Source organism: Equus caballus, chromosome 31 (assembly GCF_041296265.1).
Source record: "Equus caballus isolate H_3958 breed thoroughbred chromosome 31, TB-T2T, whole genome shotgun sequence".
Lineage (NCBI taxonomy): Eukaryota > Metazoa > Chordata > Mammalia > Perissodactyla > Equidae > Equus > Equus caballus.
Genome location: NC_091714.1, coordinates 1,111,816 through 1,400,173, shown reverse-complemented (window position 1 = coordinate 1,400,173; position 288,358 = coordinate 1,111,816). Strand labels below are relative to the sequence as shown.

Here is a 288,358-nt window from a genome sequence, read left to right as displayed (position 1 = left end):
GAGAGCTAGAATGCTTTCGTCCAAGAACAGGTTCCACCTCCACCTGACCAGCAACACCTCCTTGGGTCAATCACCTCATCATGGCCTCTTCCTCTGTAAAATGAGACAAAAAACATCAGTCCTCATGCTTCATGCACAGTTGTGAGTCGGAAATGATATAGGGACACACAGACACATGCACTTTTAAACAATATACATCTACAAATTGAGCCACATAAACCTGCAAACATGCACGCTTTCAAACGTGGATGGCACTGTGAGGGTCATTGTTTTATGACGAAGGGTATAAACACTATTCGGAATATTCTCCTCTCACTTGGGCACTGGGTACTATTTCCAGTGAGGAAAGTAGCCATTTGGTGTGATTGTAATTTATAGGAAATACTGCAATAATTTCTCCATCTAAAGCTCTTCTACGAAGACAAAATACCTTCAATGTATTCCGGATGGCAGTGAATCCCTATTTATGATCTTTTGAGGAGAACACAGTTAACTCATAATTGTGTCATCTCCTGATATTTTGAGAATGGTTCCCTGGTCATCAGATGGAAGAAATCCACAATCTTGGGATTTAAAAACATTCAAAGCATTTGTTTTTGTTTCTAATCCATTTACATACATAATACCAACCATTTGCAGCTTAATACTAATTGGCTCAACGGATCTTCCTTCTTCTTATGAGAATAGGGCCCTGGGAGACCAGGTTGGGGCAGGGAGCTCTGGAGTCCTGAGAAGATGGACCTGGGGAACAGGTGAAATGCAATATATAAGAAGATTGTTTGAAGAATAAGGCTCCAGGCACAAGGAGGACAAGGCTGAAAGGAAGGGAAAATGCTATGTCTGCCATTTTCCCCAAGAAGGTGCCGATATTTAATGCTTAACAGACACAATGGTGAGAATGAGGAAAACATGCACTGGATTGGTTGTAAAGCTTCTAGAAGACCAATGCAAACAGTAAAGCAACAAATGCAGGTCTGATGATGATGATGGTTTTAAAAACTCTCTCCACGTACACTGAAAATGTGTGAAAATGCACTCCCTCACCAACTGCTTCAGTTTAAATGAACCAGAAAGAGCTCAGAGTTGAGAGGAAAAAGGTCACTGTCAAGTTTTGGGCAAGTCCCTTCACTTCTCAGAAGCCAGAGACTTTGTTTTCTGTTAAAAGAGAAAATAACATCCCCTCACAGTGTGGTGAAGAGAACTAAATGAGACTATGTGAGTTAGCAAATATTTCTGTAGCACCTTCCTAAATGCTTTACAAACAGTAACTCATTTAAATCTCCCAACAACACAGATGGGCAGGTACTATTATCATCTTTATTTCACAGATGAAGAAATTGACAGAGGTGAACTGAGTTGCCCAAGGCCACAGAGCAAGGCTCTAGACTCTGTGCTATCAACCATCACACCATGTGTATAGAAAAAAAATATATATATATACACATATATTTATCTCCGTATAATGCTATTTTTACATGGAAAATGTATGTATGTATGTATATAAAATTCACTTTAAAATTAATTGTCCACAAACGACAACTTTTATTATAATTAATCCCAAATCTACTTGGAACAAGAGAGGGAGAATGCCAAATGTGGGTGGTCTCCTTAATTTTTGCCATTGGCAAAGACACAGACGTGCACACACACAGAGCCATATAGGCAGAAAGCTAAAATATTAACAACAGATTTGACTAGATTCTCTCATGCACATGGTTACTGTAGTCTGTTTTTCTGAATGCACATAAATACTGTATTTATTGGTGTCTGCTTAAGGCTATCCATGGATATCTCAAATTCCTATCTTTATATCTGGTTTTATTCCTATATAAATGACATATGTAGCTTTGACCATCTGGTTGGATCACAAAAATCAAGATACTTGAGGCCAAACCAAAGTATAATTTCTTTTATGAGACATATAACGTGGTGGACAGTATCTGGAGCCCATAGATCATGATTTCAAATAGAAAACATATGAATGGAGCAAGAAGAATATCTAGTAATTGCCACCTGGCCTCATAGTTCCCGTCTTCCCTTTTTTACAGCGCTGTTTGATAACAGGGCAGAGCTCTCAGGAGTGAAGTCAGGAAAGAACTCCGATGGCCACTTCCTGATGGCACCAGATAGAGCCACACCGACAGCCCATCTGGGCAGCTTTCGGAAGGTGCCTCAGTAGAACTTGCAGAAATAAGATGGTGAAAAATGAGTGAAAATAGAAGAATGAAAGGCATTTCAACTCTTTTCTAAATAATCTGAGATGGGAAAACACCATTCTGCCTTTTTCATGTGGGTAGACTAGCCCTACTTGTATCTGAGGCTCGATGGCTTTCGAGAGCACGCCACCAACAAGACGCTGGTCATGGGGCTGAATTTCTGTAGGGTGTCATGAATCTCTGTTTAGCTAGGTGAGCCTATCTCCACACTCAGCCACAAAAAACATGGACTTTTGACTCCCAAGTTCACCCTAATGGTCCCGGGAAGGATCTGGCTAGAGGAAGAAGCTTGAGAAGCATCCTGTGATGACACCAGGGAAATAACTGAGAGCCTAGATGAACTCATGATTTGTAGCACAATCTTTTAAATATAAATTTATTTTATGATATCAAAAGAATTCTAAACAAAATCATTGGCTTTCATCAAGGAATTCTAGAAATACACAATTCCTTTGAGTATAAAAAAGGGATTTTTTGCCTCACAGAAACGCATAAATTGTATGCACCCCAAATTCTTAAATGACACAACAGAATTACTCTAAATTTACTAATAAAATAGAATTCTATTGAATGTTCTCTAAATCTCCAAATATGTGTTTTTTTTAAAAAAACATGTTACATAAATCATAAGAGAAAAACTAGCATGTGCTCCCAATCTTACTTGAATATTTCTTCAATTGGAGCACATGATGTTGGTTTAGAAGATAACACATCATGTGGAACCAATCTCGTAATTTATTTGGAATCTTCTCAAAAGTGAGTTATGCCAATCATTTAATAGTTTAGTATGGAGCAATACAAGTAGAATGCTATTAAATATAAAAATATTTAATTATAAGAGGGCCGTCTAGAAATTCACTAAGGAGGAATTAGTTATTTAAGAAGAAAGGTTATTTCTAAGGTGTCCCAGGCAGCCCCTGGCCTTTTGAATCACCTCAGCTGGCCCATCTTCAGGACACCACCAGCTCATAGAGAAGACACAACCCTTTAAAGGAATCTCTGATTGCTTTTTATCACCCAAATCTCCCTCCAGTTCTCTCAATATCAGTCTCTGAACAAGTGGCTTGGGGAGAACTTTGAGCTTGCTTTTGGCCTGACGGGTTTAGTGTCCACCCATGTTTTCCTCGGTGTTGGAATCGTTTGCTAATGTGTTTTGTCCCTTTTGCTCCTAGAGTCTCTCATGACCTCCTGAAGAAGTTGATCCCTGGCCCTGTAGGAACGCTGCCCATCACTGTCCACTGGTGAGGTCCAGCCACCATGAGGGAACAGGGCAGGACTCAGATATTTGACAAGAATCCACGGTCCCAGGGGTCTTCCTTTCCCCGTCTCAGCCCCTAACCCAGGCTCCCAACTGGGAAAAGTTTCCACCAGCCCCTTTGCCTTGAACTGGGAGCATGAAGCCACAGAGGATAGCACAGAACACTTCCCCTTTTCCTGCTCATTTTTCAGAGGGGAGACTGGAATTACTTACCCTGAACTTGTTGCGGGTGATATGAGATGTATCCATCATCCCTTCTCTCCTGCATCAGTTTCCTCCCAGAAAATTCGAGTGGCAGTAAAACTTCTAGTTTCAGCACACCCTGCAAAGACTTGCAGTTCTCAGAGCTGGAAGTTTGCAGAATTTAAAGGGAAGACATCCACCCGTCAGTGAGAAGGGCAGGAATAGGTCCACCTGCTGCGTCCCCTTCAGAGAGGAATTCTGAAGGATTCCCAGCTGCTCTTGGAGCATCTTCCACAGCTCAAACCTATTTTAGACCAACGTTGTGAAAAGTGGGATCAGCATGCCAGAGGGTTTCCCAGGGGTTTAGATTAGCTTATACCTACTTCACACTGTGCCACAGTCACTTCACACGAGTGAAAGAAAGACAAATAGCCCCTAGCTGATGTTGGCCACTCCCAACAGACATCAGGAGAGCTGACATGGTGTGCGGCAGGACAGCCATCCCTCTGTCACAACAGGTCACTGTGTAGACAGAACTCAGAGCACATTAGCTCCATCACCAGGATTCATTCAAGTCTACTAGGAGTGGGAAGGACCAGGCATGTTGGACCTGGACGTTCTGCAAACTCACTCATGTGAGAAGATGTGGATCCTGCCTGCTGGCCAAACCCAAGATGGATTCAGGACCTTCAGGCAGCTTTGAGATAAGGCCCTGGTCTCTCAGACCCCTACAGACCCTTTGAGATAAGACACAAGTCCCTTTCAAGATAGATGGGCTTGTCCCTCACAACCCCTCACCCTTCTGTTCCTTCTCCTCCCTCACAAAATCTCGGGCACTCCAGGCAAGAAGCCCAGGCATAATCTGGTCATGATTTGGAACAACACATACTCTTTACTTGCAACAACAGCCACTGGAACTGTGTGGAGCCCTCATGGGCTTCTGTCTCTGAGCCCCACTAACTAAGACTACCCAAGAGAACCTACAATAATTTCTGAATTCCTCCATTCAGAAGACATGACCACACAATGACTTCAGTTCCCCTCTCCTTGCCCAAGAAGATGTCCCCATTCCTCTGGGACAACCACAGCCCATCAGTAGGCTCAGTCCTGCTTGAGGGCAACATCCTCAAGAATGTCTATGGTCATCTACCTGCCACTGTGCCATCGAGAAAAGAAAATCATATTTCTGTAGGGTGGGAGAGGCCGTCTGGGTTAGAAGGGCTTGGGCTCACTTATGTCCCTAATCTACACAATAAAAACTGGGAAACCACTTCTCTGGGACTTTTGATAGCACTAAAGCAAGAAACCAACCCCATTAAAATCTGATTCTGACATTTCTTCTCGTGCCAATACACCGTCTTTCACCATCCCTTGCTTTACTTGGTCTGATGCTCCCCTCTGCAAAGCACCCCCTCCCCAGCATGGATATTCAAGACGTGGAGGTGAAGTAGCAACAGCGGGAGTGCTAGATTCCTGCTAGCAGTGCAGCTGACTCCACGGCCTAACCGGGAAGGACCACAAGCCTGGATGTGGGAGGGCCCTCCCTCCGCCTGGGACGCCTGGAGTTCATTATGACTTTCCTCTGGACAAAATCAGGAAAGCCCAAGGAAGAGGGTATTGCATCTGTGTGTGTGTGTATGAGCGCGCATGTATGTAAAAAGGAAGATTTCCTGCTTCTGGTGTTCAAAGAAAAACCAACCATGCTTTTCATAAAATGGTTATTTATTGCTTCAAAGATCTCAGTCACGATCACTGAACCACCCAGCTGGAGCAGCCTGTCCGGAAGAGGCGAGCGTTCCCGTGATGGAGACGCAACTGAGAACCACCTAAAGAGGACCAGGGAGGGGCAGTCTTGCGTCATTTGAAAGAGAACTTTTAAAATTGTAATGTAGTTTTTGGATGGACACTTTAAAGTTTTTTAACAGTTTATACTTTGATGATAGCTTTTTAAAATCAACTTAAAAATGATTATGCTCAACCAATTAGCATGGCTTGAGGCAATGGAAGACAAGCTTTGATACTGAACATGGAGCATAGATAAGAATCGCCAGGGATTTCTTTTTCTTTATCCAAAGTGGCATGCATTTTAAAAGATGTGATGAGGGGGACTTCAAATGACTTTCAGAGGAGCCCAGACATGGCAGGTGGTACACAGTGAGACCCAGGATTGCAGGACACACAGAAATGGTGTCCCAAGCACGCTATCATGGACTCACTGGGGTGAAAGTTCTGCCTCCAGGCTGGTGGGACCTAGGGCGCTTGTTCTGAAGCTGCAGAAGCCTTTGGATTCTCCCCAATTTTTATCTTAGTGCTACGGGAGTCACAGAGAACCCAAATTACAAGGAATTCCTTCTCAGTTGGAAAGGAAATACATCGGGAATTCAAGAACAGCAGTGGCTTGGAATTGCTTAAGCCACCATGCAAAAGATTAATAAGGAAGATAATTGATTAAAGTTCACAGTGAAGAACACTTAAAATTTACCTACAATCAGTGGGAAAAACGAGGAGTTGTCTATATCCTGTTTTAAATGGCTAAAATGTAAATGGATGGTAATCCATTGGCAGTTAAAGTTAACCTTCTTCTTGGGGATTCAAGAGACCCAAGAAAGTGCCACTTTGAGCTTTCTTTTCCAAATTTAACATGTGTTTCTATTCTAGATAGTCACAAAGACGTTCCAGTGTTTTCAGAACTAGCTGCCTTATGGAAAGATGAATCCGTGCTTCACCTTGTTAGGACCTACTTGACTCACCTGGATGGGGGTCCGAGTTCTGCAGGATTCTGGACCTCAGCCGAGGAGCTCAGCGTGGAACCACAGTGAACATGAGATTCTAAAGAGCAGGGCCAGCGGTGGAGGGCACAGTCCAAGGTCCAGGGACTCTTCAAAGCCTAGCAGCTGAAAGTTGTGCAAAGAGGAATAGACTGTTTCATTTGGTGCCCAGGCAGACACTCCAACTAACAAGGCAGGAGACAGAGCTTCTAGGGTATTTTTTGAGGCTTAATGAGGCAAATGGGGGCACCAAAGCATGCGGGACCCTGGGTGAAATTGACACCCTTCCTTTAGAAATAAACATTGCATATTCTTGCCTTAATTATACATCGTAATGAAGGAAGTCTCATAAAAAATAATCTCATAGGGGCTGATTGTCCAGAAACTGTTTCTCCTTGTAAATTCCCACAGCTTCAAGCTGCATTCACAGCGCCGTACTGGGCCAGGGTCGGGAACAGGTGGATCTCCTGGCTTCTTACCAAACAAGTATGAAAAGTACTGGTTATCCAACAGAAGTCCACTCTAAACACCGTCTCTTGGGCTGATGCAACAGCAGAAGATGAATAACGTCAAACACTTATAGCAGGAAGCATGAGTAGGATCACTGCTGAGTGAGCAAGCGAAGTTTATAGCTCACGGTCTCACAAATATACAATTCTGCACCTGCACAGAGCTGAGGGAAGATCATGTTAATGTTCCTCAGTTTACGTAAGAGCAATGGAAAGACTCCGGAAGGTTCTAGTCATGAATGTGGCATCCTGAGAGTTGAATTTCAAAACTTTCCCTCCAGCTACTTTGTGCTTATTAAAATAGAATATGAAGATAACACACAGGAAGAAACAGAATACTGATAGCATTTTAATGTACTGATCTTACACTTAATTACTATTTACCATTTTCATCATTTCCTTTCCAAGAGTTTAAGAGACGACGGCAAATTCTACGTCTCTCTCACAGAGAACTTCTTCCCCACGGCCCGCTCCAGGAGGTTCAGCTCTTTTTTGGGGTGGCAACACCTCATGCTGGAGAGGAGGTGGCTGAGATGGCCCAGGCCACTTTCTTTAGTCCAAGTGGTTCTCTTCATGACACTCAGGACTAGGGAGCATCACCCATGTGGGGTTGATGGTAAACGCAATGGTCCCCTGGGCTTGTCTGAATAGGAGGAGGAGTGAGCTTCCCTCCTTCATCTCTGAAGGTATTGTCACGAAACTCTCCGGGTGTTTGTACACAGCCATAGCCAGATCTTCTTTTCCTACTTCCAGATCCCCATGCCTAATTTTAATAATTATCAGCAATTATGGCGTGTTGTGTAATTATATTTGAATTTAAATTCTTGCCAACAGGGAAAGGGACTCTGAACCTAATCCACACATAAGAGTATCAGGTGCGGTGAAGGCAGCTGGTGGGGAAGCAGCCCAGAGGCGACTCCCCCTGAGTGGAGGCTGCCCCGGTGCTGGCTCGGCCCTCGCCTGCTACTGCAAGGCCTCTAGTCTGGACAGAGCATCTCCACCACCAGTGCTTCTGGAATCCCATGGCGCTGGCCTCTTTCTCCTCCTGTGTTGCACAGCCACAGGCTTTGGGGATGAGTGGTGACTCACTTCCCCTGGCAGGCACGCCTCCCTCTGGGCACAGAGAGGGGCTGGCAGCAGCGTGCTCTGTTTCTTCCATGTGCTCATGAAGACAGAGTTCCACGCACAAGTGGAGAATTGCTCGCATAGAGTGTCCAATTGGCACTGCTGTTTGCACCTGCCCTGGCCTAGAGTTTCTCATGAACCAGCCCTTGCTCTGCTTTCTTGCAGGGTCCCCGCTGGGGTCCATGAAGAGCTGGAACGGGAGAAGCACATGCTTTCTTCCCTCAGTGGAAACTGTTGAGTGCTTAGATAAATTCTGTTGGGAAAAGTTCCTCTTCCCAGGAGGTGCCTACAATCGGCCTTTTCCAGAGTCGGCAACATCAGTTCTCCTAGGAAGATTTGGATCCCAGAAGGCAGCACAGTCTACGTGCAGGATGGAAATACCCCGTCTGCATCTGCCCCACCACAGAGGGCAGCCTCCTGAACCCAGTGAGAAGGCAGCTACCTGGTCAGACCGTGCGTGGTATGGAAAGGCCAGGCTCCCTCTCGGTACCCACTCATCTGTGAGGTTCTCAGAAGATGCGTCTCGACTAGGAGGTTCTTCCAGGTGAAAACTAGGCTCGCTTCAACCATAAGCCTTTCCAGTTAAAAGTGGACTCAGAAACTTTAAGAAAGGCATAGCACTTGGATATTTCTTTGACTTTTGAAGTTGTTAACGAAATTCTAACGTCTGGTCATCAGTAGTATCAATTTTCAGGCATGCCATCTTTTCGTCTTTAGTCCTGCAGCTTTCTAAGACAAAATGGTAAAAACCAATTTGCAAACATGGTCGTATTTACATCACTGCTTCTCACACGGAAATTCTTACTCTCCTTCATAGGATTTTCCATTTCCAGAACTGTTCCATCTGCATGATGTTTTCATGAGGTTTCAGGAAGACAAGTGCATATCATGGTCCTCTCTGTAGGGTTAAACTCTTGACCAAAAGATAACGTATGACGTAGTGTTGTTACACCACATGGCACTGACATCAGCTCCAAAACAGACAATCTGTTGATCAAATAAAAGCATGAAAAAATGTCTTCCCATTTAAAACTTCTACCCACTAACTCATCCTGCCAATTGCAAAATTACATCCACTTAGTGTCAAATCTCTTCAAGCCAGTCTGTGGAGCTGATTCATGGAGCAAGAGCAAAAGCCAGGCCACAGTCACTGGATGAAAATGTCACTGCCAGGTGCACCCCGTGTTCAAAAGCTAATGTACCCCTCATTCCTTCTGTAACAATAAATCACCCTGAACAAAGGGTAGGGTGTTATTGCTTATTTCTTTTCTACTGACTTCTTCCTCGATACATTCTGGTTTTTAAGACTTGCATCCAACAAAGTGAATACTTCCTGGATGCTTAATTTATGCCTAAGCCAGAAACCTAGGGTCATCCAACAGGTCTTGCTGACCACACCCAGGAAATCGCTACATCCTAAAGATACTGTTTTTCTAAATATCCCATTAATTTTCTCTAATCACCATTGCCTAATTCTGATCCTAAGAATATCCAACTCAGATGCAGCAGTGAATTTGCCATTAAGCTCAAGAAGGTTAAGATTTAAGACTTCTCACCTGGTGCATGTGTGTGGAGGGGGCATTTCACTTGCAAAAGTCAGATGTTTTCACAATAGTTAAGACCACTGAGTCCCCCTCCTTGGTGGTAGGTGGCATTGGAGTGACCCTGGGCATTCTTGGATGTCGGTTACAAGGGTTTGGACTAGGGAGTGTTTAGTTCTGGCTCAGTGGGTTACACTGTGTGGTCCCCAGGTCCTTCTGTGTGAGGGTGACCTGCCACTAACCACTGCAGCATGGGAACGGCATCCAGCAATATGCCTACATCCAATTGAAATTACACTTAAATAAATGCTTACTTTCATATGCGAATTCGTACTCACAATTTTAATTCTTTGTTTTACAAAGAGGGCCCTTTAAACTACACAAGTTTTAGCTTCCCCCAAACCTGGACCTGCATGACCAGGACCACTGCCGTGCCTCCTAAGTGTTCTCCCAGCCTGGCGGAGCCTCTTCCAGCCTCTGCATATCCAGGGTCATCTCCCTAAAATGAAAATCTAGTCTCACCATCTTCCACAGCCTCTCGAAATCCTGGATTTGTTCCTTGCCCAGACTCCTTCACCTGGCATACAAACTCCTTCAGGATCCTGTTGCTGCCTCGTGTCCTCTTCCTCGTCTCCACTCTCCACACAGTTCCCCCTATAGTGAACAGTCCCCAGCTCTTAACCCCAATGCTCTCATTTGGTCTTGGAAGCTAAGGAATGATGTGGTTGGGGTGGTCCTCACTGGACTGGAGGGCCCTGCGTCTACCAAGTACCTCAAGCCTCTCTAAGGATCCAGCTCACTATCCCTTTGCTGAATGAACCTTTCTGTCTGCCTCTGCATGTGCTGTCCCCGGGCACAGCCCTCCAGCCCCCTCTCTGAGAGAGCTGGGCGCGGTGCGATATGTAGGCAGAGGGACTAAATGGTAAGGGAAACTGAATAGTGTTTAAGAAAAAAAATCAAGGGGTAAATCTTGTATCTCTCTGTGGGTTTGTTCGGAGTGTGACCATCACACCTGCTTTTGTAGGGCCTGCCCCAGTTCATGCCCGGGGTGCAGTGGAATTATTCATAGCAGCCTCACTCACTCTCAGAAGAGCCCCGATCCAGATAATAAAGTGTACGGTCACCTGACTTGTGCACCACAATTAGACATACACTGCTAATTCATAATGAAAATCGAGACATCTATTATTTTATCATTATTATTATTACTGTTATTCTGAGTACAGACATTACTTAAAATAACTTAATTTTACATAAGAAATAGTTTAGTATACCACAGCAGTATAAGCATTATAAGAATGTTTAAGAAGTAAAAATGTGGTGGAATTAAGAAATGTTGTAATTTTGGTTCCCCAGGAGGAAACAATTAAGGCCCATGAGCAGAGGACAAATTTGTACCATCCCGTAAGAGACCATAATTACAATCCTTTAAGTTACAAGACAAAGAGCCAAAGCTTTAACTGTGACACAGACAAAAACTATGAGATTTTTTTCTATGTTTGCTCTTCAACTAAGGAGTAAAAACTTTCTCTGAGCTTTTAGAGAAACCAGAGACAGCCACGTACAATTCTCATCACAGAATAACTATCAGGGAATGTGGGCTGATGCATGGGAGATCTTCCTATTATTAAACATTGGTTGTTCTACTAATAGGAGCTACAGATTATGTGGCAAAATCAGTCCTTCTGTTGTTCCCTAACTCGTCATCCAGCCGACCACAGTGGACATGAGCTCACCCTGATGACAACCAGTTGTTTCTGCTCCTACCCCACAACTCTATATAACTTTCCCCATGCTAACTTCTCCAAAGATAAAAAACAAGTTACTGCCACAAAAACTGTCACATTCTTGGGGTCGGCCCTGATGCATAGCGGTTAGGGTCGTGCGTTCCACTTTGGTGGCCCAGGGTTCTCCTGTTCGGATCCTGAGCGTGGACCTACACCCCGCTTACCAAGCCATGCCGTGGCAGGTGTCCCACATATAAAATAAAGGAATATGGGTATGGATGTTAACCCACAGCTAATCTTCCTCAAAAAAGAAAATCATAGTCTTGTCAAATGTTTGAGTATCTTTACCAAAAATAAAAGTACTTTATTTCTGAAGTATTCCAATTCTGCCTTTACAGTGGATAATCTCTGAGAAAGAATAGTAAGGCTAGAGATGGTGATAGGTCTATATGCAGAGAGAAGACCCCAGAAAGAACAGGGCTCATCTTCCTACTGGGATATTATTGATACTATGAGGGCATAAGATGCTGGCAGCTTTCCTAAATGCAGAAGAGGTGATGTTTCCACTGAAGCATCTACAGTGTGTGGATTCCGACCAGGGCTGTGTTTCCTGAAACGTGTACAGAGTAACCAAGACTTATTCCTTCAAGACACGATGGAGAGCCTGTTCCAGGTGCTCTGAGGAATAGGGAATGAAAACACACAATCTCTACTCTCCAAGAGTTTCACATCTGATTGGATAAATTTAAACAAGTACAAAATTATTATAATGCAAACCACAATATAAATACCTTAAAGAAAACTGAAACAGCTTTGATAGCATTTTTAGACAAATTTATGTTCCTCAAGTTATTAGGGAAAAAAAAGTACACGGATATGGTCCTTGCTCAAAAAAAGCAGAGATGCAAAAATTCAAAAGTAAAATAACAAGGCAGGTGGCCAGCAGGACCCATGAAACGCAGACCAGAGTCACAAACATCAGGATGGACTCACGCCTGGGTTCCTCTACAGACTGATGGATGCAGAGAGATGATCAGAGATCTGTCATATCTCTGTGATTGGCATAACAGACGAGCTAGTACTCTTGGACAACTATATACACATACACCTCCTCACTCTGAAAGATGAGAGGGTCAAGAAGCAATGACATCCCAGTAGCAACAAGCACATCCAGGACCCAGATCTTGGCTTCTAAGTTCTGTTGTCCACAAACATCCAGGGCTCCTTGGAGAAACGACTGATTCTCAGACTGGCCAGGGCGGGAAATACACAGGCTGAGCCTTGAGCTCCTTGTAATGTCAGAAAGAAAGGATGAGGGCACGTCAAAGTGACACAGGCACCAACTGAAAGAGCTCCCAATAGCCAAGCCAGAACAATTTGAGGAAAAAAATAAAGTCACATTAGACTATAACCCAGAGTATAAAATAAATATCCGTGAGTCCAGACTTATGTAAACACATGATCTTGGGAGAAACTAGACAAATCTCCTGTGCTCAAGAGTTCCAAATAATTCATATAGATGCTCCACGGTCAAGGGAGATGACCACCCCACACCCCTCAGTGTGGCCACACATAATGACCCCCTTCCAAAGAGGACAGTGGAGACGCCTGACAAATCCTCTTGACCTTCTGGCGAGACACAGGGACAGAGGGCTTGCTATTTTGTTATTTACTATATAGCTTCACAAGTGGGTGCATGTTAAATGTGAGGCCTCTACCCAAACACTTTCTTCCTCTCATCACCTTCTCAGTGATTCAGTAGTGAAATAAACGGGACTCATCCTGTCTCAGGGGAAACAGGAGGCATTATTCACCAGTTCAGGAAATCACGTGGTGGACAGTAAAAGTCTTTAGATGTGTGAAGAGATGATAGAAGGTACATATAAACAGCTATGTTTTATTATTGGCTGAGGAGTTAAATTTCCTCACTATATATGAGCATTTCCTTATATCAGCTTCTGTTAAAAATCAGTTCTGGAATTGTGTTCTGACTTACATAATTTTGAGTAAAAAGTCGTGGAATGGTATTTCAGTCTGTTCCCTGTGAAAAGGAATCAGGACTGACGAGCTGGATGGTGATGGTGCGCTGAATCCTGCAGCTCATTTACCAGCCAGCTTTGTTCAGCTAACAAACAAGCCCTCCGAGGGCTGTGGAACAACTTCCATTTCTCACTCATGTGGTCGTGTGGCTGGGAGGTGGGTGCAGGTGGTGGATGAGGCCTTTGCACACCACCTGCACCCACCTCCCAGCTTTTGCACACCAGCCTTTGCACACCGGCACTGGCTGGAACCCAGCCTCGGGATGGAGCACAGAAGCAGGTCATCTGCAGGAATGACCCTGCTCTCCAGGGTCTCCCCTTGGAGCTGGCCCGCTCCCATAGACATGGTACATGAACCCCAGAAGCTCACAGGATGTCACCCAATGACGAGGACCCTAGAGGGAGGCCCCTGGAGTCACGTGGCAATGGAGAGAGACCAACAATAGATCATCTGCTACAGACTGAAAACCTAGCAAAAGTTTGGGATTTTATCCTTTACTAAACAGAAGGTTATGCAAAAATTTATAATGAGGATATGATAAAAGCAGAGATTAAAGATAATTTAATCTAGCAGTTTTTGCAAGAGAAAAGATAAAACTATGCATGGAGAAAACACCCTTATGACTTAGACATCAAAGTCAATTACAGATATTTCTCAAAACATTTTAAGAGACAGCTCTTGACTTGCTAAAATCTGAAACCTTGGACTAGTCCAAAATTTTTGAATTCACATGACTGTGTTTTCACAGAGGCTCAGCATGCCCTCAGCCAAGGGCCTGGTGAATGAGATGCAGGGCAGCTCAGTGGCCCAAGGGCTGTGGGGGGAGGCCAGAGGGGACGATGAAAATCCCCACTGACCATCCTCAGAAACGGAAGAAGCAAACCACTGTCCTGAGAAAAATTTCATCCTAATCCAAACTATGCTGTTAATAAAATGTATTTCTTTAGAACTCTGAGTCTTCTGTCATTAAAACATGAAAATTATATTTTTTAAAAAATAATTATTATTCAAGACCTCAGGGTTGCTCACAGTGCATGACTCCACAGGTCTCATTCACATTTGTTCTTGGATCAGATGGAGACTCTGTTCTAGATATCACAGTAGAAACTGTTGTCTCGGTAACAGTTTGGAAGAGCCAACACAGATTGAAAAATTTTTACATAATGAACTCAATGAATTAATTTTTTTTAAAGATTGTCACCTGAGCTAACCTCTGTTGCCAATCTTCCTTTCTTCTTCTTCTTCTTCTCCCCAAAGCCCGTCAGTACATAGTTGTATACTCTAGTTGTAGATCCTTCTGGTTCTGCTGTGTGGGACGCCACCTCAGCATGGCCTGAAGAGCGGTGCTACATCTGCGCCCAGGATCTGAACTGGCAAAACCCTGGGCCACTGGAGCAGAGCGTGCAAACTCAACCACTCGGCCACAGGGCCAGCCCCTAAAAGTTTTTGAAGTACGTTTTAAAAGTTCCTCTTGCAATCGATCCCATTATCCTCACTCTCTCTCTCTCTCTGCCTCATTAAAGGAATATATAGCACTTATTCTGCATTATTTATAAAGATAAAGTCACACCTGTGTAAGGGATCTAGGTGCCAAGTCTTCAGGCAGGAGCTGGCTCGTGTCCTGCCTGCTGGAGCCCGCGATGGAGAGCAGGAGGTGGGAGGTGTTCATGGAGAGGCTGACACAGCTTCCGCCAGAGTCCAGATGGCTGCAGAGGCCAAGTTCAACGTGAGCCTGCCAATCGTACTTCATCCAAGCCGGGTCACTTATTAAAATATTTACCTGTGGGTGAAGGCCAGTGTTGGTTCGTATTCATTTCGATTTTCTTTATTGTTATTTTTGGGGTGGAATTTCTTCTTGAGTTACCGGATGATGGCAGTTTGGGGAAATATTGGCCAAGTTGTTTGTTTTCCACTCACATTCATATTAAGAAATGTATTGGCTTTAAAGTATTAAACTTTGACTGACTTTCTTCTTTTGCTACTTTGGTCCTTGGAGACAGCAAGAGTGCAAACTGTCCTCTGGACCTTCCTTTTCTGAACTCCCTTCTTGCCTCCATTTGAGACTCACTTCGGCACACCAGTGGGAGCATGGAGCGATTGCCTCCAAGAGACAGAGCCGAGCAGGCCTCCGATGCAGCCCTGGCCCCAGACCCCGCTCCTCACCGGGACTCCCACGACCCGGGGCATCGCTGTGGCAGCAGGGCCTCACCAAGGGGAGGCTCTGCTCATTTTCCTGGTCTGGACCTCATTCTTCGCCCAGCTGGTTGTCATTAGTGCCTTTGCAGTAGCAGCAAGAGATAACCAGGGCCAAGTCTCTGAATTCTAACACAGCCTCAGCCAAAGTTTAATCTGCCACGTCCAAAAGGAGGTGAGAAGAATGGAAGGAGGAGATGTGGTTACCATGTTGCTCATGATTCCATGACTTTACATTCCCATTTTGAGATAGATTGAACTTTTAAAAACTCACACAGTAGTATGTGTTTAATTAAAGTAACGTCAGTGAATCTTAGAGGTGATGTGTGCTTTCCAGTTTATATTCATGATGCAAAAGAAATAAAAGGAAGTCGGTTCATCGTGAGTGAATGAGGAATCGCAGAAAGGAGAGCCCCGGGGTGGAATCAGCAGGACGTCTCAGGCAGCTGCATCAAAGCCCATCGTGGGTCCAGCGTAAGAGTCAAGCCTGGGTCACTTCATCTGTCAGGTTTACAATATACAAAACAATGGAAAGGAAAGGCCACAGCTTTTGCGCCCCCTGCAAGTTGGGAAGGCTGCATCACGGTTCTTCTGAGGGAACACTGTTGGCTTGTGGTCCCTGGGAACCGGGGTGACCCCTACAAATGAGGAACACTTCAAATAGTTGCTGGAAACAAACAAGGAGACACAGAGTCCCTTCTCGGAAGCTGCTGGTCCCGTCTCCACACTCGTGCGTGTCTATAAACCACATTCAATCGTACGAATGCGCCGCATTCAGTGGAACTGTTCCCCCTTGTTAGCCGTGGTCGTTACGTCCCTTTCTGTTGTTAGAAACAGCATCGTGATGACCAACAGTGTGCAGATATTCACTGACTTTACCATGTATTTCAAAAGGCAGCTTCCATTTCTGCCTTGCTGACAAATTAAGTTTCCTGAGCTGCCCTCTCGTTGAAAACAATTAAAATGCTGAATGCACGTTTTAAAATCAGCTTTGTTTAGCTGCATTGCTGGGCTGGCAAGGAAGTAAGAAGCACTCCGTGGCCAAAAAATAAAGTGCATGTGGGAATCTAGGGAAGTAAGGGAGGCTGGCCACAGCCCCGGGGCATCCGACAAGCCCTTAAGACCCTGGACATTACCTGTAGTTGCTGTGCAGGCAGGTGTCTGAGCACAGGAGACCTTGCTTGAGGAGGAAGCTGAAAGGCTACGATCGCTTCCTCTTGAGAATTAGCTTCACTCTGGAGCAGCCAAACAACTGTGGAGGAGAGGAAACTGCCTCCCACAAAGAATTTGCAACCACGAGCCAGGTCTTCACTACCGTGTGCCTACAATTAGACCACCTCGAGTCGGGAGCTGCTTGAGAGTGAGGCTGAGTTGTGGGTCATGCTTTGTCTTCACTGATTTGTTTTGTATTCTATTTTATTTTATTTTTGTCTAGTTATTCTATCAGTTGCTAAGAGAGGAGTGTTAAATTCTTACTCTGGTTATGAAAGTATTTCTATTTTTAATTTGGTCCATTTTGCTTCAAGTGTTAGAGCATCTTTCATTAGGCACATGCACCTTTGTAAATCTTTTGACTTCCTAATGAAGAGAAGAGCATGTTACCATTATGCAAACTTGCCCTTTATCTCTGGCAATACTCACTGTGTGCAAGTTTATTTTCTCCAATATTAGTACAGTTACACCAACAATTTCCTCTTGACGTTGCATGATTTTCTGTTTCATCCACTTATTTTCAATTTATTTTTGTCTCCTTGTTTAAAGTTTGCCTCTTGTAGGCAGCATATAATTTGGTCTTGCTTTTTATCCACCCTGACAATCCCTGCGCTTTATTTGGAGTGTGTAGACCATTAACATTTAATGTAATCACTCGTAAGATTTAACTCCATCTACCATTTTAATATTTGTTTCTGCTTATATCCATCTAATTTTTGTTTCTTATTTTATACACACACACACACATACGTCTTTCATAAATTTGTCTTTCATAATTCTTCTTGATCCATGGACTCCTGAGTGAGAGAGGCAAGTATTACATTTCTTACAACAACTAATGTGTTTTTGGCAATCTCTTCTCGTAACCTCTACTGTTTTTCTTCCATAGAAACTTATTCCATGTTATTTGGTGCAAGAAAATCTAGAGATGTTAAAAGTGTTCTTAATTTTTATGATTTTAATAGGCATGGGATCCCAAGTTTGTTAGGTTATATGACTTGGGGAACCTCTTTGAGAAAATCATACATGTAAGATTAGAAAAAAATGAGAATATTTACTTAAAATAACATAATAACATAAGTTAAACATTTTAAAGATGATGTTTACCCCAAGCATCACACAACTGAGAAAATATCATGTTTTTTTCCAATTATTTAACTGCACAGCACAGCTCTACCCAACTCTAACTGCATTTTTTGGCTGCACCCTGTCTTATCTTTTCTTCATAAGTCTTCTGTCATGATGCTGGGTAAATCAGCAAAGTGGGTGGTTGGAGCATTTCGCAAAGTCACCCCAGCATCAGGACACAGAAGTGACTGTGACCCCCACACACATATCCCACCAAACCTAACCAGATGCACCCCATCTCCATTTCCCCTGAGCCCAACTTGAAAGGCTGCTTCAGTCTCAGGTTCCCCCACAGTGGGAAACACAGCTGAGGGGTGCTGGGCTGGAAAGAGGCAGTAGTCTTCGCTGACTGCAGGTAGATACCTTTTGAAAATTTCACAACAACACATGATGACATGAGTGTGCTTCTGGGGACCCACCAGGTCTAAGGGGAGGGGCTTAAAGCTTCAGCACAGTCAGCTTCACAGCAAATCCACTTCTGATAACAAATGATGTGAAAACAACTAGCATTTACTAAGTGTCTGAACTCCTTCTGAAGCCCATCATCAGAATTCCTCCTTAGCGCGAGCATCTCGGAGTCTCTCCTTGGTGTTCCATTTTCCAGCAACGTCAGGCGCCAGGAAACACTAGGGCTACATTTGCAGATTTTAAAAAAAAATTTGTTAAATTAAAAAATCCTCTCTTCATTTACTCATTCATTCATGCAACAAGTATGTAATGAGCACTATTGTTTTCCAGGCCATACCCCCATTGCTAGAGATACAGTTGCGAATACAGGAGACTGAGTTCTTGCCCTGATAGAGTTGACAGTGGGGGGAGTGAGGAAGACACTGAACAAGAGATTATTATTCAAACACAATGGTCAGAGAAAGACATTCTCTAGTGTGCACCAAATTGGGATCTATTCAACCCATACAGCATTCCTGAAAACTTACTTCAAGAGATGCACAAGACAGTGAAGACACCTAAATGGGAACCACCGATAATTTGGAAGAATTATAGGAGAGTGTTAGAGAGCATGTGCTTGGGGTGAAGCCCTGGGATTTCAATCTTACTTCCTAATCTGTAAAATATGGGCATCAAAACCTCTCTTGCAGGGGCTGGCCCCATGGCCAAGTGGTTAAGTTCGAGTGTTCCACTTCCGTGGCCCAGGGTTTCACTGGTTCGGATCCTGGGCCAGGACCTAGCCCTGCTCATCAAGCCATGCTGAGGTGGCATGCCACATAGCAGAAGTGGAATTATTTACAACTAGGATACACAACTATGTGCCAAGGGGCTTTGGGGAGAAAAACAAAAGAAAAGAAAAAAAGTGAAGATTGGCAACCGATGTTATCTCAGGGACAATCTGTAAAAAAACTGCCTTGCAGGGCTGACCCAGTGGCACAGCAGTTAAGTTCGCAGTTCTGTTTTGTTGGCCCAGAGTTCGCCAGTTCGGATGCCAGGTGTGGACCTATGCACTGCTTGGCAAGCCGTGCTGTGGCAGGCGTCCCACATAGAAAGTAGAGGAAGCTGGGCACAGATGTTAGCTCAGGACCAGTGTTCCTCAGCAAAAAGAGGAGGATTAGCAGCAGATGTTAGCTCAGAGCTAATCTTCCTCAAAAAAAAAAAAAAAAAAAACAGACATCTTGCAAGGTCGCTATGAGTTTTAGAAGAGATAAGTAAACCACAATAGCTGACACAGGGGAAGCGCTGGGAGCAATTATCTTAAACAATCATTTACACAGCTTATTACATTACCAGTAACTATTTTAGGTAATGTTATTACTAAAATAAGAATCTAAAATAGGCTGAAAAGGCAACACTCAGCTAATGTTCTGTTCCCAAGAGTACACCTAAAACAAAGCAATTCCTAATGGTTAAAATTTTTAAAAAGCACCAAATCACAGGAGGAAAAAGAAAGAGGACCACCCCCATTAATACTCGATGAAATGTAATTCCAAGGAAAATAATTAAGTATACCATAGGAAATCACTTCTAACACAAATGAGATAAACTCTGGCAAACGCAAGTCTATCCCAAAAGCGGGAATGAATGCCTACTTTGTGTTCAAATCAGTACGGAAAGAATCTCCCTCTTGCATCAGCAACTGGAGAAATTGTCCAATTCTCGGAGTCCAGCAGATGTTGAGCATTTTTCTTCAGGCCTTCTGGGGCCCGTCTGTCTCCACCTCCTCCACACACACACATGCTCAGCTGTGCCTGCAAGCGCAGTGTCCTCAGCGCTGTGGTCTTCTCCTGGGTGGAAAGAGGGGGTTCCAGCTTCTGAAAAGAGCCCGGCTCGGAGAGGGCCTCCCAGGTGGGTGCAGCCGGTGGGGAGGCCCAGACCCTTCCCCCCCCTTCGTGGTGGACTGCCCTTTGTTTCAGAGGTCAAAGAGGAGGACTATAAGATTTTTAAAAACTTGAATCCAAACTCATCTGCCCCAACATTATGGCAAGTTGGTCCCAGAATCTTATAAATGTTTGATGGCTAATTTTTCTTACAATGCATTTTTGAGTTTTTGGTGTTTTCTATTTCCCTGGATGTTTTAACAGGAGTTTGGAAGAGGACCTATCAGGAAACACTAGCCAGATGTCATCTTAAACTAGAAGTGCTAATTGGTATTTTAAAAGTGCTTAAGGGTTTTACTTATTTAAAATAGTTCCATGATAAATCATTTTAGGAAGCAAATAATCAACCCTTCACGCATCAGTTCCATAAATGTTTGTTTTCACGTTTATACGAGGCACTTTGCATCTAGGATTCCTATTCAGATTTCACGTGGTTTGAAGTAATTGAGGTGTATTTTGTCAACCCACACTGCCTGTGTAAGCAACGACCTCATTTTTAATGGGCTCCATTTCAAAAACACGGGTAACACAGATGACATAGGCTGAGACACTGATCACGTCTGCTGTGCTGACGGGCAGCCTCTTCCGAGAAGGGTGAGCGAGGAAGGAAGGCTCACGCCTAGAAATCTCCTGAACAGCATATTTCACCGTTACAAACTTCCTCCAAGATAACAGCTGCCCTCGTGAACCGTCCCAGGGAGTGTAGGCGGAGCCGTGCCTTGAAGGGAACAACCTGGATCAGATAAGATGATCAAGACACAGGCCGGGCCTTACAGAGGAAGGGAGCGCGGTGGACCAGGGCAACATGAAGAGCCCTGCAGGTGTGAGGCCAAGGAGGGGAGGGCTGCGGGGAGCCCCACAAGGATGGAGATGCTGACAGAACAATGGCCAGGACAGCAGGCGCCCCTCAATCCTCTGGTCTTCCTGTCAAATATCAGAGGTCGTGGTTGAAAAGCTCCTTTCACTGGTCGATAATGGGGGCACCAGAGCTTCAGAATTACAGTAACATTCATTCCCGGAAGAAGCGGCAACAGCAAGGTGCTGAGAGGGGTCTAAGTGTTTATTACTGAGCAATCTGACCCCTGGTTACCCTCGGGGCCATGGACCCACTGTGCTTACATGACCACCAGCAATATTATTTGCATACAAGTTCTTGTGTATTCTAATCACTTCTACCATTATTATTTTTTTGGTGTGATAAACAAACCGATAAATAACACCGTTGTTCTGTGGCTCCAGGCCCTGGGTCAGCGGAGTCACCTTATAACTCATGGGGTCAGGATGGTGCCACTGCCACTGCCTGAGGCCCCAAGCTTCTGCGCAGCCTTCACATCTCGACTTGAATGTCCGCTTCCTCCAAGAGGCCTTTGCCCACCCCTAAAAGTGGGTTAGGGTCCTTCGTGTGCTTCCGTAAACTACGTGCTGGTGGTGAGCCTTTATCTGGCTGTTCAGGCCTCACCCCTTCCCCTGCCTTCTCCCTCCGGAGCCCGTGAACTCCCTGAAGGCAGGACGATCACACCCACCATCATAACCTAGAAGTTGTTCAAGACCCTGCGCGAGGTGGGTCTGCGAGCATTTGGTGGAAGAAGGAGGGAAGGAGGGAGGAACCCAACGTGTCACTCGGGAAGATGGACGGTGGAAAGATGCCGCGTCAGGTGCTCCCGAACAGGGGACCACTGCGCCAGACCGTGCAGGTGCCCTCTGGAGGGAGAATTAAGAATAAACAAGATTCGCCCAGGAAAAGGAGAGAAATGCGCCTTCCAGACAGACAGGACACGCTCTGGGCTGCAGGACATGCACTGAAGGGCAATGGAGCTTCGTGCTCGGAAAAATATTGTAAGTAGCTTGACAGGGAAAACTGCTTTGGCCATTTTTTATAGAATAACTCAACATGCTATAAAGTACAGTATTAATGATACTGTAATGTGGCCATTTCATAGCTTTTGGCAAAGGGAATGAGCGCATTCCTCTGATCTGCCTTACACTTGTTTTGGAAGGAAGCAGAGAAGGCAGCGTCCCTTGGCGCTCCTGGGACAAGCTGGGACCCCCTCAGTCACGCACTTGGAAGGTCTGGCAGAGTCTGAACTCCTGGGAAGCATAAGTTATGTTCATGGAAGAGAGGCACTGAATTTCTCAGCAGTGGAAACTCCCGGTTTTTAGTTTAATACTTAGCTGGGTCCCTCAAAAAGGTTTAGTTCAAGAAGATCTCGGGCAATTCTTTTCTTTTAAGAGGAGTTTCTGTGCGAACAGGTATCAAAGTACTCAAGATCATTGGGGGTGATTCCTGAAAGAAAAGGGGGTGAGTCCAACTGTAAGTGGAGGTAGGTTGGATGCTGGGAGGTTCAACAACGTTCTCTACATCATGTGCACACAGATCCCCTGCTCTATTCTTTTTGCTGTTTCTTTTTGTTTTTTGGTGAAGATGATTGGCCCTGAGCTAACATCTGTGCCCATTTTCCTCTATTTTGCCTGTGGGATGCCGCCACAGCATGGCATGATGAGCAGTGTGTAAGTCTGTGCCTGGGATCCGAACCCACCAACCCCGGGCCACCAAATTGGACTGCATGAACTTAACCACTATGCCACCAATCTGCCCTCCCCCCCCATTCTTGGAATGAGGTCCTTACAGCCCGAAGTAGCCACACACCACCATAGTTTTGTATGGTCCTTTTCAATCACAACAACCTGATTTGCTCAGCCTGGGCCAGGGACGCAGCCCTGAGCAAATCCACTGTGGCTGGTGGTGCAGCTGCTATAAGGAGGGACCCGGGGTCCATCCACCCCTCAAATGTTCCTGTGACCCTGGGCACTGACTTACTCTGTTTCTCTTTTAGAGGTGATATTCGTTCACTGACGCTTATTTTCCATCAAATGGATGAGATAAGTCAGGGTTCCTGAGGATATTTATTCACATGTTCATTTTATTTTCAACAATATTTATTGAACACCTAATATTTTCACACAGCGTGCCTGGTGCTGGGGTTACCCTGGTGGGTAAAAAGTGGGACTTATTCCCCCTTTCATACGTTTATATTGTGAACAAACAAGATAATGATAATATTAACTTTAAAACCACTAAAAACACAAACATTAATTAAGCACCAGCCTCCCCCAGACCAAGGGTCAGGTGGGGATGACTTCAAGCTTCAGCTCCAGGGGTGCATGTGTGATGTACATTTGGTCCAGCAGAGCATCCTAACTCCCAGATCCATTCCAGCAGGGAGACAGGACTCAAGCCAGACCCAGGATGCTCAGTCTCAGGGTTTTCTGTTAACTCATCAGAGAAGCGGAAGCCAGGGTGGCTACAACCCTGACCTGTAAGACAAAGTGCTGGCCGACAGTTTTGCCACCAATGGGAGAGAACAAGCCTGGGAATAAAAATGATGCAGACTAGATCAGAGCTGGAAGATGAGGAGACCCTGTTCCTGGGGCCAGCGTCTACACCTGGGTCCAGTCAGATCTGAGGGAACTCTGCCCTGATGCTTTGTAGGTGTGTGAACAAATTTAGTCCCAATTTTGCTTAAGACAGTTTGTGACGGGTTTCTAAAACATGTGACCAAAAAGGTACCAATTATACTAATTATTGAGTTTTTTCTTTAAATATATTGTCTCTTAAATCATGTAGAAACTAAAGAGTAAAATTACACACCATCGTTTCGATAATATCAGCTTTTTTAAATGATGTACTTGGCTTTAATGAGATCTTTATTTCTCAATACGGCTTGGAGGAGCCCTCTGGTATGGTTGCATTTCATCCAACAGAACTCCCTTGAGCATTTCTTCCAGGGCAGGTGTAGTGGCCATGAACTATAAACTGTTTCAGCTTTTGTTTAACTGGGAATGTCTTGATTTCTCCCTCACTTTTGAAGGACAGTTTTACCAGATATAGGACTCTTGGCTGACAGTTTTACTTTCACACTTTGAATCTATTGGTCCACTGTCTTCTGGCCTCCAAAGTTTCTGATGAGAAATCTGCTGACTCTGCTATTGAGCATTGCTTGTATTTGATGATTCCCTTCTCTCTTGCTGTTTTCAAGATTCACTCTTTGTATTTTGAAAGTCTGATTATAATGTGTTCAGAGTGGGTGTCTCTGAATTCACCTTGTGTGGAGTTCGTTGAGCTTCTTCAATGTTTATATTCATGTCTTTCATCAAATGTGGGAAGTTCTCAGCCATTATTTCTTCAGACATTCTCTCTGCCCATTTCTCTCTCTCCTCCCTCTGGGGCACCTACAATGTGTACATTGGTCTGCTTCATGGTGTCCCCCAGGATCCTTAGGCTCTGTTCATTTTCCTTCAATCCTTCTTCTTTCTCTTCCTCAGCCTCGATAATTTCTGTTGTCCTATCCTCGAGTTCACTGATTCTTTCTTCGGCCTGCTCAAATCTGTCGTTGAATCCCTCTAGTGAATTTTTTCACTTCAAATATCATACTTTCCAGATCCAGAATTCCTTTCTGGTTTCCTTTTAGGCCTTCTATCTCATTAGTGACATTTCCATTTTGCTCACACGTCATTCTTTTTTTATTTCTCCACATCTTCCTTTAGTTCTCTGAACATCTTTAGGACAGTTGTTTTAAAGTCTTTGCCTATTATATCTGTCATTAGGTCTTTCTCTGGCACAGATTCTGTTGAATTGTTTTTCCCTTTGAATGAGCCATACTTTTCCGTTTCTTTGTGAGCCTTGTGACTTTTTTTTTTGGACACTGGACATATGAATCTAGAAATGTGGCAACTCTGGGAATCAGATTCTCCCTCTTCTCCAGGGTTAGCTGTTTTTTGTCATTTTTTTTTTTATTGTTGTAGGCTGTCTGTGCTGTGGATCAGCCTGAGGTGTAAACTTAGGGTCTTCTCAGGTCTTTTCTAGTCTTTCCTTGGGCATGCACATCACTTTCTATTTTTCCCTGAGTATGAAGTTGGTTTTGAACTTCCTAGTCTTTAATGTCTGGCTCCCAAAGAATAGAAAGCAAAAAAATGCAGGGGAGACAATGGGAGCCAGCCCTTTAAATCCCCTGGGAGTCACTTCATCCAGAGGAGGAGGGTCTTTCAACCATGAGGGGAGATGCAAAAACAATAGCTGCCTGTGTCTCTGTGCCTCTGTGATCAGCAGCAGCAATCAGAGATCAGAGTACAGATCCCTGCTATTTGGAGAACGGGGTCCTTTCTGCCCACCCTGGCTCCTGAAAGCTGCTTGCAAACTGCTCCAGGAACACGTGCACAGCAGTCTGCCAGGGAGCTAGGGGCGGGTCTGGGGAGCTGCCACTGTGCTAGGAGCTGAAATTGACCACAATTGATGAGAATTTACTGTCCAAGCCTTTCCTGGAAGTTGCAGGCCTTCCAGAGTTCCAAAATAGTTCCTTCAGACAGATTCTACCTGGGCTGTTATCCAGGTGGGTAGACAGATTCTCACCTCACAGGCACTCCCTACCACCATCTTCCCAGAATCCTCTGCCTCAAAAAGCTACCAATGAAATAATTAAATTGAACTCTGTTGGTAGTAGACCCAGGACTCCAGCTGATCTCATGGGAAACAGGATCTCAGACTTTATTTCTACTCCTGTACCCCTGGGGCATGAATCCAATGAAGCCTTATCTGTCTCTATACTGATCAAATAATAAATAGAGAGGCATTTGGTCCCTGGGCTCATTCACCTTGAGAAAAGGTAAAGGCAGAAACTACTGAGGAATTCTGAGTTATTATGTGTCTTGACAGCATGCAAGTTCATTATAATTGACAAACAGAGCCAAGACTTAATTTTGGAGACTTATGTTGCCAGAAGCTGCAAAAGACAAAATGAAAAATAGGAAAATAATTTTAAATACAAAAGGACCAACCTCATCAATGCCTCTCCAAGCAAGAAAGCATGAACAAGATAAGATAGTTCTTTCAGGGCAGAAAGCTTAGGATCCAAGTTAGGTATGTTTCATAGACCAGGGGCCTGACATATACCATCTGTGTTTACCAATAATGCACTGAAAACAAGCATTCCATCTTGGCATATGTTGAAAATAAAGCCATGTAGGTACTGTTCCATCTTGAATTTATGACCTCGTTGTCATACATTTTCAACATCATGGCATCTTCCACTTTTCACCACCCAAGCCTCACGCTCTGGGGTGTTACAAGACCAGGGTGCTGACAATCTTGGTCAGAACAGCAGGAAGAGTTGACTCACTCTTGTTTTGGATACAAGAGCAAAGTCATTAAAAATAAATGCTAAAAGAATAAATGGAATTTGGCAGAATTAACGAAACTACACAGAACCCTCACAAAACTACAAAAGTAGCAGTTGGCAACATCATCATGCCTCCGGGAGTTAGAATGATTTGTATCTGATGAAATTTTAGCAGTAAAAGATGGCACCCTTTGCCGAATTTATTTTGCTGCAACATCAGTACCAAAGTAAGGTGTTTAACTCAGTCAAACTCATACTAGCCAGAGACAATATATTTTTGGGTTCTCTGATGAGTATCAGCTTCTTGACACTATAGCATTGTGTAAATCCACAAAATGAGCAAAAGGAAGGAATGACGCTAAGTAAAGTATAAAAATAAATAAATAAAGGATCCTGGAAATAAAATATGATAATTTAGAAGAAAAGCTGGAACCCAGACAGAGTAAAACACAAAATTGATACAAATATCATCTTTTAAAGTCAAAATTATTGTTACTAAATCATCCTTTACCTCCATTCATAGTGGAAAAATACAATGATAACAATAATGACCAGTCTTTGAGCGCTTACTGCATGTAGGGCTCTGTCTTAAGGACAGAATTAAGGAAGTTTGGGGGACAAGGATCAAAGGACAGAGTTAGTACTTGGTAAACAAAAATTTTAACAATAGCAAAGGGAATGTTCAGTCAAAAATATTAAAGCCAATATATGTATATATTTTTAAAATGGTCTTTAGTAATATAGTGGCCAATTACATTTAAAGTCAATCTGTTTAGTAAAATAAACTCTCTATCCAAAAATACTTTGGAAATTTTGCTACATGAGTTACTACACCTCTGATCTTACTGAAATAGTTTCTGTTCTTTCCTTCCATCCTCCTTGATCTCCTCTCCCACCCTCTCCCTACATAAAAATTCACCCTGGTATGCTTCCAACATATCTAGAAGAAGCATCATCCAAATTTCATCCATTCCCTTAAGGATGAACATCAGGTGACTTCCAACTCCCCTCTATCATAACCATGTTCCAGTGAGTGTCTTCGAACACATCAGTTTTAGACCTGTTCTGGGACGTGTGGTCAAGGTTATGAAGGCTGAGTCATAGAGTGGCAGCTGGTATGTTCTACGCACATTCCAGAATGGATGGCTGAACCATGGTTTCTCTCATCAGAGATGATGTAATTTACCATCACCTAATATCTTCATCAACCCTTGGAATCCATATTTCTAGTTTTTTAATTTGTAAAATAAAAAGAGTAGAAAATCTTAATGTATAATAATGTAAATTTCATCCATTCATTCAGAGAGGTCCAATGTGCGTTTGCACCAGTGGCCCAAGCAGTATATTATGCAATGCAGATTCAAAGACAGGACAGCAGGCCTTCTGCCTTCACATTCTTCATATTTGTGATATTCATTTTAACCTGCTCACTTTCACCCTTAGAAACCTCTAAATCTGTTAACTTTCCTGTATGGCCACGGGCACCATCTCAGTCCACATTACTCTCCCTTGCATGGAGTATCACAAAAATGACCAGTTAGCTTTGAAGACCATGAGTACAGAAAATGCTTCTTGCAGAGGTGTCTTGCAATGACTGGAAGTCTGGACTTTGGAATCAGATGATCTGAATTCAAATCCTGTTCACACCAAGTGATGGACATTTACTGTTTTACTCTCTAGTCTCTACCCATTCTCCTTGAGGCATCTGTACCTGAGTCAGCTTGAGCTACTTCTCTTTCAAGCTGTATTCTTTGACAAGCCTGACTCACTATCTGGTCTCAAGAGGAGACCACACCATTTGAGCCAGACCATTGTCGCCAGTTATGAACACACTATCCAGCACATCTCTCTATTTGTCAAAGAAGTAAATGAACCCTTCTCCTGTACTGGGAACTTATGACTGTGAAGTTACAGGGATTTATAAGTTATGTGGAATTAAACTTTATAAGAACAGTAATACAGAGGACAGGGAGTAAATGGAATTATACTATTCTAAGGTTCTTGCATATTACACAAAGTTTTATAATACTAACTTTAATAGACTGTGATAAATTAAAGATCCATGATAAAAATATTAAAATAATAATACAGTCAGGTAGATATAAAATCCAACAGTAGGAATCAAGTGGAATGCCTAAAATATCCAATTAAATAAAAAGAAGGTGAAAATAATTATATTTTAAAAAATAGATGGCACACGGAGAACACATATAGTATGATGGTAGATTCAAATTCAACCACATCAATAATTACATTAAATATAAATGTACTGAACATTTGAATAAAAGACAGAGATTCTCAGAGTTGGTTACAAAACAAGCCAAATAATATATATATAACAAAAGATGGATGAATTTTATATACAAAATACAAAGAGATTGCATGTGAAAGGATAGAAAAAGTTATGCCATACACATTAATATCAGACAAACAGCATGTTAACAATTCAAGACAACAAATATTACCAGAGATAAAGAGAAACATTTCAAAATGATAAAAGAATCGATTTAGCAGGGAGATATAATAATTATAAGAGTATATTTTCCTAATAAGAAAGTTTCAAAATGCATGAAGCAAAACTAACAGAATAAAGGGAGAATTATACAATTTCACAATAAAAATTTGAGATTTGACATCATTCTTATAGTAATAGATAATTAGAAAAAAATTAGTAAGAATATAGACAATTTGAACAATAGTAAAAATAAATTTGATCTCATTAACAGTATAGATGACTTCACCCATCAAACACATAATACACATTTTTTTCCAAGTACAAATGAAATATTAGCCAAGACAGTCCATTGGTTTGGCCATAAAACATGTCTTAATACATTTCATACTGCAGAGTATGATCTCTGACCATGATGGAATTTTGGGCTTGTAAATTTCACAACACATTTCTAGATAATCCATGGCTCAAATAAGTATCTTTTGAATATTTTAGTATGTTATCATACTTTGAGATTTGGCCCTTATTTTTGTTCTTTTTTTCAGTTATTAACTCATAAACTAACATTTTCATTTGTCTGTGCTTTGCCTTTGTAATTTCACTTTCTCATATTTACATTTTATTTGTTTTAGGTCAGTAAATATGACAAAAATAATGTTAAATGAGAAAGAAAATTTAAGAGAGGTCTAATTTTCTAAGTGATGATTTTATTATTGAATATTTTGAGTTATGACATCATTTACTTTATTATGAAACCTCATAACTTTGGATATTTTTATATGAACACTCAGATAAAGTCTAAAGACTAGTATGCCTGCATTAAAATTATTAGTTATGGAGATAACTAATTATATAACTTTAAGTGGAAAGGGTTAACACAAATTTGTATCTAGAGTATAGCAATTATTTAGAGGGGTGTGTATGTGTGTATACACATACATATGTTACATATATGAAAGACTTGGGTGGAATATACAAAAATGAAATAGTTGTTAGTTTAAATATATTTTTTAAAGTTGCTTTCATATCATTTCACTACTTTTACAATAAAAGGCAATGAAACAACACTAAGCATTGAGAGCAGTGGTATAGTTAACCGTGGTTGGTATGATGAACATCTATTTCTTATATATCTTAGTGCTTTAATAAAACAAAGGTTTATTTCTTCCTTGCATCAGTTGACTATGTCAAAATTGGCCAACTTTTTCCATGAGGTCATACTTTGCTGACCCTGGATTGGGTGACTGGTAGCTCCCCTGAGATTCTGCTCTAAGTGGTGACTCAAGCATTTTGGATCCTTCCATCAGATGATTCTTCCATCTCTGAATCTTTGCTTTCTGTTGGGTGTGGGGCAGAGAGAAAAAGCAGAAATATTGTGGGGGATCAGGCCTGGAATTGGCAAATATCGCTTTCACCCACACACCATTGGACAAATTTGTCTTGTAGTCCCAATTTCACTGGAAGGGACGCTGAGAAATATACCTTTCCTTGGTGCTCAAGAATTACCCAGTTTCTACCATGGTGGTTCCCCATTGTGTCAAAATGTGCTGTGCTCTCTCTTCCAGTTAGAGATGCTCACACTGTTGGAATGCAATTAATAGTCTCCTTGATTATTATTTTCTTGTTTGCACATAAATTTCCCAAGAGTCTTCCTACTGGGCTGTGTTCAATCTGATTTACCACTGTAATAATGATTTATGCTAATTTATTATGAATTCTACTAAAAGTATCAAAAGTAACAGCAGCACTACTGTGTCTCATTTTACTGTACTAAGAAAAACACACGAATATTTGTTGAGCCTTGCACAATCTCAGGAATAGGCTATCCTTACTATTATACCTATTTTCTAGATGAGGAAATTTAGGCTAGGAGTGGTCAAATGAGTTTCCAAGGCCACTCAATTGGTAACAGACAAGCTAGAGATTTAGAATTATACCCGTGGGATCCAGAGTCCAATCTCTCCATCACTGTTTCCAGACAACCTCTCCAAAAGTTGCCGTTCCTAAATTGGGCTCATACTCCGCTATAAAACCTTGTGTCTAAGGGTGACCCTGACCTTATCACCTGTGTCCAGTGCCTGGTGCGGTGCTTGGCCCGTGACAGGTGTTTGACGACTGTCTGTGATTATAATGACTGAAGCTGAGGGTGGGGCTCAGAGGAGCCCATCACAGGCCTTCATTTTGTACCGAGCTCTCTGCCATAGCTTCCATGTTCAGGAACAGACTCTTTTCTCTTCTCTCTCTAATCTTATGGGATTTTCATTTGCATAGAAAGTCCATTATGTAAATATATTGTGGGTTAGAATTTGATATCTGGATTACAGGCGTGGAGTCTGGAATATTTAATTCACAGGACAGGAAATTGCAGAAGCTTTGAGAGGCTGGAAACCTGCCTTACTTGGTCATGCTAGGCCACGTGCAAGCCCAGGAGACTGACCCGCTTTGAATCTCTTTCCATCTCTCCTCCTCTCCAGAGCCCCCCAGGGACGGGAGAGGGAGCATCCACACTAATGTTCTATGTAATGTATATATAATTTGATATGTCATTGTGAAAACAATGTCATCTTTGGGAACACCAAAGAATAGTTCACTACTGCTGAACTAGTTTTTGAGTAATTATTTATTTCATGTGGCTTAAAAATAACGTATGCCTACCCAGAGGTTGATTCTGATTAGAGATAAGGGAAGGAACAAATAAATTAGGGCCTTTCTTTGGCAAAGTACTTGCATCTCAGATAATATTTCCAACCAAATACAACCAAGCAAAACTATAGCAGAAAAAAGGAAAAAGAAAAGAAAATTGTTAGAATGATATACATAATGGTTATTGAAAAGATATTGCTCATCTGAGTCATAGCTTGAAAATGTGGAATGCCATGATTACATGACATGATGCATTGTAAAATATTAAAAGAAACCCCAAAAACTGATTATAAGGTCATAATAAGGCAAAATTCTTATTGTCATTACTGCCGTATCAAAATAATAAAGCTCAGGCAATTACATACCTGCAGTGCATTATACCCACAAGCTTCTCTCGACAGAGAGTAAAACAACTCCCCAAATCTGATACTTGAAAAGTAAACCATAGACCAGATTATTCAGTTCTCTGAGGAGGAATTTGAAGACTGAAATTATATTCCTACTAATGAAATAAAAATGACTGTTGTTGGGTGCACAAATGTTTACTCTCAAGTCATTGCGGTCTGTACAAAATACAATTTTGGACAAGTATGCAATTTTATGCACCCACTGGAAGAAAATAAAAGGGCTGATGAGGATAGAGACAGAAAAACTGAAGGCGGTTTCTCAAGAATTGGTTAGCAAAGGTCAAGTCTGATGATAGATGAGGCCAGCGATAGTGTTTCACAACCATAAACACAATCAAGGATACATTATTGGCAAATAATAAGAAACTTGACAGCACAAAGGATGGAGTCAATTAAGCCCATTGTGGAAATCTGACTGAGCATCTTATAGCCAAATCAGTCAACATTCAAAATCACATACGGAAATTTTCCTTCAGGAGGTCTTGGCCACGTGGGCACATTTCTAACTTCTTAAATAAATACCAGTGTGGCCAAACGCACCACAGCTTTCTCAGACCGTATAGAGCAAAACTTAAATCGCCAGTAAATGCTAGCTCAAGTGGAAATGAAGCCTTTTAAAATAAAAATCCTTTTGCTGTAGGAAAATTGCCTTTCCACGTTATTAAACTTTCCGTGGTGCTTGGACAAAGTTCTGACCTGAAAAATCGAACAGAGACGGAAATCCAAAATCCTACTTTGTATCTTGGGCATCTCGTCCTCTCACCTCTGGACTGATTTCTTTAGAGGTTTTTGAAAGTGCTAAGCTGGTTTTGCTATTTTTGTCTGCTAGGGAAACAAAAAAGTCAAATAATCAGCAGGAAGGGGGCCGAGGAAGAATCAGGGTAGGCTAGGGTGGGGGTATGGGCACAAGAACAGTCAGATGGATTTTCCACAGAGCAAATGTCTTTCCTGTGTGTGTGCCAAAACTTCTGTACCTAACATGTAGTTACGAAGATTCCAACGTATACTTCCAGAAACGGCTTCTGGAACCCAACATTCGATGGACAGAAATGAACATTGAATCCGTTTCTTTGAAATGGCAGGTATTATGAATGTCACGCCATGGCACACCACACCACATCACGCCATGTAATGCCACATCATGCCATGTCTCCCCGTGCCAGGCCATGTCACACCATGTCATGTCGTGTCTCACCATGCCGGGCTGTGTCACACTACGTCACATCATGTCATACCACGTACCACCATGCCCTGCTACATCTCACCGTGTCATGCCACATCACAGCATGCAGGACAATGCCATTTATCTTATTCAGGTTCTTCTATTTGCAATAGACATCGGTAGTCTGTAAGATGGAGTTTCCTCATTGAAATCATTTGTTGGTTTGCTTTGAGGAAACACACCACCAGGGGAAATCTTTTTGAAAAGGCCACATAATTGCCTAGAATCATAACATCCGTAATCCCGAGTGGAGATCCCTCTGTCACAAACACTGCATTCATCTGCTGACCCAGGCAGCAGTAGACAGACTGCCCTGCATGCTCTGGCTGCACTGAGGGCTGCTGCTCACTCACTGGTGGGGGGATGCAGAGACGGAGGCAGGCAGGCTTCCCAGGTCCAAATGCCCACCCTGCGCCCACCGGCGTGTAACCCTGGACAAGCTACAAACCCTCCCCGGGCCTCGGTTTCCTCAGGTACAGAATGGAGATGACATGGGTGGCTGGCATGGGACGCTGCGGTGACTCAGACTACCAGCGTAAGCACTCCCATGGCACCAGCTCAGAGGGGGTGTCAAGGAGGATTAGATGCTGCTTGTGTTGTCAGCATCACCCTTCTCAGTCCTCGATTTCTGAAATGTGACTGGTCCAACCCTTAGTACTTAGTATCCAGGCAGGACCACATAGAACCTGAAAATGATGTCTGTGTGTGTGGATGTGCGTGTGTGTGCATATGCAGGTGTGCGTGCATTGTGTGTGTGTGTCCGTGTGTACATATGTGTGCACATGTGTGTATATATAAGACAGAGAGAGATGAGGAAGTGGGAGGAGAGAGAGAGAGAGCGCGCGACTTCTGTCACTCTGAACATTTCTTCTTCCGGGCACCAGGGTGAAGAATATGGCCCTGTTGCTCAGTTTCCTCAGAGTCTTTAGGACAGGTAAACACTTAAGCTGAAGAACTAACCTTTGCTGATTGTTGCAGGTGTAGACGGTTTAACCTCTGCCACTCTCACATAGACTCCTCTGGGGAGGGACCTGCCGTGCGCTGTTAGGCCAGCTGCTGGCACACAGTGAGTGCTCAATAAAATCTTCCTGGAGAGCTAAGAAAGGCCTGAGGAGTGGATACACACCTGGGGGCGCCCTGGGGCAGGGAGGGGCACTGAGAAACCAGCCCACCTGGGAAGCAGGAGGCCTGTTTGCAGTTGCACTGTGTGCACCTCAAAATTCACGTGCTCAAGCCTAACCCAGCACCCATTTAGAGACAGGGCCTTTAAAGAGGAGATTAGGGTAAAAGGAGGCCTTGGGGGGCCTCTAACCCCATGACTGGTGTCCTTATAAGCAGAGGAAGTTTAGATGCACAGGCACCAGGGACGTGCACAGAGCAAAGACCATGTGAGGACACGGGGAGGAGACAGCCGTCTACACACCAGGAGAGAGGCCTCTGGAGGAGCCAGCCCTACCCACACCTGGATCCTGGATTCCAGCCTCCAGATGGTGAGAAATCCATGTCTGTTGTTTGAGCATCCCAGTCTGTGGTTGTTTGTTGTGGTGGTCCTGGCAGACACCGCAGCCCACGTTCTGCCCTCTGACTGTCCATAACTAACATGTGACCACAGACAGTGTCGCACAATTCTCCGTCCGAGTGTCCTTATCCATCGCAGGACATCCCGGCCCCCGTCTTGAATTTGAAGGTAAAATCTGACAACTATGGTAAAATATCTTGAAAAGCCAAAGGTGCTACTGAAATATAAGGAATAGCAACTAACACCATCATGGTTAGAAGAAAATCCAGTTTGATCTATGAGCCATTCTTCCTCTCCTCGACTTCTTCTTTGGGTCAATCATCCCACCATCCTGGCTTTGAGCGTGATTCAGCATCTTCTGGTTTCACTGTTTTTTGTTCTAACAGTGTCCATGGTGCCAGTTCATTTCCATTTCCTCGGGGAAATCTGACTCAGTTCCTCCTCAGGATATCATTCCAATGCCTGGTTTCTGCTTTCAAGAATCAGAAACGGGGCAGCACAGAGGCCGAGTGGTTAAGTTTGCATGCTCCACTTCAGCAGCCCAGGGGGTTACGGGTTCAGATCCTGGGCACGGACATGGCACTTCTCATCAGGCCATGCTGAGGCAGCATCCCACATGCCACAACCAGAAGGGCCTACAACTAAAATATACAACTATGTACTGGGGGGATTTGGGGAGAAGAAGAAAAAAAAAAGAAGAAAAAGATTGGCAACAGATGTTAGCTCAGGTGCCAATCTTTAAAAAAAAAAAAAAAGAATCAGAAATGTCTAATAAGAGAAGCGGGCCCCAGGGTACATAAACACCACAAAGGACAGCTAAATGAAGTCAAGAGAGGCAGAGAAGAGAGAGGCACACTCAATCGAGGCCATAAAGTCTTGAGGGAACAGGGACTTTTGAATTGAGCCTTGAAAAATGAAAAACAAATAAGGGGACATGAGAGGGAAATGAGAGGAAACGGGAGCAGAATGAGCAGGAACACGGTAAGAGGACAGTTCCGAAGGGGTCCAGAATGGAGACTATTCTGGAGTTATTTGAGCAAAGGGTCAGTGTGGGGCTGAAGTGGGGAAGGCAGGTGGAGTCAGTGGGCAGAGCCCCTCACCTCCAGGCCAGCCGTAGTGTCATGAAATGTTCACGACAGGGGACCACAGGATCAGGCCTGAATTTGGGAGGACGACCCTGATGTCCAACAATTAAGATAAAAGCTCTTTAAAATTAAGCTGATACAGTGTAAAATTTTTCAACAAGTTGATAATTTTCTGAACGTTCCTAGTGCTAGGCATTAGAGGTAACATCTTAGCATCTCTCTAAAGTGCTAAGGAATCAAACGTCTCCACTGAATATTTATAACAGGATCAACTCACTCACTTGCCTTCATCTTTGAGAAAGCCCATTGCTTTAGGAGGGTTTTACAGAGAATTTATTCTACGCACGACTGAGTAGGAAGCTAGAGGACAAACGGGAAGAAGAAGATTTGTGGGCTGAAGGTTCTCACGGTCTAACCAAGGAGGCAACACCCTCCCAGTGATCATGGAACAAACCAGCCTCAGGTGCTAAAATGGGGGTCTCGGAAGTGAGCCAGGGAAGCTGGGAGGGGGAGGGAGGGAGGGAGGGAGGGGCTCAGGCCAGGACTATGGGGAAGGGCTTCAGAGAAGACACGGGATTTGATTTGAACCTGATGGTTGAAGAGAACCCCCATCTCCATCATCTCACTGTCGCCCCGAAAGCCCAGGATGGATCTTCGTGTAGAATGTGAATCTATCTCCTGATCCTTCAGGAGCATCATCCCAGATGTTCCCATGAGCCGTTATCGCCAGAAAATACTGCCCTTCTCAGTCTCTCCCTAATGAGAAAGGACACCAAAAAATGACTCCTCGACAGAGAATGTTCCAGACTCATCCGTGTCCAGTCAACCCCTGGTGTGTAACAAGTGACGCTCAATCCAGTTTCTCATTCTCCCAAAACTCCATCTGAATTTCACCATTGCTCTTAATAACTTAGGATATCTATAGAAAAAAAACATTAGTTTGCTGTCCTGCAGAATGGTGAATGCCACAAAGGTGAACAAAATATTAAAAAGTTTTTTTTTGAGGAAGATTAGCACTGAGCTAACATCTACTGCCAATCCTCCTCTTTTTGCTGAGGAAAACTGGCCCTGAGCTAACATCCATGCCCATCTTCTTCTACTGCATATGTGGGACGCCTACCACAGCCTGGCATGCCAAGTAGTGCCATGTCCGCACACGGGATCCGAACCAGCGAACCTCGGGCTGCCTAAGTGGAATATGCAAATGTAATCACTGGGCCACCAGGCTGGCCCAAAAGTATTTTGTTTTTAATTAATGACTTTTCAGCTTCCTTAAGGGAAGTGTTCTGGCTATTGTATCTACGTAGACAAAATTTGGAACTACTGTTATCAGAAAATTAAGTTATTTAGAAAAAGATTAGGGAAGCTCAGACAGTATAAATCTGAAGGTCACAATGTGAAGGGACCATTAATACACACGGGGATGTGGATGATGGAACCGATGCCAAGGTTTACAGAGAGAGCACTGAGGGCTCAGTGGACACGGCACACGCTTCCCCCTCCAGCTTGTTGCAGTAGGACACGCAATGCTGTGACAGAAGCGTGAGTTTTCATGGCTCTTCCCATTTCATAAGGTGACCACGTATAATTGACCAGGAATTATTTTATCAGCTCCTGACTTCACTTCTCAAGTCTCCAGGTGACAATGCACATCGGGTCACTTCTTGGCAAGAAAGGGACCCACAGGGTCCTCTCAGCCCTAAACTCTCTCTGTTGGCCCCTCATACCTGAACCCTTGGGAAATCACCTCATCTGGGTGGTTCTCAGCATCAGAGGGCCCCAGAGGGCTCCTTAAACAGACAGCTAGGTCCCACGCCTCCACCTCCTGATGCAGCAGGTCTGGACCAGGGCCCGCATGGGGTCAGCATCTCTGACAAGTTCCAGGAGATGCTGAGGCCACTGGCCTAGAGATCACGCTCTGGGGACCACTGCCACCGCTCAGCAAACAAGAGAATCCGTGCCATAGCGAGGACAACAATATCTAGGCCAGGCCCTTCCAGAGCTTGTCTGTCTGCCAAGGAGCAAATCCCAGGGAAGAAGGAAGCCAGCCATGACTTCTTTTTCCACTGATTGGGACCCTGTATTTTGTTTCAGAGCAGACACAAGACAGCGATAGGCACGGGCTTCTAGAAGAACCACATTTAGAAGCTGTGGTCTTGCCATCGCAGACGGACATGTTATAGGAGGCGTTTGAAGACCATTCACTGCAAACCCAGCATGGGATCCCCCAGCCCGACCACCGGCCATCTCCTGCTCTCACCCCTTCATCTTGCCCCCACTTGGCTCTTTCTTCTTCACTCACCTTGTCTTCATGGTGACAAACCACAAAACTGAGCAGAAACTTAAGCAAACACAAAGAACAAAGAATGTTTGGAAAGCTGTGGGACAGCTCACAGAATCAAAAAACTGAAAAAGACAAATAATCAGACTCTGACGCCCTGGGGATGTCCGGGTTCCTGGGGAGCCCGCTCCCGTCACTGTCACTGTTTGCTGGCACATGTCATTCACTAAGAGCTGAAATCCTACTGCCAGCCTGTAGCAGGCACATGCCTTCACTGACACCACACTACGGGTGGAGGTGGGGCTGGGAGCTGTGGGTGGAAACAGCGCAGGCTGACTTGCCCGACCCCACGTCCTGCCCCGAGGACTCACTGTGGACCTGGGTGCCGGCTCCAGGACCCTCACCGTCAGCCTCCCCAGGATGCTGAGCCTGCTTCGCCCAGTGAAATCTTTATTTACATCCATCATAATCTGGCTCCCCAGCACCCGGTACAGCCTCACACACACTAGATGCTCAAACACCACGTCCTGAAGACAGTCAGACGGACGGAACAGAGAGACACTGAAAAGGGGCCATTATAGGCTCTGAGTGAAATGAAAGGTCTGGACAAAGTAGATTAGCTTTTGATTTTCTGTGGTTGAAGACACCTAGGAGCAGAAGGAAGGGGAAAAGGGGATTTGCCTACATTTATTCTCATCCTCTGTCTCTCTCTCTCTCTTTCTTTCTGTCTCTGTCCCTGTGTCTCTCTGTCTCTGTCTCCCTCTCACATGCCCACATGCACACATACACATGTTCACTGTGTAAAATGTCAGGCATGGCTCTCCCACCACACAAGCCACCCCCTGAGGCTGAGATCCCAACATGGCTGCCTTCATCCTGCTCTCTCTGAGCGCTGACTGTGTGCCTGTCTGTCCTGCCCCTGAGAGGGCGAGTGTCAGGTGCACCCCGGGGTGTGACTGACCAGGTCCACTGCACTCTGAGAACCAGGCCCACCAAAGCAGGCAGCCTGGCTTTGTGGAACTGTCCAAGGTCCACGGGGAGGCTTTGAGAAACCAGGATTTAGGACTTACAACCCCAAAGCTGGACGGTCCACTGCCGAATGAATTAACTGTGCTGAGGAAGCCTGACTTAACCCATCAACCACACCCCCCATACCCTAACTATACAACACCAGGGACGCTGTACTCTCGTCGCTAAGTAAAGGTCAACGCGGAAAAAAAGAGGCAAATTTAGTGAAATCACAAAACTCGCATCCTAATATTACTTTCTTGTCTCGTGTACCTGTTTGCAAAGACTTGCGATGACGTCCAGAAATGTAAAAGAATCGTGTGTTCACCATATTATCTCCAGGATGGCAGGCTCGCGGGAGCGTGATTTTCCGTATATGACACCATGGGGTGGGTGCCTGGGTTATTCTCAGGGGTTTCTGACGGCTCGCTTCTAAGCCAGCGGGTCCTTTGCAAGCTCTCCCTGCAGCCCACCACACGTCTTTTCAGGTGCACGCTCCTGGGGTCCCTCTGAGCTGCCAGCCCCGCTGGCTCCAGGCATTGGCTGCCTACACCACACTGGCGCAGAGGCCACACTCAAACCGCCAATACCAGTTGGCAGTGTGAAGCCAATACTGGTGACTTCTTTAAACTCCCACCTCCGACTTCCAAGCCCACCTCTGCCTGCTGTTGCCACCAGTTCAGATCACATCCTTGGGCTTTGGAGAGCGAAGGGTGACAGCTCTGCATCCCCAGCCCAAGCGGAAGAGCTGGATGACAGGCACCTTCCTCTCTGTGAAACGGGCTCCCTTTCTGAACCCAAGGCCTCTGCTAGACAGTGGGTGAGTCCCAGGTGCTGGCATTAGGGGAGCTGGCTCCCCACAGCCCAGCTTCCTAGGACCGGGTTCAGTCCAGGGTCAGACAATTTTAACTTGTGCTTCTCCTGATTTCAAGGAGCTGAGCTCGTGGGTGTGTGACCGAGCGTCTGTCTCAGGCCAGGTGACTTCTGAGGCGGGGGAACACCACGGAGTGAGCCAGGGCTCACCTGGGTTCAGCGCGGGCCCCCCATAATAGAAAGGAGGCCCCCACAGAGAGGGATGCGAGGACTTCCTGCTCCTCTGCGTATAGACGCCTGTTTCACTGAGGAGGGCGCACTGCTCCGAAAGGGACAGAGGCTATAAACGCTGCTGTGTGAACGCCTCTTACTCCCGGATTTCTCGTCTGTTCACCAGCACACATGGCCTCCAGCACCCACGCGGGCTGTCCCCTGGCTGGTCCTCTGAACACCGTGGGAGAGTGCATCCGGTCAGGGTACTAACGGTCCTCAATGCTCTGACCCCATGAGCTCTACGCTGACCCCAGCAGATGATGTCCTTCTCATCCTCCTGACTCCTCTCCCTACCCAAAAACACAAACCAACCAGGACAATAGAAGCTCCCCACATCCCCTCTCGGGGGAAGCTCCCCGTTCCCCATGGACCCCAGAACATTCACCCTGGGCTCTGGGGCTGGTGAGGACGGTGCCTTCAGCCTTTCTTTATTGGGACCCTCCCTCCCTGTGGGGACCCTCCCTCCCTCTGTGGGGACCCTCCCTCTCTGTGGGGACCCTCCCTCCCTGTGGGGACCCTCCCTCTCTGTGGAGACCCTCCCTCTGTGCTTCTATTCTAGGAAGTGGTTTGGGTTCAGGACTCAGGTGGGAGCTCTGTTTGCCTGGCTTTTCTCAGGGGTCTGGGAGCAAGCAGGGAGCCCTGGTGGGAACACGGGAAGGACCTGGGCTCAGCCGAGTTCGAGTCCAGCTCAGAACCCCTGCTATGTAATGGGGGAGAGAGGTCCGACACCATGGTTCATCCATTGTCTGGAGACGCACAGAAGCCTGAGCGCAGAGGGAGGCGGTGGTGGTGGTGGGAAGGTCTCGAGAGGACACTGGGTGAGTCTGGAAGGAGCATTGGCGTCAGAGAGCAGCCAGGACGTGTCAGACGCATAGGTGCAGGGCAAAGGTCCAGGGTCACACCATGGAGGTGACGGAGCACCTGGGGTCTACCTGGCCTCTCGGTCCCTAGGATCTTGGATTCTGCTGCCACTGGCACGTGGGGACCAGCCTCAATTCCACCTGACCTGGGCGAGGCTTTCTGATCCTCCTCCTCATCTCCTACCCCCCACCTGCTGATGGATCACAAGGTGAGAGAGGCCTTTCATTACCTGAAATATTGCATGTGCACCAAAAACCATTTATTTATTCACTCAGTTATTGTTTATTATCTACCATGTCTGCTGTATGTATTCATACCTTGTCAGACACGGTGCCCTATTTTTCCCTTTGCCCTTCCCAGTCTGTGCTCCCCGTGGAGATAACCACTGCTCTGATTTCTTTCATTCTGGTTCTGATCTCATGGACATGGAACCACCCTGTGAACTCCTTGGTGTCTGGCTTCTTTCACAAAATCTAATCTCTGTAGGATCCATCTGTCTTGCTGTGTAGACTAGTAGGATCATTGTCTTCTTTGCACCACAGTTTTTCACTACACGGCTATACCACAGTTTATTTATCCATTCTGCTAGTTATGGGCATTTGGGTTGTCACCATTTGAGGTCTATTATGAATAAAACTGCAAAGAATATTCTCATACCTGCTTTTTTGTGGACATGTTCCCTCATTTCTCATAGTTGAACCAAAGAGTGCAATTGTTGGATCACAGCAAAGTCATATATTGAAATGTAAATATGGTTGAAAATGTTCTCAAAATGGTTGGACCACTCGATATTCCCACGGCAGTGGGTGAGGGTTCCTACTGTCATGTCTTCATCAAAAATTGATGTTTTCAGTCTCTTTAGTCTTAGACATCCTGGAGAATCTGCACGATCGTTGTGCATTTAATTTATGTATTCTTCACAACTGACAACCTTGATCACCTCTCATAGGCTTAGTGGCTTCTGGATATCCTGTTTCGTGAAGTTCCCATGCAAGCTATTGCTCAGCCACTAAATGGGCTGATTGTCTTTTTCTGACTGATTTCTAGGGGTTCCGTATTGTGGATAAAAGCAAAAGCACCCTACCTTTTCACTTTCTTAATGCTGTCATTTGATGAAGAGAAGTTCTTAATGTTGATGAAGTCCAGTTTCACTTTTTTAAAATTATTTTTAGTGCTTCGGTGCCCTCTTCAGAAATATTGGTTTCCTGAAGATCGTGACGATATTTATGAGAAGGATTTCTAGAAGAAGCTGGTTAAATGTGACTTCACAAAGATCCGAAGAAGCAGTGGGAGACAAGTTGAGTAACCTATGTTCTTTTTATTTTATTTGTTTAGTTTCTCTTCTTCTAATTGATTTAATCACAGGGCAAAATATCGGTCTAAAAGATAACCATAAACTAGGTCAAAAACCAGAGGGTTGAAGAAGATAGAGAGCTTCACAGGGGTCGGGGGCAGAGGGCATAAAAAGAAGAACCTCTCTCACCTAAGAGAGAGAAGTGCCCTCACACATAAAAATCCCTGTGGAAAGCAGACCGTCTCCATGCCCAGGATGCCATTTTTAGAGAAATGATTTATGCAGGTCTCGTAAAAAATGTTCAGTCAAAGGACATGAGTTCAAGTGACTTCTTGAGCCTGGCATAAACAATCAGGGCTTGTGCCAGGACTGCATGACCAGGCGAGGGCTGTGACATTCCGATGGTGGCGAGTCATTGTTATCATCCCAGCTTCAGAATTTATACCAAATTTCGCCTCTGAACTTTATTTTTCTTTTCTCTCCAAAATCCCGGAGAACGCGTTCTACTGTGACTGTTTTGTTGCGAAAGGAATGATTTGGATTTCTGGGGAGGAAAATGTGAATAGAGTTAATTTTGCTAAAAAGTCTCTGCTCTGATCAGAGCCCACCCCCCAGTGCCCGTCGAGTAATGATTCCTCTTTCATGAAGTCAGAATCGAGCACCCCCAGGTGTCAGACCCTCTGCACACAGGATGTCGAGAGATAAAGGGATGAAGAGAGCTTAGGAAGTTGTAATATCAAGCTTTCGGGGAATCTTGAAGGCCCTTTAAATCAAAATTGCTTTGTGTCATACTTCTAATTTTTCACTAATAACATCAGAAAAACACTTCAGAAAAGAGAGCCCCACAATGACGTTAAAACAATAAAAACCTACACGGTCAGTTCCTCCCCACCTTCTTAAATGCCATGTAGATTATTTTTTTCATGTCATGTTAAAAGTACAACACAGTTATAATTCTAAAATGTTTTTAATCTCTCTCTTCGGTGTCATTACTTCTCACTGATGTCACCCTTCTTACTAGAATTTTCCTCTCCTTTTATTTTCCATTGAACGAACCTGGTTTTAATTCTGACAATTCTGTCGATATGGCTGGTCCTGTTTTAAAACCATTCGCTCTTGTAGCATGAATCTGAGATCCATGTGTACCACATTCCAGTCTTCTCTTCACCTCCTCAGGAGCCGTACAGGACCCCAGAGCCCCTCAGAATCCATCCACAGACACCTTGTTGTCCAGGCCTCTCTCATGTCAATCTTCCCACCTCTGCCCACATGGCCCTCTGATCACCAACCCCTTCTCTGCTTGGTTCCGGAGGCCACCTTCTCAAAAAGGTCTGTTTGCACAGTTATCAGCTCTGGGCCTCCCCCTCCTCCTCCGTCCCCACCACCCCGTGAAACACTTCTCATTAACACCAGAATGATTCCATCTGCTAAAGCCAGGAGAGGCACGTAGTTCAGTCCTCATCTCAGCTGCATTCCTCACAGTTGACGTCCCCTGGTTTTTCCAGAATTCTCCTCCCCTTGGCATTTGTGACAACACAGCATCGTGGCTTTCCTTCGACAGATCTGGTTGGGATTTTTGTTTGTTTTTTCCCCAGTTGTTTCTGAGGACTATTTTTCCTTTTTTCAAGACATTAAAGCATTTGTGTTCCTTTAAGCTCAATCACGGTCCTTCCTCCTTCGTCCTTCTAAACCCTTCCGAGGTGGCCTCGCCTGCCATTCCAACGTCACCCACATGTGGATGAGTACAAATGAGTATGCCCCAAATACTTCTTGAACATAAAAACTGACTGGATTGTCTTCTGAAATAGAAGAAAGCTTTTGTCAAAAAAAAAAAAAACTATCTTGGGGCCAGCCCGGTGGCATAGTGGTTAGGTTCACAAAGTCTACTTCAGTGGCTCGGGTTCACGGATTCAGATCCCAGGCGTGGACCTGCTTATCACTCATCAAACAATGCTGTGGGGGCATCCCACATACAAAATAGAGGAAGACTGGCACAGATATTACCTCAGGGCCAATCTTCCTCACCACACACACGAAAAAAAAACCCCACAACTATTCTGCATAGATCGGTTTCCAGACCACCACGAAAAAGAGACCTCAACATAAAACAGAAACAAAAGAGAATCTCTAGTCAAACAAAACAAGAGCTCTCAGTACGAAGGGAATAAGTGACATCAGGGGCAGTGGGGGGAACAGTCGGCTTCATGCAGAAGGGAGGACCACGGAATCCCCATGCAGGCCGTCCTGAGCATGTGATTTGATCTCCACACGATCACTTGCAAGTCCCCAGGCTGTGGTCCCTCCTCTGTGACTGCAGGACCAGAATCTCACCCGGGCGACAGGATGAAGCAACAGTCATTCAGAGGTGCCCTCTTGGGGGCAAAGTTCCAGGTCTTTCCACACTTCTTTACTATTGTTGCGATGACCAGGAAAAGCAAAATCTGTGGCCAGCAGGATGGTGCTTCCCAAGCCTCAGAGTGACAGAGTGACAGTCCTGTTCCGAGACACGAAGTTCCAGCAGGAGGAGACATCTGTGCTCGTCGGCGAATGCAGGAAGTTCACTGACGGGGCGTGAATATTCTTAAACATACAAAGTGACATTGGATTAGCACCCGACCACAAAATTAACCTTACAAAAGTATAATGTAACACAAGTATCTTACTTAATAAAATTTTACTATGCTGCAAAATTTCCCCATCATAATTTGATCCATTGGAATATTTCCTCAGCGTGTGATTTCAAAAGCTCTTAAATCAAAAATGAAGTGAATAATAGAGCAGTGATTAGGTCACTATGACAAATGGTTCATTGATCATTTATATCATCTAAGAAAACTTAATTAGCATTATTTATGAATGCGAATACACGTGGTTGGAAAGACTGGAATTTATGTAACATCATCACTGCAAAAAGCCAGAACAGGAACATTACCAGCATCAGGCGCTAAGCAAAGTGTGGCTTTCTGCACTAATTATCCTGTAATGAGCGAATCTCTTCACGGGGGAAACTCTCTCTGTGCAGAGACGGCTCTCCGACGGGAAGGGAAGAGTCTCGCTACAGTGCGCCCTGGTCTCCCACTTTCACCATCTCTGATTTTAGATGTTTTAGGGGACACACGACAAGCCCTGCCTTTTCATACCCTCTACAAAATCTGGAAAATGCCGGCGTATTGATATGCCTTCTTCACCTGGAGGAAGGGCGTCCGGTAGAAAGAGTTCGTGTGAAGTCTGCCTACGTTGCAAAAAGCAGAGATGAGCATTTTAGGAGGTCAATTTGATGAATGATAACAGTTAAAATGGGAGTTGTGTCCAGAGCAATCTCACACCATGGCTGCATCGGGAGACTGGCGTCTCCGCAGTGGCAGCACAGGGAAAGAACCCTGTGGACAAGAGGTGGGACTTCCAAGACTGCCTGGGACTGAGCCGAGGCCCAGAAGTGGGGTCACAGCAGCCATGCCCCGTGTAGGGTGCGGGCGGCCCCTCCTACCCCAGAGATCTCTGGGCAGCAGGTGACAGACACCCCAGCCCTGCCTCCCACCGTGCCGCCTGCTGCCTGAGCTTCATTTCAGTTCCAGGCCAACAGCTTCTGCAGTCAGGAGGCAAAAAATAAATGAGCTGCTGATGCGCAGTGGCTGTGCATTTCGGAGCTTGACTTTTATAAGTACACGTGTCCAGTCTTTCATGGAGCATCTGAACTGCGATAAAACTTTAAACATTATATGTGTGTTACATTACAGAATGCAAGATTATGTTACAGTTTCATACATCAGAGGAAGGAACAGCCTCTCTCCCAGGAAGACATGTCTGTTGCCCACTTTATTCCCTGCTAAGAGGACCCGATTTCCTCAGGCCTCGGCAGAGCCCCCTGACCTCAGCCCAGACCCCATCTGGATGATGAAATGTCAGGGAAGGTGATGGCTCAAGGAGAGACAAGAGGTAGTGCTGGCAGGAGGTGGCACTGGCCCCATCAAGGCCTGAAGGACGTGACGCTTTTGGGGGTGCTGCAGCCATCTCTGAGCCGGGAAAGGCCAATGACCCACAGAGAAACAAACCCGTAACCAGGGCGGCTGCGAGCAGCTAGAGCCACGCCACTCCAAACCGCTGCTGAGCACCGTTACTTGCAGCCCAAGCCTTGCTGCCACAGAGGGATGGGATGCTCTCTACCTGGCTGCGTCAGGGGAAGTAGAACCCCTAGGGAGCAGGATGGTTAATAAAGGTGAGACCAGTCCTCCTTGCCTACTCGTACATCTACTTGGGACTTCACGTCTGTGCTCATCAGAGCAGGGACATGGAGACGGGCGGCTGGAGAGCTCTCCCCTTTTAGCATGAAGAACACCCGGTGTTCATGGCCAAGACCACCAGGAGGAGCAATTGCAGGTAGCTCCCCCCAGAGGCTGACTCCAGGGACAGGGGCCTCAGCCCCAGGGCTGCAAGATGTCTGTGATGGCAAGGACTGAGAAGCCACAGCAAAGAGGGACCCCTGTGCCAGGGAGACACACAGTGGAGAGATGGGCAGGGCCCCACCGAGAGCCCCTGTGTGTGCCCAGAGGCTGGCCCTGCCACCCAGAGGACACACCCAGCCTGCCACTGCTGGCCCAAGAAGCAGGACGGTCCCAGAGTGGGTCACAGCAACACCCCGTTACCTGAAGTGACACCGCGCCCCACCCTCCTTCCTCCCAGCCCAGCCCTCTGAGCCAGGCTTCCAGAGGGAGGGGAGGCAGGTGCCTTGGAGCATCACCCCCCCACTCTCCTCAGTTCTGGCCCGACAATGGGGGCCCCTGAGCCAGGCCTGAGAAGAGAGAAAAGGGGTGGGGTTACGACCACTCTGAACCTGGACCTTCAGTCTGAACTAAGTTTTAATAAACAGATGTGACCACAAGCCATGGGACCCTCGCAGATGACCCGGGCAGGAAGGGAAGGGAGCTCCCATGGAGAGAGGGGAGGCAGCGCTGGGAACACCACAGGCGTCTTATCCTAACCCCACTGAGGGGGGACTTCCCATGAACCCAGTTACGTGGCCAATGCAGGACCACATCCACGTGGGACAAGCTGTGTAGACACATGAGGTGGAGTGGGCCAGGCTGGAAGTGGTTCTCATTGAAAGCCGCAGCCATCCCCCTCTAATGCCCACGGAAACAAGAATTGGGGGTATTCAGATTCACTTGGCAGCCGTGCAGATGGAGCAGTATGACTTCTCTTTTTAGGGAATAAAGCCTCTTACACGTTAAATAATTTTGAAAAAAGTCGTCCAAGGCTACAATTTAAGTTACACAAACATATGGATCCAATTTTCCTTAAATTATCATGCTTGAAAACTAAGCCGGAAAATGCCTGGCAACACTTCTGAAATTACTTTTCCAAATGGCGCGTGTTTAATTAGAAGCGTTAGCCGAATCCAGAGAAATCTCCGGGCCCACCCACCTCAGCGAAGGATTCATCCAAGTTAATCCTGCACAGAGCCGAGCAGCCAGTGCCTTCCAGCCCGTAATCATCAAACGCCCGTGGATTTTGAGAATTTCAGATGAGAACTTTGTCAGACTTCTGCCTTTTCTCTCACATTATATTTTTGCCATTAAATAAATCCAGAGACAGCACATGCAGTAGTCAATATGGATTTTCTCTTTCTTTCTACCTAGTGTATTACATACTTATGATCAGAAAGATAACTAAGGCTACATTCTAACTATTAAAACAATACACCGTTGATGTATAACCATAATAAAGAATTTCAACTGCAGTACAGAATATCCTGGTGAGTATTTGCCGGGACCGCATTACTGCAGGGGGCTGTTCCTTTCTGAGAGATAAATTCTTACGTTTACAACCTAAGAGGACATCTTACAACAAACAGGTCAGTGTCTTACTTCATAGTCGCATTTTATTGTTGTTCCAAAACAATAATGCCCAGGTATATATATAAATATCTCCATATTTGAAATGATCTGAAAAAACCCACACCAGATTCAGGAGGAGGAGAAGGATGTGGGGGAGGAATCTGTTATTGGAACTTATTTGTAAGGTTCTAAGTTTTGTTTTGTTTTGTTTTTCCCTAAAGATTGGCACCTGAGCTAATAATTGTTGCCAATCTTTTTTTTTTCTTTTCTGTTTTATCTCCCCAAATCCCCCCTGGTACATAGTTGTATATCTTAGTTGCAGGACCTTCTAGATGTGGCATGTGGGACGCAGCCTCAACATGGCCTGACGAGTGGTGTCATGTCCACGCCCAGGATCCAAACCAGCGAAATCCTGGGCCACCGCAGTGGAGCGCGCGAACTTAACCACTCGGCCACGGGGCCGGCCCCAGGTTCTAAGTTTTTAAGAAGGATTTTCAAGCATTATTTTGTAATTAATTATTAATTTAAACTTACCCAGGTTGCCCTTCTGCGATCAAATCTTCCATCTCATCCCCAGAGGTCGTCACTAGCTGGGCACGTGTCTTAGTCATCACTTTTCTTTATCAATTTACCACTTTTGCATATATGTATGTATGAATCTGTCTATATTAGTGTACATACATAGTGGATAGATGTATATTAGTGGATACATATATAGGATACACGTGTGTGTGTTTGCACGTCTCCTAAAATCTACATGTGTGTCTGTGTGTCTATATATCTTCAAATACACGTGCGCTTGTGTGTGTCCAGTTTAGCTGTAGGAAGACGAGCGCCAGCACATGCTGGCCATGCGCAGATGGGGATGGCACCCTCCCACCGGAAGCTGGCAGGGAGGTCAAGGGTCTCTGGGCTGTGATGGCCTCGGCTATCCTGAGATGCACAAGGGCAGCCATGAGGGCGACAGTGGGCCAGGCCTCTCGGCTTTGAGCATTTGCGAGGCTGTTTTAGGACCTGGCTCGGGATGCCCAGCAGGAAGCTGTGTCCTCTGCCTTCCTTGAGCTGTGGGTCTAAGCAGATGGCCTTTTAGGATGAGTGACTGTCCTCTGCTGATCCAGGGCACTGGCTGTGGGAGAGAGCAGGACCTCCCCAGCCCGTCAAGCAGACCAGATAAAGTTGTGGCCAGAGCTGCATCCCGAGGTGAGATGGGTGCAGCCAGGGCTACAGGGATCTGGACGGGGGTGCCCAGCTGTCATCTGGGGTCCCCCACACACCTCTCCTTTGTAATCTCACTCTCTCTCCCAAGCATCTTATTCTTTGGTTTACTCTTTCATTTCATTGGAGATCATCATCCACTCTCTTCCTGAGAAACGGTGTGTGGGCAGCAGCGTTTTTAAGACCTTGCATGTCTAAAAAGGTTTTTCTTCTATCCTGGCTCCTGATGGATAATTTCACTGGGTGGGGAATTTCCTGTTAGAAATTGATTTCCTTCAGAAGCCTGAAGGTCTTTCCCATCGTCTTCTGCCTTCTGGGTGTTTCTTTTGAGAAGTACAAAGCCTTGGCATGCACCTGTCTTTTTCTCTGAAACCTCGAGCATCTTCCTGTGGCTGCAAGCTCCGACGTTTCCCCTATGCGCCCTGCTATGGCTGCCTCCATCCACCGTGCCGGGCTCTTGGCAAGATCTCTGCATCTGGCAATGCGTGGCTCAGTGGCCTGGGAAATCTTCTTGAATTCCTTGATTGTTAATTTTTCCCTTTTCTTTATTTTCCCCTTCTATACCTGCTTTTATTTGGATGTTGAAACTTCCAGGCTGATCTCAAAATATTCTAATATTTTCTCTCCTTTGTTCCAAGTTCCTGTGATTTGTTTTTTATCTTTCAAATCTTCCAGTGAATTTTTAATTTCTGCTAGCCATCAAAAACTATGTTTTTCCTGAGTTCTTTTTTCTGACTGTTCCTTTTCTGTGGAGCCCTGCTCTTGGTTCAGGGGTACAGCAACTTCTTATCTCTCTGAAGACGTTCATGACAGAGCTCCTTTGCTCTGTCAGCCTAATTTCTGCTCCTTCCAGGTGGGGTTTTTCCACTTGTGTTTTTGGGTTTCATCTCTCATGCCCAGGGCTTCCATTACGGGTCCATTCCACCTGGTGGTCTGGTCACGTGAAGTAGGGCCAGTAAAGGCTGACGGGAAGCTCAGAGGAGATGAGCGGTCCTTGTCACCTCTGCCCATCGTTGGGGGTTACCTGGTTGAGCCAATCGTTGGGGAGCACCTGATACCTGCATCTTCACCTCTCTAGAGGCATCTTCCGCTCTCATCTGCTCCCATGAGGTCAGGGCTCGTGCCCAAAAGCAGGGGGTGGAGGATGGCACCCAGAGAGCCCTTGAATCTCCTTTCCAACAGTGCTCACCATCCTGCTTGTTTCAGCCCCACCCTTAGCCCCGATCCCAGAGCTGGCTGGGCTGCGATGTCCGGGGGTTGAGATTCTGTAGCACGACTCAGGCTGCTCCCTGCTGTCCGCTCTGCTGCCGTGCGGTTCTTTTGTATCTGCTAAATCAGGCACCACTCATCAGCCTGTCTCCACCGTCCAGAACTCTATTGCTATTTTATCCCCTCCTGTGGATTTATTTGCTTTTCTAACAAAATTCCCTTATCTTAGATTTTGGTGGAGTTTTCACAAGAGAATGAGATGTGAGATGATGTGTATTTTTGATCTACCATCTCCAATCCGTAAATTGCTGATTCAGATTTTTACACACAACTCAGCTTCTCTGGAGACCATCTTGGAGGATGGCAGAGACAATATTCTAACTGCACACAAGCAGTGTAGAATATAGAAAAATGGAAACACCATTTTTTCAGCAGTTCACTCTTTCCGACAGTAGTGCAGATGCTGCTGATATCATAAATTAAGTTCTTGGGGCTGGCTGGTGGTGTAGTGGTTAAGTTCACATGCTCAGCTTTGGTGGCCCGGGGTTCACAGGTTCAGATCCTGGGCACGGACCTAGCACCACTTGTCAAGCCACACAGTGGTGGAGTCCCACATAAAATAGAGGAAGATTGGCATGGATGTTAGCTCAGCAACGATCTTCCTCAAGCAAAAAGAGGAAGATTGGCAACAGATGTTGGCTCAGGGCCAATATTCCTCACAAATGAATTAATTAATTAAGTTCTTCAATCTGTTTAGGCCTATTTTATGATGATCTATCCCCTCTCAGTGATCTGTAAGTCAGTTCTCATACCAGCATCCCCAAAACACACACACACACACACACACGTGGTCATATACATACATGTACACACTCATGCACTCACACTCACACATGCACACAGTCACACGCATGTGCTCACAAGGCATATGCTCACACACATGCACAGACTCACACAAACACACTCTCAAACTCATACTCACAAGCACACACATACATATTTGCACACTCAAGCTTGTAGGCATGCACATGCATGTACTCACAGGCACACATGCGCATGCTCATAGGCTCTCACACACACATTTCCTGACGTGGTGTTTCCAGGAGTCTTTCGGTGAAGGAAGGAAGACCAGGGAGGGGAGAGGGAAGAGCCCTCTGGTCACCCGGGAGCTGGCACCCACCAGGTGGAAGTGATGCTGGGTCCTGACAGAAGGCAGACGTCTCCTGAGTCTGTAAGTCGCTGTGTCTGGGGAAGCACAGTACAAGTGGGCCACCAATTACTTGTTTCCGCATTAGTCTACTAATTTGGCTCAACAGTTCGTGGAAATTCCCCAGGATCCTGGATCTCAGTAGCATTTGAAACAACATGGCATTTTGGGGGAACAGCCCGAGTCCAAATGGAGTACTTTATCAAGTGTCGTAACAAGCACAAGCTTTGCCAAACCAACAAAAGACAAATACATACACAAAAAGTAAAGGTTGGGACAATTTCTTCTGATGAGACAAATCCAGGGATTCGCATTGCTAATGCGGAAATGCTTTCGCTTCCGGTCATGATTAGATGTAATATCCTCTGTTTTCCTTTAGATCAGAGAGAAGGAAAGAAAAGATAAAAGGAACAGGGAAATTTTAATTATTTACTACAGTCCAGGAGAAAGAAATTGCTTATGGCTGAGTTGGAGAGAAACTTCTGAAAACTGTGGGTTTATATCACCAGAAAGGGCTTTGATCCTAAGCTGCCCTAAAGATACACAGCAGTCCAGTGGAGCACACGGCTTCAGGGCACGATTCAGCATGAGCTGGAAAGAGGCATTCTAGCAAAGATGAAGATACACGATTAAAAAGTAATTTCAAATAGTTAAGACCAAGGAGAGTGTTTGGACTGCAAGTTGGGAAAATTGAGTTTTAGTCCCAAAATCTGCTTTTAATTAGTTCTGTAACTTAGCAAATTGACTTATCCTTTCAAAGGGTTGGCTTCTTCATCTAAAACACAGAGGCCAATGCATCTAATCCCTAAGATTTTACAGCTCTAAAGTTTCCACGCGAAAGACTTCAGCGAAGACAGTGTTTCTCGAATTGGCGATTAAAGTCAGAGGAGGTCCTTGGGTTGGAGGCTCAGCAGTAGAGAAATGCGGGACCAAGCGAGTGGGCAGCCTTCATTTCCAAAAGCTCCACGGACGTCCTTCAAACATCTAAGATCTTCTGAACTGCAAAGAGAGAAATGATCCAGTTTTATATTTTTTACTCTCCAGAGAGGGAAAGGCAGGGAGAGACAACATAAGGACCACCCCGCACCCCATCCCCAAATGGGGGATTGAGGTTGGAGCCCTCCTGATGTTGGCACACGAGGCCAGGAGACTCTCCCCCTGTGTGTCACTCGGTTCCACTTCCTCAGAAATGAAGGAGAGAAAGCTCCAGGTGCTGATAAGAGAGCTGGAGTGGGGATTCCAGGTTTTGTCAACAGTGAACCCAAACTCCAGCCCATAGGAACTTGTCTGTGAATTTCGGACATCCAATATTTACCCAAAAATGTAATAGGTGTATCAGGCAGGGCCATCTGGTCATTAGAATAGCATCCCACTTGTCCTGGGAGAAGACAAAGTTGGACCATTTGTTGTAAAGCTACAGGCGATTCGTGAGACGCAGAGGAGGGGTGCATGGGGTCTCCCTGCGATGACCACTCTGTTCTTCTCTCCACAAGCAAGCCTGGCTTTTCCTTCTTTGGTCCGTGTGGTAGATTACAGCCACACCACACCTCCCACTTCCTTACCAGCTGAGTCTCATTCCCCAATTTCCAGGACTAACGATCTGATGGGCTCACTTAGGTCAGATGCTCGTGGCTCATCCAGTTGGCTGTGGCCCAGGGGAGAGAGGCAGGCTGGGTTTCATCAGCCAGGGGACCAGTCCTGTGATTAAGACGGGAAGTTCCCAGAATTTCTTAGCCTGGGAGGATCCTCCCAGAAGGCCCCCACATACGGTGAGGGGCAGACATTAAGTTATTTTACTCTTGAGGGAAAATTTAGAGTCGCTCTTTATTAAAAGAATATTTTCCTGTTTTAAAATATGTTTCTTTCCCCCAGGAAATCAGTATGATAAGTAAGAAAAACAACTCTTCTAAAAATACTCCAGTATGTGAGTCTTTATACAAAATGTTTAAAGTAGCCACTCCAAAAATGTGTTATCTGATCATAAAATGTATTTTCCATTTTCCCTTTTGGGTCCAGCCTGCCCTGAATGGCGAGATGTCAGACCACTGCAGGAAGGATGACGCATGTGGTGATGAAGGACCTCCAGGCAGGTTGAACCCAGTTCTCCAGCTGGGTCTTAAGCCAAGTTTGCAGCACTGTGCCGTGGCAGCTCTGTCCCCCGGCAGCATGGATTTGAGAACACTCAGGTCAGATTTCACTGGGGTCAGCGATCTGGAAAGGAGCAGTAATCGAAAGAGAACAGACGTTTTCTCTCATGTGCTCCAGAGTGGCCGGCCTGAGAGTCCCAGGGCCTTTTGCAGACACTGAGATGTGCTGTTGGCCGGAGGCCTCGAGGCCAGCAGCTAGAGGCCTGAAGCTAATCATTGGCGCACCAGGGCAAGGAGATCGGAGGAATCGCCATGGAAGGTTACGGCCAAGGAGGAAGAAAAATGTCAGGACAGTGGGAAAGAGCAGCATTTGAAAACTCCTTGTGAGGCCAGAACAGAGTCTGCTCTTAAAAAGAAACAGTTCACGTCGGGGAAAAGCCCGCATCTGCAGGAGCCCCTGAGCCATAAAGTGGCTCATGAATTAGGGAGCAGGTTTCTCTCCTTTGTCATGCCCCCAGCTTAAAGGATTGACCTTTGGTCTTGGCATGTTCCAGAACACACCATCGCTTCCTCTCTCTACCTTTCCTGTCCTCTCCTCTGGGAAAGGCTCTGACACTGTCCTGGAGATCGGGCATCAGGCTGCCCAGCCGTCTGGGAGGCCTCCAGACCCTCGCCCTGTGCTGATTGACAGCACGCCTGTACCATCCTGCATCCTGGGTGCCTCGTCTCCGGATCCTCACTAACCTGTAAGCATCTCGGTGGCAGGACCTGTGTGCTTGCCTAACACGCTCATGTATTTCCTAACACGTAGTGTTGATTTCGTAAATGTCTGGATGAAAGTTTGGATAAACACATAAGATTAATGACCCGTTGTCCTCTATTCAGGGCAAAACCAGTCTTGTCTGATCAAGCACCCTGAGCCTTAGTCTCTGGACTGGTTTGTTTATTTTGTCTAACTGTTGCACGGTGTCCACCTTTCGCTGTCTTTTCTAGGTGAAAGCACCAAACTCAAGTACTCCAGGGAATAAATAATTCATTCAGCAAATATGGTGTATAAACGGTTGATTCTCCTATGTTCTCAACTCTTGTCTATGTCAGGCTGCATTTCCTACTTTATCACTTCCTTATTATTAAAGATCCAACTTTACAAGACATCAGGAGTAACGGAAAAAAGGATGTTAAGATTTCACAGGGCGATTAGGGAACAAGATATACATTGGGTACCATCTGGCAGATTCTTAATTGATTCTCAGCTCATAAATCTAGTCTTCCCCCGCGTCTGCCCTGCCCGGGCTGGTTCATCTCACTTCCTTCTTCTCCCCCACATCCCTCTGAAATTCCCCTGTCAGATGCCAGCAGTTCAGCTGTGTATACCACGCTCTGCACAACTCCGTATAAACAGACTGGCGATTCTATCTTTCTCGAGAAAACCTCCTGGGAGTCTGATGTTATCTCACTACAGATGCGAGTGGAGCCGCACAAAGAACCAGGTTCCCTTTTGTGTTGGAAAAAAGAAGTTACCATTGATTGCCATCCTCGTGGAACTCAGTCCACATAACTCTGCATCTCTACAAGACCGTCTTGCTTCTGAGGTCAGCAGTCATACCAGATCTGAACGTACAAAGTCAGTGTTCATGGGGGCAGCTGCCCTATTTTATCTGGGGAGTTACTGGGGCTCACAAACCTGCAGCAGCAAGCACTAAACCCACAGATTTTCAGAAATACAGCCACATCTCCATGATTCTACCGTCTCCTTCTGGGTTTCACCTTCTCATGTGAGATGTTCCCTGCCTCCAAAATATTTCCTAATTTCTCCTCAATCCAATAAAGTTTCAGAAAACCTGCATTCAGATAGCCATTCCGTTGCATTTTAAAACCTTTCTACCTACTACACAATTATTACAGGTGAGCTAAACAAAGTCTGGTATTTACAACCATGTCCAACTTGTGTTTTCGCCAGTCTATTTTTCTGTACCTCTTTTTTCCCTGAGATTGTAGATAACGGTGTGTCGTGGGACGAGGTGATGTCAGCGCGTTACACACTGCCTTTCCATTCTGGAAAGGAAATTCTGTTTAGATTATTACTTAGTGCTCATAATTGGCTTGAATTCATTATTCCTTCTTTGGTCATGCAAAGTGCACTATTTAATTATAAAAACTACCTTTTCTAAAAGCATACCTTCCCAAAACACTGCCACAATCTCAGAGGCCTGGATGTTTTTTCTCTTTGAGAGTGATTCTCTCAGTCACATTATCTTTTTCTGGGGAAAGGATGAGGAAAAGCCCAGTTTTTCTTTTTAGCAGGGACCCTTAATATTTAACAGAAAATAATGACTCCAGTTCAACTTTCGCCTAGTAAATAGCATCAGAGTATGTATAAAATAATGAAATACCAACATTTAAATAATGCATTTTAAGCACAAAGTAAATTTCTTCCCTTTAATGTCTTATGAACAAATAGATAAAGGAGCATCTGAATAACAATCACACAATTGCTTATTGACTGTGTGAATGAATTTTACTGCATCTTGATAGGCGGGACCCATGACAGGGTGGCGAGGAAAACCCCACAGTTTCCATGAGGCGAACAGATCCTTTTCCTCATACTAAGGGGTCGTGGCCCCGGCCTTGGCTGGGCACGCGTACTCTTTCATTAGCCTTTGAACTTGATTAAATTAGCAGCACCTCGTTTTCTTCCTGTTATATGGCAACTATGATCCCCACAAAGTTGTTAGCAGAGATCCAGCGAAATTGTATTCTAAAGCACACACGAACCTGAGCCATTGCTCCATGAGAATGAGCAGGGAGCCGGGACGTTCTGGGAGAGCACAGAGATTCTGGGGGAGGGTGGGAACCACACAGCCAGTGCAGGGCGAGCGGGAGCCCAGAACAATGATAATCAGAGAGCGTCATGTTTTATTCTACGTGTGCCGAATGCCTCGTGAATTTCTCTCCACATCACACACCACAGGACTACCAGCAGATCCCAGGTCAGCACCAGGAGAAGAAAGGGCCCTGTGCATTGAGGTCTGGGAGACACCCCTTGCTTGGGGAGTCCCGTGTGTCTTGTTTCGGTGCGTTAAACGACTGGGCTTGCACATCCTAACCCAGCACTGCAGACCAAGAGGGGCTGCAGGATCCTTGGTTCTGCGTGAAAGACAGACTACAGGCCACCAGATGGAGAGAAGGAATTGTTCTGTGGGATGGAGACGCTCAGGGACCCTGCGGGAGCAGGTGTGGGGTCACACAGGGGTCAGATGATGCATGACATCCTTCCCTGTGCAGGAACAGGTGCAAAGCCCTGCCCTGGCCAGCAGTCTAAGCAAAGTCCAAGAACACTGGTGGAGACAGATTTATCAGGGGAAGGAGGAGAAAATGACCACATGTTACGGCAAACCCAGTTGGGTGTCTGGAGAAAACATGCCAGTAAAAGCCGATATGGCTTGTTTCCCAATCCAGAGAGATCGAGAGGCTCCATGGCACGTGGTGGGACGTGCCCATCTGGCTACAGCTGACATCCAAGACGTTGACATTGCCAGGCGCTGCCGTGCTTCCAGTCATGAACTCAAAACCTCCGCTCTCTGATTATCATTGTTCTGGGCTCCCGCTCGCCCTGCACTGGCTGTGTGGTTCCCACCCTCCCCCAGAATCTCTGTGCTCTCCCAGAACGTCCCGGCTCCCTGCTCACCTCTTCTGAACCTCCCTCTCCCTAGGCCCATCTCCCTCCACAACCTCTCCCTTGGCACTTTCACTCCAGAAATAACTCAGCTCCTTGTTTGCTCTAGCAGGACATGGCCCAGACAGCTGCTACAAAGCACCCCTTTTCCGACAATGGAATGGGCCTCCCGTAAGTCAAAATGCACCCCGTTTAAACGAAGGTCCTTCATCCTCAGAGCAGAGCCTCCCCAGATGCTCGAGTTCACACGGATGCTGCTGTGTGACGTAACGTTAATTACGGCAGATTTTTCAAGGCTGTTTTGTGGGTTCTTTCTATTAATCTTACTTTGAAAAGTAAAAAATTGGCAACATATTCCATTTCCCCACCTTTTATGTTTTACTTATTCAAAAACGCACAGAAGCCTGGGATCGACTGGCCTAGACAATGTACACTTTGGTTCAACTTAACAAATATTTGAGCATCTACCGCATGCAAACCTCTGTCCTCCGTGCTGGAGCTGCCGAGACCGATAAGAAATACTTGCTGCCTCTGATGGGGTCAGTGGAATGGAGACAGGACTTGAAATGATCATCGGGGTCCCACGAGATCGGTGCCGTGACAGTGTCAGGCCTGTGACAGGTGCGCGGACCACGAAGAGGACGCGGTGAGTCCGGACGGAGGACACAGAGACAGTTTCCTGGGCAAGAGTGACCTCAACAGGACCTTCAGAAATACACACAATAAGTGAATGCATGTGAACGTGTCAAAAACAGCCCCACAAACCTCTGAGCAGTGCACATCCCGTCTGTAAAAGCAGCAGAGAGAGGATCTTCTACCCACTGAATCGGGCTAGGATAATTAACTTTAATGAAAAATTTACTTCTGCATCTCTAGCTCGCCACTTCCTACCAAAATGCAGATAAATATTAGTCTGATTAAACGCTTGTTCTGGTTCTCTATTGTTACACAACAAACTACCCCAGAGTTAAGTCGTTTGAAACAACCATTTCATTTTGATCGGGGATTTGTGGGTCAGGAATTGGAGAAGGGCTCAGATAGTGGGCTATCCTTCCCCAGGAAGCTCCAGCTGAGGAATTCCCTTTAACTGTGTCAGGGACCTGCTGGCCGAGGAAATGTACCTGTTGGCTAAACTGAACAAATATCTGAACACTTATGGGCCTTTGACCAGGCTCTGGAGATGCCAAGACAAGTGGGAAGTCAGTACTACTGCCCGTGGGGGTTCGCTCAAACGCGGTGCATGTTGGTGAGCTGGTGCTGGAACAGCCAGGGCTTCAGCCAGAGCCCCGGGTCCCTCCTGCATGGGCCTCTCCACGTGGCAGCTTGGGATTCCTCACGTCGTGGTCGTCTCCTCACACAAGAGCCAGGAAGCTGCCTGTCTGCTAAGAGCTGGGCCCGGAAGGAACTTCTGTCCTGTTCTGTGGTTTCAGAGGCCCAGTGCCCACCCAGACGTGGGGGAGGGAACACTGACCCCACCTCTGGACACCACGGGCAGCAAGGAGTCTTCACCCTTCTCCAACCTCCACAGCACCAGGACTGGACACACCCTGAGACGTAAACCCCGTGAGGCAGGTGCCCTGACTTGGTCTCTGCTGTCGCATCCACAGCCAGTACCTAGAGCTGTGCCCAGAACGGTGGGGGGGGGGGGGGGGGGGTGGCGCACAGTTGTGGTGGGTGAAATAATGGCCCAGCCAAGGGTGTCCACATCCTGACCCCTGAAACCCATGAACACGTCAGGTTACGTGGCGGAAAGGGAATTAAAGCTGCAGCTGGAATTGAGGTTGCCGATCAGCTGGCACTGTGATGGGGCGACCATCCAGGTGGAACCAAGACCATCACACGATTTCTCAGAAATGGAGCAAGAAGGGGCAGAAGAGTGAGTGAGGGAGATGCTGTGTGAGGAGGACTCAGTCCATCATGGCAGCTTCGAAGGAGTATGAAGGGGCCACAGGCCAAGGAACGCGGCAACCTCTGGAAGCTGGAATGACTCTCAGCTCACAGCCAGCAAAAATTAATAATAATAATAACCCAGTCCTACTACTGCGAAGAGCTGGATTCTGCCAGTGATCCGGATGAGAAGGAAACATCTCCCCTTGAGCCCCCGGGAGGTACGCAGCCTGCTGATGGCTTGACCTCAGTCCAGCCAGACCCACACAGCACGCCTGACCCCAGAACGGTAAGATAAGAAACAGGCGTGATGAAGCCACTGCGTGCGCGATAACTTGTCACAGCAGCAACAGCAAACTAGCACAAGACCTAACAATAGTTAAATTAATTTTTTAAAAACAACGTAAAAATTAAAAGCATAAAAGTATCAGAAAAATAGACTAACACTTTTATAAAATTTTCATGGGAAGGACTTTCAAAAGCAGCCACAGGAAAGAGAAGGCATAAGATGGCGTGCCGGGCCAGGTGGCCCTCACGGCCCTGTCCCCAGAGCGGCCTCAGTGTCAGAGTGTCTGCATCGGCGCTTACTGCACCTGCCCCCCATGGAGCGCGCCTCAGACCTTCTCCAAATTCCACAAAACCACTTGCACAGAATTTCTCGGTTGCGTGGCCGGCGACAGGGAACAGCAGAGGGGAATCTTAACAGCCGAGCCAATAGCATCCCCCGGGAGCTACTCAAGGGCATGAGACGTCGAGGGTCCGTGAGCCCTTGGTGTGGACTGTCTGTGGTGCTACGAGCAGAGACGCAGGAACAAGGCGGTGTGCTCGCCCAGGGCGTGTCCCCAGGGCCTCACGATGGGCAGTGCGGGGTCTGCCGTGGGGCAGGGCAGATATGTCAGGCTGTTCTCAGGTGAGATGTCCGCAGCGCTCTGGGGGCGAGGCCTCTTCACCTGCAAGTGGAACTGAATATACTTCATAAGGAATAAAGAGAAGTGGAACTACATATGTAAATCGTGCGTGTGTGTGTTCTAGGAAGAACTCAAGCAATGGCAGAGTGTCTGCATAATTTTAGGGGTAAGTTTTCCTTTCATTTACTCATTTTGATCATTTATGTGATCATATATGTAAAAAAACCCAAAAAACACCCAAATATGATGGAGGCATATTTGACTTAGGTATGATGGCAAATACAGCAAGTTAGGCATCCTCAGACACTCTGCTGAATTAAAAATGGAAGGCGAGTATGTTTAAAGTTGTTATTTAGCCAGAATATATCCTACAGTTGATACGAATACAATAAAATTACAATGTTATCATGGAGCAGAGAGAAACATTGTTTGAAACAGTGGTAACTGCACTGCATGAGGGCCTTTACTGTGTACATTCTCTACAGAGCCGTGAATTTTAGCAACAAGAGTAGCTGTTAGTGGGGCTGGCCTGGTGGCACAGTGGTTAAGTTCACACGTTCTGTTTCAGCAGCCCAGGGTTCACAGGTTCGGATCCTGGGCATGGACCTACATCTCACTCTTCAAGCCATGCTGTGGCTACATCCCACATACAAAATAGAGGAAGACTGGCACAGATGTTAGCTCAGGGCTAATCTTCCTCACCAAAAAAAAAAAAAGAGTAGCTATTAGTGAACAGAATCACTTATCCCTGTGTTTTCTGCCTAATAGTGCCAGGAACATGAATCCATGACACGATTACTATTAGTCTTCTTACCACATGGATGAGGAGACAGAGACTCAGAAAGGTTGAGAGACATTCCCCAGGGGCCCCAGTTGATAACTGGTGGAACTCCGATTTGAACCCAGGAAGCCTGACTCCAGAATTAGGCTCCTAATTGGCTCTGATACACTGTCTCCATCAGGAACATTCGAATAGGGATACAATCAGTGTTTGTTGACTTTGTCAACAAATTCATGAAGGTTTGAACGAACGACGGACCTAGATTTTTTTTTTTTAACAAAATCCAAACTCAGCTGTGAGGTACTATCTTTTTCTCTTCGGAAGGTTCTTATCCAAATAAATGGCGCCTACAGAGAAAACTCACATCATATTATTTTTCTTAGTCAACACAAAATCGCGTTAGTGCCATTTTAAGTGGGGAAGAAATGACAGGAAAAAGCCTAATCGCTGCTGTAAATGAGGTTTGTCCTCCCTACCCTCATCCTTCATCCAATTTGAAAACTTTGGCCTCTTGTGAAGTTGCCAGTCACCTCCTAAGACTTCTGGTGCTGGAAGCGAGGCCCCAGCTCCCGCTGAATTATGGCCTGGAAAAATCTGGTCTCCGTATGCTTTTTCCATGTGGTTAGCTGAGGCGCTTTCGGCTCCAGCATCGACAATGCCAGCACATCTCCCCTGGTGGTTTTAAAGATTTTATAAAGTGGAAAATATTTGGCTTCCTTGGACTGTCAAACTAGAGAGAGAATACGAGACGCTGCTGTGGCGTTTGGGGGCCGCGTTTATTTTTCTGCGTACGGCAATCTCTTAAACCGGTGTGAATCTGGACGGCTGAAGGCCTGCAATTTGACCACATAAAAGCAGAAATAGGTGTGCCTTTCTTCGTTAATATTTTGAGTCAAATACGGCCTCATCTTTATTACAGGAATATCTATTTCTCTGCGTTTCATTTTATCGTCTCCAAAACGTTACGTGTTTTTTAGTAGAAGTGAGAAGTAGAAAAAACAATTTAATGTTTCTTTCTGCTGAAAAACACAAGGAAGACGGAAAGCAGTGAAGGGACTGAAAGCAAGCCTGGAAATCGCCTCTCTGGGCTCTCCGACACGGCCGGGACTGGCTTCTGCACATTCCTTCACCAGCAGCAAGAAAACGAAAAACTCTTCCAGCCAAAGCGCTGTGAATATTGCTACTTTTCATTTTTATCTCAAGTAGTTCAATAACACATCTAAATGTTGTTAATAAAATGGTGGATTGGTTGACCCCGATTAATGATCTATTAAAACTCGGGGTAGAAATGCAACTTTCATCATTTTCCATTGCTTTGCAACCAAACTAAAACTTGGCAGGATTACTCAAACCATCCCTACAGTCTTTCTGCACGCTAAGTTTTACTTTGTTTAATTTACCTTTTGGCCCTTATAAGTATAGTTTCATTTTTCCAGCAGTCTCTCACGCTTCCTCAACCCATTTGACCGGACGGTTTGCAAGGATGAAACTAGAAATTAAAGACAACAAAGAGAATGGAATAGTAATTCTAGTTTGGTGAGGTTTTTATTAATTTTATTTTACTTTGTGGAGTGCACACTGTTTCAAAAGATTTGATGTGAGCAATGGTTCCTCGCAATTGCTTTGCCAGACGACAGCAAAATGAAGCAGAACCGTGATGGATCAAGGTAGGTGGGAAGGAAATTCTACTAAATACAATGTTGCAAAAGACAAGCTTCAAAACTAGAATTTATTTCCTAGGAGACTTTTGAGCAAGGTTAAACAATGAGTAGTAAGGAACTTGACGATGTATACTTCCATCCACTCAATCTTATGACATTTTGTTCAAGTAATATTTATTTTAATTTAATTAATTAATTGATTGATTGATTTTTTTATGAGGAAAAGTGGCCCTGAGCTAACATCTGTGCCAATCTTCCTCTATTTTCTATGTAGGATGCTGCCACCGCATGGCTTGATGAGCGGTGTGTAGGTCCGTACCTGAGATCCAAACCTGCAAACCCCAAAAAGTGGAGTGTGCGAACTTAACCACTACACCACCAGGCCAGCCCCAAATAGTATTTATTTTTATATCCTAAAATATTTGCTGGTAAGAGGCATTTAGGTCCAAGTGCGTGTATCCAGTGTAAGTGAACACATGAGAAATTTTCTGGGAAAATGAGCAGGCAACCCTGAAGATAACTCCCCCAAAATTAGTCTTTTGACCTGACTAACTGGGTCACATGCACTGACTAATTATTTAAGGTCCAAGTGACCCTGGCTTTTGCAACGAGCTGACATTTTGTTCAGGGACAGTGGACAAGGCTTGTCACTCCCCTAGAAGAGGAAATGGGCTTTCTTTTTCTTTTTTTTTAAGGAAGATTAGCCCTGAGCTAACATCTACTTCCAATCCTCCTCTTTTTGCTGAGGAAGACCGGCCCTGAGCTAACATCCATGCCCATCTTCCTCTACTTTATATGTGGGACGCCTGCCACGGCATGGCTTTGCCAAGCAATGCCATGTCCGCATCCGGGGTCCGAACTGGCGAACCCCGGGCCACCGAAGCAGAACATTGGCATTTAACCACTGCGCCACTGGGCTGGCCCAAGAAATAGCACTTTGTGGCCATGAAAGACAGAGGCTGAGATGACATGCTGGTCAGGTAGAGCCGGGCCCTAGGAAGACCCTCAGACTGGATTAGTGTCAGCAGCTCATTAACTAATGTCGAAGCCACTCTACTTCTGAGCTTCTTATCTTGTGAATAATAACTTTTATATTTTCTTTAAGTCATTGTCTCTATCCCAAAACATGCCTACTGATTAGGGTGAAGCAAAGATCCTATTTATTGTTGATGACCAGGAGATTGGAAAATACAGAACGTTCCTGCCCCCACAAACACGCACAAGCCAGAAACCACCCTTGAAACAATCTAACAAACATAAATCCAGGAAGAATGAATATAACAGAGCCTCGCGTAATCCCCATTCCGTCCGCCTCTATTGAATGTCATTTTGCAACTTTGCTTCGGGTTTTTATTTTTGAAAAATGAAATACTATGGATATAACTCCAGCCCCATCATTCGTCTTCCCTGGAAAGGACAATAAAAATTGTGGGCTAGCACAAATACATTATTAGACACACATGTAACTTTGATAAAAGAACCTGAAGAAGGCTACTGGAACCCCTCCAGAAGAACGTAATTCTATGTTATTCAACTAAGGCTGCAAGGAAATAAAGACAGCAGTTTAAGCGATTTTTGCATGAGAAATGGTTTATGGCCTTGTGTTTAGGAAATGATTTTCTTGTTTCCTTCGTTGCTAATTCTAATAAAATCACATTGACTTTAAGCTCTGCTTCCAAGGAGCTATACATTCTTCTGAGACCATCTGCAGAATATCTAGAATGCCTGGGGAAAATAAACATACATAAGTGGCATTTTTCTTGTTATTACACCATGGATTAATAGTATTAAAACTTGTATTGTCTTAACAAAGAACACTGTTTCAGGCCCGGGGTCCTGGCTGTTGGAAGAAAATATGGCATATTATTACACGTCAAAGCACCCATCAGTAGTTTATTAGAGGAAATAATATGTTGTCTGCTTAGAAAATACTGAATAATTTACAATTGAACAAATCAAATTGACATGGTAACATCAGATGCGTAATTTGTAGGTACTCAAAAACAGTCACTGGAAACAATTTTATGCTCAGAACGTATATATAAGAACGTGATAATAAGAAATCACAAAAGAAAACCATGGATATGTTCAACCTCCAAGTATTATGGGAATAACACCAAGAAATGTTCAACGAACTGACTTTTGGTTTCTAAATAAGTATGCAAATATTTGAATTTTAGTAGCCCTGACTATAAGTAGTTAAGAAACAAAAGTGCAAATAGATTCTGCCACTTCACGGGCATACACCTGCAATTCGCAGATCTTGGAAGTCCAAGAAACAAATCGGTTGTAGAAATATAAGACAAGCTGGGATGAAACAAAGTCATTGACCCGTGAGACTCGTTTCGTCCGGTGGAGCCTCATAATTCACACAGCTGAGGGGAATCACTTCTTGCAATATGGTTTTGCTCTAAAGATTCCAAAGAGGGATTTGAGTGTGTTCCCAAAGGCTGCAGCTTTCTAAGGCATTACTGAGCGCTACTGTCACACATGAGTCGGGGCCAGCCTTGGCTCCCGAGCGTCTGTCCCTGCGCAGGGTGGGCGGGAGGGCTGTGGGGTGGAACCAGCGAGCCAAGTTACGTGCGCTCAGGTTATGGGATTTAGAGATTGTGTGTTCGCTTTCCCAGGAAAGTAAGGGATCCATCCCAATTCTTCCATCTGTTGCAGAATTCCAACCAGTAAATATTTAATCCTCTCTAGCATTACATATGGATCACATTTTGCTTTAGTCAAAAGAGTTGCTTGCCTGGAGAATGTTTTCAGTCGGCCGTCCCACCTGCGGGACGAGAGAAGACAAGTCATAGCCCTCCTTTCATTGGCCGCTCGATTGTTCAACAGCCACTGAAGATTCAGTTTGAGACCGATGAACTGGGAAACTGGGCAAGAAAGAAGAACCGTGGAAGGAGGAAGACATTCCTATTGTTTAGCTTCTATGTGAAGAGAACGTCGGTTTTAATGCTTTATTCCGAATCTGCCACGTGTTTCTCTCAGGGAAACTGATTGTATGAACTACTCAGCAAAAGTCACCACACCCTTTTTGTTTTAACGTAGGTTGCGAAACTTTCATAGTGTTAACACATGCATATAAATGTAAATAACTATCACAATTACTGTCCTTGTTTTTTTTTTCTTCTTCTTCTCCCCAAAGCCCCCAGGACATAGTTGTACATTCTAGTTGTGGGTGCCTCTGGTTGTGCCATGTGGAACGCTGCCTCAGCGTGGCCTGATGAGCAGTGCCATGACTGCACCTGGGATCTAAGCCACCGAAACCCTGGGCCGCCAAAGCAGAGCGTGCGACTTAACCACTTGACCACGAGGCCGGCCCCTCATCACAACTTTTAAGTATGACTTTTGTTTTATCTCTCATTTCAGGTTGAGCGCAGCCAAATCTTCTTCCTCTGGACCCCACCAGGCAAGAGCCCCTTTGCACCATCTTGAAGTCCCCACTCATTGCAGACTAAGGACTCTGGCCAGTCCTGAGTCATCAGTAAGGTGCATGCTCCCCTCTTCGGTATCTGGGCCCCTCCAACGACTCTGCCTAGGACATAGGGACCCTCCCCGCCACATAATCACCTCCTGTGTTCTGTGATAGGAGACTTCTCTGTACACACTGGTCGCTCACAGCCACTTCCCAATGACAGTGAAAAGCGCTTCCTCCGGCTTTGTTTCCGGGGGTCCCCCCGGGCAGTGTGTTCCTGGACTTCAGCCACAGCCACGTTTGAAGGCCTTCTGGGGGCTTAAGTGCCCCAACAACTCCAGTAGTGTGCAAATACCTGCTATTAATAATCAAGCAACGTTTGGAAAACACACACTGAGGTGAGCGCAGAGTCGGCGCTCAGCTGTCTCACTCGCTCTGTGGTCAATCACGGGAAACAGGCTTCCCTGGGGCCAAAGAAGTGATGAGGCACCGAGAGAATTAATGGTTTTTTCCTCTAAAAAATAATACTGCCAAGGCCTGAGTTAAAACTGGTTCTTTAGCACCTACCTAAACCTTCAATGTTTTGCTTGGTGTTTCTCCAATTAGAATATACAGACAGATTATCAACTTGCAAGAATTCACTTGTCTTCAAGAGAGGTTGAAATTTTAATCACACTTTACAATCCCTGCTCTGGCTAGGAAGGTATATTTTGGTCAAAGTCAACAGCATGCCCTGAAATTTGGTGGTCACTGATAAACACGGCATCCAGATGAGCAGTAAACACTCTATGCTTATACAACTAGAAGGACCCTCAACTAAAATGTACAACTATATACTGGGGGGATTTGGGGAGAAAAAGCAGGGAGAAAAAAAAAAAGACTCTATGCTTGCCCAAAAAGAGGTCTGGCCTTGCTCCTTAGCTCCTAGGGGGTGATCTGTGCGCGTCTGGGGGCCTTGGGCTAGCCGGGGAGTAACAGTGCGATGTCGGGTGTGGGCCCTGGTCCTTCCAGAGCAGTGGACCTGTGGACAGATACGTCACGTGGACAGTCAATCGTGCCTGTGTAATGGAGCCCAGTAACAATTCTGGACACCGAGGCATGGGTAAGTTCCCCAACTGCCTGGTTGACAATACCCTACACGTGTCGTCACACCCGGATGCTGGGCGAGTGCAGACTCCCGGGAAAGGGCACTGGAAGCGCCATTCGCGGTCCTCCTCCTGGACTCTGCCCTGTTCGTGTCTTCCCGTGGCTGCTCCTAGCTGGTGTCCTTTCTCTGCAGATAACTGTTCTCAGTGAGTTCTGTGAGTCAGTCCAGGGAATTATTGAACCTGAGGGTAGTTTGTGGGCCCCTGAACTTGCAGGCGGTGTCAGAAGTGAGGGACCTGTGTGCCCTCCAGCTTCTCAGTTGTCTGAACCCTTGCATCAGGGTAAAGCTGTGGAAAACTAAGTCAAATGGAATCACTTCTCTGCTCAAAACCCTCTGAGGGTTTCCCGTGTCACCCGAAGTCCTACCGTGGCCTCATTACAAGTACGTGCCACACCCTTGCCTTCCAGGTCATCTCAGAGGGCGTCCCCTGCCTCCTCCTCCTCCTTACTCTCTGCAGCCCCCTGGGCCTTCCTGTTGTTCACTGATGGCGCTGAGCAGTCCCTGCCTCAGGACCTTTGCATCCAGCTCCTCCTCCTCATCCTGTCCCTCTGCTCTTCCCCCAGTCATCCCAACTGCCCATCCCTCATTTCCTCAGAAGCCCCCTAAACTTCCATTCTGTCTGCAAAGCCACACCTGAGAACCCTATGTAGACACCCCCACTACTCCCGACCCCTTCTCCTGTTTTGTTTTTCTCCAAACACTTCTAACTTAACATTTACTCTTTGTCTCATGCTCCACTTCCTCTAGGACATGGCTCCGTGAGTTTTGTTCACTGTTGAACACCAGCACTTAGAACAGAGCATGCAACAGGCTCTCAGGAGATACTCGTGGCACGGTCGAGGGACTGGGTGAATGGTGCCTGCCCCCACAAAGCACTGCATGCGGAGAGAAATAACACTTGAAGAAAGCTCCCTGCCTTAAATAAACCTAAAGACAAACAGGCCGAGTGCACGTGCACAACATAACTGGGAGGCATGAAGCATGTGGGACAAGAGCAACACGTACTCAAGTGCTGAGGGAGGGGAGAGCACGTGACTGGAGAGTGGACGGTCTCAGAGTTCTCAGCAAACTCAGAGGACAGACGGTCTTCTGAAACTCAGGACGGCAAGAGGTGGAGACGCGACTCGAAGACTCAATCCTGGGACTGGAAAAGGTCCTGCGGGAAATGCGATTAGGGTCAACAGGGAAGAACAGAGTGGACAGGAGGCAGGGATGGCTGGTGATGGGACCCTGGGCACCTGCTCCACGGACGGGCTTTACCCAAATTAAAGCACAAGAGCCTTTGAGCTTGGACAGGGAATAAAGCAAATACTTTGAAGAGCCGAACCCTCCATGAAAATCGGATGTGATGGATAATGGCAGACTTTTTAAAATAATAATGATGCTTTCTATAATTAGATGAAAGAAGCATTGGATTCCTGTTGAGTGGAATTTTTTTTTTAAGTCGCTAAAGTGAACCCAATGAAAGATTCTTGACTCAATTTTTACTCTCTGAAAATATGCAAATTAGCTGATTTCATCTCTAACATCGTTTTGGAAAAACTCCACTGGAGCAAGAAAGAAGAGGCTTCTCATCAGTAATCGACATTTTTCTGGCAAAATCCAAGGAGAAGATAATTTTCTTGACCTCAAAATCCATTCTATTGTGCTAAATGAGTCTGCAAGGCTCCCCTTCAGTTTTCTCAGACCCCAGAAGGTTCTCCATGCCCTTCCCACCCTGCCCTCTGCCTCGAGAGACACAGGATGCCTTTCAGTGTCTCAAAACGTCTTGAATCTGTCCCCACAGGGCAAGAATGTGCACAGCTGCAGTTAAAGGAAGGGACATGTCCTCGCAGAAAGTCAAGAAGCCTGTGATTACCATACAGCAAATTGTGAGAAATACACATTTCTGCCCATTCCCATGACCTCTTGTGACTGGCGTATGCCAAGGTCCAAGGGTCCACACTGTCCCTTTCTTTGTCAGAAGAAAAGGAGCATGTCTCTGGGTGCATGGACATTCTCTGTCAGGTAGAGGAAAGGCGACTTCCAGGCCCCCTCAGTGTTTGGCACAACGATGACCTTCTAGAATGAAAGGGGCATTGTCAATGCTGGGCAGCTGGATGAGGGGAAACCTGAAAGGGCCAATGGATGCCAACCGATGACTCAGCGGGCAAGCTCAGCAGGAAAGCCAGTGATGACGCATAAGCATTTGAGGGGTGACTCCCAGGAACGGTATGGATCTGGGTCAAAGAGGCTATGGGGTGACACCATCACCAAACGGGACCTGGGTCAGAGAATTTATCAATGTTGATTCCAGCTGAATGCCCATTATTCACAAAACATCTTCCGAGGGTCTAGACGGAGAAGAGCGATACCTAGAGAGTGTGGGGTCAATCTTTCAAGGGCATCCAGACTCGCATCAAGTGAAGACAGAGGAAAAACGAACGGGTGAGGAAAGTTTACTCTGACTTACACATGCCAGGGGTGACCTCTGTCTTGCATCTTCTTCTCGCGATAGGATTGAGGTTTCTTTGTGATGGGGGTGTTTTGTGAATATGCTGAAGACGGCTCCCTCTTCTTTCATCTTCTCTTCTAGCGTCAACAGGATCTGCCAGAAGAAGACGTTGGTACTCTGCATCTTGCTCTAGAAGCAGAGCAACAGGCCGGGTGTCTGCTTCAGCTTCGTTTCTATAGTACTCGACGCTGTCCAGTGCGTTACACTTCCATGGATCATCATGTCTTCACTAGGCCAAATACTTGCCCCCCAGGCACCTCTTGTGATGCACCCTGCCCGTCCCTCCTGCATTGAGGGTCTCCTGTGGGTCCTCCTCACCATGCCACATGCAATGCTGGGCGTGCAACGCAAAGCTCTTCTCAGTTCTCTCTGCGTGGCCTTCAGCTGCAGGATGATGACCTCACGGCCACTTCATGTGCACTGCTCCAATGGCCTGTCGCACTCATCTGCGACATAACCCAGCTCAGGAGCTGGGCCACATTCAGGTCCCTGTGCCTGGCACAATGCCCAGCACAGAGTAGGCACTCAACAAGGACTTGCCAAATAGAAAGTGAAGAGAGGCTGCATTTGTTTCTGCATTCTCTGTGCTCAGCACTGTGCTGGCAAGTCGTCAACAAACACTGTGTAGTACAATGACATCACCAGCCCTCCGAAGGGAGCACCTGGCACACATCAGCATGGGCTCCTCTGTGTGACTGGACAGAGCCCACGCTCAGTGCGTGGGAAAGAGGAGCACCTCAGGGACCCTGCTCACCAGTCCTCAGGGGGAGGACTCCGGTCATCATGCGAGGTGCTGTGAGCTGCCATCCCTGGGGCACCCACTCAGAGGGACAATAAACAGGGTACTGTCTGGACCTTCCCCAGAAGCCATCCAGCTCTAGTCTTCAAAACAGGAATTGGGTTGAGCCATTTGTCTTACCAGGTTTGCAAGAAGTTGCCTGATGCCAGAGGCTGTGGGTCCCAGAAGGCAGGGGTGCTCCCAGCTGGCTGACTGACGGCTGAGCCTCAAGTCATCAAGGACGGAGGACCACCATTTCAGGGCTGTTGAGTGAGAATCTCCCTTTGTCCTCAAGTCTGCACTGCGATAAATCTGAAAAGCGTCCAACTTTGAGTGGAAAACACTCACTTCCATGACCAGGAGAACCTCAGCTCTCTGTCCTGAAGCTGCAGGAGCGTATTGATCTGCCATCAGGCAAAGGCTGGTGCTCTTCACTGCCGTCACGTGGTGTCCACGACAGAGAGCTGGAAAGGGGTGCCCACGGAGGATGCAGGTCAGCTCTCCAGTTACGCCCGTTACGTCTGTGGGCAGCTCCAGGCAGCCGTCCCTCTCTGTCTCAACCCCACTGACCTCCTCCAGCCGGGTGGCCTTGCGGCTGAGGTGGGGCTGGGAGACAGTCTGCAATCTCGCTCTCCTTCCCCTTGCTCTCCTTCCAGGCAAACGGGCCTTTCGCTCCAGCAGACTCCACATCGTCTGACAGACGTGGGCTGACGGTGCCGAGCCAAGAGCTCGTGTCTTCACCCCGCCTGCCCGTTACAGTAGGCCCGCGGTGTGGCGAGGGCCCAGGAGTGCAGCGGGAGAGCCCGAAAACAGCAAATTAGATGTCTAATCCCCACTTCAAATCTCTGCAGTCACAAAACAGATGACTGAATCATCGCCTCGGTCAAGTCTTAGGGGAGAAATAGCGAGTCATTCAGAAAGCATAGCAACTCTTATTTTTATTTCTATTTTTTTTATACCAAGTCTTCAGCGTGGAAAGCTCTGGCCCTTCTTCCGCGTTTCTCTCCAGCGGAGAGCTGGCAGACGGGCCTGTCTCTCTTGCTCCATTTCTTATCTGCTCTGATGTCTGTTGGACTCTCCCCTCAGTGGACTCAGAGGGCATGAATCAAACGCTAACCAACCGTGAAATCCAAGTCCAGCCGTTTCCATGGGTTTCGGGAAGCATTCGGGATGCAGACCTCAGCGCAGCTCTGGATGCTTCCTGTACGCGAGCTTTTCCTGACACAGATGCATTTTCCAAAGTCCACGCCACAACTCTGCGTGAAGATATTAACAGACGCTTCAAGGAAAAGACTAAGTAGTGGCCTAAAACATTTGGGAAATGACGTGTTAAACGAAATAAAACCGCCTCCCTCGCTGTGGGACATGTGTTCCCCTGACATGTTGGCACGCATCGGGAAACCCTAAGAGAGAGAAATGGGTGGCATCACCCTAACACACACACAACCACAGGGTCTCTTTCTCCCAGAGCATCTCACAGGCCCGTTGTCCTGTGGGCCATGTGTCAGGACCTCCTCACTGAGCCGCGTGGATGAGAACCGGTCCTCCCTAGTTGACAAGTGAGCTTGTTGGCCTCAGAGGAAGCCCTCAGGGGTGAGTGGAAGTGTCCACTCACATCCCTATCTCCAAATACTCAGTACTTTAGCAAAGTGATTCATGCATCGACGCCCAGTTGTGGCATTCGGGGAGGGACACAAGACTTGGAGACACGGAGGCCTGGAAGGGTCTGATGTCTCATGCAAGAGAGAGAGAAGGAGGATGGAAAGGAGGGGAAGTTTCAAGAGACGCCTTCGCAAGCTATTTGAGTGGGAATGGAACTGGTGTGGGAAGTGAAGATGGCATGGGGCCGAGCATGAGGCATGGCTACCATCCACTGACCCAGAGAACACGAGCGATGGATTGGATCCTCGGCGAGCGGGCAAGCTGCGTTCTGAAGTTGCTGAGTTTGACATATTTTGAACTGTCAGGGGTATGGAACATCCAGGCAGGAGAGAAAATGATTTGCAGGTGAGAGCGTACTGAAAGTGGATGAACCCACAAAAGGCACAGAACCCCCAAAATGGCCCCACCTAGACAGTGGGGCCTCCTGCTGCCCCAGGACACACATTCCAAGAAGATGAGCATCAAAAGGGTGTGTGGGGGCCGGCCCGGTGGCACAGTGGTTAAGTTTGTACGTTCCACTTTGGCAGCCCCGGGTTAACCAGTTGGGATCCAGGGTGTGGACATGGCACCGCTTGGCAAGCCATGCTGTGGTAGGCGTCCCACACATAAAATAGAGGAAGATGGGCACGGATGTTAGCTCAGGGCCAGTCTTCCTCAGCAAAAAGAGGAGGATTGGCAGCAGATGTTAGCTCAGGGCTAATCTTCCTCAAAAAAAAAAACAAAAACCACGGGTGTGTGGTCATCCTTCTTTGTGGCCACATCACGTGGGCATCAGGCAGCTTTCTCAGCCCACTACCTGCTCATGCAAGTCTGGGAAATGAGGGCCAGTTACAGCCTCATTGGGCAAAAGCAGTCCAGGCTTTTGGTCTGTCTGGCAGTAGAATTCCCTTGAAAAGTGAGTGGCTTTCAATCGTTTGCTCCCAGTGATCCCAAGGGTCAGCAGCCAAAGCAGGCGGCTTCCCAGGGTCTCCTCAAGCACGAGGTTGTTCTTTGCTCTGTCGCTCCCGTGTCCTGCCGGCTCTGTGAGAGGACCTCGCTCTCCATCTCGCCTCCCCCAAGAGGCTGAGGCTTTTTCTTTTTCCACCGACAAGTCCTACTTTGTCATTCAAAGCCTTTTCGAATTTTATTTCTGATTGTTTGGATCTAGAAGCAGTGAGTTTTTCCAACATTTCAAGAGCTCACATTATTGGACTGTTTCCATTTTCTGCTATTTCTATTTGAAAATTGGCAAATTCCTTGCTGGGCTCCCCTCTCTCTCGTTATGCTTTGCTAAAGCACGAGGGAAACGCATGTACTCTGACCCTGGAACACCCCCAGAGCAGGTCTTTCTGAAGGTTACTGAGCAGCAGGACCACCTGACGGGCTCGTTGGACAAGGGCCTCTGGAACCCACCTCAGGATTTCTGACGCCGCAGGTCTGGGGCGGGGCTCCGACAATCTGCATCTCAACAAGTGAGGCTGAAGCTGCCCGTCTGGGTGCCCTCCTACCCCCACTCTTAGAGCTCTGGCTTCCCAGTAGTTTCAGAAAACAGTTCTGCCACATATTTGTCACTGTGTGACGTGGGTCAAAACTGGTTTCCAGACGGCTTTCTGCCAAGCCATGTTTCAGGGACCAGGGTCCCTCCCTTGTGTCTCATGACTACCCAACCCAACACACATGGCGCTCGAGGTCATTGGGGTCAGCTGATCCAAGCCACGGAAGGGAAGGAACGTAGAGTTGGGCACCTGGGGCTTTAGAAGTCAGCGAATGTCACTGTCGCCATGTCCGTGGCCCAGATGTGGCCGTGGGGCCACAGCTACCTGCAAAGGAGGTGCAGACTCAGAAACGAGCCTGTGCACCCAGGATGACAGGCAGGGCATGAGCATCCATCCTGTCTCTGCGGCAGGGGCAGGGGACCAGGGAGACCTTTGAGGAGGCTAACGCGATGCCCCAGAGGAGGTGGAGGCGTGGGGACAGGCTCACAGACGCAGAGTAGGAGGGCCCGGCTGGGCTCAGGACTCGCTCTCACACAACGCCGGCAGGGTCTGCTGGAGAGTCAGATGTGGGGAGTGAGAGGAAGAGGGCAGTCAGACATGAACTGACACCTGGGGACTCAGCAAGAGGAGAAACACAAGCTTAACGAGTGGCGTCCACAGCTATCTTGTTCCTTCTACCTCCATCCCCTGGTGCGCAAGCCCTGGCAGGAGCTTATTAACACCCGCTAAAAGAATGAAGGAGCGGAGGCCGGTCCACAGGAACCTGCCGTTGCCTCAAGAACAACGAGGGGGGAGAAGTGAGTTCAACAAGGCACGGGAGGAGCTTCACCACTTTCAAACCAGGCTCCAGCTCCCATCCGTCACAGAGGCATCCCTGTCTATGATAACTATTCTAAAATCACTCAAAGAAGCAGAAATGAATCTTTTCCCGGTAGAAAAGTGAGCCCCGTGATCCGTGGGACAGCATTTCCGGAGGGAAGAGGCGGCCGTCATCGCATCATCCGTGGCGCCTGAAATGCCGGTTCAAACACCAACCCGGGAGCAAACGCCCTTGCAGACGAGGAGTTGGCTGCGGACGAACCCTCAGGGAGGTCCCCTATCGTGCGAACCTCCACGCATGGCCATGATATTCAGCAAAAACAGGACAAACAATTCAGCACGTCTCATCTGACCTGGAACGGTCGTCGACGAGCAGGAGCACGGTCTCCCGGGACTCGAGACGCCAGCGGAGCTGCCCCCATGGGCGGGAACGTTCCCACAGCAGAGATGCGTCCTGAGTCCTGCTTCTCAGGGTCGGGTTTGGGTGGGAGCCTTCGCCCCCCTGGTGCCGGTGTCAGTCTCGTCTGCAGCGGGGGGTCCCCCAGGACGGCATCTTTATCCTCTCAATGGGCTCTCCTGTGGCTAATAACTGAGACCTGAGTAATTGCCAAGGTTGCTGGAAATAATCAACCACATGTGCATGTGTCGGCAAATGTTTTCTGCCTGAAAGAAGCTCACAAACACTTACCCCCAACCCCAGCCTCGGGGACCGTGGACGATGGGAAACCCTCCTGCTGGCGTTGGGTCTCCATTCCATTTTGCAGGTGAAACATTGTGTTTTTATCTCTTTATTTCCTTAAGATCTTGAACTTTTAGGAAAGTGCTTTTCATTACTTTACCCACCACAAGTTGTCACCACGTGGATCTCTCCCCACAGAGGACAGTGTGGTGGCTCTGTCCAGAGTCCCCTGTCTTTCCTGCCCTCGCCCAGGGGACACGTGGCCTGAGCTGGAGCACTGGGCTCCCTCCCCTGCGGCTTTGAGTCCAGAGTGAGATGAGAGTGGATAGGAAGCCCAGTGGGGGTGCTCTGTCAGGCCCCTGGACCCCGAGCTCCCTGCATCTGTCCCACCTGAGCCTGCTCCACATCCTGCTGGCAGTGGACCACATGCCACCACCATCCTCCCAGCACCGTGCCCTTTCCTCAAGTCCTACTCTAGGCATGTTTTCTGTGGCTTGCAGCCAAAACTCACACGCTCACAGAGCTCTGCAGATCAACCATCTCAGACAACCGAGGCAATGAGAGGAACCAAACCCCAAAGGACAGAACAAGGGCACTTAAGGAAAAAAATAAGTCACCCCCAAAGGAAGACCTCAGACGCAGCGAATGCAGGGAAAAGAGGGTCCAGGCTGGGAACAGGAGGAATCTTCCTCATGATTCCAAACGGCTCGTGTAGAGTGAAGCCGGACCTGGCCTCAACGTCCCCAGGTCGTTCCTAGTCCCAGAATCCTGTCCATCAGCCTTGGAGCGGACGTGTGGAAATGTGAGCCACCGGCTTCGAGGATCCCTCACGTCTCATGAACTGATGACTGAGCAGGAGATCGACTATCTTCTTGTTACTCACCTGGAACATAAGTTTTGGTCGCAATGGTTCACTTTGATATGAAGACCATGCTTATACCAGCTTTATCTTAAAGGGCATCTTTTCAAGTCAGGAAACACCGGTTTCCAGTAACATCCGTGGAAATGTGCATGCAGGGCACACATTCTGGTGTTGCGCTATTTTACGTTGCTACTGGACATCTGTAGGGGGCCCTAAATTCTCACAATGGAAATATTCATGTCCCTACACATAGAGACTTCTAGAAGCCTCGGGTGCTCTGGCCCTGCTGGTCAGCAGGACGTGCCGCAGAGATGCTGTTCGCAGCCATCAGAAGAGGACCACTGGAGCTACACTAACGATGCTGTGAGGACCTGGACTACCGAGGCATTCTGGGAGGGGTGAGGCAGGGAGCTCCCAGCCTCACTGGGCACCAAGGATGGGCGCTTGAAGGCCACTGCTTGCAACTTTGGGTGTCAATAGCAGGGAGAGGCTGCAGCATCCAGCAGAAGATGCCAGGACTGCTGGGAGCACAGCCTTCTCTGAGAAACAAATACAGCCCCAAAAGGACAAAGGTGGCATGGGGTGTTGAGGAAATGGCCTTGGTGTTCTGCAGACCTGGGCTTCCTTCCGGCACTGCCAGCTCCCAGCAAGTCCTTCAGGGAGTTGGGGCCTCCGTGTGGTCATTTGTGGAGAAGGAGGATGGCAGACAAGGGCAGGATGTCACTCCTGCTGCATCTCCTGTGCTCGGCTGTGCAAGGTGCAGGTGACAACAGTAGAACCCGCCCCATCTCTGAGGGCTGCAGCTGATGTGCTCTGAGCACCGGGCAACCCTCCGGGTGTGTTTAACGCACGGTGGTCATTGTCATTATATCCACCCCGCCTGCTGATTGCCTCACGCCCACATAACTGCCTAGCCGCGGACAATGGCCATTATCTCACTCCATAACTGACTTGACACGTTCATAGCCTGGGTGACGATTCTCCTGTCGACCTCCTCCCACCGCCCACCGCCTCCCTCTTCTGAGCCCAGTAATGACCGTGTTCACGCGTCATTTAAGGATGGGCTCCTCTAAAAAGGATGCTTCTGGCTCTAGATCTTGTCTCATCTTTGTCCTTCAGGAGCCTGTGTCTGCTGCCAAGGGCGTGCAAGTCACAGACCTCCCAGGCCAGATGCCTCAGTGGCGCTCAAGTGTGAAACGCGCTTCATTGCGAAATCGAAGAAGCATTTTGGAGAGTCACGGAGGTCACCCAGTGCCATTGCTGCCGCCGTGGCCTGCAGGGGCCGCACGTCTGAGGCCATTTGCACAGCTGTCCATTTTCAAGCAACATCTCGGAAGTCCCAGGTCAGAGTTGGTGCCTCATGGTAGAGGGTGACCTGTGAGCTAGTCTTCAGGAGAAGATGGGTCCTTTATTTGCAACGGTTTAGATTTTGCAGCTTTGGAGGCAACCAGATGGTGCAGCAGGTGAAATCTAGGTAAAGAGAGTGTGCACACAGCAGCAGACAGCCCTGGAGGGTGGGTGCAGTGTTTCCAAGGTGTGAGGCCAATGCTGTTCCTGTTCTTGGCTCAAGTGACACTTGATTGGCAACGGCAGATGCACCAAGCCACCTATGGCCTCCCTCCTTCCTCACTTCATCTTCTTTTCCTCTCTTCTGCAGGAGAGCTGGGTGCCTAAGGGAGCCAGAGGTAAGGTGGACAGAGGAGGCTGCTACCCTCCTCATGACGCATCCTCTGCTCCCACATTTGTGGAAAGAGGACAATGATGGCCTCACCTCTTGGTTCAGGGTGAGGATTAAGCAAGTTAATGCAGGTAAAGAGCTTAAAAGCTTAAAATGCTAGTATGTAGAAGTGGTATGTGCTTGCAATCATTGTCATCTTCGGGTGCAGACAACCCCACGCCCACCACCACAACTGGCTGGAGTTGTGATGATTAAAAACACCAAATCACATCAGAGAAGTATGATCCTATCGTAAGAGTGGCCACACGTGTAGATTGTAGCTTTGGGTTCTACTTCACAAGTTCTCTAACTTTGCTGGTAATGCACAGATCCTGAACAAATGGAAAACCTCCAATGTGACTGAGGTGAACCCGTTGGCTCCCCTCTCCTGCTGGAAAATCCCTAAGAAACACCTGTTGGAGACGTTTCTGGGGTCTCTGCTGCTGTGTAGTGACAATGGGCCTGGACCCTGGAGCCAGGCTGCCTGAGGCTCAATTCCTCATCCCCCACCAGCTGTTGGGCCCCAGGTACCCTCCTCAGCCTCAGTCTCGATGACTGTCGAGTGGATTGATAACGGGTCCCGTGTTATGGTGGTGTTGGGAGAACTGAGTGAGTTGAGGAGAAGACAGTGAAGGGTTTTGAGCAGTGCCTGTCACCCGGCAGCACCATATAAATGTTAGATGCTGTTATTACTATTACAAACGGAAATTTACAGGCAAGATTCGGCATGGCCGTGGAACTTTCCTGTCAGCCCCATCTAAAACTCCAGGGGTGAAACAGAATTGTGAAATGAGCTGAGGGCTGCTCCCAGGCCGCCCTGCTTCCAGGCCAGCGCCCCACCTGCCGCCCGCGTCCCTCCCCTCACATGGGAGGTCTGGCGGCCTTGCCTCCCTGCCTGCAGCTGGAGACGGAGCTGTGGAAGACCACAGCCCCCTGGGCCCCGTGCGATCCAGCAGGAGCAGGTGATGGCCGAACCCCTGACCTGGACTGGGCAAGTGGAAAGTTTAATTTCCATGAACTCATGAGCCCCAGAGTCCTTGCACATCGGGGCAGGTGGGAGGGGAGAGGCGGCAGTGTTGGGGCCCCCAGTCCCTCTGCAACCTGAGCTGCCCCCAGATCTGTTTTCATATATGGAGCTTCAAGATGGGATGTGGTTTGCTTAAAGAAAGGGCTCTGTCACTTAGAGCTGGCCTCTCCCGTGTGAGGTGGGGCTGCGTGGAGCACCAGGCCCTGAGGAGGGGGCTGGAGTTCTGGCCCCGTCAACTCAGCACAGAGGAACTGAACATACGCAGGACCCTGCAGGAGGCGCTGAAGATGTGAGTCGTGAGCTCCAGCCTTGATTTCAAGGAGCTCAAGAGTTGCTGGGAGGCAGGAGGGACTACCCGACATGAAGTGAGAGGAACCTGCTGGGGTCACAGGACAAGGGAGGGCGTGGGGAGCACGCACTGGGGCTGACCTTTGAAGGCGGGGGCTCTCACATGAGGAGGGGGCTACAGGCAGAGGGATGACTGTCCAGGGGAGAATGGTTGGATCCTGGCCTAAGGACCAAGTGCTGCAGGCGGGTGGGCCAGCCACAAGGTGGGTCTGGCATCTGTGATCAGCTCCAGGACGTCCCAAGTTTTCCTCCCTTTGGCACACCTAGAAACAACTGTCTGGGGCTCTGGGATAAACCAGAGGATGTGGGAGCATCTATATGGGCAAGGTGAAAGAAAACTCACTCCTTTTTCTTTATATTATGAAGCATGAAAGAAAAGGAGAACATCAAACATTAGGAGATCTTTAAATGCTGACTTTGAGCAACACTTCCAACAGAAATCTCTTCCAACTTTGAATGAAAATTTTAGGGCGTTCTCACAAATATCACTCCTCTGCATTGGGGTCCATAAATAAATTGGCTACAGGAATCTCTTGACTCAGAATTTTTCACGAATCCTTCTGATAATCACCATTGGTTGGAAAACAACCGCAGTCCTTGTTCCCAAAAGCAGACAAGTCATTGCTTCTTCCTCTAACAGACTGAAGCTCCTCTCTTGTCATTAAACAAAGCTGGAAAAATTGCCCTCATTAAAATGGACTTCAGGTGTGCGAGCAGTCTGTGAATTTAACTTTTTCTTTTCTCTCATTGACACAGGCAGTTGAAACTTTTTACGATAATGCGCGAGGATTTCTAATTCAATGGAACTTTAAAATTCGAGTAGTTCAAAACAATGAAACTTCCACAAGAACACGCAGGTGTTTCTCTTCTATTTTGTTCTCTAGGATTCAAACGATGGCGCCACCTGCACATGACTGGAAAGCCATCTTTAACGTCACTCTCCCAAAGGTGACTTTTTGCTTTTCATTTGCAAACTTTGTGACTACACGTTAAAATATCTCAATTACATGCACTTCGGTATTCAAACATGTCAGTTAAGTAAACAATTTTTGGAAGACAATACGACCCTAAACAAATGTGCAAAGTAAGAATGACTCACAAAAAAGATTTTTTTTTTCATTCTTTCTTTTTCTGAAAAACATTCAGTAAAACTTCCTTGGGCAGTGGGACATCTCATAAGGAATTTCAGAATGGTCTAGAGATTCCATTTCTTCTCTTAAAGCCAAAAATGGATGGACCAATAATGGCTTGGATTTTACTAATTCAGCTTTTCCACAACACCGGTAGTGTGGAAATTAGACCTACAGGAAGATCTTTGTGTGCATTACTTGAATGTTGGGATTTCCAGAACAAACTCTGAGGGGAAGCCTCACAGGTTCCTCTCATTGCGTCTCCGGGATGATGCAGGCGGGGTTTCCATCCACGTCGTTTGTTTCAAACCCTACTTTGAATGTTTATTCAGCTGTTTGCTTCGGTTCTGCCTTCAGGACAAATTACGTTCTTCCAAGAATTTCTCTTAGGGGATTCTAACCATTACTAATGTCTATACACAGAGTCATCCGTCTGTAACAAAAGCTTTTTGATTCAATGATCTTCTGGATCAGTATTGTCTGCACGTCATCTGATGTGCATCACTCAATAGTAATAAACAAAAAAGACACCCTTTCTATTCTCTTCGCCTCATTGGTTTCAAACACAGTAACAATTCTACAATTGTGTGAGTAGTTTGCGCTACTAAACAGATGACTTCCTTTCTAGCTTCTTAAATTCAATTTGATAATCTCGCGACTAATCCTTTTAAAATAACTTTATTTCTTATTTCAGGCTTGCAAACACCTTAAAAGTTCACTCTGTTCTGCGCACAGTAGGTGATTTATAGTAACGTGGCAAGAGTTCGCTCCTTTTCACAACTTTTTCATACAAATCAAACATTCATTCTGAGGGAGCCCCAGTCCAGAGAGAATCCTCTTTGTGTGGCCAAATATGTGACCTTAGACCCTAGCTGCAGTTTGCATTTGTTTTGTTAGCTTGATTACTTTCCTTCTTTAATCAAAAAGTTGTTCATTGGGGTGAAAAATAAATATTGATAATTATTAAACGGATTTAAATGTAAAGTATTCCAGGTTACTCTTGGACTTTTTAATATCAGGAAATTGATTTTTTTCAATAAGAAATTGAGTCATTTGCATCCTTAAGAATGGTCTAAAACAAAATGCATTAAAATTTGTAAAATTAAGCATATTGTAAACAAATTAGTAATTATGAAAATATTAACGTCCACTTAATTGATAATTAAAACCTGAAAATTCACAAAATATATATTATTTACATTCATATGTAATCAAAACATGTTGATAAATTGATTTTCTGATTGTATAAAAGCTTACTGGTACCCTGTAATAAACCAATTTAATTTTTTGTCCTCAGACATCAACACTACTTTAAAATCTCTTAATAAAACAATAATCCATTAAGAAATTCCATCAAGAATAAATAAGTGGCTAATTTTAATATCAAAAGCTAAAAGATGGAAGGTGGAAAGGAAGGTAGGAAGGAAAGAAGAACCATAAGGAAATTCTATATAAAACACCTAAGATCAGAAAGCAATACAAATAATAATAACAAATAAATGCTTTACTACTATATCATGGTAAAAATATAAAAGAAAATTAAGCCAAAGTCAGAACTAAGTATTTTATACAGGATGCACATTTAAAACCAACCTTGCTGATGGCAGAAACTTAATGACCCAAGTCATCCCTGTCAGAGACGACTCTATGGGAAGATGAAGGGCAGAAAGGGCAATGAATAATGTCTTATCACCAAATAACTGACCCCTGGACTCAAACGGGACACAGAGAGCCAGGCAGATGGGGTCAACTCTAATTTTAACAGTTGAGAATTTGGAATGGTTTTTAAAAACAAATATAAAAATTTTGACATTGTAAATATTTACCGCCATTAAAATCTCATGGCACACCTGTGGCCCATTCATGGCAGCAAAATGTGCAAGCACGGCCACCCCCCACCCCCTCCCCGCAAAGCTCTGCTCCAGGTGATGTTATCTAATTATTTTGAAGCTGGCGCACAGCAATGGGAGAGTGGTGCTTTTGAAAGACAAGTTTCTGAAGTCATCATAACAAATGGACTCAGGAGACAGACTGAAAGAGGAGCAAGGGAGCAGCCTGAGATGTTTGCACCTGCCTGTGAGAGCAGACACAGACTCCAACAGGGGCCGTAAGGCAGGAAAGTGGACGGGATGGAGGTGAGCCTTAGGACAAAGCTGCCTGGGGTGATTTTGAGTGTCTCTAGCTTGGTGAATGGATGGATGATGGGGCCACTGAGGAAGGAAACCCAAACAGAGGTTGGCTGGAGATGACAATGAGTCAGTTTACAAGGTCAGTTTGAACTGCTTATGGAGTTGACAGATGGGAATATTAGGGAAATGAAAATAAGAATTGATTTGTACATCAGCAGGACGTACTTGATCTTTGAACACATCTCTTGGATGTTGTACAGGAAAAAATTATGCACTGAACACTTGCTAAAATGGCAAGAGAGATTTTATTTGAGCTACTGCAGTAGGGAGAGAGCTTAGTATAGAACCGGGCTCAACTCCGAATACAGCAAAAACAGCTGGGGACTTACAGCTCCTGAGCAGAGCGAGGGGGTTGGCAGATGGGAAATTACCAAGAGGAGACATCAAGGGTGGGAGGTTCTTGCAGAAGTGACTCAGCAGGATTATTTTCTAAAACGGGGCTAGGCAGGCTGAAGGCTGGGCAGCAGGCTGAGGGTGAGGCCTAGTGGAGCAGGGCCTCAGAGGAGCCTCGCTAAAGTTTGGTCAAGGAGGGAGCCTTTTTCAGTGTGGTCTCCTGGGGCTCCTGAGCAAGTTCTGAGCTGAGCACGTCTCTTGACCTCATCATCCCATCTGTAAGACTGAGGAAATGCCACGTGAGAAATCACCACGTGAGGAAATGTCACATGAGGAATTGCCACGTGAGGAAATACCACATGAGGAAATGCCACATGAGGAAATGCCATGTGAGGAATCGCCACATGAGGAAATGCCACGTGAGGAAGTGCCACACGACAAAACACCACACAAGGAAATGCCACATGAGGAATCACCACGTGAGGAATCGCCATGTGAGGAAATGCCACGTGAGGAATCGCCATATGACGAAACACCACACGAGGAAACACCACATGAGGAAACACCACACGAGGAAACACCACACGAGGAAACGCCACATGAGGAATCGCCACATGAGGAAATGCCACGTGAGGAATTGCCACGTGAGGAATCGCCACATGAGGAAACACCACACGAGGAATCGCCATGTGAGGAAATGCCACGTGAGGAATCGCCATATGACGAAACACCACATGAGGAATCACCACATGAGGAAACACCACACGAGGAAACACCACACAAGGAAACGCCACATGAGGAATCGCCACATGAGGAAATGCCACATGAGGAATTGCCACGTGAGGAATCGCCATGTGAGGAATCGCCACACGAGGAAACACCACACGAGGAATCGCCATGTGAGGAAATGCCACATGAGGAATTGCCACGTGAGGAATCACCACCTACCTACTGAAGTCAAGGGCCTGGACCAGTGTCTCTTTACCTTAGAAATGCCTCCTAAGTCAGGCTTTGTAGCATATATTTTAACTTAATGACAAAAAAAGGCCATTTAATAACTTCTAAGAGGCTGTAAGATACGTGGCATGAGACACTGTGTCTGCTGAAACCTCCTGTAGGAACCGACAGGGAAACACGGATTGCCAATAGCCAAGACACGAGGCTCCCTCATACTGTCCGACTTGACCAGGACCCTCAGTGAGCACCGGATTTACTGTGGAAGATGAACAGACGTGACGTTAGCAGAGGCTACAGGTGGCTTGCAGAGTTTGCCTGACACCTTGCACTTCTGCACTTGCCACGGGAAGAGCCGATACAGGTGCCTGCTGGTCCCACCATGAGGGGACACCACCCATGAGCCAATGGTGTTGGGGTTGTTTGGTAGCATTATCTCAACAAAGTATCATGTGAGCACCATTGCCTTTCCAAAATTTCTTCTGCCTTTTCTATTTCCTTATGATTCACAACCGACAAAAAAATTATCACTAGCTTGAGATAAGAATTAAAATATGTGCCACACGTTCTACGATGAGTCAAATAATTTGCCTATGGTTTGTATCGTTTCAAAGGCTGACATGGTTTCCCTCACGTCCGGGATTCATGGCCATCTGTGCAACGGGTGTCTGGGACTGGGAACTCTGTCGTATGCAATGAAGGCCATACAATGTAGATTCAACACTCAGCTTCACGGCATTCTGCATCGATTATTACATTCTGAGACTCCTGAACTTTCCATGAAGTAAAACCCATCCATTTGTCTCCCTCCTCTATTTCCAGTCCTTGAAATAGCTGATTTCAAAGGTGTTTGTCTAAGATAAAGACAAATAGATACAAAGATCCAGTACAAATTCCAGGGAATTCCTGAGAAACCTCATAACATTTGAAACTGTTGAGGCAAAAGAAAAATATGCAGTAAGTGGTGGTTTTCTCTGAAACAGCACAGCAGACATGACATCACATGTGGGGAGAAGATTAACATTTAGGCAAGATGGACACAAAGGCCCCTCAGCCGTGCTGACGGACCGCACGCTATGATAGCGTGCCGCCTGTGGTTCTGACGCAGCCTGTGCGGGCGGCTTGCTCCTGCCATCCAAGCCCCACCATCTCCTGCCTGGATGTCATCGGTCACCCCTAAGCATCAAGGGCTGCAGATACTAGAAAGAAGGACAGGAGAGGGAGGAGGTAAGTTTTCGTACAGACAGGAGAGCAAGGCCTCAGAGAACATGTGGATGACAACGGGAGCGTTCCAACTAAGAAAGGCATTTGTGGGACAGAGGAGAAAAAGAGATGTACAAACATGTCTATCCAGAACCATTTTGTGAGCAAACCAAAAGCACAAGAAATGCAGAAAGCAGACCCCATGTGCCACCGACCACAGTGATGTCTGAGCAGGGGGAGTGAGAGTGGGGGTACCAGCACCATAATTAGGAAGCTCACAACGCCCCTATCCAGACAGGTCCCTCCCGCCATCTGATTTCTATTGTCATCGGTCTGTTTGAATTATTCTAGAACTTCATGTAATTTGGGTCACAGATTGTGGAGTCTTTTCTGCCTGGCTTCTTCCACCCAGCATAGCAGCTGGAGATCCATCCACGTTATTGGGTATATCAGAAGTCTGCGCCTCTTTATTGATGAGAGGTACCCCGCTGTGTGTGCACACCGCGGTCTGTCCGCTTTCCTGATGATGGACGTCCGGGCTAGTTCTGGCTTTTGGTGCTGTGACTGACGCCTCCGCGAACATTCTCATGCGAAGGGTTCTGTGGACGCATCTATTCTTTCTCCTACATAAACGTCTAGAAGTGGAATTTCTGGGACATGTGTTTACGTATGCTTAATGTATGTCTAACTTTTTAAGAAACTGCCAAACATATTTCCGAGCTCTACCGTTTACACTCTACCAGAGTATTTGAGAGTCATGGATGAACACCACCCCTGCCAACATGTGTACTGTCAACCTCTTACGTTGCTGATGTTGTAGTGAGGGTGCAGAAGTCTCTCATTGTGGCTTTAATGTCCATTTCCCTAATGATTAATGATATTGAGAAATTTTTCCTCTCATGTCGCCATTCACGTATCTTCTTTCATGAGGTGCCTATGCAAATATTTTGTCCATTTTTGGTTGTCTTTTTATTACAAGTTATAGTCATTCCTTACGTTATCCAGATACAAGTCTTTTGTTGATATATGTACTGTAAATACTTTCTTCTATTCTGTGGTTTATTGATTTTTCCAAGGCTGTCTTTTGAAGAGCGAAATATTTTTTTTCTTCATTCAGAGAGAAAAATGGTTAACTTATTCATGCCCCCAAAAGTTTTTAAAGTATAGTTTGCTTTAAAACAATCATAGCAAACTGCATGGATTCATTCCATATCTTTGAAAGAACAATATTATTTTACTTACTTTGCTGATAAATAGAAGTCAGTATGGCTTCACTTAGGAAAGTTTTTATTTTCCTCTTTTCTCATCCATCTGTAATGTATTTAAGTAACTCGAGGCTTATTCACTGCAGAAAGAATGTGATTGACAAGCCCGGCCGGTCTGTCACAGAATCATGTGTGTGGCTCTCCAGGTCTGAAAACAGAGTCTCAGTTCTTTTTTTTTTGAGGAGTATCAGCCCTGAGCTAACTACTGCCAATCCTCTTCTTTTTGCTGAGGAAGACTGGCCCTGAGCCAACATCTGTGCCCATCTTCCTCTACTTTATATGTGGGACACTTGCCACAGCATGGCTTGCCAAGCAGTGCCATGTCCGCACCTGGGATCCGAACCAGCGAACCCTGGGCCACCGAGAAGCGGAACGTGCAAACTTAACTGCTGCGCCACCAGGCCGGCCCAAAATCTCAGTTCTTTAGTGAAAAGTGTAGCGTTTTCTTGATGGCTGGTGAATACCCATAAATTCCAGAAGCACAGTCCTTTCTGGATAATAGCGGGTGTTAGTTGGGCGTTCTGCGAAGATGTCACATGAAGAAGAGGCTGCAGGAGGAGAAGCGCGTGACACGATGGAGGGACCCGTCATGAAGGAACCGTGCTCAGGGAGGAGCTCCACAGGGAATCAACGCTGAGGAGTTGCCTGAAGAGCGGAGCGCTACACGCGAGTCCCACGTCAGATGAGGGTGACGTTAAAACCCAAGAGAGGCCAGGGCTCAAATGTGGAAACTGTCTTCACCGGATCCTGCATTTCAGAGAAGAAGGGCAATGTGGCACGCCCCCTTGCCCTGTTAAATTCTTGTAATTTTCCTTTTCTCTCCGCCAATGGCTTGTTTTGTTCCCCAGATGGGTAACTACGATTTGATTACATGGTGATTCATCTGGGAGCCTCTGTCTACGCACAGCTGCTACTGCAATTCAAATGACAAGGGACAACGGCCATGCAGGCCCCAGGAGGCAGGGCCATGCCTTCGTGGCACAGCCCTCCCAGCGGCCGGGGTGTCTGAGCAACACCACCTTCAGGCTCCCAGACTGCATGGCCGGCCCGGTGCACGTGGACTGCACCCACATGCTGCATTCAGAAGTGGACAGGAGTAGGCGAGGTCTCTCCTCTCACCACGATATTGATCAGTTTAGCCCCAACCGTGGGGTGAGATGTCTTCCTCCAGAGCCCTGCAAAGTGGACTGATGCTGATCTGGACAGGAACGTCCTGGGGGCTGTGTTGCTGGACTCCAGGAGCAGCAGCTTCCCTGGATCCTACATACGAAGGGTTACGTTGACCCCGTTTTCTAAGACTCAGAAGGGACGAGAGTATTTGTATGAAGAATATGACTTTGTATGATGCAACTTCAGAAAACCCACATCCAAGTCATCTGTTGGAGAAAAAAATGAAGTCTGGGATTGTCTCCCCTATGACCTCCCCGAGGCATCCTTGCTCCCACGGCTTCCTGGGAGAGACAGACCACTCTGGTCTCCGTCCCAGCACCACACACCTTTGCCAGCACACACATCTCTGCCTCACTGCTTTGAGTGGCCTGCCCTAAGCCTTCGAGTAAGTGACCATCTTTTCCACACAACTTCAATTTCCTCGCCATTAACTACAAAATCTCAGACCACCACCCTTGTTCCCAGTCAAGCACATGTCATTTCACTTCAGTATCATTCACTTTATTTCCATTCAATCCATGTTCTTCTGGAATCTTTGTTCTTTTATCACGTGCCTCACATGCCAGGAAAAGATAGGCATGAAATTGCATTTTTTTTTTCGGTGAGGAAGATTGGCCTGAGCTAATATCTGTGCCAATCTTCCTCCGTTTTGTATGTGGGATGCCGCCACAGCATGGCTTGATGAGCAGTGTGTAGGTTTGCACCTGGGATCCAAAGCCACAAACCCCGGGCTGCCGAAGCGGAGAGTGCAAACTTCACCACTGTGCCATCAGGCTGACTCCAGCATCGATTTATTTTTTAATCTTCTATTAAAAACCTCAGATAAACTACTGCACATGAAACAAGCAGATTTACCAGAGTTTGGGGTCAGTAAATGTGAGATACTTTCAGAGCTTGAGTCTCGCACCCCAAGAGACTTAGAAACCAAATGGCAAAGCAGACAACGCCCTTAACTGTCAATCGCTCACCCAGAAGAATTCCAACGAAACCAGCCTTCGATCAGTTCTCTAGAACACCTGTACTTTCACGAACTGTGTTTTTTGAGTTCGCAGCTTCAGGGAGCTCAGAATACCAGGAAGCTATTAATAGCCATAAAATTAAAATTGCATTGGGAACGTACGGAAGGAACAAACTGAATAAGCCTTCTTAATTAGGGCCTGAAACAAGGCTGGCATTAAATAAATTTTTGTCCGGAAGAAGAAAGAAAGAAAAGATGAGAAAGAGGGAAGAAGGGAGGGAAGGCAGGATTAAGCATGTATTAAATCCCTCTTTTGAAAAACATGTTTGGTTGAATCATATGTAGTTGCCATTTCTGTAGGTCAGAAAACAGTTGAATATTGGTGATTTGATGTGGTTCGATCTAACAGTATCAACAGCAGGAAATCTGCTAGGTATCTGAAAAGATGTTGCTCCAAATGCTGGATTGTCTGCTCCCCACGTAAACCCCTCCTTCCAGGCTGATGGATCTGTAGGTGTTCGCAGGTCCCACAGATGTTCGATCGGCCATATTGAAAACACTAAGAACAGCACCCACCCCGTGGAAACACCCAGGCCCCTTGGTGGTCTGAGGTATGAAGTCAGTTCGGCTCAGCCAGTGGAAAGGAATGAGCTCCCACAGCCGAAAAGAATGCCTTTCAACAGAATGTCAAAGTGCACAGAAATTGTTTATTCCAGCATCTGTTTTGACCTCGCCCTCTGAGGCAGGGCCTGGGCGGACCACGGTCACATTCTTGCTTTGTTGTCCACAAAAACAGGGATGTGCCAAAAGTTGTGCAAACCCCATGACATATGCCACATGAGATGAGTCATTTTACCGTTCGAATATCAGAAAGGAATCTTAACAGCCGTCTAATTACAGAGACTCGAGCAGGCTGGACGGAGCCCTGTCTCCTTCTACTTCTCCATCGGGGCTGGGACCCCCTGAAGGAAGGCACCCCAGCCCCGGCCGACACTCTCCAGCCGGCCTCCTCCTCATCCTGCCTCCACTTGCCCATCTGCTGCAGACGGCCGACCTGAGATGGGACCATCCCAGGATGCTGCACCGAGCCTCAGTTTACCTACCTGTGACCTGGAGAATGCCTACCTTGCAACATCCTTCCAGGGATCAGGGAGATGGCCAAGTTAACCCACTTTCACAAACTATAAAGTGCTTTTGAAACCGCTGGCTGTCATCCACGTGATGTCTCCCCACGGCCAGGTCACCTCGGGCCCCACCTGGGACCCTCTGTCCATCTCTCCTGGCTGTCTCTCTGACTACATCTCCTCAGAAGCATCCCGTGGGGCCTTCCTCCTCTTGACAAGGACGCTCTCCACCACTCTGGTGTCGGCATTTGGACCAGAGTGGACGATCTTTCAGAACCTCTCCCCACATGGTCATATTTGGGCTCTTCCAGTCACCGGCTCCGCCCAGTCCCGATTCCACCTGGCAGACGCCACCGCCTGTGGCTGAGCCTGCTCACCATCTCAGCTGCCTCTTCCTGGGTAAAGTATCGTTACAAGCTGGAGCAGAAGTTTTCTTCCATATACCCTGAAAAGGTCCTGTTCCTCTTAGCCTGGTTAAGTCTATGATTTGTGTGTGTGTGTGTGTGCGTGTGTGAGGAAGATTAGCCCTGAGCTAACATCTGCCATCAATCTTCTTTTTGCTGAGGAAGATTGGCCCTGAGCTGACATTCATGCCCATCTTCCTCTACTTTATATGTCAAGCATGGTTTGATAAGCAGTGCGTAGGTCCACACCCGGGATCTGAACCAGCGAAGGCCGGGCCCTCAAAGCAGAATGTACAAACTTAACTGCTGTGCCACCAGGCCAGCCCTAAATCTATGAATTTTGTATGTGAAAAGAATGACTTTAAATGGGTTTTCCAAGATGAAATTTCATCACCACTCTCCCGGTGACATAGCTTTGGTCAAATATTTGGAAAAGGAAGATAATAATAATAATACCTATCAAACTCACAGGGTTTTATAAAAGGTGAGATAATGAAGCAGAATCAAGTTAAAAATGAAAAGCTCTGTATAAATAGGTGATTCTTATTACTGCTTTCTGATGAAGGTGGAAGACCTAATCACTTTTACATTATAGTGTACTTGCTCATTGCTTGAAAATGTGCAATTGCTCTGTAATGCAGACACTACGCATCACGCCTTCAGCAAGACAGGCGACCGCAGCACCAATGACGCCAGCGCCTCCTGCTCCTCGCCGGCCTCCGCAGAGCACCAGGGCGTCGCTGCACCTCCACACCGAGCAGGGGAGCCGCCTGAGTCCACACTGTCCCACCTTCAGCCCGAGGCAGCGGCCCTGGAGCTCTGCCATCCACACCCTCTGGCTCTCTCTCTGCTCTGGCCACTGTTCTCTCAGCTGCTCCTCCCAAGCAGAGTCTGTGCTGAGGCCAGACACAGCTCTCCTCTCAGCAGTACCTTTTCCAAATGTATTTCTTCCTACATTTTCCCTTGATAAAGCTCTCTAATTTTTTTTTTTTTTGGATTCATTAAAGTTTTTCTTTAAGATATTATTTAGCTATTATTGACATGAAATAACTTTAAATTTCTTTTTCTTCAAGTCACATTTGACATAAGTGGAATTGGGACTTACTCTGGAGAAAATTTATATAAAAATGACAGTAACATTTATTATGAAAGTCATGCACAAAAGCAGCATGTTAAAAACGAGATGCTGTGTGCTGCTGGTGGGAATGTAAGATGGTGCAGCCGCTGTGGAACACAGCATGGGGGTTCCTCAGAAAATTATAAATAAAATACCAGATTATACAGCAATAACACTTCTGGATATTTATCCAAAATAACTGAAAGCGAGGACTGAGGGAGATACCTACACATCCACATTCATAGCAGCGTTGTTTACAATAGCCAAAAGTTGACAACCACCCAAGCGCCCATAGATGGATAAATGGATAAACAAAATGTAGTGTTTCCATACAATGGAATATTATTCAGCCTTAAAAAGGAAGGGAATTCTGATGCATGCTTCAACATGGATGAACCCCGAAGACATTATGCTCCGAGAAATAAGCCAGACACAGAAGGACAAACAGTGTATGATCCACTTATATGAGATCCTGAGAGGAGCCAAATTCATAGAGACAGAAAGTAGAATGGTGGGGGCCAGGGGCTGGGGGAGGGGTGGGTTTTAGTGTTAGTGGGGACAGAGTTTCAGTTTTGAACCGGACACCTAAAAATGGTTAAGATGGTGATTTTTATGTTGTTTGTATTTTACTACAATTCAGAATAAAATTTTAAAAATGAAAAAATTTAAATAATGCAACTGAAATTAAGAATATTAAATAAGATTCTATGGTCTTGTTTGCCCTAAAACTGCTTTATTTACCTATTTTTAACCAGTTTTAAATAAATTTCATTTTAACAAAGGTAAACAAGATAACTACTATAAACGGATAAAAATTGTTTGGATAACTCTAAATGTTAGAAAAATTAAAATGAGTTGTTCTTGGGACCGGCCCCATGGCCGAGTGGTTAAAGTTCTGCGCCCTCTGCTTTGGCAGCCTGGGTTCATGGGATCAGACCCCAGGTAAGGACCTACTCCACTCATCAGCCATGCTGTAGAGGCATCCCACATACAAAATAGAGGAAGACTGTCACAGATGCTGGCTCAGACCTAATCTTCCTTAAGCCAAAAAAACAAAAAACAAAAAGAGGAAGATTGGTAATGGATGTTAGCTCAGGGCAAATCTTCCTCACCAAAAAAAAAAAAAAAGAAAGAAAAGTTATTCTAAAATTTTTCTTCTCAAAACTTTTGCAAGGGAAACCGTTTCCATTTATGGTCAATGTGTGAAAATTCCAATAAGGAGCCCAGGAATCCAGCCTCGGAGTTTGCCTAGGTGGTGGAGCAACAGCCCTCTGCATCTCTCTGGAAGACAGAGGGAAGGGAAGCAGTAGGCGCCTCAGGCAGGATGGAGCCCCCTCCCCCACCTCTGGTGTCCCGGATGGGATGGATACCACCGGATCTTACCAGGGCGTTTCCAGGCTGGCCGAGTGAGGCCCTAATGTGGGTGGCATTATGTGCTGTGTTCATTTGGAATCTGGAATTGTTCTAGAAGCATCCTGACTCTTCCAGGATCCTAGAATGACTTGGTTCTGCAACCTTTAGTGGCAGATCCATGCAGTGTCAGTTCCTGTGCAGCTGTTCCTCTTAAGGAGGCAACTGGACCCTGCCTCAGCTGTCAGTCATCAACCGTGGGAGGAAAGGCCATGAGAAGCAAACCATGAGCACAGATGGAGCCCTCGGGGCGGAGGCCAGTTGGGGCACACCAATCAGAAGGCCATGGGGCCAAGACTTCCCACAGCCGCAACTCCACCACCCCAGGTGAATTCACTCTCACGCTCTCTGCAAAGTCTAAGTCGTGAAACAAACACTAGGTTCTGTTTTATTGAAGAACATTCTGTTTCAACTTTACCAAATTCTGTGCGGGAGTACTGGATGCTACTTCCATTTTTCCCGATAACGGGGATCCCTTTTGAGGAGCAGAAATGACTACGAACGTGAGTGTGGTGTGGACGCAGCGGAGCAGCTGGAGAAAAAGGACGCCTGAATCCAGTCCTGCCCTGGCCGGGTGCTCGGTCCTCACTCTGCTGCTCCCAGTGGCCCCAGCCCAGCCCACAGGTCAGCGCTTATTCGGCCAGAAACAGCTGAAGTTTGCCGTCCAGGGTGGCTGTGGCGAGCTGTAATTGAAAATAAAATGCCATGTGGTTTCAATCACCTCTCGTGCACTGAGAAAACCACGAGAAGAGTGAGCTTATGGTGTACCTTTTCTCATTTGTAATTTTCTAGACCACAGAACAAAACGCATTGAAATAGTAAAGTCTGTATACTCACAACAGGTATGCCCTTGTACTCAATTAAGGCAAACGTTTCATTGCTATTCTAATATCTGTGAGTGCCGTGGTCAGACTCAATCTGTCTACACCACCCAGAAGAGGGTAAGGTGTCCTTTCTGCAATGTCTGCATACTCTCAAGCAGCCACGAGAGCTGAGGGACAAATCGCGTCACTTTCACTTCCTGCCGTCCTTTGTGATGGGGCCTCACATGCAGGGGACGCCCAGGACACCGTGGGCTCGTGGCCCCACTCCCCACCTGCTCCTGCCCAGGGTGGGAGGGCGGCTCGTTCAGTGGTGGTCAGGACAAAGAGCGAGGCATGCATGGGTGCTCCCCCGTTTCTTCTGATGGGGTCGGCTCGGTAGAGCTGCTGCCCGCCCACGTTAGCCCCGTGGGGCGGGGTCTGCATCGAGAGGGTGATTCAGGGGAGTGGCAGCAAGTCCTTCGGCCCGTTGTCTTACTCGGCTCCAGCTTCCATAACGAAACTCCAGACTGGGGGCTTGACAACAGAAGTCTGTTTCCTCACAGTTCTGGAGGCTGGAAGTCTGAGATCAGGGTGTCAGCACAGTTAGGTTCTGGCGAGGTCCCTCGTCCTGGGTGTGGATGGCCACCTTCTCTCTACATCCTCCTTGCGTGTTCAGAGAGGATATCTCCTCCCCTCTTAAGGCCACTAATCCTATCCTTTAGGACCCCAGCCTGTGACTCCTTTAACTTTAGTTACCTCCCAAAGGCTCTGTCTCTAAATACAGTCACACTGGGCGTCAGGGCTCCAACCTATGAATTTGAGGGGGTGGACGACCCAATGCAGTCCGCAGCACCAGAGATCAGTCATGCCTCCCCGTTTTGCTTTCTAGCAACAAAGGTGCATGTCGTCCTCCATCTGCCCGACCCCGTGTCTGACTCTGTTATCTCTGAACGCAGAGGGGAGAAAGAGTGCTATGTCCTGACCTGAAACCCCAGCAGGCGTTGACTTGGCCGAGAGCCGTGAGTGGAGCTTGGAGACCACACTGTGCAGGGCTGAGCTGCCTGAGGAACCAGCACCCTCAGGGCCACCAACACCAGCCACATGGGACGGTGGCCCCGGCCGGTCATGGGGGTTTGTGGTGCTTCACCCTTTCTTAGGTTTCGCAGCAACATCAGGATTTGGAGTTAAACAGATGAGTCCCAGGCTCACTAGAGTCCGAGTGGGGTTCTGCTATGAATTAGCAGGTCTAAGAACACAGAGCTGGGTCCATTGCTCCAAATTCCGTTCTTCATTCTGAGCCACAAGTGGCCACGTTGAGTTCTCTTGGTCCTCTGTGGTCAACAGTCACCTCCCACAAGGACTCCAGTTGGCTTTCTATGTCCTAGATACTCCAGCTCTGGACAGGCTTATTTCAGAGACCCTCAGCATCTCCTTTACCCCAAAAGAGTACTAGATTTTATTTTAAAAATACAATGGGGTAAGAGCCGTTTTCATCAGTTAGACTAAAAAACCAATCGATACAGTGATTTTCATTCTGAAGGCTAAGGAAGCAATTACAAAGTCCACGGTCTGAATCCTGTCATCAGGAACAGGTTTCCATAGCAAGGACCAGAGTGGTCTGACACTCACGCTAGCTTCTCAACTCATCAGGGTAAGTGTTGCCTTTGCCAACAATTTGACATAGAATTATTTTAACAATAGTGACCTTAGCCATGTCCATGACCTCAACTGTCAATTCTGTATGGACCAGGAATGGGTCTGCTATTTTGATTTTTTTAAGTGCCTCTCGATAACCTCTGATCTGCACTGAAATTCTATATTATACAATGTTACGCTATGTCACCACCTGGACATCACAGGGAAACTTCAGAACAAATTAACTCATACTTGTCCTACCCAAAGAAGATACTGTAACCTTCACTAGTCATATGATAGAATGTCTGGATTAATCTTTGAATCTTCTCTTCACTCAAATAATGCACTCAGTACCGACTACCTCACAACCTCGCCATCTTTCACTCTCCAATGCCTTGGTGTTGCCCTCTCCTGCTGTATTCAGGCGGCTGCCATATTAGGCTGAGCCACTGTTATCTCATGGAGGAAGCAAGGGAACTGCATCTTAGCTCTTGCTCCAGTCCCGTCCGCCCGCCTTCTAGATCGTCTTGCAAACGTCTGCCAATATATTTTCCTAAGTTGTTACCTTACTCCCTTTAGTACTGCGGCCAAGAATTTAAACAAAATCCATCAGCCACACGAAGGTCAGGTTGACTTTGATCTTGAGTGCAGTGTCCCTCCCGTCTACATCTGTGTCTCTCTGGTGTCTGCACCCCACTGTGGCGCATCTCTCCTTTGGCACCCGGGTGGCAGGCTGCTGGGCAGCTCCTGATTTCCAAAGTCTTCCACAATTGGGCCCCCCTGCCTTTCTCCTTTCACTCATTTGTACTGTTATTATGGTAAGGTAATAAAATACAGTCTGGATAGTTGAACCCATATTGTTTTGATATGTTCATCAATATTTTGGTGTATTACCTCAGGTCAAAGCCGGGGCACATTGCGTCTACCGGCTGGATAAAGAGGAGACGAGGAGCCAGTGTGTGAATTTGTGATCTTTGATGTATAAAAGCCTCTGCCTCAGAACAGGTGAAATATCTGGAATAAGATAGTCAACAGGAAAAGACTGCGCTGTTTCTGTGGCCACAGATTTAGATGTTTTTTCAGTCTCTGGCTGGGAGGAAAGGAAGGCAGGGTCCAGATTCCTTAGACCCCATGGGCCCCTGCGAAGGTCCAGAAGTCACATCTTTGCTCGCTTCCTGAGCCACTTCGGGAGAAGCGGATGACAGACACCCCCGACAGCTGTGGGATCTCAAACTGGGATTAGTGCTCCATCCTCAGTGCAGCACCTGAGAGGTAAGCAGTACTGTGTCTAGTGGGGTGGGGGCAGATGGGCCCTCAGAGGTCCCACAGTTGCATGGGGAGCGGGAGCTACCTCATGCCCTGGCCCTGGGCCCAAAGTCATTTTGGAGACAGTGACACAGCCCAGCCCCATGGCCTTTGTGGACTGGTGCCAAGAAACAGAGGGCTCTGCAGACGCGGCATGGATGGGTCACTGATGAGGGCCTGGTGCTCCTCATCTAGCTCATTGCGTGTGCTCCAGAAACCCACAAACAACCTGGGAGCCAGTCCTAGTCAGCTCCGGCTGCTATAACAAAGTACCATAGACTGAGTGGCTCATAAACAACAGACACGTATTTCTACAGTCTGAGGACTGGAAGTCCGAGATCACGGTGCCAGCGTGGCAGGTTCTGGTGAGAGCCCACTTCAGGGTTGCAGATTGCTCACCGTGTCCTCACATGGAGGAAGGAGTCAGGGAGCTCTCCGGGGTCTCTTGTTTAAGGGCACTAATCCCATTCAAGTGGGCCCCAGGCTTAGGACCTAATCACCTCCAAAAGGCCCCACCTCCTGATCCCATAACCTTGGGGTTAGGGCTTCAATGTAGGAATTTGAGGGCATGGAAATATTCCGTCTGTTGCAGAGTCCAAGTCAGGGTCTAGGGGCTGGAGTGGAGCCACAGTGACCACGGGTGCTCCTGCCCACTCAGTAAACGGGGGCATGCAGGAGAAATTAACAAGTGAAGGTTGCACATCTTACACACTTGAGTTTGTGGGTTGAGTCTGACTCTCGTCACGATACCATGTCTGTCCAGCAATCATGACGCTCTACCGCTGGCTCAGCGCTCTGCGTCACCCTCACTCTCAACAAGTGGTGGCAGCCGCCTTTGAAACATGAGGGCTCACACCGCACTGTGTGCCACCGGGCACGCCTACACATCACGCTCCCTCAAGGAAATGTATCCTCTGATCGCCTCGGCTTTTCTAAAACTACCACGTTTTGTCTCTTCTTAGATATTGCTAGGTTCAAAATGCCCCAACAACATCAGGTGATGTTTCATCAATGTATCAATAGCTTCCTGGGATGACAATCTTTTATGTTGATTGACACTGATAGATCTTTACTTTCACGAATGATTAAGTGAATCAAAGATCAGAAACAGAGAAATAATAAGTGCACTTTCTGAGTGCTTATTGCACAGGGCCATATTGATATCAACATCGATATCCTACATAAGACACTAAGATCCCTAATCTAAGAGAACTTAAAGCCATCAGACGCAGCACAGAGAACCATCGAGAACTTCTACTACTTGGTTCAAAATTGTAAACACCCTCCAGAGTTCCAGCGTGGTTATTATGAACATAGGCTGGGAGTCGAACCTTGGCTCTCCCACAAATTTGGTGTGATGTGGGGCGAGTCACTTAAATTCTCTTTACCTCAGTTTGGGGTAAATTCCTGGAGTAATAGTACTGGGTAGTGTTACCTATGTAGGATTTGTGAGGACTGGTCAGTTAATACATGCAAAGCACCTCTTGGAACCAGACACACAGAGTGTGCTCTCCAAACGTTAGAATCGTCGTAGAACTGACAGATGATAGACAGATATGGTCCAATATTACACTGGGGCAACACTGTGCTTATTCACAAGTCCCAGAATAATTTTACACCCACAGACGTGTCAAATTTATTTCAAAATTTCCCTCTAATTGGACTGTATCAGAGACAATGATGATAAACCACACACATCCAGGATAAAAAAAACGTGAGGTTTATCTGTTCTAAATAACTCAGTCTACAAAACACTGCCACAGATCTCATACTCATGACATCCTAGAACATTAACAACTCTTTCTTAGAACAGATCTTGAAACAACATAAAAATAATTCTCAGACAGCTGTGGCACTTCTATTTCCAAGCTCTTGAACCATATAGAAAAGGAGAAAGCATCAAAATCCAGTGGGTAAAGGCATTGTTCCTATTCATATGAATTTAATTTGAATTAGGCTAGGAATGTAACCTCTTCATGTCAGGTATGCATCAAGATAAATGGAATATACGCTGCACATTCCCAGGAGTCTGCATCATTTGATCCCTGAGGAGCAGGTGCTACTCTCACTCTCTCTCTCTCTCTCTCTCTCTCTCTTTCTCCAGAGAGAGAGGGAAGGGCAGCGGGGCAAACTGCCAGAGTTTCATGGAAAATGAAGCTTCAGGTAGACAGTGAATGAGTTAGCCTAAAGAGAGACTTTTCAAAAGACCTGGGATGAGCCCCCTGGAGCCAGGTGACAAAGTGCAACCCAGAATGGAGACAGGAAAATTCTCCAGATCTCTCTGCAGGGAGAATGAAGAGGTGCTGTGAGAACTCAGAGAAAGAACCAACTAAGTCTTCTGATTGTGAGGGACAAAAACCCAGCTTGAGCTAGCTTAGCAGAGAGGCATTTTATTATATGGCTCCTGGAATGTCTAAAGGAGGTAAAGAACAACAGCGGATTTTGAAAATCCACCGGCAAAGCCAAAGCCATAGATTTAAGTGTCCTAGGACTCTGTTGGCATCCTGTGTCTGCTCCTTGATATATGCTTTCCTTTTTCTTCTTTCTCTTTGGAAACCATGTGTTTCTAATTCTCTGGTCCACATGGCCAGGAAAAAAAAATAGACAAAACAAATAGCAACAGCAATCTTAGCTCACTTAAGCTACCAGGTTTCAGCCTCAGCCACTGCTTCCTCTCAGTGTCAGCTTCAAAATTCAGCCCAAGGGGGGTCAAGTGTCCTGTTACTTGATGCTCCATGATAACCTCGTGGGTGGAAGGTTCCCAGAAAAGCAGTGAGACTGAAAGACAAACTATGAGGGATAGGGATGATCCTTTTCCTAAAATAAAATTAGGATATCCCATTTGAGTGAATGTTTGGCTTCTGCTGGAGCAGGGGTATTTATTTCACCATTGCATGTTGCAAACTCTAGGGTAGTTATCATTGAAAGGACTAACAATTCTGAGGCTTTCACGGGACTTGTTAACGTGTACAGTTGAGTTGGCAAGAAAATAAAGTCAAAAATAGACTGAAAGCCAGAGTGACAAGTTTATGAGGTCACATTCTGTCTTCCCTGGGAAATCACTGGTTTTTGTTAAAAAAAAAAAAAAAAAAAACGGGGGGGCAGGGGACTGAGGCTTCAATGGCCATCTGGACACAGAAGGTGAGGACCTGGGGTCTCGTGAGGAAGGAGTCGGGACTGAGGAACCCCACAAAGCCAGAAGGCTCATATGTTTAAGGCTTGAGTGAAGCATGGACTAGAATGACCACCCAGGTTCCCAGGGAGACAATGATAGTTGAAGTAGGAAATCGTCTCCAAAATCCATAACCGCAGGGCTGCCCTTATGAGAGTTTGCAGCTTCAACTCATGCTGTGTGACACAAGGACATCCAAGTCAAGGAGCTAACATAAATTAAAAATATGGTCTTGGTTAGTAATATGCCTGGAGCACCTAGCAGAGCAAACCTAAGACCTCCCTGGACCACTGCTTCAACTGAAGCCAAGCAGGACCCTCAAGGATAAACTCTGCTCAAGTTCATCTCTGGATATTTCCCCATGATTTAGACTTAGTGGAAACAAAACACAGTCGAAACAGAATACTAAAAACTTCAGAGCATAGAGCCATCATATACAGTCTTGAAATCAATATGTCAAAAATCACTAGTAACATGATAAAAGAATAAGGTGCTAAAATCAAGAAATGGAAGATTGAAAAGGATCAAAGTGAAACTAGAAATAAGAGTAGAGTCATTGAATATAAACATTCAATTAATGAGTTAAGAGTTCATTAGAAACAGCTGAAGAGAGAATTGGTGAAGTGGAAAGCAGGTATGAAGAAATCATCCAGGATGGAGCTCATAGAGATGAAAGGATGGGAAATGTGAAAGAGAGTTTAGATGACAGACTAAGCCCAATAATTACTTAATAGGAGTCCTAGAAGGAGGGAACAGTGAGAATGGAGAAATATTTGAAGGGATAATAGAATTATCCAGAATTAGGGCAAAATCAAATTGCCATAAAGAGAGTAAAATGAGTTCTAGGAAAGAAAAAAAATAATAAATCCACACCTAATTTTATAATGAGCCTCCAGGACAGTACACATAATAAACTTCCTCAGTTGGTGAGCTTCATTCTGAACCTTTACCACACAGCAGTGGGCTCTAGGTAGATACCAGGGCCTGCCCCCTCTCATAGAGATTTGGTTTCAGTTTTGGGGTGTGGAGGCACAAGGAGTGATGCTAAAATGCAGACTCCAAGTGACTCTGAGGTGCAGTGAGAATCAAGGTCTACTTTTTAATACATTACTCATTTCTCAGTTTTAAAAATTACTATCAATTACTGACCATTAACTTTGTTGTGATGTCCCTCATTGAAAATAAAACTTTAATTTTCATGAAAATAAATTCACCAAATTTTTTGCCTCATGTTTCACACGTTTCGAGTTTTGTTTAAGACGTCTTTCCCAAGCATAGGTCACAAAGCTATTCTCCTGCAATCTATTTCACTTACTTATAATTTTACCTTTCATATTTAAATATTTAAATCACCAGATATATGCATGTTTAAATGGAAATACAGTTTTATTTTTTCTCAATATAGAGAGCCAATTTTCTTAAACATTGTACCGAATAATCCATCTTTTTCCCATTGTTTTGTGCCATATTTAATATGCATTCAGTCTGCAAATATACATGGATTTATCTCTGAATTCTCCACTATATTCCTCTGGCTTTATTTCAGTTCTTGAACCAGTACCACGTTGTCTTTATTTCCATGGTTTTCAAGTATTTCTCATCATCTACTAGGGAACATATGAAGTTGACCTAGCCTTTTATGGATCTTTTTTCTCCAATATATGTTTTTTGGAATAGGTTTATAGAGTCCTACCGGAATTCTTATTGAGATTTCAATAAATTTATAAATTAGTGAAGAATAAGCATCCTTATAACATTAAGTTGTAAGTTAAATTATGGAAGGATATGGAATGCCATTCAGACCTTCTTCTGTGCAATTTATCAGAGTTTTAAAATTTTCTCCATAGTTAATTGTTGTTCTTAGTTAAGCTCCTAGAGACTTTCAAGTGCTATTTGCTACCATAAAGAGAATCTTATTTTTATTTTAAGTTTAGTTAGTTATTATTGGTGTATTGATTATTGTAACTAGATATTACATGCAGCAACCTTGTTGAATTATATTAGGTCTAATAGCTTAATGATTCTGTTAGTTCTTCCAGTTAAATGAATCAAATCATCTGCAAATAACAAGAGTTTTGTTGCTTCTCTTCTAAGTTTTTTCACTCTCGTTCATTTTTCTTTCCTTGCTTTTTTGACCAAGATCTCCAATATCATATGACATGTAGTTGTAAGAATAGGTATCCTTGTCGTGTTCCTGATCTTAAAGAGAATGAATGTAAAATTTCAGTAAGTATAATATTTCCTGCATATTTTCTCATATAATCTTTACCAGATCAAGAATCTTCTTTCCATTCCTACATTGCTAGATTTCCTTCAAATCCTAAATAGCAATGAACTTAAGTGATTTTTCTGCATCTAGTGAGGTAATACAAAACATTTTCTCTTTATTAAAGTAGCAAATTAAGTCACTACATTTTCTGATGGTGAAGCAGTCTTGAATTTGGGGATAAATCCTACTTAATCAGTATGTATGTTTAATCACATGGTTGAATTCAGTCAGCTTGTGTTGTACTTAAGATTCACATAGGTTTGTTTATAACTGAAATGGGCCTATAATCACTTTTTGAATTATATTTAGCTGGTGTTAGAATAAGAAATACCTCACCTTCATTGTGAGACAAGTGGAATTCTCGCACATTCATTGCTAGTGGAAGGCAAAATTGCATGGCCACTTGGAAAACAGTTTAGCATTTTCTTACAAAATAAAACATACACCTAATAGATGACCCAGAAATCCCACATGTTAGTATTTATCCAAGAAAAACAAAAACATATGTTCACACAAAGAGCTGTTCACGAATGTTTCTAGTAACAGACAAAAACTGGAGACAATCAAAAAATCCACAAATTGGTGAATGCATTCACAAGGTATGATATCCACACAAGGACTAACTACTGACACATGCAACAGTGTGAAAAGGTCTCAGAAAGCACTATGCTCACGAGAGAAACCATACAGCAAACACATATTGACTTACTCAGTTTATATGGCTTCCTATAAAGACATGTAGGGACAGAAATCAAATCAGGGGTGGGAAGAGGGAGTTGACTGAAAGTTCAAGGGATCTGGACTAAAGGGGATATTCTCCATCTAGACTGTGGTGGAGGTCACATGGTTGTATACATCTGTAAACTCTCATTGAATTGTACACCACAAAGGATGAACTCTATGGTATGTAAATTATATGTCAGGAAACCTCAATTTAAAAATAATAATAAATGCTACCACATGTTGGACAAAGTGATGCAGATAATGGGAGCTGGCAGAAGATTATTCAAAATAGATCACGTCCAAAATTCTTATTGAGTGAAAAAAATAAGCCTTTGCAATCTAAGCCATGTAAAAGCTGCCAATAATGATGTTTGTGTCTCAGGTTAAATGAGATTTACTGGTACAGTAACACTTTATTTGAAGAATTAAGAGCATATGTCATAAACTAGATCTTACAAAACTCTAGGTGTTTGAATGCCCAAAGCATTAAAAAAAACAAAACGAAAAACCTGCTTTTTGATATCACACACCTTATGTGCACACAATGGGGCGATCCCCACAAATGATGATTAATAATCAGATGTGGAAAAAATTTGGTTTCCAACAGAAACTGAAGAATACAGGAAAAATCAGACAAGTATTCTAGATTATCCATCCCAGAATTTACTCATACTTCATACACAGCTACTTTTTAAATCTAGTTCTAACAACACAGGCTGCTAAATTGTTAATGTTTCTATTCATTGCTTTCACAGTAATCAGCAAAAGCAAACAGGCTCCATCTGTCCTGATTTCCTCCTTTAGGAGACAACTTTTTAAATGTTTCCTTTTCCTCAGTGTTTCTGCAGGCACTAAGATCATTCACTGAGAGCCATCTTCCAAGTTTGCAACAGGTGGGGCAGATCATAATGCTCCACCTGCAGCATGGTGTTGTCTAAACAGGTCTGAGAATAGCCACTTTTCTCTAAACGCAAGATTCTTTAGAACCTTCCTACTTTTCTTCTTCCCCATGCAAAGCTGACGTGGCCCTTCGGTAAGAGGAAGCAGCAAGCACAGCGGTTCAAGCACCTCTGGGTCAGGCTGCCTGGGTCTGAATCACAGCTCTGCCTTGTACCAGCTGCGTCTTCTTAGTGAAGTTACACAACCTCATCTGCCTCGATGTTTTCATCTATAAAGTGGGGACAAACTTACATGCCCTCTGCTGCCTCAACTTCTTTATCTATAAAATGGGGATAAAAACAGCATCCACTTCAGACGACAGATCTGAGAACTCAGCTAGTTCAGATCAATGAAGTCTTAGGACAGTACCTGGCACACAATAAATGCTATTATTTTTATGATGTAAATATCACCCTCCTCTAGGACAACTAGGAAAATGTCTCCTCTATGTTGATTAGAACATGAGAAGATACCATGAACAGCTCTGGGATCTGTATGTGAGCCTCCAGGTGCATTCTAAAGGAAGCCAGAAAGGAAGCCATCTAGAGAGGAGACGCACTAGGCAGAGCAAAGAGGGTGAAGGCACCAGCCCGGCTTGTTGGGCATCAGCACTGACCCTGCTGCTTGTCTGCCCTTTCAGGAGCTGGACCTGCCTTTCTGGCTTCAGCTGCTGTGAGGGCCTGGTCCTCCCTGGACAGCAGGCGGACTTGCTTGTGAAGGGAGTCAACCCCGTGAGGAGCTCCCAGGTGGTCAGTAGAAATAGCGAGTGGGTGGCCCAGGGTAATTAACATGAAATAACCCAAAGTGAGCCATAACTATCACTCTAACAAAATCCAAAAGTCCCAAAGTACCATTTTTCCTGCATGAAAAGGGCCCAACATATGACTTGTTTAAAAATACGGCCCCTGCAGTTATCTACAAGCCATCCTTTCACTAGATGTTTTTCGTAAATGTAAATGAATTCCCAGACTCACAGCATCCTTGCCAAAAACTAGAAAAACCATCCCTTTTAGTCTGAGTGATAAGCAGGAGTAAATATTTCAATCACAGTTAACAGTCCGGAGTCTTAAGGACAATTGATGAAAAGTGTCGTAAAAGAAATACGTTTAGTCTAACTTGCTTAAAACTCTTTGATTTGAAAATCGTCCCCACAGCTGGGCCCTTGTACTCCCAGAGACCCATTATTCTCTATTCTTCTCTGAAAACCTGTCTCCGTCTCTCCCAGCTGGAGGTAACGAGAAAATCACAGGAACACCCAGTAAGGAATCCCAGATGATGGAGAAATCCAGCTTCCATAATCCCTGTGACTTGGAGACGTCCCTGTCCATGAGAACTGCATTTCACAGCACAGGCGTGAAGGGATAAAAATCCCCAACACGTAGTTGGAATGAAGAGAGAAATTCATGTCACCAATTGTGAGGGACTTGGCTTCCCGCCTAATTAAAACACGGGCGTGTAGCTCCCAGACTCTGACACAGCCGTTGTTTATCTTTGTGCCTGACAGGCAGCCAGAATCTGCCTGTTGCAGATTTCAGGGGTAGATAAGGGGAAAGGTCTGAGATTTCTTCACAAAGAACTCACTGTTCAGCCTCATCCATCAAAAGGAGAAATTTAGAAATGAGAAGAGAAAGAGACTTTCAAATGCTCCCTAAAGCAGAATGTTAAGACGATCCTCAATGCTACCGTTCTTATCCAGTTGCTTCAAATGTGATCGTGGGCAGCCAAGGAGCAAAACAGCAATATGAGGATTGGCTGTCCAAAGCAAAGTGAAATCCCCTTCCCGTAGGTGTGAGCACAGGGCTTTCTCTACTATTAAAACCCTTGCCTGTGACACTGCTGAGTTCAGTTTGTCTGGTGGTTAACACACATCCAAGGGGAGACCTCCCCAGTGCTCTTGCCCTTTTTCAACCTTGCAAAAAGAACTTGGAGGCTGGCAGGATTTCACTGTGATTGAGGCAGAAATGGTGCAGACTTGCAGGCTAGTGGACCAGTTACTAGTTATGTAACCTCAGGGAAATTATCTGGTTTCTCTGTACCCCAGGTTCTATCACCCGTCAAATGGGAACAAGAAGTAATCATGCTTCAGAATGTGGATGATGTATCCACGTGCATGGCGCATATACTGATACAAAGTTACTTCATAGCGTGAACTAATGTATATAATGTTGACACATTATTAATGTAAAGTCACTAATTGTAGCTGTTTTTGTGTCAGCCCTTAATTTTCCTATCACCCGTCTTTTGCAGAAGCTGCTCCCTTAAAAGGATCTGGTTCTGAAGCTTAAGGGAAATCAGTGTTGGGACACTTTACGCGCCTGGATATAAGACATGTTTATGCCCACATTACTATTTGCATTCCCCTTAATCAAAGCCTTCATAAATTCCCAACATCTGCTTCTGTTGATACAGAATCGTTTAGTTGGGCCATAAGATTTCAGAGGTGAAGGTAACCTTACAGAAAAGTCTAGCTTGCTTTTTTATGTCCCAACGCTAACAGTGACACAAGGACCTCATGCTGGTTTGTGAAAAGTCGCAGAGCTGTGAGGAGCAGAGCTGGACGGTCCCTGCAGGGTAACTGCTGCGAGGCGTCACCCCTGCAACGGGAACTTTTAACAGCGTCTCACACACAGGTACTTTGCTTGGGCGGAGGCATTTAAGTGCAAAGATTTCATTTAGATTAAAAGCCTAAAACTAGTTTATATTTGAAAGTGTTAGCTTCATGGCACCATGGCAGAGAAAGCCAGAGAATGCAATACCATTTCCCCATTTCAGGCTGGATAGGCACCCGTCTTGTTTTATGGATTTCAGAAAAGAAAACCCCATGAGGTAGCCTTATATGCCTCCTCAGGATTGAATGAGCCTCTCTCAAAAGGCATTTTTAAAATCTGATCAGAACATCATGCCTCCATTTCAGCCGGCAGTCTTGATTACTCAGCCTTCATGAAGGATAGTTGGCTATTGATCAGGTCCTTCTCCTGATCAGTTAACTCAGAGTTTCCACGATGGGCCAGGGCACCATCATTTCTGAAATCTCTCCAGACAGTTCCAACACACAGCCAGGGCTGAGCTCTCCGAAGATTTAAATTCTATAATTTCATTACTCTTCAAACATCTCTAATCCAGGATAAATATTTCCACTTCATTTAAATTTGCTGAAGTCCAACATGTGGAAACGTTTTGTGGTCGTCCTCCTGGCTTCTCCCCATAAGCGGTTCCAGTAATCCGACTTCACAAACTGCATCCCAAGTTGGCATTTCTGTCCCGCGTGTGGGGGCAGCGAGGCGGGTCTGGGCTGGTCAGAGCTGGATGGGACACAGAGGTCTGCCCAGGGTAGATGCTCCCCGATGAGTCAGTGCTGGACCAGTAACCCAGGGAAGCGTTCAGTCTGGAACGGTCCGTCTGCACCATTTCCACAGTGAGCTGGAGGGCAGGGTCATGGAACACACGTCCCCATCTCAGATTCCCGGGCATATTTCCTCAGCACGAAGGCTTCCACCCAGGTATCCTGGCAAGAATGGAATTCAAGCCGTCGGGTCCTTCCCGACCTTAAGCTCCCTTGCATTGTGGTGAGAATAAGTTGAACCTATGCACTGCGAGCTCCTGCGGGAGCAGTTAAGGCCGTTACTGCAGTCGACCCAAGAACTGGCAGCATTCCCTTCATGGAGCAGACAGGCCCTGGTGAGGTTTATGTAATCAGTCAGCGTGTCTCCGAGAAGCTTGGGGATTCTACAGGATGAACTTGACCGTAACAATGCAAGAGCTCATCCAGTCATTACCGCTCAGCGTCAGAAGGTAGAGATTAGGGTGTGTGGGAAAAGGCATGCTTTTCCCCAGATGTCAGTGCACGCTTTGACTCCCCGCATGCCCACCGCAGCGCTGGATGCTGAGCATGAGTCTGCTTCTGCCTTTGAAAGGAAAGAATCCACAGACCTGCCAAAGCCCATTCACGGGGTGCGGGACACCTTGCTGGTTCTGTAACTCATCTACAGACAGACACGAGGCTTCCAGACCAGATGCTGTCTCAGAGCCTGTTCTCTCTGCACATGTGAACTGCACACGTCGCTCTCTTTAGAGATGTGGCTGGAGAACGAGACAAGCAGTGGGTTGGGGTTTTCCTTGGCATCCCCGGCCTCTGGTTCAGATATGCACGCAGTGTGCTTCAAATAATCAGAAGCGCTTGGAGCATCTCATTCTGGTCCTATACCTCCAAAGACCCCTAGAGTGTTTTCATGGCCTGGAAATTTCCAGAGATGAAGCATCGTAACTTTGAACTGTCTGAAACTTCACCTGTGTTGATGACAGGACCCAAGTTCAGCTCCTGAATTTCCAAAAGGCTGATCCACTTTATGGGCTGTTTTAAATTATCCACTGGTCATCCACTAAAAAAAAAAAAATCTAATGCTGCCTAAAAACTTGGACTGGGATAATGACCCACGTATTTTGCCAAGTAGAAAATCTGCTCACTATTGCAGGACAGAACTGCTAGATCAAATTTTTAATCTACGCTTTGAGGCATCTCCTTTATTTCAAGCGTATAGAAATTATATACGAAATAGCATAAGAGAAAAAAAATAAACAGACATAGCCAGACTCAAAAACAAGAAAAGTTCTCCAAGAACAGAAACGAAACAGAAACACAAGCTTACCCCTTGGGTCTGCTGGCTTGAGGCAGAAAGTGTGTGCTCCACAAAAAGATGGGAGCCCAAAATGGTGGGGTCTCCACTGTTCCTGAAAAGAGGCTGACATAGTACACTGGGACCTAGAATTTCAGTTTAAACTAAATACACGCCCAGGGAGACACGAGCTCATCCCGGGAGAAGATCCTGACATGAGCTGCCAAATGGCGAGACCTCTGGAACTGGGCGTCCTTCCGTCATGGAGAAGGAGATATTGCTCCAACGTCCTGAGCTGGGGTCCCATCAAATTCAAGGAGAAAGTAGGGGAGAAAGAGAAAGGGCAAAGCTGAGCACGTTTCCCAATTAAAAATTAATCTGTACATTAAAATTATAAAACACGTGTCTACGTTGAGTGCTCAGAAGACAGATAAATAACAATTGGAAGATAAATGCATTTCAGATGAATTTGACATAAAAATACAGCCCGAAAAACAGTTTAAAATAAGTGTGTTTACCGTCCCCAAAAAGACGACTGGACAGAAGCCAAATAAAAACCAAGAAGTTATTTTACAAATTGCAGTAAAATATAAGAAGGTGGAGATGTTAAAGAACATATTGGAAATAAAAAACGAATATTGAAAAACAAAGGCAGAACATCCCCTGCCTAGACAAAACACATTTGAAGTTAAGGAATCACCCAGAATTCAGCTTAGAGAGACAAACTGATTTAAAAACATGAAAGATCAGTTATGAGCCATGGCAGATACTTTGAGAGTTTCAAAAATATATCTAATAGAATCCAGAACACAATAATGAAGGCAACTTTGGAGAAAAAACATCGGAAGAGGTAAAGGACAGCAAATTCCTTAACAGCAACATTAGATAGAAGGCAATACAATCATATTTTCAAAGCATTAATAATCATAATGACATATTTTATTAGCATGTTAATAATATGCCAATCTAGACATTTATACCAAGCTAAACCATCATGTAGGTGTGAGGACAGAATGAAGACATTTTCAGCTACACAAATTAAGAGATATTGTCACTTACTTTCAGTATCTTACTGAAAAGATATTATGAAAAGATGTATTTCAGGAAGAGAAGGGAGCCTAGAAGGAAAAGATGAGACACAGAAAAACAGTGACCACAGAAATTGATCTAAATTCTGGGCAAAAATAACAAAACTCTAGACAGCAATAACCACAGTGTTCAGGGCACAATATAAAGTCTGTTAGGATCTTTTTCTTGTCCAAGAGGAAACAGATATACGGAATCACTTTATTTTTTTTTAGAGATACAGAATAACTTCAGTTTTTAAAAATAATATGAATAGCTAAGTATGTGTTATAATATTAAGGATAATAATTAAACCAAGATAGAGCTATAATCTTTAGCTTTCAACCAACACTGGGAAAAACATAAAAAATTAAATCAACCTTGCAGAGAGAGAAAAAAGAGATAAAAGAATCAAAGTAAAAGGTTGAAAAATAGCAAAATTCATTTGTCAAAATAAGTCAGAATATATCAGTGGTCCAAAAAAATTGTGAATGTGCTATTCTCCAGGTAAAAGAAACTATAAAATTGAATTAATTAATTCAGCTAGGGGGGCTGGCCAAGTGCTGTAGTGGTTAAGTGTACACACTTCGTTTAAGCAGCCCGGGTTCACAGATTCTGATCCCGGGCACAGACCTAGCACCATTCATCAAACCAGGCTGTGGCAGCATCCCACTTACAAAGTAGAGGAAAATTTCCACAGATATTAGCTCAGCAACAATCTTCCTCAAGCAAAAAGAGGACTATTGGAACAGATGTTAGCTCAGGGCCAGTCTTCCTCACAGAAAAAAAAAAAAAGAAAGAAAGAAATTCAGCTAGAAAGGTTGAAAGTAAGCAGCCGAGAAAAGATATGCCACAGAAATATGAACCAATATAAAGCTGGTTTAGCACTGTTGATGAAAACTAAAAGAAAATTAATATAAGTCCAAAAACATAAGTAGGGAAGAAGATGAATGCCAAATAATGATACAAAGGAAAATACTCAGGAGGATCAAGAATCACAAATTTTATGCAACTCAGTGTCAGGACACTTAAGGCAAAAGCCGGATGAACTATAAGGAAAAATTAACGAACGCATACACACAGTGGCAGCTTTTAATTCACCCCTATTGTAAACCTACAGATCAAAGGACAAATATAATAGTAAGGTCATAGCAGATTTGGAAAACAACATCAACACGTTTGATACAATAGATACGATATACTAGATATTAAGTAGAATCGCATAACAACAAACATACACGATATACATTTTTTTTCCAAACACACAGAAATCTTATGAAAATTAACCAAAAAGTAGGTAACTACCCAGGGACTAGGTCAACATCGTATGAATCATAATCTTTGGAAATAATTAGAAATGACATGTTTGGAAACTAAAAAAGGCATTCCTAAGTAACTCATTGGGTTAAAAGGAAACCATAACGGAAATTTTAAAACAGTTCAGTGACTTTCCTGCATCTATTGAGATGATCATGTGATTTTTATTCTTCATTTTGTTAACATGGTGCATCACGTTGACTGATTTGCAGATGTTGAAGGCTCCCTGGAACAAATCCCACTTGATCATGATGTGTGACCCTTTTAATGTACTGTTGTATTTGGTTTGCTAATATTTTGCTGAGAACTTTTGCATGTATGTTCATGAGTGATATTGGCCTGTAACTTCCTTTTTCTGTGGTGTCCTCATCTGGTTTTGGTGTCAGGGTAATGCTGGCCTTGTAAAATGAGTTTGGAAGTGTTTCCTCCTCTTCAATTTTTTGGAAGAGTTTGAGAAGGATAGGTATTAATTATTCTTTGATTGTTTGATAGAATCCACCAGTGAGCCATCTGGTCCTAAAAACTAAATGAAAACAAAAGTGCTTCATGTCAAAACTTGTGCACTGAAACTAAACTTGTACTTTGAGATTTAAAACAGAAATTTAAAAGAAAAATAGCCTGAAAATAAATAAATGAAATAGTCAACTCAATAAGCTAGAAAAGTACAAATGAAGGATACAAAAAGTAGAAGGGAAAAAAAGATGAGAGAAAAATTAATGAAGGAAAAAGTAAAGAAATTCAAGTGAAGATCAACAAGACCAAAGGCTGTTTCTTTGAAATGACTAATCGTATCCACACCCTTTCTAGTGAAGTTGGTCAAGACGAAAGAAGGAACGCAGAAGTAAACAACGCTGAAACAATAAACGGGATTTGCCAACAGTAACAAAATTTAAAGATCAGCTTCAGAAGCATATGTCCTACCGTCCCCATGACAGCCCCGTGGAATATCTCACAGAACTCTCAAAATTAATTTATTATTTTCATTCCCATCCCAAAATGGTTTGTCTCCAAATCCACTAGTGAACCTCCCACTCCCCATTTACTTAGGTCACAAACCAAGTAAATTCTTTGACTCTTATCTTTGTATTGTTGTATAAGAACAGGTAATTGAATGTAAAGACCAATATATTTAAAACATCTTAAAGATACTACACAACTAGCAATACACTAAAAACCTATATTTTTCTGCACAGAGAAGGATTTTGTAAGAGCAACATTTTTGCATATATTACGCTATTAAATCATATGCCATACGTTTAATGTAGTTTTTTAAAATAATCTATGTAATACATATGACATGCCTATGTCAATGTGTGAAATTCGCAAAGGCTCTGAGAAATGATGATCATATCTAGAAATATTGTTAAAATAGGGAAAGATAATTCAATCTTTTGCCCCATTGCTAATGAGGACACAGTTCGCCTTATGAAACAAATACACGATTCCAGCAAAATACAAGTGTGCGGTTCTCACCTCCCCTGGATCTGTTACTTTCAACTGTCAGCTACAGTTAGATACAAAATGACCTTGCTTTCTTTCTCTTGTTTATGTATTTGGGCAAATGAGCAGCCGCATGTAGCTTTCTTTTTCATTTTTAATCAGCTAATCCAAATCCAGCAATGATTTGCCAAATGTTATTATCACTGTGCATTTCTAATCTTGCTCTAAGAGGATTAGGACTAAATGAGTCTATGTAGCTGGGTGCGTAACAACCAGGGGTGGCCATATTTTTACTTGGAATTTAAAAAAGAGAAAGGAAACTGCCTTTGATCTGTGGTTCCGTGCGGTATCTCAGGGAAGATATATTACCTTGGTGAATCTCAAGTTTCCTTCATGACAAATGGTGATGATGACGCCTTTCCCATCACGTCAGCAGGGGATTAAAGGAGATAAAGTGCAAAAGTGCCGGGAAGTGTGAGGTTCCTGTTAAGTGTCGGTTGAGATAAAATGGAGAATGACAGCTTTGAGTCAGTAGAGATTAAAACTCTGTTGTGGAGAATTAGAGAAACAGATGCGCACAGGAATCATCAAAAATGTGCGTCCCTGGCTCTTTATATCTGCTGCAACACGGGAGCTGCCTTTAGTAAATGCAGAAGAAAACTCTGTCTAAAACTGGATTTAGAACGTAGTCACAGCACTTCCTCTTTGAGCAGAAAAGTTTACCCAGCAAGTGGCTCCCTGCCAGCCGGTGTGACTTGCCCCCGTGTCAAGGACCAGCGAGTCGACCCAGTACCATGTGGCAATGCTGGTGACTAGTGAGCTTCTGTGAATGTGGGACCACCCGTTGGCCAGAGACCAATTTTCCTTTTGGGTGTTTTGTCAGGCATGAATCTGAAGCCCAGGTGATCAATACCCTCGCCAAAACAAGCAGGAACGCATTTATGAGAACGCTCCAGCTATATGGCAATTTGCAGGATGTAATTTACCCTCTAGGTATTACACTGTACAACATAATGCCGAAGTGGAAATGGTACAAAAAATTGTGCTACAGGACTGACACAGCAAAGACATCATCGTGTTTCTAAGCTGAGATGGAGCTCGTGTTCACAGCTCACCCCTCCTCTTGTGCGAGATGCAACAACTCGTTTGGGATTCAGAGTCATTTAAGCTCAAATCCCCATTAATTCTCATCGCCACATGGAGAGACACAGTGACAAGATCTCCTTCAGAGAGACCTGGCTCTCCTCAGGACCCACCCCAGCGCATCCCTCTACTGTCACACCTGGAGTCAAATTTCAGCACGCACCAAGGTCAGGAGACAGAGGCTTGAGCCAGAGTGACACCGGCTTACCCATTCACATGGGCATCACGTGGGGAACAGTGTGAGGACCTCCAGGGAGGCCAGGCCAGGAAGAGAGTGGTTGTAATGGGGCAGTGTCCCAGGGCAGGCATCTGGCCGCAGAGCAGAACCTGGCCTGCCTGCTCCAGCAGCTGCACGTGGTTCTAATTGCTTTCTGAGTGGCTGACTCACACCAGTGCCCAATGGTGGCCTGTGCTGAAGCCGGTGGACGTGCCAGAAGTGTCCTGGAATATTATCCAGAGAGAGATCCAAAGACTTTGTGATACTGGAATGCAGAGTTGTTTGTAACCTAGACCACACCCAGATCGTGACCCTCCCCACCTACGACAGCCCAGAAGATCTCCCTTCACCGCAGGATTGAGAAATCCACCAGCCAGAGGAGGACATTTCTGAAGGAGCGCTACACAGGGAGCCTCCGTGGCCAGGGTGGACGCAGAAGATGCTGCCAGCCACTGGGCCGCTGGTTTCACTGGAGATGCCGGGAGCCAGGGTCACAGAGGCCAAATGGCCACCTTGAGTCTGGAGACTCAGAGGGCACGGCCTCCATCACAGACGGGTTACAACCCAGGGGTCTGACCTCAGCGAGGCAGAGGCAGCTCACTGACCACTCGGGCTCCTGTCCCAACACACTCGCTCGACCCATTCAATCCCCATGCACCTCCCCTGAGACGAGGCTGGTGAGGGGTCAGTGACAAAGGGCGTCAGCCTGCTCCGTCTCACGGGGGACCCGCTGGCGCTGAGAGCACCTGTGGTTATTTCCCCAGCTCCCAGGTGTACACTTGGAACTGCCATGCTCAGGAGCTGGCAGCTCCCCATCTGGCTCGCTGCTCTGCAGGATACAGGCTATCATCCTAGGAAAGGAAAATAGAGCTCCACTCAGTATAAAATCCTGAGCCAAAAGCAACATTGGGCTCACAGGGGACTCACAGGGATTAGTGCCACCGTCAAAGAGTTGGAGAACGGAGGGCTTTTATTTCCCATAATCCTGATGCGTCCTGCATGGAACATGGGCTTCTTGGAAAACTGGGCGCATTTTATATGCTTTGCCAAACGGTGACTAAAATGGAACCAGCTGCTCCGGATGCACTGGGTACTTGAGGGAAGGAGCCAGGGCGGCCCCCGGCCACAGGCTGTCCCCTCTCACCTTAGCATATGCTCGGTGAGAGTGTGTGAGTGCGGGTGGGTGGGTGTGTCTGAAGTCACTGGTTCTCACATGGCAGGGACAGCAGTGTACCTTCGGCGTCGTTCCTCGGGCCACACCAGCTTTCTGAGCCGGGGCCTCTCTCACTCAGCAGGAAACACAACTGTCATCTCACGCGGGTCTATGACCCTGAGGGCCTCATGCAAATGGGGTGCGGAGACAGAAGCAGGTAAACTGGGGGTAAGACATGTGTGCTAGAGGGTGGGAGAAAGCCCCCAAAAATCCAGGAGTCGCCCCCGATGTTTCTCATTGTCCCATGCTGTTAGGGAGGGCTGTCTTCTCCAAAGTAGTCTGTGTCATCTCCACAGGGAGAGTTATCCTTCCAGCATATCACACACTGAGGGACTCCCAAGTCTGGGGCCTTGCATGGAGCGAAAGGAGCCCCTCCAGCGGCTCCAGGCAGCAGTGTGAGCAGCACGGCCCCAGGCCTGTGGCGGACGGTCAGATGGCACGTGGAGATCTGCACAGAGCGGGTTGCTCACAGAGACCATGCCGCGCCTGGGCTCCCTATGTTCTGGTGACCAGAAATCTTCCCCACTGCCCCCTCTGCTCGCCTGGACCACAGAGGCTGGGTGTCTGGGGTTCTAGGTTTCCTAGAATTTCTTGCCAGCAAGGTTCCAGCCTAGAATCCATCAAGGAGAAGCACCTTGCCGGATGGGGACGGCATGGGAGGGAGAAGCCTGGTTGCTCCCACGATTTGGCAAGAAGGCGTGTGGGATTCAGCAACTGTGCATTCTCAGCACTTTGATGCCGTGGGAGCTGAAATCCTGTGGTGGTTTCCTAGGATTCCTGCATCATGTGGATCAGATCCTCCTCATCTACCTCAGATCGACACAGAGGGGCCCAACCAAACTCAGCCTGGACGAGCCGGCGTCCAGCCCACCTGCAGGTCTAGCAGGAAGGAGCGCCTGCCTGCCCTGCACGCCCCCACGCAGAACGGAGCCCCCCAAGCCAACCTGCACACTGTGGGAACAAATGGTTTTGTTTTAAGCCACTGAGTTCTGGGCTGGTGGCTTCTGCAGCTTCTTTTTTAGCAACAGCTGACTGATCCCTGCTCCCCACACATTTAACAGACAGTAATTAGGCTCCCTCCACGTGCCAGGCATTGTGCCAAGATGAACAAAGTGTTGATGCCACAAATCCAACCATCAGGCAAAATATGGGAAGAAAAAAGTTACTGCTTAATGATAGTTAACAAAAATAAATCTAACCAACGTAAGAAAATGCAGTCAACTTTTTGACAAGCAGTAGTCAAAATGCGTGAAGATGTGTAAAGAAACAGACTCTTCTCAGGAACTGCAGGACACATTTGGATGTTCTCATGAGGTGAATGTGGACCACGTAGGGTGTTAAATGACTCTTCATCTTACAGATCCTGGTCCATAAATACTGAGGATGCATGAGGACAAGATGGAAGCAGTCTTCTGAGGTCATCTGATTGGTAACCTTGGGAAGGCGAAATGCTGCCCCACCTGGCAGAAGCCGACTAGAGAATGACCACCAACAGCCGCGGCCTGTGAGCTGGCCCAGGAGGGGAGTCAAGGGCCGTGTCAATAGAGTGGTACCTTCCATGTGCTTGGGTTTGGGATCCAGTTATTCCAGATGGCTCTACGTAAACTAGGAAGCGATAAACACCTGACACTTTCCCACAGCTTAACCCAAGGACAAGACCAGCCATGCCAATGTGACGATCAGCCAACTGAACGCTCACTTGAGCCAGGAGCCCAGGCGGTGCTGCCACCACATCTCAGTATGTCTCACGGGCTGGAGCAGCAGCCGGAGGACATCTGTAATGGGATGGCTGAGAGAGTGGTCCAATTGACAGGGAGAGAGAGGGTGCTGCACACACACGCAAAAAACAGAAAGTAACATGGCTAGATCCTCCCTCACTCGGGCAGGATTCAGTCCTCTTAGGGTGACACCTGGCTGTATGAGTAGAGGAGACAGCAGGACAAGACCTTAGACTCACGTGCCATGTGGCATTTGTCCCTTGAAAGTTCCGCCCCCTAAAGTGAAGCTCAACACAATGCCTGGAATATGGCCTACCCATGTCACATACCTCCACTCGGGGTAAGTGCCCACATAGCATGCAGCTTCCTATTGCTGCCATGACAAATTACCCCAAACTCTGAGGCTCAAAACAACACCAATTTATCATCTTACGGTTCTGTGGGTCAGAGGTCCAAAATGGGTCTCTCTGCGCTAAGATCAAGGTGTCGGCAGGGCTGCATTCCCACTTGGCCCCTGGCCCCTTTCTCTAACTCCAAAGGCAGGGACACTACAGCTCTTTCTCTGACTGTTCCGCCTTCCTCTTAAGGACCCTTGTGATCACCCTGGGCCCATGCGGATAACCAGGATCACCTCTTCATTTCAAGGTCAGCTGGTTGGCAACCTTAATTCCATCTGCAGCATTAACCCCCCTTTGCCATGTAAAGTAACATATCCACAGATTCCAGGATTAGGATGTGGCTATCTTTGGGGCCATTATTCTGCCCTTTCATGGAAAGGAGCTAAGAACTGAGTAGATAGAGGAGGTTCGTTGGGTCTTGAACTATATCTTCTATAGGCCAAAAAAAGTCTTTTGGCTGGTGTCCCTGAAATACCAGTAGCTAATCCCATGAAATGTCCACCTAGTTAAAATAAAGATCAGATTATCATCGTAAATCATGAGCTTTATTAGAAGGCATGAGTCAGAAGACATCTAAAAGGTGTGTCTCTGGCTGTGTCTCAAACAAGACATGCTTTGGCCATGTCGTGAGTAGAACCACCAAAAGTGGAGGAGTTGGACTCAAAATATTGGGATGTCCATCTGGTGGAACCTCTCCAGCCTTCAGGTGAGAGCTGGAGTTCCATGAGGTGCAGGAGTGTCACAACTCCCAAGGTCAATTAATGCGATGGGGTCACCGACAGAGACACTACACACACGACAGCTACGAAGAAAACTCTGAAGGCTGTGCAGCCAGTTGCCACAATGTAACTTCATGAAAAAGTAACAAAAATTCAGATGAAGGGAATGTAACAATGGCTCCAAAGTTGAAGCCATTTGTAAATGCATTGATACTCAGTCAGTAGGATGATCCTTACCAATGTAATGACAGATGACCCAGCCCTAACCCGTACACTGTGTAAACATTTCTGGGAAGAAATATGAGGGGACGAGTTCAGGGAATAGGATTCTCTTTCTAAGCTTCCAAGAGCCGTCCCCAGACATTACAGCCTGTCATCTATTGGTTCATTACATGCTCCTTTTTTTGGATGGAAGATGAGAATTTGACTGAAAAAAAATGCAAACGTAGACATGTTAGCTTCATGTTTTGGGGCCTTTTCAGTGCATATGGGTTGCTAACATTTTTAATTCCTGCTGTAATTTCCTGGGTCTGCCTAGTATTCCCACAGCCAAGAAAAGTGGAAGAACCAATTCTCAATTAAAGTATGGTCATAAACACATCCTTTTCTCATTATTTTTAAACCTGTATCCATCCAGTTTGCCACTCATAGAAGATTTCAGCCAAAAAGCTATGAAATTAAAGGCCAAACAGTCTATTCTTAATTACGTCCCTGGGATGGAATACTGAGCTCCAATGGCAACAAAAGGAAGGTGTGTTAATAAGTGAGAGAAAATTCTGGTTTAAAATGGTAGTAATAGGTTAAAAGTATTCTAGATACTGAGGTATTGGGGGGAAGTGTACTGGTGTATAAAATTGACTTTGAAATGCATCAGAATTCAGACGGATTGATGAGTGGATAGAGGGATAGATGGACAGTTCTTTGATGAAGCAAGTGTGGTAGAACATTCATGGCAGAATCTAAATAATGGGAAATCAATTGTTTACTGCAAAACTCTTTCAACTTTGTTGTATATTAGAATATTTTCATAACAATGTTGGGAAACATCATAGACTTCTGTCTTACTGGAGGTATCTTGTTACCCCTTCTATATTTTTTCAAGGCTCTTAGGAAAATCAATTATTTTAGGCTGCAAGCTTTCTACGAAAGAAGTGAAAACTTTAGCTTCTACTTTTTCTGTAGAATTTCCCAAAGATAGATCCTTCCATGAGATTTGTCCAGAAAGACAGTATTACCCGGCTATCATTTTGCCTGTGAATTAATAAGTGGTATGTAGTATTCCGCGCCACATTGACCATAGTACAATTGAGCCAGTTTTCCTTTGTCGATAAATATCGATCATACAGAACAGTATCCACCTTAATATTGCTAGCTAAGTTTTTGCAGAGTATCCTTAAGATCCTGGTCAGCTTCAATCAGTTAAAAATCACTTGCTAGTTGTTGAGATCTAGTTCTAGTCATGGGGTTTCTTTGCAGAGAGAGAGAGAGAGGTGAGCTGGAGTTGTGAGATTTCCATGGTATGTCCATTGCCATCTAAACCCGCTGGAGCAATAAGAGTAGAAGCTCAGGTCCGTTGAGCTCTCCCCACATATGGGCGCCCCCCCTCCCCCATACCACCACAGGCAGATACAGTTGGGATCCCCTTTCTGTGCATGGGAAACAGCACTCACATCATTTGAGTAATGCATCCTAGGTTATCTAACTTCTTATCTAACAGGTTATCTAACAGAGCTGGGAATCAAACACAAGCAGACTGACAGCACTCCCACCTCAGGTACAGTCCCAGATCGGCCACAATTACGATCACTTGTGGGTTTGTTAGAAATGCAGAGTCTCTGCACTCCCTGCCCCCACAAGACCTATGGAATTATAGTCTGTGTCTTCAAATGATCCCAGGTGCTTGGGAGGCACATTGAAGCTCGAGAAGTGCTGAGGGATCCAACCCCTTAACCACCAGACCAGTGGTTCTCACACTTCCGTGTGGTCAGAATCATCTGGAAGGCTGATTAAAACATGGATTGCAGGCCCCCTCCCCAGACTTTTTTATTTTTTTTAAGATTGGCCCTGAGCTAACATCTGTTGCCAATCTTCTTTTCTTTCTTCCTTCTTCTCCCCAAAGCCCTCCATGCATAGTTGTACATATTCTAGTTGTAGGTCCTTCTAGTTCTGCTACATGGGATGCTGCCTCAACATGGCTTGATGAGTACTAGGTCCGCACCCAGGGTGAAACCCTGGGCATCTGACATGGAGCAAGAGAACCTAACCACTTGGCCACGGGGCCAGCCCCTCCCCAGACTTTGTGATTCAGTAGGATGGATGGAGGGCCTGAGAATCTGCATTCCTAACAAGTCCCCAAGGGCTGCTGATGCTGGTCCAGGGATCACAATTTGAGAAACATTCCCTTCTGCTCCACTGCCTTCCAACACCCCCTCAGGTGCCGTATTTGTCAGAATATCCATACCAGCTAAAACCTTCCAAGCTGGTAAACCGATAAACAAAGCTTCCAGAAATTAACTCTACGGCGCACATTTGCATTTTTACAACATTTTTCTGTTCTCAATAGAATTGTGATTTCTCTGCAAATGTTCAGTATTTCGTCTGAGATAAAAACTGAAATGCTGCAACTTTAGAAGCTATAGCTGGAGGACTTCCAAGCACTAATTTTTCCATGTTTTCCATTTTAATCATGTTTTCTCTTTGATGGGAGAAAATTGGCGCATGTTACACTCGTTTGAAATTTCCAGGGAGACAGCATTCAGGATACATGTAATAATTTGTATGCAATTAAAATACTCTGCCTTACATAACAAATATTGAGCAGTTGTAAATTCTAATCCATTTATGCTGACAGATCTTGGAGTAAGTGATCAAAAAAAAGACAAGGGTCCTGTTAGTGCCTATCTTAACAGAGCAAGTAACTTTCCAAATGCCTGGATTTATAACCTCTAAATCCTGCCTCCCCTAGTGATTATGTCTGGAAGTCCAAAGAAACCGGAACATTGTGCCAAATGAAGAGCAAGTCTGATTGAATAAGGCGGAGAGAAAAATAGTGATTCCAGAATTAAAGAAAGCAATAGAGAACCCTAAATTTACAGAAGCATGTTAATAGGGTAAAAATAGAGCTATTACAGGTAAAATAGGTAAAGACATAGTTATTACAGGTTAACTGTATACCTACAATCATTATCTTCAAAAAGTGTGCATCTTTCACACCAAATCTTCCAGTACTTTGTATTAACAGGTTATACTAAAATGAAGATGAATGCTGTGGACTGGGTAGGTGTCCTTTACAGCTGGGGATGCTCAAACGGGGAACCAGACAATACCACACGTGGGCCATTTATTGGACCATTTCCATATTTTTTCTTCCGTTTTGAGTAAGACTATTAATTTGGTATACTGAAAACGTGTATCTTTATTACTAAGGCATATGGACTTTCATAATATCTGAGAATGCAGCATATTAACTCTGCATGTACTTGCATCTATATAAGGATCAGACAATTCAAACAACACTGTTGACATTCTAGTGATTTAAAATAATATGTGACTGAACATCACTTTAAATCATTTAGATTTTTTAAAAGAAAATTAAAAACACTATTCTTTTCATTTCAGATTTTATTTTCTAAATTCTACTGTGGGTCTCTGACTTTTTCCCTTCACAGACTTGGTTAAGAATAAGCCAAGCACAAATGTGAACATGTGACTTCCAAAAGAAGCCTTTTTACATCCTTTTCTGGTCTTTTTTGACCTGACTCATTGAAAGGAGATGGAAGGGGAGGAAGGAAGAGACAGAGTGTCTATAAGATGTGTTTAGATTGGGGAAGGAACGCCAATGTGTCTGCAGGCTCACAGCAGTTCTGGGCACGGGAGGAGCGAGTGCTCCTCCACTGAAGTTCTCCGCACAGGCCGCCTGTGACGCCGCTCCACCCTCCCATGGCTTGTCTAGTCCTTTCACTTTTCAGTTGAGTGAAGGCCCGACATGGGATGTGTGACCAGGAGAGTGGGTGACGAGTTGAAGGTCCCAGATCCTTTACCTCAGATGGGAATTCCATCCTTCTCATCTGCTGATAGCAACCCCCACCAATGTCTCTGTGACTTTCCTCCATGAGTCAGCAGACTGTGGCTTATGAACCAGACCCGCTCACTGCCTGCTCCTCTTCTGTGTGGCCAGTGAGCTAAGAATGGCTTTTATGTTTCCAAATGATTGAAAAACAATTTTAAGGCATATTTTGTAACAGATGAAAATATCAGGAAGTTCAAATCCTGATGTTCACAAAGTTTTATTGGTGCAGTCACATCCACGTGCTGTCGTATTGCTGCCACAATGCAGAGTGGAGTGGTCGTGACAGGACTTTAGTGGCACTCTCACAGATTCACGCTTCTGCCAGTCGCACCACAGGCCACAGCGATGTAGTTATAAAGTGGCAGCGTTTCGAGGGCCCCATGCACTGCCACACCATGACATTCTATTTCCAGAGCATTCTCACCATATCAAAACAAGAAGAGAAAAGTGGACGCCATAGACCGAACTCTGGGGCATGGAGGCGTCTGGATCATTTTGTTACAGAATTGTTACAGTATCATGATTGTTATGCTGTGACACTAGAGCTGAGCTCAAAGGACACGACATCTATCCACATACTGGTCCAAACTCTCGTCATAACTCACAGACAGCAGGGTCAAAGTAAGAGAATTCAGAACAGAATATCTCAACAGAGCAGGATTTCTTCAAAAAGATGAAAATCAGCCTGCAGCTAAAATAATGTTATGAATGGCTTATTTGTTAGCCAAACAAGGAAAGCCCTTAACAAATTGTGATTTGATTAAATCATGGTTGATTGCAGCAGCCAAAGAAATGAGCTCCTGAGAAAATAAGTTTATCTAAGACTGTTATCTTTTCAGTATGAAGACACACCCAAGAGCTGAGGACATTGGTGGAAACATTGACAGTTCATCAAAAACAAGGAAAGTTATCTCAAGTACTTTTTCTTAACTCCTGATGAGTCAACAAATGTCACTGATAACATTTGCTCAAATGTTGATGTAAGACGTCAATAGTATAAAGTGACTGAGGAATTAGTTTCTACAAATAATCTGCATGGAATGACTACAGATGAGAATATTCTAAAAGAAGTTGAGAAAACATGGGTTTGGTACAACCTGAAGTGGAATCTGCTAAGACGTGTCATAAGTGGTGGTGGTAAGATATATGTGGAGGAGAACAGGGCTTAGGTATACAACTTTACAACACTTTTGAAAATGTAAAGTGCTCAGAGTTTAGGGTTATTTATTGTATTTTTATCAGTGGGTACTTTGTAGAAGATATTTTAATCTATCGTATGTTATTGAACCAGGAGTGCCAATGATGAATTTTATTCACTCCAGTGTACTTAACCCTCTTCAGTTCTGTGAAGTTTTGTCAGAAATAGAAGCTGAGTATCTCTACTTGCAACCCCATACAGCAGCCCAGTGTTGAGTTCCAGTGGAGACTGAAAGTTTTCTAAATGAGAACTGCCTTCTACCATTGTCATCAAACACTGAACGACTGCAGAATTAACTCCATACTGTGTCTGAATGAATTCAACCTAAAATTACAAGGCAAAACAATACTTATGAGCAAAGCTTATACAGCGGTAAAGTATTTTGAAGACAACTAATGTTTGAAGTACAAGTAACATCAGCAGCTTTAAACACTTCTCATGCTGTCAAAGCCAAAACAAAAGCAAGCTTTCCATTTCCAAACACATTTGAAGCAGAAATATTTCCCAAACTCAAACTACACTTCCAGTTCCAGCAGGGTTTTTCAGACTTCAATGCAAGGGCAAAAGAAATTTCCACAATTCAAAATCCATTTAGTTGCATTTTAGGAGTTTCCATCTAACCTTCAATTGAAAGCAATTAATCTGCAATGTAATGAAACCTTAAGAGACAAATATCAGGAATAAAATCTAATAGAATTCTATAAATGCTTGCCATGCAATGAATATGCCCAAACAAAATCAAATGCCTGTGGATTGATATCAGTGTTTAGCAGTACCTATCTGTGCAAAAAGACATTTTCAAAGATGACATCTGTAGAATTTCATTACAGATCAGCATTAACAGATGACCATCTACAATTAATTTTGATGACAGGGAAGGCTAACTTTGAACCCCAATTAAACCAAATTTTACCCCCCAAAAAACGTAATTTCATTTTTCTCATACCTAGATCTATATTACAAAAAACATCGCACTCAATTTTTGTTATATTTTGAAAGTTGCCAATGAAAAGATAGTAGAGATTTGTTTCCTTTCTTATTACATAAGTACATGCATAATATCCTCAATTTTTCCTCCTGGCCTACAAAGCCTAAAATATTTACTATCTAGCCCTTTACCAAAACATGTTTTCCAACCCTTGCTCTAGTTATCACCTGAGTCCCCAAATTATACTTAACATTTTAGCTAACGCCCATGTCCCTCATAATCTCACATGGTTTTAAGTTATGATTCACAGAAAAATGTGTGGATGGATGTATGACGGATGGAGGTGTATGATGGATGGATAGATGGATCCATGGCTGGATGGCTGAATGGTTGGATGATGGATGGACAGATGGATAGACAGATAACTTCCTATTTTGTAATCTTTCAACACAACAATCCATGGTCATTAGTTTCCTGCTCTCCTACAGGGAAATGTAGTCATTTTAAGACTGTATGATTGGGAAAAGCAGGATCTCAGTAAGGATGATGATCCAGACAGGCTACAACACTCATATGTTTGGAGATGACAGCTTACATAGTTGTTCTTCAAAAGATTTCGATCCAAATAATAGCAAAAACAGCTTTACCTAGCGTACACAAAATAGTACCAATTATTTCCTTCTAAACAGAAAAGAGAAGCAGCACTGACACAACATATAGTTAAAAATTGCCCTTCAAAAGGGAATAGCTTCGCCAAATTATGGTGTCTTCTTATCAAGTGTGAAAATTTTTATAACTAGTCATCTTGAAAATGTAATGAACTATTGTTAATTCACCCAAAAAAACTGAGTTTTTAAAATCTTTTCAGTAATCTGATACTTTGATTTTAGATAATGAAATGCTATTTCAACTTTATTTCTAAATGTAATTGAAGTAAGTTCCTAAATAAAATTTGTTAGAGTTTTTAAAGAGCTCTTCACCCTGGAATGTCCAGAAGCTCAGCCAGTGTGTTAGTCATCCCTAGCACATTTCAGTCTGTCAAGTGTCAGGAAATTCAACTTGTTCACTTTTCTTGAAAACTAAACTGATAACACAAAGCAAGAGTCCAATAAGTGGATACTTTGATATCAGTTTTTCAAGGTTACAATAGTAAGTTTTAAAACAACTTTAAGCAAGTCATTCCTGCTCTAATGTATTGCTGTTCAATTAACAAAGCAAGTCATTCTGCTGCTTCAGTCTTTAAAAATTACCTAACACTAAATCTTTCACTCCTGGCTGCTTCTTTTCCCTGAGGGAAGAAAAATCCCAAACAACAAGCTTTAGTCTGGAGCAGTTCACACCCAGTTTTCGACTGTGGCTTCAAAAAGCAAAACAAAACAAAAAACTAACGGAAAGCTTTCTCTGTAAACAAATTACACCACCTTCAGGAAACTAACAATTCAAATAAGTCACTACAGGAGGGTCAAGCTGATTGTGGGGTCTGAGCTGCTCTATCCTCTGGGATCTATGAAAGATTTCACCTAAGGCGTTAGCTTTGTGTTCTAGTTCAACAATTAATTGTTCAGATTATTTTAATGTAAGAAAGACAGAAAGTCGAAAAGTCAAACTCAAAACCTACTCATAATTTGATATCCTAACTGACCAAAAAATAAAGCTAAATTTTAATATCTAACAAGTCCACAAAATAGAAATATAACAACAAAAAGGAACTTCAAATTCCATTATTCCATTGAGCCACTTTATTCTAGAGGAAGCTAAATGAGTAGAGCGAGGAAAAGTTTAACAGCAGCTAGTAAGAGACCATCTCACAGCCACACTGGCCTTCCAGACAACACATAAGCCAGATTTTAATTATGTTGTTAAAGCTTGTTTAAAGACTGCAAACATGAGCATGTCAACACTGGAATGCAATAGAATGATTTGTGTATTTTGTCTTCTTTGGATATTAGAGATAATGGCTTGAATCACCTATGATTTTATATTAATAGAAGGTCATGTTCAATGTTTCAAGAAAGAACACAGAAAAATAGTGTCTGGCTGGTAGGCCTGATGTAGTCTCTTCACCTTAAAACAAAATCTATGAAGAGAAAGGAAAGAGACAATGTAAGAAACTAAGAAACTGTGATGCCAAAATCTGGATGAAATCACCACCAACTCTAAAGTAAACGGAAATACATTAAGAAAATATACCTTTATGAAATTAAAAAATACATGAAAAAATATTTTAAAAGTTCTAATTATTTACTGTGGCATTATAAGCTACCCCAAAACTTAGTGGTTCAGGGGGCTGGCCCCGTGGCCGAGTGGTTAAGTTTGCGCACTCCGCTGCAGGCAGCCCAGTGTTTCGTTAGTTCGAATCCTGGGCGCGGACATGGCACTGCTCATCAGACCACGCTGAGGCAGCGTCCCACATGCCACAACTAGAAGAACCCACAACGAAGAATACACAACTATGTACCGGCGGGCTTTGAGGAGAAAAAGGAAAAAATAAAATCTTAAAAAAAAAAAAAAAAACCTTAGTGGTTCAAAATAATAACCATTTACTTATATTTCATGGTTTTGCGGGTCAAGAACAGGGCAAACCCAGTTGGGTGACTCTTCTGCTCCATGTTGCATTGATGATAGTCACCTACTGGACTCGGCTGGGACTGCTGACGGGGGCACCCCTGTGGCCCCTCCAGCACGGTGGCCTCGGCATGACGGGCCTTCACACAGTGTGGCTCAGTATCCAAGAGGGAACATTCTAGCAAACAAAGGAGAAGCTGCACGGGCTTCTATGGTTTGGCCTTGGAAATCATATGGTATCCTTTCTGTCATACTTAATGGGTCTAAACAGTCATAAAAACACCCAGATTCAAGAGGAAGGGACACAGACACTCACCTCTTGATGAGAGAGGCATCAAAGGATTTGTAGCCATGTTTTAAAATTCTAGATTCAGAACCCCAGTGTTCATCCCATGATTCAGAAGTTACCTGCTTTGACATATTTATATAAGTCCAGAGACAACAACTTCCAGAAAACAACCAGGCCTAAGCAGAGGAGTCCAGGAATAGAAAACAACATTTTGAGCAGTACATCACTTAAGATTCTGAAGAAAGATCTCTAGCAGCAAATGCGCTAGAATTGTAGTCAGTCATTCGTTTGTGGAACTACATACTACACATCGAGTGTCTACTATTTGCCAGGTCCTGTAGCAGTTGATACAGACACAGCAATAAAGACATTGAGCATTATCTCTGTTCTCATCACTCTGAGGGTTAAAGCGCGGAGAGCACGTGCAGGAAAAAATAACCCTTTTGCAGAGCAGAGCCCCGTTAGACATTTCACTTCACAGTGGCTTCTAGCTGTTATCTTAACAGCTGCTTGACACATAATAAATGAAAAACTTAAGGTCAATTGGCAGTCCACATAGTCTGTTGACAAATTCCAGATCAAGATAAGATTTGCTTTGTTTCAGGATGAATAAAGAGTGAAAATGATAAAATCAATACTTTCGCAATAAAAATATAACAAGACTGTTATAAGAAAAAAATGTATATATAAGCCCACTCAATTGTCAAGATAAATTTTTAAAATGCAAAATAAAATATTATCAAACAAAATCTTTCAATATATTAAAAGGATAATACCTTAAGACCAAGCTGGATTTATTCTAAGAATAAAGTATGGTTTGATATTTTTAAAAGCATTATTCTAACCTTCCAAATTAACAGACAAAAGAATAGGGGATGGCCTGGTGGTGTAGTGGTTAAGTTCATGTGCTCCACTTCAGTGGCCTGGGGTTTGCAGGTTCAGATCCTGGGCACAGACCTAGCACCATTTGTCAAGCCATGCTATGATGGCATCCCACATAAAATAGAGTAAGATTGGCAAAGATGTTAGCTCAGGGCCAATCTTCCTCACCAAAAAAATTAAATAAATGTATGATCACTTCAATAGCTGCAGAAATAGCAGGTGTTAAAATTTAACATCCATTCTTAGCAGACAAGAAGTAAAAGGGAATTTCCTTATTTGACAAAGAGAAATTATAGAAAGTAATTATAATTAAAAAATCTATGCCAAACATCAAACTTGATGAGGAAGTGTTGAAAGCTTTCCCTATGAGATTGGAAACAAGATCTTACCACTTGCATTCAACATTGTACTGGAGGATTTAGCTAATGCAGTAAAAAACAATAGAAAAACAAAAAGTGACAGGGTTTTAAGAGAAGAAATAAAACTGTCATCATTTACAGATTATGTGTAAGAAGAAATAAGATTCTCATTAGTCACAGATTCTATGATTTTGTAGAATAGACTCTACTAGTATATTTTTATAATAAAAATAGTTAAGCAAGATTGCTGAATATAAAATCAATATAGTAAAACCAATTCTATTTCTATGTATGAACAAAAATTGAGAAAGTAAAAGCTTTAAAAGACACCATTTTGAAAAGCATCTGAAATATCACGTACATAAAAGAAATTTAAGAAAAGGTACATAACACCTACACAGAAAACTGTAAAACATTGAGAGAAAACCTAAATAAATAGAAAAGAATGCCAGGTTCATTGATTAGAAGAATCAATATTGTCAAGATGTCTTCCAAAACTAGTCTATTAATTCAGTTTGCTTCCAGCCAAATTCCCCACAGGTATCTCATATGGAATTTAACAATATTATTTAAAATTCATATAAAAACAAAAATGGCAAAGCATATCCAAGATAATCCTGAAGAATAGGGAGGAGTAGAGACTCAATTATTCATTTTAAAAAGAGAAGGAGAGATGGATGCTGTAGAGCAGTGAAGAGAAGATAATCTCCTCAACAAATGGTTCTTGGACAAGAAGCTATCCAAATAAAAAAAAAATTAAACTTGCTGCCTACTTTACCCCATTTATAAAATAACTTCCAAGTGGACTGAAAGTCTTAACGTGAAAGGCAAAACCATCAAGCTTCTACAGATAGCAAAGGAGACTATCTTTACGACTTTGCAAGAATGACTTTTTAAATGGAACCCAAAGACACAGACATAAAATGAATTAATAAACTGGACTATGTTTGTCTATCCACATATATATATATATATATATATATATATATATATATATATACACATACATCTTATCAATTCACACCAAAAATAAGAGTAAAAAGACAAGTCAACAATTTGGAGAAGATATTTGCAACACATATAACTAACATAATTTATAAAAAACTCTTCTTACAAATCAACAACAACAAAAAAGATAAATAGCTAAAATAAACTGGATGACACTGAATAGACACTTCATAAAAGATGATACCCTAAAAGGAATAAACATATTAAAAAGCACTCAGCCACATTGGTAACCGGGCAAATGTGAACTTAAACCACAATGCAATACCACTGCACACATGTCAGAAAGACTAAAATTAAAACACCAAGTATTGGTAAGTATATGGAGCTACTAAAACTCTCATTCACGGATGATGGATCTTTAAATTGGCACAACATTTTTCGAAAACTGGCTGTATTTACTATAACTTAAAATACACATATCCATGACCCATAAATTCCTGTCCTAGCTACATAAAGAACAGTAAAGTGTTCATATGTACACCAAAAGATACGTATGAGAATCTGCATATTAATAAGTATGAGAATAGCAATAAAGAGCTAGAACTTATAAAAAGAAACCAAATAGAAATTCTGAAGTTGAAAAGTGATTAAAATGAAAAAGCATCACTAGAGGGTCTCAGCATACTCAAGCAGGCAAAAGGAAGAATCAGTGAACTTAAGATAGGTCAACGGGGTACCCAACCCAAGGACTGGAAAGAAGAAGAATGAAGACAAAGGATCAAGACTCGGAAATCTACAGGAACCATCAATTATACCAACATATACACAATGGGAATCCCAGAAGGAGAGTAGAGAAAATGGACGAGAATGAACAGTTGAAGAAATAATGGCTGAAAACTTCCCAAATTTGATGAACATCATTTATCTACATATCCAAGAATCTCAACAAACTCCAAGTAGAATACACTCATAGATGCATACCTAGATACATCATAATGAAACTATTCAAAAAAAAAAAAAAAAAAACAAACAAAGGGACAATCTTGAAAGCAGCAAGACAAAAGCAATTCTTCGTGTTCAAGGAATCATCAATAAGATTAACATCTGATTTCTCATTGGAAACTATGGAGTCCAAAAGGCAGTGGGCTGCATATTCAAAGTGCTGAAAGAAAAGAAAAATCTTTCAACCAATCATTCTATATCCAGCAAAACAATCCTTCAAAAATGTAGGAGAGATTAAGACATGCCCAGATAAAAATTAAGAGAGTCCATTGCTAGCAGACATTCCCTAAGGGGAGCTCTTCAGGCTGAATAGAAAGACACTAGATAATAACTCGAATCCACATGAAGAAATGAAGAGCATCAGTAAGAGGAAATAAACAGGAAAATATAAAAGACAATGTAGGGGCTGGCCTGGTGGTGCAGCAGTTAAGTGTACACATTCTGCTTCGGCGGCCTGGGGTTCACCGGTTTGGATCCCAGGTGTGGACATGGCACTGCTTGGCAAGCCATGTTGTGGTAGGCATCCCACATATAAAGCAGAGGAAGATGGGCACAGATGTTAGCTCAGGGCCAGTCTTCCTCAGCAAAAAGTGGAGGATTGGCAGCAGATGTTAGTTCAGGGCTAATCTTCCTCAAAAAAAAAAAAAAAAAAAGAAAAGATAATACAAATGTATTTGTGTTTATAACTCCCTTTATTTTATAATCTGATTTAAAAGACAGGTGCATGAAGCAATAGTTATTAATAGTAACTACAAATCTATGTTGATGGGCAAGCAATGTATAAAAGAGAGAGAAGACACTAGTTACTAAAATCAGGAATGAAAGAGAAGACATTATAATTGCCCTTACAGAAATAAAAAAGACTGTAAGGAAATACCGTGAACAATTGTATGCCAATGAATCAGATAACCTAGATGAAATGCACAAATGCCTATAAATGCACAAACTATGAAAACTGACTTAAGAAGAAAGAGACCTGTAACAGTTAAGGAAATTAAGTTGATGATGATAATGATGATGTTAATGAAAACTTCCAACAAAGAAATACTCAGGACTAGATATCTTTACTGGTGAATTGTGCTAAAAATATATTTAAAAAGTTAATACCAATAATTCTCCAATTTTCCAAAGAACAGAAGAGGAGAGATCACTTCATAACTCATTCTATGAGGCCGGTATTTGCCTGACACAAAAGCCAAACAATGACAACACAAAGAAATGAAATTACAGAACAATATCCCTTATATAGATAAAAAACCCTCAACAAAATACAGGAGAACTAAATACAGCAACATATAAAAAGGGATATATACTGTGATCAAGCGGGATTTGTCCCAGGAATGCAAGGTTAGCAGAATATACAAGAAGCAATTCATGTAATACAACCTATCAATAGAATGAAGAACATGTGATCATCTCAATAGATGCAGAAAAAAAATATTTGAAAAAATGCAGCACCTTTCATGATAAAAACACTCAACAGACTAGGAAAAGAAGACTAGACTTCTTCTACCTGATAGAGGCCATTTATGAAACATCCACAGCTAACATCATACTTAATGATGTATCAAAGACTGAAAATATTCACCCAAGATCTGGAACATGATAAAGATGTTTCTGTCATCACTTCCACACAACATTGTACTGGAGGTTCCAACCAGAGCAATTAGACAGGAAAAAGAAATAAAAGCCATACAGAATGGAAAAGAAGTAAAACTGTCTCTATTTGCATGTGGCATGATCTCGTATATTGAAAGTTAAAAAAAATATTAAAAATAACAATTATAGCTAATAAACTAGTTCAGCCAGGTTACAGGATACAAGATCAATATACAAAAATTAGTTGCATTTCTATATACTAGCAGTGAACATTCTGAAATTAAATTAAGAAAACAATTACATTCACATAGCATCAAAAGTAATAAAATACTCTGGAATTAATTTAACAAAAGATGCACATGACTTTTACAATGGAAACTATGAAATGTTGTTATAAGAAATTAAATAAGATCTAAATAAAATGGGAAAGACATCCTGTATTCATGGAACAAAAGAAAAGTATTATTACAATGGCAAGACTTTTCTCCAAATTGAATTGGAGATTCAACACAATCCCTATCTAAACTCCAACTTCTTTTTTATGCACAAAAAGACAATCTGATCCTAAAACTCATATGGAAACGCAAGGGATCACAAATAGCCAAAACAATCTTGAAAAAGAACAAAGTTAGAAGACTCACACTTCCCAATTTCAACACTTACTATAAAGCTACAGTAACCAAAATAGCGCGGAAGTGGCATAAAGACACACGAATAGAACAATGAAGTAGAATTGAGAGCCAGAAATAAACCCATAATCCATGGCCAATTGATTTTTGGCAAGAGTTTCAAGACCATTCAATGGAGGAAAAGCATTATCCTTTCAACAAATGGTAAGGGATAACTGTATATCCACAATCGAAAAAATGGATTTGGACCCCTACCTCACATCATATGGAAAAATTAACTCAAAATGAATCAAAGGGATAAATGTAAGAGCTAATGCTACAAACTCTTGCAAGAAAACATATGGGTAAATCTTCATAACTTTGGCTTGGTAAATGATTCTTTGATATGACACCCAAACCACAAACACTCAAAAAAAAAAAACAGATAAATTGAACTTCATCAGAACTTAAAACTTTTTTGTGTTAAAGGATGCTATAAAGAAAATGAAAAGACAGCCTACAGAATGAGAAAAAATATTTCCCAGTTGTATATCTGATAAGGGTCTAGAACCCAGAACATATAAAGAACTATTAAAACTAAACAATAAATGTCAAATAACTCAATTTAAAAAATGGATAGAGGACTGAATAGAATTTCTCTAAAGAATTTCAACAGTATTTCTCCAAAGAAAAGGACTTCTCCAAAGAAGACATACAGATATACAAATGGCCAACAAGGATATAAAAAGATGTCAACATCATTAATCATTAGGGAAATACAAATCAAAACCATGAGATATCACTTCACGCCCATAGAATGGCTATAATAAAAAAATTAAAAATAACAAGTGTTGGCAAAGATGTGGAGAAATCGGGACCTTACACATTGCTAGTGGGAATTCAAAATAACGCAGCCACTATATAAAAGTTTGACAGTTCCTCAAACTGTTAAAAGTAGAATTACCATATGACTCAGAAATTCCACTCCTAGGTATATACCCAAGAGAATTGAAAAGATATGTTTAGACAAAAACTTGTACATGAATTTTCACAGTAGCATTATTCACTATAGCCAAAAGCGGAAGCAACCCCCAAATCCATCAACAGATGGACAGATAAACAAAATGTGGTGTATCCATATTATGGGATATTTTTCAGCCATAAAAAGGAATGAAGTACTGATACATATGGCAACATGTATGAATCTTGAAAACATTACGCCAAATGAAAGACATCAGCTACAAAAGGACACATGCTGTAAGATTCATGTTACATGCAATATTCAGAAAAGGCAAAGCCAAAGAGATACAAAGTAGATTAGTGGTTGTCAGGGGGTGAGGGGCTGCAGGAACTGGTTCGACTGCTAATAAGTATGGGGTTTCTTTCTGGGGTGACAAAAATGTTTTGGAACAGACAGTGCTGATGATTGCGCAATATACAAATATGCTCAAACCAACCGAACTGCATAGTTAGAAACGGTGAATTTTAAGGCATGGATATTATATCTCAATAATTATAAAAATACATAGTGAAATATTTACATATGAAATAGCATCTTGGATTTGCTTCAAACTGGCCTTGAGGTCAGGGGTGGGAATAATGAAGAGACCGGCTGGGTGCTGACTGTCGTTTAAGCTCGTGACGGGACACGGGGTCATCAGAACATTGCCCTCTTCATCCCCCACCCTCTGGATGCCGGGCAGCTGATGACTAAGAGCCACACTGTCTTTTCCTTTTGTTCATGTATATTTTTTATTTTCCAAAATAATATATATTGTTTTTTTTAAAAAGTGGGAAAGCATTTAGAAATAACATCATCTCTTCAGTTTAAAAAAAAAAAATTCCACCAACATATTATCTTTGTGTGTCTGCATCTTAAATTTCCCATAAGATGACAGCATATTCCACAGATTCTACTAAGAATAGAGATTTTTTTAAATCATGGTCAAACCATACTCACTAAATCAGAGCTAAGCTCCACTTTTTAATTCAACTCTAGCTTGTCCTTCAGTGAATAAATCAAGAAGTAAGCTTTGGACAGGGCTCACTGCAATGGGCCACCACTCTACAAATTCCACTGAGTTACCATACGCACAAATGCAGCAAATTCTGTGGGGCTTTAAATGTGGAAACTTTCGTTATTGTATCTTTTCCCTTGGAACTATACAGCTGTTCTCTTGAATACTACTTATCCCTGACGGCAAAAATAAAAAAATAATAGTGGCCATATTTTTGTAATTCACAAATTTCATTAGCACTGCACAAAAACTGGTAATAATAGAATTATGTGTAATAGGAATCCTATGTGTTGAGGATAACTAAAATGCTGCAACTTATTTAAAGATAAATTTTTCAAGTTGGGCTTGTAAATCATTTACAAAGAAATCGAGCAGAACTAAAATTACAGCCCAACTGTCACATTCCTCTAATGTGACCACAGTGTGCTCGGGGCTGGAGGCCACAGCCGAGTCTTTGCAGAGCCGAAAGCTTTGCCAGACCATCAGGAACAAATCGCTTCCACTCGCCAGATATTAGATCAACAACCATTAAATATAATAGGAACCATCTTCCATGGCCATGACTCAAAAGCTACAAATACAAACAGTTGCGAATATGTCCCTGGAAGTGGAGGCATCGTGTCACAGCGACGGGCCCACGTGCTGCAGGCACACCTTGGTTCTAGCTCTCGAAAGCCCTGGGGCCTCTCAAACCGGAGGACGGCAACAAGCTCTGAGGGACTGCAGCCAGAGATGGCCTTTTCTCTGCTGCCTCCTTTGTAAGTTTCTTGTTCTCTGCATCCAGATTTACAAACACTTCCATTCCCCATGAGTTACCCACATCGGCCCCTATGACTGCTCAACAACACATGTCACCATGTGAGTTTTAGGAGGGGAAGTAAACGACCCCAACTGAGCAAAAGCACAGCACAGGTTTGGGCTCTGGCTCTGATTTCATTTGCACACTGGCATTGTGTAGTTGGCTCCAGCGTGTGCACGGCTGACAACGCTTGCTGCTGGTAACTAGCCTGACAGGTGGCCAAGCTTCCCCACCCTCCCTCACTTGCAGCGCACTTGACCTCTCTATTCCATGAACTGAGTACAAATAAGACATCAGTTACCAAAGGGTTGGATTCTAAAGGTGTCCTGAGCCAGAGGTCTAAATTCTATGATTAGTGACTTACTTTTCTGAAAAGTTGCAAACTCCTCTAAAACATAACACACACACACACAACTCATTTCTGAAAAAACAGCAATGTCTTTCTGCATTTTAAAAAATGTATATGTGCTTTGATTTCACAGCCCTCTGCTCATGACAGTCCCTCCGCACCAAAGTTTACTGTTTTTTGTCAGAGCATCTAACACTGCCTATTGTTATTTTGTTTATGTTTTCACGTTTATTGCCCGTTTTCTTTAGGGGATGAAGTTCAGTGAAAACAAGGATCCCGCCAGCCTTGTTCACTACTGATTTGCACGGCACCCAGTATTTTTGGTTGAGTGAATAGATGAATGGACTACACTTTATACATAAAATTATATTCTCTTGCCTTTACTATTTTAATAAAACTGGATTGCTACTAGTTTTCTTAGGTCAGTTTTCACACTCTTGAATGCAGTTACACATTTATGTAAAAGAGTTAGGAAGCAATGATGTTTTCTGGAATTAAAATCAACACTCAACCTTCGTTCTGTTTCTCTATTGGAGTTCATCCTCGCCAACTCTCTCCTTGAACCAACAAAGAATATCACAATATTAACTCTTAGCATTGAAACCAGCACATAAGAACACTTACCTACATTCTAAAGTCTTTGATTTTACAGTAATTATCTTCAAACATTCTCTTTTCTAACACAGATATAAACAGAATAACAACTTCATACAGCTACTAAATATGAGAAGCAGGAAGTGAACTCTCCCAAGCTCTTTTTTTTTTTAAAGATTGGCACCTGCGCTAAAATCTGTGGCCAATCTTGGTTTGGTTTTTTTTTCTTCTTCTCCCCAAAGCCCCCCGGTACATAGTTGTACATTCTAGTTGTGAGTGCCTCTGGTTGTGCTATATGGGACGCCGCCTCAACATGACCTGATGAGGGGTCCCATGTCTGCACCCAGGATCTGAACTGGTGAAACCCTGGGCTGCCGCAGCATAGCGCACAAACTTAACCACTTGGCCACAGGGCTGGCCCCTCTCCCAAGCTCTTGATCCAGCATCCCCCTACCCTACCATTGTGGCATTACACTTATCATCCATCCACAGGGTAAATATTCTTGTCCATCTTCCATAATGGATATTTGTCATTTTTCTTGTTGTCGAGCACCTTTTGAAAACCTTCCACACACTTAGGAAATACCCCACTACCAGTCGTGCATCTCCAGACAGAGGCGGGGAGACTGTTGTCCCAGCGCCCTGCGTGTACTGTGTAGCTTTGACCTAGGTTCATCTATCGGATGTACACACCCACAGGAGACCTCTATCTGGAAATGAACAACGGACAGAAGCAGTGTCATACAGTCATTATCCGTTCTGTCACTGAGCCTGGCCCAGTTTCCTATTTTTATTCCTATTTTTTATTAAATGAGGATTTAACTCTATTGCCAGTCCTTTGGCAGAACACCCAAACTTGCCGAAATTTTAACTTTCGTCCTATACAACTCATAGCTTTATATGTGTTTTTCAATTTGCATGTGATAAAGAAGTATTTGTCAAGGTAGATGGATACAATGTGTTATTTTCACAGTTTCTTAACTGAAATAAGAATCTTAAGCTCTGACTTCCGAGGATGCCTCAACCTAGGCTCAAGGAGAAGCAAACTTAAGAAAAAACAGATGCTTGGGATGAAGTTACTCCTTGAAGGAGTGTTATCGCCAGAACCGTGTCACCATGAGCCCATACAACTATTGATATCAATTCAACACATACTTCTGAGCACCTTTAGTGTCTACCAAATAACATGCTAGATGCGGAGATGCAGAGTTCACAGGCTATGAAAGGGAGGGCGGAAACCAGGAAGTAGATGATCAGGTTACAAAGGAGCTCAGAGGTGAGGCACAAAACTCATTCAGGGAGGGCAGGGCCTCCCAGAGGAGAACATGCCCAGGTAAGTAGGGTTTTGAAGGACAAATCAGAATTAGCTAGGGAGATGAGTGGAGAGGATGTTTTCCAGAAAGAAGAAACAGCACGTGCAAAGGCACAGCTGAGTGAGAGAACACAGCATCTGGAAAGGGCACGAAATTTGGTGTGGTTGAGGCAAATTATTTTGGAGGAAAATAGGAAATGAGATTAGAGGAGAGAGTAAGATATGAAATTAGTCTTATATTTCATGCTCAGGAGTGACTGGGAACTACTGAAAATGTTTTTGTCTGGGAGCGAGTAACGGGGCTAAATAGGGATTCAAGGAGAATCTTTCTATCTCCTGAGAAGGATCCTAAAGAGTGATGCCTAGGAGGAATCTGAGGATCTCCTAAAGACAGCAGGCCTCTAGGAAGGTCTTGGGCACCCTGTTTTAACAGGTCATACGTTTCTTGTGTTCAAAAGATAGAAAAGTCAGAGACAAAGCGCCATCCACTGAGATTCCACATCTGGGCACCACAAACAATGGAGCCACAAAGACACAGAACAGTCTCCAAAGGAAAGGAGCTCTGTTGTCATAGAGCCACATGGGTAAAGAGACCTTAGACCCATCTACTGCAATGACTGCCGTTTGTTTTTTCCTTGAGACTCTTGAGGGAAGTGACAATCCCATAAGGAAGTGGATCATCCACTGGTAATCATCCTCAAGAGGAAAGCATGTACGTGGACATCTGTGTGCTTCTTGCCCAGTTGTCCTGACTAGAACCACCGGTACAACCACAAACAGAAGTGATAAGAGTGGACATTCTTGTCTTTTTCCTCATCTTTGGAGGAAGTAGCCAGTCTTTCAACACTAAGAATGATGTTAACTGTGGGTTTTCCATGGATGGACTTTATCAGGTTGAAGAAGTTCTTCTATAATGATCGTTTGAATCATTCATAAATGGGCATTAAATTTTGTCAAATGATTTTTCTGTTTATTGAGATGACCATATGTTCTCTTCTATTTATTGATGTGATGTATTACATTAATTTATTTTCTTTTGTTAAACAGACTTTGTATTCCTGGGGTAAATCTCACTTGGAAATGGGGTGTAATCCTTTTCATTTATTGCTGGATTGGATTTGCTAGTAATTTGTTGAGGATTTTTGCATCTATATTTATAAGAGATATTGGTCTTAGTTTTCTGTTCTTTTGAGATGTTTTAGCGGATTAATACTGACCTCATTGAATGAGCTGTGACGTGTTCCCTCTAATTTTGTGGAAGAGTTTGCCAAGAAGTCGTGTTAATTCTTCTTTACATGTTTGTTAGCAGTCCTCGGTGAAGCCATCTGGGTCTGGGATTTTCTTTGTGGGAAGTTATTATTTATTATTATTATCATTAAATCTCTTTACTTGTTAAAAATCTATTAAAATTTTCTATTTATTCTCAAGTCAATTTCAATAATTCGCATCTTCCTAGGAATTTTTCCACTTCTTCCAAGCTACCTATTAACTGTTCCACAGCAGCTCAGTAGTGAGGTCAGTAGTGATGTCCCCACCTCCATTTCTGGTCCTAGTAATCTGAGTCTCTCTCTCCCTCGGTCCGCTCTAGCTCTTACTCTTCACTTCCCTGCTTAGTAACACCATATATTCTAACATCTGGAGATACAAATTTCTCATCCAAACAAAACTTTAAATTATTTGTATTTTCTACCCATCTATGAGAACATTTTAGTGTGAAAGATTCTATGAATATCCTTTGAATTCTTCTGTGAACTATTTAAAGTGCAATTTTATAAGATGACTTATCTAGAAAATAAAATAGCTACTTATTCATTGGTAAAATTCTAAAGTGTGCTGAAAGGCCACCATGGTATCTTGCAAAAACAGCACCAATCTATGATTCTGGAGCCCTCTATAATACTTGTTCTGCTGTGACCTAGCTCTAAAATTTTCAATAAGTCACTTGTTTTCTTTAGGTTACACGTGGAGTCAGATGATTTTAAGGTCCCATCTAGTACCGATATTCGATCATTGTTTGGTATAACCCGGCCATATAGTGAGATAATACATTCACATCAGTGTTAGAGAATGGAAGGAACAGCAGATACAACTCTGTTCAGAGACAAAGAATGAATACAGGGCTCATGGCACACCAATCATAAGGTCGTGCTGCTTGGTGCATATTCCCTTTTCACAACTGTCTTTAAAACTCAGAGACTTATTATTAGATTTTCTTGAGTCTGACAACTAAAAGGAATCAGAGCCATAGAGGAGAGCACGAAGTGTTTCAGATTCTGAAATTCAGCAATAGGGGAGAAAAATAGACATCTATCAGGAATTCTCTTTTCTTTCTTTGTTTTATAATCTGACATAAATCATGGAAAGCCAAGGGCAAAATTAAAAGGCAACAGAATATTTTCCAGTAGTTCACCTTATCCTTGGAAATGAGGCTTAGCAACCATTACCCAGATGTGCTTAATATAGCTTAAAACCACTGTGCTCTGGTTTAACACGTGGTGCAGTGACTTAACTTCCTGAACCGAGACCACCCATCCTTGAGAACTTTCCACCTTTCCTGAAGTTGGTGCAGCGCAAACCTTGGTGAGTGAGGCAAAGGCACCAAGGAGGGGGAAAGGTGAAGGTTAGAGAACGGAGTTTTCTATACACATTTGTACACGTTGTTAATGATAAATAAGGGCAATAATTGTCGAGCTTTCACATCCATGTTGGAGTAGTGCTTCCAGTAGAAAATAGCAACACTAATCCAGAGTTCCAGATTTCATCTCTGTTAAACCCAGCACCTTTCCCACATACTTTCACTTAAAGGAGTTTAGGCCAATAACCACACACAAGACTGAGGGATCACTTTACAGAAGTCAATCCAGAAGTTGCCAGCATGCCTGTAAGACTTCATCTCTGGAAAATATTAAATTATCCCTCTGTGCCAATAACAAAAACAGGCTCAAAGGGAGTAAAAATGAAGAGCTGTGCTAATAGTTAAAATGGGAGTGAAACCTTCTGTGGTTCCTAAGTTGAGGACTTTTTCCTTATAAGATTCCCTTGAGGAGAGGCTGTCAGAAGCATCATCATAAGCCTTGTATCAGGACCACATCCCCCATGTGCTTTGCATGATGCCAGCACACTTGGGCCTCTCTGTCTTCCCCATTAATTCCACATGGGTCACCAGGTCTGCACGCTCACTCTAGCAGCTATCACACATGGCCATTAAATATTTGCGAGGAAGCATTTTCCAAATTATGTCAATTATTTTTAAGAACCCTGATTCTAGCTACCATCACTATAAATCTGGATATATTTATAGATATCAAAGTATCCCGTTTAAAGTATGGAACTAAGGAAACTGGCTTATTCTGACATAGATTGCTTAAAAGTGAAGAAAAATGCTACAAAAAAGATGGCTTTTTTAATTCCAGTTAGCCCTCCCCAACATGTACGAACATGGTTATTCACGAAAGAAATACTTATTGAATGCTCTTTGAGCCAAGCCATGCCATAGGCTCTGGGGATTTGTTGAGCTAACAAATTGATCAGATAGTCAAACAGGACTCACACAAAGGAGAGATCTTACCCAGGATCAAATCCTACTAACAATTTCATGGATGCAGCCACCAAGAGGCACAAGAAAAGCAGGGAGAGGTCTGAGACCCCTGCACAGCCTTCCAGGTCCTTCCTTCCCTCTCTGGCCTCTGGGTAAGGCATAGGGTTCAGTTCTCATGGTGGGGAGACTTCAGGTTATGAAACAGCTCCATTTCACACCTCAGACAGTTGTATAGCGCACATGGCATTTTCTAGGGAGCCATAACACACAGATCCATAGACCAGATTGATTTACTACACATGGTCCTAACCCACAGACATCCTGCTGAAAGCATCTCATAGATAAGAACTCTCTTCCCAGCAAGTACTGTGAGTCTGTTTACCAGAGGTTGGTTATCACCATATTAACACAGAGCAGTCCAGGTTACCTGCCTCTTTTCTTCTTCCTGCAGTGCTCCCTGGTATTCCTAGTGATTGAGAGAGAAACAGATCACAGGCCAGCTGCCTTAACACTTTCCTCCCTGGCATTAACTAAGACAGGTGTGATCCCTTTTGGAAGCATCATCATAAGCCTCTTCTCATGTAGCTTATATTCTTCTGGGAGAAGCAGCCAATAATCAAGCAGACACATAAATAGACAAGATGCTTTTAGAGAATTGTGTGCTGTGAAGAATGTAAAATAGGGGGACAGGATAGAGAGTGAGGGAGAGGATGGCTTTAACTTGGGGGGTCAGAGGAGGCCTCTCTAAAGATTTGATTTGTGAACTGAGATCTGAAAGACAAGAAGCCACTCACGAGAAAATTTCTGGAAAATCATTCTAGTTAGGAAGTAGAAAAGTCCTAAAGTGGAAAAGCTTGGTGTGAAATGAAAATAATTTAGAGACTTAAAAACGTGCCTAGATGGGTGGAACTTATTGGATGGACGGAGTCTGGGGAAGCAGGCAGGATCAGATGATACGAGATCTTAGATGCCACGGTAAGGAGCTTTGATCTTATTCTAGGTAGAGTGAAGCACTATCGGCAGGTGGTAAAGAAGAATGGCCTGATCTGATTTGTGTTTCAGAAATATCATCTGGCTGCTGTGTGGAGAACAGGCAGGAGTGGGAAAAGACAATGGTTTCAACAGAGGTTGTAGAAGAAAAACACAGCAAGGAACAGAAGGATCTGAGTTATATATTAAAACTATGGCCAAGAGCACGTAAAGCGTATCTCAGCAAAGTTGTTTCAAAACACATGGCCAAGGTCCTTATCTTGGAGGATATTATTATATACCGAAACTTCTACAGCCAAAAGTGTACCATGCCAAGGATTTTTTTCAAAATAAATAGAGTGTGTGTTGGGGAATGGGGGAGACGAGATGGACAAGACGTGAGTTGACTGCTGTTGAAGGCAGGTGTTGGGTATATGGAGATCCTTATATATTGAATATACGCTTACACCTTTCCATAATAAAACATTCGAAACTGAAAAGTGGTGGCAGGTCTCTGCTGGTCATGGGGTTGTAAAATACCGTGTGAGTGGAACCGCCAACCCCATGCTCACCCTCCAGAACATCTCCAGGGGATGCTTCCATCTCTGCCCAGAACAGGAGGAAACGTCTTTTGAACAGAATGTGCTCTTTTTAAGGCACTTTAATTGGTAGAAAGCTCTTTGTTACTTTGAGCTAAAATCAATCTTTCTGAAACTTCCAACCATGGGACCTAGTGCAGTAACTTGGAAGCCAAGGAAACAGGATCTCTGAGTTACATATTAAAACTACGGCCAGGAGCACGTAAAGCATATCTTAATAAAGTTGCTTCAAAATACATGGCCAAGGTTCCTTATCTTTTGAGGATATTATTATATACTGAAACTTTTAGAACCAAAAGTATACCACGCCAAGGATTTTTTTCAAAATAAATAGGGTGTGTTTAACACCTTTAAACAGGATAATTTTTTAAAGATTGAAGGACAACTATCCTATCTTCTACAAGCTAAAATCCTAGTCCTTTAAGTCATTCTTAAAACTGAAAGGAGATATTTCTTTAGAAATAGTTCTTGTCGTGTTCCTCCTCTTCTTTTCTCAAGTCCATGTGCTCTGAGCTTCCCTCTAGGACCTCACAATTTCAGTCAAAGTCTCTCTTTTCACTGGTTTTTTTCACATATGTCTTTAACATGGTCAAGCTTCTACATATTGAAAAATATTTATTTATCCCAATCATATTAAGTAATAGTTCTCAATCTGTTTTCTTCTTCAATACACACAGTGAGTGACTTTACTTCTCTGATACACTCTCATGAACACGATAGGTACAAAACTAATTTGTAGCTATATAATTTCCAGCATTCTAGCTATAATTTAACCCTGTTCTGTCTTAATGAAGAAAACATATCTCAGTATAAGTAAGATGTTATTTGGGAGGCAAACTGGAATCCTCCCTAGTTTATTAAAACAATTTGGTATCTTGAGTACCTTATCATTAATAAGAAACCTTAGCACATAATTCACAACTGATTGGGATACACATTATCATTTCATGGTTCAGAAAACTTATTTTTTTGTACTATCAGTATATGAAAACTTGAAATGTTTTGCATTTGTGAACGCCCTCATCCATGGCCACTTCCCATTCTCTCTGTCCAGGGCTGGTCAGAGGTATGAGGTACACCGGGCTGGGGTCCAGAGAGGCTGGCTTCCTTCCAGGTCCTGGCTTAGCCTTACTTTCACGACCCTGGGCAATCACTGAGCATCACCTACTAAACAGAGTGGTGGAGCAACAGGAACTCCTAATGTTATAATCTTGTCCTAAAACTGCATGACGGTGACAAAACCACCAATGGACAGTGTGGTCATTCCCAGCCAACAGGCAGGTGAGTGACCACCATGAGCCGGAACGCACCAGATGTGGGCTATTGTCTGCTCACCACACGGCCCAGACGGCTCTGTCCTTTTCCCCTTGGGCCGGCTTTCTCGCTCGTTTGTTCTGTTTTTCTGCCTCATTCCACATCAGCTATGTCCTCGTACTCCTGGCAGTTGCTTTGCTGGTACCAAACCCACTAACCCAAGAGTTGCCGCGGAATCACTGGTGTTAGGATAGTTGATTTGACCGCACTGTCACCTCAAGTGTGCAGAAACCCAGCTCTGTTCTTCTAACTGAATTGAGCCGAGCTCTCCAGGAACACCAGCTCTGCAGAAAGACTGCCGATCTTGCCACATCACACCCCTTAGTCACTTCCACTGTAACACTCCCTCTTCTGAACATTCAGCCAACGTCAAGATCTAGACTCGCTCTTCTCAGCTGGACCGTCCCCCTCTGGACGTTCCCTCCTCCTCCGCCCTCCCCACACTCCACGTGGCACCTGGGAGCCTGGGAGTGCTTGCAGGAGGACTACAGTGGCATGAGGGTTAGGGTGGGGATGGTGCTCAGCCAGCTGCCCTCAGCCCATCGGGTCCTGGGGGTCAGTCCCATCCCCACCATGAGTGACCCTGGTATAACGTGTCACCCTGATCTCTCGGCAGGAGCCACCCCAGGACAATTCTTCAAGCCATCTCCCCTCCACCCACACTCTTGTGAGTTGCTGAGTTCCGGCTGCCACACGTATTTACCCCCTCGGAGTGGGTGGTCCACCTGTAGCCCCTCCACCAAAAGCTCGTGCACCTAGCCAACCACCACATCAGCTACCTTCTACTTCCCTGAGTCCCTCAGAAGCTGAGGGAGATTTTGAGGGTACCAGGATGGCGCACAAGAGTACCTCAGAGTCCTACTATTTAGACTTGCCTAACTATGAATTTCATACCATTGCAGCCACCCTATTGTTGCCGCTGAGCAGGCCTGATGCCATCTCTTCCCTGGTTTCCAGGGGGGAGGTAGGGTACAGATCCTTCTGCCCTCAGATCCTCAAACCTATCACGGAAGGTTCTAAGTCTTAAGCAAAGCTGCCACAGATCCAACTGGCAGGAGCCACCACAACAGAAGAACAATTTTAGGAAAGAAAACCTTCCATGTAAAATCTCCAGCTCTCTTGCCATATGTCTAACCAAGAAGATATGAACTCCAAGCAGTGTGTACGCAAAACGCGTGAACTTTGTGGCACAGACTTCACGGTATCCACTTGGACTATTTTTATTTACTACCAAGTTCTTGGCTGTGTTCTTATGAATCAAAGTGTGTAGACAAACAAGCCTTGAATAAGTGAGTGTTATTCTACATCATTGTTTATACGCAGCTCCCAAATGGTTAGCGTTGGCACTGTCATTTACATAAAATTTCTGAAACCCTTTCTTTACCCTGAATTGCCAAGTGTACATTGTCTTTCCATCCAAAGCAGTAGGTGAAATGAAAGTGTGAAGGTAAAACAGACTGACAGATGGCAACTAGACTTTGGGTGGTGAACACGATGCAGTCTATATCTAACGGTGTATATCCAAAATTTATACAATGTTATAAACCAATGTGACCTCAATATAAAAATAAAAGAAAAAAAACGCGTGAAGTCCATGTCTTTTTTCTCCAGTGCCTTAGGCTGTTTTCAACTTTAGAAATTCTGGTGGAAGCAGCAATAATACCCTAGAGCATTAATACTTTAATTCTTTTCATCCAAAGGGGAAATACAGGTGGATATGTAGCACATGCAGCAAATAAATAAATGCAACTAGTCTCTAAGCAGTCAACTGAGAAAAATCACTATACTTTTTATAGACAATGAAGAAAATGCTTGGGGCCGGCCCCGTGGCTGAGTGGTTAAGTTCACACACTCTGCTTCAGCGGCAGAAGGTTTCCTGGTTCACAACCTGGGTACGGACCTAGCACCACTCATCAAGCCATGCTGAGGCGGTGTCCCACATAGCAGAACTAGAAGGACTTATAACTAGAATATAGAAGTATATACTGGGGGGCTTTGGGGAGAAGAAGAAAAAGAAAAAAAATAAGAGAAGATTGGCAACAGATGTTAGCCCAGGGCTGATCTTTAAAAAAAAAAAAAAGAAAGAGAGAAAGAAAATGCATAACATTTTATTTGCATTAATTACTAATTTTGGTGCTACTACCTATCAACTAGTTATTGGAATTTAAAAAAAATACAGAAGTGTAACCCTATCACAGAAGTAGCTGTTCAAAACACGCAACCATCAGGCAAAACTCAACAGTTAACATGTTGTTCAGAACGTTGAGCCTTGTGGCTCATCACTGCCTCTGCTCTGAGCTCTGGCCCACACAGCACAGTGGGGCCACATGGTGCACGCCTAACTCACAAGGACAACCTCTTGAGAGCTGTGATGCAAATAATCAATAACCAATCCATAGATAAGAAAGACAGAGTGATATCTATTGAGTCTAATGTGAGGACTAGCCTAGAAGTGCTCTCCTCTGCAGGGAAGAAGGCACACTGAGAAGCGTGGTGCACAGCATGCTTAGATACCGTTTCAGAACAAAGAACACACACCAAGTATAGCAGGAATACAACTTTTTTTTCCCCAAAGTCACAAGCAGATGTTTTGCTGCAGTTCAGCACACACACAGCAGGTCAACTTGACCTTGGTTCTCTGAGAAGAAAAGCTAATCTTCAAAGAAGTACTGGTATCAGTGTCAGAGAGAGGGAGGCGTTACATCCTTATCTTTAAAGAGTGCATTCTTTGCTTTGGGAAGACGTGTGAAGCAGATGTACAATGCATGTTCAGTGGGCTGTAAGTCAGGCTGCTCTGGGAAAAACAAGTTTTATTTACGCTGAATCAGATTTAAACCAGAATGGCTTCCCCATGTACCTCAATATGTGAAAACTTATTATTATTCTTATTATTTTCATCAGGGCATAATGAGAGCACCACTTCCAACCTAAAAAGCACTTTTGCAAACTCACCATCTCATCTCAGCAGAGACCAAAAGTTCTAGTTAGCCAACTCCAGAAGCAATTGGAAGCCTATATTTTGTTAGAAATAAACACTGTTATCATAATGATTGTTTAAAAATTTCAAGAAAGCATTTCCAACACAGAATTGTCCAAAATGGCATTCAGCACTTAAGCAGTGGCCTGATGACATCAATGCCCAACTTTAGGAAATGGTCAGCTGGGACTCTAGAGAGGCAGGTCCCAAGGGGACGTAACACCGTGACAACACTACACACGACTGAGCTGAGAGTGTGTTTCAACTTATTAGCATCTTCTTCCAGAAGTTCAGTATATTAGGGGAGTTAATTTCAGGGCAATTATCAAGAAGAAATTTAAACATAAACTAATACTTCTAGAAGAATATCTGACGACAACTATGAATTATGTTTATGACAAATTTTTTCTTCCTTCATGTAGATCCACTGGGAAGATAACATTTACATTTTTGGGAAGATAACTGGCCCCTGGTATTGCAGATCTGCACAGCTCTGGTGTTGACACAAGCTTTAGTAAAAGATCCCAACCAAAGGGCCCATCAGCAAAGGATGTGGGCAGTGGAAGACCCACAGGACACGCCACAGAAAAACCCAGAGCATAGACTGGGGTGCATGCCATGGATAACATCTCACTCTGACCCCCGCACTAGGTGTACACTTCTCCTCCTGTTTGGCTGGAATGTCATCACCTTTATTAGTGAACACAGGCTCAAATAAACATCCAAGCATCTTCAGTCCTTCAGTGATGAAGGCACACTGGCAAATCTTTATTTTACGTGTGAGTAGAGGCCAGAAGCTTCAACGGGGTTGGCGTGACATTGAAAAGCAGCGGTGTTTACTCATTTCTCCCATCATGGTTTTAGAATGAGCACTTTGAACGAAGTTGGTGTCTGAGTTCACTAAATGGATTGCGTTTGTCTTTCTTTCTTTCCTTTGGGAAGAGGGACTTTATTTTTCATTTCACGGCTCCTTTCTTCTTTAATAGTGATGCTAAGGCATTGTTGAAAGCAGCTAACTCGTTCTTTAGAATATTCTCTCACCAAATCTCACTTTCTTTCAGTCCTGCAGATGGACGAGCCTGCTTGTTTGGACAATCCTCGTAGTTCTTGCCAATAATATTGTGACCCCGCTATCAAGCGCAGAGAGAAGAGAAAGCTCGGATCATCTTGCTTGGCTTGTTCAGATGACTCTAATTCTTACGCTTTAACAAGATTGTTTTGTAATTCTACTTTAATTTTCTTCAATTTCTTCCACTATGTTTATTTCATTCTCTGAATGTAAAAATTGATTTATAAATTAAAACCCAATGGACTCTTTCGGCCTTTGCCATCTGCCCGATTGAATGGCAACAGCTGGATTTTGCCATTTCCTTTACACAGATGTACATTTGTGGGAAGACGGTGCTGAATGAATGAGTGTGAATAACGGGCCCTGAGCGAGCATGCAGCTTCAGTGTCTGACACGTTTGTCCTCCTGGAAATTTCAAGGAAATGTGCCTATGTTGTCTGAGCACTAACAGGGCACCAGTGTCTTGACACGACCTTGTGGGGTCACTGACAACAGCAGTGGGTGTGAACCCCCATGCAGGACTAATGTGGCCAACCCATATGTGCCTGGCATTTAGGTTACGTCCATCGTCTCGGTTCGCGTCTGAACACCTCAGTGTGACTGTTGGTGAGTGGGAACATGGAACTCTGAGCAGATGACTGTCCAGACGTGCCCAAGCATCACTATCTTCCCGCAGGCCTGATGAGCACCTCACCCAACCAGCTTGAATAAGCGTCAACGGTAAAGTTTCACTTGGAAACATTAAATTCCATTTAAGGATTCTTGCTTCGTCCCCCTAGTATTTCTTATGAGAGCCCCTTTCTGCTTTAGTCTGATGTTCTGTAACTTTTCTTCATTGATTGGGTCTTTTTCCCTCCAAACCTCTGTTCTTCCCTTCTCTCTCTTGTCTGGCTCCAGTTATTTCCAAGTTGTCTACACTGCTAGGATTCACTGTGTTAAAAGCGACTGGTGGGCTGGAAGCTTAAGGTGATGGACATCGTAGAGTGCCTGAAGTTTCCCCACTCCTCGTCACACTTCTAGAGTCTCTTTGGAATGAAAATGTAGAATTTTAAATTCTTTGCAATTTATTGTGTTCCCACTTAAGATGAAGAATTGTCAATATTCAATATATGAAAGTCTTTGATGACAGGCAATCAGTACCCTTTGAGCTAAACATTTTGCATGATTAAACAAAAAGTAATCAGACTCCTGGGACACGACTCCAATTGACAGCCCTTTCCCGTGCTGTGCCCTCCCCTGCCAGGGAGATGACATGAGCCTCAGCATCTGCACTGATGACAAGCTTCAACGACACCAGGACGAGACTGTGCTCTCAGGCCTTGAGAGAGAGGTTTGAATTCCAGGCTCTGCGTCCAGAGAACTTCCTGGACATACGTACCAGAGGGGACTTCACGTGCCACCTGTGGGAGGCGTCTGCTGATGAGGGGCACACAGCGCCCAGCTTCTTGTCCTGGCAGACGCAGAGCCACACGAAGGGCTTCCAGTGATTCACGGGCAGGGCAGGGATGGACTGGGTGGGTGGCAAGCTCGGGGTCTTCATTAGGGGAAGGACGACAGGAACATCATACAAGCCATGACAAACTTTAGGTCCAGGAACAAATAAACCAGCTCCATTAAAACATCAGTGGAAAAACATCCCCAGTGCTGAGTGTGGGTAAGACACATCAATCCGATTTTGTATCTTGTCTTAACACCGAGCCGTTCCCTGAGCGACAGCAGCCCTCTGCTCGCCTGCTGCTGCGCCCCTCATCTTTGCTCTCACCTCCTGCCTGTTTCCTTGAAACCACTAAAGTCATCAAAGGTAAGTTTCGGGTTAGAAAATAAAAGTTAAACTACCATAAAACTGAAAGATGAGTCTCTAAAGTTTAAAAATGCTTCTGTTCACTTCATGAGCAGATACACTGTCTACACTCTAGTTTCTGAATGTAATTCCACGTGAAGAAAGCAAGCTGACACAGAACGTCCTGCATGTGGTGTGAATCCTGGCAGTGGAACTGCCACATCAACCATATTTTGGTTTCCAGCTTATTGCCTTATTAATATTATCTTTACAGAGTCGTTTCTTGGCAGGAATCCTTTTAAACCATGTATCCATTTTGTAAGTATTAATTTAGAAAAACTAGATAATATAATCCACAAAGCCCCTTAGCAGAGACTGCACAAGAACTATATTACATGGCAATATGCTAAAAACTATCGGGCACGAGAGTGTGCTGCTCAGCTTCTGCTGTAAGACTCCTCACGTTTCCTCATGTCCTCGTGTCCTCGTCGTGTCCACCATGTCCCTCCCACTCAGGGAGGGCACTCGTGTCAATCTGTACACTAAATACTAACAATAGTTTCTTTTTCATTTAATGAATAGAAACATAAACATAAACTAAAGTTCTAATTTTGCTTCCTGAAATAATGATTGTCTTGCACACTCCGCTTGGGAGCCCATGGCATTAACTGCTTCAGGAAGTATAGATGGGGAGGAAGGTGCAGATTTGAAAAAACAAACAACTAGTTAACAGGTGGACCAGTGGAGAAGTGGGGACTCAGCGGGACAGTGCATGGGGAAGGAAGGGCTTTGGGTACCTGTCAGAGTTACACCTGTGTCTGGGTAAACCAGCTGAGTGCAAGAGCATCAAGGACGAGTGGATTTGGAGCAGAAGGTTGCTGAGCTGAAGTTGAGGGGTCAATGGACTGCCCAGTTAGAAATGTGCCCAGCAAGCTGGGGGTGTGAATCAGGTCCACAGAGGAGTGTGAAGCATGAATGAGATGTGGGAGGAGAGCCAACAAAACACGACCGTGTGGAAATCAAGAAAAGGGACTCTTTGAAGGAGGAAAAAAAGGGAGACAGTGTCCAACTCTGAGCCAAGCTCGAGTCTGATAGAGAAGGAACACGTCTCAAGGAATCAACAACTCAGAGAACATAGCTGATTTCAGCAAAATCCCTAAGCTTGTTTCCAATCATGCAATTTCTTACCCAATGCTCTATCTTTCTAGAACATCCATAATTAGCCTCATAGCCTGTATTTTATGATTTCATTTTTTCCCTCAACCTCCAGAGAACAAAGACCTTGTTTAGTTTACTAAGGAAGAAAATGAGAACTCACTAAGGACATTTCACGATGTACTTCCTCCTTTCTCGTTCAAAACACATCCTAGGAGAACACGAATCCCATCCTGGACCTGAGGGCTCTCCACCCCTCCCCTGGTCGGAGCTCGTGGCTGTGTCCCCCTCACGGAGAAGTCCCTGGATCTTCAGACGCGACTCTGAACGGGGTTGAGTGCCCTCAGCTGTGCTGAATGCTGGGAAACACGTCCAAACTTACGTTCTAACACCAACGGCTCCAACGCCCTTCTCTTTGGGTACTTCCCTGACTTTCACTAAGCCTTGAAAAGGGGACAATAGACATGTTTTCTCAAATAAGAGAATAAAAGATTTTTCCACCCTTTTAGTAACTTTCTGAAATGACTGGAAGACATATTTGTGTCACGTAAACAACTTGTGTAGGCGTTTAACTGAAATGATTGTAAGAGTGAACTTTCAGGAGAGCAGCAGGCCCCGTTAAGGGAATTCTCAGGGACTCTCTGCTTCTAAAGAACCACCTGGCATCCGTGGGAGCCTCGACCAGCGCAGACCCTGCTGTCCAGCAGCATCGCTGGCGTGGCAGCATCACGGTGCCGCCGCCCAGCCGTCAAGCGGGGGAAATGGCGGTTCAGAGCCTGTTGCCCACAGGATCCCTGAATGTTTGTGGGTTGTTTTGAGTTATTTTTATGTGGGCATAAGTTAAAACAAATAACACACATAACTTAAGATGCTTCTCAGGAAAATAAATATGTGGGGAGAGAAATATTATGAAATCCCAGAGGTGACAGGGCCAGCATGTCCCTTCATGCTGTTTTGGAAGGTGAATGAGCACCCACTTTATAAACATGAGTCATATTTCAGCTGGAATAAATGACCACAGCAAACTGATTTCCACCAACAACAGCCACTGAGTTACTGGGGTTTACAATGCTCTAATTCTCTCCCTTGTTGGTATTTTAGACACAGACCACATCCCCACCTGCACCTCCTTATCTCCTTCACCCCTTCGCTGGCCCCCCTTATCAGGTCTGAGCTTCCCCCGCTTCTCTCTGTCTCCTCATTTTCCGCAGTCCCCTTCTACTTGGTCTCCCGTGAGCACGGCCTCCCCACAGTCTTCCTCAGAACAGCAGAGTGATTCTCGAAACACGGCAGGGCACCATGTTTCTGTGATGACCCGGAAAGTAGAGACTTTCAGCTTCCGAGGCTGAGGGGCCTTTGTCAGGAGGACTCAACCCTGTTGCTGTGACTGGAAAAGCCCCCAAGTCGACAGGGAAACAGTGGCTGGCCAGTTGCCAACAAAACATGTTCACGAACAGAAGCCTCGCTGACCGACCCCTCCCCCTTCAAACCTACATCAGACTCTTCTCAGAGGGCCTCCCAGAACCCCAGTGCCTCCACCTCAGTGGAGGAGAAGCCCCACAGGCCTACAAGATCTGCCTTGCTGCTTCCCCTGCCTTCGCTCTCTCTGTCACCCGCTGGCTGTCCCCTGTGCCCTCTGACCTCCCAGGCTCTCCCCACTGGGGGTCCTGTGTCTCTCTTTGCTGCCTGGTCTGCTCTCCCCTCACGGGTGTGGTCACAGCCTCCCTCCCAGTGTCTGCCTCCTCCTTCACTTCTATCCACGGATCTCGTCACCTTTATGACTGTCATTCCCTTATCCACTCAGCTATTGTGAGTCTGCATCCCAGGCACCCACGACCTCTGCTCCCGGAGGACCGCAATGTGTGCTCCCTGCTCCCTGACACCGACAACACGCACTTCACAAATGTATGTCGGGCGGATCACACCCATATTTTTAACAGTGCTACACCTCACAACAGCTGCTGAATAAATATTCGTTGAATAAATTCACTTAATTGTATTTCACTGATGAGGAAACTGGCAACAAAAGAGGTTAACTGTCTCATTAAGGGTACACAGCTGGTGATGCTACAGGCCGCGTTCAAGCCGTCCAGCTGAACAAGGGCTGCCCTCAAACCTCACTTACCCTTGTATAATTATCCATCCCTTTCCCCCTACTAACACTGACACATCATTCATCAAATTTTTATCACCACATATGTAAAAATTATTAGACTGCATTTCTCTGCATACAGGCTGTAATTTGGGGGTTTCAACTGTTTTGAAAGACCTTTGTCTCTCCATCGAGGCTAAAATAGTCACCCTTCACTGAGGTCATCAGTCACAGAAACCTATTCAAGTGCTGGCCGGTGCCTTGTGTGTGGTGTGCGTGGAGTCTGGGTGTGCTGGTGAGCGCAGGACGGGGCAGGTGTGGGGTTCCTGTGAAAACTATCCCACAGCTGCGATCAGCGTGCCCCTGCTCTAAGTGTGCTCAAGGAACCTGCTCTAGGCGCCAGTTCTTTCCCCTTCCCACGTGACTGCTCCTGGCTCTGTCAGGCATCTCACTCGACAACCATTCTGGGTCCTCCCAGCCTTTCTGGTTCCTTCCACGATGCTGCATCCCCCCGGAGATTAAGTAAGCCTTTCTTCCCTCTCTCATAACAAAGGTCAGAAGGAAGTCCTGGCGCCATTTTTCTTTTTAGAAAGTGAGAGCAATATTAAAATATTTCCTGCCACAGTTTCATTGGATCTTTGTAACACACTTTAGAATAGAAATTAGGAAGGAATTGTAGATCTTAAATGTTCTCACCACAAAAAAGAAATGGTAAATATGCGACGTGATGGAGGCGCTAGTTAAGGCTATGATGGCAATCATTTTGCCACATATAAGTGTATCAAAGCAACATGTGGGATACCCTAAACTGACACAATGTTACAAGTCAATTACATCTCCTTAAAGCTGGGAAAAAATCATATGAGCAGCCCCACCCCATTATTGATCATATGAAGTTTGTAGTCAACAGAAAACCCTTGTTTTTTAATAAAATGCTATTATAAAAAAAATTAGAAATGAATTGTCACAAAAGGATAAATATAAAAATAAGATGGAAGGCGGCAAGGCAGGAAGCAGCAATCAGCTGCGCTACGGGTGGGAAGATTGTGGTCTTGGATGTAGGATTTCTGCTCAAAACCTCCCAATTAGTCATTGTGCGACCCTGGGTCAATCGCAGCCTCTCTGTGTCTGTTTCTTCTTCTATAGAGGAATGACAACACCTTTCTAGGACTACACTGATGGCTAAGTAAATATTTATTTTATGTGAACGTGATAACTTGCTACACAAGCAGAAGGATGGTTTTCAGGGTCTCTTCTCCCAGAACAAACTGAAAGGTATTACTATAAAGGTCGTGAAGAGCGAACCGTGGGGGTGTGACAGCTCACAGGTCAGCACCACACCATGTCCCACAGCCCTGGGACCCTCCTATGTCTTGAAGAGGCAAAATGGAGGAATGGAAAGAGCATGGATGACAGCTGCAGGCCACACACTAGACCTGTGGCCTTTTATTCATCTCTAACACCTCTAAATGGCAGGGGTTTTGATGTGTAAAATGAAGAAATCATTCTTTATAACCTGGTAAGTCGCTTTTAGCTCTAAAGTGCTGGTGTTCTAGTTCTGCTAAAATTTAACATGAAGAAACAGATTAACGAACACGTCATAATTTTCTGAACCAACGAAGTAATAACAGAGTGGAACGCTTTTTCCCAGTTAAGGCAATCAATGAAATTCAATAGCGGGCCGCGTACCTGAGGCTAGAACCATGTGGTTGGTTCGAGACAGCCCGATGCACATGTCCCTCCCCTCAAGATCTGGAAGAAGTTAGTGGGTTGGCAGGACAGAGTGGCAGATGGGCACAAATGTATACAGCCTTTAAAGGAAAACCTGAAGGGTTTGTGCAAGAAGAAGGGGGAGTACAATTAACACCAGCAATTCTCTCTGATCAAGAAAAAGCTGCAGCTTCCCGGCAGTTTGCTGGCAAATCACTGACGTGCTGTGGTGAAGGGCCCTACTTGTTGACTCGTGGATTTTCATATAAATCATTGCTGGAAAAACGCAATTTTCAATACTAAAATAGCATGGGGTATAAGCAAACAAAAATCTTGAAGCAGTGTATATCCTTAGAAAATATAAACATCTTAGGATCCAGATCTCAAACTTTTGGAGCCGCAAAATAAATGTGCATGTACAGCTCCTTTGTCATCCAGATCCTGACGTTTCAGTTCCCGTGGTGACTGCACCACCAGCCCACGTTCTGGTCAACAAATGTGATGCAGAATCACAAAATAGGATTAGCTGTACTTTCTAAGTTGGGACATTAGGAAACCCTCCTAGATTATATTACAGCCTACATTTTAAACATAAAATTCACTCCATGTTTCTAATGAGTCACCATTTTAAATGCTTCCAAAGTATTCTGACTACGGAGGTTAGTTTTCTAGAATTCTGCGTGTGGTAGATGGGCACTTCTGCTGAGTTTATGATGAGATAAATACCCTCAGATGAAAAATATTGTAATTTCTTGGCAATATCAAAATAAGTAAAGTTGTTAGAAATAATTATGCTATCATAACACATAAAAATATAGATTGATTTATCTCAGCAGCATTCATTGAGCATATGCCCTATATTGCTGATGCGTTTGACTATGGGGAATAAAAAAAAAAATGAAGATGAAAATTATCCTCCCCCGAGGAACTCAAATTCCACTGGAGCAGCTGACACATAAATTGATAATTTAAGCATGTAACATCCATGTGCTCTCTCCATTAGTATCTAAAACCTGATACTGAAACGCTGAGATCTGAAGCTGACTTTAATTCAGGGGAAATTTCACAGAAGACAGCATTGGAATGAGGCCTAAAGGGGGAGTAGGTGGCTACACCAAGAGGAACAGGAAAAACACATCCCAGCAGGGAAGAACATGGAACGGTCATGGGCAGAGCACGTCCCCAGAGGAGTGCAGCCTTCCCTGGGCTGGGCATGGCACCCTCTGGGAGGAGAAGTTTGCAGGGAGATGAGGCTGGAAAGTAGACTAGTTAAGCAAGACGAACACTGTTGACCAAGCTAAGGAGTCTGAACAAAACTTAGCGGAAGTGGGGAGGATGAAAAACAATTATCATTTATATTTTTCACTAAAAACCTAAAGGGGAAAAATAAAAATTGTAAAGCAATAGAGCAAAATTGTGACTATACTATGCATGAGGATAATTACGATATATACTGAGTAATATAATTACACTGATTATAATAAGTAATTTTCCAGTATAATATTAATGAGCCTTCAATTTTATAATGGAGTCAAAAGATCCTAAAACACTTTAGAGGTATTATTAGGAGAGACAATAATTTTCTTTATTAGACCATTATAATGACAACCATACCATTGGGAGAGTAGCCAAACTAATGAGCCTAAAATATCTTTTAAAATTATAAAAAGATTAAGCACTAAACAAGAGATTTCACTGGCAGAGTTAATTGATTTTCAACAAAGACACCAATGAAATTCAATGGAAGAAGGAAGGTATTTATAATGAGTGCTACTAGAGCAAATAGATATTCATATGGAAAAAAAATCGAATCTTGACCTTTCTCCATACCCTGAAATTAATCCACGATGGATGTCAAGGTGAGAACCATCCTCCTCATGCATGTGAGAGGGGCTGTGACTTGCTCCTGAACTCAGAATACAGCAGATCACGTGGACATGCTCCACACATGAGACTGTAGTGCCGTCTTGCTGGAGGCTCCCTCCCCTGCTGACTTTGAGGAAGCAAGGGGCCTTGTTGGGGACACTACATGACAAGGAGACACAGTGACCTCTGGCACTTCCAGCCACAAGAAGCAGAGGCCTGAAGTCCTAGGATCACAAAGATCCAAAGCCTTCCAACAACTGGAGGGAGCCTGGACGCAGATCCATCCCCGATAGAGCCTCAGATGAGAACACAGCCCTGGCCGACATCTCGGTCACAGCCTGGAGAGACCCTAGGCTGAGAAACCAGCTGAGCTGTGCCCGACTCTCAACCCACAGAAATTGTGAGATAACAACTGTGTGCTGTTTTTAGCCACTGTTACAGAGCAATAGATAGCTAATATAATCGATCATACATCTAAATGTAAATAAGAACTAAAAACTTCCCAGCAGAAAACATAAGGAATATCTCTGCAGCCTTTGGGTTGGAAAAGTTTTCTTTGATGGGCCACAGAAAGTACTAACCATAAAATAAAAATTGCATTTATAAAAATTTAAAACTTATGTTCACTAAAGGATATTATTATAACATAAATAGATAAGCCACAGATTAGGGGAAAACGTTCACAATACGTATATCTCACATATGAGAGTATCCAGAATACATTTTTTTAAAAGTGCTATAATTTGATAATAATAATAATAAAACAATTAAAAATCAGCCTATAAACAAGTGATAAAGTGTTCAATATCACTTACTATTAAAGAAATGCAAATTTAAACCACAATAAACATACCACAATAGCTCAAATTTAAAAGACCAAAAAAAACAAATGTAGCTGAGAATTGGAACCACTGGGTTCTGACGCAGTGCTGGTGGGAGTGTCAACGGTACTACCACCTTGGAAAGCTGCCAGGCAGTGACTTCACAGTGCAGCATGCACCCGCCCGTCGCCCAGCAGGTACACTCTTATATGCTCACTTGAGAGATGTGGGGACATATTTCCCCACAGACACTCGTACCAGAATTTTCAGAGCAGCTGTATTCGCAGTCACCAAAAACTAGAAACAACGAAAGCTCTCCGACTGAGGAATGGTCAAACCGTGCTACATATGGAGGAAGACTGCTCTGCCATTTACAGGAAGGCACCACCAGTACATGCAGCAACACGGATAAATTTCACAACCGATAAGCTGAGCCAGAAATTCCATTCATGTGAAGACCCAGGAAAGACAAGACCAATCTCTGTGCTGGTGTGAGAACACTCTTTTGCTGGGGTGTGGACTTGAGGATCGACCGGGAAGGGACAATCCGAAGGTCATAGGGTGAAAGGAAAGTTCTGCATCGCGCAGGCGCGTGAATCTGAACCTGAAGCTCTGGGCCTTTTCCTGTGTGGTCACCACACCCCAACACAGAGAGAAGACTCGGTCACCCTCCATGACCCAGAACACATGCTACTTTAACACCACTGTGGACACACTGCCAACACTTTGACTTCTCTTATCCTCAATTTTCCCTTTTTAATTCTTATTCAAAAAATATTTCCTTTGTTTTGATTAAAAATATTAAAGTACAGAAAAACATCTTGCTTTCCCCACCACATACATAAAAAATGGTCAGAAAGGAGGGTTAAAAGTGGAAAAGGAGACTTTGCATTGTCGGTCTCTATACTGTACCACATTTTAGACTTCAAAATATATTAACTACGGTGTAAAAATGCAGATGTCTTTTGCAGTGCTCATAGGAACTTAATATCTACAAAACCCTTTTAACTTTAATGCATGTTTATGATTCCTAAAAACTCAGAGAGTATTGGATAAATCATGTCACTATATTTCCCCCCATGATTTAAAATGTTCTGGGTTCAAACAAACAGGTGTGACCTGTGTTTCATCAGAAATTGGTCTAAATCCAATATTCCTCTTGACTTTTCCATTCCTACAAACTAGTGAGGGCTTCTGGACGTAGCATGCTTCCTCCCTGAAGTATGCTTGTGTTTAAAGTGTGTTAATGAGTGGTTTTAGTGCATATCTGAATTTAGAATTTTCTCACCGGTGTTTTAATAGCTCAGGCTAGCCTGAGATCCACCGGCCTCAGGCAGCGTGGATTTCATACAGGTCCCAGGGCTCGTGCTGTCCTCCGCCAGGCTGCAGACAGAGTCAGGGTGCACTGCTGGACCACTGACTTCAGGAAGAGGCATCTGGCTCAGATCCCACTGGAGTTCTTGCTATCAAATGATAGACATGGGTCTTCCTGGAAAAATGGGTAGAGGTCAGTGGTTGAAACCCAGAGTACGGACAGCTGGGCAGTCCATCAGGAAGAGGGCTCATGTGGCAGATGGCCAGCACTCTATCTTCTAGGTAACTTAATGTAGACTCTCTCAAAGTGTGAACTAGGACCCAACGGCAACAAAATCCTAATGTTCTTGTGAAAACTCAAATTTCCAGCCTCTTCCATGGATCTACGGAAATTAAACATCTGGGGTAGGGGCCCAAATAGCTTCATTTTTTTCAGAAACCCTCTAGTAAGTTTTCATGCAAGTACATTTTGTATACCATAGTTTTCCAATCCAAGCATTTGTTGCTCAGCCAAAATAAATCCAGCACTTGTCCAGAGTACGTGAGCCAAAAATCTATAGCAGAACAGACTTTTCATTTTGACTACTGTTGGCGAGAGGTAAGTCATTCACATTTGAATCCTGGAATAAATTCTGCTACTAATGGTTCAAGTGCAAAGTCTTTTGTTCTGCACTGTGGAACGTAATGCACTCTCCAGGTGGAAGTCATAGGCCTGGCTGACTTGGACCGTCTGCAGCACAAACAGTAACAGCCCACCAGTTTCATAGTTCAGTTTCCTACACTTTCTGCTAAAGAAATTCGGTTGGCAACCAGAAATCTTGAAGTCAATACCTTATTTAGGCTTCACATTCCCAATGTATCATTTGGACAGGTTATGCCTACATGATATTGAAAGATCAATTTGCGGTACAACTTTTTGGCTATTACAGAAAATTACTTGAGTATTAAAATAAGTAATGTGACAACAGCAGGCTTCCTAGTGCTCTCGTCTGTGTTGCATTTAAGTTTGTGGTTTGGCTGCTGACTTTGCTAGAATCTGCAGAATTTTCCAAAAGGAAGGTACTGTAGATTTCCTAGGAGAGAAATTAACTTTTGTGATGTGGACATGATGAGACAGGCAGAGAACGTCTGGGAATGATAGACTCTTCAGAACTAGAGCGTTGTACATGAAAACATATTTAAAATCACTCAAAGGTAAAAAAGAGCATTAATGCCACATTAATAAAAATAGAATACATATTGCCTCTCATAGAATAGAAACAAGAAACTTTTCTGAAATCTTGATTGAGAATTCCACTCTAGCCAATAAATCTAAGGTGGAAAACATTTTGCTAGTCCCCACGTCTCCGTAACAAGTAAGACGTGGTCTTCGCTTTCACATCGGCCTCAGGTCCTGTGCATTTCAATCCCTTTCTTCCAGCTGCCATCTGGGTCCTCACCGATGGTACTTGTGACTTCTCTCTTTTCTTCTCACACATCTCCTTGGGGTAATAGTACTGGGCTCAGTGCTCCAGAATATGGGATCTGAGATCAGCTCAACAGAATGCAAATCTTAGCTTATCCATTTAGCAACTGTATGGATTTGTTCAAGCATTTTCACTTATTCATGCCTCAATTTCTCTATCTGTAATATAAAGATAATTAAGTACCCACTTCTTAAGGAGGTCATGATTAAATAAATAAAGCACTTAGAATAGTGACTGTTACACAGTAAATACCCAATACGTACAAGTAAATGTTTAAATTGAACTCAAACTATTTTGTCTTTGGCTACAAATAAGAAATTAGGCATGGGCATGTAGCGAAGAAAAGAAACTCTCAATGACCCACTTTAGCCCAGTGTGCAGGAAGGTTGCCATGTGACTTGACAGGAAAACATACATGGCATCAGAGGCAAATCAAAACTGAGCGTTGATGCCTTATGGCTTTGAAGCCAGGCAAAGACGGGCTTGATACTGGCTCTGTCGCTTATCAGATATCAGACCTGGGTCAGTTTGCCCCTATAATCTTCAGTTACCTATCTAGCACATACAGTAATCATGAACATTGCTTCATTGTATACTGTATAATATATATATTTCATATATGTATATTTTATATAATATGAAATAAAGAATATATATATATACATATAGATACAAAAAACCCACACACACGCGTGCACACAGAGTTCCACACTCTAACAATCCCCTTAGTGGAGAAGAAAGCTATTTGAGAATCACAGAGATCACATAATTCAACAAGCTCATTTTACAGATAAGAAAACAAAGCCTCAAAAGGTTTGGAGAGAAATTACATGGCAAATACATAGGATTTTATCCTTATTATTTAAATCTCTTTAAGAGATAACTAACTGTTTAAACAAAATTAATAATAACATAATGTGGAATTTATAATATACAGAAAAGTAAAAGGCATGGCAATAATAGCATAAAGGCCTGGAGAGAAGAAACAAAAGTTTACTATTGTAAGGTCCTTACACTGTAGATAAAGTAGTGTAACATCACTTAAAGGTGGACTTTCATAAATTAAAGATGTATGCCATAAACCATAAAGCAACTTCAAACGAACAAAGCAAGCAGTTACACCTAAAAGTGATAAAATAGAAGTACCAAAAATATCCAATTGACCCAAAAGAAGGCAGGAAAAAAGGAAACAAACATCAGATTGGCAAATAGAAAACAAATCAGTAAGATGAGAGTCTTAAACATAACCATATCAATATTCACATTAAATTTAAATGGCCTAAACACACCAATTAAAAGGCAGAGATAGTCAAATTGAATAAAAGAGCAAGACAAAACTAAATATCACCTACAAGAAATGCACTTCAATTATAAAGACCCAAACAAGTTAAAAGGAAAAGAATTTTAAAAAAATACTATCCTAACACTAATCAAAAGACAGCTGAGCGCTATCCCTGATGGCCTAGTGGTTAAAGTTCAGTGCACTTGGCAACAGATGTTAGCTCAGGGAGAATCTTTCCCAGCAAAAAAAAAAGAACCTGAAAAAAAAAAAAGAAAGCTAGAGTGGCTATATTAATCTTAAAGTATACTTCACAGAAAACACATACACAAAGAACACCATTTAATAATAGTAAAGGGGTCTACTCATCAAGAGGACATAATAATCCTAAACCTAATAACGGAGCTTCAAAATACAGAAGCAAAAACTGATAGAATTATAAGGAAAAAGGGAAATCTTTGACAATTATAGTCAAAGATTTCAATACCACCCTCGATAGTTAATAGAACAAATAGACAGACAACTAACAAGGACATAGGGGATTTGAAGAACACCGTTAGCCTCCTTGACTTAATGGATATTTACAGAACACTCTATCATCCACAGCAGAATACATCCTTTCAAGTGAACACAGAACACGAAACAAAGTTCAATAAATTCAAATCATGCAAAGTATGTTTTCTGACCAAATGGAGTTAAATTAGAAATCAATAAAAGAGAGATCTCTGGGAAGTCCCCAAATATTTGGAAACAGAAAAGCACACTTTGAGATAACCCATGAACCAATGAAGAAATTGAAAGGAAAATTAGAAAGTATTTTGAACTAAAGGACCATGAAAAGATAACATATTAGAATTGGGAAGATGCTGCTAAAGCAGTACATTGAGGGGAATTCACAGCACTGAACTGTGCTGTGAATATATTAGGATACTTCAGAAAAGAAAGAAGACTGTCTCCAGGACAGTAGGTATATCCCACAACCATCCAGGGAAATAAGCAGGTCAGGTCACTCCACTTGCAACTCAGGCTATGCACAGTCTGCAGTCCATGGGGTGGATGGCGCTCACAAAGGGAAGTGCTAAGGCACCAGTGGACGTTGGGCAGATCCGTTGCAGAATGGAAGACTGGACGTGGGGAAGTTTGGAGACTAGAAACCCGTAAGGAGATGTCTATACAATCTGCTAGGAGTGAAATGAGGAGCAGAGAGAAAGGTAGAGAAGAAATGAGAAGGGATTTGGTAATTGACCGAATTATATCCGAGGGCAAGTGAACACGGTGGTGATGGAGAACAAGAACACAGCCTAACTGCCAGGTCCCAGCTTCGGCTACTGGGTGGACGGCAGTCAAATGACCAAATGAGGCAGCAGCCGGGCTACAGGCCCTGGGCATGAAATACTTTGTCTGGACTTGGAATATGGGGCCCGAAGTGCTGCAGGGCTTTCGGGTGGAAACGCCCAGCAACAAATGGAGTCTGGGTCTGGAGAAGGTAAGTTGAGGCATTTGGCAAAGGCTCGGAGACAGCAATTTGAGGTGAGGGAAACACGACAAATTCCGAGGAAGCACATAGAGTGAGAAAAGAATAAAGAACCTGTGCTCAGAGTGGAAGTGCTCACCCTGGCACCCTGGAAGCCTCGCACCCCGGGCACCCCACGCCCATGACCAGGACCGAGTTAATCTGTCTCGGGAGAGTTGGGGGCAGTGGCACTGCCTGTGATTCCGAGGTGCAGCCAAGGTGGAGAATCACGGATCCCAAGAGAGAGGAAGTGGATTCAATTTCAAAAAACAGAAACAAAGTCAAAAAAGTGATGGCTGAGCCACGTGAGAGTAGTAGGGGGTGGTCACAGGTCTGACGGGAGCACATACTTTTCATGAACAGTGATTCCGGACACTTCCGATGTTCAACTGTACCGAGTCAGACTGAACTGGCTTCTATTTCAAGAACGCGCCTCTGCCAACATCCATACATCTCTAGCTAACCAAAGGTTATTTTCCACCAAAAATGTCAATTAAAATGTAATTTTTTTTAAATGTTGTAATCGAGAGCAAAAGGAGTACGTACGGATCTATTCTTTCACAAGAGATAAAAAGACAGGAGAAGCTGCTCAAAGAGTTAGGCGTAGTAGCGAAAATCTTTTTGCCCTTCAACATAATTTTTAAGGACTGAGTTTAAACAAAATAGATTATTTTCCTATTTTAAAATTTAAAATCCAAACCATGAGGGTAAGAAAACGTATTTCCCAAGTTCATAGTTTGGCTTAACTTTATGATCTCTGGATCCACATTTGAAGGAATTTAAAGGAATTCTCCTGCCAAGTTGGGGGCTGGAGGGGGTGGACTGGAGGAAGATTTAATAGGGAGCGCATCACATTTCTGAAACACTTCAGAAGAGCCAGGCCCAGCACCAAAAACTGCACGTCCGTGACATGACTGAACCTTCTCAGCAAGAGGGCAACGTCTTATTGTAAAGGCTGTTGGGGATCTCTTGTTTTTGGCTCCCAGGGCCTATTTCTCTCCATCACTGCGCCCTGAGACTTGCGGGTGATTAGCCCTTCCCATTCTGGGAAGTATTGGTGGGCTCCACGAGCAGGGGCTGAGACACCCGGACAAGAGGCCAAACAGCAGAGAGAGGCCCCTCCGCCCAGTTCCGGCCGGGTCGCCCCAGTGCAGAGAGGCAGAGGCGTCAGACGCAGCCCAGACAGTTACACACCTGCTCTCCTGCCTGAACTGCGACACGGAGGACTCGGCTGGAACCCACTTGTCCTGGGCGAGGCCTCGACCAGATTCTTCCAGCTTCCGGAAGCTTCCCGTGGCTCCTGCCTCCCAGCCTGTGGAACACCCTGGTCTCTGCCTGTTTCCTAAGCTGCTTCTCTGGCCCTGACGCCAATCCTGTGAGCTCTTGGTATGCTTCTGGTAAGTGAATAAATCCGCCTCCTCTCACTGAGTTAGCCAGAGTCGACACCATCGCACACAGCCGAAGGTGCAGAAGCCAGGGTTCCGGCAGAAGGACAGCTTCAAGGTTGCACACATGTCCAAGTCCACCTGTGTCATATCCAGAGTCCATGCTTTCCCCTCCTATCTACCTAAACATTGTACGTTTTGAGTATTTCCAGCAAAAAAAATCACAGACATATGAATGAATGGTAGCCTGTTTCAAATCCATGTTTAAAAGAAAAGATAGAAGGAAAAGCGATTCTCTCAGATCCTGCCTTCACTAAAGCAACGATCCAGAAGATTTGCTATATTTAGAGAAAATAAAGCCAATTTTATTCAGCCCCACTGAGCTTAATATATCATCCGACATTCTAGGAGACCATAGATCTGGGAGATAGATTGTCACGGTGCTTAAACAGCACTGTATTTGTCCTGACACATTGTGCCAGTCAGCAGCCGAGAACTGGCAGAGAAACCTAAGTGCTCCCTTCCAGTGAACGAAATGCTGACACTCTCCTGTGTTCTTGCCTAGATTTAAAGCCAATTCCTAATGAAAAGTCCAATTTTTATTTTTGGTAAAATTTTATACCAAGATGAAACTTTATGCTCAATCAATCATGAGAAGGCTGAATTTTAGTATTAGGCTCGACATAATATTCAAAGTCAGAAACACTGAAGTAAATTGGTACTCTGCTCCAAATACAAATGCTGCCCACTCTGCTCTAGTATTTGTTCAATATTTCAAGGGGATTGTTAAATCTCATCTACTAAAAACACCTCTACTAGATATTAAAAGTCTATAGTGTATTATTTACTCCTTCCTTACTTTAAACAGTGGAGAAAATGTTTCCATTCACAGCACGTGTTCATTAATTGCAGGAATGCTGGAAAGTTCTGGGTACACACACAGAGAAGCCACTTTACTTCCTGTAGTTGACCGGCTCCTAAAGAGTTGAGTGTTAAGAAATGAGTTTATAGGGGCCGGACTGGTGGTATGGTGGTTGAGTTTGCACGCTCCGCTTCAGCGACCCAGGGTTCACGGGTTTGGATCCCGCGACTTCCCTGCTCTTGTCTCTCAGAAGTGATCCCGGGGATTTTCATAAATCAAAAGTAGGGCTTTATTAAGTAGCGCTATTATTTACACTACAAATTGCTTCTTTTCATTACATAATTGATGAAAGGGGTCCTTTTAATATATAATCAGTAACAGATGAACAAAACTGGGTAATTGAAGAAAAATTGATAATAAAAGCAAAAATTGAACTCATAATATTGGCTAATGAGAAAATGGTACTTGGTTTACAAACTCATTTCTTTTCTTTTTTTTTTTTTTTGGTGAGGAAGATTGTCACTCAGCAAACATCTGTGCCCATCTTCCTATATTTTGCATGTGGGATGCTGCCACAGCATGGCTTTGACGGGGATCAGGGCAGGCCATCCTGACACGCTCCACTCTAGTACATGGATTATTTCGAATCGAAGACAATAAAGGCTTAGAAGGCTCAGAATAAATGTCCTCAGGAAGGACATTTGACTGTCCCCCAAACTGCCTAAAAGAATTTAACACAGAAGGCCTGTTCCAGGAAGGTGCCAATACCATAAGGTAGCTATAGGATAATGTAAAATAGTGATAGAAAGGCACCAACAAGCCCATTTTTGGCCCAGCAAAACTTGTTTAATGAACATTTGCATTTCCATCTCCATGTGAATTGTCTTCCTCCCCTCTGAAATCCCACACCATTACCCACGACACCCTCCTTTGCCTTTAGTTGAAAGTGAATTTAAGGTGGCAGCTGGGGCCAGATGGTGGAGTTGACCAGTTTTCTTGGGTTTCTCCCATGTAGACATGTTATTAAACTTAGTTTGATTTTCTCCTGCTGACCTGCCTTTTTAATTGTTTGACCAGCCATCGGAACCTTAGGGAGAAGGAAGGGGGAATTCTCCCTCTCCCCCCACAGCTTGATGAGCGGTATGTAGAAATCCAGGAGTGAGTGGCCACAGAGTAGGGCATCCTGACAAGGTGACTGTCGGGGAGGACAGAGAATGTTTCTATTCTGGTACCACAAAGCATATAAACCAGCTTAGGAGGAACGCTTCTTGGCCGATGTAAACTTCCCAATGAGGTGAGGTGTTAATCAGGTTCTCCAGAGAAACAGAACCACTAGGATAGATATAGATATCTTCATTTTTTTTTTGAGGAAGATTGGCCCTGATCTAACATCTGTTGCCAATCTTCCTTTTTTCTTTTTCCTCCCCAAAGCCCAGCACATGGTTGTATATCCTAGTTGTAGGTCCTTCTAGTTCTTCTGCCTGGGACACCACCTCAGCATGGCTTGATGAGCGGTGTGTAGGTCTGTGCCGGGGATCTGAACCCACAAACCCCGGGCTGCCAAAGCAGCACACGAACTTAACGGCTTGGCCATGGGGCCGGCCCCAGATATAGATCTCTATAAGAGAAGCATTATAAGAATTGGCTCACGAGGTTACAGAAGCCGAGACATACCATGATCTGCTGTCTGCAAGCTGGAGACCTGGGAAAGCCAGTGACGTGATTCAGTCCACATCCAGATGCCTGGTGGGGCGGCTGGGGAGGCGGGGGGATGCTCTAAGCCCTGGTCTGAGTCTGAAAGCCTAGAATCAGGAGCTCTGGTGTCCAAGGGCAGAAGAAGATGGGCAGCCCAGCTCAGATAGAGACAGAGGGAATTCTTCTTCTTTTGCCTTGTTTTCTATTCAGGCCCCCAAGGGCCTGCGTGACACCCACTCACACTGGTGAGGGCCATCTTAATCAGTCCACTGATTCAAATGCCAACCTCTTCTGGAAACATCCTCACAGACAAAACCCACAAATAATGTTTTGGCAGCCATCTGGGCGTCCCTTAGCCCCATCAAGTCAACACACAGAATTAACCATCACAGGAGATACCCTTAAGCGCTCTCTAAGTAGTTTTATTTCTTATGGAGATTTCCAGGCTAAAATGGAACCACACCAATAGGGCGTCCCTAACACTCCCCAACCAAAAAAAAAAAAAAAAAAATGAAAATTATAACATGACAAACAAGCACCAGGCAGAGACAGTTGATTGTAAAAATCTGGAAGATATTTTTCAATAACCGCAAGACTAAGGGAGAGAGATTGAGAAACAAATTTTGGCCTACACATGTGCCACCCTCTGAAACAATGCAATTGTCCTGGGCAGGAAGGAATTTTAGGGAGCTCCTCCACCCCGAAAGCCACATGGCTGACTTGGCTTAGAAACATCACAACACTGGGGAGCAGATCCTGCTTTTTTAGGGTGTTCCAAGGACCTCCTCCCCAGTCAGCACCATTTTCTATATCAATTTTGAGGCCAGAACGCCAATAGTAAGCTGGGCAGCTTGAAAAAGAGAAGTCAAAACGGTGGACCACTCTATTCCAGGAGACGTGACCACACAAATTATGGAAGGGAGGGTCAAATAAGATCGCAGAGCACAGAGTAAAGATGGAAGCACACACCTAAAATCTACTCAAATCAGTAGAGATGTGAGGCTGTGAGAGATAAAATGCATGTCATAGGAGCGACGGTGGAAAACATTCTCATAATGCTGAAGAAGGGAAAAGAGACCTTAAAATGATCATTTTCTCCTCTCCAAGAAAATAAGATCAAGATGGGCAATGATAAAGATCCAACTTTTCAACAATGCATATTCCGGAACTGGAAATAAAAACGGAATAATGATTTTACGGTCTTTATGAATTCATGGATCCGTGCAATAATTGACAGCGGCTGAACTGATTTTTTCAATATTTATGCTTAGCTGTTTTATTTAGAGATTTCAAACCTTGTTAAAAAAGCCAAATTGAGAGACAACATCTTTTCCTTCACTTCATGTCTCACATCCATGCAAAATGCTTCACTGTGGAATGTGGCACCATAACGAGTATAAGTCACAGGATTGTGATGTGACGGGAGTTTAAAACAGAGCAATGTGCATGGGACAGCTTGGCGGGGAGGGGGCTGTTTCTTGGGGCGGCGGGGGGATTTCTTCTTAGAGCATTCCCAGGAGGAAGACCCCTTCTACGCAAAGACCTTGTGGCTCCCTCTCTCGTCAACACAGCACACAGTGAAAACAATTCCACAGAGAAACTATCAAAGGCAGAACGACCAGAGATGCAAACCCCGGGCTAAGAACCCACCGGCCGCAGAGCTGTAAGACTACAGCAATATGGGTTTTTGTTGCAAAAAAAGGTGCTTTCGTACACAGGAAAATGACTTGTGGTTTATTTTGATTTTTTTTTTAATTATCACTCAGTTTACTAGAGCTTCAAATTTTAAAACCTAGTTTCCTTAAATTTTTAATTCAACTTAATATCTTACTCATACTTAGAAATCTAGTACATTTTAACAATATCCTGCCAAGTGGCCTTTGAGTCACATGAAATCCACTCACGATGAACGGGATTAAAATCTCTGAAGCAAGGAGTTAAATTTACAACTTAATTATGTTAACATTGTCAAGATTCGTTTCAAATTGAATATATTACATTTTCTTGAATACCTTAATGACAAAAATTTAAAAAGCAAAATGTTCCCAAATTCTGAATTCTCAAAAATGAAATAAACTTATAAATATGATGAATCTCGAGTCCTCTTAAAAATCCAAATGCTGATCACAAACTTAGTAAAATTTTCTTATTTTTCTCAACTAAAAAGTCACAAGTCTAAAGTTAATTCGATTTCAAATTAGAGTGAGATATTTTAATATACCCAAACCTTTAAAACATTATAAATATCTTAAATATAATTATTCTCAGATTATTCCTAAATGCATAAAAGTCTATTAATACTGTAGTTTGATGCACCTCATCAGCTCTAGTACGTTGGGCTTACATTCCAGGGGAGCTAGAACATACCAGCCTGACCAGTAGGTGCGTCCTTTCTATAATTGCAATGACCCTTGGAGGCGGGCGTGTAACACTGACGTCCAGGCAACGCCTTTCCCTAGTTCTTCTGCCTTGTTTGCAGGCAGCTAATTTCTTCCTCCTCTTGGTGGGACTTCGCCTGTACTTAGCCCTCTGAAGGCATGTTAATGTCATCCCACGTTGCTGAGAAAACATTTGAGGTCCTTCCATCTGGTATTTCACGGTCATGTGCAATTTTTTGTGACCTCCTTCCACTTTACCACCTGACTGAATGCAGCTTCCTTCTCACCCACTCCTTTGGTCTACCGGGGTCACAGTGCACCCACAGAGATTCAGCACATCTCTCGTGGGTTTTTCTGGTTCTGCCATCAAAGTCATGGCCATGAGGAAACCATAGGTAGGGCCTCTGGTGTCCGTGGGGGGTGGGGGGAAGCCTTCCACAGAAGTCATCAGGTAAGGACCAGGTAGCTAAAAACTGAGCTTTGAACATGGACTAAAACGGAAATGAAAAGTAGAAATCTCAACACAGACGCGAGTACCCGAGATCACAGGGGGCGCCAGAAGGAGAACACAGGTCAGAAACAGCGCCTTCTCCTCACAGCTCTGGAAGCGCGCTCTGCAGCAAGGAGGTAAGACCACCCACAGGTTGAACTTGATACCTCATTGTCCAGAAATGCTTTTAGCAAATCATACTCTTCTCTTTATGACATGCAAGGGTACTCATTCTCCACTAATCCTTTCTGTTATCTTTAAAACATTAGGAATTGCGTCTCCATAAGGTAGGACACTTGGACCAGGAGCAGTGTCTACATGACAATGATGGTCAGAACAGGCCGAGCCAGCAAAGCTAGCATCTCACCAGTCACCTTCCCAGCAAAGCTCACCTCATGCCCGTTCCTTGTTGTGCCAGACCATCACGAGAGCAGCTTATCTGAATGACAGGTATTTAGAAGAAAACAGCATAATCTTACTCCTGAACTTACAAATCTAACCTGATAGAATGATCACAAATATTTATTTAATTTAAAAACCAAGAAAAATAACACTTTTTCCAGATACAGACTTAGGTTATTTTTTCTTGGCAGAGTTAAACCATAATGCTCAAAGTAATATGGCCTAATTAAAACAGATGGATTTAAATTTCATCCTCAGATGCTTTAGTAAGTAAAATTTTATTAAAAATTTGACAAAAGATAATTTGGGGGAGATTACTGGATATTTCAAAGTTCCTAGAAGGTAACAATACTATCTTTGTATTTTTATTTGTATAATGACCCCTACAGATTAATTCTAATGACCCTCCAAAAATCAAAGTTTTAAGAATTAAAGTGAATGGCAATTGGCCCAACTCTTAACTCTATTAATTCAAACCGCCCAGCAGAAAAAGAGATGCTCATCCAGGCCTACTTATGTTCTTCCTCATTCAACATTCAGCATTCTTTCAAAAATCATAACACACACCCAAAAGGGGGCAGGGAAACCAACTGTCAAGAGACAAAACAATCAACAGAGCCAGACTCAAAAAGGATTCAGATATTGGCACTGTCATCCAGGGAATCTAAAAATTACAATAATATGTTAAAGTTTCTACTGTAATTTCATCACAGAGGGAAGTCTTTGAAGAGAAAAACTTTTCTAGACCTGGAGTAATTAGCAGAAATCAAAGCTCTGTACTTGAAAGAGAAAAGAACGAAATAAAAAGCAAAACCTAATCTAAGAAAAACACTTACTATAAATACAAAGGAGAAAATGTTCATTTTAAATAAAAGCTAGAGCAATCAATAAGCAAAATATTGGGTCCAAAAGATAAAGATATGAAGGATATAAAAAAGCAATTTAAAAATGGAAAACTCAAATAGCTAACAGCCTATAAAATAATGCACAATCTCCATAGTATTCAAAAAAGACAAATTAAAACAATGAGGTACTGTTTCTTGATAATGAACTTAACAAAGATAATCCAACTGTTAATAGTCAAAGCTCGTAAGGAAACCAACCATGGGAAACACTTTGAGAATCATTTGTCTATATAAGAACCCTTTCAAAGTTTTTTGCTTTTTTACCCAGTAATGCTACTTTTAATGACCTATCTTGAGAATAAACCCAGATACAGAAAATGATGTATACTCAAAGATGTACATCAAAACATTACTTATAATAAAAAAATATCAAAAAAAAATCTAAATGTCCACTATAAAGTATCACTACCTTAATGGAAAATAAGAAGTTTTCAATTTTCCATTTCTTTCCTTTTTCCTTATCTTTCCCCAGGCCTGCGTGCTGGCCAGCCTGAGGAGCAAGAAGAGCCATCGCATTATCCTGCACGCTTTCCATATTTACTCCTGTTTTCTTCTCCTGCCAGGATACTTTGTGTTGCAGCCTAAACCACACCATAAGCCCTGGACTTGGAATGCATACGTCTGCCTTCATCTAGGTCGCATCTCTTTGCATAAACTATTCGAGATCTCCCACGTTTCTACTTTGTATTCCAGGGTAACATTACTGGCATGGTCTAAACGCAACCCAGTAAAGCTGGAAAGACCAAAGCAAAACTTTCTATAATAAATCCCACACGATACAGAAATGGAAAATGGAAAAAATAAAGCCAACACAACCACTACCAATAAGAAAGAGCTTTTATACTGTCTTATATAAATGCTCTTATTTCATTAATTATTATATCATTGACACAAGATAAAACTGATGATTGGGATATTATCATAAGATAAATTTGATAAGATAAGGTAAAGTTATATTTGTGACTCTTTGTTATACATTCCAACACATTTTATCTTCCTGTGGAGCAGCTTTCCTCCATGGTAACCGACAGTCTTCCTAAACTTTGTTCCTGAATTTCTCACATAAATAGTAGATCCCTTTCTCTAGCCCACACTTCAAACCCAGGAACGCATCGGTTTACATCACTGTCTTCCTTCCTTTTGTGCATCTCTGGGTCGAGATACCTCGAATCTCTTTTGCTACAAATAACGGTCTTGCTTGGCTACAATCTCAGCCAGGATCGCCTAACAATGAAGCTTCTTGGGTTTGCTTCCCCACCCTAAACAGTTAAACATCTAAACAGATCAATCTTATGACAGATGTACAAATGTCCTCTGCATGGCCAACAAGCCCAATTTGACAACATACCTTTGAAGCCACGCTTCACCAGCCCCATGTGGTGCACAGCTGCATTTCCTGGCAGGACGTGGAGGAGCATCGTAATCTCCCCTCAGAGTCTGAGCCATCCAGCTGAGGCTGTGCTCCCTTGTGAGCTATTAGGATTCCTTGCTCATTTTCAGAGACCTTCTCTTAGCCACATGCGTTGTTAGAATAATTTCATTAGTACAAGTACAATCTTCTTCCAAAAGACTCACAAGTCTTATTTTAACAATTGAGCAATAACAGTGATGAGAAACACTACTTTTTAAGCCATATCTATTAACTTATTCTGATGAGCTCAAAACTTTAATTTTTGAAAGGGGATATTATCCTTCTCAATTAAAACTTATTATAACAAAAAAAAACTAGTCATGTAATCTGTCTCCTGCCTTTCCAAGAGTTATGCCATGTCCCTGGAATAAAGTCAGTTATCACCTCATCTGCACCATGCCACCTACTGTGAATCAGAGCTCCTAAATTAAATCATGTAAGCTCCATGTCATCTTGCCAGCCGTGAAACAGAGAAACTAAAGCCTACTTTGCTGGATTTTCATGAAAACTGCCTTAAATGAGGTTGTAAATTTAGAGAGCATGGAAGGGCACCCAGCACTCAGTAAGTGTGCAGTACACGAGTTTGCTCTCCCCAGCACTTCCTCTCAGTCCAGCACCCACAACCAGCCATGACTCAGCACAATCAGCCATGACCCAGCACAACCAACCATGACCCAGTATAACCAACCATGACCCAGCACAACCAGCCATGACTCAGCACAACCAGCCATGACCCAGCACAAACAACCATGACCCAGTACAACCAGCCATGACTCAGCACAATCAGCCATGACCCAGCACAACCAGCCATGACCCAGCACAACCAGCCACCATGAAGCGGCTGGGGTTGACCATACAACCAGGAAATAAAGAGCTTGAAGGATAATAGCCTGTCTGAGCAAGCATGTATTCAGATCCAGAGAAGTCACCTAAAATTCATGAGATGAAGAAAAATCATAAGAAAGTAGAGAAAGGGATGGAGGAGGGAGGGCAGCCATTTCAGGAGAAGTATTAAATCTGCTAGATTCAGAGGAATAAGACTCCACGTACCTATCCCACTTATCTGTGAAGCGTAACTTTTACTCATGGTAGGATATCTATGGTATTACTTGTTTTGTCTCCTTTTGTGGAGAAAAGGGAACATTTACAAGGTGTCTCCCATAAGCCCATCACTTTGCACGTGTTTATCCTCCTGACCCTCCCAGCAGGTAAGTATCATCATCCAGAGACGCAGAAACCTAATCAATGTTGAAGTCAACAATCTGGACCTCCTCTGTTGGTACAGGAGGGACCCAAATCTGTGGGCTCTGATCGCCTGTTCTCCCTGCCTATGCAAAGCCATCCTCTATGCCAAAACATGCATTTTACATGTTAAGACGCCTGCACTGGAACTCAGAAGGGTCTTTTTCTACAAATAAAAATTTCAAATTATTGTTTTGATGTGCCGTTTAATAGATTTTTTTTTTTAAACAAAGGCTTGAGTTGGGTATTTTGTTCTATGGACACAATTTCAAGCAACATTAGCTGTAAGGTGCACTAGTGGTTTAATAAAACAGAGAAGACTCTACCTTACAAAGGAGAAATAAGGATTCCGAAGTTCACTCTGATTTCCAAAATGTTAGTGAAGGGATAACATGTATCTTCAAATCAAACAAATATTGTGCCAAAAAACAATGACTTCTGAACATATCTTGAAGATATGTTTATTGAAGAAATATTGCTATTTCACAGACTTCTTTCTGATACCCATGATCAGAAAAAATGCCTACTGTAAAACTTTTGGAACAACAAGAATTTTTGTTAGGAATTTTTATATACAAAGATAACGGCATTGGATTACTTTACCATCATTTCTAAAATTTAATAGCATTTTACAAAAATAAAGGGTGGTAGAACGTATCAATGTTTGAAAATGTTTATTCCTGTTCTAGGTGGCTTCTTGGTTTCCTGAGATGACGAACCACAATACAGACTTCTCACACTGTGTCTTCTTTAACGATCCCTCATCAAGAATCAATGTTCATGAGAAGTACTACTCGCTCCTTTTTCCTCCCTTTCTTTCTCATAAGTATATTCAGACCATATTTTCTTTTAATCATAAAAATAATCTCAATGGCAATAGACACCTACAGAACGTTTTTTAATTGAAACTTTTCAAGTATTCAAAGAAGTTCTTCAGTTCAATTTTGCTAAAAGATATTTTGATGCCAACAATGAATTTTCAATATTCCACCTCTAAATCACTACGCCCAGTGCCCTGCCACACACCTTACTGGTCCTTGACGTTGCTCTTATATTCTGACTCCCTTTCATTTGTGACCATTTGTCAGTCTCACAGAAGTGTGTTATTCAAAGGATTCAAAAAGGAATCCAATAATTTCAAAAAATACACTAAAAAGATTCAGAATAGGTAATGGTAATACATATTATTAATTAGGAAAAGCAGGTACACGACAGTATATGTCGCATCACCTTATTTTTGGGATAAGTAAAACATAATCATATGTACATCTCAATATTGTTTATAACAAGGAAGAAAATTTTAAAGCTGAATACCCATCAAGAGTAGACCAAAAAGCTAAATTAGGGTCAACTATGGAAGAGGGTGTCATGAAGACTTCAAGTGACACTGATGGAAGCTAGTCAATGACATGACAAGCTTTGCTCATTCATTTTTTCAACATTTAATACAAATGGAAAGTAAACTATGTACCAGACACCATACCATGCCCCAGATTGCAACAATCCACCGTTAGTGAAAAAGAGCAGGTCAACAAAACAGCATCCACTGAGCACACACCCACATATCAGCCTAAAACACACAATCACACAATAATGTTAGTCTCTGTATCAAAGCTTCAAACTTAAATGGAAAAAATGAAATCGATATTCCCGAATACTAAAGTTTCATTGATATTTCAGAGTTTTGACATTTTTTACAAAGCATCGCCCTCTGCATGTTAATACAAGACCACTCACTTTTCTGTATCACTGATTTGCAGCTGACGTCATTTTTTTTCATCTTTTCTCCTAATTAAGAAAGTTTCTTTAAATTTTGTGGTCCTCTTTCTCCATCCAAATTCTTTTCACGAGAATCTTCAAAATCCTTTTCTTACTCGCTCTCTCCCTTTCTTCCTTCAATCTGAACCACAGTGTCCGTATCCGTGCTACATATTCCCATCTTTGTCCGTGGGTATTTCTACATTTTTCAATATTTGAGGGAGCACAGACTTGCCTCAGCACTGAAGGACAAATACTTCCATTGTCAAAGAAAACACGCCAAATTTCTCCTTCTCCCCAATAAAGGTCTATTTCCTAAGTTCATCTCCCTACGTAGACAATGAAAACTGGTATTTAATCTTAAATATCATAAAATTCCACCAAAATAAATTCTGACAGATACAAGAACTATGATGTGAGATCTGCAGGGACCAGATGTGCTTACACAGCAAGGCCGTACCTGTGGGGCGGACGGGTTGAAGGCCACTGCCGTGACTGTGTCCGTGTGTCCTGCCAGCCTGTGAGAAAAGGTGCTGGAGCCCATTTCATACACGTACACCTGAAAGACAGAACAGCCGGGTGTCCTATGTCGAAAGAGTCAATAATCAACCATCAGTTATGCAAAGCAGAAGGATATTCGAATGGCTAATCAACCATCATGGCAGCAATGAAATAAGGGACAAAACGCCATCTGCATCACGGAAGGAAATTTATGAAATATGCATTTCTTATCTTTTATTAGAATTTTTATCATCTTAATGAATTGTTGTCACACTTTCTAGCCTATCAGAAGCCTCCACAACACCTTGTGAACAGTTTTAAATATACGCTCATTTTGATGTCTAACGTTAAGGAAGGAGTACAGATTTTGTATTCCAACCTTAACTGGAAGTCCCAAATTGAGTGAAAAAGTGATATTTTATTGTCCTTTCCCATACTCTTGAGAAAGAACAGTCTATACTTTGCTTCCTACCAATCAGCTTGGAATTTGAGGAATTCAAATATCTAGAATTTTTTCCATAGCTGTTAATAACATTAACATATATAATGTTATTTTATATAAAAGTATATATAGTTTTATAAAAAGTATATAAAAAGATATCTGTATCTATCTCTATATATTTATCTAGAGTTGCCATCAAATACTTCATTTTAGGGACAAGACCTGGAATCAGGGTACCATCCAGATGTGACATAAGAGAAGGGAGAACCATTCTAATTATTAAGTATCAAAATGTGCAAACAAGTATTTTCTGCCACTCTACTGGTAATAAAGAGAAATGCCACGTTATAGCAGGAACAAGACCTCAAAGGTGATTCTTTTTCCCACACACAAAAAATATATTTTCATGTACAAATGAGTCCTTCAAATTTACACCTTCCAAATGACTCTGTCGTTGGCTAAACGGTGGTTTTGAAATAAAGTCTACAAATAGATGTTTTACATATTTTGAAGTAAAACGGAGAAATAGAAAGTCTGCCTTTTCTTCTTCTGGCCCAAACGTGTTTATCTGAAAAGCACACATTAACTTAACTCTAAAATGTCTCATGCAGCGACTGGCACAAGGTCTGAAGACTTGAGAATGAATTTAAAAGGTTCCCAGAGGAGACTGATGCTGCTGGCCCAGGGGACCCCACTTTGAGAACCACAGGCCAGACAGCACATCGCTGTCTACACAACATTTCACAACTGTCACAGAAATCACTTACAGCAACTGGTCAAGGTATGTGCACTTGAAATTCTTAGCATACCCATATTTTTACTGAGGAAACCATGACATATAGAGAATGTTTCTAGCACAGCCATCAAGTGTCGATACTGAGACTCTCAACTGATTTTCTGACTTAAACTCTTGCTTTGTATCTTGCTGGCTGCCAAGGACAACCTTTCCTGAAGGATTCAGGACACCTTCAAAGTCCCTCTGGTCTCACAGGTGTTTTAGAACTGTCTTGGCCACATCACTATCTTCTCTTCAGGACGGACTGACTGAGTGGTGCTATAATGAATTTTGGAGGGTTTCTCAGGATTCGAGGCTCCCCTCTTGTCTGCTGTTTAGATTAAGTGGATAAGGGAAATTATTATGACCACGACTGTTTTGCATCTATTATATACAATACAGAAGTTAATAATAATAGCAAACACCTACGGGACACTAAGCTTTATATTGATTTCCTCATGTAATCCTCTCTACAGCCCTATGAAGAAGACACTAGCACTGTCCCAAATCTACAGACAAGGAAACCAGGGCGTGGGGTCAGCAGTCTTCCCAGGTCACACAGCTACGGGAGTCGGAAGCCAGGCTGGGATCCACAGCTGCCTTATGTCAGAGTCTGAATTCACCACTACACTGTGCTAGCCTTTGCCTCGATCAGCATGTTTCCCATCATTTATCAGCTCTATTTCATCATTTGTCACTTTTGTGTGCACACGTGTGTGCGCCAAACATTTGGTGCTAATTTGTTCAAATGGTCCGGCCGCTTTGGACACCTGTTCGGCAGCTTCCAGTAAAGTTAAACGCACACGCATCTTCAGGTCGGAAGGCTCCCTCCTCTGCATTGACCCGGGAGAAATGGAAACAGATGTCCACACAAAGACTCGTACAAAACTATTCGCAACAACTTTATTCAAAAAAGTTAAACATACAACTACTTTATCACCTATGTAATAATCATAATTTTTGGAGGAATATATTGCAAATTATTACACACACACACACACACACACACACCACCACCACCACATCCCTCTAGATCCCAAGCTACTGAGAGAAAGGAGAAATGGATTTCTAATCACCACTGACACCTTCACAATGCAGCTCGGAGGCACTGAAAAGTATCATTATCTACTGAAAAGTGACACCACGCTCCGAGAAGCAGATGCTATGGGGACATGACTCCGAGTTTAAGGTGACAACCAGGTCTGCAGCTGTTACGTGCTCAGGAAGCAGGAACAAGGCCAGCATCTGAGATGACTTGACATCTGTTTGACTCACGCTGTAGAAGAATAGCTCAAACTGTGAAAGCGGGTTGAATCCACCCAGAACACACGAGAGGAGGAAGAAGAGTGAGAGCAGAAGCAGACAGAGGCAGAAGGAGAACCATGGGAAGGAGAATCAGTGAGAGCAAAGGATTCCCAGAAATCAGAAACGGCCAGGGAAGAGAAGCCAGAAGCTTAGGTAATTGGGCTGACACGGCAATTTTTTAGGAAGTAGCTTCAACATAACATGTGACAGAAATCCAATTACAAGGGTAAGTTACGTGCAAGGTGAAGGCTTAAGTTAATATTTTTAGACTCCAGGGAACTTACTTATAGGCTGATGGGAAATGGATTGAGAATGAAGAAGCACCAGAGAAAGTTTTCTGATGTAACAGCATCCCGGACAAGTGAGGGAGGATGGGCTGAAGGCAAGGTGCAGAGGCAGCTGCTCCCTCCTTCCTCCCAGACAGACCAAGGGGCAAAGTGCAGACAGACAGCTGTCGAGGGTGACAGGTGGAAAGAAGGTCTGAAAATCAGAGGCAGTGTTTGAAGTTCGAGGGCTTTATTTTTTCTTTTCAAATCAACTTCTATTATATGATTATCTCTTGTTGAAAAGTCCTTCCTGAGACCCGTTATGTTTTCACCTAATTCTAAGTGGGAATTAACATTGGCTTGTATTTGCATGAAATCTCAAAACACACAAAAAGGGACACCACGATACTGTGAAAGAAGTCTAGGTAAGAATTATTTAAGACACAGGCTTTTATTTTCTATATGAAAATGGTATTAAATGAAATACATGTTTTCATGCAGAAGGTTCTTGAGTCAAATGAATCTTTATGGTCATGACAAACTTTAAACACGAAAACAGCAGTCTGCAGCCCCAAATATCAGGAATATTTTATTAGACACACATTTGTCATGAGCTGTACTTGCACCCAATGGCAATGACCAACCTGAAAGGCCATGACGTACCTCATATACTATGATGGAAAATTTGGGAATAACTTTGCAAATGGTTCAATTTCATTACAATCCGTGTGGAGAACAAAATGTCTTAATTAGAGGTTAGAACAGTTGTTTAATTCATGAAGCAAATTCTCCCCATGGAAGAGAAATAAGCTGTAGCTAAAACGTACTAAGAAACTCCAAATAAAACCTGTTTAAAGTAAATCCTACTCCAAAACTAAATTAATAAGCCTGAGAAAGGGGCAAGAAAAAAGGGAGCAATATATTTTCTGCCAAAAGATGAGGATGTGGCACAAATCACACGGGTGCTGGAATAAATAATGCTTTACTGTTCAAAAATATTTTCACAAAGATTGTAAGGGACTGAATGTACTATTGAAAAAGATAAATGTTTTGCAAACAGGCCTAGACCGGTTCATTGGGACTATTTTGTAATTCTGTTGAACTGTATCCTCAAAGATGAAGTTTCTTTCATTGTTTTGTCTCACAGAGTTCTAACACGTGTCCATCATTTCCCTGCACCCAAATTATCCCCACAGAAGAAACGGGAAAAAGAACTGCAAACAGAATTCTGTATTTCTGAAACTTCATAATAGTAGCGAAATTGTCCACGGGGGATCAACCATCATATATGGTCACTTATTTTTTAAAATATTTGCAGAAATCACATTTCTCATAACTGTGTACATTTCTTCAGATCATTGAAGCTTTAGTTCACAAAAAAATAAACTTTTCGCAAAAGACCAAAATGTTCAAGATTTAATACAGACCCTTACACCAAGAAACACCTACTTCCCATAGGAAGCAAAGACGTCCTTAGAAAGTCCCTAATTTTGCCATGCCAAGTCATTTGGCCACCACCTAATGGACAACTGGATGTTAATGGTGTTGCTCTGGGTCCCCTCAGGTTTGGAGGCAGACACACACTGTTCCTCTGGTCAACCTCCATCAAGGTCTGAGACAGGAACTCTGGCAAACTCCAGGGTACACTCTGCCCTTCTTGCTGCCACTTCCTCTCGCAAAGACAGAGCCCAGTGGATCACTGTATGGCAATGACCGCTGGGTGAACCACTAGTCTCATATACCTAGGGCAGCAGCAGCTTGAATAGCCCTGAAATAAATCCTTGTCAACTTTATTTCTAATAACAACCTGATCTTTTTCAGCTTCTTTGGACCTACAGTCCATTATATAACTAGTCATCTTGAAGTATCCACTAGTTCATTCATTCATCTTGATTTCTTTGAAAATATGGTCACACAGTACAGATCAGGGCAGAGGGATCTGGCAAGAGCAGCTTATACCAACCCATACCTTTAGCATTATCCTGATAAAGTCATTACAATGTGACAATAGCTTTCTATATAGTAAGGTTCAACCACATGTATTAAATGCAGCTACAAACATGTTATTTCATTTTACCCCTCCAGTAGACATCACAGCGCACTGGTACAGAGGAAAACACTAAAGGTCAGAGAACAGTGGTTCCCACATTCACAGAGCAGAACCAGGATGCAAACACAGCCTTTCTCTAACCTGACAATGCTCTCCGTCAGCACACAGGCACTGTCCTCCAGGAGGCCTGCAGCCAAGGGGAGGGGCTCGCGCACCGGTGAGTCAAGATCACCTGTGTCCAGTTCCGTTTCCAACATCTGTGCTCGGCTTTCCATTTTGAAAAACTCAAATATGCACAAAAGTATGGAGCCTTATAGAATGAGTCCCACAAATTCCTAACCCAAATACAACATTATCAAGATTTTGCTATACTTGCTTCAACTACCATAGCTTTTTTCTTTTCTTTTTCCTTTTAGTTTTTGTGGTGGAAGAAATGTGAAGTATTTTGAAGCAAATTGCAAAGATGATGTCCTACATATTCTGTACGTATCTCTAAAAATATGGACATTTTAAACATAACTGTACTGCCATTTTGACACCTAAGTGAAATAGAAACAATTCCTTGATATCTAATACCCAGTCATAACAATTTCCTAATGTTTTCTAATGTCTTTCTACAGTTATTTTGAGTAAATCAAGATCTATACGTTGTTGTTATATATCTTTCTCTCATTTATATTTTGGAGCAATTCTTTCTCTCCCTGCCTTTTTTTTTTCATGCCATAGACTTGAAGAAACTGGCTCTGTGTCCTAAAGAATGTTCCATATTCAGGATTTGTCTTTTTGCTTCCTTGTGATGTCTTTCCACTTATTCCATTAGCCTACATATTTGCTGTAAACCAGAGATTACCTAGAAAGACTCAATTAGGCTCAGGTTCAACATTTTTTTTACAAGAATACTTTATGGTGAATGTTAATATGCGCACTGCATGATGGCATTAGGAATGAACACCGTATCTAAACTGTGGTGCACTTACTGATGCTCACATTGGCCAGAAGGTTCAGAATGGGTCAGCATGATGATCCCTGGGAGAGTTGCCTGTCAACCTATTTTTAAACTGTAGTAAGAGCAGTTAATGTGAGATCTACTTTCTTAACAAATGTTTAAGCATATGATATAATATTGTTAACCCTACAGGCACAATGATGTACAGCAGATCTATAGACTTATTCGTCCTGCATAACAGAAGCTCTGGACCTTGTGACCAACACCTCCCATTGGCCCCTGGCCTTAGGCCGGGGCAACCACCGTTCCACTCTCTGCTTCTACGACTGTGACGATTTTAGATTCCTCATGTATGCGGAACCACATAGCATTCATCCTCCTGTGACTGACATATTTCATTTAGCATAACGTCCTCCAGGTTCATCCATGTTGTCGCAAATGGCAGGATTTCCTTCTTTTTTTAAGGCTGAACAACACCCCATTGTGTGTATAGATCTCATTTTCTGTACGTAGTCATCCATCAATAAACATTTGGGTTGTTCCCACATCTTTGCTATTGAGAATAATGCTTCAATGACATGAGAATGCAAAATATCTCTTCAAGATCCTGATTTCATTCTTTTGGATAAATACCCAAGAGTGGGATAGCTGGATCACGCGGTTGCTCTATTTTTATTTTTTGAGGAACCTCCACACTGTTTTCCATAGAGACTCCACCAGTTCACAATCCCACCAACAGTGCACAAGGGTCCATTTTCTCCACATCCTCAAGGACACATGTTGGGTTTTGTTTTTTCGTTAATAACCCTTCTAACAGGTGTGACCTGATACCGATAGTGGTTTTGATTTGCATTTCTCTGATGATTAGGGATGTTGAGCATCATGTCACGTACGTATTGGCCATCCGTATGTCTTGTTTGGAGAAATGTCTATTCCAGCTGCCTGGGAACCACTGATCTTTATCTGATAATTTCCTCTACTGATGACATTTGCTGAAATCAATTACTTCATTTGACGTTGCAAGAGGGTAATTTTCTAATTCTGTCATTCTTCCCACTTGCCTGGAATTCTTCTCCAATAAAGAACTTTTCCTCTTCATATAGGGTATTTGGTTAACTTGAAATATAGTCCAAACAGAAAAGGCCAGACAAATGCTTAGTTCTTTCCCTTTAAAAGGCATGCTTCTGAGTAAGGAGTTGGTGCCCTAGTTTCTTCCAAATAGGGACCAATGAAGTTTTGTTTTATGTTTGTTTTTGTTTTGTTTTTAGTTATCCTTTTTGGAATGTCATTTAAAAGTTATGACAATTTAGATATATAACGTTTTAAAATCAATTACAGTCATTATTCTTCTGATGCTCAACTATGCCTTCTTTGGCCAATAGCCTTTGATGTTGCCTCCTGTGGCCTTATTATATGACTCCATTACTCTTCAATTTCTTCCTTTCTCTTTGGCATAAGACCTCCCTGGCTCATTCTGCAACAGACCTGAAACCAGCTAGTCATCCAGGGAACTCTGGTTTCCATTAGTGGAAAATGGCATTTGGTGGCTACGACGAGGATACTAAGGGTGGTGGCTGGAATGTCAATGCTTCTAAACATTTTCAGTGGCTGGAGCTGGAAATATCATCTTTCTTTATATTTGTGCACCAGTTCCATGCTGTTTTAATTAGAGAGGCTTTCTAAATGTTTTAATAACTGGTAAAGCAAGTTCCCCCCAATATAAAGCTCTTTTTGACAGAGTGTCTTGACAATTGTTACTTGTTTATTCTTCCAAATAACTTTACAATAAAATTCTCTAGCTAGAGGGAAACCTAGCAGTATTTTTGTTGGGACAGTGTCAAATTTACAAATTACTTACAGGGAACTGACTTCTCTATGAGATTGAATCTTCCTATCCAAGAACAAGCTAAGACTTTGCATTTGTTCAAGTCTACATTTCTGGGGAAAAAATAAAGTTTTCTTCATATAGGTTTTGCAGAGTTCTTGTTGAATTTATGCTTGAATATTTTATCTTTTTTAATGCTCTTCTAAATGGATTCCCTTCTTCATTATATCTTCTTATAGGTTATTGTTTTTATAAAGACCATTAAATTCCATACATTAATTTAAATCCTACTGTAAATACTTTCCTGGATTATTTTATTGTTCATAATGGCCATTAATTCTCTTAGGTTTCCCAGATATACAATCTTATCATATATGAATTAAGATAGTTTTAACTGTTCCTTTTCAATTATAATGTCTCTGCTTATGTTCTCCTGCCTAATTTCATAGGTAAATGCCTCCAATACTCTCTAAAATAGTAGTGGAATTAATGGGCCTTCTTGCTTTGTTCCCAACCATAGAATGATCTAATGTTTTCTCATAAGATGCTGGCATTTGAGCTGAGATAAGCACCTTATCATTTGAAAGAAGTATTCAAAGATCCCTTCTTTACTGGGTGTTTTATCATAAATGAATGTGGAATTTTGTTGAAATGTCTATTCTGCATATATGAAGATGGTCATACAATTCCTCTTTTTATATCAGTTAGTAATATGACACATTTATCAATAGATTTCTTGATATTGAACTATCTTTGAATTCCAAGAACATTGGTTTATGATAGATTATTGTTAATGCGCTGTCAGATCCTCTTTACACCTATTTCATTTAAGATTTTGAATTTATATTCATAAGTGACATGTAGCTTTTTTCTGAAATTTTATCAAGCTTGCATATCAGTTCATATTCACTTCAAAAATAACTTGGATGCTTTCCTTATTTATCTGAAACAGTTAAGTATCATTGAGACCATCTGATCTTTAAAAGTTTGGTAAAGTCCTCTGAGAAATCATCTGGACCTAATTCTTTCTTGCAGAGAAGGTCTTGGAAAATTTTTTCTGTTCCTTCTATGAAAACTGGCCTGTTAAATTTATTTTTCTTTTTGGGAAAGTTTTGATAAATTACATTTCCTAGTAGTTATCCATTTTATATAGACTTTCTTATTTATTTGCATAAATTGTGAAAAGCAGTCTCATGATTTTCGAAAGCTCCTCTGTTCCCCATTCTTTTCTCCTTGTGATTTCTTATTAATTATACATTTAGCTTTCTCTCTTTTTCAAAAATTTGGGTTAGCCAAGGTTTATTTTTCAGTTTACGTTTTTAAAAAATAAGCATTTTCATTTATTTATTAGTTCTACTGATTTTCTTTTTTCTAACTTAGTGTCTGCTTTTATCTCTATAAATTCCTTTCTTCTAACTTATTTTGTTTTTTTTCTGACTTCATAGTTAGATATTTAATTCATTTATTTTTTCTTTTCTTTAATTTGCATAAGTATTTAATGATTTAAATTTTGCTCCAAGCAGTGCTTCATCTGCTTTCCAAGAGACACTGAAATAGCATGTGAGAAATATCATTATTTTCAAGAAATGCTACAATTTCATTTTATTTTACATTTTTAAATGTTTAATAGAATTTTTATATCTAGGTAGAAGGAATGTTTTCTTTTTTACTTCATTACCAATTTATGGTTTGATTGCATTATAGTGAAAGAATGTTCTGTTTTGTTATTTTAATTTATTGAGCTTTTCTCTGTGGACTTATATATGGTCAATGATAATAGGTTTGATGTGTATTTGAAAAGAACCTGCCTGTCTTGTTGGCATACAAATATGGCTGTGCACATCTATAAGACAGTGCATTATTGATTATGCTACATAGGTTTCCTACAACTTCATAATTTTTGTGCACTTGCTCTGTGAGCACTGAGGTGGATGTGTTAAGTCTCCATTGTTAGTGTTTGGCTATCTATTGTTTCATTTCTTGTATTTCTGCTTTAGGAAATTTGCTATTCTGTTTATTTTCCTTGATGAGTAGATATTCATCTACTGTTATATTAGATCTATAACATGTTTTATATGACTTTTAAATGACATTCCAAAAGGATAACTAAAAACAAAACAAAATATATATATATATATATCGCTCTAATATAGATCTATTAGATATGTAACATGTAGATCTATATTAGATCTATAACAATAATGTAACATTTATTGTTACATTAACATCTATGTTATATTTTCATTGTGAATTTTTGCCTTTGGCATTATAAACTGTCTTTGCCTCGTTAATTTTGGAGGGTGTTGAATCATGCTTTGTGTGATATCAAAATCCTATAATCGGCTTTATTTTTATTTTCGCTTGCCTGATGTACACTTCCCATCTCTTTTTTTATCCTTTCTGGGCCACTTTGCGTTAGAGCATCTCTTGCATCAGCATAGACTCAGATTTTTTTTTCTTACCTATAAAATCCAATCTGAGAGTCTTTTTCTTTCAAAATATGAGTTTATTCTACTTGAACTCACTGATATGATGATTATTTTGATCTCAGTTCTGTTCTATTGCTTTATTTTTAATTATATTTATAATATAAACACAGAGAGAACCTTTCACTTTATGATCTATTTTATTTCCTCTTCTTTAGATATGTCTTTTTGCACCTATGAATATATGGATTTGTTTACTTATTTTTCTCCTTCATATTCTCTTTTTCCCTTATTGTGCTATCTGTAGTATCTACTTTCTTCTGTATTTATTTAAATTTGGTCTTTACTTCAGAAAATTTTTTTCTAACGCTTTCCTTGTATCAGTTTTCATTTCACATGTCCCTGTTGTCTAGTGATTTCATTTCTGAACTCTTCCGTTCCTGCTTTAGCTCCTCTGTTAGTAAAGTTTATGTATTTTCTTAATTTCCTTCAGCTTATTTGCAAATATATTGTTAGTTTTCATCTGTCAATAAAACACATTTTTCTGGTGTGGTCTCAGTGTCTGTGAGAATGTTTTTGGTTCATCCTCACCATTTTGTATTAATAAAAAGGACTGCCATATCCAGAAGTTGTATGACACACTGGACTAGAAAATAAGACATATAGGAGAAACAGAGATGGAATTAGATAGGCAGGTTGGAGACATACTTATATGCCACACATAAGATCCTGGTCTGTATTCCACGTGATATTAGAGAACCAGCAGAATATTAAAAGCAGAAAACCATCATGATCAGCCAGAATTTGTTTTCCAGCCATTGAAAGAAGTTTGTTACAGTCTTCCATTATGATTAAAGATGTTTCTTTTTCTTCTTAGAGTTAGATTACTTTTGCTTTATATATTTTGAAACTATGTTATTGGGTGCATACTGATTTAGAATTATGACATTTTCTATATAGATTGGCATCATTATCATTATTAAATGTCCTTCATTATCTCTAGTAATGCTTTAAGCCTTAAAGTCTACTTTACATTTAAGTATTCTCACATCATCTTCATTTCCCATCTCTCTACTTTAAATGTTTCTGTGTCTTCATACTCTTAATTTCAATTATTATATTTTTCAGCTGCACTCACATATACATTGAATAAAAGAAAATGATGATCAAAAATTTCAAGAAAATTCAACGTTTATAGTTGACTTACATTTGGCTCCTAAAAGAATAGATCCATAGTTAAGTTATCTCATGAATTTCTTAGATAATATACAAGTAGTGCTTAAGCCTTTGAAGCAAATAAGGATTTGATATTCTTCCTGAAAGCCAGGAAGCTATTATATAAAATAAGATGTTCTAAATGAGAATTTAATTTGATGGATGAATGTGAATAGTTAAGAGAGTTTTGGCTACATTACCGGATACAGAGAAACAATTTAGAAAAAAAGAAACCCATTATTTGGTGTTGGTGTTGGTGTTGGCAGGGTCTTTGTTCAAAATTGCAAAACAAGTGTATCAAAAATGGTGGCATATAGTTCAGATTGTTGAGTAAATGTTACTTTAATCTTTTAAGTTGCTTTAATAAATTTGAAAATTATTTATTAGCTTCATGGTAGTCAAGTTTTAGAATACATTGTTTTCCTTGAAAAAACCTAAAGTATGCATTTCTACCCATTTTTCACATGAACAAACTACCTCATTTAGAGATGAGCTCAAGTATCTATCATAGCAGATAACAGAAACGTCATTGGAGCACCTTTAGTCAGATGCAAACTAGTAAACTTTTAGAATAACTCTTCCTGTTTAAAAATTTCATAAAATAGTTTTTCAGTATTCTTAAATTCCATTCTCACCTGTTAAAGTGAATAAGAAAAAATTTAGAAACATAAATCTGTCAGTTAAATTGCAAAGTGATTTTTTTTTCAAATAAACTTTATGATTTCCTCGAATCTTTGCACATTTCTTTAGGTCTTTTTTGTTTAGATAACCCTATCGACCAGTAGTGAGTTGGATTGTGTTCCCCAAAATGATACATCCAAGTCCTGACCCCCAGGGCCTGTGAACACAATCTCATCTGGAAGTGGGATCTCTGAGAGTCACTGCAGTTAAGGATCGTAAGATCAGTTTGCATTTAGGGTGTCCAGTGACCAGTCCTCGTAAGAGAAAGGAGAAGGGGATTTGATACCCACAGGGAAGATGGCCGTGTGAAGATGGAGGCGGAGACGGAGTGATAAGACCCAGGGCAAAGAACGCCCAGGACTGATGGCCGCCCCACCGTGGGAGAGGCCCGGAGCAGACGCTCCCACAGAGCCTCCAGGAGGAACCAACTCTGCCCACATCTTGAGGTTAGACTTCTGGCCTCCACAACTGTGAGGAAACAGATTTCTGTTGCTTTAAGCTTCTAAGTTTGTGGTAATTTGTTACAGCGGCCCTAGAAAACTAACAGAAGACCTTTTTAAATATGTTAAAGACCGGTCGATATATTAGTATCCGTTCCAAATCAACCGCAAGATAGTGTGAGTGACGTGTAACATGTGTGGGCAGAGGGGGAGGAGGGGGAGGCGACGTCATTAAAACAAGCACGTTGTTCCCTAAGAGAGCTAAGAGGGACACTGCAGTTAGGCAGCTGCAGTCTGGGATCTTATATATTAATGTTATTATCTTGTAATTCGAAGGAAATGCAGCATGGAACGCAGCGTCTTTCACAGGGTAGGCCATTTGTGCAATGACAAATAAATGAATAAAGAAATGAATGAATGAGTGATTGATGTTTAAAGCATCATGCTTCACTAAAAAGCCCAGGAGGGCCTTTCATACCTTGCACATTATCGTTATTGAAATAGTGTGACTGTGTGAGAGTCTCACACACTGGCCAGTGGTCAAGCCTACAACAGATTTTTATCCCAACATGCAACCATATTAGCAGTGTCCAGAGGACTGAGCCCAGGATCCCTACAGCCAAAGACCAACCAGCACGCCACGGCTGCACATACGTGTCTGTCCTCAGCACCACAGGCCACGTATCGTCCACAGGGGCTAAAAGCAATCCGGCATGGATAGCCGCGGCTCGGATGACCTTCAAAACGGCGCTCACACCTGCGAGGAGAAAAAACAGCAGCAGGAAAAACATTTTTTAATTTTTAACACGTATTAGGAGAAAGATACTGATTTGTTGCTTTCCCTCACAAAAATGAGCAATCTAACAGTGAAGGGACAGTTTTATACCTGGGGATTATTACATGGTAAGCAGGTTATTCTGGAGATCTTTAAAAGTAATTAAAACTCTTTTCAAAATCATAAATTCACAAAGATGACCAAACTAACATTAAATGAAATTTTTATATATGAAGAATATTAAATGATTAACATATTTAAAATATAAAAGATCTTTAAGAATATGAAAACAAACCTTCCAAAATCATAAATTATTTGGATCAATGATTCAAAGACTTGTGGGAGGTGCTACCTTCCGTCAAGGCTGGTTAAGTTTCACAAACGACTATTTATAAAGTGCTATATAATATTTGTTTATTGTAAAAAATGACAGGGAATCGATGCTAGTTCTACTGAGAAAATCTTCAACACCTTTCAGGATACCCAGAGGCTTCCTAAGAAAGCCTTTGCAAGCATCTGTCAGTGCTGGGCTGGGCTCCACGGGGCACGATGACACCAACAGCGCCCACGCCCAAGATGCCCATGGGTGGGTGACAGCTCCTCCTCTGGTCACACAGGTTGACTATGGGGGCCTTTATACTTGTTCAGTGATTAAGGAGGAGAGCAAAGACAGTCCACTAATTTTGCCCTTGTGAATACATATACATGCATACACACACATACGTATCTATAAATATTTATTATATTTTGCTATATATGTTATATATTGAGTGATTATTTGCCATAATATAATTATCAGAATAGATATATACACATATATACATATATGCGTGTGTGTGTGCACGTGCATGCATCGCTCTAGTTTAAGAATGTCCAGTTCCCTCCCTGTGTGTCTCTGACACTCAGGGTCCACATGTCACACATGGAGCAGAGGAAAGGGCGGCACCTATCATTTTACCATTCCACATTTATGTGACCTTTTTTGTATATAAATCAGACTTTTCTTAGATTGGTCCGTGTGAATAGATTCACCACAACCTTGTCATATGTGGAAGAAAAGAGATCAAACTGAGTTTATCGATAAAGCTAAGTGCTTCGGGAGTTTTCATAAAAACACGTTTTACACGGCTCCTCTAACCCCCCAGCTGCAGGCTGTGAACAGGATGGCCCTACCTCAGGGTCCGCAAGTCCCACAGTCTCATCCCATCACCAACGGCGGTAGTTGCAAAAAGATTATAGACCTGAGACTGCTGGCTCATAAATGACGATCCCTATAATTGTAAGGGGGAAAATCAGGATGTACTTTTTAAATGCTGAATAAACATCACATGAATGATATCTAACAACACTGAATCCAAAGTAAGAAATCAACACAAACTTTTTCTCTTCTTTACAATAATTTCAGAATTGGACTCCAAAAACATCCATATGAGTAACCACTAACAGTACAGTTTGACCCTAACAATTATTGATATATGTATTCTCTATGTGTAAAATGCCACTGAAAGTTACAGAACTACAAATGGTAAAAGATTAAAAGACTAGGATATTAATATACCAAAATTTATTTTTATAGATCATAATCTATATTAAATGAATTACCTGAAAGATGCCCTTCATAAGGCATTTGAAGTTTGAGGCCAGTTATTGATCTGACGATTATCAAACTAAGACACTCTGAGCAGCCTCCTGTGCGACGACTCAGGTGAAACCCAGGTGTGTCACCTCGGACGCTGACCCTTGGAGGGTCTGTCTCTGATCCGAGCACCGAGGCACTCTGGCGTGCTTACCTCCCCACACCGCTGTAGTGATTTAAAATGTCTCACAGGTTGGAACTGAACTGCACTCCACTCACAGAACCATTTGGCCCCAAACGTTACCTAAATATATTGTGGTTCATAATGATTTCCATCTTCCTTCCACGTCAAGAATATTCAACAAATTAAGACAAATGTAATGAACAATATCTATATCCATAAGCATTTATGCTTAAAGTGTACACATACCTGGAAGTGGTTCTTCATTTACAAACAGGAAATAAAGCTCCACATAAATTCAATAACAGCAGTAACAAACTAATATATACATGAGTTTTCACTCTGTGTCAGACAGCATTCTAAACACCTTACCTTTCATCCCCTCAACAAACCTATGAAGTATAAACTATTTTATACTCATTTTCAGGTGAGAAACAAGACACACAGAGGGGTCCACTCACTGCCACACAGCTATTAAGGTCGACACAGTTTAGTGTGCCACAAACTGGGGCTAGGTTAGGATACTTGATGACTCATAATATGGCATACAAATGATTCAACAAACATTCAGAGATCATCTACGAAATGTTGGGCCCTTTGCAAGGCACTGAGTATAAAAAGAAGAAAACAGAGATCTAGTTAAACGGAAAGACAGAGAGATGATTGCACAGCTGCAATACCTTACAACATTGCTAGTTTCTTGAAGCTGAACAGTAAAAAACTGAATAGAACAGAAACAAAATACAATGGTCAAAACATTCAAGGGAAAAAAAAGAGAATTAAAAAACATTTTGATCAGTGCAATAGAGGCTAAGGAAGAAGAAATGAAGAAGGAAAGAAAATTCATGAGAAATAGAAGGTGCAGAAGTTTTTATAAAAGGCGGAAGAGAAAGCACACAATAAGATCAAATGTATGAGTGATCATAATAATTGCAAACACACTAAACTCAGCAAGTAAAAGAGAGAAGAGAGTCTTAGGTTAGAATTCAAGAAAAACACTTAAAACATCTTATTTTTAAAGGTTGAATGTGAAGGGTGTGAAGCATATCTGAAGGAAAAAGAGTAAGGTTGATGAAGTACTAGAAAAAATAGATATAAAGGAAAGAACACCTAACTAGAAATAGTTTCTAAAAATGATAAAAGGAACAACCGAACTTGAAAATACAAGTCTGAGCTTAAATATACCTAACAATATGGCCTGAAGACACATAAAGCAGAAATTAACAGAATTATAAGAAGAAATTGACAAGATTACAATCATAGAGGGAGATGATAATACATTTACTAATTTAAAAAAGTCAGGCATATAAAAAATTAGAAAAACTTGAATAATTTGAATACAGTTAATAAGGTTGGGCCAAACAACATCTATGTAGACATGGACTCAATCGTTAGCAAGAACACGTTCTTTTCATGCACACATGTAATATCTATAAAAATGAACCAGAGGGGCCGGCCCGGCGGCACAGTGCTTAAGTTCATGCGCTCCACTTTGGTGGCCTGGAGTTCGCAGTTTTGAATCCCAGGCACAGACCAAGGCACTGCTCATCAAGCCATGCTGTGGCAGGCATCCCACATATAAAGCAGAGGGAGATGGGCACAGATGTTAGCTCAGCGACAATCTTCCTCCGCAAAAAGAGGAGGATTGGCGACAGATGTTATCTCAGGGCCGATCTTCTTCACAAAAAAACAAACAAAAATGAACCAGAGAGCCAAGTTTCTCAATGAATACAAAAAAATCTCAACAGATACCAAGAAAATCAGTGTTATAGAGAAAATGTGCTCTGAACACAATGCCATAAAATTAGAAATCAGTAACAAAAAAGGTTACCAAAAATGAGCTCATACATGTGGAAATCTAAAAGCACACATCTAAATAAAGCCTAGGTTAAAAAATTAATAATGAAAATTAGAAAATATTTAGTGCTAAATAATAAAAATACCACATGCTAAAACTGGCAGGGTACAACTAAAGTAGTATTCAGAGGGAAATTTATAGGCTTAAATACACATATTAGAAATGTATAAAAATGGAATAATTTATACATATAATGTAGAGCAAAAAGTGGGTCGCAAGGAGATAGGTACAATTTGGTGCCATTATGTAAAAGATGCAACACATTAAACAATGCCGTATATATTTCTGAATGAATACTAAGGAAAGAGTCACCTCAAATTCAATAGTCATTATCAAGGAAGAATGAGAGAGGGGGATAGAGGGTAGAGTTTTATCCTCATCAACAATAATTTTATTAAAAAAAACACAGCAAGATCTAAAGGTAATGAAGTAATACATTTTAAAGAGTTCATATCAATTTAAGTGACTATTATTTCTGAAAGTCTAAAGTTCTGTGTGATAAAAGAGTTTCAGGGGGCTGGCCCGGTGGTGCAGTCGTTAAGTGCGCACATTCCACTTCCCAGCCGCCCAGGGTTCACCGGTTCGGATCCCGGGAGCAGACGTGGCACCGCTCATCAAGCCATGCTGTGGCAGGCGTCCCACATATAAAGTAGAGGAATATGGGCACGGATGTTAGCTCAGGGCCAGCCTTCCTCAGCAAAAGGAGGATTGGCAGCAGATGTTAGCTCAGGGCTAATCTTCCTCAAAAAAACAAACAGTTTCATTAAAAAACTGGGTAAACCCTTACATACTTTTCAGTTTTTCAATTCATATTAGCTGTCTAGTGTTCAAAATGTGCATCACAAAAAAATGCAAATATCTTATTTTGACACAGAAAAATGAATAATAGCTAGTCAAGTTTTAAAAATACATAAAGAAAAAACACCTGCTATGATTTTCAGAGATACCAAGAAATCATAAAAGGTTTAGGTATTTTCATTCTGAAAATAAGCCAATTGATGATATAAAACATGGTTTAAAACTAGGATAGTACGGCCCTCACTTTTTGATGTGTACAGTCCTCTCGTTAACGTGATGATTAAATGAGTTAAATTCTGATGTCCAACATTTAAAGACAATGATGGGGTGATTCTCAGAAGAGATCATTTTAATGACTGTGCACCAAGATGCCAGCCAAACAGCATTACTGATGCATGACGAATGTGGCTACACTTGCTACCAAGCTTTAAAAAGAATCAGAAATGACCTATTTTATATTTTACTGGAAACACAGCTTTTGGGCCAATTATGATATGTGCTTCTCCTGAATCTGGACTCACAGGACGACAGCTCATGAGCAGCGGCCCCCATATGGCTGTGGTTAGTTGGAGCACTTCAATGTATGTGTGTAACTGGACAAGAATTTAAGAGAAGTCTGAAAAAACAAGCTATTAAAACATAGCGTGAACCCTTGTAACCCAACACTCCTTCCCTCTCATTCCATCGCATACATTCAGATGTTCATTTTCAGGAAGTAAGACCAGTTATTTTCCCATTGAAAACCTCAGGACTATTTTTCCTAATATAACACCTCTCATCCAAAAGCACACCACAACGATTCCCAAAATATCACAATCATCACTCAAAGACCACATCGATTTGAGGTAGACGCGGCTTCTGTTCAGTCACTGCATAAGCTGCTATGTGATGGAGAAAAAATTTTAAGCAGTTTCCTAAAGCAAATGCATTAAAACTCTTAACAAAAAGACATGAGGTTTTAAGAGAGGAATTCTCCCTGAATTGGCATCCTAGATAGTCTCTCTGTCACCCATATCTACACAACAGCAGCTCATCACAGGCCTGCCTTGTAGCAACAGTCTTCACAGAAGCATCTAGAAGGAAATTTCCCAGGCCTTCTTTCAGGCACACCCCGAATGTAGGACGCTGTCTCCGAGAGCCAGTTCCGACTGCCCAGGTGTCCATCAGGATGGAGACACCTCCTCCCACCTCACACCGCTGTCTGAAAACAGGTTACGTGACAAGCCACGGCCCAGCCCTCCCGCCTGGACTGTGGCAGTGGCCCCTGACTTGCCCCTGTGCCCTGCCCCCTTGAGTCCATTGTCGAGACATCGGCCACAGAGCCAGGCAGGAGCCGAAGCCACAGCACATATCTGAGGAGAGTGAGTTCAGTCTAAAGAACCGTCCTGTGACGCTCTTCCCTCCTGAAAGAGTGAGGACATGCAAGACGGCAGGTGCAGGATGCACCAGCACTGTGGGGCCGGGGACATGTGGAACAGAAGCTGGTACTGGGGTCTCTGAGCTTGGAGGAGGAGCCCCCGAGACCCCTGAGGGGAGGCCCTGCCTGGCTGTTGCTGCTGCTCAGGGTGGGGGTGCAGAGCCCCTGATTCTGCAAGATCGAAAATCTGAACATTGGATTTAGCCACTGCTTCTGGGAAGCAGGTGAAGCAGCACCGTATGTCAGGAGCAGGAGGAGAATCGGAAGCAGCAAGTCCCTTCTTCCTTCTCGAGCCGGGCCCCTTATATCCTATGCAATTAGGGCGAACAGCTAGCAAAGGAGAAACAGCGTTGCAGAGCCCCAGTGTACCCTCGCAGAGCAGGGCATGGAGCATGGGCGCAAGTCCTGCACAGCTGGGCGCAAACCTCCCCAGCTGGGTGCAAACCTTCACAGCGAGAGTGCAAACTCTCACAGCTAGAGTGCAAACTCTCACAGCTGGGATGCAAACCTTCACAGCTAGGGTGCAAACTTTCACAGCTAGAGTGCAAACTCTCACAGCTGGGGGGCAAACCTTCACAGCTAGAGTGCAAACTCTCACAGCTGGGGTGCCAACCTTCACCTCTGGTGTGCAATCCTTCACAGCTGAGGTGCCAGCCCTTCGCAGCTGGGATACAAGCCCTTCATGGCTGGGGCACTCACCGTCAGAGTTGGGACCCCAGGGGGCACAATTTTCCGGTTCCCAATGTCTGCCTGTGCACATCTGCACGTCACTCACACACACTCGCTTGAAGCCTTGTGAGGTCACTGACTCTCCTGCTGCACCTTCACGACAGCAGCCCCTGCACCCAGAATAAAACAAAACATCTGGCCAAGGCCTACAAGCCCAAAGGGCCGTCCCCTGTCCCCAGTCAGGGCTCCTGAGGTCCAACTCTGCCTCCCTCAACTTTGCCACATGGGTCCCAAGCATGATGACCTACTTCCTGAACGCCGACCCCCAACGCACAGCTGGCTCCCTTCCCTACTTCACATACCTGCGCCCACATCCCCTCATCAGAGACGGTTCCCCAGAGGAGCCCACACACAGGGCATCTGACACTGTATGAACCCACCTGATTCTTTCTTTTCAGAGTACAAATTCCTCAAGGGTAAGTACTTGCTCTCTTGTTCTGTCACATATCCCAGTACCTGGAACAGTGGCAGGTGCAGAGTGGCCGCTAATAGACATGCTTAAATGAATTCGTTAATAGATAAGTTAGTACACACATACACATGTACACACATGCATGCACACATATGCAGGCATATACATACACACCCCAGCTGTGAAGAGCGTGCACCTCATGGTGCACACGTACAATATATGTACACACACGTGGATAAACATGCATGCTCACAAACACACATGTATATGTGCATATGCACATGCATACGCGTGCATGTACATACATATACTCGTACATATGCCTATGTGCCTGCATATGTACACATATATATAGATACACATACATGGATACACATACGTGTGTGTGCATATGTACACACACACACCAGCTTTAAGGTAGGAGAAGCTGAAATGAGCACTGACAAATTTAGTTATGTTGTTAAATTAGGAGCAGATATTGAATTAATGGCTCAGCCCCAGGGTGGTCTGCAACCACCTTACCACCTGGGGTTATTTTAATTGAATTCTTATAAAGATAAAAGAGAAGAACTTAGAAAACCGAATCTTGGAAAAACTTAATATCCTCAAAGTTTCAGGCAAAATCTGCTATTACTTATTTTTTTATCAGTGCTATAAAAACAGGAAGTGTTTAAAGGAAATAACTCTTTTTTATGGTGCGTTTTCTCAAAGGATCGCTGTGCGTTGTTCACGTCACGTAAGAAAGCGTGAGTCCAGTTAAACACAGACTTCGCTAATCTTCACAGGACAGAATAAAGGTTTCCATCCTCATTGCTCTCGTGGACTCTTTCATATCATTTCATGGTGCTTATAATAGCCAGCTTTGAATAAAAGCCATCCACGTCCACATCTATAACCTTCTATGTTGCGATTTCTTTGAAAGTAGAAGTCATATCTAATTCATCTGATTTTCCACTGCAGGTAGCAAATTCCTGTACATTTATCCTTAACACTCATGGCTACAAAGGAATTGTGTGAAATTAGGTGCATTTGAATGGTAAGAGTTTTCTAAGGAGTGCCCATTTAGCCTTTATAAATTTATATTTAAAAAATAAGAATAATAGTTTGCATTTAATGAACTTAGCATGTGCTAAGACAGTTATGTACATTATTGTATTTATTCCTTATAACAGAGAAAAGTATTGAGTGCAAAAGGTTAAAAAATCTTCTATTATGAAATGGGAACAGAGAGGAAGGGAAACAAGATCTTTTCAAGATAGCAGACAAAATGGCATCACGTTATTTTTCAAAATAAAATAGCTTCTCTTGAAAACAGGAGAAAAACTGATAAGTTTAAAAGAATTGTCTTTACCACTATTTTGAAGCTAGGGCTTTGTTTCCTATATTATAAGTAAAAAAGCATTTAAAACTCCAAAGTTATATTTTGCATTTGAAACTTAAACAGCTGAAATAATTTAAAACAAGTTTTGGGACCAAATTGCAAAAAAGATCTCAGAATGAGCTCAAAGATGCTAATTTTCATTCTAGACCAAGTTTTTATGACTCTGTGATAAACCCTCAAAAAATAAAGGATAGAACAACTAACAGAAAAAGAAAATAGGGATTTATAATGGAGATGCTTCCAGAGAATTTTCTACACTCAAAAAACGGTGATGAGGGGCTGGCCCCTTGGCCGAGTGGTTAAGTTCACGCACTCCGCTGCATGCGGCCCAGTGTTTCATTGGTTCGAATCCTGGGCGTGGACATGGCACTGCTCATCAGGCCACGCTGAGGCAGCGTCCCACATGCCACAACTAGAAGGACCCACAACGAAGAATATACAACTATGTACTGGGGGGCTTCGGGGAGAAAAAGGAAAAAAATAAAATCTTAAAAAAAAAAAAAAAAAAAACGGTGATGAGGGGGCCAATGCGGTGGCATAGAAGGTAAGTTCGCATGTTCCGCTTCAGAGGCCCGGGGTTCACCCATTTGGATCCCGGGCACAGACCTACACACCACCTATCAAGCCATGCTGTGGCAGCATCCCACATATAAAGCAGAGGAAGATGGGCACAGATGTTAGCTCAGGGCTTATCTTCCTCCAGCAAAAAATAAAATTTTTACATCAATAAAAGTGAAATTTAAAAAAAAAATGATGATCATGATGATGATAATCAGCTTTGAAATGATTGCCTTTAGTAAAAGTCATGTACAATAAATTCAAAAATTAAATGAACAAAGAACTCTTTTTCTAATAATTCATAAAACTTTAGAGGTAAGAACTAGCATGTGTCAGAAAGCCTGGTAATAAATATGTTTCAAATGTAACATTTACGACATTAAAGGAACATCACACGAGAGATTTATATTTATCTTCATGACAAACATTTTAACTCAAGAACGGCAACATTTGGTAAGTTAAGTCAATTCTCACTGAATTTATTAACTAAAGACTCAGAAATTCTAGGAAAACTCACCAAACATACAACTTCATCACACGTCAAGAGACACTTGAATGTTAGAAATCTTTATCTTCAGATGAATTTTACATATTGCATTTTGAGGATAATACATTAAACATTTTTTTATTAAGTGCATTAAACATTTTTAAATGCTATTCATCAAAATTTCATCCCTAAAATCTATATGCTGACAAGTCTTTTCAAGAAACCCACTGTGCTTGCGTTTGCATCTCATCTGCTGCATAAAGCATTGTATTCTTTTCTTCTGTGGGTGAGTTAGCTGTGATCCCATCAGCAAATACTGAGAGAGCAGATTCTAGGTATAGACGATCGATCGATTGTTCCAGGTGCCACAAAGGCCACTGAAACACCAGCCTGCACTGAAGTGTCTGAAGTCGAACACCTTCACCTCAAAGCTTCACTAAACAAATTTAGCAATTCAGATGGATCCTTTCAGATTCTACGTCAAAATATTGCCTAGTAACTCATTGAGTTGCACTTGAATTTAAAAGAAATCATAATACCTAAAAAACAGGATGGGTACTAGGGTAATAATCATTTTAAATATATGACTCAATTATCAAACTCACTTAAAAACCCAGAAATACATAAAGTCTAATAATCAATCTTAAACCCAATCTTGACAGATCGTACTGTGAAATTAGCCGCATAAGATCACGGCTCTCGAATACAGAACAGCCGGCCTATTCCTGCTTCCAACTACCAAGCCGGCGCCATCTCGTCACAGTCCCCAGAAGACGTGACATGGAAGCACGGGGTCTGCCCACACACACACACAACTTGTGCAACGAGCACGCTCGCCATCTCGAAGCTTGCTGTTTTAGCGGCTTCCTCACAAAGAAGTTACAAAATCCTTCTAAGAGATCCCTTCATTTATCTGGGGGACCTACTTACTGCATGGTGTTTAAAATATTTTTGTTCTGTTTTTATGCACTAATATTCTGTACAAATAAAAGAAAATGCAGAAAAATAATCTTTTCTTCAACAACTCTCTCCAAGCTGATATTTTCCATAGCGTTATAAAAACCAGAAAATTCTTCCCCTATCATAATTTGAAGTGTCCTAATTAACGAACCTCGGAGGGTGTAATGTTGGACAAAAGGTCCAGATGAGATGCCTGTCTGAGCCTTGGAAGGCCTCCCATCCAAGACGAAGGATGAGCCGCAAAGAGATGAGTGCATGACCCTGCGCACTGCAGGCCTGCTCCTCAGCCCCAGGCAGCCCTCCCGGGTTTTCCCGGCCCTCCATCCCAAACCTCTGCCCCTGACTGGGCTGACTGCCCCCACCCCACGGCCACACAAGCCCGACAGCTCCCAGGCTCCTGGACACCCAGCCTCAGGCCTGCTCTGGCTCAGAACCCAGGGGCCTCCCCGACTGAACCCCTGAAAAGGTCTTGCTGTGGCTCCAGCATTTCCAGTTCCCCCTTGTCCAGAAGGACCCTGGAACAACACCTGCCTCAACAGAATTCAACCGCTGGTCCAGAATTTGTGCTCTTTTCCATTCAAACTGGTTACAGAACTTCACAGATTACCAGACCAGAGCTGCCCTATTAAACAGAAATTTAAAGTAAGCCTGAAATAATGTATCAAAACTGTAGATAAGAGAGTCTTTTTAACCAATACAATAAACTCCATTTTAAAAATATGATACCCCTGAATCATAATGCAGATTTCAGACGGCATTGCAAAATAAACCCTGAATTTGGAAAGCCATCCCGAATATATCAAAAATAAAAACTGCAGTTGTAGTCCTGAAAACAAAAGTTTTGTTCACAAATCTCGTAGATGCTCTTTTGGGTGACAAAGTGTCTTTTGAACTAAACTGTGAAACAATGAATTCATCAAAATGGCTACCTCCTCTAGTCCCAAATCTTTAACCCTCAGCTGTGGGTATTTTTAAACTATTTCTCTGTCAAAATGGACTAGCAGAAAAGAGAAGGTATTGACCTGCAAAGGCTGCTTCTTGTTCCTGCAGAACCTACATGACTGTCATTCCATCCAATTACTGTTTGAAACACCCAAACCCTCTGTCAAGGTTCAAGTGAGAAGATATTATTAGTAAAGTCAAAAATGGGCCATAAAACAACCAAAGACAAAAGTACAAAAATTAACATTCGACACGGTATTAAAATATCTTCTAAGGTCAAACATCAAGACTTAGAATAATTTAATGATCAATAAACACTGACATTGAAGTCGGCAGCAAACTGTTATAAAATTGCACCAGACACTTGTATCTGATACCTGTACGTAAACACTTTCAACACAACATTTTACAGCAATGTGCCCTGTCAAAGCCTCACTCACTTTATTTTGACAGATCTGGTGGACAGGCCGCGAATGGGCTCCTGCTATCAGGGCGGCACTGCGGCCCACGTTGAGGTCGAAAACTTCCAACGTCCTGTTCCGGCCAGCGGTCAGCACGATGTCTGAGGGTTCAGTTAGGGAACTCCCCTCAACGGTCCACCCATGGGCATGAGCAGTCCCACTTATGCTATTAATAAATCTTGGAACACTGGAGGACACACAAATGGATGATTAGTTACGACTTTCTGAAGCCCCTCTGGAGAAGCCCCAATCATGGTCCCCGCCCCCATCTGGTCCCGGGCAGCTGGCAGGAGCTGGTGGGCAGTGGAGGGGCTGGTGAGGATGATGGGGAGACCCTGGGTGGTGAGATTTTGAGGGGAGACCAAGAGTCCTACTTGTAGATACATGAGCTTTGAGACGTCCAGGAAATACCCAAACCAAGAGGTGGAATAGCAGCCAAATATGCAGGTGTCGGGCTCAGAAGACAGGTCTGAGCTGAAGAGTAGACAATAAACCCTAAAAGTAGATGGTCTCCCCTGAACAGGCTGCCTGAGTGAGAGGACAAGACTCACAGTGAGGTGTATTATTAGGTAGCGGTGACAAACTTTATAAATTTGACACACGGGGGACAATTGATGAATGTAGGGGTCCTGTGACCACCAGAACCACCTCACCTTCCATGTTTAGCCCAGAACAGAGTCACAAAAAGCCGACATGGTAGGAAGAGGACTAGATCCAACAGTAAACCCAGTGCTGACGGCAACATAGGAGAGACCATCACATACGGCTGCAGTCATCAGAACCACATGCTTCTGCCAGGAGGTGTTTTGGGTTTGTTTTTTTTTTTCAGCAAAATATTCTAGCATAAACATATCACCCTTCCAACTAAAATACACTATATCAGTCCTTCCGAAACTTCAACTATAAAACTCTTCAGAAGAATTCGACTTAGACCTTTGGATAAATTAAAATTTTAGAAAATGAATTCCCGAGGATCAGAGCTTTGCTTCTAAATAAATTAAAATCAATGCTTTTTAATCAAAAGGGATCGCATAAGCCATAAACTCAAAAATTCAAGTTTGGGGCTCCATTTCATATTCGACAGCAACTGCTAGGATGCCTGTCGTTATGTGCAGCAGTTTATTTTAAAATGTACTAAGTTACAATCTATTATTCGATAAGCGACAGACCAGATGCCTCAGCGCAATCAGATGAACTCACTACATGCTGCATTACTTAACCAGGAAGACAGTGAGCTCTCTCAGTGCCTGGGGCTCAGACGCTCACGGTCGCTTTGCTGGAAGGACGACGCTCAGGACGAGGGGACACGGGAGGACGCAGAGAAAGGATACAGGAGTAGAAGTCATTTACTGCCGAGAAGCTGGTCATCTCCACGGCATCCGTCATGCGGAGGCTGAACACGGCTTTGCACCTGCTCTTCTGTTTATATCTGGAGGAAAAACAAAGATGATCCATCTTTTTGTCTCCTTTCCACCATAACTAAGCATTCTACCTTTAAAAAAATAGAAGATGAAAAAAACGTTTTCCTATCACCCAATGATCATATTTTATAACACTCACTGAGGGAGGGAGGGAGGGGGTCGGTTACCTTAACTGTCCTTTGGAAAACCTCATGAAAAAGTACCATTATACATAGCCAGAAATAACTCACTCTGTCTATGGGAAGGTGGGTTTTTCTCCTAATTCTAAAATAATTATGTATACTTAAGGAGAAACCCAACTGGTTATAAATGATCTGTATTTCCACTTAAACATAAGTTCTTTATTTTCTAAAGGATAATATATGCAGTTAGTATTCATTTAATAAATGTGTGATCTTAACAACCTCTAACAATAATTTCATAAAGGAAAGGAATCTGCTAGCAATTCCAGGACATGATCTTGACCCAGGGAGATGCCCGGGGCTGGTCCAGGACGTCTAGGACTGGGGCACATGCAGGTACAGCTGGTGATGGCGCAAAGGCGTCGGGGGCTCAGTGTTGAACCTCTGGGAAGGTCGAGGGTGAGGATGCAGCAGACCATCAGTCCAAACCTTGCACAGGTAGGTGAAGGCTGGGCACGGGACTGGGGCCATGAGAGGCAGAGTCCTGCAGAGAGGTGATCTCCTGGAGGGTGACGGCAAGTGTAGGACAGGCCTGAGGGCCAGAGAAGCCCCAGGAAGGGCGACTCCAAGAGCCAGTCCTGGGAGAAACAGGAACTGGGGGTCGGCCACACACAGACTCAAGTGACAAAGGGGCTGAACCACAGGGGAGGTTTGGGAATGAAGCCCACTGGTAGCATGAAGATTCATAAATTCTGTGCATTTGAGCAGGAAAACTGCTCAGAATCCTACAGCAGGGTGGCTGATGAAGCCGGAAGCACAACCATAATCTGGAGCCTTGATGGTTTGACGAAGTTAATCACCACCTCCAGCTGAGGGCGGGAGAAGGGGGCCAGGTCAGCTGCCGCCCCAGCAGGAAACAAGCCTGAAGGTGGGCCCTTCTCAAGCATTTCCACGGGGAGCTGCCCAGGTGGGGATGGAGGAAAGGCTGCAGGCCATGCATGACCACCCTCCGTTCACCAAGTAAGCGGTGCAAGGCCAGGGTGGAAGGAGCCGGACGTGAAGGACTCCCGAGACCCAGCTTTGGCAGCAGCTACCCAAACACACCTTGACTAAAAGCAAATAGTCCAGAAGCACAGTAAGCTTTTTCCAGGGACTTGTATCATCAAAAAAGTGACATTGTAAACGCCTGGCCAGCAACAAGCGGTCGCAATTCAGTTCCTAAAACAACAGCTCACCCCGAACTCAGGCCAGTGGAAAGCAGGCCAGTGAGATGGGGCAGGAACATGATGCGGCATCTCAGCCCTGTGAACAGACTACGAGAGCCCACACAGACCCTAGGGTCAGGAGAAGGATGGATACAGACAAGGGACACCATCCCAGGGAGTAAGTCCAGGGAGGGGGCGGGAGTTCTGGTTAGTCCTAACCAGCTTGATCTGATAAGTGCTATGCATCAGTGACTCCTATTTCCCATTCTTCTACCCCTAAATGACACTGTACAAGGGGCAGATAGTTGAGGAAGGGGCCCATAGCAGGTCATTTAGTCAATCCATTGCCATCATCTCATGAGGGCAGGCCCCAGAGCCACGGGGCTGAGCATCTTCCTGGGCAGGGGCGGGTGCATTCTAGGCGAGTGCATGCAGGAAGAAGGCTGCGGGTGCACCACGGGAAGGCTTGCACCCTGCTGTTCACCCGCCATGGCACCAGGTTCTGCTCTGGACGGGCAGTGACCTCACGGATCAATCACGTCAGATCCAAATGGATCCTGGGGCCTCAGAACCTGGTCTTCCTGGCCACGCAGCTGACCCAAAGATGAGCCAGCTCCCTGGCCTAGACCTAGGGACAGCTGCGATGTGGGTTCCCACCTTCACGATGGAAATGCATAAAGTGACCCGAAAAGGTTACTAAAGTGACAACCTACCCATGGTCCCGAGACAGGGACAGGCGACTGGGATCCCACAACAGACCCTGAGCTCAGACTCCTGGAACATAAGCTCGTTCAAACCCATGTTCTCCAAAATAAGAGCAGAAACTGACATACAGGTTACTCCCCACAGTCTGACATCTAAAGACAAGACTTGCAGTGATTTGCCCAGTTTATAAACTCTGACAGTTCTGCCCAGACACTCCTCAGACCAGTCCCAACCCCAAAGGCCAGGTATGCTCTTGGGGGATGTGGCCTGCAGGTTTTAAGAAGATCTCCCCCTTCCACTTGATGTGAGAAATATGGTCATGATGCCTGGAGCTACAGCAGCCACTTTGAAATCATAAAGTGAAAAACAGCAGGATAGAATCATGGGCACTGAGGGTAAAGGGCAGTTCCCAGTGGAATCATTAAGCCTCTGAACCTCCTCCCCTCAGACGGCTCATGGGTGGGGGGAAATCCCACTGGTGTGAACCACTGTTAGTGGGGGTTCAGTTACAGAAGGGAAGACGGCCAGCGGAACCCGATCCTGTGGGAAGTAGGGCAGCAGGGACCTGGGCACAGCCTTCCAGCAAAGGACGAACCTTCACTCTCATCAGTGTGCACTGAACACTCCTGGCTGCCGGGACGACCAGAGAAGGTGAGTCTGAAAACTCCCCACCACTTCCCTTTCCAGATGTGCACCGGGAAATCCAGCAGCACTGCCGGAACAAGGAGCAGTCGGGAACAACCCAGGTGTCCATCCACGAGGGATGGGCCAAGAGGCTGTGGCGAGTTCTACCATACAAATCTCATAACGGTTACAATGAACAAACTGAGGTCACTTTCATGAGCATGGGTAACCTCAGAAACATAACTCTGATGATTAAGAAGGGAGTGTTACATTTAAACACTCAACAAAAATTACATGACACCTGGAGATACAGCAAATATAAAACCGAGGACAGGAAGCTAACACGCCAATCTCAAGGAGAGGACCGGGGGACAGGACGGGGTGGGGGGGTCACTAATTCTCTCTGTGATGATTATTTCTTTAAAATGATTTAGAAACAAAGAAAGCAAAATGTTATTATTTTCCAAAGCTCGGTGTAGCTAAGTAGGCATTTAGTATTACATATATTTGAAACGTTTCATAATCTTAACTCTACTGTAGCACTAATTGTCCCACATAACATGAGCTAAATGTGCTACAGCACTGAGGCCGGGGGCCAGTCTCCGGAGCCCCCGAGTTCTCTCCTGACACTACTGGCACCTCAGGGAGGGTGGCAGCTCAGGGCGGCCCTGAGTGAGGAGAAGCCGAGCCTTCGGCTCCCACCAGAACCTCGGGAGCACATGGTTCTGATGACGTGTGGACGACGTTTGTAAACGCAAACCCTTTCCTTACATACAACTCACTATGGAGAACGCAGCCTCCTCCGAGTGAAGACAGAAGGGACCCGGGAGGGAGGCCGCCCACCTTCTCAGGTCGTCGTTGCAGGTGTCCACGTGGTACTTGAGCAGCTGGAATTCAGGGCCGGACGACGACAATATGAAGGCGTCTATGTAGTAAAACTGTGCGGATTGTACGGGCCTAGGAAACATGCCTTCACCCTGTAACACAGATTGGTAATTATTACCAACAGAATCAACGTTAATAAAAAACACTTTTGCTCTGAATATGAAGTTCCTTCATCTTAACACCAAACATCTACTCATTCCAAATGTATAGACACACTTTGTCAGAACCAATTTACCACTTTCGTTTCTTCTTCCTAGTCTTAGGAGATGCTATATCATTAAAATTTTACCGTGATGAGTGTTTTAAATTCTGACCATTGAAAAACTTAAAAAAAAAAAGAAAGAAAATTGAAACTTGGCAGTCAACATGTTAAGTAGCAAAGATTTTCTTAAAGCCAAGATCCTAAACACGTTTCAAAATGCAGTTCTGAGGTGTCTGCTCTCACGTGACGCTTCACAACCCCCAACACTGTGGTGCAGGAAGAGTCACTGCATTAACAAGCCCAGAACACATTTCTCCTCCTCAACTGCGGCCACCAAATGCCTCCCCCCGCGCAGGCCGAGGTCTGACCACCTTCCCTCCCTGGTCAGCGTTCCTAGGACTCCATCTCCTTTTTACGGCAAGACTCAGAAAATAAAAGCTAACACCGTCTTTGAGAATCCACAATCCGCCAGCTCACAATCTGATTAATCGATTAATCGAGGCCGATTGCTGTTCTCACCTCTTCTCCCGCCTCAGCTGTAAGACGGCTGTCACCTTCCCATCTCTCCTTTCTCATCCTGTCTCCAAATGACCAACTCTACGTCCACCAGAACAAGTCGTTTTTCTCCCCAAAAGGTACTTCCTCCCGTAATATCCCCTTGGCCGTTATTATTACCTCTGCTATAAAATCACATTGAATTCATATTTTAAATTATTCCAGTACTTTAGTTTTAGTCCTTCTGTCATTTTTTGGCCACACAAATGGAGGAGATATTTAACATACATACGTGTCTGTGTGCTACACACGTGTGCACATTATGGATGTGCGTACACACACATACTCACATTTTAGACAATATCTCGCCGATCATTGTTCGTGCATTGAAGCAAACTCCTGTTTACCCCATTCCCTTGCCTCCCAGCAGGGTAAGAGACGGGACCCTGGAGGAAGTTCTGTTTGGGCAGCTGTGACTGTCCGACATCTCTAGGTCACAGGGCTGGTCATTTTGAGATCCCCGCCCGTGACCGACAGGAATCCCCCATTACCAGACACAAGGCGAGTTCCGTCCTGCGAGCCGACCACACCCTCAGCGTCCCGTCCTGGGACGTGGACAGCAGCCACCTGCCGTCGTGGCTCCAGCACACGGTGCTCACTGCCCCGTCATGACCTGCGGGAGACAGAAGCAGGCAGGAAGGGGCCAGCACTGCACCCAGCACCAGAACTGCAATTCTCCCAGGAATAAACTGCCCAGCCGGAGGCCTGTCCGAGGTACAGCGACGCCGGCGGCAGCAAAGCCCGAGGGTGGGAACGGTGCTTCATTTAAAGGCTTCATGTGGTCTCTGAAGGAGGTGTTTCAAAAATTCACATCTTTTAAAATATGAAGTTCATGACAAAAGTATGTTTTAAAAGAAGGAACTTATAAAATGTAGAAACATAAAATGTATAGAAATCTGTGGGCTTCACGAGATTGCATTTTAAAGAACTGTTATTCTGTTAACATTGAAGGAAAAAGTCAGGAGGGCTTACTGAACACAGTCACATGTAATCTGATTACTTGTTGTGACAGATTTGAAAGCCTTTTTCTACCATGAAAGCGGCCGTGTGGACGGTGACTTCTGAGGGTGCAACAGTGCGGCTCTGCAGGCGTCCGAATGTGTCGCGGAGCCCGGCCCTCCAACGTTAAACTACAGATCGGCTGTCACATGGACAGCCAGAGTCTATTTAATGTGCCCCATGAAAGCTTCTGAAACATAATCAGTCAAGAGAGGAAGAAAAGGAGGGTCATCCTGAATCCCGGGGTCAAGGAGATCATCACTCGCTTCTCGCTTCTTATCCAAATGCCGGGAAAGAGGGTCTCAGCTGACAACCACAGTCTGTTCTCTGGGCCACTATGACCCTCTCAACGTCTTCTGTCACCGCCACCCTCGGCCCTGATTCAGCAGACACCCTAAACACGTCTTAGGACGCGGCCCCATCTTCATGTTAGGCGATTAGAACGTCAGATTAACTTTACAGATAACGGACCTGGGTACCAGTGGCTGCACCCCCTCCTTCTGGAGAAGGATGAATCGATGCTCAGGACGGGAAGGAAAGATAATTCACAGCAACACTGGTGTTTGCTGGGAGCTGGGCTGAATCACCCCAAACACACATCTGGTCAACACTCTCGCACACCCATGCCAGGGGCTCCCTGTCCCTCATCTGCCTCAGCTCTGAGCCATCCAGATGGTCAGCTGGGTCCTGAGGAAGTGGCAGGAGCACTGTGACCGGGGCCTGGGAGCGCTCTGCCGCCCTCCTCACTCCCACACCTGCCCTGACCCGCCCGGCTCTGCTCTTTCTGGTTGGGTATCTGCATCTCTCTGGCTCCTCAGCCTGCACACACTTATTTCTGAACCTTCCTTGCCCTGGTAACCACCTGACCGGCCATCACTCCAGGGGAGGCCGTCCTAACGTCATTCCCTAACAACACCATGGCCCGCTGCTCTGAGAAGTGGACGAGCCGGAGGAGACACAGGGCAAGCCAGCCACAGATGCCTTCTCCGAGTTTGGGAAATGAAAGCCGTAGGCCTCTGGAGGTGGTAAGAGATGGCGAGAGGGTGGGGTTGGGTGCTGGTGTGACGGGGCCCCCGGCAGAGTGAGCTGGGCTGTCAGGGGACACACGTGAAGAGAAACCTCTGGGCTGTGACAAAGCAGCATTTCCCCGAGGTCCCCGAGATGTGCTGGGAAGGGCGGAGGGAACTCGGTCTGCAGCTCCACGCACCAGGTCCTGGACCGCAGTGCCCGGCAGCTCAAGGATGACCACACTCTACCTCCCGGGCCCAGGCGGTTTGTGGCTGAAATCGTAGAGGGTGAGTAACCACAACGAGGAGCACGTTCTCGCCACGGCGAGATCTCATCGCCCCAAGATTGTCCTCCACGCTGGCCTCAGCATGTGAGTCACACACAGCAATTTAAAGATTAGACCAGAAACGGCAATATCACCCTATCATACTTGTCAGAAAACTAACAAGGAAAAAGTGGACAAACCAGGAAAGATTTGTAAAGATTTATAAATAGTATATATCGCAGTTCTGTAACGTGACCCGAGGAAACTTAAAGCTCAAATTTCCTGAGCAGAAAGACATCTGACATGGCTTTGCTGCCCTCTGGTGTGAATTTCTGGGAGTTTTACCAAAAGCACCAGGACCGGTCAAGTCGGGCTGCAAACACCATCACAGCTACTCCACCAACAGACGTGGCTTCTGTCACCAGTCACGGCTCCTGCGATGTTTTCCTGCAGATTCGTGTGTCTGAGGCTACAACCCCTCGCCCAGTGTCCGGGGCTGTCGGCCGAGCCAGCTCCCAGGGAAGGGCGTGGGCGGGACTGCAGGAGCTCTGCCCACTTGGGCTATCGGCCCTTTGGAAGTGGCCGTGTTACCAGCTGAGCGGGTCACCCTTTCCTTGAACATCAAATGACGAAACTCAGTCCTCCACCACCTAACCCAGATGCAAAGGGGCTGACGAGGCCACCTGCCAGGGGGACACGCACGGTGAAGCCACCACCGTTCAACTAGGCTTAATTCTTCCCAGTTAAGCTGTAATCCCGGCACAGTGGGCATGCCCGCCTCTCGCCCTTGCGTCCCTGCCACTACTAACTAGTACTCCACGGTCACCGGGCACCAGACAAGGGCCCACTAAGTGACCAGAGGAGGCAGAAGCACTCACAGCACAGACACTATAAGGGATGCCCCTCTGCTGGTCCCATGCCTCACAGGCCAGTGAGCCTGCCCCGTGCACCAGCGCAGAGAGTCAGGGACAGGCCTCTCCGACTCCACACGAGACCCCGGGAACCCCACCTTCTCCTCCAGGCTCCAGTCTGACACACGAGGTGCCGCAACCTCGAGGCCTGTCGCAGACCCGGCTCTGTGGGGTGAGAGGGGGACCTGGGACCCCAGTTCCAGCTGATCAGCTCTCTCATCCTCCTCTTCTCTCAGTCTCACTGTCGCACACGTCTTCCTGCCAGAACCCCACAAAGGCGTCCCACCTGCTGACTGACGTCCCCGACGGGCGAGGAACTTGAGAAAGAGTGGACAGGACACAAAACGCTGACCTGGACCCCGAGCCCTCCCCAGGGCTAGCCTCCCGCTGGAGGGGAAGGACTGACAGCACATGGGACACAGACTGCCCCACGTGGAGAGGAAGCCGGGTGCCACGCCCACAAGACAGGGAGGTGACCTGGCAGAGACCAGACGGGCAAAGGGCTTCAGATCAGGAAGCAAGACGTTCTGAGCTTAACTGCATCTTTTTATAAAAATTAGTTTCTACACAATTCCGTAATCTTTAATGAAATCCTAACTAAATTTAATCTTCTGGAGTGACCGACCCCAGAACTGAGCTGTCACACCCGCGCCCTCAGGCACATCTCTCCCGTGTCCTTGAGCATCTGCTCTGTGCCAGGCACACACTAAGGGCAGGCACGGAACTGGGGTGCCCAGCAATCCTTGTACTGCACAACAACATTTGATGGAAAACGCTCCAAATTCTAAAGCGTAAATGTAAATGCCTTTTAGATTGAATACGACGGTGATCAGTGGTTTTCAGACCGCGACTCCCCACCTGGGTGTGCTCCAGTCCGAGTCCTCCAGGAAGGAATTCAATTCAGCCTCTAACTTTGACCACAATCAAAATATCCAGAATATACTTATTTGTCTTAGATGATGATCGGAATTAAAAACACTCATTTTTCTGCTTTCTGGAAAAGCGTTGAGAAACCAGTCTTCTTTTCAAAGTTGAATTGCCTGACTATGAACAACTCGCCACGTGGGGTGAAATGATGCGCTAGAACAGGGAAGGTGGGTAATCATCGCTCTCTCCCAAAGGGAAATAGGGTGTGCTTTTGTAAAGGGTGAGTTTAAACATCCACTGTGTTTTCTTAATTCAGCAGAGGCCCTTTTTCCAACAATAAAAGACAGAGAAATGCACGTAACCAACACAGTTACCATTTATACCAATTGTCAAGCACAGAAAGACACCCGTGCGCCACCCCCCTCGTATTCAACGTGCCTTAACAAGAGCACTCGAAGCCAAGGTTTTCAGCCTGGAGAGCCGCAGAATGTACTGGAATTACATGGGCCAGAGGCTGGTTAGGACGAGGAATAAAGATGCTGTGGAGACACCAGGTGAGAGGCGGCGACTTGGGCTCCCGTCAGAGGGTCTCCCTATTCCTCGCCAGGGAGCCCACCGCAGACCCTGGAGCCAGCCTGAGTCTGGGACCTGGACAAACATGGGGAGGACGCTCTTGTCCTTGGCTGGTGTGGCCTCCCCATCGACCACTCCTCATCTCTCCAGTTCACAAAAACATGTGGACTGGTGGAAGATTTTTCATTTTTTCTTGTGTTTTTGCTGTTGTTGTTAAAATATCTACCAAGTGTGAGTTTTGAACCAAGCAGTATCAGGAACTCGATGAAGAATGGGGGTTCCTCGAGGTTTCAGGACTGGGTGTCCGTACGTCAGAGTCGTGAAGCTAAAATGGTAAAACTTGTAACATGGCTGCCCCCATCTCAAATCTACCTGCTTAAAAGAATGCTTTGGGGGCTGTCCCCGTGGTCGAGTGGTTGGGTTTGCACGCTCCGCTGCAGGCGGCCCAGTGTTTCGTTGGTTCGAATCCTGGGCGCGGCCATGGCACTGCTCATCAAACCACGCTGGGGCAGCGTCCCCCATGCCACAGCTAGAAGGACCCACAATGAAGAATATACAACTACGTACCGGGGGACTTTGGGGAGAAAAAGGAAAAATAAAATCTTTAAAAAAAAAAAATGCTTTGACTTGTTACATTCCTGGAAACATCTCTATACAAACCCTACTAACTTCAAAACCTATCTCGACCTCACATCTAGGTAAGATTCGACCTCACGCTCCCCTAGAACTCTGCAAGCCTATGGCTGCTGACCGCAGGGCACCTGCCGTGAAAGGGCCTGCACTCTGGCCTCACTCTGTCTGGTGTAGCCGGGCTCAGTGGAGTCCAGTTTATTAAATCTCACCCTTTCATCCCCTCAATTCAAGCCTTGGTTCTATTCTGTTCTTGTCTAGAAGGAAAAACAACGTGGCACTTAGCAATTAATAACCAGGACCAAAACGAGACCCATCTGTAAGTTCATATTAACTAAAATTAGCACACATTTTACCTGAAAAAACAGCAGGTTTCCCGGAAAGATCGGCATCAAAGACCAGTGACAAGTGGTTGGCTAGGCCACAGGCCAGCCGCCGTCCATCATCTGCTTAAAACAAACGAGAGATTCCCCTTGTAGAATGAAAAGTCATCGGAGTGCCGCCTGCGCCAGGCACAGTGTAGAATCTTTAGTTAACTTGAGGTCCGTTTCCTTGGGCAGTGAGAAAACCTGACTCAAAGAGGAAACAGCATCTATTCAACCGCCAACCACTCTCACCGAGGGTCCACCAGGGGCCCCGCCCTGTGCCAGCCCTCATGTCACAGCCCGAGCCTCCGTTTACAGAAAGGGAGCCTGAGGATCGGGAGTGGGGGCGGTGAGCCCGGGGTCTAGGGGCTTGTCAACAGGCAGCGCAGGATCTGAACCCAAAGCACCCTAACCCGGGGTGCCCACCCTGAGGCCCGGGGCGTCCCGCCTCCCATCGGCCAATGTTTGAAGCGGCATATTCGACTGAGCAGTCCCACCTGGGCGTTTCTGTGACATATGGTAGAAACAAATTATAGACGTCCCCGATAATAATTATTCAAACCTGGGGATCCTACGTCTGTAATCTTATCTGTGTGATTCTCTATAAGCACATCTTAGTGAGCAAGCATATCAAACTTCACAAACACGTCTGCTGACCATGCTATGCATCTAAGCTCCCAAAATTATCCAAAAAATTATTTGGTTAGAATTATATGAAAAATAAGGGGAATTTAGCACAGTTGCAAGTAACTATAACCTTGGGGAGCCAACGTAAGACACTGGACCTACGGCGAGAGGAACACTCGTGGAGGTGGGGGTGGGGCGCAGGCTCGCAGGCAGAGGCCTTACATCCAGCCTGGACTGAGGGCCAGGAAAACCTGGGGGTCAGAAACAGCGTTCACTTCTGATGGAAGAGCTCAAACAGTGGAGCCACGTCAAGGAGGGCTGCCTCCCAACTTCTTCCAAACTATATTTAGAAAAAAGCTGATGTCCCAGAAGTGAAGTTTGGAAGAGGCGCTTCCAGGCACTTGAGAGCAGAGTGGCTCCAGGAGGTCAGTAAGAGCTCACCTGCGGGAAAGGCTCCATCTGCGGGGGCGGGGACGGTGCTGATATGAGACACGGGTGCACTTTCCTTCAACCCATCGACGAACCAGGCGACCAGACCCCAGGGGAAGTCGGTGACTATTTTGTAGCTTCTCTTTGCCTACAAATAACCCTCACGTGCAGCCTTCCTGCCAGACTCCCTTGAAAGCTTACTGGGGAGACGGTCTCACGCACGGAGCACAGACCTGGAGGAGGTTGCGATTCCAAATCTGGGGGCTCCTGTTCTGCAGGAGCCCCCAGTACAAATGTGAATCCTGTGCACTGATTCTGCTCTCCCCTTGACAGATAGGTGAGGTCTGATTCTGAGCCAGATTCCGACAATGCCACATAACTGCACGTAACCAAGATTTTAAAATCTGTTTACAATGGAACAGCAGGCAGAAGAAGGGACTCTTAGAAACGCCGCGAAGCAGACCTACCTGAAAACTGAAGGCAGCACACGGCTGTGGGGTCGCTGGCTACAGCGAGCTGCTTGCTGAGTCTGGTTGGCAGAGGGCTCTCTGAGGGGTACTCCTTACTGGAAGGAAGATCAGAGATGATAAAGATCAAGATACAGTTCGAAGGGAAAGGAAAAATGAAAAACAGACTGGAACTAAAGTGGGTTTTCACCTATTTGCACGCGTAATTTTATTCCATCAAACTTGAATATTTATATATAAACTCTTCCATTTCAAAACCACGAAATAACTCTTTAAAATAGACATTTTCCGTATTGCCAAGAAATGCATGTGTTCTGAGTATAAAATATCAAAGATTTATCAGATTTAATATAAATGGACACGAATACCGAGATGGTTCAGGGGGAGGGCTCTCGGGCAGAGAAAACACATTTTACTCCTCAGTTTCATACTCTTTGTGGGTGGCTGTCCTAACACTAATGACTCAAATAATCCACAAATGGCTTCTATTTACCATGAAAATGATCACATTCCCAGTTTCTAAAAGAAGCCAAAGAAGGCAGGGGATAAAAAAGGACTGATGCTCAAAATCCACAGCAGGGCAGGAGGGACCTGTGAGCAGGGCACACGGCCCATATGAAGGGCAGCCAGACCTTTAGTCAGAATCTCCCTGTTGGGGCCGGCCCGGTGGCCCAGTGGTTAAGTTCTCGGGCTCCGCTTCGGTGGCCGGGGTTTCCCCAGTTCGGATCCTGGGCGCAGACCTAGCACCACTCAACAGGCCATGCTGAGGCGGCGTCCCACATGGCACAACCAGAGGCACTCACAACTAGGATATACAACTATGTCCCGGGGGGCTTTGGGGAGAAAAAAAAAAGAAGATTGGCAACAGTTGTTAGCTCAGGTGCCAATCCTAAAAAAAAATAAAATCATTAAAAAAAAAATCGTTGTTAATTTCAGCAACTGGTTTTCAGCCTCCAGGTGGTGCAAGGCCATGGTAGGGGTGGGGACCAGCCTGTGAGGCCGGCTCCTCGCTGCACCCCTGTGGCCTCCTCAGTCCCAGGATCCACACTATAAATGAAACAGGAAGCCACCTGTCGCAGCCTAGTTACGGGTCAGAGAAACGCAGAAACGCACCAGGCGCCCAGCAGATGGCAGCAAAGGGAAGGTGGCTGCGATCTGAAAATGTGCTGTTCTAAAAACTGGAAGTTACTGAATGACGGATCGTATATATTTATTCCTACCACGTATACTCAGTAAAAGCTGGTAAGACTGGCCTTGCAAGACGCCTGTCAGTGAGACAACGCCACCCTCTCAAGTCAAATCTGGAAGGTGTTCAGACCGCCTTGCTGCAGGAAACACTGGCCTGTACCCAGGACATCGTGTTGGGGCCTCACCAGCTCGGCCACGTGCAGCCTCTCAGCAAAAGGCCTCCAAGGGCCAGAAACCTATCAGAGACTTGCTTGGTCGAGAGAGCCAGGCTCCTTGTAGAAAAACATCACCAAAAAAATCAGAGTTCAGCCTAACTCCAGGTGTTGCATTTCACTCTGGACCACAGTGGGTTCCACAGCGTTGGAAGGCATCTGCCACAGCCACATGCTTAATGTCAATGACCTGCTCAGATAGGGAGCAGCAGAGAGTGGCAGGAAGAGCCACAAGAAACATCACTGGGCCTAGCCCTGTGGCCAAGGTGTTAAGGTTCTGTGCACTCCGCTTAGGAGATGTGGGTTCACAGGTTCAGATCCCAGGCACAGACCTACTCCAATCACCAGCCATGCTGTGGCTGTGTCCCACATACAAAGTAGAGGAAGATTGGCACAGATGTTAGCTCAGAGCAAATCTTCCTCAGCAACAAAAAAAAAAGAAAGAAAGGGAAAGAAAAGAATATAAGAAAACATCACTAACTATGGGTAAAATCAGTGTGTGGTGCATGTTTCTGCAGACCTAATGACTGTTCAAGTGCAGGTGTGATTGCATTAAGTGAGGAACACTTTAAACGCTGTGGCCCGCATCTCTGTTTGGATGATGTAACCTTCAAGTGTGGAACTGGGAAGACCCTGGAGGCCCCCCAAATGCCTTCTTGTCTAGATAAATGGGTCCAGGGAATCCGCATGACTTGTCCACATCACACAAGGGCGTGGAGCCAGAGCCAGAAGGCCAGCCCTGGGGCCACGGGGATGCTGGATGAAAGGGAGCGCTTCCAAATTGACGACCATTCAAGGTTCACATTGAGCACTAGAACTGCTGAAATTTTCCATCCAATTATCACCTAAGAAGCTTATCAAGAATAATCATTAGCTATAACACTTTTTAAAACTAAATTTTAACAATTACACCAAAGTTGTTAAGGTGGTAAAAATAGCAACATGTCTGAAAAATGATTAACATGAAAGAATTAAATTTGACTAAAAGGACATTTATAGACTATATATGATTTGTGTCTATATGCACATATATACATATGTTTCTGTATACACAATTATAAGGTCTCATACCTGTTCGAAAAAAAATTCAATTAAATATTTGCAGGGCCTCTCCAAACTATTTCAAATTTACTCTGAATGCATAGACTAGTTACATACCATTTGTAATTGTTCTTGCATTTTGAAGATCTTTTACCATTATTCTTGATATTAGTCTTTGGTAAAAACATGGTTACACTGTGGAAAGAAAACTCTTATGTCATTCCCAGAGATTAAAAGTTCTAAGGTTCTAAGAGATGCATACTTTGTGGTGAAAAAATATATACAAATACATAAATGCTTTGTGTCCCGTTAATTATAACAGCTATTCTTCCAATTACATATCTACATTGGTGATTCACTGCTGGAAAATAAAATGTATTTTGGTATAAAAATTCTGGAGAACACTGTGCTATTTACTTACAAATTGTGGATTACTAGAAAAAAAGCTACAATTATTTTTGCAAAGATTACATTGTAAATTATTTATTGATCATATTCTGTGAGATTTGTGTGAAAGATTTCTAAATCAAAAAACTGCTCACAAAGGCAGACTGTCCCTTAATTTGAATATAAACTATGATTCTTATGAAGTTGTTTCATTTTTGGAGAATAAATTTATATAATCTCAATAGAAGTCAAATTCCATTGACTGACATTATTCCACAAGTCTACTCAGAAACAGAAGTGCAATGTACTGGGAAGTCACACTGAATTCTCCCTTTAATAGAATATGAACTTTAAATATTGACAGCAATTAAACAATCACTTCACACTGGCCCGTTTTTCAGATGCACAGAGCCCTGGAGAGATGCCCCCTGCCACAGTCGGGGCCCTTCTGACAACAATGGGAAGAGCCGGTGCTGTGTGCTCCCTGCACACGTGGTGCTGAGCTCCAGCAACAGACATGGGGACAGCCACGTCCCCGTCCTGCACCTGCATCCAGGCCAGGCAGAGTGAACACCACATTCAGCCCAGGGCTGTCGGGACAAGATGGGGCAGGAGGGGGCGACCCCCGGGGGCTCTGTGTTTGCTGCAGGATCCACAAGTGTCTCCAGGGTGCTCACACAGGCAGGGCCTGGGTGAGGCAAGGACAGGACAGGAGCCCCACGAGGACCAGAGGAAAGCGTCCCATACAGAGAACAAAGGGTGCAGGGCTGCTGAGCAGGGACCAGCTAGGAGCATCTGAGAAGGAGCAAGAGCCCCGCCCCGGAGCTGGAGCGCGGGAAGCACACCAAGAAGGAAGGTGGGCGCAGACAAGGCCAGCTTCACCTCCTTTTTATCCATCTCACACTGCCTCAGAGATGTGGCTGTGCTGCATGTCCTGACCAGGTGACCCCCTTAAAAACACTGTACCAGCACCCTGTACTTTTCCTGTAAAGTCAAATGCAGGGCTATCCATGGTCTGGCCCCCTCCTGCCCCTGGGCTCCCACACAGGGCCCCACACTCAACACACACCTTAATAAAGTGGACCCTAGCCGTCCACACTTAACATATAGGTGCCACTCCCACTAAGCTATCCCACAGGGTCAGGGCATGCACTGGTGTGCAATTTTGCCGGGACATGAATTCAGAATCCATCTATCCATCCATGCTTCCATCTATCCATCCTTCCTTCCATCCATCCATCCATCCCCCTACCCATGCACTCATCCATCCATCCATCCATCCGTCCACCCACCCAGAAGGGCTTTGTGAGAGGGTCCAAGGTGCTAGGCACTGTCCCAGGCTGAGGGGTTTATGGAACAGATAATAAATAAAACACACAGTCATGCCAGCCAGTGATCAGGCCGAAGAGAAGGAGTAAAGCAGGAATGGCCTGGGAGAGGTGGCCGGGGCTGTAACTTGATACAGAGCAGCCAGGACGGCGGCTTGCACATGGGGAGCAGAGACTGGCTGCTCTGCAAGACCACCCAGGTTAGCCCCAGGGAGCCACATGGGGAGGGAAGGGCCCATGCAGAGCCCTGAGACAGGAGGGACAGACGGACAGCATGGGACGGCGTGACCGGGTATGGCTACACGGGGTCCAAGCAGGGAGCATGGTAGAGGTGAGGCCAATGAGGAAGGGTGGGTGGATGCCACCCAGGGAGGACCCTGGAGAGCCCACCAAAGCCCCCACTTGTGCTCGGTGTAGGGGGCCCCACGGGGCTTCCAGGTAATGGGGCCATTTTGGCGGCTGTGTTGAGAACAGATAAAGGGTCAGGATTTGGGGCGGGAGGAGGGTGGCAACAGGTCTGCATTTTAGACAGAAAAGCCAAAGTTGCCTCAGAGACCTGGGACTCCTGAAGGACCAGGGGTTTCAAGACTCTGTTATACCTGAAACTCCTCAGATAGCAGGTTTTCATATTTCCTCGTCTTTGAAATTTCCCCCGACCCACCTCAGGGCTGCTGATGTGAGTTCTGAACACACTGGATTTAACGCCCCGACGTCAGAGTGAGGCCAGTGTAGACATGCCCCCATCGCTGCCTCCCTCTCTCTCGGCCCCCATTCACCCCGTCCCCTGCTCCCACTAGACGCTCACTCACTATCACCATTATTAGTCAAGGATAATCTGATCTGAGGGTGACAGGAGGCCCGGCACACAGTAAGCACTCAATAAATGCTTGCTGCTGCAGCTGCTGCCACTTGTGTGACTGACATTCTGAGGGCAGATGCTACACTTTAACTGCTGTTCGTGCTCTGTCTCCCGCCCGTGGGATGACCCTCCAGGACATAGTTACGCTTGTATTTGAACCCTGCCTCCTTGGCACGTCACACTGCTGTTCCTGTACTGGGGTGAGTGGCTTGCGAGCTGGTTTACTCACTGCGGGGCAGACGTGTACCCAGAGGACCTGACTCTGCTGTGGAAAACCAGGGGCTGGTCCTTTACGACACTCCGCACGGCTGTGTAAAAATGAGTTTAAAGGAGAAGCAAATATTGAACATTGTCATGTCATTCTGGACACAGTTCCTTAAAAACAGAAAAGTTCACACACATGGAATAAGTTTGTGACCTATACATTTAAGAAGTTTCATACCTGATGCCAAAGCAACCATTACCAGCAAAGAAGGTTAAACCAAGGCCATTAAAAGATAAGAAGACAACAAAAAACGTTTTTCTCATTCCTTAAGTAACACAGAATGCAATGTTTGACACTCTGTACTTCCGATCCTCAGGGACGAAAACGTCAGCGCTTCCCTGCAGTGTTGGCCGGGGTGTCACCCGCAGGACACTGCCCACGTCGTCATCAAACGGGCCGCACGCTAAACTCGGTCTATGTGACATTGTGTCCAGGGGACACTAAAGATTAAATATTTTTGAAATCCTATGAATTACCTCCACTTCAGGAAAAGAAACATCTAGCACGTAGCCTACCACAAATGGCATGCAGAAATAAGCAAGAGGCAGAGGAACGAAGACATAACGGAAGGAAGGAAGTCCTGAATCCTGTCTTTGACAAATTCACAAAGCAACAGAACGATGCTGATATCACGGTAACTAAAGGGAAGGAACACCTTTTGTATTTCTATATTCACAGAATGTTATACTGACCCGATTGTTTTTGACTAGCCGGCTTGGTACTTTTTTCCTCAACAAGAGCAAAGTAGAGTGGAGAGGTCGGTAAGACACCAGAGCTAAAATAAAAACACAAAATCATCCTATGAGAGCAAAATTCTACAGAGGAGTCTTTCAATGAAATGCACACTTTAGGACACTTCAATGATTAACTCAGGCGGATGTGGATGTGCAGTATTCAGAAGTGAGAACACTGTCAAGCTCATTCTTCCCAGAAATACATTAATACTTTTAATAAAAGTGCTGTTTTATAATCTACATTCTACTCTGAAATAAAATAGTGTTTCACATTAAAATAAATGACGAGCCATTTAGTTTTAAACAAGATGGAGGCATTGGCATGAGCAAGAATTTCTTTCAAACAGAGAGTTTTCTAAACTTTACTTTTATTTCTTAAGATAAAAGGGGTCTAAAGTCTGCCCACTGATAACCCGGCTCACGCATGTCCCGCTTGAAAGGACGGTACCGAGGCAGCACTGAGAGATCCTTCCCAACGTTGGGGCGCGGCAGAGACCTCACCAGACAGGCCAGGCGGATCTCCAACACGGCGACCTGACTTCCGAACAAGGACGTGAGCAAGCAGAAGGCCTGCACGGGACGGGGGGTGACAAATTAACTCCATCACTATGGTACACTCGTGACCATGCATCCACACTCGTCATCAACACGGCTCTTCAAAAATTGTCTGCCTCACTTGTAGTTACACTATTGTATAGTGCATATACAGGTAATATTATACAGTCTGGGTATAGACATAGTATTGATATAGTCCATGTATATAGCATGTGGACATATAACACTATTATATTGTGTGTGTATATAAAGAGTACTATTATATAGTGTGTACATATATGGTATATATAGTACTATTATAGAATGTGTGCGTATATATATAGTACTATTATATTGTGTGTGTATATATAGTACTATTATATACTGTATGCATACATATATAGCACTATTATATAGTGTGCATATATATAGTACTATTATATAAGTGTGTGTATATATAGTACTATTATATACTGTATGCATACATATATAGCACTATTACATAGTGTGTGTATATATATAGTACTATTATATACTGTGTGTATATATAGAGTACTATTATAGTGTGTGTATATATAGTACTATTATATACTGTATGCATATATAGCACTATTATATAGTGTGCATATATATGTAGTACCATTATATAGCGTATGTGTATATATATAGTACTATCATATAGTGTGTGTATATAGTACTATTATATAGTGCATATCTATATACAGTGCTATTATATAGTGTATATACATATAGCATACATTTATACTATTATATAGTTTGGTAATAGAAGTTGCACACTACTGCGTGAGTCATGAAAACTTCCACAGATGAAATCTCAGTTAGTGAGCCCGTCATGACAAAACAGGGAAGACACTAAGTTACATCGAAAGTTCGGACGGGCATGCTACAGAATCCAAGTGCAGTGAATGGGCATGACTCACCATGTGATTCCCGGTTTTGCCCATCACTGCACACGATCCAGCAACTTGAATGCTGAGGTTCCTAAAATCTTCATTTTCAGCAAAGAGAAATAAAGAAGCAACGTTTATGGGGTAGGTAAACAGAGCCAAATGTTCGTTGGCGCCCCTATCCACCGCATCCTGATTGTCTACTGCACGCAGGCTGCTGGGGGCTGGAATGTAACGAGAGCCAGTCAGCTCCTTCCACGGGTGCAGCAGACTCTCGTGGAGAAATGGACCGCAGGACAGCGTACAGACAACTCCCTCACACTGGTGAAAGTGCTGGGGAGGAAAGACGGAACTCCCACGAGAACACAGACCCGATCGGAGCACCATTTCAGGGGAGTCTCAAAGGACAGGAGGACTGGCCGGCTCAGGGAGGAGAGTGCTCAGGCGCTGAGGTTTCTAGGGTTCAAGCAAAGTCCCTTCACCAAGCGGAACATGATGAAAACGGAGGCGTGACCCCCCAGGGAGAGGGAAGGAGGTGTGCCCTGGGCCAAGCTGAGACCTGACTGCCAGGAGGGAGGAGGGAGGTGTTGGGAACCATCCCTACATTTTGGCCAGGAGCAACACCGTGGACAGAATCTGAGGACGGGAACCAGGCTGGAAAGGAGAGCACGTCTGCTCAATTTAGACAGGCTGAGTCTGACACACTGTGAGGTGGTCCAGGCCCGGGTGCCCCGTCTTCAGCGGGAAATACTGACAGGGCTGACTGAAGCGTCCTTGACACAGACTGGCACAGACCCCAGAGCAAGGAGGGGAAGGGCGTCCCATGGAGCCAGGTACGGGAGAGGACCAAAGACAGGAAATAGCTTCAGGGAGGCGCCACCAGAGGTCAGAGCAGAACCAGACACGTGTCGGTGGGATCCAGCAGCCCAGAGGTTACCACGACCCTGAGGAGGGCCGGCTATGGCCAGTGATTGACGTGTCTCGTCCTCGAATTCAGAGGACAGGCTGTCTACACAGAAACTGTGATTCCCCAAACATCAGACAAAGAAAATGTCAAAGTCACGTGAAATCTGTATCAAAGATTATTTGAATTCTCATCTTACCCTTGTAACGTAAAACTGCTTCCAGTTCAAAGTTTGCCAAGTTAAGTATGAACAAACCAGCTGAGCTTCCGATCCACAAGCAGCTGGCATTCTCAGAAGAAACACTAATTGAAAGAAAAAGAGAACAAATTGTAGTGATCTTCTTCCTTAAGCTTCAGTTCCAGAGCACGTCACTAACGTCACACCAATTCTCCAGTGAGGGGAGCAAAGCGATGATGCACGAGGTTTCCCACCGCGGCTGCAGGAGGCTGGTGCTAACCCCCTGTGATCCGTAATGGCAGTCGACCTGGCTGGTATTAAAACTGTTTGGGGTTTTCTCGGCGTCCACTGTCTAGTGAAGACAAGGAACACAAGTGGCCACAAACTGGGCCCAAATCGACTGTGATCTGCAAGGTTTTTATTTCTTCTGAGGTCACAAAAGAGGCTGGTGCCTGCGTCCTCCACAAGACAGCGCACAGATGGGGGCCCCTGCAAGTGGGGCGGGGGGGAGGGCTCGGTGCCCTGGACTGGAGCTAGAGGTCCTCCCAGGCAGCGTTAGTAAAGGAGGAAACAAGCCCAGGAGGAGACTACACCCAGAGCGGCAGAGTTCACAAGAAGGCAAACACAGCTCTGTTGTTGCTTCTTTTTTTTTCAGTTTACAAACTAGACAAAGGTTAATGAACTGACTAACAAGCCTCATTCTGGTTATGCCAGATGGACTCAGCACAGCTCTCCAGATCCACCTCTCTCCCACCGCCAGCTCCAGGACACCCACCCAAACACCAGCCCCGGTCACCTGGCTCCAACAGCCCCCAACACCCCCCGGCTCATGCTCCGTGTTGTCATCCTCCAACACCACTCCACAGGTTGACCAAACAGGTGGTTGGGAACAGAAACCAGATCCTGTGTGTGCTGCCACCGCTCTAAGAGGAGACGTTGGGGATCCATGACCTCAGATCCTCTAATCTGCTCAAGCACAGGCCAAGCGTCTGTTCCTGTCCCAGCCTCCGCCCACAGTGCAGACCAGACAGCGGCGGCCACAGCCGGGCCATCAAGGCAGGGCTGCAGCCGAGCCAGCAGGCTCCTCAAGTCTCCCTCTCCAACAACCACCGCTCGTCCATGAAGACCGGAGGCTGATCCTAGTCGTCTCTGGAGCTTTCCGTGCTCTGGGAGGGCCAGAGGTGAAGACAATCCTAATATATTCTTTCACTCACAGTTAAACAGTGGCTTCCTTACATTACCAAATATGCATATACTCCCATCAAACACAGAAATAAATAAAATTCACTTGGGGTCAATTTTAAATGTATGATATATGGCACAGATAGGGGAAAAGTTTAGAATGAGTGACAACTGTCTCCCCTTAACCCTCTTACAGAGTCAAGATCTACCTAGATCTTGGTGAGCAAAATTTAAAATAATTTCATTTCTCCTGAAAAATAGACTTTAAAGTAATTGACCAAGTTTACCAACTTTAAGACTTAAAATATGCAATCCTAAAAACACTTACAGTTATTATTACTCAAATGGATAAAAATAATTCAGTTTTATTTTACTTGTTCTTAAAAAATGATCCTAATTTAAGAGATTTTCCTCCACATGGCATTGGCCAAGTCCACTGTACTTACAACCCACGTTCAGAACTCGGGACAAGCGAGAGAGCACAGGGTGCCAGACTCAGGACAGGAAGTTCTACTTCAATCTCTCCTCCTCTCTCCAGTCCATCTGTAGAGGGAAGCTGACTCTCTTCTAGGAACAGAATTATTGATAATCTGAGAAGTGAAATTACAATGACCCATCAAGTTAAAGGCAAACAGTTGACAAGGCAGGGTATTGTGGGAAATATCTGCAGCTAGGATAACTCATGAATAAGAAAGACTCAGACACATGCATCGGAAAGAGCAACGTTAGGAATAACTAGACCCTCAGTCATGAGGCCTGGAGGGGCAAAAAGAGGGGGTTCAAGTGTAGAACCAGGAAAAGTAAGCAAGGAGATGGTCAACTCAGAGAGCAACTCTGCATTCCTGAAGTGGGTTAAGGTTGACTTTGCAATAAATGGGTATTTATACAAGAAATCATGAAAGCCAAGGTTTAAGGCATTAGGAAAAAATAGATATATTTCATAAAGGTAATTTCTGACCTACTTTGAAAAGGACAAACTAAAAGCTATCCTCACATACATACAAAAACCCCCACACAAACTAACTAAAAGAAAGAGTAAAAATGATGATAAACTTGAAACACAGCAGAGCAGGTACACTTGCTATAACATGAAAATTATCAGACTGCATACACCCATAAAAGAGAGTCGTCAGCTGGACTAAAATGTAAAATCAGCAGTGTTTCTAGAGGGTGCCGGCTCCTTCTGTGACCGAGGTGGAATCCATGACGTGCAGGGAAGACCGGGTGAGGACCCGGAGGAGGGTGGGCAGAGCCAGGCTGACCGAGGTGGAAGCTGTGATGTGCAGTGTACAGTCTGCTCAGGACAGAAAAGCCACGGGAGGTCTGTCCACTCTGGTCTCCTCACTCCATGACAGCCACCAGCAGAAGCTGCTACTCACCAGCTCCCGGTTCACCGAACTCCCCCCACGCACACAAGAGGAGCCTTCACCCACCCCCACCCCATCCTGCCTCACAAGACCTGCCCAGTGCCAGGTGGATGTCTAAGCTCACCACCCTGGGCTTCTCCTCACAAGAAACCATCTCGTCCCTACTCTCCCTTCACCACCCCTAACTAGGAGCCTGGAAGGCTGCTCAGGGAGTGCTGGGTGGAGCATGAGCCCCGGGAGAGCAGAGCAACATTACCTGGCAGGCTGCAGAGCTGGGACTCAACCCTCCTGGTGGAGAAACTCTCGGTCTTTTTCTTCAGGTCCACATGTGTCACACAACGATAATGATGACTTTCACCCAAACTGAAGATCCAAAGCTGGAGAAGCAAAACGTCTAGACAAGTAACTCATCAAATGCTACAGATGAAAACGCAGGAAAAGCCAGATGAGGGAAATGAGTTGGGAGCAGACAGGAGCAAGAGACAAGCACTACGTGGCTTCAGAGAGTCCCCTTGATCCTTCTTCTCTGGTCCTAAGGCCCATTCTTAGGGTCCTAAGATCTCCTCCTTCCCTAGACACCCGAAATCTCAGAGCCCTTCTCCGCATCACCATGTCGGTCGAGAGCAGTGACTTTAGGTGCAGACACACTTAGGGCTTACAGGTCTTCTCCAAACCACTCTGGCTAAGAGGAGACTATGCTCTGGTCTCCAGGGGCCCAGCCCATTCTCTCTAAACCCAACACTACGAATACACAGCCACAAACACATCTGACACGCCGCTAGGTGATAGCTGTCAACTTTGTCAAAAAGAAAAAGAATGATCTTCTTTTACAAAAATATATCCGTGATATTGCAATTTATAATAAGAAATATACATTTGGTCTAGGACCCTGTTCCTGGCACAGAGCTCCTAAAACCCTTGAACTTCCTAAGTGATGAGAGCAGCACAGGTGTCTTTTGTTATGTGAATGAGGGGCTTTGGGAAGCCCCCAGGTCAGCAAACGAGGGGGGCTGGTGGCCAGGGGAACCACCCAGTGAGTAGAGGTTGAACAGTCAGTCCCACCCTGACCTCTAGGGAGGGGAGAGGGCTGGAGATTGAGCTTGATCACCAATGCCCAATGAGTTAATCAATCACATCTATGTAACGGAGCCTCCATCAAAACCCAAAAGGACGGTATCAGAGAGCTCCCGGGTTGGTGAGAGCATCTGCACCAGGTGGGTGACGTCCCCCAACTTGGTAAGGACGAGGCTCCTGTGCTGGGGACCCTCCCAGACCTCGCCCCATGTACGTCTTCCTCCTGGGTGTTCGTCTGCATCCTTCATCGTGTCCTTTATTATGTAATAAACTGGTAAACACACGTGTTTCGCTGGGTTCTGTGAGCCACTCTAACAAACCTGAGGAGGGTCATGGGAACCTCCATTTGCAGCCAAGTCAAACAGAAATAGTGGTGACCTGGGGACCTACTGTTTGCGATTGGCCTCTGAAGAGGGGGCAGGGTCATGGGACTGAGCCCCTAACCTGTGGGGTCTGACACTCTCCCCAGGTAGACAGCGTCAGGATTGAGTTAGATTGTAGGACACCTGGCTGCTGTCCTGGAGAATTGCTTCCTGTGGGGGAAAACCCCACACCTTTGGTGACCAGAAGTGTCAGAAGTGACGGGTTCTGTGTGAGAGTAAAGGGGACTCGCAGGAGGGAAGACCTTTCCCAAATTATATCAAAAGCAACTTTTAAAAAAGAGAGCAGTATGTATACATTGTGGAGTAGACCTAAACTTCTCCCCTAAAAAACTCAGTTTTGAAAAAGATGATGGGGCTGACCCTGTGGCCGAGTGGTTAGGTTTTCGAGCTCTGCTTCGGCGGCCCAGGGTTTCGCCAGTTCGAATCCTGGGCGCGGACATGGCACCACTCATCAGGCCACGCTGAGGCGGCGTCCCACATGCCACAACTGGAAGGACCCACAACTAAAAATACACAACTACGGCCTGGGGGGCTTTGGGAGAAAAACAAAAAATAAAATATTAAAAAAAAAAGAAAGAAAGAAAGTAAAAGATCAAACATCTTCAAATTTTTCAAAATACATGAAGCCGACACTAACGGTTGTGTGAGGGGTTCTCATCTGGAGGCTTTAGGACATACAGATGCCCGGCTTCTCAGCAGGAAATACCCTGTGGGTGAAAATCCCACAGTGAGGCCCAGGCCCCGGAAGGCGCCATCTCAGCAGCTGAGCCTGACGGGTTCCTTCAAGTCACAAGGAGCACAAAGCAACTAAACGCAGACCTCCCTTAGCCAGAATAACGTTTGAAGGTGGGCTTAGATTTCGTAGTGCCCTCACCTGGCCATCGGCAGACCCCGTAACCAGCTGCCGACTGTCTTCATCAATGAACAGACTCAGGAGAGGGGAGGCTATTGAACGGAATACACGAATATTTAGCTTTAAAAGCACCTGATTTGGTTTAAACTGAGAACTATCAGTTTTACTTATAATATTTCTTTGAGTCAAGTTTGAACTATTCTGAAATAACTTCCTTCCCAGGAAGCAAAACTGTAAGTGAATACAAACTTATTTGAGAGTGAGCGTGGGAAGATGGGCCGTTACCACATGAAAAGCCCCGGGAGGTGTCGCTCATGACCTGTGAGGAGGACCAAGGCTCACACATGGCCGCCCAAGCAGAGAGCCTGGCGCATTCACCCAAACGGCTCCGCGAGTCACTGACGGCGTGAGAACCTGTCATAAACAAGGAGCACTAAACTTGCAACAGAACGACTCTTGAGCAACCCAGAAATAATAAAATCGTGCAAGTAGTGATGAAACAGTAGTTAAATAGATGTCTTTTTTTTTTTTAATTGTGGCCTAGGATGTCATTTCATTTAAAACTTATTCTGGGGGCTGGCCCCGTGGCCGAGTGGTTAAGTTCGCGCGCTCCGCTGCAGGCGGCCCAGTGTTTCGTTGGTTCGAATCCTGGGCGCGGACATGGCACTGCTCATCAGACCACGCTGAGGCAGCGTCTCACATGCCACAACTAGTAGGACCCACAACGAAGAATATACAACTATGTACCAGGGGGCTTTGGGGAGAAAAAGGAAAAAATTAAAAAAAAAATCTTTAAAAAAAAAAAAATTCTGAATCGAAACTGTCAAAAATTTAGGAGAATTAAGATAAATACATATTCAAAACACGGCATGTCCTAAATAAACTATAAATGACATCAAAATCAAGTTTGTAATTGTTTCCTTGACAGCCAAATAATAATTCCACATAATTAATTTCAGGAAAATAATTCCAACATAATTCCACAAGACATGCTTTATCCCTGAGATTGGTAAATGGATTCAATTTGTTAAAATATCATATTTTCCACATGGATAAATTAATCTCAGGAAGAGCACTGAATCTCTGGGGAAATATAACAGTAATTCTACCAGTCGCAAGGGATCTGTATATTCTTTAAGCTGTATTTTCATGCTACTTGTCCCAAGAAAGGAACTGTCTTATATTAACTTTCTATTCCCCTTCTCCACATAAACTAGATTGTGCACACGAGAGGTGCACAAGGAACGCTGGAAGCCGGTCTCATGAGGGGCTTGGGGGAACCCCGCACGGATGTCACAGGCAAGAGATGCTTGGGGACACCCATCGCCTGCAGCACGCCAGCCCCACAACGCTGCAGCCCCGAGGGCACCCACACTGCTCAACTGCATGGTCACGTGTTGGCATCAGCACCACCAAAAAGACAGTTTGCAGAAAGTGCTCAGCTGCCTGAGCTGTACAAGCGCTTCCTGCCCGAACCGGAGTCAGGCCTGCTCCTCTCTCCCGACCACACCCACTGGATCCATGTGCCCTTGGCCCTGCAGACCCCTTAGCTCTGGGCCCTGCTTCTCCGGGACAGTAGAGGACCCCCTTTCCCAAAGGCAGACAGCATCTTCCTTATAGTCCAGCAACATGCTTTTTTCATTTTCCAAAATAGAAAGGCTCAGACTCCAAGCATATGCTTATATTTTAAGATAACCCTCAAGAAAATTAACTGTTAAGTGAATCCTTTCAATGTGTGGATGGGAGTGAAACAGCCACTGAGGGGAGACACTCAGGTCCCCGTAAATGTCACAGCTCCAGCTTACAGAACAATACGTGCACCAGGAGAGCTGGGTTACACAGAGCCCATGGACAGAAAAGATGTAAGAGTTTCAAGTTACCTGTTAACACTGATGAGCTGTATATTAATGATCCCAGACGATGGTCCCAAACCTTTGACAGAGACATGTTTCTTTAGAAGAGGTAAAAAATTTTGCCATTATTGCTATAGCTTGAACTAATGCTTCCACCCAACTGCAAAACAATCTGTGTGAATGGTTTTCTAAAAGAGAAAATGGGGCCAGCCCCAGTGGCCTAGTGGTTAAGTTCAGTGTTCTCTACTCTGGCTGCCCTGGGTTCGGTTCCCAGGCACAGACCTACAGCACTCATTGGTGGTCACACTGTGGCAGCATCACATATATAAAATAGAGGAAAATTGGCACAGATGTTAGCTCAGGGACAATCTTCTGCAAGCAAAAAGAGGAAGATTATCAACAGAGTTAGCTCCAGGCCAATCTTCCTCACCAAAAAGAAAGAGAGAGAGAGAAAATAATAAAAAAAATAATAAAATATGGATATAGATAATAAAACCGTAGAAACACAATAAAAGATGCCCGAATCACACAGAAAAAAACTAGCATTTCCAGAAATAACAACCTGTGGATTGGAAGACCCAAGACAAGACAAGGCTGGAGACACTTCGAGCACCTAATCAACATTGCCAAGAGGAGGCGTGAAGCGTGCCGTAATGTGCATCCTGCGTTTACTGTGTGACCGGCACACTCTGCTGCTTTTCAAACATCGGCTCCTTCAGTGCTCACAACCCCCACGGCGATGGGCGCCAGCACATCCACTTTGCAGACTAGAAAAGTCAGTCAACTGTCAGCAGTTGGTCAGTCCTCGAGCTGGGGTTCTGGCCGGACAGCCAGCTCCCAGCAAGGAAGAACCCGCTTCAAGGTGTTTTTACCAGGCAGAAATTTCACGATGACAACCCCACTGTCTTCACGTCCTCTCCTCTCTCTACAGATGCATGTTAATGATGCTCCACTTTCCTTTGAACTGCGACGTGCACGGTCCCGTCTTTGTCAGTAAGACAACCATCATGACACTGGCCAGCCTGGGGTCAGATGGGAACTGAACTTGCATTTTAGGTTATTTTCTTCTCAAGCCCAATTTAGTTCTGATCAATCCTCTGATACTGGAAAACGGCTCTTCTGCTCCGGCCCCGAGGAAACGCCGGGGAGATAAATTAATGTTTTAGCTCCCCGAGGCCCTGGACTCGAGGAGGAGCATCCACAGTTGACTCAAACCCGTCTGGGAATGTGGGGACATGAGAGGGTGCTGTGAGGGCCTCACCGGTGTCCCGCGCCCGGCTGGTGACCCCCGCCAGAATGTGAGGCCGAGGTTCAGGACGATGGCCGTCATACGGAATGTGGTAGAATAATCACGCTTGTGGCGGTGACCATAAACTGAGCCCCTGTCGTATCGGGAAGCACAGATAGTCCAATGGCATCCACTTACCTTAAAGCTTCTGTCCTCAGACACCGAGACGAGCACTCGTGCTCGCCAAGCACAGAACTCAGCGGCAGTCACAGGGCCCCGGTGGCCCTCCAGCTCGGCTGATGTGGACAGGCTCTGGGAGAATTGTGAGAAGATCAGTAACTGAACGTTCTGGTAATTATTGTCATTAAGAAGTTACCTATATCCCACAGAAAATAGTTTCTGTTAAAATACATCCTACATTCCTTAATCCCCTCTTCCAAATTTGAAACTGTCTGTATATAGACCCAGAGGTTAAAACTCAGACGGCTGAGCTGAGACGCGAGCAAACACCGCAAGAGCAGCAACTTTAAAAGACAAAAGTGAGGCCAGCCTGGTGGCGCAGTGGTTAAGTTCTCATGCTCCACTTCAGTGGCCTGGGGTTTGTGGGTTCGGATGCCAGGTGCAGACCTAGCACTGCTTGTCAAGCCATGCTGTGGTGGTGTCCCACATAAAATAGAGGAAGATGGGCACAGATGTTAGCTCAGCAACAATCTTCCTCACCAAAAAAACAAAAGACAAAAGCTAACCCAGGCCGGCCCTAACCAAGCCATGGAGCAGGCATCTCTTGGCCCTTCTGCCCCCCGCACAGTCCACATCTGGCATGCTGGACCACCCAGGACAGCCCTGCAGAGGTGGGAGGAGGGGCTCCACTCCACCTTCACTCCCTCTCCCGCCCCATCAGTCAATGGGTGTCCACCCCACGCTCGGTCCTTCAGATCGCCCTCTCAGGCAGTTACTAAGACAAAACCACACGGTGTGTTCAGGCTACTGAGTCATCCTTCTTTCTAAGTCCTGAAGCCTCTCATGGCCCAGGCAGCCCCAGAAGACAGTGTCGGAAGCCAGAGCTCCCCAGCACTTGAGAGACAGGGCAGTGAGAGCACCCCACATCCTAAAGGTCACAGCCAGCCCCCAGAGGATGTTCCTGTGGGATCCAGGCACCGGCAGGGGGTGGGGGGCATTCTCCTTCAACTTCACATTCAGTTTAAATATCCCCTAATATACACGCATAAAAATATTGTTTCCTTTTGGTATTTTATGATTTTATATATATGTATTATTTTATATATATATATTTATATATATATTTTATATATATTATGATTTTAATATATATATATTTATATATATATATATTTATATATATATATATATATATATATATATTTTAAAGTTTTTATTTTTCCTTTTTTTCCCCAAACCCCTCCAGTACATAGCTGTATATTTTGGTTGTGGGTATCTTCCAGTTGTGGCACATGGGACGCCACCCCAGCATGGCCCAATGAGCAGTGCCATGTCCGCACCCAGGATCCAAACCGGTAAAACCCTAGGCCACCTGAAGTGGAGAGAATTAACTTAACCACTGGGCCATGGGGCCAGCCCTATGGTACATTTTATATTAGTTAAAAGTATCTTTACCAAAAAGCATTCAGTACTCAAAGTCTTTCAAAAAGAATTTCATAAAGTGTTTACTACCTAAGAACACTGTTAAGGCAATGTGACCTCTTCACGTACTTATGGGCAGCCCCCCGTGTCCATTAAATTATCTTCCCATGGTAAATCGGGTCACACTTCATAAGCCTGCGGCTAAGGACACACAAAAAGAACAACCGCTTCGGCCGTATTCACTTAGGAAACCGGAACGAACGTCTGCCGCCTCCCTCTTATTTCCGTGGACTTCCAAGCGAGTGGCTGAGACCCAACCCCGGGCTGACCATTTTCTCTTCCTGGGACACCTCATCCCCGTGAAACGCTAACAATGCTCAGTGTCCTCCTGGTTCAGTTTGGTGAGTTTTGTTACACTTGGCGGGGCCACCTAACGCCAATCCATTTAACCACCAACAGATGTTTGCACAAAGCGTTGTAAATATTTACAGCTCGAATACCAACCTATGCCTGAAGCTGTCATGGGCTAGCACTCTGGACAGCTCTCAAAGGTGCTCCCAGACCCTAGGACGCTCCCCACTCTGTCTGTGACTTCACTGACGACCTTAACCTTTTTAATGTGTGAGCCTCGATTTCACAATTTGGCCCAAAATTGTTTGAAAAAACAAATGTACACTCTGTACTCCAAACTGCCTGGCACACATTGGGCCCACCATCAATTCATCATCAGTTAAGATTTTATGACTAACATCCTTGCTAACGTAACCTTTTAATGTGGCTATGGCAAGAAAACTCTTTTCAGGCACACAGCTTCATTAACTGTATTCGTTCGGGAAACAGAAGACAAGGCATGATACCAGGCCTCGGGTGATCTATCTCCAAAACCAGTGTCAAGCAGAACACGAATCTGGAGGAGAGAGAAGGCCCCCCTGGGCCCCAGCCCACCTCCTGCTCTCCAACGCTTGGCGTTCCTGTAACGGGTCAAAGGAAGTTTACCATTTCACAGCCAGATACGAGATTTAAAAATCACAGAACCTGGAAGGGTGACACATTTACTGAAACTAAAGAAAGGAGAATGTCAGGGAAATAAACATCTTACTGAACACGTTTGTCTAAAGTCATCCCTGATACCCAGATCTCATGTAAAGTTTTCACAACTTACGTAAAATAGCAGTGTTGAATATGAGTGGCTTTCCAATTGCAAGATAAAGATATGCTTTCAGTCATTCCCCCTAACATCTTTACAAAAATTTGCCCAATTAAAAATACTGCCGAGGGGCCGGCCCGGTGGCGCAGAGGTTAAGTGCACACATTCGGCTTCGGCAGCCTGGCGTTCTCCAGTTCGGATCCCGGGTGTGCACATAGCACCACTTGGCAGGCCATGCTGTGGTAGGCATCCCACATATAAAGTAGAGAAAGATGGGCATGGATGTGAGCTCAGGGCAAGGCTTCCTCAGCAAAAAGAGGAGGATTGGTGGCAGATGTTAGCTCAGGGCTAATCTTCCTCAAAAAAAACACTGTTGAGACAAGGCAGGCAGGACCTCAGCACCTGGGAGGCCCCATCAGGTCTGTGCCCCACTCACCTCACGCAGGTGTTCAATCTTACCTCCACATCCAGCACCAGTATTTTGTTTCCGGCACATGCCGCAACCACCCGATCATCCGGACAAAACCTTAAACAGAGCACCTTCCCCAGAAGGGTGCGCATGACCGTCCCTCGAGGAGTCAGCCCTGGAGGGAGTTTCCGTCATGAGTGTCAGGTCATCAAAGCCTCCTCAGCATGAGCACAACCGCCGTGCCCTCAGGGGAAACACTGCCAGTTCAGCCCCATGCTAAAATCACACGCAGAGGAACCAGAAGCTGCAGTAGGATGTTCACTCTTTGAGAGGATTGAAAATGTGGAATATAAATAATCTCCTGGGACTCAGCGTCGTTAAGGATGGCAGTCTTCAGGAAGGCTGCATGTGCCCACACGTGGCGGGGGTCGTGCAGACTGGCCTGTGCGCCCTAGTCCTCCCTCTCCGAGGCCACCGCGGCTGCATCCAGCCTTGTGACCTGCTTTGGCCCATGTCAGGGAGACAGAAGGGACAGTGTGCCCATCTGAGTCTTGGCCTCCAGGGCCTCTCCACCACAACGAGGACATCTCCAGGCCGATCTGCAGGTCCCAGTAGGGCCACTGGGGACCAGAATTGGACCCTCTGGCTGCTGAGTTGAGAATAAAATGCCTGGCTGGAGGGGCAGGTGGAGCAGGCAAGCAGGTAGAAGGCCAGCGCAACAATCCTGGAGAGGCTGCCGGTGGTTGAACCTCCATAGTGGCAGTGCAGGTGTGAGACGTGCTCAGGCTTTGGAGATATTTTGAAGGAAAAGCAGATGGAGTTTGCCATGGGTGGATGGGGTGTGAGAGCGAGGACGAGGGATGACGCCACGGTTCCCCGGAACCACTGTAGGAAGATGGTGGGCAGGATAGCTTGTGGGATAAGGCGGATCAAGACAGGCAAGTGGGCGATGCTATGAGACATCCACAAGGATGTGTGCAGGGCCAGGTCACACGTGAGGCTGAGGCTGGGAGGGAGGGCTCAGCACAAACAGAGGTGGCAGCTGTCAGTGTATTTGCATTTCCAAAACCTAGAGGGCTGGATGCCATCATGACGGGGTGGGGTGGGGGGTGGAATGCTCTCTAATGGGGAGAAGGAAAAGCTGGTATGCCCACATTGGGAGGTGGGAGGATGAGGAGGAGCCAGCAGAGGGGACAGGGAACAAGGTACCAACAGGATCCCAGGGCTGAAAACCGCCCGATGACACAGTGCTCTGAGGCCACTGGTCATGGACCACGTTCTCAGTACAAGAGCAAACCCAAATCATTCCTGGACATACAGGTGCCGTCACGCAGCACACCAGCCACGTGGGCCCCCAAACCAACCTAGCTGTGCTGGATCCTGCCTGGCCGCATAGCGGCCGCCGATGGCCTATGGCTCATGGGAAACCCTCCACTACAGCCCTGAAGTATAAGGCATAGAAGGGGCTTGTCCTGATCCCACTGCAGAGCTGCGGGACCCAAGGAGCAGTTCCAGCATGCCCGCCATGCAGGGTTCCACAGGAGCGTCAGCACCATGCCTCAGGGCTCAGCTTCTGCCCACCGTCCTGGCAGAGACCACCACGCGTCAAAGTCCACGTGAGGTTCTGACGAGCAACTTAAAAATAAACTTTGGGAGTACAGCCCCTTCTAACATGGAGGACGGCCTATTTACAAAGACCTCTGCAGGGAGCAGAGAACTAACGTGTGGGTCACTATTCACATGCACGTGTGTGTGTGTACTACATATGGATGTGTGTGTACTATATACATGTATGTATGTAATATGTATGTGCTACGTATGTATGCACATGTGTGCTATACACATGTGTGCTTATATGGGCATGTACTGCATGTGCGCATGTGTGTGTGCATTGTGTGTATATGTACGTGTGCATTACTATATACACATGTGCTTATGTATGTGGGTGTTATATATTATGTAGCATATATGTATGTATGTATGTATATATGCACTATAAACACATGTATCTGTGCCTGTACTATGTGGGCACTATATATGCTTGTGTGTCCCACAAGTGTACGCATGCATCTGTGTATTATACACACATGCATATGTGTGTTGTATGCACATATGTGCACTGTATATGTATGTGTGTATGTACTATACGTATACGTGTGTAGGTACCTAAGTATGTACTATATAGGTATGTGTGTGCGCATACTGTATATGCATGTGTGTGTGTGTACTATATATGTGTATGGGTACCTACATATGTATGATGCATGTGTGCGTGTGTGTACTATATATATGTGTATGGGTACCTACGTATGTACAATACATGTGTGTGTGCTATATATGTATGTGCAGGTACCTATATATGTAGTATACATGCAATGTGCACATATCAGTGGTGATACCCTGATATTGGAGTGCTCAAACTACAAATTAAGTGAAGGTGGGGTATAAACTATTATATATGCTGTTGTCTAAGATCACTTGACATTTGATCTTTGGAGTAATCCTACAAATTCTCAATGTAACTGCATGAAATGTGAATTCTGTAATGTGGTCCTCACCTAACTCTTCAGCTCCATCTGATGGATCTCTGCTAACATCACCAAGCTCCAACCATATGGGCTCATTCTCAGCTCTTCCAACAAGTCAAGCTCTTCACAAGGAGGGCCGAGCCCAGACAGATCCCTCTGCCTAAAAAGCTGTTCCAACGAGCACTGTGCCAGTCCCCAACACCGACCCTTCCACTGGGCTCCCCTCATCCTCCAGCTCAAACATCAACTCCTCAGATTACACCACGTAAATGTGTCCTGCCACGTTTTCTGTCAACACCTTACTTGCTTATTTGACAACCACTGTGTCTCTGTAGGGAAAGAATATTTCAGCTTGCCTACATGTTTTCAGAGTTCTGCAAAAATCACAAATTTCAAAATAAGAAAATCCATAAGATAAAAACTAATGAGCCTCTGACATCAGCTTCACACACAGCAAAGGTCAGTAGATCTGAATGGCCCGGTGTGCTTCCAAGATAGTACATCTAGCTTAAATGTCCGGTTTCAGGGATAAAGTAGTAAAAATGATCCCAAACTCCCTTATGCTACCAAGTGTATCTAAGGATGAGTTGTTCCCTTTGTACATTCTTTAAAATGCGTTTTAAATTTCATTTACCTTCAAGCACTTTCTCTCTGCATTCATCCAGTTTCCACATTATAACACAGTCTTGTGATGCGGAACAGATTAGAAGCGGATTCGCTGTGTTTCCAAACGCCACAGCAGTAATTGGCTGCTGGTGCCCTCTGAGGATTAGACGCTGAAAAATTAACAAAAAAACAAAACATCATACATTATAGATAACATTTAAAGAACAAAAGAACATAACAACCTAACCTCAGACCTAACTAATTATATGGAATGAATTTTTCAAACATATTTATTAATCATTTATTAAAATTCCTGTTTATGTACTACTAAATTATTCCCTCAAGTTAACCATTTCACTGTTACTCAGTATCACGTGCAACGCACACTAGGAAAACGATGCAGGTGACCTCACCCCTCTATTTCTTCATTATTTATTAATTAACAAATGCATATTGCATCCCCACTGCATGCCAGAAGAGGTAACAGCTGTGATGGATATTGAAGGATAATGAAAATAACAAGGATTTGACAAGAAGAGGAGAGCATTCGGGTCTCCGGGAAAGCAAGGCATGTTAAAGAAACTGCTGATGCAAGCAAAGTAACAAGATGAAGGGAGAGAGAGGTGGGGCTGGGGTATGAACAGCCTGACCACCATGTAAGGAGTCTCAGTAGAGCTCTAGGAAATTGGAAGCCAGCAAAAATGTACAAGCAGAGGCAAGCAATGGCCAGATTTAGTTTCTAGGACATAATATGGTTGCAAGTGTAGACTAGAGACTAGAGTAGGGGATCCAGGCAAGACCAAAACATTCCAAAGGAGAAGCAATAAAGGCCTGGATGAGGCAGCAGAGCTGAAGACGGGGAGGAGATGACAAAGTGAAGGCTCGGTGACCAATGGACGTGGAGAGATGGAGCAAAGGAGTCAGCGTTACAGGGGAAATCCTGGGTGAACGACAGCATGAGGAAGATGGGCTGGAACCAAGGTAGATGAGGTTGTCTGGTCCACGGTAAGCGGAGGTGCGTACAAGTGGAAAGTACGTAAACAGGAGGCAGTGTGATAACGTGAGGACAAGGACAGCTCCACCCTGGTCACGGCAGGCTAGTTCATGGTTACCAACCCTCCAGGCAAGAATGACAAGAAAAAAATGGACAAAATTTTCAAACATATATATGTATATTTTAAGGCATCTTGGAGTAATAAATTAAGATCACAGAAAAGAAAACTGAGGGAAGTGGTCCCAGCACCTGAGGCCACTTCTCCCATGAAGACACCTATCAAAAGGCAATTTCTGACAATTCCAGCAAAGGCAGTTGAGAAGCTGAGATATTTATGGGGCTAAGGGCACAAAAATGGTGTAATTAAATCCATCATTCTCAGGGGGAAAAACAGAAGCATCTTATTGGGAGAAGGACCAAGAATTCTGTCACCTTACAGAGTACTTCTGAGAACAGAATCGATAGCCTCAAGCTCGAGGACTCTATCCATTTTTCCTTTAAAACCCTATGGATGGATTTTAATAAATTCCTGCTTTAAAAAAAGAATACAACCTACCGAGGTGGAGGAGTGGCATGTTGCTCCACACCGTTGGCTAACAGACCAAATGAAACAAAATAACCCTCACAGGTGCTGAAACCTGTCTTCTGGGATCACTGATGCCCTCGCCAGCCAGCTATCAGAAGCAAACAAACTCTCTCTGGAAGAAGTTAAGATCATCCAGAGCCTCAAACCAGCTGTACTTTTTTTTCATATGTAATGTCCAGCAATCAATCAAAAATAATCAGGTATTCAAGGAGACAAGATCATCCAGTCAAAAACCAAGAGAAATAAGACACCAAGGAAAACACCCACATGCCATCCAGATGGCCTTGAAACCAACCAGAACTGACCTAGATGTTAGAATTGCTATATAAGGATGTTAAAACAGTCATTATAACTTTATTCCATATGTTCAAAAAATTGAATAGAGGCACCGAATATATTAAAAAGACCCAAGTCTAACTTTGAGAGATGAAAACTAGAATGAGAGATGAAAAACACACTGAGAGGATTGACAGCAGATTAGATGTTGCAGAAAAAGAAATAGATGATTTGACTAGGCCTATGTCTACTAAAGAAAATGAACCAATAATTAATAACCTTCCAAAGCAGAAAGCAGCAGGTTCAATGGTGAATTCTACCAAACATTTAAGGAAAAATTATACCAATTCTCTACAGCCTCTTTCAGAAGATAGAAACAAAGGGACTACTTCCTAACTCATTCCATGAAGCCAGCCTTATCTAATACCAAAACCAGACAAAGATATTACAAGAGAAGAAAACTGTGGACCAATATCTCTCATGAACATAGATGCCAAAATCTTCAACAAAATATTCAAAATATTAGCAAATCAAACCCAACAATGTATAAAAAGAATTATACATCATGACCAAGTGAAATTTATTCCAGATATACAAGGCTGATTCAACATTTGAAAACCAATTACTGTAATCCATTACTACAGGCTAAAGAGGAAAACTTACATGATCATATCAATAGATGTAGAAAAAGCATTTTGACAAAATCCAACGCCAATTCATGAAAAATTCTCAGTATACTAGGAATAGAGGGGAACTTCCCCAACTTGATAAAGAATATCTACAAAAAACCTACAGCTAACATCATATTATCATAACATCATATCTCACCATTAAGTGAGAAAGCAGAAGCGTTCCACTACGATTAGGAACAAGGCAAACATGATCCCTCTCACCACTCCTTTTCAACATTACACTGAAAGTCTTAGCTAATGCAACAAGAGAAGAAAGGAAATAAAAGGTATACAGATTGGGAAGGAAGAAATAAAACTGTCTTTGCTCACAGATAACATAATCTTCTATAGGGAAAATCCAAAATAATTGACAAAAAAAAACTCCTGAAACTAAGCAATTAGCACAAAGTTGCAAGTTACAAAGTTAATATTAAAAAGTCCATCATTTTCGTCTATATCAGGAATAAACATGTGAAATTTGACATTTAAAACACAATACCATTTACATTAGCACCCCAAAATAATGAAATACTTAGATACAAATCTAACAAAATATGTACAAGATCTCTGAGGAAAACTACAAAACTCTGTTGAAAGAAATCAAACAACTAAATGCATGGCTAGGAAGACTCTATAGTGTCAAGAGGTCTGTTCTTTCCAACTTGATCCACAGATTCATGCAATCCCAATGAAAATCGACAGACTGATTCTAGAGTTTATATGGAGAGGCAAAAGACCCAGAATAGCCACACAATATTGAAGAAGAACAAAATTGGAGGACTGCCACCACCTGACTTCAAGACTTCCTATGAAGCTACACTAATCAGGACTGTGAGGTGTTGGTGAAAGAAAAGACACACAGATCAATGGGAGCGAACAGAGAGTCAGAAATAGACACATACGTATAGTCAACTGATCTTTTACAAAAGAGCAAAGTCAATACTATAAACTCCTACAAGATAATTTAGGGGAAAATCTAGGTGAATTGAGTTTGGCAATGAATTTTTAGATACACCAAAGGCATGCTCCACCAAAGAAAGAATTGATAAGCTGGACTTCAGTAAAATTAAAATTTTCTGCCTCACAAAAGATACTATTAAGAGAATAAAAAGACAAACTACAGATTGGGAGAAAATATTTGCAAAATATATATCTGCTCAAGGACTGTTATCCAAAGTACACCAAGAATTCTTAAAATACAACAATAAAAAAACAACCCAGTTAAAAATTAGGCCAAAGACCTTAACAGACATCTCACCAAAGAAGATATACAGATGGCAAGTAAGCATATGAAAAGATGCTCCACATCATATGTCATCAAGGAAACGCAAATTAAAACAGCAATGAGACCGCTACACACCTATTAGAATGGCCAAAATCTGGAACACTGACAACACCAGATGATGGTGAGGATGCGGAGCAAGAGGGACTCTCACACATTGCAAAAGGGTGCAGCCACTTTGGAAGACAGTTTGGCGGTTTCTTACAAAACGAAACATACTCGTAACATATGATCCAGCAATCATGCTCCTTGGTATTTACCTAAATGAATTGAAGATTCGTGTCCACGCAAAAGCTTGCACACTGATGTTTATAGCAGCTTTATTCATAACTGCCAAAACTTGGAGGCAATCAAGACATCCTTCCGTAGGTAAATGGATAAATAAGCTGCGGTACATCCAGACAGTAGAATACTATTCAGCACTAAAAAGAAATAAGCTATCAAGTCATGAAAAGTCATGGAGGAAACTTAAATGCATATTACTATGTAAAAGAAGCCAATATGAAAAGGTTACAGACTGTGTGATTCCAACTTTATGACATTCTGGGAAAGGCACAACTCTGGAGACGAGAGGTCAGTGGTTGCCAGGGGTTAGGGAAGAGGGAGGGATGACTAGGCAGAACACAGAGGATTTTGGGGACAGTGGAAATACTCCATATGATACTATAATGGTGGATACATATCATTACACATTTGTCCAAAACCAAAGAATATACAACAGCAAGAGTGAACCAATGTACAACACCCAGTGAACCATCTGGGTGACGATGATGTGTCAGTTGTTCATACAGCTGATAGGTTCATCAATTATAACTAATGTACCATCTGGTGGGGGCTGTTCATAACGGGGGAGGCTGCATATGTGTGGAGGCAGAGAGTATATGGGAATCTCTGTACTTCCCTCATAATTTTGCTGTGAACCTAAAACTGCTCTTAAAAAAAAATAGTCTTAAAAGACAAAAAAAAGATGCAAACAGTAGCCAAAATTTCAGAACAAGAAATATTACCAGAGATAAAGAATGTCACTTCATAATATTAATGGGATCAATTCATCAAGAAGACATAAAAATACTAACGATTTACATGTTTAATAATAGAGCTTCAAAATACACAGAATGACACTGAGGGAAGAGATATACACAAATTCACACTTGGAGGCATAGATTTCAATATGCCTCTCTCAATAATTGTTAGAACAGTGGCCACAAAGTCAGCAAGAATACAGAAGACTTGAAGAATACTATAAACCAACTTGAACTCATTGACATTATAAAACAAAAGAGGATACATTGACATTTATAAAACAAAAGAGGATGCAAATATTCATAGCAACTTATTTATAATAATCAAAGCGATAAGAACCTACACGTCCACCAACAGGAGAATGGATAAACAAATCACAGAACATTCATACAATGGAACGCTACTCAATGATAAAGAAGAATGAACTATTGACACATGCAACAACGTATATAAGTCTCAGAATAATTACTCTAAATGAAAGAAGCAAGACAAAAAGAGTAAATACTGTCTCATTCCATTTACATAGAACTCCAGAAAATGCAAACTAATCTAAAACTTTATATTTAGAATACATCAAGAACTCCTTTGAATCAATAGGAAAAAGATGGATAATCCAATAGAAAAATGGCAAGATATTGAACACAAACATCATTTAATCTTTATAAAGATTAAAAAGAGAAAATGTCCAAATGGCCAATAAGTGTGCAAAAAGGTGTTAAAAGCCATCAGTCATCAGGGAATTGCAAATTACCATTAAGTACCACTACACCCACCAGAGGGATAAAATTAAAAGGGCCAAATGCAGGTGAGGGTGTGGATCAACTGGAACTCCTACACCATTTGAAGACGTACAGGTTGGTATAAGTGCTTTGGAAATCTTTCTGGCATTATCTAGTAAACTAAACATATGCATTCCTATGACTCAGCAGCTGTACACATATGTGAACCAAAAGGCCTATGAAGAATGCCTGTAGCAGTCAAAATATGGCAACAAAACAGATATCCACCAACAACAGAATAGATAAAGTGTAGTCTATCCACACAATGGAATACTACACAGTAATGAAAATGGACAATGTGGATGACTCTCATAAACAAAATGGTGAATGTAAGAAATCAGCACAAAAGAAGAGCAAAACTAACCCATAGTCCTAGAAGTCAAGACACAGTGACCTTCGGGGAGGAGAGAAGGGAGCACTGATAGAGAGGAGGCCCAGCCTGGGTGGTGGTTACCCAGGATCCACGTTGTTACAACCACTACTATGTGCACTCAAGAACTAGGACACATTTTCCTAAGTATTTTCTCCTTCACTAAAATAGTGAGAGAGATCAGCCATATATCTGAATGTAGATCTTATCTCAGAGAAAAAAATCAAAATATAGATTTCCCTTTATTAATAACGAATAGCTTCTACCATCAGTAAGGTGATTGCCAGTATGATTGAAAGTCAAAGAAAAATTTCAAAGTAAATACAGTTTTGTTCCTATGTAACTGTAATCACTGCTCTCAAACTCCTGAAGCCCAAAATGAAGATAAAAATTATCCAAATGCCAAAAAAGATTCATAGAATTTACCTTTTCATTTTGTACAATGAAACCTGTTCTTATTCAGAGTGTTCTGATAATGATATTAGTCATGAAATAAGCTTTAGAATGAAAACTAATGGTGTCTTTAAGACTCTATCAGTTGGGGCCGGCCCTGTGGCCTAGTGGTTCAAGTTCCACGCACTTCCCTTCAGTGGCCTAGGTTCGCAGGTTCAGATCCCGGGTGCAGACCTACTCCACTCATCAGCCATGCTGTGGGGAGACCCACATACAAAATAGAGGAAGACTAGCACAGATGTTAGCTCAGGGCAAAATTTCCTCAGCAAAAAAAAAAAATTAAAACTCTATCAGTTTGACATACAAGATTCTGCAATAAACATAACAAACTTCCTTAAATGTGTTCTAGTAAAAACCTACAAAGGTTCGACTCATCTTGATTGTGTTACAATGAACCTTTTCTTGCTCATATTCTTACCAAAGAATTTTTTTAATAAAGTTATTCCAGAACTTTATTTTCTAAAAATCAAAACTTAATGTAATGATTTGTTTGCTGTTAACATTTTTCTCCCGTACTTGGTAGCTGAATCCATGGAGGGTAATGTTACCCAAACAGTAACAGAGAAATGGCAAGGTGATGGCAGGCTCTATGTGTCATTTGACTTAACAAGAAACACACACAACTTTTCAGATACCTGGTGAGAAGGGTCCTCGGTGTTCCATATGCAAAGCTGGTTTCCATCTAACGGGAAGGCACAGTGCTGCACACTGCAAGCAAGCTGCACGTGGGATGCGGCCTCCTTCGACTCAACCAGGTATTTTTCTATGACTATGTCACCTACACAGCTGTCATTGGTGGAGGAAATCTCTTGTGGTTCTTCCATCCTCAACCTGAAAACACAAAGTATATACAAGATGCCTGTGGGTCTGATATTTAACATAGACAATAGTCTGTTATTAACAATTACTAGTGTGATTACGCACATACACAACACATCATACCTACTTACTCACCTCTCCCTCCCACTCCCAAGGAAAAGCAAGAGAAACCACTGAAAATCCTTGGGGTTCCGTTTCCTGACTGCTCCACTCCTCTCACAGGTTTCAAATTAAATGGACCATGATTCAAGTCCCACTATTTCCACTTAACAGACCTTGCTTAGACCTGCTGAGTCTGCTTCCCAACTGGAAATGGGGAGAGCAACGACCTCACAGAGGCGTTGTGCAGATTAAACGATGCTCTGTAAGGCATAAGTCCAGCACCGGCACTGAACAGGACCTTCAAAACGTTGTTACCGAAATCGATTTCTATTATCAATGGCTAAGATACAAAGTTACTTTCTAAATTGACCAAGCAAATTAGTTGGTGATAAACTGCAACTAGAATGTAGACCTCCTGGGTCCAGCCCCACCGCAGAGTGGTTAAGTTCACACTCTGCCGTGGCCTGGGGTTTCACCAGTTCAGATCCTGGCCGCGGACTTAGCACCGCTCATCAGGCCATACTGACGTGACGTCCCACACAGCACAACCAGAAGGACCTACAACTAGAATATACAGCTATATACTGGGGGGCTTTGGGGAGAAGAAATACAAAACAAAGAAGATTGGCAACAGATATTTGCTCATGTGCCAATCTTTAAAAAAAAAAAAAAAAGAAAGAAAAGAAAAGGAAGAGAGAGGGATCTCTTTAAAAAAAATAATAATGTAGATCTCCTGTTGCTAACCTGGGGTTTATCCAACTATTTCACAACATTCTATGTCATTAAAGTTAATTATCTCGGGTTATATAATCACTGATTCACAGGCTGTCTTACAAAGCATAAATTAATAAAACAGTGACAAAAATAAAAAATGTTTCAGGCTTCTGTCCCACTTCACAGTCAATTACTTCACCAACATGATCTTTCTAGACACATGGAGCAACAGCCCTCGAGTCAGCCTTGACTCTGCTCTGCCTCACACCTCCTTCCAGGCACTAGGTACACTCAAAGCTCAGCCACGGCTGTGCAACAAAGTGCTGAGCAAGCACTTAACCATCCAGTCACCACGCTGGTTGTGTTGACTCAAAGGACCTACCATCTGGTCACCATGCTGGTTGTGTTGGTTCAAAGGACCTAACCATCTGGTCACCATGCTGGTTGTGTTGGTTCAAAGGACCTAACCATCTGGTCACCATGCTGGTTGCGTGGGTTCAAAGGACCTACCATCTGGTCACCATGCTGGTTGTGTACGTTCAAAGGACCTAACCATCTGGTCACCATGCTGGTTGTGTTGGTTCAAAGGACCTAACCATCTGGTCACCATGCTGGTTGCGTGGGTTCAAAGGACCTACCATCTGGTCACCACGCTGGTTGTGTGGGTTCAAAGGACCTACCATCTGGTCACCATGCTGGTTGTGTTGGTTCAAAGGACCTAACCATCTGGTCACCATGCTGGTTGTGTGGATTAGGCCTGGACAGGTTTCATGGGGAAAGTAGAAGTTAAGACCAACGAAGACTATGAGGACATTGACCAGCAGAGATGGGGTGAGGGTAAGAAGAAGGAGGAGAGATCATCGTCCAGTGGAGAGAGGCTGGCATGGTCAGCAAACAATAGCCAGAAAGAAGGGCTTACACTTAAGCTTAGTTGACATTAGAGAGCTACTGAAGGTTGTTGAACAAAGAGGTGAGAAATCTAGAGCTGCCATTTAGGAAAATGCACATATCAATCTGGCAGCAACAGGCAAGGTGGTCAGAATCCAGAAGGACTTGGGTGGGGACGAGAGAGGGCCACACCCCCAGCTCCATGTCCAGGGGATGTGGCTCAGGGAGCCTGGGAGGTGGGCACTGCAAGAACAACAGGAGATCACCCCACACCCTCAGGTCTATGGCCCTCCTGTCCTCTGAAGACCTTTTCTATCTCCAATTTCTTGACGGCACGACCACTTTCCTAGTTTCCAGGGATGAAAGCTTCCGTGAAGGTTAACTCCTTCCTTTCCCTTGCCCCTCACACCCAGTCCAGGCCCCAACCCTTACTTTCTTCTAGGGGACTTTCAGCTTTGGCCCTCAACACCCAGCAAGGGAAAGATCACGCAAATCCTAAAAATAACAATCTATTGCTGTCACCTAGTGGATTATCTGCCCATATCGCAATGGTTCTCTCTTTTGGGGCCAGAATCCCATTAGACCCCCGAGGTAAAGAATGTGGAAGCTGGGTGCAGGCCGGATTCTGCCTCGGAGTGTTGAGCAGGAGTGGGTGTCAGAGAGCAGAAGAAAGCAGAACACAGGAATCTAGGCCCACCGGCTCCCAGTGTCTGGCTCTACTCCTTACGGCCTGAATTTGGTGAAGTATCCCTTTTTTTAGGCTATTCTGTTATTTCCAACCAGAGAGTCCTAAACAATGGACTATCTGATTACATTCCAACAGTGAAAAGAAACAGCAAACACTGAGCTGGTGTGAATGCCAGATGCCAGGGGTGGGACTTCCCCATCACAGAGGGGAACAGGCCAGGACCCACACAGGCTGGAGCTCCCATGGAGCCCCCACCTCCATAGGAATGTGTGGACCTAGAACCCCCACGACAGCAGTGAGGATGGCAGGAAGGGGCAGACACAACAGACTGCCTGCACCCTCCTCACTCAGTCCTGACCGGCAGCCTCTCATTGGCTGCTCGTCCCACCAAGAATAAAGTTCCAACCTGCACTGTGTTCCTCAAGGCAGCAAGTCTCAGCCCCATCGCAGGTCCTCCCTCCTTTGATCTCTTTCCTCCATCACACTGGCTTCCTCAGGGCATTAGGGTTCTCCTCGAGCTCTCCACCTGCTGGCCTCTTCCTACCCTTCAGGTCCCAGCTGAGCACCACACACACCCCTCCATTTGCTGTCACCACTCCTTCAGCCTTCACACACCCTGACCCAGTTTACCCTTCAGAGGCTGGACGTGGAGCCAGATCAGGCCCCTGGGCTGCAATCTCTAGCTGTGTGACCTTGGATCAGGCTCCTGGGTTGCCATCTCTAGCTGTGTTTCCCTGGATTATGTTCCTGGGTTGCAATCGCTAGCTTTGTGACACTAGGTCAGGCCCCTGGGCTGCGATCCGTAGCTGTGTCACAGTGGGTCAGGCCCCTGGGCTGCAATCTCTAGCTGTGCGACCCTGGGTCAGATGGTACCAGTGTTTGCAGGGACTGCAGAGAGGGAAAAACTGTTTGGGGCTTCCAAACGGGGCAGGTGGGTTCTGTCACAGCTCTTGATGGAGAGTGGATCCGCCAGGACCCACCACCTGGGCGATGGGTGGGGTGGCTGGGATCACTTCCAAGCCCGCAGATGCAGTGGTCACAATTTAACAAGACAAAGAAGACAAACAAAATGTCCTACTTGATATATTCTATTGGAAAAGAAGTCAGGAAGCACTTTCAACAGGAGACCTGACTAGAAACTCATTGTAGCATCTGTAAGGCCAAGATACCAGGCCGGTGGGGAAATGTAATGGACACGGTTCTCGAAGCACAATCAGAGGCCTGATGAGCGACATAACAATGTTTTCTGTCATAATAAATCGGAGATGTTCAAGGAATTGGAGATTCTGCAGTATTTGCAGAAAAACAAGACAAAAACACATGTCGAATATTTTAAAGCACATTCTTCTCCAACTCACAAGCTTGGTTTGGTTTTACTTATTTATTTTACATTTGACAAGACACAGTGGTGAGCTTCATATAAAAAATAGCTAAGTGTTTTAAAGCTATGATGATTTGCTCTGCAGATTTTACAATTTTAAAGTAATGAGTACTCAGCTCCGTGGCGGGCACGTGGTAGGTGATGGCTGAAAGTGCCCAACGGGATGGAACAAAGCTACGGGGCCTCCTCCCACAGCTTCCTACAGGCATAAACTATCTTACGAAACAGATGAAAGAATATATCTAAAGTCATAATTGTTTCAAAATATTTAAGAATCCACCCATCAAACTGTGATTAGATTTTGTCTTATTTTTTCAACATAAACTTCTGTGCACAAGGACTGTCTTAATCTCTTCTGTGATCCCTATAGAATTTAGCACCATGATTTGCAAATAATAGTATTTGTATACGAACTTACAGTTTACAAATTGCTTTCACAGGTATTATCAAGTACATTTGTGTATATCGATAAACCCATTATATCATTTAATTCTCACATTAACCCTGCAAAGTTGTTAAATATTTTTTTTTCCCATTTTGCAGGTGAAAACCAAAATCAGAGAGGTTGGTAAGTGATACAACTAGTTAGCAGAATCGAGACAACTAGCCTTTGCATAACTGACTCCTCATCGGTGGCCTCTCTACTGCAGCCCACACGGAAGACTGGTCCTTGGATGAGACCTCACAGTTCCATTCGAGCTGAGAAAGCATCAGCCATGAGGGCAACGTGCTGAGGGAGGAGCTCAGGGTTGCAGTCAGACAGACTCACATGACATCCCTGCCCAGCTGCTCACAGCTGCTCTAAGTGGCTTGCGTCCCTGCCAAAGCATATCCAGACGGCCAACCGCTGCAGGTGACCAGGCTTAGGGCTGCCCACACACAGCCTCTCGGGAGAGCCCGGCCAGCTCAGTCCTACTCACTCCACTTGTTCGGACTTGAGAGCACTTGCTCACCCCCTGCACCAAATGCTCAGCTCCCTGCAGACTTTCCTGGGACATAGTTTTAGTTTTCCTTTGCTTTGAGCCGCAGGCCATCCCAACTAATTTTCTACCCAACAGGCTCCCAGAAATCCTGCTTAAGCAGGAACCCCTGGACAGGACTCGAGCTTAACTGCGACAAAGTGTGGAGGAAGATTACCTTGAGCTTTGAGAAACAAATCATTTTAATTGTTCAAGGACTAGATAATCATTTGGGAAATAATAACAAAAACAAATTCCAGATGGATTGTGGGTTACAAAACACCACTAAAAGTCAAAAACAAATAGAAAATAGTGAAAAATCTGCAACAATAAAGACAAAGACTTAACATCCTTAACATTTACAGAGCTATTACAAACAAATGAGAAAGGCCTAAAACCCATTATCCTGCAGCCAGGAAACCATCATACTTATGAGGCTGAAATCTGTAGCTATGTTGCACATTTAAAGGAGCCAGGAGGACGTGCACAATTACTATGATGCAGTGTGGTTGATATCAAAGTACTGTATGGGTCATAATAATTTGAAAAAAGTAAATTTTGCTTCACACCAGCATAGGTGCATGATTGTGGGCTCTCAGTTTACTGAATTTTGTGGGCGGGTCCTCTTGAAGAAAAGACCTATTTAAAATCACAGATGCAGAATTCATTCAGGGACCTGCAGGGCCTCCGAGAAGCCCAAGTTCTTCGTTTCATGGAGAATCCACTTGGATGACCAGGGAGGCGTCCATTGTCAGGGCTGGTCTGTCCTCATGTGACAGTGCTGGGGGCTTGAGGAGATGGTAGGAGAAGAGGGCAGGAAATGGGGAAAGTCAACCCAAGAAGACGGAGAGGAAGTGACACTAAAGGGTAAATTAAAATTCACAACTGCTTTGGTCAGACCCCTGTGGTCTGTTCTCAACCATGTGAACCCCCAGCGCCCAGGCGGGAAGAAAATGTGCTTCCACCACTACTTTGTAAACCCATCTTGTCTTGTTTCCCTTCCCCCAGCTGAAATTCCTTTATCTCTTTTGTGTGTTAAAATGTGAGCTAAATCAGAATGTAAGTGTTTCACCCATTTCAAAGTGTCTCCCCTCCTTCCAGCCTGGCCCCCATCAAGGTGCCACAGGGGAGGGTCTGCTCACCAGGCCAGGAGGGCAGGTGGCAGTGGGATGTGGGGCAAGACGTGGTGGAGGGTCCAAGGTACTCTGCCTGGCTTTACATCCGTGTCTGTGGGGCAGACACATGCCCTTCTCCTTGTGTGTGGTGCTGGGTCCCAGAGGGACCTCAGGCAACCTGCTGTTCCCCCATATGGTGCAATAAACCACAATGCCTCTTCCTGCCATATCCCTGCTCCTTGGCAGTCCTCTTGGGCATGGCTCTTTCTAGAAAACTGCAGAATAGCAGCAGCATCCATGGATGGCCCAGTGAGACAAGTGGCACCAAGGCAGGCTGGCCTTGTCCCCAGTGGGCCCCAAGCTCACAGAGTCCCTCATTATGCTTAGCTCGGAGGGGCTGGAACAAGAGACAATCAGGGAAAGAAGATACCAGACACTCTGCTCTGGGTCAACAAGGCTCCTTCAGGAGAGCCTGCCATCTCCTTCATGAATCATGACGGTGGCTTGTGAAGGCAGAAGAGCTGGCCGAGCCGGCACGTTAAAAGTAAGAACACTGCAATGTCAGCATCACAGTGGAGCGAGCTATTCCCTTGGTCACTCCTCACTAAGATGCACTCAAAGGACATTCATTGACCAACAGAGGATACCCTCACAGCACAGTGGGAAGTTTGAGAGATCCACACAGCCATACATCTGAAGGTGGGGGTACAGGATCCCCAGAAAGCAGTGGAAGGAGGTGAGTAGATCTCCTCCCACTCCCCAGCAGCAGGAATCTAGGTCATGGGTCCATGGACAGTGGCTGGCACATGACTCTAAGAGGAGGTTGGGGAACAGGCAGGCTTCCATGTGAACGCTTTCTCCTTCAGAGCTGCATCCCAGCTCATGGGACTGTACCACACTGAGATGGCTCAGCCACTGCATGGGTGCCCCCACCAAGCCCAGCAGCCCAGGTGGGCCACCAGTGAGTGCAGAATGGGCTCATGCACACACAAAAAAAGTGCCTCTCCCACCTGGACCACCAACTCGGCCAGTCAGCCAGGGCAGTGGATCTGCACCAGAGTGTCTACACCTGTGTGTGTGACCCACCAAGCAGTGGTGGCAGCCAGCAGGCAGACACAGTCGAGCCCTATCAGCACAACTTCCAGCAGATGTGGCAGGTTCAGAAAACACAGCTCTGCCCTCACCCCAGTGGTGGCAGGTGGAATCTGTAAGCAGCTGCTATCACTATAAACCAGCAAAGTTCCCCTTCATCAAACACCATGAAGAAATACATTAACACTCCAGACCAGAAGGAAAATAACAAGTCTCCAGAAATCAATCCTGAAGTCACAGAAATCTACAATCTAAATGACAGAGAATTCAAAATAGTTGTCATAAAGGAACTCAACAAGTTACGAGAAAATTCAGAAGGACAGGTTAATGAACTCAGGAACAAAAGTAATGAGCAGAAGGAATTCTTCATAAAAGAGACCGAAACTCTAAAAGATTATGAAACCGAAATGCTAGCAATGAACAAAATGAATGAGATAAAAAATGATCTAGAGACCTTAAAAAACAGAGCTGATGTTGTGGAGGAGAGAATTAGTAATTTAGAGAACAGAAATACAAAAATGCTTCAGGTGGAGGAGGAGAGAGACCTAAGACTTAAAAAAAAAAAAAAATGAAGAGGGGCAGAGCAAAATGGCAGGGTGAGCTGACCTGGGATTCTCTCCCCTCCAAAATACAACAAAAGATTGGAAGAACTGAATTTCAGAGAATAAACATAATGCCAGCTCGTTAGAGACCTACAATACCAAGAAGGCGCAGATCATAACCTTGCTTACACCCTTTGAGACACTGGAACGGTAGGAGAGAACATCGCTCCCTCCCCTACAGTCTGCGATCTCGCTGTGGCCGGGTCGGGAGGGAGCAGGGTAGGGGCCGCGCGACCGGGGGATCATCCAGGACTCCTGCCACTGGTTCAGTGGAGACCCGCTGATGGCGGGGAAAGCTTCTGTCCGCGGGGACCCCATGAATCAAGGGCCTTGGGAGTTCAGAGAACAGAACTGATCTGAACCCAGACCGGTGCGTGTGAGTAACAGCCCCTCCCCCCCAGCAAAGCCAGCGGGCGCAGCCATCTTGCCCCGAAGGCGGAGAGCTAACACGCCGCTCTCGACCCCCATCTAGTGGCGACAGGCTGTTACTGCAACTGAATTCTACCACCATGAGAAAAAACCGCTCCTCTACCATCCAGCAATTTATAAAAGCCCCAGACCAGAAGGAAAACAATAAAAACACAGAATTAAGTCCTGAGGACTTGGAATTAGGTAAACTAAGTGATAACGAATTCAGAGCAGCTATAATCAAAAAACTCAATGAGGTAGAGAGAAAGATAGAGAAACAAGCCGAGTTCTGGAGTTACTTCACAAAAGAGATTGAAATCATAAAGAAGAATCAAACAGAATTACTTGAGATGAAAAACACAATGGACCAGATAAAACAGAATACGGATTCCCTGAATGCCCGTGTAGACAACATAGAGGAGCAAATCAGCATAATCGAGGACAGACAGGCTGAATGGCGCCAGACAGAGGAAGAAAGAGAACTAAGAATTTAAAAAAATGAGGAAAATCTCCGAGAGATAATGGATTCAATGAGGAGTAAGAACATAAGGATCATAGGAATTCCTGAGAATATGGAAAAGGAAAATGGAGCAGAAAGTGTGCTTAATGAAATTATTGAAGAGAATTTCCCAAATCTAGGGATCAATGGAGAAATGTGTGTAGAGGAGGGTTTTAGATCTCCTAGATTTGTCAATGTAAAAAGACCCACCGCATGGCACATAATAGTAAAGTTGGCAAATTGGAATGATAAGGAAAGAATACTCAGGGAAGTAAGAAAAAAAAAGAGAATAACCTATAAAGGAGCCCCTATCAGACTGTCAGCGGATTTCTCTACAGAAACCCTACAAGCTAGGAGAGAATGGAGTGATATATTCAAAGCTTTAAAGGATAAAAACCTTCAGCCAAGAATACTCTATCCAGCAAGAATTTCCTTCAGATATGAGGGAGAAATTAAATCTTTTCCAGACAAACAAAAGTTAAGGGAATTTGTAACTAAAAGCCCTCCATTACAAGAAATCCTCAAGAAGGCTCTCATACTTGAAAAAAGAAAAAAGGGAGAAAGGGGACACAAGCCACAGACTAGGGAGACCGATGGATAGAACCAGAACAGGATAGCAAATATTCAACTATAGCATTAGGGTAAAAATGAGGAAACTACCAAAACAAGGACGATCTTAGCACTCTAACTACAAATTAATAAGACGAGTTGGAATAAAAAATGAAAATAATTATTTAGGAGGGGAAGAGCAAAGGGTCTAAATCAGTATTGGTCGAGTAAGTAAGAGACCACCAGAGAATAGACTATATTATACACGAGATTCTAAATACAAACTTCAAGGTAGACACTAAAATAAAGTACAGAACAGAGTCACAAATCATAGACAAGGAAAAATCTAAGAAACCCAGCATAAGAAATTGCAGTATTAAATGGGTAGTCTAAAGCACACAGGAAAAGAAACACAGGAAAACAAGATAATGAGTGACAGATTGACAGCATTAAGTCCACATGCATCAATAATCACTCTCAATGTGAACGGATTGAACTCTCCAATAAAAAGACACAGAGTGGCAAAATGGATTAAAGGACAAGATCCAACAATTTCTTCCCTCCAGGAAACACACCTCAGCCCCAAGGACAAACACAGGCTCAGGGTGAAGGGTTGGAGGACAATACTTCAAGCAAATAGCAAGGAAAAAAAGGCAGGTGTTGCAATTCTCATATCAGACCAAGTGGATTTCAAAATAAGACAGGTAAAGAGAGACACAGAGGGACAATATATAATGATCAAAGGGACACTTCATCAAGAAGAAATAACGCTTATAAATATCTATGCACCCAACACAGGAGCACCAAGATTCATAAAGCAACTATTAACAGACCTACAGGAAGATGTTAAAAACAACACAATAATAGTAGGGGACCTCAACCCCCCAATCACATCAATGGACAGATCATCCAGACAGAAAAGCAACAAGGAAATAGTAGAGCTGAATGAAAAACTAAAACAATTGGACTTAATAGACATATATAGATCACTCCACCCTGAAGGAGCTGAATACACATTCTTCTCAAGTGCACAGGGAACATTCTCTAGGATAGACCATATGTTGGGAAACAAGGCAAGCCTCTACAAATTTAAAAAAATTGAAATAATAACAAGCATCTTCTCAGATCATAGTGCTATAAGGCTAGAAATCAATTACAAGAAAAAAGCTGAGAAAGGCACAAAGATGTGGAGACTAAACAACACACTACTGAACAAGCAATGGATCATTGAAAAAATTAAAGAAGAAATAAAAAAATACCTGGAAACAAATGAAAATGATAGCAAGCCATACCAACTCATATGGGATACAGCAAAAGCTGTATTAAGAGGAAAATTCATCGCAATACAGGCACATCTTAACAAACAAGAAAAATCCCAAATAAGCAACCTTAAAGCACACCTAACTGAACTAGAGAAAAAAGAACAAATGAAGCCCAAAGTCAGCAGAAGGAGAGAAATAATAAAAATCAGAGCAGAAATAAATACTATTGAAACAAAAAAGGCAGTAGAAAGGATCAATGAGACAAAGAGCTGGTTTTTTGAGAAGATAAATAAAATTGACAAACCACCAGCCAGACTTACAAAGAAAAAAAGGGAGAAAGCTCAAATAAACAAAATCAGAAATGAGCGAGGAGAAATAACAACAGACTCTGCAGAAATACAACAGATTCTAAGAGAACACTACGAAAAACTATATGCCAACAGAATGGATAACCTAGAGGAAATGGATAAATTCCTGGACTCCTACAATCTCCCAAAGCTCACTCAAGAAGAGGCAGACAATTTGAACAGACCAATTACAAGGAAAGAGATTGAAACAGCAATCAAAAGCATCCCAAAGAATAAAACCCCAGGACCAGATGGCTTTCCTGGGGAATTCTACCAAACTTTCAGAGAGGACTTAATACCTATCCTTTTCAAGCTATTCCAAAAAATTGGGGAAGATGGAACACTTCCTAACACATTCTATGAGGCCAACATCACGCTGATACCAAAACCTGACAAGGACACCACGAAAAAAGAGAACTACAGGCCAATATCACTGATGAACATAGATGCAAAAATTCTAAACAAAATTTTGGCAACCAGAATTCAGCAATTCATCCAAAGAATCATACATCAGGATCAGGTGGGATTCATACCAGGGACACAGGGATGGTTCAACATCCGCAAATCAATCAACGTGATACACCACATCAACAAACTGAGGAATAAAAACCACATGATCATCTCAATAGATGCAGAGAAGGCATTTGACAAGATCCAACAGCCATTTATGATAAAAACTCTGAACAAAACGGGCATAGAAGGAAACTACCTCAACATAATAAAGGCCATATATGACAAACCCATAGCCAACATCATACTCAATGGGCAAAAACTGAACCCCCTCCCCCTGAAAACAGGAACAAGACAAGGATGCCCTCTATCACCACTCTTATTTAACATAGTACTGGAGGTCCTGGCCAGAGCAATCAGGCAAGAAAAAGGAATAAAAGGAATCCAAATGGGAAGGAAGGAGTGAAACTCTCGCTGTTTGCAGACGACATGATCTTATATATAGAAAACCCCAAAGAATCCATTGGAAAACTGTTAGAAGTAATCAACAACTACAGCAAAGTTGCAGGGTATAAAATCAATTTGCATAAATCAGTAGCATTTCTATACTCCAGTAATGAACCAACAGAAACAGAACTCAAGAATACAATACCATTCACAATCGCAACAAAAAGAATAAAATACCTTGGGGTAAATTTAACTAAGGAAGTGAAGGACTTATATAATGAAAATTACAAGGCCTTTCTGAGAGAACTGGATGACGACATAAGGAGATGGAAAGACATTCCAAGTACATGGATTGGAAGAATAAACATAGTTAAAATGTCTATTCTACCTAAAGCAATCTACAGATTCAACGCCATCCCAATCAGAATCCCAATGACATTCTTTACAGAATTAGAACAAAGAATCCTAAAATTCATATGGGGCAAGAAAAGAGCCCGAATTGCTAAAGCAATCCTGAGAAAAAAGAACAAAACAGGAGGCATCACAATCCCTGACTTCAAAACATACTACAAAGCTACAGTAATCAAAACAGCATGGTACTGGTACAAAAACAGGTGCACAGATCAATGGAACAAAATTGAAAGCCCAGAAATAAAACCACACATCTATGGACAGCTTATCTTTGACAAAGGAGCTGAGGGCATACAATGGAGAAAAGAAAGTCTTTTCAACAAATGGTGCTGGGAAAACTGGAAAGCCACATGGAAAAGAATGAAAATTGACCATTCTTTTTCACCATTCACCAAAATAAACTCAAAATGGATTAAAGACCTAAAGGTGAGACCTGAAACCATAAGGCTTCTGGAAGAAAACGTAGGCAGTACACTCTTTGACATCAGTATTAAAAGGATCTTTTCGGACACCATGCCTTCTCAAAGAAGGGAAACAATAGAAAGAATAAACAAATGGGACTTCATCAGATTAAAGAGCTTCTTCAAGGCAAATGAAAACAGGATTGAAACAAAAAAACAACCCACTAACTGGGAAAAAATAATTGCAAGTCATATATCTGACAAAGGCTTAATATCCATAATATATAAAGAACTCTCGCAACTCAACAACAAAACATCAAACAACCCAATCAAAAAATGGGCTGGAGACATGAACAGACATTTCTCCAAAGAAGATATACTGATGGCCAATAGGCACAGGAAAAGATGCTCATCATCGCTGATCATCAGGGAAATGCAAATCAAAACTACACTAAGATATCACCTTACACCCATTAGAATGACAAAAATATCTAAAACTAATAGCAACAAATGTTGGAGAGGTTGCGGAGAAAAAGGAACCCTCATACACTGCTGGTGGGAATGCAAACTGGTGCAGCCACTATGGAAAACAGGATGGAGATTCCTCAAAAAATTAAAAATAGAACTACCATACGATCCAGCCATCCCACTACTGGGTATTTATCCAAAGAGCCTGAAGTCAGCAATCCCAAAAGTCCTGTGCACCCCAATGTTTATTGCAGCACTGTTTACAATAGCCAAGACGTGGAAGCAACCTAAGTGCCCATCAACAGACGAATGGATAAAGAAGATGTGGTACATATATACAATGGAATACTACTCAGCTGCAAAACAGAACAAAATCATTCCATTTGCAATAACATGGATGGACCTTGAGAGAATTATGTTAAGTGAAATAAGCCAGCGAGAGAAAGATAATCTGTGTATGACTCCACTCATATGAGGAATTTAAATCTATGGACCAAGAACAGTTTAGTGGATACCAGGGGAAAGGTGGGGTGGGGGGTGGGCACAAAGGGTGAAGTGGTGCACCTACAACATGACTGACAAACATTAATGTACAACTGAAATTTCACAAGATTGTAACCTATCAATAACTCAATAAAAAAAATTGCTTTGAATCAAAAAAAAAATGAAGAAATTCTCTGAAAAGTATCCTACTCAATTAGGAAATACAACATAAGGATTATGGGTATTCAAGAGGGAGAAGTGAGGGAGAAAGGAGCAGAGAGCTTGTTCAAAGAAATAATAGCTGAGAATTTCCCAAAGCAGGGGAAGGAAATGGAATTACAAATAAATGAAGCCAATGGAAGTCTTAATTGCATCAATGCAAAAACCTTCTCTAAGTCATATATTAGTAAAACTGGCAAAAATCAATGACAAAAAAATATTAATGGCAGCAAGGCAGAAAATAATAACCTACAAAGGAATCCCTATCAGGCTTTCAGTGGACATCTCAGCACAAACCTCACAGACTAGGAGAGGGTGGAATGATATATTTGAAATATTGAAATACAAAAACTTTCAGCCAAGAATACTCTATCCAGGGAAACTATCCTTCAGATATGATGGAGAAATAAAAACTTTCCCAGAAAAACAAAAGCTGAGGGAGTTCATTGCCACAAGACCCCCACCCAACAAGAAATGATCAAGAAGGCCCTCATACTGGAAAAAAAAGGTCGAAGGTTTAAAAAGCCTTGAGCAAGGAGATAGACAGACAGACAAAATCAGAAAATTGCACCTGTCTATCAGAACAAGTTAGTAAACACTTAATTATAACATTAAAGATAAAGGGAAGGAAAGCATCAAAAATAACTATAAAGACTTCATTTTAATCACAACTCACAATGCAAAACAGAATAATCTGTGACAAGTGCTTAGATGGGGAAGAGGAGAAGGACAGAACCTGCTTAGGCTAATGGGGAAAAGAGGCTATCTGAAAATGGGCTATCTCTTCTATGAGAGCTTTGGTAGAAACCTCACGGTAACCACTAAACAAATAACTAGAACAGAGACACAAGTGATAAATAAAGAGAAAACCTTCATAGAAAATCGCCAAACTGAAATGGCAGACAGAAATACAAGGCAAAAGAAACCGGAAATATAGAACAACCAGAAAATGAGATAAAATGGCAGCATTAAGCCCTCATATATCAATCATCACTCTAAATGTAAACGGATGGAATGCTCCAATCAAAAGACACAGAGGGGCTGGATGGATTAAAAAACAAGACCCAATAATATGCTGCCTTCAGGAAATACTTCTCAGCTCCAAAGACAAACATAAGCTTAGAGTGAAGGGATGGAAGACAATACTCCAAGCTAATGGCGAACAAAAGAAAGCAGGTGTTGCATACTTACATTAGACAAAGTGGACTTCAAGATAAAAAAAGACAATGAGAGACAAAGAGGGGCAGTATATAATGATAAAAGGGAAATTCCACCAAGAAGACATAACACTTGTGAATACATATGCACCTCACACAGGAGCACCAAAGTACATAAAGCAACTGTTAACAGATCAAAAAGAAGAAATTAACTGCAACACAATAACAGTAGGGGATGTCAACACCCACTTACATCAATGGATAGATAATCCAGACAGGAAATCAACAAGGAAATAGTGGAATTAAGTGAAAAACTAAACCAGATGGACTTAATAGGTTTATAAAGAACATGCCATCCAAAAACAGCAGAATACACATTCTTCTCAAGTGCACATGGAACATTCTCAAAAACAGACCATGTGTTGGGAAACAAGGAAAGCCTCAATAAATTTAGGAAGACTGAAATCATATCAAGCATCTTTTCTGACCATAATGCTATGAAACTAGAAATAAACTACAAGAAAAAAGCTGGGAAAGTCACAAATATGTGGAGACTAAACATCATGCTACTGAACAACCAGTGGATCAATGAAGAAATCAAAAAGTATCTGGAGACAAATGAAAATGAAAACAAAACATACCAACTCTTATGGGATGCAGCAAAGGCAGTTCTAAGAGGGAAATTCATGCCAATACAGGCCTATCTCAACAAACAAGAAAAATGTCAAATAAGTGATCTTAAACTACACCTCACAGAACTAGAAAAGAATGAACAAAGTCCAAAGTCAGCAGAAGGAGGGAAATAATAAAAATGTGAGCAGAAATAAATGAAACAGAAACCAAAAAAAGCAGTAGAAAGGATCAATGAAACTAAGAGCTGGTTCTTTGAGAAGATAAACAAAACTGACAAACACTTAGCCAGACACACCAAGAAGAAAATTAGAGAAGGCCAAAATGAATATAATCAGAAATGAAAGAGGAGAAATTACAACAGACACCACAGAAATATGAAGGGTTATAAGAGAATACTATGAAAAGCTATACACCAATAAACTTAATGACCTAGAAGAGATGGATAAATTGCTAGACTCATACAACTTTCTAAAACTGAATCAAGAAGAAATAGAGAATCTGAATGGACTGATCACAAGTAAAGATATTGAAATGGTAATCAAAAACTTCCCAAAAAATAAAAGTCCAGGACCAGATGGCTTCTCTGGAGAATTCTACCAAACATTCAAAGATTTAATATCTATCCTTCTCAAACTATTCCAAAAAACTGAAGAAGATGGAATGCTTCCTAATTCATTCTATGAAGCCAACATCATCCTGATCCCAAAACCAGACAAGGACAACACAAAGAAGGAAAATTATAGGCCAGTACCACTGATGAACATAGATGCAAAAATCCTCAACAAAATATTGGCAAACAAATTACAGCAATACAGCAAAAGGATCATACACCATGATCAAGTGAGATTTATATCAGGGACACAGGGATGGTTCAACATCCATGAATCAATGAATGTGATAGGCCACATTAACCAATTGAGGAATAAAAACCATATGATCATCTCAATAGATGCAGAGAAAGCATTTGACAAGATCCAACATCCATTTATGATAAAAATTCTCAATAAAATGGGTATAGAAGGGAAGTACCTCAACATAATAAAGGCCATATATGACTAACCCATGGCCACCATCACACTCAACAATAAAAAACTGAAAGCCAACCCTCTGAGAACAGGAACAAGATAAGGGTGCCCAGTCTCATCAGTCTTATTCAACATAGTACTGGAGGTTTTGGACAGAGCAACTAGGCAAGAAAAAGAAATAAAAGGGGCCAAAATTGGAAAGAAAGAAGTAAAACTCTTGCTGTTTGCAGATGACGTGATGACGTGATTGTATATATAGAAAACCCTAAAGAATCCATTAGAAAACTATTGAAAATAGTCAACTACAGCAAAGTTGCAAGGTATAAAATCAACTTACCAAAACCAGTTGCATTTCTATACTCTAATAATGAACTATCAAAAAGAGAACTCAAGAATACAATCTCATTTACAATCGCAACAAAAAGAATAAAATAACTAGGAATAAATTTAACCAAGGAGGTGAAAGACCTATATACTGAAAACCATAAGACATTATTGAAAGAAACTGAAGAAGACATAAAGAAATGGAAAGATATCCCATGCACATGGATTAGAATAAACATAGTTAAAATGTCCATATTACCTAAAGCAATCTACAGACTCATTTCAATCTCAATCAGAATCCCAATGACATTCTTTAGGGAAATAGAACAAAGAATACTAAAATTTAAATGGAACTATAAAAGACCTCAAATAGCCAAAACAATCCTGAGAAAAAAGAATAAAGCTGGAAGCATCTTCAAAGATGCTTCTGTCTTCAAAGTATACTACAAAGCTATAGTAATCAAAACAGCATGGTACTGGTACAAAAACAGATGCAAAGATCAATGGGACAGAATTGAAAGCCCAGAAATAAAACCATACATCTATGGATAGCTAATCTTCCACAAAGGAGCCAAAAACATACACCGGAGAAAGGAAAGTCTCTTAAATACACAGTGCTGGGAAAACTGGACAGCCAAGTGTAAAAGAATGGAAGTAGCCCATTAGCTTACACCATATACAAAAATTAACTCAAAATGGATTAAAGGCTTGAATGTAAGACCTGAAACCACATCAAGGATGGTTGCCTTCCCACTTAAGCCTTCAGTTCCATATAACCTCCAGGTACCAGCCTTTCAGTTCCAAGACAGACAAGAGGGCAAGTATACAAAAAAGAAAAATAAAAGCCTTGAAAGCTTAAGTCGGCAGGATTACAGTGGAGTTGCTAGCTGGCACGTTCAGCTGACTGGATGGACAGACCAGGGCCCACTGTGCTCTTAAGAGAGCCAAGAGGCCACAGAAACATGGAGCAACAGATAAAGACATGCTGGCTGCTTAAGACTGAGCATCTTTGGGCCCTTCTTCATCGGTGCAGGAGGTGGACCATGGCGTCTCTGAGGACAGCATCATCTCACTGACCCCTTCAGATGAGGCCATGGAGGGAAGAGACCTGAGGGTAGGACCAACAACATACAAGAGGAGGGTCGAGGCAGCAGAGTCAGGGTCAAATAGGATTTAAGTTGGATATAAATCTAATTAGATCACCCCACCAGATTTCAGCGTCACTATGGACCAACGTCCCTTATGAAGGGGAGATTCTGTTACAATAACCCTGGTCACATTTAAACCCTGTGCTTTGGTGGGGGAGAAGATAGCCTGTCTTTTTAGTTCATAGGTCCCTGGACCATAAGGAACCATATCCGGGCCTGAGGGAGAGAACTGTGCCATGCTGGCAGATGCTCTGTGTCACACTGGATGCCACAACTAGATGTGTGCCTTGGGGAGATGGGTTCTTCATGTGGACTCAAGAGAGAAGCAGATGTCTGGTCACAAGAAAGGAGGCAATGACAGGTACTGCCCCTTGTTCAACAATTCATTCCCTTTCCTTCTGGAAACTACATGGTGCAGCTTCCCTTGCAGCTAGGTGCCACCACGCAGCTGAGCTCTGGCCATGGCAGCAGGGACAGGCAGTAGGTGGGCATAAGTAATGTAGCCCCTAAAACCCTCCCATACATGATTCTCTCTTCTCTTCCCCCACCCACTGGCTAAATGGAGAGGATTTGGAGAGCCTAGGGAAGAGGGAACCACAAGATGGAAGAGGTCTCTGATGCTTAAGAGTGTGATCCTACTTGAGCAGCCACATAGGACTGTGTGAGAAAGATACAACTGTCAGGGTTGTTTGCCACGGCACTAGTCTACCCTCACTGATATAAATGGTTTCACTTTTTTGCTTACAAAAGCAATACAGTGCAAAGCACTTGAACAATGCAGAAATAATACAGTTGAACTTTCCCTCCCCACCCACCTCCTCTCCAGGCTGCACATTCCCCAGGAGAAAACAATGTAAGAGTCTGATATGCATGCATAGGAACAAGTCTCAGAGGATACACTAAAGTTTTTTTTTTAATAAGATTCTAGTGTATCTAAGACTATGTAAGCACTTCAGGAAAACGTAGTGACAAGTGGCTTCTGGAGAGACCATAGTTTTAAAGTTAAGTCAGTAAACACAAAGCCGACAGTGATCCCAGAAAACTGGAGGCTGTACATTCAAGACCTTTTTATTGATTCAGAAGCAATGCATGTGAATTGTACAAAGTTAGAAAATCCATACAAGAAAAAAAAATAATTCTTCTCTACTACTCAAGGGGCAACACTGTTAAAACCCTGTGCATCTCCTTCTGGGTTTTTTCTATGTATATATGTGTATCTGTATACTTTTAGAAAAAGAAATTACCCCCTTCTGATTAGAAAAGATCATAATCTTTCTCTTTTAGCAGCTAAGCAAGCCAGAAAAGTGCTGTTTTATTCTTGAGTTAGGAAAACGTTAACATGGTGGTTGGACAGCATGTTGAGCTCCTATAGTAAAGTGATAAATAGCACCATAATTAAAGTACCCTTAATGGTTTATTTTGTAGCAAAAGAAGATATAAAGTTCTCCACATCAGCCAGAACAGGAGAGAAGTTGTAACTCTAGCTATCCTGAAGGTATAACGAGTATAAAATGGAGTAACGACTGACAACAGAGGTTTGGAAACAGTACAAAATTATACCCAGGTATGTCTGTCTTTAAGTTCTTTCCTAAATTATTAAACATTTTAAAAGGTAATACTACTCTTTATATTTAGCTGCTTTAATAACAACAACAACAAAAAATTGATACCCTCTTTCTGTTGGCCAGACTGACTTACAGGCCACAGATTGACTTTTGTGCCTGTGTCTTAATAGGTAAGCACAAATCATTGACTTCTAATAAGAGTTATACCGATGTTTTAAAATCATTTCCTTTTTTAATGATTCAAAACAGATCCAGATGTATGCCTGTGTTGTATCCACTCTCTTGTATTCCAGTCTGATATGCATTCTTAACAGAGAAATAAAATGCATAGTTACACTCAGGAACTGCCTAGTTTCATGGGGGTATCAGACCTGTACCCAGATACTTTCTGCAGGAGAAGGGGTTGAGACCCACTAGTGCCATCTCCATCATTAGCCCAAGACCAGTGCATCACTACCCACCTGGATGCAGCTTCGCCCAACTTCAGGCAAATCAACCCCAAAAATGTAATCAGCCATATATCCTCATGCCAGTTTTACGCACCCATAAGTGACTGCAAACGTACCACGTCAATGTGGCAACATACACACTCTTTAACCCAATACATGTCAATCTCCGTTACATCCTGACCAACCCACAAGTTTTGTAACTACTTGACAAAGTTCAGCTTCTATAGAAATGGCCACAAGGGTCATTGCATGTTTTTCATATTTACACGCCACTTGTTTCCACAAACGTGATTCAGCAGGTTCTAAATGAAACACAAGAATTGAAATCAACACAAAAGTGTGACACTAAAATGCACATAATGTTTCCTAGGGAAATCTCTTTTCAATCGCCAATGGGTGCCTCTTAACACCATATTCTAAATTAAGAAAATAAATTCTGAATATAAATACAACTCCATCTTGAAACCTCTTTTAGAAGCATTTAAAAAAATACCATGTTCTTAAGAGGAAAGGAGAACAGGGAACAGTTGCCCGGACGAGGCTCCCTCGGGCACACCTGCCTCTCACCTGGGGACCTGCGAGGTGGACGCTCAGTCAGGTGAACACAGGACAGGGAACAGGTGCCCTGACTAGGCTCCTTCGGGCGCTCCTGCCTCTCACCTGGGGACCTGCGAGGCGGATGCGCAGTCAGGTGAGCATCCGAGAGCGTAGGGCCTGCGCCCCGCCCCGTCCCGTCGCCATGGTTACGAGCTCTCCGTCTCTTAGCGCCCCCGCCCCTCTCGCCGTTCTCGCGAGAGCCCGGAGGCCCGTCGCTCCCAGAGAGGCCTCGCTTCCCATCGCCACGCCACTTCCGGGCGGCCTCGCTGGGGCCGCTGCGTCACTTCCGGGCGCCGCCTCACTTCCGCCTGCTCTGGCGCGGCCGCCGGCCTGGCCCGCTGCTGCTGGCGCGGGGCCCTGCGGGGAGCGGGGTGAGTCGGAGGCGAGAGGCCGGCCTTCCCTCCCCTCCCCGCCCGGCGGAGCCCCGGAGCCGCCCTCCCCGGCCCGCGCTGCCCTCCCGGCCTGCCCGCTAGCCCTCCTCTCCGCTCCGTGCCTTCCGTGCCCCTCTCCGCGCGGGCCGCTCCCTGCACGGCCTCCCATCCTCTCCCCCTGCCCTCCTTCTTCTCTCCCCTCCCCATCCTCCCCTCCGCTCCGCATCCCTACCCCCTCCCCTTCTCATCCCCTCCCCATGCTCTCCTTCCCTCCCCTCTTCTACGCATCCCTACCCCCTCCTCTCCCCTCCCTCTCTCATCCTCTCCTCCCCTCCCCTCCTCTACGCATCCCTACCCCCTCCTCTGCCCTCCCTTTCTCATCCCCTCCCTCCCCATCCCTTCCCCTTCCCTGGGCCGAGGGCGAGGGCAGCGGGCCGCAGAGGTCGCCCTGGACCCGCCCGAAGTCTGAGCCCAGGCTGCTGGCTTGGGCGGACTGTCCTGTCCTGAGCGCAGCGTTGCCCCGGTGCCAGGGGCGTGCTGAGCGTGTCCTCTCCTTTCTCCGCAGAGCGCTCGCAGATGTGGAGGTCGCGGGGCTAGGGCGCATCATGGCGGCTCCCTGGAAGAGCGCGCTGCTCCTACTGCTGGCGTCTCAAGCTGTGTCCTCGGTGAGCTCCTCTGACGAGGAGCAAGTTCCAGAAGAATGGGTCCTTCTGCACGTCGTTCAGGGTCAGATAGGAGCTGGGAATTACAGCTATTTGAGGTTAAATCACGAGGGAAAGATAGTTCTTCAGATGCAGAGCTTGAAGGGCGACGCAGACCTGTACGTGTCTGACGGCACGCTCCACCCGAGCTTCGACGACTACGAGCTGCAGTCCGTCACCTGCGGCCAGGACGTCGTCTTTATTCCAGCGCACTTCCAGCGCCCCGTGGGCATCGGGATCTACGGACACCCGTCTCACCACGAGAGCGAGTTTGAGATGAAAGTGTACTACGACCGCACCGTCGAACAGCACCCGTTCGGCGAGGCCGCCTACTCGGACGGCAGTGATCCGAGTCACAAGCACGCTTACGCTCCGGAAGATGCGTCTCAGGAAGAGGAGTCCGTGCTCTGGACAATACTAATTAGTATTTTGAAGCTGGTACTTGAAATTCTGTTTTGATTTCACTGCACATACTCTGGAGTGTAATACCTTAACCTGTGAAGTTGATTGCGGTTCGCTGTGAACTAGCTGCTCTCCCCTGGTGATGTGCTGGTGACGTAAAGCCATGCCATTGCTACCTCAGTTACCCCAAAGTAGCAAGAGCCGCGGCATGGTGTCTGTTTTCATTTAAAGATCAAAGTTCCTAGAAAAGGAGTATGAAAAATAAAATGTTCAAACTCCACTTTTGATTAGTTTGCCAGGTGACTAAAAAGATTATTGCAGTAATGTAGGTGTATATAAAAGAAATCAAAATAAAGCAACCTTTCATGCAGTTTGCTCACATTAAAAGGCTAATAGCTTTATGATTTCCTCTAGCGATTCTAAATGAAGTTAGACGGTGTAGGCTTTGAAGAGTTAGTAAAACCAAGTCTGAAATGTAAAGTTTTCTTCATACTTGCCTGAGCGTGGACGGACGCCCCAGGCCTACACCGCAAGCAGGAACGGTACCTCCTGCCTAAACGGGACTTCCTGGCAGGCAGGTCCAGTTAAGGACGGTTCTAAAATCACCTGCACCAATCTCATCAGGTCATTTGTAATGGTAACATCTTGGGCTACCTATTTATTAAAATTCTTCCGTTATTAAATAACTTTGTTATGCTACCTATGGTAGCCCAGAAACAATACAGATTAGGAAAATTTCATAAAAATAAAAGTAACTTTCAGGCTAATAGAAGAATAGTTAAGTATTTCAATTAAGCTGTCTAATATTTCCACTGAATTTCTGAGAGGCAAAGTACTAAGATATAAAAACCTTTTGGAAGATGAACTCTTTCTCTACATGAGAGTAGCTTATAACAGAAATAAATCAACTTGCAGATTTTAAGCAAATAGTTAATTTCAAAAAAAATCTTTTATTGGAATAAAAATGAGAATGTTGTAAATAAATTGGCACCAAATAGTTCATTTAAATGCGTATTACAATATTGAGGTCAAAAAGTTATTTTATCCCTCTTTGCTGTTTTTCCCCCTTCTGCCCACTTTCCTGGGTGTTGGGGGGGCTCGCTGACAACAGTCACAAATCCAGCGACCTAGGAGAAAAATTGTTAGTTAATATAAAATGAAATTTAATTTTGTAGCACTGAATTTTAAACCCATTTAGCTCTCCTTTCTTAGTTATCACTAATGATAGTCCTCTGTGGATTTGTGGTGGGAAGGGCACTAATGAGCTCCTTAAAATCAGGAGAAAAATGTAAACTTCCCTTCAGATGATCAGGGTAATCAACCCCATGTGAAATTGAGTATAAGTGGTGGAGGGAGACATGGTGGGAGAAGCAATGTGATAAAAGGGACCTTCAAAACATCACGATAATTCTTTCTGAAATTCAAACACTGTCACACTTAAGTTCAGTACAAATCCAAATATAAAACCTGTTCTTGAGTTTGGTTTATTTTCAGCCTTTCTCTCCGCTGCTCACAGGCAGCTGTGTATCTAACAGCATCCTCGCAGGTTCTGGCGTACTATGCCGACACAGCACTTTAAAACTTACGAGTATCTGACAGCACACTGATAATCTGCACTACGTACTTGATCTGAATTACTACAGAACTTAAGTTGCTTGCTTCTTAACGATTCCCAGGAAACTTAGTTCCAGGCATATACTTTATATAAAGTATTATACAGTATTAACTATGCAAATAAGTTCTCAAATTACACAATTATGTGTGTAATGTTTTAGATTACTGTGATTTATTCTTCGATCCTGTGTTCATTCTAAAGTTCTCTGGAATTTGCAAGCTGCCTCGATTTATAGAAATCTGGTTTAATATGTATAAAGGCATAACAGTCATTTTGTTAAGTTTCTAAATAGATGACAAAAATAAAATCAAGGCTTTGAAACAAATTGATGCTGTTGCTTTAGCTATTTCATTGGGAAAACACTGGCTCATTCTGTACATTGAGCTCTATTTCCAAAACTTAGACTAGGTGCTCTGACATCTCATGTGTCCTTGAGTTGGGGTGTCTAGGGATGAAAAGCAGGTGGACATGATCTAGGTAATCACAGCGTTGGTCTTGTCTTGTGAACAGAAGGGTCTACAGGTCCTTCATGTCATTATGGTGTTGATGCAGCCTGTATAACAATGCTGGGAGAGTCCATTCACTCAAAGATAATGGTCCTTTTTTCACCTTTACCTGATGGAATAGCACCAAGGCCCACACAAAAAGTATGATAACCTCTGTCACACACATCACAGAACATCATTTCTTCTTCATGGTGGGGTTGTCCACATATAATGCAAGTTTTACATTCCATACATTGCCATGGGTAGGTCTTAATCATAGAAACAAGCTCCATGGTCATATCCAGGCAAGAAGGATGGCCTAAACCAAAACCAATATTAGTAGAATTTCACACAAGAATTTGTAACTTAATATGGCATAATAAAAAGCTAGTTTGTTTTGGGATTTCTCAAGAAGGGATACAATGTTTAATAGCCAAAGAGAACTGAAAATACATGGTAGAAGAAAATACATCGAGGTTGTCTATGCCTTACAAGTTACCCCATATACCTGATGATTCTTTGGTTCAAGTCTATCTGACAACTAAAAACCCTAGTTTTTGGATTTTTTAACACAGACAGTGGTTAAACGTTAAGAACATATGCCGATACTTACCACTGTTATCACACTGGGAGCAGTGGATAAGTGACTCAGCCTTCCCTTTCTTGTTGGTCTCCTTACCCTTGAGACAAATTCCACATAGAGCATTTGGAATGACCTTTGGCTGGAAGGTAGAAGAGGGCTATAAATTCATGCCAGAAGAACTTACTATGGGTTCAAAAGGAATTCTGTTACTGTATATGCCTTATCTTTACTTTTGGTAACTTGCTAAGGAGGACCTTTTTGAAAGACATAACTTGACATGAGTCTGCTTTCAACACATAATGGCCTACTGACTAAAGCCTTACATTTGACTTTAAATTTTCTCAACTGCATGGTCTCATGTCAGGATTAAATGTCGAATTCTACACTCCCCACATGCACAGTAAGATCTCCATAATGAACCGGAAGGGAAGACTAAATACAATGTCAAACTGCGCTATTAATTGGAAGACAAAAGCTACGGACAAATGACTATTGCATGTAAGTTAGCTTACTATTAAAAAAAGACTCAGTTTTAAGCAGCTTATATAGTGATTTTGTTTAAAAACTGACACTTTCCAAAGTTGTAAAACTAGATCTATAAAATCTAAGTTACAAAATCAATGTTTTCACATGTTTAGTTGAAAGATGTCTCATGCATACACTGTCATGCATAAATGTGTGTGGAAAACCGAGCTGTGTGATGAATCCCTTTGCGTATCTAATAAATTAATAACAGAGCCTACATGGGAAAATGCATTCAGTATGAGATACAAAACATAAAAAATTTTTCAGACAAGCAAAAAAAATTATCACTCAATAAATACACAAACACTCTTACATTTTGAGTACTATTCATTTTCCAGACTAAAAACACGCTTAATCCAATGAAGGCATTTAGCTTTAAACACACTTGGCAACACTTGGAAAAGGACAAAGAAGGAAAGGTTCAGTGCACCTGCAATCACTGGGGGGAGAGCACTCCAACACCACAGGCTTGACCATGACGATGCGATGCTCACTCCCACTGTATGAATACATAAGGTCAGTGGGAGAAAAAGGAGAGCAAGCATGGGCCAAGTATGAAATGGGGGCTGGGGACATATTTATATATGAACTGGGAGAAAAATTATTTTAAATAGATTATATTTCTGTTTTATTCCAACCCAGCCAAATGCATCTTAGATTTCTTTTTCCTAAGTTACTGAACCAAAGAGGAGCATAAAGGAAACTCCAACTTTGTCTACGGCCTTCCGGCTCTGAACGGTCTCACTGCCACCTTCCAAACCTGTTAGTCTAAACAAGTCGTTCTTAATTCTTTAAGTTTTTTATTCTTTAAATTATCTTTCTTTGCAAAAGATGACAGAGGCATTCAAAAAGAATTTTTGGCTTATTTATTTAAAAAAGTCAACCTTATACATAAATATAATAAAAACAATTACTCTAAACAATCACAAATGTCTCTACAAAATAATAAATATCATAGAAGTTAAAACATACATATAAAACTGTACTGTGAGCTATTCTACATCTCCTGTACGTATGTATACCTTTCTACCCTGCTCCCCCACAAAAGGATAGTGTCACATGCTCAAACCTTTTAAGTCTTGCAGTGCGTTACCCTCTTGTTCCTGCTACATTCTAAGCATAAGGTTCTCATTGTGTTTTCCTATACCTAAATAAAAAATGGCTAGCAAGTGCACTTTCATGATCCAAATTCTGGTTCAGATACGATCAAATCTGTAACTGCCATAATATACAGCAAAAAGCAACCTCGCCATCCATCAAATAAGAAATATCTTTTGGTTATAGTACCTGTACTGAATGTAAAAGATATACTTATCTAATATTGTAGTTTAAGTTAGATACTGGCATACTAAGTACTCTAGTATCTTTCACTAAAGTCAAGGAAGTAACCACACAATATTAAATTCTAAAAAAAGAACTCCTTATAGGAGATCCTTTACAAAAGTCAAAAGGAATAAAACACAGGGCTAGTCATTCACATTCTAGAGCAGTTCAAGTTCTACAATCATTAAAATATACATTAAACACCTATGATTAAAAGGACACCAAGAAAATTCCAGATTTACTTCTAAACTTAAAATCATGTTTGGTTAAACCACTTAAAATTTTTCTTACCCAACAGTCTTCATCTTGATGAAAAGAGGGAGAGACAGGGGTGGAGAAGGGAGAGAGAGAGACAGAGACAGAGCTTTGTAGCATTCTCTAGGAGGAGGCCACAGCTCCATACCAAACGCTGTGTTCATTCACGCACTCTGGACTCACTAGGAAGCCACAGCGCTCACGCCAGCACTCTACAGAGCAGATAACTGCGCTGGGAAGCCAGTCTCTCAGTGCACTGCACACTCGACGGAGGAAGAAGGGAACAGTGTGCAGAACTCTCCTGAAGATTAATGCAACGGAACCCTATGTATGTCTGACAGGGACAGTCAGTTTTACTTCGCATAACTGCAACAACATCAGAGTTTCACTATTGACAAGACAATTAAAATACTCATTCTAATAGTTCTCAGTATCTCAAATAAAAGGCTCATAATATACTTATTTTCCTGCTTGAAAAATAACCAAAGATAAGTGATATGGTAGCACTAATATACTATAAAATTTAATGACATACTTGTAATATAGGCCTGAATCCTAACAATTATGCTTTAATTTCAGGTTAATGTAACCTAAACAATACTGTCCTACAAATCAAGGGCAAGACTAGTGATTCTTATCAAGCAAGTCATCAGACACATTGCCATTTTTCTTAACTCCCATACTTTAAAACACATTTCTACACACGCCTTCAGGTTGAAGTACCCTAATACTTAGGCACATCTTGGCTTATTAATACTTTTCACAGAGAGGTTAACTTTTAATAAACATGTTCACATTAATGTGTTAAGTCTAGATACTGGTTGTTCCAAACTTTGAAATACCTGAAACATTTTTAGGTACTAAAAATGTTCACAGAAGATTACAAAATGCTTATTTTGCATATTACACTCCTTTGAGTACTATCAATTTAGGTTAATCTATATGATTTCTTCTACAATAAATCAATCATAGTATTGAATGCTTCTTCATTTTCAGCCTCGATTAAAACACTTATTTCAATATTCTTTTTTTTAACCCATAATTAATCCAGGCTTATTGTTTGAAAGGTCTACTTAACACTGATGGTATGCTTTGAGCTGCCACCCCCTTATGAAGCTCTTATCAGACCTGTAGCACACTGTGTAGCAGACGCACCAGGTTAACTTTCCAAAATTTAATCTTTGGAGTTCATCTGCTTTGAATTATTAAGCATTAATTTAAATCTTTAGTTTAAAAAATTAGACAAGCTATATATGTAAAAACAAGTACAAAAACCACATGGCTGCAGCCTATTGAAGCTAACTTGCTGAATGCAGCTTGAGATTCGCTTGCCATAGGCTGAAAAAACATGTATTTTTAAGTTGATTACATAAAGGCATTTTCTAATGAAATACGGAATACACTAACTTAAGTCGCTTTTTTATTTCAGGAAAAGAAAGGTAAACGAACCGTGACCAGGGTTCTGGTCAGGCTGCCAGGGAAGCTGGCAGCAGCTCACCTGACCCCGTCCTCCTGGATGACCTACCGCAACCCCAGTTCTGACGGCCAATAAGCCGTTTACAACGCCAGTTGGCACAACTTCTTCACCTTACTCTAAAACGCTCCTTCAAAACACCTTCACAACCACAACAGAAAGCATATTCTGACCCATTCCAGACCAAAGTAACTGTGTATTTTACTACTACCATCCAAAACACAAAATGTGCCGCCAATTCCACTCCTTATGTGATATTCCTAAATCCCCATATCTAAGGCTACTCACCTCTCCCCTAACCCTCCGAAGGGGAAAGGGCAGACAGCAGGAGCAAACAGTAGAAATACCAATATTCCTGATAACATACTATCTCACTCTAAGAATTCCCAGATCAAAAAGTTAACAAATCTAAGCCAAATTACCTCGCTAAATAATGTACAAATCTTATCATAGAATTGTGTGGGCTATGTGCCAAGGTTAAGCTAAAAATCGCCACAATGTAAATAACAAATTTTACTATTTTCTGTTGCAGGGTTAGCCGAATTTGGCAAATGGATCAAATAATTCTCAGATTAAACCCATATCTTTCTTAATGAAAGGCACTACAAAAATGCAACATAGTGTGACAGTATATCCACCCATGCTTTACAGCTCAGCATGTCTATACTAAATACTAGGATATTTAAAATGTCAGATAATTATGACCTTTACTCTGACAAAACAAAGTATGAAGTTCTGCCTGTGAAATAATTTTTTAAAAAATCCTATTTGCCTGGTTACTATTAAGAAGAGAAAAAAGATTCTCTTACAATTTGTACATATACAGAAAACAGAAGCTAAACCATGGCCAAAAGTGACAGAAAAGCCACCAGGAAGATAAAGCAAAAAAGAAAGAAGCTGACAAAGGGCACACACCACAGAGGGACAGCCAGCGAAGGGCAGCAGGCAGGAGCTCCACCACTTTGAAATTCAAAGTTAAAACATTTCAGGGAGAGAGCTGGTCAGGAAGGAAGCTGAGTCAGGGGCTTTTCTCTTCTACCTTGTACCCAGGCACTGACTTGGACAGTACAGAACGCTTGGAAGCATCTTTTCTTGGGGCGGCACCTTTGTCCTTGGATCTCGGTTTTCCCTGGAGAGGCTCCTCCTGGCTGTCGGGAAGGCCTTCCCCCTCGGACACGTTGCCAGAGGAGCTGTCCTGCAGGTCAACGGCACAAACAGAGATTCCTTGGAATTCACGGAAATCTGAGTCTGAATTTTGAAAACTACAGAAAATATTCAAAGAAAGGTTTAAAGGTCCATCAATTTAAAAATAAAGATAATTCTAAGTATAGGAAAACTTTTTCCAGTGGAGACTAAAATAAGCCATGTTACAAATCATTTATCCATCTTGTAAGTACCTTATAAGATAAAGCTAACTCCATTTCTATCAGCAAGTACCTTCATCAACTGTGTTTTCTGACTTCAGTCAATGGAAGCAGAATTATCTGCTTCAGCTATTATTACACCACACAGCTTCAACATCATTTTGCCATGTCGCAAGGGAACATATTTGTTCCATACAAAAATACTATTTAAAAAATAAACTGTTTTAAACAAGTGTGGGTATTTTCATTGAGCAATAAAGGTCATTAAAGAAGTTCTTCAAGTACACGCTTGTGTTTTCATAACGTTCAACTACGTAGGGGCCAATACTGCAGAGTACTTACAACAGCATCTGACATAGTTTAGATGTTCAAAGTTTAGGAATTTGATATCTGATATTCTAATTCTTCCTTTTTTAAAATTTTCTAATTAGAATAAAAATGTTATACTTATATAAATTATGGAAATTATAAATGAAAAAACAAGGTTATCCATAACCACCCTGATAAACATTCTGCGTCAGCTACTGGAACATGAACGTGATCTCTTTTTTCTTTTTTCTAGATGCATGTTTGCACACATAGAGACACCAGACTCACACATCGCACACCACATACAGAGCCTATCTAGACACGCGCCCTCACTTTCTAAAACACAAAACTGGATTATGTGTGTGTGTGCATGTGTTTCAATATTTTTAAGCGTTACGTGCATTTTATCACACCATTAAACATTCTTTGAACTGCATTTCTATCAGGTAAATTTAATATATCATTCATTGTGGATGTTAGGTTTATTTCTAATTTCCACTATAAAAAATACTGTCGGGGCCGGCCCAGTGGTGTAGCAGTTGAGCTCGCATGCTCTGCTTTGGTGGTCCAGGGTTTGCAGGTTTGGATCCTGGGTGCAGATCTAGCACTGCTGGTCAAGAAATGCTGTGGCAACACCCCACACAAAATAGAGGAAGACTGGCACACATGTTAGCTCAGCAACAATCTTCCTCAAGCAAAAAGAGGAAAATTGGCAACAGATATTTAGCTCAGAGCCAATCTTCCTCACACACACACACACAAAATATTGTTAATGGGGCCAGCCTAATGGTGTAGTGTTTAAGTTCACATTCTGCTTAAGCAGCCCAGGGTTCACAGGTTCAGATCCTGGGCATGGACCTACACACTGCTTATCAAGCCAGGCTGTGGCAGCATCCCACATACAAAACACAGCAAGATTGGCACAGATGTTAGCTCAGGCACAATCTTCCTCACCAAAAGAAAAAAAAAATACTGTTAATATTCCAAGGCACGTTTTTTCTAATTAAACTTTGTCAGCATCTGACTAGGTTCTTCAAATAAATTCCACTAGTGTATTTGCTAGGTCAAATTCTACAGAAGTGAAAACTCTTGGTATATACTGTCAAAATGCTTTCCTGAAATGCTGGATGAATTCACACTCCTACTAGCAGCATGGGAGAACCCCAATGCCATCACACCCTCACCACACCACAGCCCGCCTCTCACCAATGCCAGGAGTCAGTGGTATCATCACATTAGTACTTCAACGGCATTGTAGTTTATGCACCATGTATCATTAAACATGTCTTAGCAGCTGTTGGTGACAAAGAAATGGGCTGCCCATGGAGTGGCTGCGTCCCCAGGTTCAGGCTGGCTACAGTGAGAAGTTTCGACAGGACCAGTTGCTCAACATGCAGTGCTAAGAAAATGAGAACCCTCAACCATCTCGTTTTTTGTTCTCCTTCACTTCTAGAGAGCACACCAACTTCCCCACTGTCTAGCAATCGCATTTTGTTACAAAGAAAAGTCATACAGGAAAACCTAACTAATAGCACAACATACTAGTAACCTTTACATTTTCCTAGAGGAAGCCTAAGATTACTAATTAAGCAATATGAGTACAAGTTAGTGTGCTCTCCGGAATCAAGAGAGTTGACTATAAAGGTGTTTGGTGCCCCTGCCTAACCGGCTTGTGATCACAAGGAGCCCCTTTAAAAACAACCATGCCAGAGGCCAGGCACGGCTTGTCTGCATCCACGCACACAATCGAGAGCTTCTCTTCACAACTAGGACCCACAACTAAAATACACAACTATGCACTGGGGGGATTTGGGGAGAAAAAGCAGAAAGAAAAAAAAACGAACTTCTCTTGATGAAACCTTTCTGAAAATTACACACGACTGTCCCTTTTCCATAGGGGGCAGTGATGCAAGTTCAATGCGACACTCCAGGAAAGCAACAAGCAAAGCTTCAAAGGAAAGGAGCGCCCTCCTACCAGAGACGTTCTTACCGAAGTGCCTTTATTTTTCCGTTTCTCGTCACCTCGACCATCTTCAGCGTCGTCTGAGTCGCCATCGCTATCTAGAGCAGGCAGCTCAGGGTCCAGAGGGGGCTCGTACAGCGCCGTGTTCAACGGCAGATACCGCAGCTCATCCGGGGAGTACCTGAAGTTCAGAAAGACCATTTCAGCTTTCCTTTATTACTAAATAGGAATGGCTTAATCTTTGAGCTATGAAGATAGCCTTGATCTTCTCAATTAACTCCAAATACTTCTGAAAAATGATTAGAAGTAATAAATAATTTTTCATCTTGGTGTTCAAGTAGGGACAAGTAATAAATAAAAAACCTAAACATTTTTTTCACCAGACTTAGTGTACACTATGCTGTTGATTCATATTATCAAAAGATAATAGAGGCCGGCCTGGTGGCATACTGGTTGAGTTTGCATGCTCCGCTTCAGTGGCCCGGGGTTTGCAGGGTCAGATCCTGGGCACGGACCTACATACCGCTCATCAAGCCATGCTGTGGCCACGTCCCACATATAAAAGAGACGAAGACTGGCACAGATGTTAGCTCAGGGACAACCATCCTCAAGTAAAAAGAGGAAAACTGGCAACAGATGTTAGCTCAGGGCCAATCTTCCTCACCACTCCCCCAAAAAAGATAATGTTTCTCTTTTACCCTCAACCCAAAAAAGAAAAAAACAAGTCAGCAGACAAGGGTGAAACTGTGGCAATATAAAATCATGCACAAAATCCAGGCTGCCTGATCACCTCCACCTGCCCTACTCTCCCAGCTGTCACTGCTTGTTGTGTGCTGGCACCGCTCCCGTGTGAAATGCTATGATGCTAAGAGTCAACCTCACAGAACGGACATGAGAATTCAACAAACTAACACACATAAATCACAGCAGTGCATGGTACATGATATTACTTAAGAAACAAAATTTTCAGTAATAAGTTATTTTAAACCAATTCATGAAGCCTGTATTCTAGCAAATTTAATCATCTATATTATCCTAAACCAGGGATTGGCAGCCCCTTCCCCAGGTCAGATGGCACACAGCCAGCTGACAACGTTCACAGTCCTCACCCACAGGAGCGCCCAGGCAGCAGTGCCCTCTGCACCTGTGCTCAGGAGCGGACAGTGGGTCTGCACCTCCCTCAACTAAGACAGCCACCAGAAAGCAAAGGAGTTGGAACACTGCCCATCATTGCAATAATGTGCTGACCCCAAAATAAAAAAAAAGAAAATTTGCTGACCCATGGCTTGAATTTGACTTTCAAATAATATGATCCTGTACACTATTTTAAATCCTCTTCTTTGAAGAATATTCTCTATCTTAACGCAGGGTTTAACGCTGAAGTAAAAGCTGAGATTTTGAAACCAAATGACCCTGTTAGCCCTGTTTTCAGTTATGACCAGGCTGAGAATAAGAGCTAACAGCATTCCTGCTACACAGAGTGGGAGCAGCAGCCAGGCCAGCGCAGGGTGTGAGTGGAGGAACCAGGTGGCCAAGCCCACCTGGGAGCCCCTCTGCTCCTCCCTGCATATCCTCTGCAGGCTAAGCCAGTGCTCCCCAAACCTGTGTCTGCACATGAATCAGGCAGGCACCTGTGAAAATGCAGATTCTGACTCAGCACATCGGGGTTGTGCCTGAGAGCCTGCATTTCCAACAAGCTTCCAAGTGGGGCCAGTGCTGCTGGGCCATGGACCATACTCCGAGGAGTGAGGTGCTGGAGAGCCTGGCACCTGTCCGCAGAAACAGAGACAGGCGCACAGGGAGACGGGCTGCCCAGGCCGAGCCAGCAGATGTTCAGATTCTGGCAGGAGGGTGCCCTCCGCCACAGAATCACAGAAGATAGAGAATATTGACACAAATCTTATCCAACACCTTATGGTAATATTTACAGAGCTAAGAACTATTAGGAGCCAACTACCCAAGGCTCGGAAGTCCCTCACCAACAGCCAATACTGACGGGACATGCAACCACTGAATACCTTTTGTAATATTCCTGGAACTGTCCGGGGATGAGGGCCACTGGGTAAGAACTGACCTTGGTTCGCTCTGTCGGTAACACTTTGTACTTCCCTTGAGGCACCTGGATGACCTGGGTTAAGATGAAAAGAAATACAAAACTGATTCCACGCTAGCAATCAAGGTTTTGGGGAAATAATCCCTCTTGTTGTCCACTGTGCTCCTCCCCAAAAGAGCTAAAAATACAAGAGACGTCAGCAGCTATAACCCAGCGGACGGTGGTGTGTGTAGGTCCACAAGCGAGTTCTGTCTGGCTCTTTACCAAGGTCCTCGTCTCTGAGGAAAGGCAGTGTGTCTGCTCACCACTTAAGAGCCACGTGACCTGAGCAACTTATAAAACCTCTGAAGCCAACTTCCTCATCTATGAAACGGAACTAACACTAGTTTCAACCCCAGACGGTAACTGTGAGAAGTGAATGAATGAACATGGAAATCTCTTACAACAGCCCTTGAGAGACACGGCAAGTACACTATGCAGCTATCAGTCTCATTCAGTAGAACATCAACCACAAAGCAGAAGACAAACTCATACACACACGCGAATTGAGTATTATCAGGCACAACATTAAAAGTGATATTTTAAGTTCTAGGGAAGAAAAGTACACGTTGCTGGTACGAACAGCAACAACAACAAAGGAGGCATCGAGAACTCTGCAGTAAGGGAGCGTCAGGGACTAATAAATTTAAGCCGTCCTACGTGAGTCTGAAGGTCAAAATAAGCTCTTCTTTCTTCCATCCGCTCCCGGTTCAGGTTGCTGTTAAACTCGGCTGCTTTTTTGGCAGCTTTCTTAATGTACTCAGGCACTTTGCTGGCTTCGACCTTCTGCGTATTCTGTTGCTGCATTTGCTGAAATAAAAATACTAGAGTTGGAAGTCACAGGTAACCTTACAAAATGTCATTCTCCCCAAACCAAATAAAAGTTGCCAGTCAGCTCAATACTTACAGAATACTCTTTATAATGATCTGTAATTCGCTGACGTTCTTTTTCTTGCAGAATAACAGAATACTCAGCATGTTTGGCTGGATATTCCTTTATCATTAAATCGATCACTTCATCGCTGCGCAGTGCTGTTAAACCTATTTTAGACCAAAAAAAAAGGTAAAGAGGCTACTTTAAGGATAAGTGAATAAAATCACTTCTCAAAATTTGCTTTTTCTTCAAACTACTCTATATATTTAAAAGATTTTCCAATAGCCAAAGCAAAATATTTTAATACACTCGAAAACAATAAAAAAATAGTCATAAAGGCAAACAATTACAAAGAAATAAATTACCAAAGTTACAAAAGGAAAGAAATAAATTTTTCAATCAAATGTATTTTTTTAAGATTCTATGTACTATAAACATATATCCCTTTATTAGAAACAACTGTAAACAATGATGCAGGTTAACTACTGGCAATTAACACAGGATACTCGATGAGAAAAACAGACTTCTTCAATATGCGGTAGCTCTTAGTCTTCAAATTCAGGACCCTAGAAATACTACAGCGGGGATTCCAATTTCACCAAAAGCATCACACACATACACACACGTCATATAGGTAATTTTCAAAACTGATAGTTATCAGATTGTATCAATTGCCGAGATGAATGAACTCCCATGGTTTTGTATTAAAAAGTAACCATGTTGCATTAAAATGTTTATGAAAGGAAAATTACAAATAAAGCACAGAGACAATCATACAGAACTAAAAATTGAGCAAAACACGCCTTTTAAGAGATAAGGATCAATACTTTTAAAAAGTACTGTACAAATTTTGCACAAAAAACACACACTTTGACACTTCTGTGAAAGCCATTAGAAAATGATATTGCTATAAAATATATCATTCTCCTTTGCATTTAAACTATCAAAAATGAAGTAAACAATTTAGTATTTAAATAATTCAGTCTATTTCATTAATTTTGTGAAAAGGAGACAAAATACTCATCGAGCATCACCCCATAAATGTTCAGCTTTCCAAGTTCACATTCAAAGAATTAATTACCCAGAGTGCACTGAGTTTCGGTGATGACGTTTAGCTCCCTCAGGTACAGTTTCTCCTTATGAGACAAATCTCGTCGCTCTAAATCTCCAAAAAAAAGAATAAAAGACTATTAAAAATAGTCTTTTGCATTTGTAATATTAGGCATTTGTAAAACTTTCAAAGGCTTAAAAAACTTTTTAAAATTTTTAGAAAGTTAAAATCTTTATGGATTTACAAAAGTACTTCTCGCTACGTATTCCAAATATTATTAAAGAGACTACACAAAAAATCTTACAAATTCAAGAAATAAAAGTTAAAATAAAATTGAAAACAGAATAATCCACAGCAAGAGGGTAACATAAATAACTGTCCCACAGTGGCTGATGAAGTACGGCCTTTCTCAGATTCAGACACAGCTTACAAAGCTACTCTATTCCTAAGGTCAAGGAACACCGCTAAAGAATCAACACTGGTTCATGTGGACTGAAAATGATTTTTCCTAAAATTTTCCCCAGGACTTTCATCTTCCTCATTTTGCTTCTAAATAAGTTTACAAGGTGAAAGAACAAATTGGCAGTAGAGGGAGATATTGGATGATATCAGTAAATGAAAATCAGCCGGCAGACGGACACAAAATATATTATAAATAATCCATACTCAAATATTCAGAAGGTGACAATCTATCAAAAAAGAAATACTATTAGTTAAAAGTTAGATTTAGTCTGTTACACAAACTAAGACTTAATACCTGGATATTTCCGTTTAAAGGAGGTCACACCCAAATATTCACTGACTTGTTCTTGAAGCATATAGTATTCTCCTGTTTCATCAGGTGGCCATTTGTACTCTATCAAATTTTCTGCTGGATAGTAGCTAAAGCTAAGCACAGAAATATATATTATGCCTTAAATGTGGCTTTTCTTAAATTTTAATCACTTTTATTGTTAAGGATTTTTTTTGAGAATATTTATTTTTAAGAATTTGGAAAAAGTACTTTATTTAAATTCTCAGTCACTCTTCTATGACTTTGCAATACGAAAAAGGTCCCATGATTTCATGAGTTATCAAAGAAAATTATAAAACAGGTAGAAGAAAAAGAAACCACCATCTGGAATACCAAAACAAAAAAGTTCAACAGAAATAACATTTTATATAGACCACAAAAAACAAAGACTCACAATTGTTAGGAACAAAGGCATTTTTTAGCTTAAGAGATCTGTAAGGCCAAAACAGAGCGGTAATATCAGTTCTGAATTCTATTGCTTGGGCTTAACACCCATAGCCACTACTCCATGTGCCCAAGGTGTAAAGTGATGAACTTCTGGTCCCCATCTGCTGTGCAGTGTGTCTCAAACAGCTGTGAAAACAGAACTCTAAAAACCTATTTCTCAATGAATTGAACTATAAACCATAATTATTTGTTCTCATAGACTCCACAAACCCAAAAGCAAAGAATGGACTTAGTTTGATGGTGCCGGTGCACTGCAGATCAATCCGAATACTGAGTAGCAGAGAGTACAGATTTCTGGACCCAGGCCAATTCAACCTCTAAATTTCATCAACGGACAAAAGAGGCAGAAATGTGGCACTATTTTATGCATGTACCCAATTAAAAGTAATGACAAAAAGAACAGTTCTCTCAAAAATCGTGCTGGGAAATTGGATATCCAAACACTAATGAAATAAGGTAAGAGGACTCTTACCTTATTTCATATTCCAAAATTAACTCAAAATGGATCAAAGACATAAACATAAGAGCTAAAACTAGAAAACTCTTAGAAAACATAGGGGTGAATTTTCATGATATCAGATTTGGCAATGAATTCTAGATATGACACTAAAAGCAAGATGGGCGACAACAAAAAAAATACACAATTTGGACTTCAGCAAAACCAAAAATTTTGTGCATAAAGGACACTATCAACAGAGTGAAACAACAATCCACAGAATAAGAGAAAATATTTGAAAATCATAGATCTGATACGGGATTAATATCTAGAATATACAAAGAATTTCTACAACTCAACAACAAAAAACCAACCCATAAAAATGGGCAAAAAACTTGAATAGATATTTCTCCAAAAAAGATATACAAATGGCCAATAAGCACATGAAAAAATGTTCAACATCACTAGTCATTATTCATATTTCACACTTTTTGTTTAGAATGGCTATCATCAAAAAAAAAAACAAACAATGGAAAATAACAAATTGGTAAGGATATGAAAAAACTGGAAACTTGGTGCATTGCTGGTGGGGATATAAAATGGAGCATCCACTGTACAAAAGTTTGGCTGTTCCTCAAAAAGCTAAATATAGAATTACCATATGATCTAGCTATTTCACTTCTTTTTCTTTTCAAAGGAAGTGAAAAGACTCTGAATAGGTATTTATGCACCAATGTTCATAGCAGCATTATTCACAACAGCCAAAAGGTGCAAACAACCCAAGTGCCCATCAACAGATGAATGGAGAAACAAATCGTGCCATAAAATGGAGTATTAGGTCAGCCTTGAAGAGGAAAGCAATTCTAATACATGTTACAACACGGATGAACTTTGAAGAAATTATGCTAGCTGAAACAAGCAAGACACAAAAGGACGAGTATTATACAATTCCACTTATGAGAGGTACCTAGAATAGGCAAATTCATGACAGAAAGTAGCATGGTGGTTGCCAGGGGCTGGGAAAGGGGGAAAATGGGAATTTTTATTCCTTAATGGTTATGGAGTTTCTGTTCGCAGTCGTGACAAAGTTTTGGAAATGGATAGTGGTAATGGCTACACAGCACTGTGAATGTAATTAATGCCACTGAATTACACACTTAAAAATAGTTAAATTGGTGAATTTCATGTGTAAAATTTTTTTAATGGCACTGAGTAACAAAAGCAACTTTGGTGTCACACTGTAACACAAGACAAAAATATTCTACAATTTTCAATAACTGCCTTGGCCAGGGCTAGGGGGAGGGGAGGAGGAAGCTAATGCAGAGAAGAGAAACATACCACAAAAAACATTATTAAGCAATAAAATAACAGTACCCAAGGTCTTGACTTGAAGTTTCACAACTCCTAGAGCTATCTCCTGAGCCCATTCGCCTCCTTTTGGATGGCTGGGTTCCATCATTTGAATTATCTTCATTGTCATCCTACACATTTAAAAGAGTCAAAAAATAAAAGAATCATACATATGAAAAGAATGATTATGTATCTTCCCAGACTTGCTAACAAGCTCAACTTAAAGGCTTTCTAAGGACAACTGATTATGCAACTGTTAACTTTCTATTACAATTAAAATGGGACAAGAATTTGGCATGGGCAAGACCTGGAAATAACTGAAAACTGATCTTCAATACAATCAAAATAAGAAAATTTTCAATTAACCTGTAAATCTAAATCTACTTTTGATTTCTTACTAACTAAAGTTAAAATGCCTTCCTCTTTAAATAAACACACTGAACTGCTGAAACCCTCTATAAACTTAAAGCCAACCCTCCTACCTCAGCTGGGGGAAGTGTGGACCATTTAGTGTTTAAGGCAACTTAGAGCTGCTTTATAGGACTATTCTAATTGGCTACCTTAGATACGTATATCCTTGTAAAAAGAGGTCACACAAGAACTACGAACAGCTTACCAATCCTGTTAATTTCTTTTCCTTACATTGCAAAAATTTAGCAAAAATATATATCCTAATAAGCAATACACACCTTCCTCTTAAATAAGAGGCTCAGAATTTTTTTAAGTGACATTATCCATTATATGACAATAATATTCAGGAAACGAATGAGGTATCATATGTTACGAAACTGATTTATTCACATAATAATTAGATAAGGCTTAACGAATATAAGGCCTAAAAAAAACAGATTTTTTTTTCAAGTCAAGGTAATGTAGCTTTCTAAGATTAATACAATTTTGCTAAATACCACAGTCCTCTCGCTACACATTAAAAGGAAAGCAATCCTCCAGAATAATATAAAGAGACAGTAAGGTATATTGGTCAGGCATGCCACAGCTGTACGGCCTAGGTTCTTACTGGGCACTACCCTTCACTAGCCGGGTGGTTATCCTCTGTGAGCTGCTCCCTATCTGTAAAACTGAAACGTTAATAGTGTCCATAATACTTAGCTAATGCAAGGATTAAATGAGTTAATAAATGGGAAGGACTTAGAGCAAGGCCTAGCAAACAATTAAAGGCCCAATAAAAGTTAGTATGATTATGATGACACTTAGAAAGTTTCCAATGGCTCCAGCTGTTAGGAATTTACTGTTTCTTTCCCAAACAGTAAAATATACAGAATATTCCCTTCTCAGTTCTTATAAAATAAGCGTTCAATTAAAGAGCTCTGTCTATTCCTGTTGAGACAAGCAACTAGGTAGGAGATGGAGAGCACTCTAAATCTATTCCCCCGAAATTTACATTTAACCGTAAGTATCACAAGTGAAACATCTCATATCCCATACTTCAGGCATAACGCCTTCTAAGCATTCAAGCGTCATTTGCTTCTATTTTACCTCCTTCTGAGCATTGTAAGGATTTCTAGATCGATTTGTTTAAGTACATTTCCCTTGGCAAAAAAACCGACACTCAAAAAGGGACAGAAAGTTAAAAGTCCTTAAAAAAGCTGAAACTACAGTTTGACCTGTACCGTTTAGAACTGGGCGCTACAAATTCTAGGTAAATGCGTTATTGCATAAAGTGAACACTGGCGGCTGACCGTTTCCCGGCGATCTCCCCTAACATACGAAGGGACACACTAGGTTCACAGAGTTCGCCCGGGGCCGCGGCACTGAGACCGAAGCGTGTGTTAGGACCGGCCGGTGGCCGAACCCGAGGCACAGGTGCGCCCGCCGTCCGCCTCCGGCCCCGGGCACGCAGAGGCGCCGAGGCTCACCCGGTGGCTGGGCCAGTCCACACTCGCGGCCGGAGCCGCAGGGTCTCTCTCCCGCCCCTGCCCGAGCTCGGGGCCAGTGCGCGCCCGGAGGCTGCCCCAAGCCAGCCCTGCCGGCGCCGCTCGGCCTCGGGGACCCCCGTCCTCGCCGCCGTCCGAAGCCCGCAGCCCCGCAGTTTCCCTAAAGTTTGGCTACAGTTGGGCAGGGCTGCGGGGTGGCTGCGCGGGAACGAGGCTCGGGCCGCCGGCCCCGCTCCTCCCGGGGGAGCTCGGCTCTCCCCGCGGCGGCCACACCGGCCCTCGGCCGAGGAGGACCTAGGACGGACGCTCCCTCCCGGGAAGTGGCTGCTTCCTTCGCGCTCGGGCCCCGGACGCGGGCGCACGGCGGCGCTGACCCGGGCCCTCGGCCTCGCCCCGGGGCCGCCGGCGCGCGTCCTCACGGCGCGCCCCCGCCCGCGCCCCGGCCCGCCGAGCGGCGCCGCCTCACCTTCGGGGACTGCGCGCCGGGGGTGGCCGGGTCGCTGTCGCACGGCCGCGGGGACAGCGCCGTCCCGGGGCCGGCCGCCGCCGCCATCAGCCCGAGCGCCCCGCGCCGCCGCCTCCGCCGCCGCCGCCGCCTCGTCCCGGCCGCCGCCGCCGCCGCCGCCGCCGCAGCCGCCGCGCGGGCCGCCCGCCGCCCGGGCCCCGCCCCCTCCGCCCGCCCGCCGCCCGGGGGCCGGCCCCTGCCTCCGCGCGCCCCGCGGCCCGCCAGCGCCGCCGCCACCGCCATGGCCGCCGCCAGCGCGCCGCCTCGCGCCGCCCCGGGCGGAAGCAGCACGCGGGCGGCTCGGCGCGCCCGCCCCCGGTCCCCGCTCGGCCCTCCGCGCCCGCCCGGCCCCCGCGCCCGCCGCCCGCCGCGATCCGCGCCCTCGGCCCTGCTGCCCGCCGCCCTCGGCCGCGCCCGCCGGCCGCTCCCCAGCCCCGCGCGATCCCCGCCGCCGCGCCCGGCGCGCTCCCTCCGCGGCCCCACCTCCCGCCGCTCCCCTCGGCCCCCAGCCCCGCCCCGGCCCGCAGCCGCCGCCCCCTCCCCGCGCCCCCGGCCCGGCCCTCCGCACGTCAGCCTCTCCTCCCACCGCGCCCCGCGGTGCCCGCCCCGCCCCGCCCCTCCGGGGGTCCCTCTCTCCGCCCTCGCCCTCCTGAGGGTCCGCACCCCCGCCCCTGCCTCCCGGGGCTCCCTTCCTTCCAGAGGGTCCCCTCCTCCGCCCCCTCCCTCCTGGGGGCGTCTCCTCCTCCGCCCCCTCCCTCTCGGGGGGTCTCTTCCCGGGGGGGGTTCTTCTCCTCCTCCGCCCACTCCTCCTGGGGGTCCCCCCCACCCCCGGTGGCTGTGTCGCTGCGGGTCTTGAGGGCCCTGGCCCGTTTCCTCGCGCTCCAGGTCCTCAGTCGCCGCCCCTCGCCCGCCTTTGTTCTCAGCTCGCGGCCTCCCGCCCCCTGGAGCTCCTGAACCACCTGCCTTGGGACGAGTACCTTCCAGAGACACCCTCAGCGGCTGTCATTTGCAAAGTTTATCCACATCCGCCTCAGTGCGTGCCGAAATCTTAAAATGTAAAAGTAGCTGAAATGCAACTTGCATGTTTAGGATTCTGTGTGTCGGAATGTAATTGACGCAGCAGCTTCCACCAAAGACAGTGAGAGAGTGAGCGCGGGGGGAGGAGGAGAGGTGTGAGGAGGCTGCGTGGAAGCCTTCCCGGGGCTGAAAGACACGTGGCAGTGGCCGCAGGACACTTGGGGACCATACGGATTCTGACTCCGCACAGCCTTGGCAAATCAGTTACCTCTTTTCTCACCTGTAAAGCGGGGAGAAATCCTAAGTCTCCAGGATTATTGTGAAGGGCATAGTACAATGGTAGGCCCACAAAAGCCACCAAGAAAATACGAGCTGTGTTATTATTAATCCTAGTTCTTAGGCTTCACCTAGTCCCTTCTAGGACTTCATCAAGAATTTTTTTTTAAAAGTTAGGAACTGAACGTTAAAAGAACACATGGCAGATGGCTGTAATGAGACGACAAGGATGCTGGAAATTTGTCAAAGTTGACCTCTCAGCAGACACCTTATCTGAGAGTGTCGATGACTTGTTTCAGGCAATAGATAATGTTCTTGGATTTAGTGTACACCGTGGCTTCCTTTTCATTCATTCTTTTTGCTTACACTCATCAGACAAAGGTTTGGAAAGATCAAATACAGGGATTTCTAGCTCATCACAGTAATACAAATGACCTGCTTTGACTCTCCCAGCCCACCCTTTCCTGACTTTCCCACTGGTGTCAGATTAGTGGCGGCATCACCAACAACTTGAGACTTCCAAACTGCTCCCAGTTTGCTTTCTCTCACAACCTCAATCAGACTAGCTGCCCATTTCCCTAGCAAGAGTACTGAAGAAATGGCCCATCTGAACCCACCAAGAAGAATCGACATTTTTGCCCCAAATTTTCCTAACAGATCAGGGCCCTCCAACAGATTCTCTGGATAGAGTTTAAGGTTAAATATATATATTTTTTCAGTTATTTGGTTCTACTCATCTCCCTTGGGAATTCTGTCTGTAGGTCAAATACAAATTTAAAACTCTTCACTACAACTCAACAGAGACTTCAGCCTTTCAACATGCAAGAAGGCAGGATATTTAGGAGGCACCATGTGGATTACACTTCCTGCCTGTAGGCAGTTTCAACATTGAAAGAATAGGGTACAAATATACAAGTGTACTTGATTGTTTTGGCGGGAGAACATTCACTTGCAACTAGAAAATTTAAGATTTTAAGGTTGACAAAGAATTTGAAAAGCAAGAAGAGACTAGTAGGACAACTACAGATAAATGTACAATTGGAAGTGGAAATAGGGTTTCAAGTCCGAAAAAGACTGAGAGGTGGGAAAATGGGAGGTGTGTTGAGGTACAAAAATCATTCTGGTTTGGCCTGAGAATAGGGTAAATGAAAGCAGATTCTAGGGGTTAGGGATGAAATAGAGAGAGAGGCAGTATAATGGAATGGTGAGAACAAAGATTGGGAGTTAAGACTTTGTTTTGAATACTAGCTATGCCACTTATTAGCTGTGTGACCAGGGGTAAATTATTCAATCTCTCTGACCCTCCAATTCCTCATTTGTAGGATGAGAATGTTCAAAAGAAAACCACAGGCCCCACACAGTGTCACTTGTGCTAAAGACCATGACACAAACCTAGAAATGTCATCTTCATCGACCAGTGTGGAATTTTCTGCTCAGCACCAATGACTTCATCTGGCACCTGGGCCCTCTCCATGCCCTCCCCCAGAGGAAGAAGAGGCAATCTGCGTAATAAAACCCTTGCCAGTTCCCTTCCCCCCCAAAAGAGATGACCTGTCATAAAAATAACCCTTTCTTTTCTTTTGTGAATAGCTCCCTTGCCCCACCCTTTTTCCTATAATATAAAAACTGTCCATTTCGTACAACTCACAGTGCCTTCCAGGTGCTAGATGGGATGATGCCAGATTCATGAATCACCTAATAAAGCCAATTAGATCTTCAAATTTACTCAGCGGAATTTTGTTTTTTAACAACAGTAATGTCCATTCAATTATTTCACAAATAGTTTATGGAAACCAACTATGAACTAAGAACTGTTGGGTGAGAGAAATACAAGGAATCATTTATTCATTCATTCATCAAATACTATCTTATTGTTCATTAAGTTAGACCCTGAGTTAGGCACTGGCAATACAGTGGTGAAGAGAAAAAGCCGTAAAACTACATGAGACCACTTAGAATATGTAGATAAAGGTAAGAAAAAGACGCAAGACCAAGAAGTCCAGAGACAGTCATGGAAATAAGAAGAGGAAAAGGAAGAAAATTAAGTGTCAAGTATTGTAAGCTGAGTGGATAGAGAGTTTCAGAAAGAGGGAGCTGTCAACTGTGTTGATTGAGAAGTTGAGTGTGAGGAAGACAGAGACAGGTCCCTTGTATTTAGCAGTTTGGGGGTAATTAGCAATCTTAATTGTTTGAAGCTGTTTCAGTGGAGTGGCAGTTTCAGAAGCTAGATTGAAGTCGATAAGGAAGAAATGGGAATCGGGGAATGGGAGCCAGAGAATAGAGAGAAGTTTGATTATAAAGAGTAATAGAGAAAGACTGAGGTAGCTGGAGAGGTGGGTGGTTGTTTTTAAAATGGGAGACACTAGAGCATGTTTGCATGCTGACAAGAATGACTCAGTAGAAGGGGGAAAATCATGGTGCAGGAGGAAGAGGAGCTTGCTGCCCGGAGGCGGCCCTCAAGAAGGCAAGGAAGCAACATCCGGTTGGGATAAGCCTTTGATGGGAAGAAGTATAATCCATTCACTGGACAGAAAAGAGGTGGCTGCAGATGCAAGTAGGTTTAGAGATTTGGTGATGAAAAACTTGAAGGATTTTCCTGTGATACTTTTTCTTTCCGTAATGAAATATGAAGTGAGATCATCGGCTGACAGTGAGGAGGAGCAGAGAGGAACATAGGAAGTTGGAGGAGAGGGATGTGAAGAGTAGGAAAGCAAAGTTTCTAGGATCCCAAGCAATCTGCCCCCTGGAGACTTGTGGTCATGAATTTAAAGTGAAACCAGTCAGTCTGGTTTTGCAATGTTCTCAGTCAAGTTTAGCTACTTGAATTCAGGCTAGGATAGAGTAGATGATGGGGTTTGTGCAGGAAGGGTTTTTCCCAGATGAGGAAGAGGGGTGAAGGAATTTGGAGTGTGTTTGTAAGGCAGTGATTATAATGATGGGCCATGAAATCTAAGCTGAACAAGGAAGAAAGCAAG

General features: G+C 43.8%; 3 protein-coding genes and 2 long non-coding RNA genes across 47 annotated transcripts in view; 2 read left to right on the top strand and 3 right to left on the bottom strand.

The window, feature by feature from the left end:
* Positions 1-15,242, bottom strand: part of LOC138921619 (uncharacterized) — a 15,414-nt gene extending 172 nt beyond the window's left edge. The window contains exons 1-5 of the long non-coding RNA XR_011434349.1: positions 14,938-15,242; positions 6,408-6,551; positions 3,688-3,821; positions 631-741; positions 1-93 (exon numbers count right to left, since the gene is read on the bottom strand). The exon at positions 1-93 is cut by the window's left edge and continues 172 nt beyond it. This is a non-coding gene — a long non-coding RNA (uncharacterized lncRNA). The remainder of the gene's footprint in view (positions 94-630; positions 742-3,687; positions 3,822-6,407; positions 6,552-14,937) is intronic.
* Positions 15,243-49,846: 34,604 nt separating this feature from the next.
* On the bottom strand, positions 49,847-263,542 carry WDR27 (WD repeat domain 27). Of its 36 annotated transcripts, none has more exons than XR_011434335.1 (28): positions 263,248-263,521; positions 242,711-242,906; positions 239,711-239,872; positions 235,670-235,811; positions 232,558-232,682; positions 229,548-229,661; positions 228,149-228,200; positions 226,554-226,682; positions 226,290-226,360; positions 224,215-224,335; positions 223,038-223,158; positions 221,431-221,534; positions 220,361-220,428; positions 219,334-219,455; positions 218,844-218,926; positions 218,116-218,194; positions 215,430-215,507; positions 212,872-212,969; positions 211,340-211,429; positions 206,222-206,343; positions 204,932-205,065; positions 201,343-201,440; positions 199,991-200,112; positions 189,425-189,522; positions 188,131-188,233; positions 175,065-175,163; positions 57,966-58,191; positions 51,903-52,722 (listed from the first exon to the last, which is right to left on the bottom strand). XR_011434335.1 is itself a non-coding variant. In XM_070256190.1 (27 exons), exons 4-27 carry the CDS (start codon positions 235,707-235,709, stop codon positions 52,708-52,710), a joined length of 2,286 nt encoding a protein of 761 aa, XP_070112291.1. In that variant the 5' UTR covers positions 235,710-235,811; positions 239,711-239,872; positions 242,711-242,906; positions 263,341-263,488; the 3' UTR covers positions 49,847-52,707. The 36 variants fall into 36 exon arrangements, 18 of the variants coding, with proteins under 18 accessions (XP_070112291.1, XP_023488869.1, XP_070112286.1 ...); XR_011434336.1 differs by having other exon boundaries at positions 263,341-263,488; XM_070256190.1 differs by lacking the exon at positions 57,966-58,191 and having other exon boundaries at positions 49,847-52,722; positions 263,341-263,488.
* LOC138921618 (uncharacterized) lies at positions 89,209-91,313 on the top strand. The gene is made up of 2 exons (XR_011434348.1): positions 89,209-89,874; positions 90,521-91,313. It is a non-coding gene; the product is annotated as an uncharacterized lncRNA (long non-coding RNA).
* On the top strand, positions 263,516-266,691 carry C31H6orf120 (chromosome 31 C6orf120 homolog). Its single transcript, XM_014738166.3, has 2 exons — positions 263,516-263,648; positions 264,214-266,691. The coding sequence occupies exon 2, from the start codon at positions 264,254-264,256 to the stop codon at positions 264,806-264,808; it is 555 nt and encodes a 184-aa protein (XP_014593652.1). The 5' UTR covers positions 263,516-263,648; positions 264,214-264,253; the 3' UTR covers positions 264,809-266,691.
* PHF10 (PHD finger protein 10) lies at positions 265,682-285,230 on the bottom strand. 8 transcript variants are annotated; one of them, XM_070256198.1, is made up of 12 exons: positions 285,068-285,230; positions 281,715-281,821; positions 279,422-279,552; positions 278,695-278,778; positions 277,647-277,780; positions 277,400-277,549; positions 276,666-276,775; positions 274,675-274,828; positions 272,051-272,206; positions 267,465-267,573; positions 266,982-267,170; positions 265,682-265,878 (listed from the first exon to the last, which is right to left on the bottom strand). In XM_070256198.1, the coding sequence occupies exons 2-12, from the start codon at positions 281,765-281,767 to the stop codon at positions 265,793-265,795; spliced, it is 1,356 nt and encodes a 451-aa protein (XP_070112299.1). In that variant the 5' UTR covers positions 281,768-281,821; positions 285,068-285,230; the 3' UTR covers positions 265,682-265,792. The 8 variants fall into 8 exon arrangements, with proteins under 8 accessions (XP_070112299.1, XP_070112300.1, XP_023488871.1 ...); XM_070256199.1 differs by having other exon boundaries at positions 278,695-278,772; XM_023633103.2 differs by lacking the exon at positions 285,068-285,230 and adding an exon at positions 284,052-284,211 and having other exon boundaries at positions 278,695-278,772.
* Positions 285,231-288,358: the final 3,128 nt, after the last annotated feature.

Excerpts from the sequence above, each read along its gene's own strand:
- WDR27 (XM_070256180.1), bottom strand. The coding sequence starts at position 242,899 with ATGGAAGAACCACAAGAGATTTCCTCCACCAATGACAGCTGTGTAGGT. Across the intron at positions 235,812-242,710 it reads CCGAGGACCCTTCTCACCAG|CGTCTAATCCTCAGAGGGCA; the intron begins GTATCTGAAAAG and ends TTAATTTTTCAG. Across the intron at positions 223,159-224,214 it reads CCAGCTCTGCAGCCTGCCAG|AAGAGAGTCAGCTTCCCTCT; the intron begins GTAATGTTGCTC and ends TTCTGTTCCTAG.
- C31H6orf120 (XM_014738166.3), top strand. The coding sequence starts at position 264,254 with ATGGCGGCTCCCTGGAAGAGCGCGCTGCTCCTACTGCTGGCGTCTCAA.
- PHF10 (XM_023633102.2), bottom strand. The coding sequence starts at position 284,138 with ATGGCGGCGGCGGCCGGCCCCGGGACGGCGCTGTCCCCGCGGCCGTGC. Across the intron at positions 278,779-279,421 it reads CTTTAAACGGAAATATCCAG|ATTTAGAGCGACGAGATTTG; the intron begins GTATTAAGTCTT and ends TTTTTTTTGGAG. Across the intron at positions 272,207-274,674 it reads GGAAAAATAAAGGCACTTCG|GACAGCTCCTCTGGCAACGT; the intron begins GTAAGAACGTCT and ends GTTGACCTGCAG.